Below are 288,358 nucleotides of genomic sequence, written 5' to 3'. Positions count from 1 at the left end.
AACTCGTAGATAAGAGGAATTGAAGAAGACAGGATGACTAAATGTAATGTGGCCTCCTGGACCCGGGAAGAGAAGGACATTGAGCAAAAAATAAGTCAGAATAAAGTATGCACTTTAGTTAATAATAATGTATCAACATTAGTTCAGTAATTGGGGTGGGCATGGTGGCTCACACCTGTAATCCCAGCACTTTGGGAAGCCGAGGCAGGAGGATTGCTTGAGGCCAGGAGCTCAAGACCAGCCTGGGCAACATACTGGGGCCACATCTCTACAAAAAACAAACCAATAAAAATTAGCTAGGCATGATGGTGTGAGCCTGTGGTATCAACTACTTAGCTGAGGTGGGAGTATCTCTTGAGCCAGAAAAGTCAAGGCTGCAGTGAGCTACGGTTGCACCACTGCACTCCAGCTTGGGTCACAAAGTGAGACCCTGTCTTCAAAATAAATCAATACATAAACAATATTTGTTCAGTAATTGTAACAAATGTACTTTGCTAATGTAAGATGTTAATAATAGGGGCAAACAAGTGCATGGGTATCTTCTAAATTTTCCTATAAATCTAAAACCATTCTAAAAATAAGATATATTATTGGGAGAAAAAAGAAAGCTAGGTCAGTTGGGTCCTGCCTGGGGTTCTGTCCTATCTGGGCACTGAAATATTAGAAATACGACGTGAGGTCGTTCAGATTTTAAACTGCTGCTGGATAATGTAAATGACTTCTGTCCCCATCAAAGCAGACAGAGCCCTCCAGTGGACACTGAAGACGTTTGCAGCAGCACGGGTCTCCGCTCATTTGCGTTTCTATGACACTCACCTGCAGGCTGACTGGAGCCAACACACCCCACAGACACATGAATCAGGCCAGCTGGCCATCACCTGCAGCAAACGTCAACATCTGGTCATCCAAAACCAATCATGACATGGTTTAACAGGAATGAGTTGTTCATTTTACATCAAATTACCAACTTAGCCTTTAAGTGTTCCCCCATTCAATTCTTTACCAAATTCTGCTAGTTGCAGCTTAACTATAGATGTAGATGGTCCACACCTCATCATGTCCATCAGCACCAACCTGGTCCACACGACCATCTACCCTCCTATCTGAACAACTGCGAGAGCCCCAATTGCCCCCAGATCCTCTCATGCCTCTGCCAGAGCAATCCTCTTACAGAATAAATCAGACCTTGCCCCTCCACTTAAATATCTTCAACAACACCCATTGCATCGGGAACAAAATTTACAAATAAAGAATCCCAAGAGTGTGGAATAGACCCCAGCTCGCACACCACCTCCGCCCTCCATCTCCTGCCCCCTTCCTCTTGCTCACTGTGTACAGTCTTGGAGTCACTCATTGGAGACAAAGCAACAGTCAGCCTTCAGGAAAGGGGACCTCGTTTCGACACCTTCACGTAAGAAGGTCCAAAACCCTAGCTGAGCACACAGACTTGATTAGCATTGCTGATTGACTGAGAAGGCGGCAACATTTGAGAGGAAAGCTTGTCTTTGGCCATTTCAGGAAGACACGTGTGGGTCACAGGTAGGACGGCGGTGGCAGCTGCCAGTGCACATGGCATAAGAGCCACCGAGCTGTGACGCTCCTGAGCCATTCATCAGCCCTGGCAGCAGGACGTTGATGTTGATGAAGCAGCAAGCATTGGGGGGGGGAATGAAAGATGCTCCCGTGCCTCAGCCTTGGCGCCGTCTTCCCTCCAGACGCCAGGGCAGGGGAGCATCTGCCTCCTCAGGTGACACGGACGCTGCTCCCTGACTGAGAGATGAATTATAAACAGATTGAAGACACTCGCTTTAGGGACTATGCTCTTCCTCACCCCCACCCACAATGCAAAATTCATATGACGAGGGATGAATGCAAATCTCCATTCACATGAAGCAGGAAAGAAGCTTTTAAAATAACATTCATCTGGGAAGGAAGCATCGCATCATGTGGAGATGCTTAATAATCCTCAAGAAAAGCTCCCAAGAGCAGAGAGGAGCACTTGGCAGGGCCCCCGGTGACTCACAGAATGTCCAGGAACAGCCTCCATCGCTGTCCTTTCCTGAGCACTGGGGCTTACCAGCGTGGGGAGGGCCTGGAGGGTGAGCGTGGGCTGCCTCTCCCTTCATACTTTTGACTCCCTCTGCCCTTTGCCAACACCAGAAGGCCTTTCTACCATGTGGTCTCTGCCTGGAACACTTTCCCCTCAGAAATGCCCTCAGAAATCCTTCACATTCTTCTGTTGTTTCTAAATGCCAGCTTCTCAGAGTATCCAATGCTGATTTATTATTGTAACGCTGATGAACTACTATACTGATTTTTTTTCCCTACAAATTTCTTCAGGATTTTCAAATAATACAATTAGATGGGCCATCTAGCATTTGTAATATGGTCAGATAAAAATTAAAACAAGTAAATAATTTTAAAAAACTTATTTTTAGTAATAAGAGACCAAGCCCCCAATTTTTAATGGTTTTGAACTGCTTGACAGGTGAGATTCTTGTTTTAGGAGGAGTTTACAAAACTCCAAAGAGTCATTTGTAGGCCAATGTAAATATTAGTATAAATAGTCCTCAAGTAAAGTTTCCAAAAATCCCCTTAAAATAAGCAAGTGTTCTCCCTAAATTGTATACAGAGCTTTTATTTTCACCACTTAAAAACAATGAAGTGGGCTGGGCCAGTGGATCATGCCTGTAATCTCAACACTTTGGGAGGCCGAGGCAGGTGGATCCCTTGAGCTCAGGCATTCAAGACCAGCCTGGGCAACATGGTGAAACCCTGTCTCTACAAAAAAGTACAAAAATTAGCCGGGCCTGGTGCCACACACCTGTAGTCCCAGCTACTCTTGGGAGGTGAGGTGGGAGGATCACTTGAACCAAGGAGGCAGAGGTTGCAGTGAGCCAAGATCACACCACTGCACTTCAACCAGGACAACAGAGCAAGACTCTCTCTCAAAAAAAGCTTCTAACATTAGCTTACATAATATTGGGTACGTACTTACTGTATCAGGCGGTCTATTAAGCATCTTATATGTATTAGTCCATTTAGTTTTCATAATTTTAAGATAAAGCATAGCTTCAGGCCGGGTGCGGTGGCTCACGCCTGTAATCCCAGCACTTTGGGAGACCGAGACGGGCAGATCACGAGGTCAGGAGATTGAGACCATCCTGGCTAACACGGTGAAACCCCTTCTCTACTAAAAATACAAAAAAAGAAAAAAAAATTAGCCGGGCGAGGTGGCGGGCGCCTGTAGTCCCAGCTACTCGGGAGGCTGAGGCAGGACAACAGAGAGAACCCAGGAGGTGGAGCTTGCAGTGAGCCGAGGTCATGCCACTGCTCTCCAGCCTGGGCGACAGAGTGAGACTCTGTTTAAAAAAAAAAAAAAAAAAGATAAAGCATAGCTTCATATAACATTAAAATGAAGCACACAAGCAAATGAAACAAAACACTTGGCGCCTTCTCTTCCCTGCACCTTGCTCTCCACCCACGACACATTATCTATTGATATTTTTCACAGCAAAACACCTCCAAAGAGCCACCTGTGACACTCTTTGATGGTTGTGTCTCTTATTGCCATTTTGTTCATAAAGATGAGAGTCTTGTAATTTTTCTAAAGTCACCAAAATAATCAGTGCCAGAGCTCAAAACTGAGCCTGTCTTCTAAGTAAGCAAGCAATACACTGAATTCCAGCTGGGAAAATTAAACACACACTACACACAGGAAAGCTAAAGTCCTCTTTGGTACCTCTTTCAAGACATCAGGCTGTACATAATAAATATTTACCACTTTCATGTGTTGATTAAAGAATGAATGAACTTTAAAAATAAAGTCCTTTTGACCTCACTTTTTCTTCGCGATTACCCTGAGTTAATCTGTGTTGTCATCAGTTTGGCATATTACATAGATATCAATGTGTACAGATACACACAGACATATATGCACATGTACGTATGTGCACTTATGCATGCATGCACACATATATATGCGTGCTGAAAGGTATGGTTTGGGTTTGTGATTTTAAAATATTATGCATTGTATCTATCTGTTGATTATTTAACAATGCATGTCTTTGTCATTTAGCCTAACATTTAGCACAGACCTGCTGCATCCTTTGGGATCTCTGAGAGTTTTGCTACAGAACACCTATGCCATAAGATTATTTCATTGGTAGGTATCTCATTGCTTCTAAAAGTTCCATTTATTACTGCAATGAACATCTTTTTACATAGGCGTCTTGCTGTGTGTGTCCTCAGCTAACATTTATTATGTGCCGGGGAAGATACATTTTACAAGCATTATATAATTTTCAAACCACCCTTTGAGGAGGTGGATAATCTGGATTCATATCCAGTCCATGGTGCTACAGTGGGAATGCTACCCGCTGCTGGGATGTCCATATTCATGAGTGAGGGGTTCATCAGGCATCATGCTTCTCTTTCTCTCTTTAAGTTTTCCAAATTTTCTGTCAAATTGCATCAATTATTCTAGGTCTAAATAATGTACACTCATACACAAGCATAAATCAACTTCAGGTAAATGTGTGTGTGTGCAAGAACCCCTAAGTCGACCATGGTTAGAATTAAAAGACAGCAAATTCAGGAGACAGAAAGTAGAAGAGTTCTATGGAACCTAATCCTTAAAGATCACACACTCCACATTTGCTTTTCACCATTCTGAGGGGCTCAGGAAAATCCTAATCAGCCGTTCACAGGCAAGAATGCCTGAAAAAAGACCACCTCCATTGCTCTGAGACTTCTCTTTTTTTGCCTCTTTCTTGACTCTCCCATTGCCCTGAGATTCCAGTGACATTTTTAATCACCCGTGACATGGCCTCTCCATGCTGGCTTGCCTTTCTGCAAAATGTGGATCAAATGGATGGATAATTCAGATACATCCTTTGTTAATAAATGTATTAATAGATCTAAATGCAGATGTCCTTTTTATTTGGATTGATGTGTTGGCAGTTAAACACTACATCTCACCAAGAACAAAATAATTATTTTTGCTTTTGACACAACCAGGATACATATTTCAATTTATTCACTTATGCAATCACTTTTACCATCAGCCCACTCAGAGAAACTCATAAAACACAGTTTGATTTTTCTTTCTTCAAATGGTGCAGGCAGCCAAGCTTCATGTCCTCAGCTACCTTATTTTATACTCTTGCACTCCAGCATGAGAGGCTGAGCAGAGTCCCTCTCCCCCAGCCAGGAACCCTGGACTTTCTGCCCTCCCCAGCTCCCACCTATACCTGGCATATGAATGTGTTTCTACTTCATGCCTTTGTTCTTCTGATTCTGCCTGGATCCTGTAATAGATCTGAAGTGTGTGCCCTATTTATTTGTCTGGATACAATTATGAACTGATTTCCATTTCCAGAGTGAGGGTCCCTTCCCCTCTGGGTGCATATATGAGTCTCACAATGCCCAGAGCATTTCACTCAATAAAGTGCTAAATTCACATCTGTCCTTGCAGTTGCCAGAAGAGACCATGAATTGCCTCAATTGGAAAGAAAATGTGGTGGACCCACTGGAAGACTGCCCTCTTCTCACCCCACGTTCAGTTGCAGAAATGTTAAGATTGTCTGATGTCTCTTTCTGAAGATGGGCACAGAAAGCTCCAATTTTCACGCTCCACGAGATGTCATTTGAGCTGGGATAGACGTTTTGTCTCTGGGATCCATCAATCTGCTTGTGCTTCTCCCATTAGCTGAAGATTCCCTGAAGCTCCTGAATATCATCCCTTGAGGTCAGGGAGATGCATTTTCAATTTCCACCTGCAAATTAGACTGGGACATACTTTTCTGGAAATATTGGAAAGAAAAAAATGTAAAACTCTGGTCCTAATTTATTTTCACACCAGAGGTGGGGAAGGAATACTGTTTTAAAAACAAAAGCTCAGTGAATTTTGTATACCTTAGGAAGGATAATTAAAGTCATATTTTGGAGCCTCACTAGGTAGGAGAGAGAGATCCCACCACAGTAAAGCTGCCCTAGGGCTGTTGAGACCAACAGCAAACTTTATTCTTTGACATGTTGGTGACATGCTGGAGTTGACTTCTGTTTCTTTCTTACCTCAACTCACTGTATCCCAAGTCAATCAATAGATGAGTATGGCACAGCTGATCCCTGCTAGCATGTGCTAGATACTACAGGGACCATAAGAAACATATCACATGCCAAACTTCTTTCTAGGAGCTCACAGTCTAACTAGGAGAATGACTGGTTAAAGTTTAGGTCGTATTGAGCTGTAAGTAATATACAACCTGAAAAAGCAGAGCAATGAACAAGTAAGAACACACACAAGACCTCAGGACTTAAAGACTGTTTAGGAATAGTATGATGATCCCTCATTGCCAATAGAAGCTCACGCTCCTCCCAGTTTCCTGCTCTGCCACCTTACCCATGTGGCTTTATCTCCTCCTAGTCACAAAACGACTACTTCACCTCCTGTATCACATGCACATTCCCAAGTTAAGAAAGGGATGGACAAAGCAAAAAGACAGACCCAACTAGATAATCATCTTACAGAAGCTTCCTGGAAGCTCTTCCCAGCAACTTCTGTTTATATCTCTAGGGTCAAAATGGTGACTCATAGCCTCCTCAAGCTGCAGGTAGCCTAGTGGAAAATAGTGTTTTTCCTCAACATGAAAATAAAATCTAGGTTATTAAGGAAGAAAGGTGAAACAGGTATGAGTATGTGAAGGGTGCTTGTCACAGGCAAAAAATAAAGATGGAAAGGTAATTGTTAATGGAGGGCGGCAGGTAGGAAGGTGTTTGAGGATTCAGGAAGGTGGCTCTCAAGAATCCTCAGAGGGGAACTTGATCCCACAGGAATCCTGGTCCTCATTAGGATCATGAGTTAGATGCCGATGGTAACAAATATAGACTTCTGTTTCCCGGAAGACTGCCTGCCGTGTCTTACCTGGAGTAGTGGGAAATAGGTGTGAATGGGTGGCCTTCAGAAACTGGTAGTTCAATCACCGGGTGCAGTTCCTGGAAGAATGCAAAGCAAGAGGACGGGATTTTTAAGTAGCCCCTGTGATCTGGTTCCGTCCTTTCTTACAAAGCATGAAGGCCTTGTTCTCTCACACTTGGTTTCCCTCTGGCACCCCCTACATCAATCTCTGCAGACCCTTCATTTTAGATTAGCTGTTCTGAATCCATGCTACACATTAGAATAATGTGCATAACTTAAAAAAATACAAATGTGCAGGCTCCACCCCAGAGAAATTAAATCAGGATCTCTAGAGCATGGGGAGAGGGAATATTTTTCAAATTACTAGATTTAATTTTAGAGCAGTTTTAGTTTTATAGAAAAATTGAGTAGAAAGTACAGAGAGTTCCCACATACCTCCTTCCCCCAGAATAAAACAGCACTCCCTGGTCTCAATATCTTGGATCACTGCGGTACGATGGTTAAGTTGATGAGCCAATTCGAATATTGGCACATTATTAACTAAAGTCCATAGCTTTCATTAGGGTTCACTGTTTGTGTTGTAATGTTCTACAGGGTTTGACAAATGCATTCATCATTTCAAGAATTTTCAGAAAGTCCCGTATGCACCATTTCAGTATGAAACAGAATAACCTCATGTCGCAAAAGTCCTCTTTGTTCTACCTATTCATCCCTCACTCTCCCCTAATTCCTGGTAACCACTGGCCTTTATTTTTTTCTATTTCCATAGTTTTGCCTTTCCCAGAATATGACATAGTTAGAATAATTAGGTATATAGTTATAGCAGAAATCAGTATATTTTGAAGGTCTCCAGGAAATTCTAATATACAACAGCATTGGAAACCATTAGGCTATAATATAGAACGATGTTCTAGTAATGTACCTGTAAGTTTTTTTTAACATACTCAAAGTGCAATCCTCCCATTTGACAGACAAAATGTATGTTCTGAAAGGGGAAGTGACTTGACCAGGGTCACGTGTGAATATGAAGACTCTAAGTGTATCACATTGTTGTTCTCAGATAAATTGGCTAATGCAAATTAAAGTGTTTTCTCTCTTAGGGTTGTCTTTCTTCTAACATCCATGTATTGCACAGATATTTATTGAGAAACATTTCCGAGTCAAGCAGCATCCCTGGTGCAGTAGCTACAACCATATATCTGAAACCACTGTTGATCCCACAGGCCTCGGGTTAGTGGAGGTTATGGACAAGTGAACAGCAGTGTAAGGTAGAATGGTGATATAATGGCCATCCCTGAATACTGCTCTAGGTCCTTTACCATTAACTCCCTTCATGCTCATAAGAGCCCCTTGATGTAAGTGTCATTATAACCTCATTTTATGGATGAGGTTACAGAAACTGAGGCACAGAAAAAAAAAAGTGCTTTGTCTAGGGTTATATAAAATACAGATGGCAAAGTCAACATGTAAATGCAGGAGGGACCGCCCCACGCATTAGACGGTTTCCTGAGAATTTTTCCTGTGTTCTGCAGTATTTTGCACTTCCATACTGTGGCCTCGGGGTTCTGAAAGTCTCCTTCTCTGTCAACAACCCTGTGACACATGACTCTGGAGGTGACTGTTGAAGCAGAGCACATTCCATATGGCGTTTCCACGTGGAAACTGACTGTGTTCACCTGGCAAGCGTTCAATGTCTCCAAAATCCCATTCCTTAGAACAGAAGGGTTGAACATCATTGCATTCAATTGTCTCTCAGAATGAATAGTTCCAACTGCCGTGGTTTCAGAGTCGGGTGCTTAAGAATGACGTCATTCGTGGGAGCCTATCTGCTGCTCTGTATTTACCGTTATTGAATAGTTTCACATTGATGAGGGAAATGGCTCTCTTAACCAGGTCATCCCTTATTGGTATTTACAAGTTTTAAATTTAAAATCCAGCCATATGTCATTGCGTTGCAAACAGCACCTAGAATAGCAGTTACTATTAGTAATAGTATCAATATATTATGACTAATACAATCAGTAATAACTAGTATACTGTTAGTATGTTATTACTAAAAACACACATAAAAACGGTATGATTCTTTTCATTGACTTTGATAAATAATGTAAAGTGGTTAAAAAACAACAACAACAATCTTAAGCAGGAAACATTGGTATGCCAACCACCCATAAGAAGCCACTCAAGAGCTTAACAAATTAGAATAATCCAAAGGTATCTATAAATGCCCTAGGGATGTATTAACAAAAGCAGGATATCACAAATGCTGTGAACAGGAGCATTAAAGAAACTCTTGGGCATCACTTAACAGAGATGGCAGCTCATGAATGATCTGCAACTCATGAATTTCCTATCCATAATCTTTTAGTAGAAGATGCTACCAAAGAGGTTGGAAATGCAAGCACCACCCCAGAGTTAAGTCTCTTTGCCCTCTTTCAGGTTCCATGATGATTGCAGAGGCAATTACCATGGGAAGGGAAACACAATGCACTGACTGGAGGAGCTTTGGACGCTTAACCAGAGCTATTGCCAGAAGCTCACGGCCTCTGCTAACAGCAGAGTGTCAAAGTGGAGAACAGGTGTTGTCCTAGGAAATCAGTATTCCATTACCTGGAGAAGGGGGTGGGGATGAATATGGGTCAAAAACAGCCAAGGATGTTCCTTGAGATATGCATTTATTTACCTGCTCCAGGGCACCATGCTAACCATGCTAAACACTTGGTAATGTCATTGTGGCTGCTCCTGTTATTTAAGATGAGGTCCTTTGTGGATAATGATGATGACGATGATGATGATAATGATGATTAAACAGCTATCACTTATTGAGTGCTTATTAAATTTCAGGCATGATACTAAATTGCATTTATCACTCAACTTTAGACAAAGACCCTGTAAAATATGCATTATTATTTTTGTTAATACATCACATTTGCAGAGGAGGGAAATGAGCATCTGTCTAAGTCACCATGAGTCTTCTTTTTGTTGTTGTTGTTGTTGAGACAGAGTTTCGCTCTTGTTGCCCAGGCTGGAGTGCAATGGTGTGATCTTGGCTCACAGCAACCTCTGCCTCCTGGGTTCAAGCAATTCTCCTGCCTCAGCCTCCTGAGTATCTGGGATTACAGGTGTGCGCCACCACACCCAGTTAATTTTGTATTTTTAGTAGAGATTGGGGTTCTCCATGTTGCCCAGGCTGGTCTCGAACTCCTCGAACCTCACGAGATCCACTTGCCTTAGGCTCCCAAACTGCGGGCATTACAGGGGTGAGCCACCGTGCCCAGCCACTGTGTGTGTTCTTAACCGCGCTCCATCTCCCTCGGCCCCACAGTTACACTTAGTTGCCAGTAGATCCTGACTGTCCATCCTGCTTGACCATACTCTCACTCATGGCAGTCCACAACGATAAGCAAAAATAAAATAAAATAATCACAACCAAAAACAATAAAAGGCGAAATCTTGAGGGCTGAGTAAAAATTTGACAGCAAACAGGCAACCTGACTCAGCACATCTTTGTAGGAGGCTTTTGATAAAGGGGCTGAGAGAAGGAGAAATGCAGTGGATTTTTTAAAGCCAAAAATATTGTTGAACCGCATCTCTCCTACGGTAGGAAAGTGACATTCCTGAGTCGGGTTTCTTGCATGGCTACCTCCTCATCTCAACTTCGTGTAAGCCCTGGATCATTATAGAGACCATCTTCTATGTATGTAGGGTTCCTATGTCCAGATTTGGCATCTAGCTGCCTTGTGAAGAGCCTGGGTTGGGCTTTTATCTCTCAGTCATTTTTTAAATTTTAACTTAATATTTAATTTAATTCTTTTTTTTTGAGACGGAGTCTCGCTCTGTCACCTAGGCTGGAGTGCAGTGGCCCCCGATCTTGGATCACTGCAACCTCTGCCTTCCAGGCTCAAGAGATTCTCCTGCCTCAGCCTCCCAAGTAGCTGTGATTACAGGCGCCCACCAGCAGGCCTGGCTAATTGTTTTGTATTTTTAGTAGAGATGGGGTTTCACCATGTTGGCCAGGCTGGTCTTGAAGCCCTGACCTCAAGTGATCCCCCTGCCTCAGCCTCCCAAAGAGCTGGGATTACAAGCCTGAGCCAGTATGCTCAGTCCAATTTTAATTTTTTAATTGACAAATAATAATTGTACATATTCACGGGGTACATGGTGATGTTTCAATAGATATAATGGATAATGATCAGATCAGAGTAATGAGCATGTTCATCACCTAAAGTATTTATCATTTCTTTGTGTTGGAAACATTCAATCAACTCCTTCTAGCTATTGAAACTAATAATATGTTATTGTTAACTGTAGTCCTACAGGGTCACGGAATACTAGAACTTGTGTATTCCTCTCCCTAGCTGTAATTTGCTTTCTTTTAACAAATCTCTCCCCTTCTTCAACCTCTCCCAGCCTCTAGTATCCTGTCGTCTATGTTTGACTTCTGTGAGATCAACATTTTCAGGCTTCTGCACATGAGCCAATAAAAAACAGGAGTTTTTAATTTTCTGTGTTTGCACAGGTGCCTGAAGATGGGACGGCCAGGTCAGAATTTGTCAATAGACAATAAAAAATGTCCATGGACTGGTTGTGATTCTCTCTAGCTCGATATTTGGCTGATACACAGAGAGATCAAGAAAGGCTTGAAATAACTGTCACCATTATTTCCTTTTCCTCCCCGGTGAGGAATTCTTCTGGACCCTTCTTTGCTCTTTTAAACTCTCCCAGTGGTTCAGGATCATATCATGGGTAAACACACGAGCTCCTGACTGAGTCTGGAAAGACCCACTTCTCTCTGCTTAACAAATATATGAATCCATTGTTAAAAAGCTCGACGGTACTAAGGAGATCCCTCTCTGGGCCTGGGCTTTCAGACACACGCTCGACCACACAGGGTGGGATTTCTTGCTGTCACTGAAGTCAGCATGCAGCACTAGTGATAGAAATGACACATCTAACCTCCTGACCCTGCGGGGAGGAGATGCCTGATTTGTTAATATACTAGACAATCCTGTGAGTGGGGCAGTCACACAGGGACCTAAGCCTCTGAATTCAAGCTGCAGGCAAACTGTCCCTGCTGTATGTCCCCTGGTTCCTCTCTCAACTTCACTCTTTGTGGTTACATTTTCCAACAGGGCACCTGCACCAAATACGTATGCATATATTTAGCATCAATATTTCAAGAAGTCTCATCCTCACCTGTTTTTGGAGAGAAATATGCTGGGGACACACATGGAACTTGTAGAGCGGGAAAAGGGGGTGCTGCACAGTTGAGGGATGCTGTGCTTTGGAGTTTATGAGTCTCTGTGGCAAACCGTACACATTATCACAGGGCATACCTTCAAGAAGCCTCCCTGGGCAGGATTTTTAACCTTTCTAAATGTCATGATTCTCACCTACAAATCAGAGATTAATATGAGTGGTCTCGTAGGCTGAGAGGAGAGGGAACTCCTTGGGAGAGGGCTGGAAGCCCTACCCACAGGAGCCTGGTAATGAGTACAAGAGGAGGTAGGAAGTAAGAGCCAGAGGCAAGTAGACTTGGAGGTGGAGGGTTCTGTGATAGCTTAGAGACTGCTTTCCAGCTGCTATGCACAGCTTAGGAGTCCCATGTTTGGGGAGACGAGGTCTCCAGAGAACTGACTAGGGAGTGGAGGTGACTCTGCAATCCAAGAGGTTCCTTCCTCCACAGAAGCAGCACAAAAACACGTCCTGGGGCACAGGACGTGTTTTTGCCAGAAAGAGTCAGGAGAAGCAGCAGCTTGCCACACCGGGCCCACAGCTCCAGGTCTGCCTCCAAGATGGGGACGTGTCCAGATCCACCATATGCCATGGCTTAGAGGAGAGGTGGCGAGAGATCCAGAAACTCCCAATCCTTCTATCTTTAGCTTTATGATGCAGCAGGACCCAGGGTGGGCATCTGAGTCATTTTCTTGGCACAGACATGCAGTGAATTAAAGACACCTCACTCCAAATTCAAACAAGATGCAGCAAAAATGAAAGAGAAAAACAAATCCTAAAGCTGTCAATGTCACCATCTCTTTGATGGCTCCATCTAGAAGCTGTCCAAGGAACCCCCAGGCCCCTTTGGACATAATTCTAGGTGGTGGAATATGGGGAGAGTCACCCCCAGAGGTGCCAGGCAGAGCAGAGGCTGGTGGACCATGCACAGCCAGGAGCCCTCACAACACAGCAACCCTCAAGTCCAGCACATATCATCCAGCAGTTTGTGGGCAAAACCTCAGACAAATCTCAGTCACAAGAACAACCTCTTCAGTCACAAGAACAACCTCAGTCCACTATTACATGGTGTCACGAGGACAATCGCAGTCCAGTAATACATAGTGTCATACCAAGTCACATCAAAACTGTGAAATGTAGGCAAGTTGATGGCACCACCCTACCCCAGCTGGGGCTGCTTCTGGATGAGAACCTACAGTGAAGTTTACAAAGGCAAGCGGGGATGGCTCCTTCTCTCTGGTTTCTTTCCCTCCCCGGTCACTTCTGATTATGGCCCCAGAGTGAGAGGAAGAGGTAAAGGAGCTGAAAATATCTGCCCTGACTGATTCAGTTAGGACCTGACATCAGTGTCCCCTAGATGGAGCAGATACCCAAGTCTGAGTCTTCCTCCCGTGGCATCATCTGAGTTTTGTGGGGCCCACGGCATGGACGTCGCCTGCATTAGCTTGATCCAAGTGACATCTTTTCCTGATGGCCATGAACAGCTCTCCTGTTCATGCCTTGGCTTCAGGCAGTCCACTTCCTCCAGGCAGTTCCCTATACAGTTTGCCTTTGAAGACCACCTTTGACCCGGCTTTCTTGTACCATCCCAAGAAAACATACAGTTCTTTTTCCCTTTGTTGGTAAAAGCACAGCGTCTCCCAACGCATCCCTCTCTGTCTGTGTTCTGTCCCAGCCAGGCCGTTCTGACCCCAGCCCTTCACATTTAGAATTCGCCTGGTTGGACTCAGATCCGAGTTCTTACGCCTCTTGCATGCCAGAGGTCACAGGTCAAACTCTCCGTGTGATTTCTCTGAAGCTCAAATTTATCCAAGTCAGTGTCTCAATCCTGCCCCATCTCAGGCCTGCATTGGGCTTAGAAATCGCAGTGAAGAAAGGAAATGCGACTCACTCACTCTCTTTTGCTTCACCTCTTCTCCAATTGCTAGTTACTAATTACCTCCTTCCTAGTGGTTGCATTAAAGCTACATTCACTGGCTTAGTTGGTGAGAGATGCCAGCACACCAATAACTTCCCTCCAAGTCATCTTAGCACCTCTGATCTTGGCAGGAGCAGGGGATCCGCTGCCGTCGGAGGATCTATGTTCAGTCTTTAGCATGTGCTTCTTCTGTGTTTTCTCTTTAGCCTCTGGGGGACACCTGGTACCTATTTCATGATTCTCATCTCCTGCTTATTAGAAAAATGTAGGGACTTTAATAGATGTTACATTTAATATCTCCACTCCAATTTTTTTCTTTTCAAATTTTAGATTTAGGGGGTACATGTGCAATTTGTTACATGGACATTTTATGGTGGTGAAGTCTGCGCTGTTAGTGCAACCATCACCCAAAAGGTGCACATTGTACCCAGTAATTAATGTCTCCTCCCTCAACCCCTCATTCTCTCACCCTTCCAGTCTCCAACATGTTATTCCACACTCCGCGTTCATGTGTACCCAATATTTACCTCCCACTTATAAATTAGAACATGCAGCATTTGACTTCCTATTTCTGAGTTATTTCATTTAAGGTAATGGTCTCTATCTAGTTCCCTCCAGGTTGCTGCAAAAGACGTGATTCCATTCTTTTTTATGCCTGAGTAGTATTCCATGGTGTATCTGCATATGTGTGTGTGTGTGTGTGTGTGTGTGTGTACATACGTCCACACATTTTCTTTACCCACCCAATCGTCCACTGACAGATACTTTAGTTGATTCCATATCTTTGCTATTGTGAACAGTGCTGTGATAAATACACCAGTACAGGAATCTTTTTGGCATAAAGATTTATTTTATTTTGGGTTGATACCCAGTAGTGGGACTGCTGAATTGAACGATCATTCTATTTTTTCTTCTTTGAGAAATCTCCATACTATTTTCCACAGAGGTTGAATGACTTTACATTCCCACCAACGGTGTCTAAGGCTTCTCTTTTCTCTGCATTCTCACCAACATCTGTTATATTTTGATTTTTTTTTTTTTTTTTTTTTTTTTGAGACGGAATCTTGCTATCTCGCCCAGGCTGGAGTGCAGTGGCGCGATCTCGGCTCACTGCAAGCTCCGCCTCCTGGGTTCATGCCATTCTCCTGCCTCAACCTCCTGAGTAGCTGGGACTACAGGCGCCCACCACCGTGCCCGGCTAATTTTTTGTATTTTTAGTAGAGATGGAGTTTCACCGTGTTAGCCAGGATTGTCTTGATCTCCTGACCTCGTGGTCCACCTGCCTCTGTCTCCCAAAGTGCCAGGATTGCAGGAGTGAGCCACACTCCTGGTCGGTGTCAGCTCTTGAGAAGTTTGCAGCCTTCATGTGGTTTCTGAGAACACAGAAGGAACTCAATAGATGTGATTGGTGATTAGTGGGTTATAGGGAAGGAATATTGGACTGCGATTAGTGAGGGGAACTCTCAAGACTCTGGCTGTGATGGGCCAGGCGTGATGTGAGATGCTCCTCCAGACCTTCCATGCAACACTGGTTTATTTGTGCTGCAAGCACTTCTGACTTTTTCCAGTGCTGCAGCTTGATGGTTCAGTGACATCTATCTTTCCTTTGCCTAGTGTACAGTGGCTTTTACACAAAGCTTCCTTCCATTGAGTGACTTTGTCAATCTCCTTTGTGTAATTCATTGGCATTCCATCTCTTTATGGCAGAGTTTCTTCAGGTAGAGGAGGGTAATTCTCTATTCTTGGTAATAATATCTGCCACCCGAAAAAAAAAAAACAAAACACTAAAGAAGACACAGAATAGCCATATCTTTACAAGAAGTGCCTAAATATATTTTGATCATGAGTAAGGCACTAGAAAGTCATAGGAGCGTCCTCTTCTTAGAGACTATGGTGTGATGATCCTAGGAACAGCCGATCTCACGTGTAGATTTAATATGATATGTTTGTAACATCAATTCTGTTCTTCAAACTCCCTTCAGATCCTGGTAAGTTCTCAATATCATCTCAAAACCCTGGGGTTAAAATACTGGTCCTTGCTTTGGACACTGCCTGGTGACTGACTCGGTCAGCGTAAAATCCCTCAGCTCATCATCCATTGCCATCAAGACTCCAGCAGCTGCAGAGCAGGGACCCTCTGCAGAGCTAATGACAGCTCCATCTCTGAACCTACTGGCAAAAGAAGGGATTGGGAGACCATGGAGATGCGACCAGGTTAGTCCAGCCATAGAGGGGGACAGCCAGCTTCTGCAGGCTGCTGTGTCCAGTCCTCGCTCTGTCATTCCCTTCCCGGGAGATGTCCAGGCCTGAAGAGCATCTCCAGGTGGACCAGTGGGCCACTCTCTTCCCATCAGAGAAGTCCTTTACATCTTCCCCTGCTGCTCAGACCCTCCTTGCACTGCTGATCCCTGTGCATCTGTGGCCTCCACGCCAGTCTGAGGATCTCCTTCTCTGCCATGTGCTCACTCAGGGTCCCTTTCAGAGGAACGAGAAGACAGAAACCCTCCAGTTACAGAAAGTCCCTCTGGAAAACAGGTCCATTCCTATCACTCTGTAAGTGTCTCTCAATGTCAACATCAAACTGTAGCCTGTCTCCATATCTTAAAACCATCTAATTAAAAAACATACAATATATGGCCATTTTAGTTCATGTTTGGCATTATGTTATGGTTTCTGATAGATTGTGGTTGACAACGTCTAAAAATTAAAGGGAGTGATAAAACTAATGGATACCTCTTTCACTCAGTATTACTTTTCTTTGGTGAAAGTTCTACAGGGACCATGAGCTAATAATGAGACCAGCTCAGGCATACACGTTTAAGCACTGCACATTTTTTCTGTTGTCTGAGAGGTACCAACAGTCTGTATTTGTAATTACTCTGTACATTCTACAGAGCATTAATGATTAAATTTGAGAACACTTGCCCCACCCCAAAAGTATCCTATAATATGGCTGCATAAAACCAAAAGCAAAAACAAAACATAAAAAGCAGACATATTACTCTTCAAGAGTTCAGGCTGACATTCATTTTTCCAGTCCTTATTAGTGAAATAAAATGACAACAGCAGCAAAGTAAACACATGCCAATATTCTTTATTCCAAAGGACAGGCTGTCAGCACGTGTGAGCATCTTTCAGGCTTGCATAGCCAGAGTATCATTATTTTCTACTTCAAACATTAGAAACAGTGGAAATGTTGAACTAAAGAAATGTGATATTTACACTTTGGTAGTGTGCATCTTTCCCCAGTGTAGGTTGTCATATTCCTGGGAAATTCACTTGGATTGGTCTCTAGGAGCAAAGATGTGTGAACTTTAATCTGATTGTCTCAGAATATACTGTCCTGGACCCAGTCACCAGTGAAGGAGAGAGTCTCTAAGACACAGTGAGCTCTCTTGAATCCAATGGGGTAACTGTGCATAGGGGGATTTTAGGATGTAATGCCCCAAATTGCCTTCCCTGATAATGTGAATTCCTCATGGGCTGGTAAATGCCTCCACATACGATGAGCTTTAAATGACTGGAAAAGTGCAATTAGAACTTTGTTTCACAGAGTAGGGTAATTTTGACAGATGAATCTCTGACTCATGAGAAAGAAGTAAAACTGAATGTCAAGAAGATGTAGAATACGATAGACACTTAGCATTAAGGCAACTTAAAATACGATAGACACTTAGCATTAAGGCAGCTTAAAATACGATAGACACTTAGCATTAAGGCAACTTAAAATATCGAAAACCAGAAAGAGCTTTTGTGCCCAACCTAACAATAGGAATAACATGGATAATCTATTACATTACAACTTATATTGAACCTATCAGTTTAAAAGGAACCGATTAGATTGAAATTTAAGGGATACAACACGAGTCAGAACCAACTGAGGTCCACGAAAAGGAATAACTGTAAAAAATGTTAAAATGGAATATCAATGACTTTTTTGACCATTCTAAAAGATAATTGTCTGAAGAAAGGCCAGCATCATATTGTGTGCATGTACAATGGATGTACATTTTCATATGTGCATATGTACAATATGCATATGTATATGATGTATATGAGCATACACACAATAGCATACATTTGGATCATAAGTAAAACTGAGCTGCATGACAGTTCACAAAAGACGAGAGAAAATAATTGGGAGTATACTGTTCAAGATTCTTGCAATGCATGAATCAGATGATAGTGATATAATATTATCTGACATTTGAATTTGATTATTTAAAGATGTATATTGCAAAGCCAGACAAAATATAAAAATTATGAATTAATTAATATTGAAGACACAAATGATTTGTAAAAATATACAGTTAATTGGAAGCAGGCAGAAGACAGGAAAAAGAGGGAACAGGTAAGAAAATAGAAGACAATTAAAATGGTAGACTTGGCCGGGCGCGGTGGCTCAAGCCTGTAATCCCAGCACTTTGGGAGGCCGAGACGGGCGGATCACGAGGTCAGAAGATCGAGACCATCCTGGCTAACACAGTGAAACCCCGTCTCTACTAAAAAATACAAAAAACTAGCCGGGCGAGGTGGCGGACGCCTGTAGTCCCAGCTACTCGGGAGGCTGAGGCAGGAGAATGGCGTAAACCCGGGAGGCGGAGCTTGCAGTGAGCTGAGATCCGGCCACTGCACTCCAGCCTGGGCGACAGAGCGAGACTCCGTCTCAAAAATAAATAAATAAATAAATAAATAAAATAAAACGGTAGACTTAAATTCAAGGATATCAATTATTAGTACATTCAATGCAAATAGTCTAGGGTCTAGATTACCAATTAAAAGACAGATTGCCAGAATGAACAGAAGACAAGAGTCAACTGTATGCTGCAATGAGTATCAAAATAAACAGATGGGCCTGGCACGATAGCTCACGCCTGTGATCCCATAATCCCAGCACTTTGGAACGCCGAGGCAGGCAGACAACTTGAGGCCAGGAATTTGAGACCAGCCTGACCAACATGTAAACATATGCCATGTGAACACTAATCAAAAGAAAGCTGACTGACTCTGGTAAACATAGGCTTCAGAAGAAGGAATGTGTCAGGAATAAAGAAGGAAATTACATAATGATAGCAGGATAAATTCTTCAAAAGACCAAACATCCTCAATGTGCATGTATCTATCAACGGAGTTGCAAAATATATGAAGCAAAACCAGCAAGAAATGATAAGAGAAACAGACAAACTCACAATTGCCATGGGAGACGTAGCACTCCAGTTTTGTTAATAACATCACAAAGAGGCCGGGTGCAGTGGCCCACACCTGTCATCCCAGCACTTTCGGAGGCCAAGACAGGCGGATCACTTGAGCTCAGGAGTTCCAGACCAGTCTGGCCAATATGGTGAAACCCTGTCTCTACAAAAAATATAAAAATTAGCTGAACAAGGTGGCACACTCCTGTAATCCCAGCACTTTGGGAGGCCGAGGCAGGTGGATCACATGAGCTCAGCAGGTCAAGACTAGCCTGGCCAACATGGTGAAACCCCATCTCTACAAACAAATACAAAAATTAGCCTGGAGAGATGGTGCACACCTGTAATCCTAACTACTGAGGAAGTTGAGGTGGAAGGATGGCTTGAGCCAGGGAGGCAGAGGCTGCAGTGAACCAAGATAGTACCACTGCACACCAGCCTGGGGGACAGAGTGAGACCTTGTCTCAAAAAAATAAAATAAAATAAAAAATAAGAAAAATTTAAAAATTTAAAAGACCCAACAGTTCAAGGAGGAAAAAAAAATTAGTGTATATATAGTAGACCTTAAAATAAGCTATCAATCCACCAGTGCCAATTGTTATTCATAAAATACTCCACCTAACAGAAGAGCATACCCATTTTCTTCAGTATACTTAGAACATTCACCAAGATAGTTTATCTTCTATTTCATAAACCAACCTTAATAAAGAAATACAAATCAAAGTATGTTCTTGGACCACTACAGAATTGAATGAGAATCAACAACAGCAAAATACATAAGAAATACTTAAATATTTGGAAATTTAAGGACACACTAAGAAATTTATTCATGGAGCAAATATTAACTCATGGGAGAAACCAGAGAAATTATAAAACTTGTTTTGGTCACGAGGTCAGGAGATCGAGACCATCCTGGCTAATACGGTGAAACCCCGTCTCTACTAAAAATACAAAAAAATTAGCCGGGCGTGGTGGCGGGCGCTTGTAGTCCCAGCTACTCAGGAGGCCGAGTCAGGAGAATGGCGTGAACCTGGGAGGCAGAGCTTGCAGTGAGCCGAGATCACACCACTGCACTCCAGCCTGGGTGACAGAGGAAGACTCCGTCTCAAAAAAAAAAAAAAAAAAAAAAAGAAATATTTTGGGTGAAGTGAACACCATGAATAACTACATTAGAATGATGCTCTGATATTTAATCCTACTCCATCATCTGACCCCAGGACAAAGGAGATAGAAATCTAAGAAACTGGAACATAATCTGGAAGGATACTTTAATATTTGGCGGGAGACCACATATACTCACAAAGGATGAAAGCCTAAATCAGTAACAGTCTTCACACCTGTGACCCAGAGAGGACAAACATGGTAGATGGTGAATGTGGAATATCTTAGTGATGGGTGTTGTTCTGTATTTTTGTTTGCACTCATATGTCCTGATACTAGTTCTTAATGGTAGTTAAACTCTGTACACGAGCTAGACAGAATTATTATAGGCTTTCTACACGTAACAAAGTTATACTATTGAAGCCATTTTGCGACTCAGACTAGAGAGTTATGAGTAATATAAACGTTACAAAAATGCACATAAACTATTGAAATTATTTAAAAATTAATAAAGTACCTATAGAACCCAGATTCCTATTGCTGAGTGAATTTGTGAAGTCTGTTCACATTTGGGAACATTTTCCAATGACTAGTGTTCTTAGTTAAAGCCCAAGACATCTCTTAAATAATAATCCTTCAGAAAAGAAATGCAAACACAAGTACAACTCATAATAATTTATCACTGCTATGGATAATTGGGGAATTAGTCTTTATCAGGCAGTCCTTATTTCCATACTCTTATACAAAACCTTCATGTTATTAGAGAGAGTTCATATCTTAAGAATATTAAGTCTTTCAATCCATGAACATGGTACATCTTTCCATTTATTTAGGTCTTAAATTTTTTTCATCAGTGTTTTGATTTGTCATTTTCTGCATACAGCTCTTCCTCATATTTTGTTATATTTGGCTATTTGGTGTTCTTTAAATGGTACTTTTTTCCATTTAAATTCCCAAATATTCATTGTTAATATATAGAAATGCAATTGATTATTGTAAACTGAAACTGTATTCTGCAGTCTTATTAAACTCACATTTTAATTCTAGTAACTCTTTTGTAGAATTTTCGGATTTCTCTAGGAAGACTGCGATGTCATCTGCAAATAGCAATAACTTTATTTTTTATTTTGTGTTTTGTATGTCTTTTATTGTTTATTCTTTACTTATTATGCTGGCCAAGATCTTCAATATGAGGTTAGGTAAAAAAGGTGAGAGAAAATATTATTTTCATGTTCCTTATCTGAGGGGATTAACATTTAACATTTTGTCATTAAAGGCAATGCTAATTGGACATATTTTGATGTAAGAGATATTCTTTCTGTTCTTACTTGATTATAATTTTTATCATAAATGTGTAATGATTTTTCTCAAATGCTTTTGCTATGTTTATTATAATGAGTGTATGCTTTTTCTTCTTTAGTCTATGTGATGGCTAATACTGAGTGTCAACTTGATTGGATTGAAGGATACAAAGTATTGATTGGCAACACCTATGAGGGTGTTGCCAAAGAAGAGTAACATTTGAGTCAGTGGGCTGGGAAAGGCAGACCCACCCTTAATCTGGGTGGGCACAATCTAATCAGCTGCCAGCAGAGCTAGAATATAAACAGGCAGAAAAACGTGAAGAGAGAGACTGGCCTAGCCTCCCAGCCTCCGTCTTTCTCCCATGCTGGATCCTTCCTGCTCTGGAACATCGGACTCCAAGTTCTTCAGCTTTGGAACTAAAACTAGCCCTCCTTCCTCCTCAGCCTACAGATGGCCTATACTAGAATTTTGTGATCATGTGAATTAATACTTAATAAACTCCATATATATGTATTCCATTAGTTCTGTCCCTCCAGAGAATCCTGACTAATACAGTCTGCTTATATGTTAAATTATACTGATTGATTTAAGAATGCTGAAACAATCTTGCATTTCTCAGATAAATGGAAGTTATTATAATGTAATAGTGTTAATTTATTTTCAATCAGATTTTAAAATAATTTGTTAAGAATTATTGCATTTCTATTTATGAGGAATATTTGTTTCTATTTGCTTTTCTTGTCATATCTTTGTCTGGTGTTTGTATCAGGGTACGGCTAGCTAATAAAATGAACTCAGAAATGTTTTCTCCTCTTCTACTTTCTAAAAGACATATTGTACAATGCATACTATTTTTTATGAAATATTTAATAAATGTAACCAGCATGCCATTGGGTCTGGGTTTTCCTTTCTGAAAAGCTTTTGTTCCCTTGCCCTTTGAATTAAATTTCTTTGAGTTGTTTAGGACTACACAAGTAATATATTTCTGCTTGAGTGGCCTTTCGTAGTTTCTGTCTTTCAGGGGGTTGGTCTATTTCATTTAACTTAGTAATAAAATTGTTGCAGTATTCCATTATTTAACTATCTCAATTTTCTCACAGCTAGTCTACCAAAGGTCGAGAAAAAAATAAAGGAAAAAGTTTAACTCTTAGTGAATTGTTTTTTCCTGTGATTACTGGATGGAACTTCCTAGTAATTAAAATATTTTATATTCCTTTATGAAATGTCTGTAATCAATCAAACATACTTCTTTCAAGACTGTATTGTTGTCTCCAAAATACTGGTATTCATGATACATTTTAACAACTCCACTGAGGTATCATTGACATAAAATACATTGTATATATTTAAATGTACAATTTAGTAAGTTATGACATGTTCATATATTCATGAAACCAACCATGATTAAGACACTTTTTTTTGAGACGGAGTCTCATTCTGTCACCCAGGCTGGAGTGGAGTGGTGTGATCTTGGCTCACTGCAACCTCCGCCTCCCGGTTCAAGCGATTCTCCTGCCCCAACCTCCTGAGTAGTTGGGACTACAGGCACATGCTACCACGCCCAGCTAATTTTTGTATTTTTTAGTAGAGACAGGGTTTCACTGTATTGGCCAGGCTGGTCTCGAACTCCTGACCTCAGGATCTGCCCACCTCAGCCTCCCAAAGTGCTGGGATTATAAGCGTGAGCCACCGCACCTGGCCTAAGACAATTTTAACATACGCATCAGCTCCAATGGACTTCTCACGCTCTCCATACACCTCTGGCCCTCCAGTCACTCTCACCATGCCCAGACAACATTGATTCATTCCTTTCACTATTAATTATTTTGCATTTCTAAGAATATTATGAAAATGGAAGCATACAATATGACGGTTAATTTTATGCATCAACTTAACTGGGTCATGAGATGCCCAGAGAGTTGTTCAAACATTACTCTGGGTGTGTCTGTGAGAGTGCTTTAAGAAGAAATTTATATTTTAAATGGTAGACAGAATAAAGCAAATTGCCTTTTATAATGTGTGTGAACCTCATCCAGTCAGTTGAGGGTCGGAATGAAAGAAAATTCTGATCCTCCCTCTAGTGAGAAAGGATTCACCTACCCATCAGCCTTCAACCTGGAACATCAGCTCTACAGATTCGGACTGGCCAGTCTCCATAATCACATGACCCCATTCCTGATAAGCTTTCTCCCTCTGTCTGTCTCACTTTCCGTGTGTGTGTGTGTGTGTGTACACATACCCTTTTGGTTCTGTTGCTTTAGAGAACTCCAACTAATCCATATAGCAAGTAATATTTTCTGGCAGCCTTTTTTCACTCAGTATAATTATTTTGAGATTTACTTCTGTTGTTTTGAATATCAGTAATTCATTCCCTTTTATTACTAGGTGTTTATAATGTATGGATGTACCATAATTTTTATATCAGTTCACCTGTTGGTAGACATTCGGGTTTGACTACTACCTAAGGAACTTTTACGAAAATCTGTGCACGAAACTTTACAAACACAAAGGTTTTACTTCTTTTGAACAAAGACCTAAGAGTGCTATGGCTAGATCAACTAGTAGGTGTATGGTTGCCTCTTAAGAAATTGCCAAACTGTTTTACAAAGTGCTTGTAAAAGTGTGTGTTTTCTCTAATTGTATGAATGTGCTCAAGACAGAGAAATCGCTGCTTTACAGATTCTACAACTTCCTGACTGCCCACTGTTTTCTTCTTCCTATGTGACTCTTTTAATATTCATCCATCTCCTTTAGTTTTATGTCTTCTATTTCCTTGATCCTTATTAAAATCACCTCTGTTTACTCTTGCTACCTTCTATCTGGTTTGCACCTTTTTTATATATGAAGTATTACCCAGAGGCTCCCTGTCCTGGGAGAGGAGGCTGCTTTTACACAGAAGAAACGCTGTGTCCTCTGGAGTAGCCAGTCCTTCTGCACAGGCTGTGTATGAATTGTTCCTGTCTGCTCCTTGTTCCTCCAGAGAGGCTTCTCTTTTTCTGTTTTTCATAGAGTTTTAAACACTTCGGTTTACTCAAAATTCACTGTATCCACCCCCCTACTCACATAGGCATAGAAAACTGCATGCTTACTCCTCACGGGAGCGAGACATTTTACACAGCAAGTGTATTTACAAAGATGCAGCTAAGTGCCCAGGAGCTCCAGAAACGTGTGATTACAGCATTGTTCCAAGGGCAGGCTGACTTTTAAACACAGGGTGCTGGAGGAGACGGGTGACGTGAGAGTGTGGCTGCTGCACACACTAGTGTAACTGCAGGACCAGCCCAAACTGGGCCTACTCTGTGGATCACGGAATGTCAAGTTACTTTGTAGGTAACAGAGCCAAAACTGCAAGTCATGAAACCCAGGCATGCACAATAGAAAAACGTTTATCCCTAACATTACCTGCAAATAGTAATTCCTCCCTGGGGCACCAAGAAGATTGCATATGATTGGAGCCTGAACCCTTTCAAAAGGAAGGAGACTGTTGGCCCAGATCAGAAGCTAAACTCCACTTCAACATACCTTGACTACAAATGGTCAAATCTGAAACTCTGCAATCAGAAAAGATAGCATTCCTAAATCTTTTCCCTTGCCTCCCAACTCCTTAAAATTTGCCCTAGACCCCAAAACAGAAAGACAGGTTTGAGCCGCATCTCCTGTCTTCTTGCTGTTGGCCTCGCAATAAAGCCTTTCTGTTTCCAAAAGCTGGTGCCATAGCGTTGACTTCTATGTGCATCCGGCAGCAAGCCCACCTGCTCAGTAATACTAGGAAACCTGGAAAGGGAAGGAAATTGGCATGTTGGAAGACAAATGAGGATATATTGTTATCATCTGTAAGATTCCATCACTAAACGGACCGAAGCTGGGCAATTTCCTACCACTAAGAGAGTGAGCCATGTGTGGCATCAGAGCTGAGCTGCTGGAGACAGGAAGGAGCGAAGAAAAATCCATAAAGGTGGAGCCCCTTGCAGAGAGCTGGGCTCAACAGCCAGGGAGGTTCCACCGAAGGCGGAAGATTTGAGGGATGAGGCATTTTGGGTGCAGAGATGACCCTGAAGAAGACCGGAGAAGGAACTCAGCAAAGGAATCATTAGGAGTTGTAAACCAAAAATAAAATTCTAAGCTCCCTCAGCCAACCCTCCTCTCCGACCAGGGTATTAAAAAGAAACCTGATTATGTAGGTCAGGCCATGATGGGAAGGGGTGGTGGGACAGGCCTTATTATATTAGCCTTGCTTTGAAGTCCAGGCGCAAAAGACCAGCATTAACATTAAAACGGAGTTCCTAAGGCTGCCAGAACATACTCTTTGTAGCAATAAGATGCCAGATTCCAACCTGACTCTGGTATAGCATCATATGACAGACAGTAGGCACTGAAATAAATTGAAGTATTTTACCCCAAAATATTTATTTGACATATTTTGAAATGTCCCTGTAACGCTCTCTCTTGTGGGGAGAATCTACATTCTGTAGAGACTCCTTTTCTTTCCAGGTCTTTTTCTGATCCTGAGGAGATTAACTGAGAGCCTAACAGCTTTTAAAGGACTGAATAGGAAATATTCGCCATCAATTGCCTCTAAGGGTGGCCATCTATAAGGCTCCATCTACATAATGAGAATCTTGGTTTCCACGACCCCTTATTTTACCCAGACGCTCCCTTCTATTGATTCCAGGTCTTTAGATAATAACAACTCTTTCAACCAATTGCCAATCAGAAAATCTTTGAATCCGCCTATGACCTGTAGGCTCCCTGCTTCCAGTTGTCACACCTTTCTGGACCAAACCAATGTACACCTTCCATGGACTGATTAACGTCTTATGTCTCCCTAAAACGTATAAAACCAAGCTGTAATCCAACCTCCTTGGGCACGTGCTCTCAGGACCTGGGGTTGTGTCATGGGTTATGGTCCTCACATTTGGCTCAGGATAAATCTCTTCAAATATTTTAGAGTTTGGCTATTTCATTGACAGGGCCTAGGAATGAAGAACACTCTGACTGTATCTTCAAGGAGACATTGACAAATGATTAGGTTCCAAATATTAGGTTCCAAAAACAAATAGTGCTTTTGTCACTTTGTTCAACATTATACTTCCACAAAGGGAGCATTCTGTTGGCTGCAGATGGATGATACGCCGAGCTAGCAGGCCAGGCCATCTTGATGAACCACACGCAAGAGGGGTGCATAATTCCCCAAAGTAAGTAGGAGTGTTATGTATAACAAAAAGTGAGACGTGCATTCGAGAGACAAAAACAAAACAAAAAACCTGCTATTTTTTAACAGCTTCCTCACCGCTCATTTTTTCCTTCTTCCTATGTGACTATTGTAATACTGTTTTTCATTGAATTGAGAGTTGTTGATCTTATTGAAAAGTGTCTGTCCATGACCTTTGAGCTCTTTTATAATCTGCAAGTTGACAATAATTTATATTTGTTTCCATGGACAAGACAGAATCTTGTTGTCCAGTTGGCAGATTTTACCATGGGAGACCCTCTGCTTTGGCTCCTAGAATTTTAGGTTTCTCATTGCTCCTGCTGTATGAATTGGACCAGCTCTTAGAAGCGGCCCTGTCTGAGACTGAGCCTTCTTATTTTTCTTTTAAAGCTGTGAGCAGATGGAGCGAGCATTTAATTACCAAACCAGTTTCCGGCCAAAGGGAGAATATTCATTCCCTGGGAGGTAAAGGTCCCTGCAACCCAAGACAATCTCAGCTATCATGACCCACGCCAACATGACTGAGTCTCTGAATGCTCTTTTTTTTCCCTCTGAATGTAGAATTTAATTAATTCATCATACTCCTTCCAAAAGGGTAGCCAAAATAATACCTGCAACAGCAACCCTTCAAATATAACACCTCAAAAATGTAATTTTCTTACAATATATCCTGGAATATATTTCTTACAATATATCCTTACAATATATTACTGGAATATATTTTCAGTAATGGAACATTTTTTGAAAAACATTATTGTCCCTAGATCTTAAGGTAAAGAGTTTATAACTCAACTGACTTATATTTGTCACTGAAATATTCATACTATTTCACACTACGACTTAAGGACGCAGGTTTATTTTTTAGTGCTTTTATTGTGGTAAAATATACCACATTAATTAATAACGGTAATGATAATATAAAATGTACCATTTTAACTACATTTCAGTGTATAGTTGAGTGGCCTGAAGTATATTCACTTTGATGTGTAAGGTTGACTTTTGAGAAATGGTCGCTCTGCTGTGTTCTCGAGCTCCAATCTATTTTATTTTCCTCCCAAAAAGGGGCATTGTGAATCCAGCCAATACTCCTGCTAAGAACAGAGTGAATTCTTGTTATTGGCTTTCTAACAAAACTCAAGGTGAGGAGAATTGGCACCACGTGAAATCCTGCAGGGAGGGGAGGATGGGGAGCTGAAGCCCCTTCCTGTGCCAGATCAAAGGCAAACGTCCGGGACAACTGAGCCTTGACCTTTGATTGTCAACCCATTTCGGTGCTGCCTTCATGTGTGAAAGCTTATCACCAATTCTAAAGGATCAAGGCTTTCTCCTAGAGGGAACTCAGCCCGACAGCCCTGTCTACTGCTTTTATTTGCAGTAAAGTCCCTGGGGACCTTTTTCAAACTGCATATTTGATATTTGAATGAAAAGCAAAGTGGCTGCTCCAGAAGATGTGCTTTGCTCCGTGCCTCCAGGGCCCTGAGATGCATTTGGTTGTCTCAGAGGAAATAGCACTTGACCCCATCCACTCATCATATGGTTTCATCTTTTCCTTCTATTCGGTCCTTCCCTTTTCCCTTTGTAGAAAAAAGGAAGTGCTTCCGTGGAAAACCATGCATTGTTTAGAGCAGTAGTCAGCACCCACTTTCCATAAAGAACCAGGGAGTAAACACTCAAGGCTTTAGAGACAGCACAGTATTGTACACCGCTTCCCAACTCTGCATTGTGTGAAGGCAGCCGGAGACAATGAGTACACAAATGAGCATGGCTGTGTTCCAATAAACCTTTATGTGCAAAACCTGGAGAGGCTGGATGTGGCCTGCTGCCCTTAGTTTGCCAACTTCTGGCTTAGTAAGATCATCCTGATTATCTGATTCTGATGCAACTTTGCCTTTGAGCTGTTTTATAATCTGTAAATTGTAGATAACTGATAACGATGCCAAATTATTATTTTCATTTTTTTGTAGATAAGAAAATAAATTCTTTCCAGTGGAGATTCAATTAACTTCTTTCTCCCCCATCGACAAAGTCGGTTTCATATCTGCTTGTAAATTCATTTCGATATAATGTCATTTCATATAAATGTGACTTTATTTGACTTTTCCTTTGAACTGCTCACTGGGTTCTTCATTTAACAATTTATCTGGTCCTTTACGAATGAGTGAAATAATATACTTATTTTATATCTCTATGGAGGTCAGAATTTTATCCTTTTTTTGAGAAAATATCCATTAATACATATTCTATACAGTGTCTGTTGAACAATATCCATTTGTAGATATTAACAGATGATGGAATTTTTACCTTCTCTCATCTTTCTGATGAGTGTCTAAAGCCTCCTTACACTGGGCCCCTCCTTTCTAAAACCAGACTCCTGGGTCCCCAGCCCACCTACCACAGAGTCAGTGAAGACCTGATCCAAAAACATGTGTTGATCAGGGATAATCGTCACTGAGGATGATTAGGCATTGGTGTGTTCCAGAATCCAGATTGAGTTTTCACATGCATTTTCACATTAAATCCTCACTGTGGCACGACAAGGGACATGTCGCAAAAGGGAAAATGGAGGCTCAGAGAGGTCAAGTAAACTGCTTGTGATCACACAGCCTATGAGTGGCAGAATTTGAACCCTGGTACCAAGCTCTCAAACACAATGTTATCCATCTTTCTTTCTCAGCTCAGCCTCTTTATTCATAAAATGGGTGTTCATTTTGTGGGTTGGGTGGGGGGGTAAAAGGTAACATGGACTGCCACTGACACAAGGATAAGTTGAGTGCTGTGCCCGTGCTGGGACTCCCAACGTGCAGTTCCTGGCACAAGCAGGTGAACACTCCCTATTCGAATATGCGATCTGCACAGAGGTGTCTCACGGTAGGTAGGTGCCTGTTCATTTGAGTCCATAGTGGACAGATAGTGCTCCAAGGCCATGCCAGGTCATGTTCTACCACTGATCCTGTCCGCACACATTTAATCTTTTCATCGATACCATTTTATAGATAAGAAGACTGAGACAAAGAGAGGAGGAATAACTTCCTTTCCCCACGTTCACAAAATGAAAAAAAAAAAAAAAAAAAAAAACTGGAGCCTGGGTTTGCACTAAAACACGTCAGGCTGGGCGTGGTGGCTCACGCCTGTAATCTCAGCACTTTGGGAGGCTGAGGCAGGCGGTTTGCCTGAGCTCAGGAGTTTGAGGCCAGCCTGGGCAACATACCAAAACCCCGTCTCTACTAAGAACATACAAAAAAAAAAGAAAAAAAAATTTAGCCAGGCATGGTGACAGGCGCCTATAATCCCAGTTACTTGGGACGCTGAGGCAGGAGAATCACTTGAACCCTGGAGGCGGAGGTTGCAGTGAGCCGAGATGGCACCACTGCACTCTAGCCTGGGTGACAGGGAGAGATTCTGTCTCCAAAAAAAAAAAAAAAAAAATTAAAAAATAAATAAATAAATAAATAAATACAACAGGTCAACCCTGGAGCCCAACCCTAAAACCTCTTTTCCAGGGCACAATAGACTGCAGTTTTCTGCCTTGTGTTTCTTCTCCTTTCCTTCTTCTGTCTCATAAACCAAGCTCCCAGAAGAGGACAATGACAGGAGAAGAAGAGGATAAGGAGTGAGAAAGGGTAGAATGAAAAAAGGGCAGCAGCTTTTCTTCGTGCCCTTCTCCTCACTTTTTCATTTTCTGCTTTGCACCAGGCAATAAACACGGCCACAGAGGAACTTACAGGGTCTGTAGGGGTCCTACTGAGGGTGACCAGCAGCCAACAGTTTCAGCAAGTCCCTGGGGAGACATGGACCCTATTGGTTTCCATTTGCTCTTTCTCCAGCCGGCCCAGTGCAGGCAGAGCCCCGGGGGCTCTCTGTTCGTGCTATGCCTTTGGAGGCCAGAGTGGATGCCTGATGATGTAAGAGAGAAAGTAGGAAGAGCATATGGGGGGCTTGCAATTGTCTTTTCACATGGAATTCCTAAAATGGTAAATAGACCCTCAAGAAGAGCTATGACTTACGAGCCCTGGTGTGTAGAACAAGCTGAAATGCTGGTACAAAGCTAGGCCTGATACATTCAGTTCCCAGTATTGTATTCACTATTGCGATCGATCAAGAACCTCACTAGGTCATCTCAAATGCACTGATACATGATAATAATTGGGCCAGGCACAGTGCCTCATGCCTGTAATCCCCGTGTTTAGGAGGTCAAGGCGGGAGAATCACTTGAGCCCAGGAGTTTGAGACTAGCTTGGGCAACATAGAGGTACTCTGTCTCTAGAAAAATTAAAAAATAAAAATATTAGTCAGGCATGGTGGCATGTTCCTGTAGTCCCAGCTACTTGAGGGGCTGAGGTGGGAGGGTCTCATGAGCCCAGGATTTCAAGGCTGCAGTGAGCTATGATGGCACCACTGCACTCCAGCCTGGGCAACAGAGCGGGACCTTGTCTCAAAAATAAATAAATAAATAAATACTATTATTATTAAGTGAAAATGATAATAGTAATAACAACTGAAGCTAGCACTCACTGAGTCCTTAATACCACAACATATCATATCATTTCTCATACATTAACTCACTTTTCTCCACAAAATTCCCATATTCAAGGACTGTTCTTATGGTCCAAGTATAGTGGAATAAATAAAAGGTTTGGAGAGTTTAAATTACCTACCCAAGTTCAAAGAGTAAGCAGGTGGAAGAGCTGAGATTGAAACTTAGACAACGGTTAATACTCAGGAAAAATGCCCACATCACACTTGCATATTGCTAAAATATATTATGTTCTCAAGCGGGATGCCAGCATATACATGAAGCATTCATGTATCACACTGAGAGGTTAATATTTGTTTTTTCCCTCTGGCATTCTTGTTTAGTTTTGGTTGCTGAGGTTGATAGCTCACATTAAAAATGATTATTTAGTAGCTCTGCCAAAGCGGGGCAGTTTCCAATGTCTGATGCTCCTGGCCAGGTGCTGTGACTGGCATAGAAGTGCCCATGTCCAAATCATGAGCTCTCAGCTCCCAGCGCTCGGCTCCGTTGATGACTTTTCCCTTCGTGGAGGAACACTCTTTGCTCGGTTTTCAGCACAATGCTCCCTTTTAACTTTCATCTCTACTCTAATTACACAATACCCAAAGCAGACTTTCCGGTCTGTGATTTTTATCCTCAGCTTCCAATCTTTTAATTTAGGAGTGTTCCAGGGATCAGGTTCTGTACATAGTCCCTATTAACTCTAAAATGATATTGTATAATGTATACATATATAATTCCTACTATGTATTAGTATGTAATAGTATCCATATGTAATATATGAATATATAGAATTCATATTACTATATTATATATTATATAATATAAATTATAAAAATATATAATTATATATATCCGTATGTATTCATGGATATATATAATTGGATATATATATTCATATATCCATGAATATATATAATTCCTATTTTACATATGTATATAGATAGGTAAATATATGTATATATTTAATTCATTAATATGATATGTGTATATAGATACATACGTATTTTGTTATATATAAAATATGAATTTAGAGTTCATGTTATATATACATATATACACATATAACTTTTAAATTCATATTTGCATAAGATAAATGTATATTATATATAATATGAATATCTGAGTACGTATACACATTCATATTTCATACATATATATGACTCTACACGCGCACACACACCCACATATATACGTTAACAATCAGCCACTAGACATGTCCAGCTTGGGTCTCTCTTCTTCAGACTCCACAAGATAAATCCCTACTGGGCATCTCTACTCACATAACTAAGATGTTTTTCAAGTAAAACATGCCCCAAATGAGTACCCATCCTTCCATCTGCTCCTCACAAGGCCCCTCCTCTCACTCATGCTCTCTCATTCATTCATCAAGTCGGTCTGAAACCCTCTGATTCATCCTTGGCTCCTCTCCATAGCGTGTAACATGCATTCGGTTCATCAGAACATGCCATTGCTTTGCCTTCAAAATAGACTTAGAAATGCGTTGCCCACATCTTCAGCTCATCGCCTTGTCCCAGCCACCCTCCTATTCTTGCCATGACTATTGTCCTTGCCTCCTAATTGCTCTCCCTGCCCCTGCCATCACTTTCCCCACCCCAAGGCCCTGCCAGGATGTCAGCACCATAAGAGCTGGGTCTTTGTCCATTTGGCTCATGCCTGTGTCCTGGTGCCTACAAGACTGTTGTCAGTAAGTAGGTATTCAATAAATGTATTATTTATGGAATGAATGGGTTCACATTTATTGACTATTGAATGCATGAATAAATTCTTTACACAGCATATCATGTGATAATTTTTTTCCTAAGGATGATGAAGTATATGGCTGTCTTTCTTTGGCTTTTTCTTTACATCATGCCATTAAGATTCCAGACAGTTTATGTACTTTAAGATCATGAGTCTCTAACACTGTATTAATAATCTTCCTGGTTCCAAGTATCCAAATATAAAATTAAATTAGTTTAAATGCTGATGTGGAATAAGTTCTGGAAAAGAGTTGTACCTTTTCAAATGATACTGCAAAACATTAACCCTGTCCAGAACCATCAATGGAGAGACCGAATCCAGAGCTAATTCTAGAGCCAGAGCAAGGAACAGGGATCTCTCTTCTTGTTTCTGCTGCCTCCCAGGCCAGCACAGCATGCTTCATAAAACAATACTTACTCTTGTGATAACAGTCGAGCTGCTAATAAAATACCATGTAAGGACATAGGTGCTCCCTTTCATTTTTATCTCTGGGCAATTATCAAGTGAAGCCACAAGCAAATTACATAGTCTGTCAATCAAAGACAAGCTAACCCATAATGCACTGATGCCTTGCATAATTTCTAGGCATATATTTTATTTATGAAACTAATACCATTTCTATTCCCCCTCCTTTAAAAATTGTCCTGTTTTTCTCTCCTATTGATATGTGTATATTACTTTGAGGACAAAGATGTTATTACTTACGGGGGAACATAAAATGTGTAAGTAGAAGAGAATATGCTTTTCTAAGGTGGTGATTTTTCTTGGCCATACAAATGACTCTCAGCAAGGCCTTGTTAATGACAGGCCCATGGACATGGCATGGAGGTGAGGCCTTCCGAAGTTAGAAAGAAATGGCCCAGGCTCAAGGTTGCAAGGCTGACTTTTTCAAAAATTCAATACCAGTGAACTGTGATGGATTTCTGGATCCTGCATGACTCAGCTAAGTGTTTGCATTACATCATGCCTGAGCTGTTAAGAGCTGTGCCATTATTTTCAGGCCCAAGATTATGAAACAGGCTATGAATTTATGTTTTTGTTGCTATGGTAATTTATTTTTCTGCTGTTTTAATAACCTCATCAAATGCAAGCAATCAAAAGTAATGTGGCACCTCTACATAATTCAACCCCAAACCATTCATAATGACTTGTGGTACATTTGAAACATTGCATAAGGAAATTAAAAGCAAATAGAAATAAGTCATCTCAAGTCTGAAACCTATATTTGAGCTGGGAGCATAAACACTCCAAGAATGATCTTTGATGTTAGGAACAGATATTTCTAATAAATGGTGCAAGATGATTAGAATAGTTTAAAAGAAATAATTTTGAGGTATATTTTTCTCACTTCAAAAGAAAAATAAAAAATTCCTGCTTTCCAATTATTCAGACATATAACATAAAATGATTTTTCACAGGCCTTAGTAATATATTTATAATCCTTGATTATTTGAACATGGATATTAGCTCTGGCATAAACACTGGTATTTAAAAGTTATGATTATTACAGATTGAACTTGTGTCCAAATTTTTATAAGGGTTAAAATTGGAAAGTGTAATATGTCTTAAAGTATAATCAAACTTTGTGTATTCTAAAACACACACACACAATCATACTAGACTCACTCCAAATGCATATTATTAAGAAACAACATCAGGGTTTGCTTGCTTGCTCTTTTCTGATTTGTCATTATGGGGTTTAAAGGCTTTGCTTGCCTTCATTCATGAGTAATCCCCACCGTTGTCAGGGAATAGCTATCAGAGACAGCTGTAACCACAGAAGCCTGTCCCTTCTGGAAGACAATTTGTGGTGGTTATGTGGGTCTGGAATGAATTTCAGAGTCAGGAAACGTATTACTCAGGGTTCTCTAGAGGGACAGAATTAATAGGATAGATGTATACAAAAAGGGAAGTTTATTAAGCGGTATTAACTCCCATGATCACAAGGTGAAGTCCCACAACAGGCCGTCTGCAAGCTGAGGAGCCAGGAAGCCAGTCCGAGTCCCAAAACCTCAAAAGTAGGGAAGCCAACTGTGCAGCCTTCAGTCTGTGGTCAAAGGTCCAAGAATCCCCAAGCTGAAGAACTTGGAGTCCGATGTTCGAGGACGGAAGCATCCAGCACGGGAGAAAGATGAAGGCCAGAGGATTCAGCAAGTCTAGTCTGTCCACATTCTTCTGCCTGCTCTATTCTAGCCACACTGGCAGCTGATCAGATAGTGCCCACCCACATTGAGGGAGAGCCTGCCTTTCCCAGTCCACTTACCTAAATGTTAATGTCCTTTGGCAACACCCTCATAGTCACACCCAGGAACAATACTTTACATCCTTCGATCAAATCAAGTTGACACTCAACATTAACCATTATAGGAAAGAATCCGCTCCTTTTTTGGAAATCATTCTGAAAATGTGGCATTTCTCTAATCTAGACATTGGGCCATGGAAATTGCAGTAGGGTCTAAGATCTAGATGTGTTTTCAGCAGTGTGGGGAACATGTCCCCCTTCTGCCTCCTCTCCTGCACCATGAATGAGTCTTCCTGCAGCTTGATGAGGAGGGTGGGGGGTCTCTTCATAGTGGACCATTAGGGGAACATGAGTAGACAGCCCGGTGACAGTGTCCACAGAATGATGGACTACAGAGTGGGAAGACCAGAGCAGGGGGAAGGTGATAGGAATGGGAATGGGGTTTTGAGAAATGGACTCACTTCTTTCATCTTCTAACTACTGAGCACCTTCTGGGGACCAGGCAGTGGGCCAGGCTTGCAAACTCTAGTGGACATGGTTAGGAGCCTGCCTCGCATCAGAATCCCTTTTCTTCCTAATACAGCTCTGATTTTATTCAGGTGTACTCCTCAGAGGCTTTAGGAAAAACTGACTTTATCCTGAGGTCAAGGAGTAAGGCTCTAACTATATATGATCAAGGCAAACGCTACCGGGGGAAGTATGAACCCATGACCCAGGCTGACACCAGTTCACCTAGGTGCTTCTTAAGAACACACCAGTTATTAAGAAACACTATCAGTGTTTGCTTGCTTGTCTTCTTAGCCCTTGACTTCATCCTGCTTGGGTCACCCTAGGTCATGGGTTCATACTTCCACTAAGAGCATTTGCCTTGGGAATGACAATTCATATACAATTAAAGCCCTATTCCTTGAGCTGAGGATGGAGTCAGTTGCCTTCATCCTGCTTGGGTCAACCTACAGTGTATAATTGCAGTGAGACTGTAGGTGCATCTCTCTCTCTCTCTCTGTGTGTGTGTGTGTGTGTGTGTGTGTGTGTGAGAGAGAGAGAGAGAGAGAGAGTATAAGAAAAGCCATAGCTCTGTTTGCTATTAGAAATCATCTTTCAAGGAAGGAGTAGAGAAACTAGAATTTGATTGGAAACTTTGCTATAGGCAGGAGAGCAGATGGAAAAAACCTGGATCCATAATGACATTGATTAGCTCCTCAATCAACCAACTTTGTAGTCTTCCCTAGATCTTAACAGCTCTTCATATGTGAAAAAAAAAATTCCCCCATTATCTAAATGACCCTGAGTCAGAGTTTTCAACTGCCTGCTGCTGAAAGCATGGTAATTGCTCTAGCTAGAATCTTTCAGTTGACAGAACTAGCCCACTTCTTCGTCCTGAAGTGAAGCAGCAGGGAAGTCATTTTAGGAATGACGTGATTCTGGCAGCTTTGTTTGCCCCAGTCAAGAGAGAAAGAAGCAGAGTCTTCAAGCAGCTGCTGAAGGGGCACCTCCCCCCACCCCGCCCACCCCTTCACTTGCCACTCACCACGTTTTCCTGATTGTGATGCCTCGGACCATGCTCTGTACATAGGGAATCCTGGATTCCCCACACCATAAAGCATCTGCTCCTTGAATCAACTTCAGGCTACATTTGGATGTTAAGGCCTTCTTTCAAAACATAATGGGAGGGGACCTCTGTTTCAGTCCCCACATGTAAAGAGCTTGGAAATCATGACTCCTATCCTTACAACAAAGCAAAGCTGGGAAAACTGAAAATCAGTCACTATTCTTAGACCCATCCGAGAGCTGAGATTTCCAAGCAAACTTCAATCCCCAAATCTGGAGACACAGGTAAACCAAGAGAGCCACAGCCAAGATCTTCCCACCTGGAGCAGAGGCCCCTGAAACCATAAACTGGTAGGATCAGTTCAGAGGGTTTTTTGGTTTTGGTTTTGATTTTTTGTTTTTGTTTTTTTGTTTTGAGCCAGGCCTCACTCTGTCACCCAGGCTGAAATACAGTGATGTGGTCTCGGCTCACTGCAGCCTTCACCTCCCAGGTTTAAGCGATTCTCCCTCCTCAGCCTCCTGAGTAGCTAGGACTGCAGGTGCATGCCAGCATGCCTGGCTATTTTTTGTAATTTTTTGGTAAAGACTGGATTTCACCATGTTGGCCAGGCTGGTTTCGAACTCCTGACCTTAAGTGATTCACCCTCCTCCACGGCCTCCCAAAGTGCTGAGATTACAGGCATGAGCCACTGCACCCAGCCAGTTTAGTGGTGATTTTGATGAATTGGGGGAATCTGGATGTTGACTAGCAGGAGAGAGAGAAAAACCCCTGGGGGTCACGGTTTTAGGGAGACCCCACACTTTCATGGGCTTTATCTCCAAAGAACCCCACTAGATTACCATTGTGAGGATCCAGAAAAGACCTGCTATGGCCACAGCTGGGGCAGAGGAAGAGTAACGATTGTGAAACAAGCCTAGAACTATCTCCACAACTAAGGGCTACTCTCCAGATAAAAAGATTATCAGAGCTTTATTCCACCTGGGGAAAGATGTTTCTCCCACCACAGCACCTCTCTTCCTGATTCACCTAGGAGGGGAAAAATGCATAGTCATCAAAGGGCAGGGTCTTCAGAGAAATAGATTGGAAACTCTGCAAGTCATGAAAGGGAGCAGAGCGTAGGAGGAAAACAATAGCCATAGGCTTAAAGAAATACTCATGAATGTTACAGCCGGAAGACACGGGACCACTAAAAGATGGAAATTTAATTGGAAGATGATAGAAGGATTCCCCTGTACAGCCTATCAGCACGCTTATAGGGCTCCAGTACAATAGCAATGCACTACAACTGAAAGAGTTGCAAGCCATAAACCTTTTATGAGATGGAATATTTAGGAAGACCTAGGGTGAAAAGGAGACAGAAGAAAGAACAGAGAAGAACGTAAAGTCTCTGGCACACAGAGCTATGACAAACATTTAACATTTAACATGTTCCAGCGCCTAACCAGACTGACATTAATTGTCATCACAATAAAGGCTTCTTTTCCTCAGTTCCTAGTATTCAACGCAACAAAAATTTACAAGGTATGACAAAAGGTAAGGGAAACATAATCGGAAGAGAAAAACAAATCATCAGAACAAGACTCGAATAGGTAACACATGTTGGAGTAATCAGACAGATAATATCAAATAACTATGAGGAGTGCATTAAGGACTCTAAGAAAATGTGGGCAACACACAGGAACAGGTGGGTCGTATAAGCAGAAAGAAGGAAATAAATAAGCAGAAGAAAATGCTAGAAATAAAAAAATACTATAGCAGAAATGAAGAATTTCTGGACTGGTCTTGCCAGGAGAGTTCACATGACCAAGGAAAAAATCATTGAGCTTGAAAATAGGTCAAGAAATATCAAAAATTGATGTGGAAAAAGAACAATATTAAAACAAAAACAACAAAGAACCTCAGGACACTCAGGAATTGTGCAACTATTTCGAAAATTGTAACATCTGCATGACTGGAATACCAGGAGGGTGTCAAACGGATAGTAGAGCACAATAAATATTTGAAGTAAAAATGGCTTAGAATGTTCCCAAATTTATGATAGGCACCAAATCAGACATCCAGGAACCTCAGACAACACCAAGTAGAATATATATATACACACGCATGTATATACATACATACATGTAGACACATGCATTCATACATATGTAAAATAGACAGATTGTATTTGAATTGCAGAAAACTAAAAATCAAATAAATATTTTTGAAAGAAGCCCAAGTGGGAGGCTGGGCATCTTACCTTACCTATGGAAATACAAGAAAAATAGTTATAGTAGATTTCTCATCAGAAGCCATGCAAGAAAGAAGAAGTTGGTATGAAATATTTACAGTACTGAAAGTAAAACATCATCGATGCAGACTTCTATGTCCAGTGAAAGATTTTTTCAACAGTGAAAGAGAAATAAAGACATTCTCAGACAAACAAACACCTGAGGGAATTCATCGTTGGCACACCTTCCCTGCAAGAAATGGGAAAACGCTTGGCTCAGTCAGAAGGAAAATGTTATAAGGTAGACACTGGGAACTACACAGAAAAATAAATGATATCAGAGGAGGCATATGGGAAGGGAATAAACCATTATTTTTCAGATTATTAATTGATTGAAAATATAACTGTTTAAACCCATAGTAGTAACACTGTAATGGTCGATTACAGGATGTAAACGGTAAAATGAATCACATCGGTTTGCTGAAGGATAGGACAGAGAAATTGGGAATACTCTGTTATAAGGTACTTGCATAATATAGGAAGTGGCAGAATGTAATTTGAAAGTGAATTTAGATTAGTTAAAATGTATACTGTAAACTGTGGGGTAACCATTAAAAATTGTTTTAAGTATAATTCAGAGGAGATAAAATGGAATCAAATACAATGCAAAGTTAAAACAAGAAAAGGCGAAAAACAGGAGAGGAAACAAGGAACAAATGCCATATACAGAAAATCGTTAAAATGATGGTTTATATTTATCCAGTGGTATCAAAAGTCACTTTAAATGTGAATGATCTCAATGTATTTATTAAATGACAAAATTCATGAGAGTGGATAAAGTAAAAACAAGACCCAAACTGATGACAAGTAACCCACTTTACATAGGAAGACTCAGGTTAAAAGAAAAATGAGAAAGATACAACATGCTAACATGAATCAAAAGAAAACTGTTCCAGCCGTATTAGTTTCAGACAAAGCCGACTTCACAAGGATGATTATCAGTGATAAAGAATGATGTTACGTAGAGATTGTGTCCATTCTCCAAGACGACGTAATAATCCTAAATGCGTATGTACCTAACAAAAGGAGGTTATTCTTTAAATACCGGTTTCCTGTGGTTACCTTCAAAGCTACGAATCATTTTTCTATCACTTTCCTCTCTTTGCTGGTAGGAAAGCAGCCAGTTATTTGTATTTAGCTGCAACGAGCACACCTAGCACCAAGATCTTGACTTTCCAACACAGCTCTTCAATTAAAAAAAAAAAAAAAAGCCAAGAGTCCTTGGAGAAATGGCAAATTCTAGGACTGGTGCAGGAAACACAGAAGATGAGCCTCCCCATAAGATGAGTGTTTGAGGTCTCTTGAAATTCACACGCTGACTCCCTCACCCCCAGGGTGATGGTAGCAGGATGTAGGGCCTTTGGGAGGTGACCAGATCACGAGGGTGGTGCCCTCTTGAATGAGATTAGCAACCTTATAAAGGAGGACGCAGACAGCTCTCTCTCCCCTTCCTCCATGTGAGGGCACAGCAAGAAAGAGGCCATCTGTGAATGAGGAAGTGAGCCCTCACCAAGCACCAAATCTACCAGTGCCCTGGTCTCAGACTTTCAGCTTCCGGGAAGTATGAGAAATAAGTATGTATCAGCCATGCATAAGCCACGCAGTTTATAACATCTGGTGATAGCAGCTTGAACAGAGTAAGACAAGCCTTAAGCATTTTGTAGTTCCAGAAGCTGAGGAAGTGCTCACACACATGAACACACACTTGTGTGCACACACACACACACATGAACACACACGAACACACACACACGAACACACACACACGAACACACACACGCACACACAAACACATGCACACGAACACACACACACACATGAACACACACACGAACACACACAATGGGGGCATGTGGGAAGAACACAAAGGCCAATTGAACATGTCCTCAATGTGCAAGACTGGGAACATTTGAAAATAAATATATATTGGAGTATTAGCTACATTATAAAGTAAATGTCTGTGAGTTTATACTGATATAAATATGATTGCATTAATCAATAAATGGGAAAAATAAATCTCCTTAGATCCCACTACTGGGCATATGCCCAAAAGATTATACATTATTCTATATAGAGACATGCACACATATGTTTATAGCAGGATTGCTTACAATAGCAGAGACTTGGAACCAATCCAAACGCCCATCAATGATAGACTGGATAAAGAAAATGTGGCAGAAATACACCATGGAATACTATGCAGCCATAAAAAAGAATGAGTGCATGTCCTTTGCAGGGACATGGATGAAGCTGGAAACCATCATTCTCAGCAAACTAACACAAGGAACAGAAAACCAAACACCGCATGTTCTCACTCATAAGGGGGAGTTGAACAATGAGAACACACGGACACAGGGAGGGGAACATCACACACCAGGGCCTGTGGGAGGGTAGGGGGCAAGGGGAGGGAGAGCATTAGGACAAATACCTAATGCATGCTGGGCTTAAAACCTAGATGCTGGGTTGATAGGTGCAGCAAACCACCATGGCACATGTATATCTATGTAACAAACCTACACGTTCTGCACATATATCCCAGAACTAAAATAAAATAATAAAGAAGAGGAGAGAATGAGTCATGCAGACGCTGCATCCTCAAGGTGAAGCATAACTTTTCACTGTGTGTGTGTGGGTTGTTCATAATGACTTGTTTTCCAATTGTAAAGCAGCGAAATTGAGAACAAAGGGTAGCTTTACAGTGGAGAACTAAAGGCTCTTTCAGCCAGGTGGTCAAATCATCATCAACAGTCATCAGTCATAAGTCACATGGACCGTGTAAGAGTGTACACCTTGATATGATGCGATGAGAACGGCACTCTACCTCGGTGATCTTCTTTCTCTGAAACCCATAATGATAAAAAGCCTCAGGGCTTTTTCCCCAATTCAGGGACATTCTATAGTACCTCACCAGTGTTCCTCAAAACTAGTCATCAATCTCAAGAAAAGCCTGACAAACTGTCACACCAAAGAAGAGCCTAAGGAGACAGGGCCATTAAATGAAATGTTGCATTCTGGAAGGAATCCTGGCACAGAAAAAAGTCATTAGGTTTAAAAGAGGAGAAAAATGAATGGCCTGCCCATAGTTAACGATACTGTATTGGTATTTGTTCATTATTTTGGATAAATGTATCACTTTAATTTAAAATGCTAATAAAGGGCCAAATTGAGTGTGGAGTTTGTACTATCTTCTCCATTTGTGGTAAAGTTAAAATTGTTACAAAATTAAGTGTTCAAGTAATGTAATAATTTCTATTTACTGGTTTTAGTCCCCTTCCCCCTTTCTACCTTGTAAGAAGCACCAAATGGGGTGTTCCCATGGTTGTGCAGGTCTCGTACATCAAAGCAGTAAAGAGTCACAAATAGTCACCATATTCTAGGTGTTGTCGTAGCCACCGGGGTCTAGAAGTCCATCACAAGAGGCACTGCTGTGGAAAGTACCACCTTCCCCTCCCCTGCCCAGACAGTGAGGAGATCATTAGCACAGAGTGCTTTGGAAATACTTACCATTATTTAACATTTATATTTAAAAATAAAACATAGATATTGGGACTTTTCAGGAAGATGAACTATTTCCTATTCCTTCTGCTAAGTGCAAATAAATCTCAGCACTTTGGGAGGCCAAGGCAGGAGGCTCATTTGAGCCCAGGAGTTTGACACCAGCCTGAGCAACATGGCGAAACCCCATCTCTACAGAAAATAGAATTAGCAGGGCATGATGGTGCATGCCTGGAATCCCAGGAGACTGAGGCAGGAGGATCGCTCGAATCCGGGAGGTGGAGGTTGCAGTGAGCTGAGATTGCACCACTGGACTCCAGCCTGGGCAATAGAGCAAGACCATGGGAAAAAAAAAAAAAAAAACTGAACATGACATAAAACACAAGCACCAGCAGACTCTGAAAGGTGGAGAGAAATGGTAGAGGGGTTAGGAACTGGCGAGCCCAGGGAATGCTGTGGGAGTGAGCTGTCCGTATTTTATTTTTACCTCCTCCATCCCAGAAGCTGAAAAGCTATAAATGTCAAAGGGCACACAAAAAAACAGAGCCCCAGCAAAAGCCTACTCTCTGTAACCAAAAGAATAGGAAAGGGGCAGTTGGCAAGGCAAAAACAAAACTAAACAAAACAATAGGACAATAGTCGCTCTACACCAGCCAAACACTACATAAAAAACTGCAACCACACTCATCCACGCTTCAAAAACCCAACTGGCACCCTGATTTCCAACCTCAGAAGGTATAAAGAGGTATTCCAACTCCCTACTCCAAGCATTCTTGGAGTGGTGTCCAAGAATGCTTAGGAGGAAGCTGTCAGTGGAGATTATCTGGGGAGCATGGACTAAGTTACAGAAAAAGACAACAGAAGAGTTCTCCCAGATTCAGAATAGAATCCCCAGGGATTAAGGGGAGAGTGAGTACGTTATAAAAGGGTGACGGAGTGATCCTTGTGGGAATGGAAATACTTATCTTGACTGCATCAATACCAATACCGTGGTGCTGGCATCAATGCTACAGTTTTGCAAAGGATTGCCACTGGGGAAAATCCAAAAGGGCACATGAGATCCTTTTTATTATTTCCAACAAGTGTATGTGAATCTGTAATTATATCAAGTAAGTTTAATTGAAAGTTATGTTAGTTACTTTGCAAACACTTTATGGTTACTAACACAATACCTGGGCCATGCATTTTATATTTTTATGCCACAGGATTTTCGTGCGGCTCCAGAGTGGCCTGGGAGTAGCTCAGCCGGAACTGGCCTTGGAGCTAAGAGTCAGAGAAAGTAAGCGGCGTAGATCACCATGAATTAATTACCCAGGGCTGGGGAGATCACGTGTATCTCAGAAGGCGCAACAGAAACAGATGCAACCAGAGGATCAGAGGCCCTTCCTCGTGGACCTTGGAACTGATACGACCTTGAAACATGGTAGAGAAAGAGCTGAACTGCCTGAGATGAGATGACCTAGAATCAAATGAAATCAAGTTCCTACCACTTAGCACGACGGGGATTTGAAACAGAAACACATTCACTTAGGAAAATAGAAATGTGCATTTCTGGCATCTGGCACCTGATTGTGTAGCCTGAGATTCCCGTCTGCTACAGTGACATCACTGGTGACATTATTAGTGTCCCCACTTTGTCAGCAGCATGCAGTAGCTGGCCTAAGAGTTCCAGGTCACTAACAGTATTCTGGTGGGTTCAGCCAGCACAAAGGTCAAACACCTGATGCATGGCCCTGCCTGGGGAGCAGTATCTGGTTCATCCTCCCTCCTGTCATCGGGGTTAAGAACAGCTGATCCACAGCCCAGGACCCTGGTAGGAAACAGACGGCATACACGAGCTGGGAAAATTAGGGAAAAAATTAACAAATAAAACTATGTGCAAAGGGATGTGCAGGTCAACAGCAAGGACTGGTTACAGCAGGGCACTGTTCCCTTTTCTCAGCCTGCAGAGACAGGGGTTTGCAGAGGACATGGGAGCGCAGAGACAGGGAGGGCTGTGCTTAGAAGGCCACCGGAAAGGAACTGGGGCTGCCAGCGAAGGATGCGGCCAGCCTGCAGCAAGAGCACGGTGTGGGGAGCACGCCAGGGAAATCAATGCCTTGACTTCACTCTTCTCCCTTTCTCTGATCCCCTGCTAGTGTGTGCCATTGTCAGCCAGCCATACACATTCCAGGGAAAGAAAGCCCTCTGACGTGAAGAACACAGGGCAGGAGGAGAAGGTGGACAGTAATGCCTACCATAATTCGTCTCTCTTTTCCTCTTTAGGATTAAAAAACTCAATCCTGTGTTTTCACCGCATCCAACATCCCGTGCCCTGTTATCAAGTACTGAATAACAGGAACTCAGCTATGTAGAAGTTCTGAAAAGGAGCACATGCGGGTGAGAGGGTGTAATTCATTTGGTTTTCCTGCCTCCTACTTTTTATTGGTGCTTAGAACGTGGACGTGATAACTGGAGCACCAGCAGCTGTCTTGGGTCATGAAGTCACCTTGACTTTGAGTTATGTCAGCTGAACAGAAAAACAGAAGCAGTTTGGGTCCTTTGCCTCATTGAAGGCACCCCACCAGCCTCAGACTGGCTGACTTCAAATTGCTTTACGAACAGAGAGAGGTGACTTGTATCTTATTCAAGTCACTGACTCTAACCCTAATGAATGGGGCTTCGCATATAAATTGCCTGTAAACCTCCGGGCACACAACACCTCCCAGACCCTCCTCACTCCCCGCCCTCACTCACCACACTGTGTCGCAGCCACTCCTGCCGATCCTTACTCCGGCAATAGCTGCACCATCTCTGTTCTCTACCCTTCTTTTTGTCCAAGATTGTACTTTATTTTCCTTCTTCTAGTTCAGTGAAACACTTTTCTAATGCAGCAGCTATTAAGTAAAAGCGCTCTCATTAGTTTTGAAACTCCCTTGGTTTACCATTTGGGGTGGAAAAAGCCCAACCTCAAAGACACGCAGTAAAAAGAGTCCAGAAAAACAGGGGAATCTCAACTGTGTCTCATGTCGAGGTGACAAAAATTTGCAAATCGAGAATCACAGTTAGAAAGAGCATAAAAATAAAATGGAGCTAAAAAGAAACAGAACTAAGCAACTGGTGACAATGAAGCTGATGGAAAATCTCCAGTGGGGTCACGGCGGGATTGCCTTCTTTTTTAAGGCTGAATAACATTGCACATATATATGGAATTTTATATGTGTGTGTGTGTGTGTAATTTGAGTCATTCAAGGCATTCAAGGTTTCCCACCAATCTCAGATGCCTGACTTTAAATTGCTTTATGAGGCTGGGCACAGTGGCTCATGCCTGTAATTCCAGCACTTTGGGAGGCCGAGGCGGGCGGATCACTTGAGGTCAGGAGTTCAAGATCAGCCTGGCCAAAAACGCGAAACCCCTCCGCTACTAAAAATACAAAAATCAGCTGGGTGTGGTGGCATATGCCTATAGTCCCAGCTACTCAGGAGGCTGAGGCAGGAGAATCACTTGAACCTGGGAGGCGGAGGTTGCAGAGAGCCGAGATCATGCCACTGCACTCCAGCCGGGGTGACAAAGCAAGACTCTGTCTTAAAAAAATAAATAAATATTTTTTTAAAAAATTGCTTCATTAACAGAGAGATAATTTTTATCTTATTTAAGCCACTGACTCTAATTTTAACTGATAGACCTTCACATATAAATTGTCATATAACATATTATGTGTGTGTGTATATATGTGTATATACACATATACAAATGTGTGTATATACATATATATATGAATATACACATATATACATAAACACACACACACACACATATATATATAAAATTTTATCTATTGGTCCATCTGTCCACTGACATTTAGATTGAATCTGTACCTTGGTTATTGAGAATAAAGATGCAATGGACATAAGATGCTGATTTTATTTTTTAGGGGTAAGTATTCAATAGTGGGATTGCTGAATTCTATGGTAATTAGAGAGCAGAATGGTGGTCTCCAGGCGCAGGTGGAGAGTGAGAAATGGAAAAATATTTGTCAAAGAGTACAATGTCTCAGTTCTGGACACCTAACATACAGAAAGGTGACTGTAGTTAGTAATAACATATTGTACACCTGAAATTTGCAAGAGTGTGTCTTAAGTCTTAGTACTACACACATATAAAAATGGTAACTTTGCCAGGTGATGTGAATGAGCTTGATGGTGATGGTTTCATGATGTATGCATCTATCAAAATACCACATTGTATACCTTAAATACATACAGTTTTAATTTGTCAATTATACCTCCATAAAGCTTTAAAAAACCTTTAAAAATAAAGACATGATATTAAAGTCGAGGCGAGAAAGAAGAGCAGGAGTCATGTGGGGAAAATACGGTCATGTTCCTGGAAGGTGACTGGGGAAGAGCAAGGTGAACATTTTAGGGGAGGTTTTTCCTGCTGTGAATAGAGCCACGTGCTAAAGGTGCCTTTTGATTGTTTTTGTTTGTTTCATCCTGTTTTTAAAAAAGGATTAAATTTATATACAAATAATTTATGTCCTAGGCTTAGGAAATTAACAAGCAAAATTCTCACCGGGAAGGCTCATTCCACATTCACTCAGCGATGTGGGTGGCGGCTGAGACAGGACTTGGTGCCATGTGGGAGAGTCTCTGAAAGTCGTTAACAAACTTGGGTTCTGACTCTGTTATTTCTGGAACTCATCAAAGCACAGTGAGGCCAGAGAACTGAAGTGAAATTACCTTTTCTTTCCTCCAAAGATCATGTAATTGACATCAACCATCTGAACCCAGAAGCCAGCAAAGTGTTCTCTTTTTTAATAACTTCTCAGAAAGGCCCAGCAGCCAGGGTCTCTGCATGGCAATTATCCCAGGAACTGTGGACTCCTGGACACGCTGTGCCCCTCCTGGAGAGCATGTGGGTGTAGCCCAGGGAGGTGAGGGCAGAGTGGGCAGCCAGGAGGGGCTGCTGCCAGGCTTTTTCTGTCTTATTTCCATTTTGGTAAATGATCTCACTTTTCTTCTTGAACAACCAATCTGTAACAGGAAGATGAACACGGGGAAAAACTGCAAGTAGTGGCTTTAAGCACTGTAGACTAGAAAGACTTGCAAGGCCAGAGACTCAGGCCCTTGGCATGGATCTTACTTCCCCTGGGGAAGTGGGTTCATTAAGATCTGCGAGGCCGAGGCTTGTTAAGGCTTGCTATGGTCTGTGACCATCATTACTGCTGGTTCGATCCTTTTGGATGCAGAAATAAGAGTTTCTGCAGAACACTCCGTAGATGAGATACCATTTAGACTCCTCCCTGAGCTCCAGGAACACATCAGAGAATCCTCTTTTTAAACCTATGTAACCAGGGTCATTTTAACTGAGAGAGAGAAAACATACTAGAACCGGACTTTGAACCTCCGTGCCCACTGAGCTGAGTTGATGTGGAGGGAGGAAAGAGATCATTCTTGCTCTCTTGGTTGGTTTGACTGCCACATCCCGCATCCCGGCCTGTGATTCTTGCGCATAGAGTTAACCATCCGCCTTATATTCAGGGGCTTCCATGTAATCCACCTGCTACCGAAACAGACCCAATAGTCCCATAGAACTGATGTTTTGGTTTCCTTTGAATAAACATAGAAGTGGACCCTCCTAGTCTTGAAAGTTGAGAAAGTTGCATTTTTCCTATCTGAGTTCCTTGCTGAGGAAACCAACCATCAGGCCTCCGAGAGCCCAGAGAGTATCAAGGAACTGAAACTCACCAGGTCTCCGCATCTGCATGATGAAACACCAGAGCCCTCGCCCATCGCGACTGCCTAACTGGCCACCTACTTCCTGTTGATCAACTCCTCTTCCTTCCCCTTCCATCATTCCTGTTTACCTGCATGTAGTTACATTTCTACTATGTCAGCCCCTAATAGTATTCAGTCATGGAGATGGGTTTGAGACTGATCCCCCGTCTCCTCGGCTGCAGCACCTGATTAAAGCCTTCCTCTATACTCTGGTTTCTCTTCAAATTCTCTTTAAATCTTCTGATTAAAGCCTTCTTCCTTGGCAATAATTGTTGTCTCAGTGATTGGCTTTCTGTGAGGTGAGCAGCAGGACACAGACCAAACCTCTGATGTTTTGGTAACACTGCTTCTGCCCTGTCCCCCACTGGGTGAAGGACCCCATAAAGTGTTTCATCTCCAGGAAAGCAAACACACACAAAAACTTGACTTTTCTAGGGATAATAGATTAGTTCCAATGTTTCGCTTCTAACTTCAGAAAGCAACTCCCCTCTAGCGAGACAATCCCTCTCTAGATTCTGCCAGGCAGCTCCATGGTGCCCTTGGTGATCCCTGTAAGTAAAGTGGGGCTCTCCAGCACTTCTCTTCCTCCTCACCCTCCTACCTGGTGCATCCCCCATCTCCTATATCAGTGACACAAGAAGGATGACGGGTGACCCACCTCAACCCCTCAGGCACCTTTAGCACGTGGCTCTATTCACGGCAGGAATAACCTCCCCCAGAATGTTCAGCTTGCTCTTCTCCAATCACCTTCCAGGAACATGACCATTTCTTCCCCACAATGCCCCTTGCCTTCTTCCTTGCCTCAACTTTAATATCTTGTCTTTATTTTTTAACAGTTGTTTAAAGCTTTATTGAGGTATAATTGACAAATCAAAACTGTATGTATTTAAGGAATAAAATGTGGTATTTTGATAGATGGATACACTGTGAAACCATCACCACCATCAAGCTCATTCACATCACTTGGCAAAGTAGCCATTTTTATGTGCGTATAGTACCCACATTTAAGATCTACTCTCCTGACAAATTTCAAGTGTACAATATGTTATTGTCAACTACAGTCACCTTGCTGTATGTTAGATGTCCAGAACTGAGACACTGTACTCTTTGACAAGCATTTTTCCATGTCTCACTCTCTACCTGCACCTGGAAACCACCATTCTACTCTGTTACTACCATAGAATCCAGCAATCCTACTGAGTGTGCGCGCGCGCGCACACACTCACACACAATATGTTATATGGCAATTTATATGTGAAGGTCTATCAGTTAAGACCACATGCTAAATGTGCTCCACTCGCTCCATCACACTAGAAGTCAGACGAGAACTTAGAAGACCCCCTCCTCACTGCTCTGACCCAGCCTCCATTTTACATTCTAACCTTCTCAGTCCTTTCATGGGATCCACGCCTTTCCCACTCTCCCCAGTTGTTTCCCTACCAGCTCTGAAACTTGAAACCTCTTTCTGCTCCAGTGGCTTCTGTCCTGGGCTTATCTTTGCTTTCTTTACCTGAGGACTGGGATAGGCTCCTGCTATCCTCTGAAAGTGTCTCCTCTCATTTCATCTATTGAAATCCTAATTCCCAATGAGATGGTATTAGGAAGGAGGCCTTGGGGAAGTGATTAAGTCTCGATGGTGGAACTCCCATGAATGAGATGAGTGCCCTAAGGGGACCCAAGTAGACCTGAGTTCTCCCTTTCCGCCAAGTGAGGAACTAGCGAGAAGACATCCTGTGGATCTGAAAGCGAGTCCTCAGCAGGCACCATGTCGGCTGGTACCACCATCTTGGACTTCCAGCCTCTGTATCTCTGAGAATGGATTTCTGCCATTCATCAGCAGCCCAGTCTGTGGCTTTCTGTTACAGCCACACTCATGGACTAAGACGTCTCCTGCAGCAGTCTCTGCTGTCATTCTTTCAGCATCGCCAAACCGCCCTGGGCACTGCTCCTGAATGATATTCCCCAAAGCACCCATCGGCTCCCTACTCAAAACCATCAAAGACTCCAGCCCTCCACTGCCTGCAGAGTGAAAAGGAGAACACCCAGTGCTCTCTCCTAAGTCCTGCACGCTTGGTTCGCCCCTGACCTTCTAGTCGTTTCTCTCCTCCCCACTTGCAGCTCCCTCACGTCCCCAGTGTGTCTGGAATTGGTTCCTACCAGTGGGTTCTTGGTGTTGCTGACTTCAACAATGAAGCTGCGGACCCCTGCAGCATTAGTTCTTAAAGATGGTGTGTCAGGAGTCTGTTCCTTCGCATGTTCAGATGTGTCTGGAGTTTCTTCCATCTGGGGTGTTCATGGTCGTGGTGACTTCAGGAGTGAAGACACTGACCTTCACAGTGAGTGTTACAGCTGATGAAGGCAGTGCAGACCCCAACAGCGAACAGCAGCAATACTCACTGCAAAGAGCAAAAGGAAGAGCGAAAAAACTCACCTCCCCCATCTTAGAAGAACGCCCAAGTGGGTTGTCCCTGCTGGCTCGGGTCGCCTGCTTTTAGTCCCTTATTTGGCCCCACCCACATCCTGCTGATTGGTCCATTTTGCAGAGAGCTGATTGGTCCGTTTTACAGCATGCTGATTGGTCTGTTTTACAGAGTACTGATTGGTCCATTTTTACAGAGTGCTGATTGGTGCTTTTATAAACCTTTAGCTAGACACAGAGCCCTGATTGGTGCATTTACAATCCTTTAGCTAGACAGAAAAGTTCTCCAAGTCCCCGCCCCACCCAGAAGCGCAGCCGGCTTCCACTCGCACAAGCAGGTGTCCATCCGTGAGCCGTTCCCTCTGTGCACTTGACCTCCATGAACTGTCTTCCTCACATAGCCCAGGTCCACCAGCCACACCTCCATGCTAAACAAAGGCCTGTTTGTTGGATGAATAAACGAATGTGTAGATAGAGCAACATTTGCCTCTCAGTCATTGAGGCTGGCAGTACTGGTGTGGGCTGATGGTTTTATTTTGTCTGTTGTATTGGTTCACTTTTGTCTGTTGTATATGTTCACTTTTGCTTTGGTCCATAAGGTGTTTTTTAAAAATCGAATGTGTTGCTGGTAATTGTGAGCTTTCATCAGGCATCATGCAACTTGTTTGTTGGAGCTGAGTCTAACTTTCTTCAAAGTTCCTTCTGAACTCTGCTGCTTTTGCGTAGCCGAGTGCTCAGTTCTATGTCACTTGCACCACTTGGTTCATGGTAGGTATTCAGTCAAGTTGTTATATTGCTTTTGTGGAGTCTAAGCTTGCTTTGCTTGTGCTAGACACTCCCTGAAACAGCCAAGACATCCTGTGTGAGCCGATGAAACACGCCTGCAGTGCAGTCTGACCTTAGGGCATTCATTTTGCAACCTGAGCAGGGCTGTCCTGAAGAGATGGCTGCAAGGAAAGGAAGCTTTGATGAGTCTTTTTCCTTCTTGAAAGTCTTTCTTTCGAAGCCGATGTCTCACTCGACTGTTTTCACCAAGGCACGCGAGGGCCCGATAGCAATACTGTGTGGGATTGGAAACAACTGGACTTGAACGACATTAAGATTACTTTGTCAGATTTTACCTCCTTCTGCTCTGTGGCCAGAACCTTCAATAATTCACCTGGTTGATATTTTCTTTAAGTGAAGCAGAGGACGTCTAGGGCTTTCCACACCAGAGAATTAAGGACAAACCTGATATTGACTATCCCTGCTCCAGAAAAGGACAATAAATGACTCAAGGGCTCTCCAGAGAGCATAGACTTCAGACAAGCCAGATGCCTGGGATGTTCAGCACTGACTTTCCTGAATGCAGCAAGGATCCTAGGTCTGGTCGGGGTGAGAAAAAGCCCCATTGTAGGTACCACCTCAAATAGACAGGAAGAAGACTGGGCCAGGTGGCAGGGAGCCCGGCTGCCCCGAATGCATTTGGGATCTTGATCATCATCTCAGCACTCAGAGGAAGAGCTCTGCTCTGCAGGATGGCAGGCCAGGGTTCACCCAGTCCAGGACAGAGTCTAGGATGCCCAGATTGTGCATAGAGTTAACCACCCCCCACTTATACTCAGGGGCTTGAATGTAATCCACCTGCTTGGATGTAATTTAGTTATCTTGTAAAAATAAAATGTGGCTCATCCCAGCTTGATTATCAAAAAACCTGAAAACATAGATTAGCCAGAGAAAAAATGTAAAGCACTCATCCTCCCTGGGATAACCCCTTAACTTTTAACACTCAGATATGCCTACTGCAAACCTTATTTGTACAAGCATACATATATGTGTGTGACTATACATATGCATTACATGTACAAGAAGACACACACATTAGACACGTAGGTAGGCAACAGATATTTAAACAAACACACGTTTTCTCTTAAAGAGATATCATAAGCATCTATGGTAGATTATCTTTTCCTTCTCAATTATTCATTCTCTCTTAGCAATAGAAATAGAAATAAAAATCCATCCCCCCATTCCACATGACTTCGGAGTACCTTTCACTGAAGTCCTGACCCTCTGATTTGGGTCTTTGTCATGGGATATGTTTCATACATGCGATGTTAGCCATGATGCCATGAACAAAGCTCTAAATGTACTTTGTGTGTGTGACTAGCCTTTGTGTCCCTCTGCCAGCCACCATGAGGAAAGCATGTCTCGATACCTGCTGGTCTGAGGAGGAGAAGCAACAGGAGGTGTGTGCAGCAGATCTGACCCCTCTCAGTCACCACTAACATGGGCCCTCCACCAAAAAGTACATGCTTTTGGTGGAAGTCACAGCATTACTGTATGCAGCATTATTGTAGCAATAGCTGCCTAATATAGCCTATGCCCTGTCAATTAAAACACTTAAAATATTCTTAAAGCTGTGGATTATTGCATGCATGCATTCACTCAGGCGATACTAACACATTTCTATAAAGAGTGTTAAGTGCTTAGCACAGTGCCAGCCATTGTAAGTGCCCAATTATTGTAGCTATTGCTAAAAGTGATTCTCCTATTTATTTCACCAACCCTTACTGTTCAACATTTAGGTTTTTCCCATATTTTAATACTTTACAACAGCTGTTATAATCTCCTGTTTGGGAATATCGTTGGACACAATCTTAATTATTTCCTTGGGATAAAATCCTATAAGCAAGATTGTTCAAAGAGGATATGCTCTGTTAAGGATGCCTTATTTTTTGAAACTTGGGTGGAGTTGGTGATATCTAGCACTTCTCTCCTATGATGGATGAAGAGGCAGGAGCTAGGAATAGCTCAGCATTGGGAGTGGCCCAAAATTCTGTGACTGGAGAAAAATAAATTATCAGGCTCTTTCCCACACACATGTGCATTGGGCATCGTTCCAATGCCCATTTTAATTGTTGGAGAACCATAGACCAAGCTAATGCAACAAAAAACCCGAGGAGTTCTCCACGTCTGTCTATTAGAAGTATAGAGGGGTTCCAGTCCCTTCTCTTGAGTAAGTTACACTGAAGAATTTCACCTGAGTCATGTCTTTCTGAGACTCACTCGAGCTTGTGTGTACAAGTATTATTAATGGTTTATTTTTTTAACGAATAAAAATACTGGTAACTAATTTATAACTAAGACAATACCATTCAATTGGTATTAGACCTTGTAATCATGTGTCTCCATTCTGACCATTGTCTGTAATTGTTAAAATGCAAAGGGATGTGGAAATATTTATACCCATGAAGTCCTTGGAATTAGTGCTATGTCAGTAACTGGCCCTGGCATTTTGAAAAAAAGAAAAGGATAATATACGAAGGAAGATATAGTTCCTAAGGTAATAAAGTCATTTGGAACTCGGACTAATGACATTGTTTTGTAGGAAAGATTTGTTTATAGATATAAAAGAAAATGTTGGCTTTCAGTTCATCACATTTCGGGGAACAATGGGTTCTTTTTTCAAAGTGAAATGTCATCTGTTTTTCTAAAGAAGAGAAGCTGCTGCAGCTGAGCTGGGAAATTAACTGCTAAAATAGCCGGAGAGAGAGAATTGCTGACAACTGGGACAGATCGGCTGTTCTAGTCCATCCCATGCCTATTTATTTCCACGCAATTGGTGACGGGGTTTCAGCTCAGTCCTGCATCTCCCTTTTTTTTACCTCTTTGGCAATACATAACTGCAGGTCCTCAGTGTGGACTCAAGCCCAGTGGTTGGGGAGTTGATTTCTGAACAGAAAAGACTGTAACCTGGGAACATTTCCAAATTCACAATTTCATTATATAATTGGATTGGCTCTTTTGTTTCCAGACACTCAAGGTAAGGCTTCACTCAGTTCAAATTTTATGGGATAGTTTCCCTTTTTGTTAATTCTTTAACTTATGAATTCAGCAAATATATGTTAAGTATCTTCTGTGCCCTGGTAGTTGTAGGGGGAAATAAAAGGCCAGGCCCTGGCCTCAAGGGGCTTATAGTCTAAATAAGGAGGCTGACAGTAAATCAGAAGAAAGAAAGTATGATATAATTTCTGGAAGTATCAAGTGTGACCATTTTTAAAATAAATCAATCAAGTTGATGGGACAACGGATATCTGGGAGGAGTGTGTTGCTTTAGACAAAGCATCAAGGAAAGTCTCTCTGAGAAGTGGTATTTGAATAGAGACCTGAAGGAGGTAATGAGACAGCCATGCAGAGATCAAGGGAAACAGTATTTCAGGCAGAGGGCACAGTGAATGCAAAGGCCTGGAGGTGTGAATGAGCTCAGTGCATTCAAAGAACAGCAGGCAGGCCAGATTCACTGGAATATAAGGCCAGGAAGGCCTCCAGGACCAGAAATACAGGACCTTGAAGACTGGCTTGGATTTTACTCAAAGTACAAAGGAAGTTTTGGGGTAGGGGAATAGAATGACGTGGCTACCTTAGAAATACCTGGACAAGTATTTCTAAGGTAATACCCCGGACAGAGGGGCTATGTCCAGCAGATAGTCACATAGCAAAACTCCATACAGATGATTGGAATCAGATCCATCACACACAATAATGTCATATTTTTAAGAAAACAACCAGCTTGCTTTCTGGATGGAGAACTTTGCCTTTATGGTGTTTATAAAACTTTTATAAAATTTTTTTAAATGTTAATAAAATGCTCCTAAATGGTTTAATACAATTTTATCATTAATGAAGCAGAGTTTTGGGGAATTTCCCACATTGCTACGTATTGTTTAGACTGTGTGAACCCCACCCCCAAACCCAACTATTCAATATTATGTGTTTTTTTTTCCATTCAAAAGTGACAGAAGAATTTTGAAATGCTCCCTGGACTCCACTCCCCTTCTCCCACACACACTGAAAGAAAGCACACGCGGTCTGTTGGACTTGGGGACTTATACTTCCAAAAGTGTCATCCCTGTATAGGGAACATTTGGGATAAAAACAAAATTCTCTCAGCAAAAACCTAAAGCGATAAGAATTACCCCCAAGTCTAGAGAAAACACAGACATGGAGAAGAATGCACAGGGAGGCTATGGGGCCTCCGTGGATTCCTGCTGCCACCCTGCAGGGCATGTGGACCTCTGGGAGCTGCTAGCAGAGAACATCAAACAAATGCACAGTCTTTTGGCCGGGCGCGGTGGCTCAAGCCTGTAATCCCAGCACTTTGGGAGGCCGAGACGGGCGGATCACAAGGTCAGGAGATCGAGACCATCCTGGCTAACACGGTGAAACCCCGTCTCTACTAAAAAATACAAAAAACTAGCCGGGCGAGGTGGCGGACGCCTGTAGTCCCAGCTACTCGGGAGGCTGAGGCAGGAGAAAGGCGTAAACCCGGGAGGCGGAGCTTGCAGTGAGCCGAGATCGCGCCACTGCACTCCAGCCTGGGTGACAGAGCCAGACTCCGTCTCAAAAAAAAAAAAAAAAAAAAAAAAAAACAAACAAATGCACAGTCTTTTAGTCCTGGCGCCACGTTAGAAGCAAAGAGGAGCTAGCTAAAAACTAATGTGCTTATGGGTCCTGCAAGGTTCTGGTTTAGTTTTTCCGGGATAAGTCTCAGGCATTGGTATTTCTTTAAAATTTTCCAGTTAGCTCTCCTAGGCAGCCAGGATTGGACTCTCTGGATCCAGGTGCACAGGACCACATGCGGCACTGCAGAGTGCTTGGAAACCCTCCTATGTACCCTGTCCTTGGAATTCACCCATTCTTGGCCCAGTGGTTTCTTCAAGACCCTTGTCTCCACAAACTCAGATCAATACACTTAGGAGAGCTGGTTTCAGATATAAGCATGAGGGAGAGGAATGCATGATTTAGGCATGAAGTGATATATAGGGAAATATATGATCGACGGAGAAGAATTATGTTGAGAATCATGATAACATAGACACCTACAGACACTGGCGAGGTGAATGGACTGTTTGGAGACAACCTTAATAATAGCTGTCAGGAGAAGGAGATTGGAGATCATCAAAGAATATTTTTAGTAAGTTTTGTTGTGTGATAACAGGTGAAAAGTTCTCATGACATCTTTTTTCATAAACTTCCACCAAAGAGCTATACTGGTTGTTCAAGGTGTGAGGGACTGGCTTGGTATTTCTTTGAATATACTCTGTATGGAGGCTGGATTACAAATGAGTCAGAGCACTGCATGTTGAATATGTAACTGGAAGATGATGAGATTGTCTATTTCTCCAAAAACAGTAGAGGTAAAGAGTCGACCTTGGGAATAAGTGGGAAAGTCAGAATTGATAACAGGCACTGTGCACTCAACCCACACACGATGCAAACTGTTTGTATTTTTCCTTGCCTAACACCATCATCAAGTACTGTCATCATCTTCACTTTACCGATGAGGAAAGTAAGAGGTTAAATCACGTATCCAAACTCACAAGGCGATAGGGAGAGCTCAATTACAGTATCTGTTTTACCCTGAAGACTGAGGGAGAGCCACATACCATACTACCCCAAAGCCCCAGAACATTGACCCAAGCTCGCTAGCACAGGAAGGAGGCTGTGGTCCCTTGAGTGGAGATGACCCAGGGAACTTGATGTCTTACAGGAATCCTCACTTAAGTTCACAGTTCATTATTTTGCCATATTTTAAATCTCCATTATAAAATATTAGATTAAGCAGAAATTATGGAGATTCAAAACAATATGAGCCGAAATATCTTAGAATCCTATCGTTTTTGATGTGAAATAGGGACAGGGCTCAGCAGTCCAAGGCCTGTAGTGTGGCCCACAGCTTCATCAGGCACCCAGGTTTCTGTCTTTATGTATTCCTATGCAAAGATACTTGAATCTTCGGTGCCTCACTTTTCTCATGGGTAGGATGAGTCAAATAATAATCCCCACTAACCAGGTTGCTATGAAGATAAAATTAGGTGTAATCCAAACAAAATGCTTATAAGATTGATGTCTAGCAAAACTGTTCAATGAATGTTAGCAATCACCATCATCATCCTCACCATCGTCACTACCATCACTATTGGCATCATAATTACATTTTGTGTAGTCAACTATATATTTTTTTCTTTTATCATCACCATCATCACCACCATTATCATAATTTTCTTCAACACTATCATCACCATCATCACCATCACCACTACCACCGTCATCGTCATTGTCTTCATCACCATCACCATAACCATCACCACCATCACTACCATCATTGTCATCCATCCTCATAATCACTATTTCCATTCAGGCTTAGGAAACATTTCTAGTTCTGCACTAATTCTATTTTGATGACAGACTGGTTGAATAATAAAGTTTCTGACTAGGAGTAATCTTTAGCCCATCTAGTGTAACCCATCCCATATGTAAAAATGTTATTACTTTGTCCAATAGTTAATCCCATATTGCTTAAAGCTTTTCTAAAATCGGGAACTCTTTACTTCACAAAAACACCTCTATCATAATTCCCACTTTGATTATTTGCTTGAAATAAATACTAAGAAGTGAAATTAGGAGGACGAATATGACGCTCCCTTCAACCTAAATCCTTACTGCAAAAGTGTTCTTTAAGACACTCTCACTATGCAAGTGCCATTTTAACATATTTTACCAAAAGAGGAAATTATGCCTAAAAAGTATTTGTCAGGCTGAGGAGTAAAACATATCACGTTGAAGTTTTGTTTAGTGCTTTTAAAAATTGATTTTATATTTTTAGAGACAGGGTCTCACTTATGTTGCCTAAGCTGGTCTGGAACTCCTCCTGCCTCAGCCTCAAAATGCTGGGATTACAGGCATGAGTCAGCACACCCTTTCTAGTGTATTTTTTGGTATGACATGCAATATTTTTCTAAAATATATATTCCCTACATTATATTATTTTCATTTCTCACTTGCTTATTCATGACCTTAACCTACTTTTTATTAAAGAGTTTGTATTTATATTGGTTGATTTATAAATGTTCTTTGGATACCAAGGATACAAATGGCTTTTCTTCTGTATCACAATTATTTCCCCAGGTTTCATTTGCCTTTTAGTTTATTTATAACAAATTTTAATAATCTGAAGTTTTAAAATGTTGTACAGTGGCCTATATAAGTTCTCCTTTATGGTTTATTAATTTTCTTTTAGGATAGAAAAACCTTTCATATTTATATATCAGATAAATATGCACCCTTTATTTTTTGTGTTTATTACAATGGGTTTGCACAGCAATGTAGTAATTGATGAACTTTTGTGTGTTCCTGGTCATCTTTTTCTAGGCCATCGTGTGGTTCTGCTTATATTTCAGCCATGCCAGGAGGCACTCTGAAAGAGCAGGCTGGTGGACCTGGAGAGATGATGGAGGCTCAGAAGCCGCTGTCAGTGTCCCGGGGGAAGCACTGCCCTCTGCGTCCTGCCTCCCCCAGCACTTCTCACCCGGCTGACCCTGAGGACTGCGGGGCAGGGAGTGAGGTGGGAGAGAAACGTGAGGATGTCCGCGCCGTGTTTCTCAGGGGATCTGGGGGATGCCAAGATTCACAGTGTGTCCAGCTCCCAGCCCAACCTGAGGTGGGGCAGTAGAGATGCTTCCCTGACCCCTTCAGGTCCCGGGGTGCAGATGCTGAGGTGGCGCCCACACTTTCCTCCCATCCATGCGCTGGAGGAAGCCTCTGAATGGCTCCTGCGCCCGCAGTGCATGAAGAAAAGATGGTGAGAGAGCTCAGGAGATGCCCTGGCCACAAGGCCGCAGCAGTGGTGGAGAGAGGCTCAAGGGAAAGAGCAGCGCCAAGGACCCGGGCCCCGTCCCCAATTCCCGGGGCTCTCTAAGACCCTGGAGGACCCGCCAACATCCCTGGGCCCCGGGCTGACTGAGAAAACCCTAACTAGAAGTGGATTACATCCCTGCCACGCTACGCCAGGAAGATTACAAATAAAAGTGAAGCAATACATAGAAGAATAAAGAGGCATTTCCTGTACATCTGAATGTGGGGGTCAAGCTTTGTATTCATAAAGTTAATTTATGGTGTGTGTGTGTGTGTGTGTGTGTGTGTGTGTATTTTACTCCTTAATCCAGTGAATCTCTGTAAGAGTATAATACAATGTAAAGATGTGCCATTTAAAAAAATTAATTCCAAATAGATTTATAAGCCAGCTATTTGCCATTTAGAAGTGTGTGTTTGCGTGCGTCTGTGTGTGTGTATGTGTGTGTGTGTGTGTGTGTGAGAGAGAGAGAGAGAGAGAGAGATTTACCAGTAATTTAAAATGGCACATTTATCATGTATCAAATTCCAATGACATTCTAGTAAATTCTGGGTCTGTCCTCTCCGGGCATTTTATTCTATACATTACCTAGTCTCTGTTTTACCATGGGCATTGGATGGTTTTGGGTAATTGCTGGAATCTTGTAAAATGTTTTAGGATTGGGCTACACTCTTGCCCAATAACTACATTCTTGCTGACAACAACTTCCTTCTCAATATCAATATCTTCTTGGAATTGTTGCCCTTTTGGAAATTTCTTGTCATAACCTTGATTTTAAGAAATGCTTTAGGTGAGATTTATACCTTTACTACATTGATCTTATGATGGGATTTATCCTTTACTATATTGATCTTATGATCCAGGATTACAATATGCTTTGCTATTGATTCAAGTCTCCTTTCACTGTCTTCAGTACAGTTTTATAGTTTCATTTATGCAGGTTCTGTACGTCACTTCAGGATCTATTACCAGGTAGTGGAATCTTTTGTGTTTTCTGATTATTGTTTTTTTTTTTCATTGTTTGCTTATTGGTTGTTTTGTCATTATACTGGGGAAGAGATAAGGACTGTATCTATTCCAGCAAAGGAACTTCATGTCTCTATGCATTTTCCACACATTGGTTGAAGCTCTTTTACCAGAGGCCTCATTTCCTATGATGTTTTATTTTTTTCAGTAGAGCATCCACACCATACTTTCCATGTGTTTGGGGCAGACTGGTTTTGTACCATGGCTCCTGCCCTCTCCCTGCCTCAAGGAGGGCGCTCTGTATTTAGGAGAGGCCCTGTCCTCAACTCATTTATAATCCTTGCCTCTACATCTCCCAGACAGTGACTTTTACGTGGGGTTGTCCACTGCAGCAAGCGAGAACTCTTCCTCTCCCCTATATCTCATCCCCTCGCAAATCAGGACAACCACTGAGGCTGGGCAGAGATTCTCCCATTTTCTTCTCAAAATACTGCACTCCTGACTTTCTCCAGAAAAAATTAAATTCAGTCCTGGGCCACTTGCTTCGATCTAACCAGGAATTATGTTTTGAATGGGGAATGCTGCCACTCCCAGGGCATTGGGAAGTCTGTTAGATTGTTGTTGTTGTTGTTGTTGTTGTTGTTGTTTCATCCTCCTGGAGTTTTTATTTTTATTTATTTTTTATTTCCATAGGTTCTTGGAGAACAGGTGGTATTTGGTTACATAAGTTACTTCTTCAGTGGTGATTTGTGAGATTTTGGTGCACCCATCGCCCAGGCAATATACACTGAACCCAATTTGTAGTCTTTTATCCCTCACCTCCTTCCCACCATTTCCTCCAGAGTCCCCAAAGTCCATTGTGTCATTCTTACGCCTTTGCATCTTCATAGCTAAGCTCCCACTTCTGAGTGAGAACATACGATGTTTGGTTTTCCATTCCTGAGTTACCTCACTTAGAATAATAGTCTCCAGTTCCATCCAGGTTGCTGCGAATGATATTAACTCATTCCTTTTTATGATTGAGTGTTAGTTTTTTGTTTGTTTTTGTTTGTTTGTTTTGTCACAACGTCTGGAGGGAACTAAAGGGCTTTATTGGATCTTGCCATCCCTGCAATGCGTGGGACAGGCTTGTATGGCAAAGAAATATCCTATTCCAAAGGACAATAGTAAACTGTAGAAAAAGAGGCCATTCTGACTGCACTTTAGCAGCAGAAATCATCATAGATTTTGGTACTCAGGTAGCTATGGTTTCCTAATTTCCTGTTTGGATGTCCCCCTCCTTTCCCCCGGCTTTTTTTTGTTTCCTTTGCTCCTTTTTGGAAAGAACACACATCGCTGGTAGAGGGCAGCCATTTATCTGGGATAAACTTTTTTTCTTTCCCATCATGAAGTGGCATCGTTCATCTGGGGTGATACCTGAGGTTCATTGTCCCATGCCAGGGAAATCAAGGATGCAAATACACAGCAAGTGAGGTTCAGAGCAGAGGTTTAATAGGCAAAGGAAAGCCAAAAGTTCTCTCCTGCAGAGAGAGGGGTCCTGAGCAGGTCTTCCAGTCCGCCGTGAAGTGCAGGAGGTTCTGTAGATGAACTTGAGGAGGCCGTGTCTTGTTTACATAGGGCAGGAAAGATTGGTCGGACCAGGTGTGCCATTTGCATAGCATGCAAAGAACTGGTTAGGAGTCAGTGTACCGTTTGCATAGGTGAGAAAAAGCTGGCCACCCCACCCCAATCTTGTGTTACGCAGATGGGGTCTCTACCTGGCGGGCGCCATGTTGCCTGTTTCTTTACTGTACATGCTGTGACAAGAGAAGATGGCGCCTCTGTATTGAACATACTAGGCCCCCAATAGCCCCTTTCTATTGGCACAGCTGCCAGCATTCCTCCGTGCAAGATTCCAGCTTATCTATGTCTGCAGCTCGATCTTTTTCTTTTCTTTCTTTTTTTTTTTTTTTTTGAGAGGGAGTCTCGCTCTGCCGCTCAGGCTGGAGCGCAGTGGCCGGATCTCAGCTCACTGCAAGCTCCGCCTCCCGGGTTCCCGCCATTCTCCTGCCTCAGCCTCCCGAGTAGCTGGGACTACAGGCGCCCGCCACCTCGCCCGGCTAGTTTTTTGTATTTTTTTAGTAGAGACGGGGTTTCACCGTGTTAGCCAGGATGGTCTCGATCTCCTGACCTCGTGATCCGTCCGCCTCAGCCTCCCAAAGTGCTGGGATTATAGGCCTGAGCCACTGTGCCCGGCTGGATCTTTTTTATTTTCCTTTAAATTTCTGGGATACATGTGAGAAACATGCAGTTTTGTTACATAGATATACATGTGCCATGGTGGTTTGCTGCACCTGTCAACCCGTCATTTAGGTTTTAAACCCTGCATGCATAAGGTTTTTGTCATAACGCTCTCCCTCCCCTTTCCCCCACCTCGTGACAGGCCCCATTGTGTGATGTTCCCCTCCCTGTGTCCATGTGTTCTCATTGTTCAACTCCCACTTAGGAGTGAGAACACTGCAGCTCTATTTTTCAGGCTTCTCTCTGTTAGAAAAGAAACGATTTGGGGACTGCTTTTTGTTAAAAGGGAAACCTTGCTGAGGACTCCTTTACCCTCACTATCTGCCTAAATAATCTCTTTCTAGCTCCTATATCAATACGATTTTTCCGTCTGTGATAGTCAGTTTTTTGCACCAACTTGAGTAGGCCAGTGTACCCAGCAAGTCAATCAAACGCTGATCCAGGGGTTGCTATGAAGATATCTCATCGATGTGGCTCACATCTATACAGTGTCCCTCCCTTATCTGTGGCTTGCTTTTCATGATTTCAGTTACTCACTGAAACCATGGTCTGAAAATATTTAGTAAGAAATTCCAGAAATAAACAATTCATAAAATGTAAGTTGTATACTGTTCTGAGTAACATAATAAATTCTTGTGGTATTAGGTCCTGTCCCATCTGGGACACGAATCATCCCTTTGTCCAGTGTATCTGCACTGCATGCATCACCCAATCATAAGCCATTTAGTGGCCTTCCAGGGTTTAAGATAAAAAAACATAGTATCTATGAAGTTTGGTGTTACCTGCAGTTTCAGGCATCTACTGGGGACCTTGGAAAGTACTCCCTGAAGAGAAGGCAGAGGGTGGCGACTGTCCTCAGTTAACTTTAAAGAAAGTAGATTATGCTGGATAATCTTAGTGAGCCTGATCCAATCAGCTGAAAGTCTTTAAAAGAGAAACAGATTTCTCTGAGGAAGAAAAAATCCCACTTGTGGACACAGCATCAGCTGGGTTTCCCAAGGGTTTCCAAGCCTGCTCACTCACACTACAAATTTCCAAATTGCCAGCCCACAAGTGTGCAAGCCAGTTCTTGAAACAAACCTGTCTCCCCTCCCTCTCTCTTGCTCTCTCAATCTCCTCTCCTTGTCTAGACAGATAGATGGGTATTATGTATACACATATATAAATATATTTTCTAGATACTTAATTTCTAGATGGTATGTTGCTTCTGTTTCCAGTGGAACCCTGACTGTTGCTCCACTTTATACCACGTGGTGTTTCACCTGTGTGTGACATGGAGAAGTCTCTGAGGTGGGGATAAGATTCTAACACCAGTATGAGAATGCATTTGGCCAAAAGTACTCTTGAAACTCCCTTAGGACGGCTGCAGATGCCTTTGAGGAGTGCAACACAGCTGCTGTGCTACCCTCCAGGGTTGAAAGAGTTTAATGATTCCCTATGAGCAGCGGACAATGAGTTGGTTGTATTTAAGGGGTGAAGAAAGGACTATGTATAGCATTGTTGAGATTACACACAATTGGACAAAATATTCACAGGGCCAGGTTATTTGAGGACTGAGGAAGTTGAAGGAGCATCAGAGATGCAGCTCCCATCTCCTGCCCACCAGGGCTCCTGCTCATTAAGTGAGATGGTGCACAAAGTTGTCCAGGACCGGAACACAAAAAGTAGAATTGGAGTCAGTTCCAGGCACCTGCATACATGCCCACTGTAGGAACAAAGGGTCTCAAGACACCGGGAGAGGAGAAGTCTGCTCTGAAGTTTCCTGGGAGAAGGTGGTGCAGCTCGTTCCAGGTGGCGAGTTATGAACAGGTGCTCAGCATGCTTGAGAAAATGAAAGAATTCTAGTGGTGCCTCCTCTGGATGAGACCCGAATCTCATGGGTGACCACTGCCTGCTGCACAAGCCCAGCCTGCTATTCCCCATGCCGTGCTGGACCACAGGGTGGTGTCAGAACCACCAGCCCACCTGGATGTCAGTGGTGCTAAGAGTTCAGACTCGGCAACTGTACCACATAGGCATGAAGTTTCAGTTTGTCACTAGCTCTGTGATGTTGTAAAATTTCATAGCCCCTCTGCGTCTCACTATTTTTTTAACCTGTAAAATGGAGGTAATAATGCATGCTTCAAAGTCCCACTACGAGAGTCAATGAGCCTTTGAAGGACATACTCTTATTATCCCCATGTCAACCTACCTGCACCACTCCACAGGGGCAAAGGACATGCCACTCTTTACTTTTCATGTCTCTGCTCCCTTCACTGGGCCACATCTTCTCTGAGGGTCTGGGCTAACTCACCCTGTGTCCCCAGAGCCCCATATAAGGCCTGGTCCACACAAGGCAGCCAGTAGATGTGCATCATAGATATTAATAGAATAGATTAATACATATTAATGTCTGGCCCCACTTTGAGGATTGGAGGTTTGAAGCAGAAAAAACCTACCCTGAACTCAACTTCCTACATATGCACATGTCTTGAGATCTTTGGGGCCACTGAAGTTTTGCTTAAGGAAATCCTAAATAGATGCTAGCAAGATTGCAGAGAAAAGGGAACACTCTCACACACTGTTGGTGGGAGTATAAATTAGTTCAACCATTGTAGAGCCCAGTGTGGCAATTCCTAAAAGAGCTAAAAACAGAACTACCATTCGACCCAGCGATCCCATTACTTAGTATATAACCAAAGGAATATAAATCATTCCACCATAAAGACACATGTTCACAAATGTTCATTGCAGCACTACTCACAATAGCAAGGACATGGAATCAACCTAAATGGCCACTGATGCTACATATACACCATGGAATACTATGCAGCCGTAAAAAGAATGAGCTCATGTCCTTTGCAGCAACATGGATTGACCTGGAGGCCACTATCTTTAACAAATGAATGCAGGAACAGAAACAAAATACTGCATGTTCTAAGTTATATGTGGGAACTCAATGATGAGAACTCATAGACACATCAAGGGGAACAACAGACAGTGGGACCTACTTGAGGGTGGAGGCTGGGAGGAGGGAGAGAAGCAGAAAAATAACTATTGGGTACTAGGCTGAATAACTTGGTGACAAAATAATCTTTACAACAAACCCACAAACCCCCATGACATGGGTTTACCTATATAACAAACTTGCACATGTACCCCTCAATGTAAAATAAAAGTTAAAATTTAAAAAAAAAAGATCACACCCTGTTTTCCACTGGGCTTGGGATTTTTGTTTTATTTTTATTTTTGTTTGTTTGGTTTTGGTTTTATTTTCAGACAGAGTCTTGCTCTGCTGCCCAGGCTGGAGTGCAGTGGCACCATCTTGGCTCACTGCAACCTCCACCTCCTGGGTTCAAGCGATTCTCCTGCCTCAGCCTCCCGAGTAGCTATGATTACAGGTGAGCACCACCATGCCCAGATAATTTTTGTATTTTTAGCAGAGATGGTGTTTCACCATGTTGGCTGGGCTCCAACTCCTGACCTCAAGAGATCTGCCCGCCTCAGCCTCCCAAAGTGCTGGGATTACAGGTGTGAGCCACCGCGCTTGGCCTGGGCTTGGGTTTTTTAAATGGAGCTTTGAAGTGATCATCATTTCTCACTGAACACGATAAACCCAGATTTTAGGAGATTAACCACGAGGTTCTCCTTTACTATTTATTAAACAGAGATAATACACAAGCATATTTCCCAACAGTTGAATATTTTTATTAGAATCCATTAGTTAGTAAAAAAGATTGTTGAATGAAGAGAAGACGATGGTTGGAAATGAATTCTATTAAAATTAATTATTCCTTGATTTACAGATGATTTCCCTTTTTCATCTGAAGTCTTATGGAATAAGTGGAAAAAACAAACTTACAACTTTTTCAATTCCGCTGGAAAAAAATGTCATATAGCAATATGTAATTAACATATAAATAGCCATATGCTGTAACACATAACTAAAATGTTTAAATAAAATATAATTCTTGGAGAAGTTTGGCAACACAATCACTTACTAAACATAAAAGAAAGTTGCTTGCTCTTCTGTCTTACTGTTAGAAACATGACAAAACTTCAAGGACAAGCGCTGTACTTAGAAGATAAAAAGCTCACTCAAGAATTTCAGATTGGGGGTATGGCTTAGTAAGCATTGTTTAAGAATCAAGGACAATTTCAGACTTTTCAAGCCTCCTCCAATGAGATCTCCAAATCCACAATGAGCTCACTAGAGCATCGTCAAGGGGCCTGAGTTCCTCCTAAGGAAGCTGGACACCGTCTGGGTCATCTCCAGGGAGGGAGGTGAATGTGTCTGTGATTGGGACAGGGATCTAAAAGAAACACAGGTCTCAGGACTGTACCTAAGTCCTCCCCATCCCGCCTCTCACACAAAGGATTGCACCTAGTCCGCTCTGCGTCCAAGACTCAAAAAGCTACCAACAGGACTATAATACCACCTTTATTTTTGTTGTTGGCAGGTAGCAAGGACACAATAAGCAGAGGCCTATTTGCAGGTAACACAAATTAGCACGAACAGTGGCATCTCCAACAAACAGGGCACATGCCCAGAAGCTCAGCCGGGGACACAGAAAGAGGGGAAGGTCCCTGTGGGTAGCAGTGACCACTTTAGCACCCAGGAGGAGTCATGTGCTACTGGCATCACTATTGTCCTTGATCCATCTTTTTCTTCTTTCTCTCCTTCCTTCCTTTCCTCCTTCCTTCCTTCCTTCCTTCCTTCCTTCCTTCCCTCCTTCCTTCCCTCCTTCCTTCCTTCCTTCCTTCCTTCCTTCCTTCCTTCCTTCCTTCCCTCCTTCCTTCCTTCCTTCCTACCTTCCTTCCTTCCCTCCCTCCCTCCCTCCCTCCCTCCCTCCTTCCTTCCTTCCTTCCTTCCTTCCTTCCCTCCCTCCTTCCTTCCTTCCTTCCTTCCTACCTTCCTTCCTTCCCTCCCTCCCTCCCTCCTTCCTTCCTTCCTTCCTTCCTTCCTTCCTTCCTTCCCTCCTTCCTTCCTTCCTTCCTACCTTCCTTCCTTCCCCCCCTCCCTCCCTCCTTCCCTCCCTCCCTCCTTCCCTGCCTCCCTCCCTCCCTCCCTCCCTCCCTCCCTCCCTCCCTTCCTTCCTTCCTTCCTTCCTTCCTTCCTTCCTTCCTTCCTTCCTTCCTTCCTTCCTTCCTTCCTTCCCTCCCTCCCTCCCTTCCTCCCTCCCTTCCTCCTTTCCCTCTTTCCCTCTTTCTCTCTTTCTCTCTTTCTTTCTCTCTTTCTCTCTTTCTTTCTTTCTTTCTGCAGGGTCTCAGTCTGTCACCCAGGCTGGAGGGCAGTGGCAGGATCATAGCTCACTGCAGTCTTGAACTTCTGGGCTCAAATGATCCTCTTGCGTCAGCCTCCTGAGGAGCTCGGACTGCAGGAGTGAGCCACGGCACCAGGACCTCGTCTTGTCAATTAGGCTTCAGTCTGTCTTTATGATGAAAAGAGAAACTCTAAGGATATGAAAGAATTTCCGCTACAGATAAGTATGTTTTCTCCATTTTATTTTTCCCTCACTGTCTGAAGTATATTCACTATTTTTTTGAGCAATATGTAGAGAGGGTTTCACAAAATATCCCCTTTTCCAGTCCAGAGACTCATCAGAGTAGGAAAACAAGTAAGAAGTGGCCGGGCGTGGCGGCTCATGCCTGTAATCCCAGTTCTTTGGGAGGCTGAGGCCGGTGGATCATTAGACTGAGAGATCGAGACCAGCCTGGTCAACATGGTGAAACCCCATCTCTACTAAAATTACAAAAATTAACTGGGCATGGTGGTGCATGCCTGTAGTCCCAGCTTCTCGGGAGGCTAAGGCAGGAGAATCACTTGAACCCAGGAGGTGGAGGTTACAGTGAGCCAAGATCATGCCACTGCGCTCCAGCCTGGGTGACAGGGTGAGACTCTGTCTCAAAAATAAATAAATAAATAAATAGATTAAAAATAAAAAAAATATATATATACACACACACACATATATACACATATATATATATAAAGAAAACAAGTAAGAAATTTTCTGACAAAAAGTTGTTTGTTGTATTCCTGTGTTGACAACACAGCATCATGAGCTCACTGCATTTTCCAAACACAGAGGGGACCATTCTCTGCCCCATAATTAGCGGTGATACTTCATGCTACTCATGGTCAAAATTTCTATATAATCTGCTGGGACTCAAGTCCAGAGTATGAAGTTCTACCCACCCTGAGAGTAAATGGGTTCTCTCGTCTTCGTAGGGACTGAAAAATCCCTTGGAAAATGGCTTTTAATCACTCAAGCATTTTTTTTCTACCATGTCTTCAGTCCGTGTTCTATAAACAGAAAGTCTCCCCTAATGAATAAGCTGGCGTACACCTTTTGGCCCCAGGTTTCTGAGTCTGCAGCCTAGTGTTAAGGTTGCCATTTATTCAGACTGTTGTTTTGTGAAATGTTAATGCTAGCTTTCAATCAATTTTATTATATAGCCTTCCCATTTAAAAGAAGTCCTAAAACATGGTCTCTCTTTCAACATGTTTCCTATTAAAATTATACTCTGAAACCTGGCTGTGTTTGATAGGATACCATTTGCTGTGGCTTCCTTTGATTCACAAAACATGAAGGGTGGCTGGGAACATAACCTTAGAGAATGATGACCTCCTAGGCCAGTGCTATTGATGTTTAAACAACCAGAGCTCTCGAGAACTCACTCGTCGTGATGAGCACAGCACCACTGAGTGGATGGTGCTAAACCATCCTGAATGATTCAATCACCTCCCACCAGGCCCCATCTCCAACACTGCGTATTACAATTGAACATGAGATTTGGGTGGGAACACAGATCCAAACCATATCAAATGAATTTAAATTAAATAAAACTGAAACTCAGTGCTCAGTAGCCACCTGTGGCTAGTGGCTCATTCACTGGACAGCACAGATGTAAAACATTTCCATGGTCACGTAAGTTACTATTGGCCAGCACTGTGCCTTCTCCAACCAGCAATAGATCAGATAACGTGTCTGTAAATTTGTTTGCAAAGGAAGCCTCTTTAGAAGCTGCCTGGTGACCTTATTTCAAAGGATCATTCATTTTTTATTGTATGTAACTCGATTTCAGTGGTTTAGAGTTTTTGGAAGTTTTAGTTGTGTTGCTATGAAATTTATACATTTTTATTCTAGAAACTTTGGAAAACACAAATTAAACTCCCCCCCCAAAATCATTAAAATCAACAACTCTTTTGAGAGTCAGAGGGAAGCTCTGTAAAAATTTGGATGTAATATTTTCAGTGATTTTTTTATTTTTTAATTTTACTTTTTAATTAATTAATTATTTTTTGAGACAGTCTCATTCTCTTCCCCAGACTGGAGTGCAGTGGTGAGATCTCAGCTCTCTGCAACCTCCACCTCCCAGATTCTAGCAATTCTCCTGCCTCAGCCTCCTGAGTAGCTGGGATTACGGGTGCACCAGCAGGCCTGGCTATTGTTTGCATTTCTAGTAGACATGGGGTTTCACCATGTTGACCAGGCTTGTCTCAAACTCCTGGCTTCAGGTGATCTGCTGAGCCTCGGCTTCCTAAAGTGCTGGGATTATAGGCATGAATGACTGTGCCCAGCCTTCAGTCATTTTTAAAATAAATATAATTTGAGGGCAAAATAGGATTAAGTATACATAACAGCTTGAAACTCTTTGCCACCTATTACTGCATTTTACACATCTTCTAATGTTGCTAAATATTTGTGATTGATCATTTATAGTAGGTGAGTAGAATTTAATTATTGAAGTCTTTATTTGATCCAAAAGTCATGAATTCAAACACCTTCAGAGCTTAGGCAGATAAAGGGCAAGGTTGAAGAACCTGGATCAAGTCCAATAGGAAACAGTGGGTGCTATGGAGAACCAAGGGATTGATACTGAGTGGAGGGTGGGCAGTTGCCACTTAGAAGTAGAATTTTCTTAAGTTTTAATTATTTTTTTTTATTTTGAAATAGGCCCTCACTTGATCACCCAGGCTGGAGTGCAGTGCTGTGTTCAGGGCTCACTGCAGCCTCCACCTCCCAGGCTGAAGTGATCCTCCCACCTCAGCCTCCCAAATATCTGGGACTACAGGCAACCACCACCACACTGGGCTAATTTTGGTGTTTTTTTATTGATACGGAGTTTTGTTATGTTGCCCAGGCAAGTCTCAAACTTCTGGGCTCAAGTGATCCTCCCTCTCATCTCAGCCTCCCAGAATGCTAGGATTACAACGTGAGTCACTGAGCAGGGCCATAGGTTTTTTTTTTTTTTTTTTTTTTTTTCACATGTCTAAATGCAGCGATACTAGATATTCTAATCTTCCAAGAGGCGTCAAAATTCTGTAACTTCATGTGAGAAAAAAGATTAATTAATCTAGGCTATCTGTTCGTGTTAAATCACTGATTTGGCCATAGAAAACAAGTTTGCATGCTAGATATCCTTCAAGGACTACCATTTTGCAAATTCTGATTAACTTATTTTGCATAGATTATTAGATGGTAAGCAATTTTTCATTGTTATAAACAGTGCAGAAGTGAAAAAAATACTTATACACATCAATAATTTAAAAATTTATTATCTTTGATCTTCATTACCACTTCTCGGCATTGATACTAACAAAGTAACCACATTTATTTGCAAAGATAATAAATTTTAAAATTGTTGATACGTATTGCAAAAATGCTTTGTAAAATTGTACTAATTGACAAGATTACCAACAGCTTATGAAAGCATGTCCCCTGACAATTTTCCTAACACAAACTTGTTTTTCGTTTTAAAAACCTATCATGTAGATAATATCTATCTTTATAATGTTTTTGTCTTTGGTAATGGTAGGGTTTATTTTCACATCTGTTTATTGCCTATGTATGTTTCTTCTTGGATGAAATGTTTGTGTTCTGTGTGTGTATATATGTTGGTTTTGATTTGCTAAATCTCTTTATAAATTAATAATGTTAACAAAGGCTTAGATTCTGCATCATTTTAACACAGATTTAATATTATCCATATTAACCTAATCATCTTCACATTTTTTGTGCACTATAAACATTCCAAATTTGAAATCTATGAAACCATATTCTAAAGGAGAAGTATACTATTTGATCATTGTTCCACTCTTTGATTAGAACTGCATTTGATACTTGAGAAATGGGAACATATAATGTTTCAACAGTAAAAGAAGATTAAAAACATTAAAATAAAACACTGTGGGAAAAAATAAGATTAAAACTTGCCTTCTGTCTTGGCACAATTATGTGTCCCTCCCACTGAAATCACTGTAAGGATATAAATTATCTCAGAATCCCGTGGCTGTATTTAGTATTCCTCCTCCAGCTTACCACAGAACCCCATGTTTAATGATAGCAGTATTCAAATTTATCTAAATCATCTTTTTATGCATTGGTCTTTCACTTAAAAAATAAGTTGCTTGAATAATATTTCATTGTGTGATTATACTCCATTCTGTTTAGTTATTGATCAGGTGGTGGACATTTGGGCTGCTTTGGCTATAGCATTAATAGTGCTACAAGGAACATTCATGTACAAGTTTTTGCTTGAATATATGGTGGAATAAGGATGAACCTGACAGGCATTATGCAAATGATGGAAGTCAGACACAAAAGGACACATAGTGTATGATTCCATTATTTGAAACGTCCAGAATAGGTAAATTCATAGGAGCAGAAAGTAGATTAGTGTTTGGGAGGGGCTGGAAGGAGAGGAGAATGTGGAATGATTGCTTGAGAGGAACAGGGTTTTATTTTGGAATGATGAAAATGTCTTAGAGTGCTACAGAGGAGATGGTTGTATAACATTGTGAGTATGCAAAATGCTGCTTAATTGTTCCCTTGAAAATGGTTAATGGTCAATTTTATATAATGCGAATTTTACCTTAAATGTGCACACATGTGTTTATATATGCATATGCATATATATTATATGTATAAAGAAATATATATTATTATATTATTTCTCATGCATATTCATATTAGAAAGAAAGAAAAAATAGAGACAGAGAGGAAAAGGAGAGGACATCATTCACTTCTAAGTCACCATGGTTTATCTCAGTCTCTCAAACACAAGCCACTCAAGAAATGTTTGAAGTAAACTACAGGAATTAAAAATCAATCATTTATAAAATCCATCTGGGGTCTGATATTGTATATTATCTACTATGTAGCTGGCTAAAGAAGAACCGATTATTCTTAATCTAAGGTGTATGAAATGTCAGTCTGCTGGCTCTAGTTTAATTCAAAGTACAGCCACAGTTGGTAAAAGTTCCTTATGATTTATTAAACCTGCTTATCCTATGTGAGTATAATTCATCACATCGAGCCCAGGTAGCTTCATTTCTCCTTGGGACTGGGAGAAATGGCATTTAGAAGGCACACCGCCTATTTTAGAGTTTGGAAACTTACATTTCTCTTACTTGATAACATCCTTTGGCTTAAGCTCACAGGTGCTATACTTGTATTTTGATGTCTGAATAATGGCCTTATCTACATGGGTTGCTTGGACTTGGAGAAAGGTAGTAGAAAGAAAGAGGTGTTTGGCAATTGTAAAAGTGAGATATCCTCTTTCTCAGCAGACAAACCCTGAATAATCAGTAGCTTGACACAGTTAAGGTTTATTTCTCATTTAGGTCTGATGTGAGCAAGACAGCTCTCTTCCATTGTGTAGTTCCTGGGGTGACAAACCATCCTTATCTGTGCAGGGTTGTCCCAGTATAAGCAGTAAAAGTTCCACATCCCAGAAAATCTCTCCCACAGGACAGAAAATGTCCTGATTTTTGGCAATAAGTATATAAGGTTAGGAGAAAAGTACAAAACCCCAAGTCTGCTCTGAAAAATTAGGACCCAAAGCAGCATCTTTACATCACTCTGAGCAATGAGACTGAAGTGGGCAACTGGAAGTGTGTTGTCCTCGTGATGTTACCAGCCCATCTTTGACTTTGCCTGTAGAATAACTGCTGTCCTTTGTGTCAAGGTAACTATAGTTTAATGTTCATTCTTTAACAATGTGAAAATTATGACTATTTTTTTTCAAGAGTTTAGATGATAAGAATAACAATTGCAATACGAACACCATATAACAAGACATCACCAAGAAAAGGTGGATTAGCAGGTAAATTATTAGCAAAAAGCATACTGCACAATATGCAGAAAAGGATTTGGGATTGGGCATGGTAGAGAAGAGGATATCAGAATGCATATGGAAATTCCATCTCCCAAGTCCAAGATGAGCCAGGCAAGTACGTCCACATTAATCAAAAGTATTTTTGTCTTTCAGGAGCCACCAACGCTCAAGTGAAAATAGTGGCCACTGAATTCACTTGGCAAACCACACAAGCATACATATATCAACATACCATCCCCATAATTGTACTAGGACTGAACAAAGCTACAGTTTCTATTTCAGAGATTGCAACTAACATGTCCTTTAGGCAAACAACAAAATTTTAATACCAGATATATTGGCCCTTTGTCTGTAGAACTGATTTTATCATGCTTTCTGCAGTGTATCAAATGATGTGTTAAAATCACAACAGAAAAATGTTCCCCCAGCTCTGATGCAGTCTGCTTTATTTTATTTATTTATTCTGAGACAGGGTCTTACTCTATCACCAGACTGGAGTGCCATGGCACGATCTCTGCTCACCACAACCTCTACCTCCCGGGTTCAAGCAATTCTCCTGCCTCAGCCTCTGGAATAGCTAGGACTACAGGTGTGCACCACTACTTTCCAGTGACATTTTGCTTTTTTAGTGGAGATGGGGTTTCGCCATGTTGGCCAGGCTGGTCTTGAACTCCTGACCTCAAATGATCCAGGCACCTCGGCATCCCAAAGTGCTGGGATTACAGACATGAGCCACCTTGCCTGGCCCTGCAGTTTGGAATAGTTTCAAATTGTGTTCTTGGTTTTATTGAAGATTTTTTTTAACTTTTATTTTAGGTTCAGGGGTACATGTGCAGATTTGTTAATACAGGCAAACTTATGTCACAGGGGATTGGTTCACAAACCATTTTGTCACCCAGGTACGAAGCCTAGTACCTGACACTTATTTTTCCTCATCCTCTCCCTCCTCTCAACCTTCTCCCTCAAGTAGACCGTTTCTCTTGTTCCCTTCTTTGTGTCATTGGTTCTCATTATTTAGCTCCTACTTATAAATGAGAACATATGGTATTTGGTTTTCTGTTCCCCTGTTAATTTGCTAAGGATAATTAATTTGCTAAGGATAATGGCCTCCAGGTCCATCCATGTTCCTGCAAAGGACACCTTTTTTATAGCTGCATAGTATTTCATGGTATACATGTACACACTTTCTTTATCCAGTCTATCATTGATGGGCATTTAGGTTGATTCCATGTCTTTGCTATTGTAAACAGTGCTGCAGTAAAAACATGTGTGTGTGTATCTTTATGGTGGTATGATTTCTATTCCTTGGGTATATTCTCAGTAATAGGATTGCTGTGTCGAATGGTAGTTCTGTTTTGAGCTCTTTGAGGAATCGCCACACTGCTTTCCACGATGGTTGAACTAATTTACACTTCTACCAACAATATATAAGTGTTCCCTTTTCTCGGCAACTTCGCGAGCGTCTGCTATTTTTTGACTTATTAATGAAAGCTATTCTGACTGGTGTGAGATAATATCTAACTGCAGTTTTAATTTGCATTCTTTAATAATTAGTGATACTGATCATTGTTTCATATGTTTGTTAACTGCATGCATTTCTTCTTTTGAAAAGTGTCTGTTGATGTCCTTTGCGCACTTTTTATTGGGGTTGTTATTTCTCGTAAATTTGTTTAAGTTCCTTATGGATGCTGGATATTAGACCTTTGTCAAATGCATAGTTTGCCAAAATATCCTCCCATTCTGTAGGTTGTTTACACTGTTGATAGTTTCTTTAGCTGTGCAGAAGCTCTTTAGTTTGATTAGATTCCATTTGTCAGTTTTTGCTTTTGTCACGATTGCCTTCAGCATCTTTGCTGTAAAATCTTTGCTAATTCATCTGTCCAGACTGGTATTTCCTAGGTTATCTTCCTGGGTTTTTATAGTTTTAGGTTTTACATTTAAGTCTTTAATTTATCTTGAGTTGATTTTTGTGTGTCGTTTAGAGAAGGGGTCCAGTTTCAATCTTCTGTATATGGCTGGCCAGTTATCCCAGCACCACTTACTGAAGGAAGTCCTTTCTCCACTGCTTGTTTCTATCAGCTTCGTTGAAGAGCAGATGGTTGTAGGTGTGTGGCATTATTTCTGGGCCCTCTCTTCTGTCCCATTGGTCTATGTGTCTGTTTCCACACCAGTACCATGCTATTTTGGTTACTGTATATGCCTGTAGTATAGCTTGAGTTTGTGCAATGTGAAGATTTTAATAAAGCCATAGAAATCATAAGAGAACAGATTTATTTTTGCATCTTGTCAAAATACCAACTAGATTTTACTCATTTATCTACAGATTCAGCCAGTGTGCAAATATAAATGTTGACAAATTTCACTCAGTCTGTAAATTCTTAGCAAAAAAAAATAATAGTTATTATCTGCTAAAGTCTTGAACATTTTGTACATAATACTGCTAAAAAGAAATATTATTTACTGACTGGGCGCGGTGGCTCACACCTGTAATCCCAGCACTTTGGGAGGCCGAGGCATGTGGATCATGAAGTCAGGAGATCGCGACCATCCTGGCTAAGACGGTGAAACCCCCTCTCTATTTAAAAAAAAAAAAATACAAAACATTAGCCGGGCCTGGTGGCAGGGGCCTGTAGTCCCAGCTACTCAGGAGGCTGAGGCAGGAGAATGAGAATGGCATGAACCCAGGAGGCGGAGCTTGCAGTGAACCGAGATTGTGCCACTGCACTCCAGCGTAGGCAACAGAGCGAGACTCTATATCGAAAAAAAAAAAAAGAAAGAAAGAAAGAAAGAAAGAAATATTATTTACTTACCTATGACATAGAGGCTTTAATCCTAAAAATGTTTAGGCCGGGCGCGGTGGCTCAAGCCTGTAATCCCAGCACTTTGGGAGGCCGAGACGGGCGGATCACAAGGTCAGGAGATCGAGACCATCCTGGTTAACACGGTGAAACCCCGTCTCTACTAAAAAATACAAAAAACTAGCCGGGCGAGGTGGCAGGCGCCTGTAGTCCCAGCTACTCGGGAGGCTGAGGCAGGAGAATGGCGTAAACCCGGGAGGCGGAGCTTGCAGTGAGCTGAGATCTGGCCACTGCACTCCAGCCTGGGCGACACAGCTAGACTCCGTCTCAAAAAAAAAAAAAAATGTTTAGTCAATTTTTAGTTTCCTCAACATTTGCAGAAGTACTTTCTATGTTTTTGCTTTTCTTTCTCTTTTTTTAACTTAATAAAAATGAAAGAAGATAGCCTTCTTACACATGTACCCAAAAAATTCCACAAAATGATATTAAGATGTCAGCCTGCCATAATATGTGTCCAAAATGCATGGCAAGGAGAACATCCTTCTCTAGTCTGTAAATACATTGAGAATGAGGATACAGAAAAGTATAACTTTGAAACAAGAACCTATGTGGGTTTTTCTAAAACTGTTTGATGATCTTTGAAGATGATATAAAGAGCTTAGAAAAGAATGGACTGATTCATTTGACTTTTTCTGTGTTATGTGTACAAGTTGTGACAGTAGTTCTTACAGCAAAGAAAAGAAATTCCTTTTTCTCAGAAAGACTGCTTCAGAACTCAAGAGCGTGTCACTAAAAAAGGGCAACCATGCTAAACAGTACTTTCTCCTTTTTTTGTAAATAAAAATTCTGACTGACTTAGACTCTAACTTTGATTTTATAGGTTGAAATTACCTCTATGACTTTACATCATTTTCTCTGACAGAAGAAATTCAACTTACAGCACCATCCAATGTGCTACAAAGTATTTAAAATGATGTGAAATTAAAGATGTAAGTGACCAGTCCAAGGAGTTTACTGATGCAAATGATGTAATGGACAAACAACTGGTTTACCAAAAAAGACGAATGTGACACAAAGTGAATGGATATTTTTGGAAAACAAGAAAGGAGTGCCTAAAAGGTTTAAAGCACATTGTTGCCAGTGAGGAAAACTGTGTATTCCAGTCAAACACTTTTCCCTAGAGGATTTATAGCATGATGTCGACCCATTGGGCCAAGCATCATTTTAATGTGGATTTAGTAAGAGTGCATTGAATTACATTTCGTTTCAGAACCACATAGAAGAAAAGAAGGACTAGGTATTAGTCCCTTCTCACACTGCTATGAAGAAATACATGACACTGCGTAATTTATAAAGAAAAGAGGTTTAATGGACTCACACTTCAGCATGGCTGGGGAGGCCTCAGGAAACTTACAATCATGGTGGAAGGCAAAGGGGAAGCAAGGACCTTCTTCACATGGTGGCAGGAGAGAGAAGAGTGAGCCAAGGAGGAACTTGCCAAACTTATAAAACCATCAGATCTTGTGAGAACTCACTCACTATTATTAGAACAGCACAGGGTTTTAAAACTGCCCCCACGATCCAATCACTTTCCACCAGGTTCCTCCCTCAAACACATGGGATTGTAATTCAAGATGAGATTTGGGTGGGGACACAAACCCTAACCATATTAGACTTCCTTAAGGCCACAGGCAGCTTCAAGAACCATCCCCCTGTTGTGGGGAGTAAGGCATTCATTATCTTTCATCCCCACTGGCACAATGATCACATCTCCAAGTTCTTTTGTTTTCTATTTAATTTTAGGGCAGCATATCTGGCCTGATTTATCAACGATAGCCATTGTTTACTGCAGATTAATCAGAGGCAGGTGATGACCACAGAAGGTCATTCAGGGATCCTGAGGCCACAATTACAGTGATTTCAAGGGAGATTATGTAATTTAGCAGAAACTTCCATTGTTTTATTCCTTTGTCAAATGCATCTCACATGTTTGCTTGCAAAAACTCACAGATGGGGCAAGCTCTTTCTAGTTACTATTTCAAAATCACACAATGAAGGTCCCCAATCTACATTCCTCAGCATGATGGCCTTGACTCCTTTCTCTAACCCCAACTCCATGGCAACCTTTTCTTCTGGCCTTTGCAGCTGCAGCTTTTGAGGAGTCCTGCTTGGGATACTATTTTGGGTGCCCTCATTAGATACAAGGTCAGTGCGACTATGTGTGCCCATTGCAGCTGCACAGAGGGGAGAGATCTAGGATACAAAAAACAAACTCAGGATGTCATCTCTCTTACGTTTCGCTTCGCCAAGGCAGCTGAACCCTCCTGAGATATCATTTATCCATGATAAACTTGCGGTCCAGGTCAGGTGAAGAGTGGGGTGGACAAAGTCAGCTCCAAGCCGCACCCTTTGTTAGGAGCAATTGTTTTGAGTGTGATTGTCTTTGGGACACATTCTGTCTGGCTCTCTCCCCCAGGCACATGGTAGGAATGCCCTTCCCAATCCTCTTGAAATTAAGGATAGTTGCATGACTTGCCTCGGCCAAGGAAATGAGCACAAAAGTGTCCCATGCATTCTTTGCTATCTTTCCTCTTTCATTCTGCTGTGAATACCTGTGTTTTCCAACACAGCTGCTGCCATAGCCAGGGTCCTGGGGTGGGGCCAATGTGGCACAGAGAACTCAGGGCCTATACCCAGTGCGTACACAGCATAAAGGAGAAATCAGCCTTTGTGGTGAGGCTCTATGTCTCTGGGATTTTGGAGATAGAGAGTCACCAGAACATAACCCAAATTATTTTGACTACAACAATGTAGTTGATAAAGGGTGTGAAATCTGAAGAATCCCAATGCCAGGTTTTAGAAACAAGTTCTTAGACCAGAAGTCCTAAGACTACACTTTCTGTTGAACAAGGAGATGTCGTTTGTGTGGTGTGCACTCATAGAGGGAGCGATTGCAGTGCGGGCACATGGAGAGCAACCAACCAAGCACAGAAGCATCCAAGATCACCAGGTGATCATTAACATTTTCACATCATCTTCTCCACCACAGCAAATACTTGGACTTCCCTTTGTGAAACTCTCACACCCATCGCCACCTTTGAGACTTCCAGGACTGGGATATCTAGAGCCACTTTATCCATGAGAAAATGAAAAGAGAGGTTGAAGGACCGGACCACTGATTTTATGAATTGTGCTGGGTGTTTTCTTTGCTGTGCAGCAGCTTCTCAGTTTGATGTGGTCTCACTTGTTTATTTTTTTAGGGTCTATGCTTTTCATGTTATGCTGCCTTTGTTTGGGGTCCAAAGGGAGAAAAAAAATCATTGCCAAGGCCGATATAAAGAGCTTTTTTCCCTACGTGTTCTTGTAGGCATTTTATGGTTTTAGCGTCTACGTGTGCGTCTTTAATTCACTTCTAGTTAATTTTTATATGGTGTAAGATGAGGATCGGATTTCATTTACTTGCATGGGCATAACCGATTTACTGCAAAAGGTTTATTGAAGAGAGTTTCCTTTCTCCATTGCGTATTCCTGGCACACAATGATATTCCACGTCTCACCTGTTAGGATACTTATTATCCAAAAGACAAGAGAGAGGTGCTGGAGATGAGGTAGAGGAAACGGACTCCATCTGCGGTTGATGGGAATGGAAATTGGTACAGTCATTATGGAGAACAGTATGGAGGTGCCTCAAACAACTGAAATAACACTGCGATCTGAGAGTGTCTGTTAGAGCAACAAGGAAAAATTCACCAAAAATATGTGAAAAATCTAAGCATTTCCACAGGCAGCCTGTCGTGTCATTGATAAGAGAGGATATCTCACACAGAAACAATTTTAAGGGTTGTTATTAAAAATACGCTGGCACTATTTCAAACACAGTGGCACCTGGAACAAACACAGGTTCAGCTCCAGTGCAGAAGAAGAGGGGAGGGTATCATTTAGCTGACATGATCATAACTGGAGCTCAGGAGGAGCTGAAATAAGATCCAGGCAGGGAAATCATTGGATAGAATCTTCCTGGTGCTGAATTGGAGCAAGTCTGATTTTATATAAAGATGATTTTAGGACCTTGATAGAGAGAAGAGGGGGAAGCAGAGAGGAGAGGGGGAGAGAACACTGCCAAAAAGGAGGTATACCGCACAGGTATAGCCGATTAATGCAATTCCACCCCTCTCCCCATCAGGCGTGGGTTCAGCAATAGGATTGTTATGTAAGTTGATCTGAGCAAAAGTGTTTCCCAGGGAGTAGCACAGCCGTTATCAGAGGCAAAATTTTATTCTTCTATAGGTACAAGAAAAATACATTATAAAAAATGATTTCTTTTTTTTCAGCCAGTTTGGATAAACGTTTCAGGTGTGTGCATTTAGAAGGGTATTAGCCAGAGTAGCCATCAGGGCAGAGCCCATGGTCATGCCCCACTTTAGAGGGAAAGGGGCATGTTTAGGCTGTTCTTGCACTGCTATAAAAAATACCTGAAAGGCTGAGTAATCTATACAGAAAAGATGTTTAACTGGCTCACAGTTCTGCAGGCTGTACAGGAAATCATGGTGCTGGCATCTGCTCAGCTTCTGGGGAGGCCTTGAGGGGCTTTTACTCATGGCAGAAGAAGAAGGGAGAGCAGGTGTCTCTCATGGCAAGAATGGGAGCAAGAGTGTGAGGAGGCCACACACTTTTTAATCAGCAGATAGTGCGAGAAGGAACTCACTATTGTGAAGACAGCACCAAGTCATGAAGGATCTGCCCCCATAATCCCATCACCTCCTACAGGGCCTACCTCCAACACTGGGGACTGCAATTCAACATGAGATTTGGAGGGGGCATCTAATCTAAATCAGAGCATGAGAAAGGAGCAGACACTCAAGGGAGGGGGCACTTGTTTCTGGGGAGTACACTTCTTTAGCAAATCAGTAGCTGGTGAAGCAGGAGCTGATGGACACTTCCAGGCAAGTGCAGCCAGGAGACCATGCGGAGGCAGACACCGTGTGGCCAGTGCTCCCCCCTGACGTAGCAGAAGGGTCCTGGCATGACCACATGGTCTACCACCCTGGGGAAGAGATCGCATCAGAGCCAGATGCAGAGAGCTGAGCTGACTGCAGCAGAGCCGCCAAGCAGAGGAACCACTGTCCACCTACACCCTTCTCCACCCCCAGCCCACCGGGTCTGTGTGAATACACAATGACCAGCTCACCCAAGTAGATTCTTTAGACCTGTTTGTAGCAACATACCAGCCCTGGCTAGTTATTTTCTCATTCACAGGTAAGTCAAACAGTTGGGTGCACAAAAATCACATGTGTGCTTATGAAAAGATCCAGCACCATAAGAGAGTGGAGAGAAGTAAGCCTTAAGGGGCAGAAGAAAAGCACACTTTAGTAACATTTTAGTAAATGAAAAATATATGAATCTGAGACATCACCTACTTTGGGTCCACAAACAAGGCTCAGCTAGAGAGCAGAAACGAGAGAGTGATCACTCTTTCCACGGAGGCAGCTATCCAGATACTCTAAATATTGCCTCTGGCTATCATCTATTTTAGCAAATGAATGGTATTAGGTAGAGGAACCAGGGAAAAGCATAAAAGATGGACACAGCAAACTGAGCAAACCTCCTTCTTTTCTCCGTTCCCCTCATGTATTAATTAGGCAGTGAGCAGAGATGGATGAAATCACTCAATCTGTCCAATCCAAAATGCCCACCTAACCCTTTGCTCCCCTTCTCTTTCTCCGGCAAACGTGCTTCCTCAAGGCCACGTCAACTCTATGCTCTGATTTTCCCAAATTCAGGGCTTACTACTGACAGATTCAATGATTTTTTTTTTCTTTAGTGTAAGTACATCCCCATGAAATATTTGGGATATACTTGTACTAAAAATGTATTCATGGTTGATCTGAAATTCAGATCTCACTGCCCATCCTGTATGTTAGCTGGGAACTCTGGCAGGGAGTGATGCATGTCGTGGGGCTTCTAGGGGAATCAATTGCTTGGAAGCAGACAGCTCGCAAATTAGAACGCCGGGAAAACACAAGGAGGGAGGAAATTAAATGGAAGACACCCAGAATGGCTGCAGTAACTATTCTTTAAAAACTTAATCAGGAGAAGATTCCTTGGGCGGAAAGTCTGGAGTCAACAGGGCAATTATTTTTCCTCTTTAGAATTCTGCTTCTTGTTCCACAGAGGAAACAGGAAATACAATTTTTCTTTCAGGTGATTAAGGCCAAAGGAAAGTCTGTGCTAGAAGTCTTGTCTTACCATCTAATACCAGTAGCAAAGAAAGATTAACTTATTAATACTTTCATAAATATTTAAGACTAGGCAACCAAACACCAATGTGGACCCCCACACAGACATCCTTGATTTCCAAGCCAACTCTTAGAGTTTCCCCAGGGAGATGTTTTATGTTCTTATCACTGGGAAAATTAAGCAAACATTTCAAATGAGCTGCAAAATCAGACCAAGATATAAATAATTCACAAGGAGATTAGCAGATTCCAGATATGGAATGTTTATCAGAATAACTGCTCTCTACACAGTTTTTCCTTTTTCTTTTTCTTCTCTCCAGCAGCTGCTGCAAAGCTCCACACAATCAAGAACCTTTCTTTTCCAGTTTGTTTGTTTTGCTTTGATTTGCTTTGTTTCATTTTGTTTTGAGATGGGGTCTTGCTCCATTGCCCAAGCTGGTGTGCAGTGGTGTGATCATGGCTCACCACATCCCAGCCTGGTTTTAAACCCTAAAAATCTATCTTGGTCTGACTTCTTTGACCTACCTCCAAAGGAAGAAGGAGAGAGAAGTTCAGGAAATCTAAGTGCAGACAATGTGGGTATCTCCTTTCCTGGGTAGATTGCAAGTGGAGCTGAAATGGACTTCAATGACATAATCCAGGGATAAAGGTGGCTGGGTCCTATGTGTGTCTTTGCAGATGAACCTGAGACAGCGAGACAGAGCATCTTTTGTCCCAGCCTAGTCCATTGGGTTTTCTGGAAACCAGCATCTTGTGAGAATAGTAGAATAGTTTCGACGTTACTGAGAAAGATAGTAGGGTAGAAATAGAGACCAAGAGATGCAAAGGCAACCCTCCAATAGATGAAAAAGAAGACACAGAAGCATCTGCCTGGGAAGTGGGAAAGAAAAAAAAATAGCAAACGTCCTCAGAGACAGATCAAGAATGGAAAGGAAGGAGCTTCCCCTCTATCCCGCATCCCTCTTGCCCAGAACATCATGAGTTCCTGGGATTTAGATGAGATAAAGGGGGAAAACACACAGGAATCCCAGAATGCATAAGACAGCCTCAGTATCATTCAGTATTCATTGACCCAAGGCCCACACATGACAGCTTCCAAAGCCCAAAAGACAGAAGGACAGAAGTGGTGACCTCTCCTCAGGTAGTCCTTTCTTCTGTGAAAGACCAGGCCTTTCCTGGAACCTGCCAACTGACTTCCTCTTATGCCTCACTGGAGGTCACATGCCCACCGCTATGCCAGTGGCAAAGGAAAAGGGGCCAAAGCAAATGACTTCATCCAATCAAAATTCACCCCCCCTACAGGCTGGGGCTACCTTCTTGGAGATGAGGGCATTAATCCTAACACCTGACCAGAGACAAGAAGAAGCGGGGAAGACTTTCGGTTAGGTCGCTGACAGTATCTGCAACTTGGGGCAAAATAGTAAGAACAAGGACTGTTGCATCCTCACCTCCAAAGAGAACCCAAGCAGGCATCAGCCCCGCCTCCCTACACCCTGGGAGCTTCTTATTTTCATATCACACATGAAACCAAGGAGACTGCAGGAGGGGTCACCCGAACAGTGGCAGAGGTGAGTTGGCCATGACATCCTTCACTCCTGACTCAGGTTCTTTCCATAACACTGTGTTTTCTCTTGGCCTATATAAATAGTATTTTCAAAGGGCATTGTCAAAGTTTTAAAAAATACGTTATTTTCACGTTTTTCTACCATAAAAATGCATAGAACATTGCATCACCTTTGCTAGTTAGAAGAACTCCGTTCAACTCCTTCTTTAAGAAATAACAGAAGCAAGCACTTAAAGCCAAGGCGAGACACCGTGCACTCTCCCAACAATGTCACACATGCAACTCACCTCATCATTGCAACAACCTGTGATAAAAGCATCATTATCTCAACTTCAGTGATGAGAACTCTGGCTCAAAGAGATTAAATATCTTGCCCAACATCTCACAGCTGGTAAGAGTCAGAGCCAGGATCTAGCTCCAGAGAAATATATCATAAAAGACGTTACGTTTACTCTAGGAACAGAGTTTAGTGCCCAGTGGTATTAAGTGTGTGTATATGGATTTCAAAAATTCACATACCTGGGACAAGGTAAGATAATAAAATCTAATAGGCAATAAGTTTACTCAAGCAAATAATTGGTAAAATAAAATTTTCAATATTATTTTTAAAATGAAATTAATACCACCCCTTTGTAAAATTATTCAGTACTCTATTAAAGTTAGCACCTACCAAAGGTAAACATATACATACTTTGTTACCCATCAGCCCCATCCCTTAATCTGTTATCAACACAATTTTGTGCATAATTTTGCCAAAATTCATGTACTAGAATGTTTGAGAAACCAGTATTTTAACACCCAGAAGCCAGAAACTACCCAAATTTCCAAATGGTAGTTTGTGGCATATGTGTATATATATATAAAATTATATATAGTATTATATACATATAGCTTATATAATTAAATAGACTATTCAACAATGAGTGTGGGTAATCTAAAATTGCACATAAAAGCCAGGCACGGTGGCTCACGCCTGTAATCCCAGCGCTTTGGGAGGCTGAGGCGGGTGGATCACTTGAGGTCAGGAGTTTGATACCAGCCTGGCCAATAGTAAAACTTTGTCTCTACTAAAAATACAAAAATCAGTCATATGTGGTGGTGGGTGCCTGTAATCCTGGCTACTTGGGAGGCCAAGGCAGAAGAATCACTTGAACCCAGGAGGCAGAGTTTGCAGTAAGCTGAGATCTCACCATTGCACTCCAGTCTGGGTGACAGAGTGAGACTCCATCTCAAAAACAATGATAAAATAAAATTTCGTGTAAAAATATGAATGACATGAATAGATACAATGTGGAATGAACAAAGCCAGAACCACAAGAACGTATACTTCCTATATATACTGTATAAATCCATTTACATAAAGTACCAACAAGCAAAATGTATCTTTTTGTTGGGAGTTGCTGCCTATGGGCAGTCAGGTAGACCCTGAGTGTATTGCGACTCTTCAGCACAGTTTGAGTGACACAGGCGTGTTCAATTGTGAAGACTCACCAGGTGGGCGGTGATGATACAGGCACGCTTCTACATGTACATGGCACTTTAATTAGAATATTTTAGAGGGTTAAATGATTTGAACTTCTTCAATATTACCTGTGTTTAAATTTTGCGTATTTTATTTCTTTTTTGCCTTCCTGGCACATCTGTGACATCAAAAAAAGTCTATGTTGTATTTATTGTTAATGTTCTCCCTTAAAAAAGTAGTTTTCTTGCTGTGGTACATAAACTAACCTCTTGGCATTATGATTTTCCTTTTCATTAAATGGAATTGGCAGGGGAGAGTAAAAAGCAAGAACTTTACTGGAATGAAAGAAACTGAGATTAATTTTTTTTCCCTGTTCTCAAGCACTCCTGGAGGACGGGTTGGATCAAGTCTTCCACTCTGGGAGGAACTCCGGCCTCCGTGCCTGCAGCTGAGGGCTGACTTTGGACCAGCGCATGTGCTGGAACCTCCTCCTTACGGAGGATACTTGAGTTGGCCACTGTTGGAGTTAGGAGCCTCTGGGATTATAACTTGTGCTAATCTGAAATCAAGGAGGCAGCTATGCATAAAGAGAGGCATCTGCCCAGGTGTCTGTCTAAGGGTGTAGAGAAGCAGGCCCAGGTACACACCTGGATGGGAAATGGGTACAGCCTTCATGAGAAAAATGGTCAAAACAGGTTAAAAGCCTTAAAGGCTGTGAAAATCTTCCACTCAGTAATCCTGTTTCCAAGAAATGATTCTATAAGATAACTGGACAAGTCTTTACTCCATATTAATTACATTTCCATTGAAATTATGTTTCAGTTTTGCTTGGGATAAATATGATTTTAACTTAACTATCATTTGACTAAGTAAGATACAAGTTAAAGCAACTTAACATAGTTGTTGTAAGTTATTGCAAAAATGAGAGTGTTTTCAACCCTATAATTTTCTGGCTGGCAGGTGAAGCAAAAGTCACTTTCTGATGGAATTGTGGAGATGAGATTTCTAAGAAATATGTTCATGTTCGTCCTGGAATTCAGAGGCCAGTCTGGATTTATTGTATCGTCCAGAAACCAATTTTTCCCCAATAGATCACATGGAGAAATATGTCTTGATTCTCCTCTTGCAACTGACACTCAATATTTTAGTTTATTTTAACCACAAAAGAAATAGAGATTTTTCACAGTTTATTGTGCTGCACACTCCCTAATGGACGTTCTTTGAAACAAATATATGTTTTTCTTTACTAGAATGAGCATAATTACATCAGTGGATGGATCACATTTACCAACAGCTCTTTTTGGAAATCTTGAGACATCTGTTGTAGCTGCTTGAGGCTTTAGTGAATGCAAGCTGGAGCTATTAAATTAAGGCTCTGAGAGTCCCTTTCTCTGGCCAGTGGAACACTCAAGGGTCATCCATTAGCTTTGGAATTTGTTCCTGTCATCCTGGTCTCCAAGGTCATTTTTTTTTCTGAAAGCTGGAACCTCGTCAAAAGGCACCTGGATGGAGACCTTGTAGGCTGAGGGCTTGCTGGTCAGCAACATTGTCAGCAGGGTTGGTGAAAAATAAATTAATTTATCACACCTGCAGTTCTGACCTCCAGAGTCAAAGGCAAAGAGAAAACATTGAACATCATGATCATTCATTAAGGTGTTGAGTTTTAGGCCCAGAGCTCAGTGTTTCCCCCTCTCCACCACCAGCCATTAGGGAGAATTAGCAGACAATTATATAACCATCTTACCTAATTTGAGGTTTCTATTCAAAGAGTGTTTTAAAATGCAGTTTTTATTGTGATTCAGGGAGAGTGAGACCAACAGATCACCTACCATGAAACACATGGATTGTGACAGTTCCCAAGAGGTAGGGCATGCAGCGCGGGGGCAACCTTCGAAGCACCCGGCTAAGTAAAAAGGCAGAGGGAGTGAGGGGATGGTGCGGGTAAGAGCTTTCACTGTGGTTTCTATGGCAAATAACAGGGGAGGCAGGGTAAACAGGAATAGGATTGATTAGTTGGAATAATTTCAGCCAGCCCTTTGGTGTAGGTGTATTCTCCAGTTTTCTAGTACCTGGCCCTGGGGTAATTAGGGCGGGTGTATCGGATCCCTGAGTATAAGATACTCACCAAGAAGGTTGTTGGGGTCTAGGATCCAGGTTGGTATTTTATATGTGAAAGGAGTGCAGTCTTTCACTATTTCTAGGAATTACCTAATCCTGGGAGGGGCAGTCATTCCCTTGTCAGCAAGATTCCAGATGTCAAAGCATTTGTTTTTGGATTCTTGGTCATGAAATCCTAATTTTCAGCAAATAGAAATTTCATTTTACCTTTTTTAAGTTTTTAATTTTTTGTTTTTGATTTTTTTGAAACAGAGTCTGGCTCTGTCACCCAGGCTGCAGTGCAGTGGTGCGATGACAGCTCACTGCAACCTCTGCCTCCCAGGCTCAAGCAATCCTCCTGCCTCAGCCTCCTGAGTAGCTTGGACTATAAGTGCATGCCACCACACTTGGCTAATTTTTGTACTTTTTGCAGAGAAAGGGTTTTGCCACATTGCCCAGGCTGGTCTCAAACTCCTGGACTCAAGCAATCTACCTCCCTTGACCTCCCAAAGTGCTGGGATTACAGGTGTGAGCGAATGTGCCCATCCCAAACATCAATTTTAAAAATGTGCACTTAATACAAGGGTCATCTCACCTGTGTGGCCAGGGAGTCAGAGGTCATGATTCCCTTCTTGTCCTGCAGCATCCCATTCCACAACTGTGTGAGACGAGCTGATGTTTCCACACTCTTGAAATTCAGGGTGCAAAGGTATGTGGGATCAAAAAATGTGACCCTATTAAAGGCATCTGGACTTCCTTACCTGCTAAACTGGCCTATTCTATTATCTGAAGAGTGAAAAATAACTATTTTGTATATATTAAATATTCAATCTTGATCTGGTAGCAGAACCAGCAAATGTGTTGTTTTTCTTAATCCTGTAGGTTTATTGGTTGCATTAAAAAAAAAAAGTCTAATGAAATTAGGAACACAAATTCCTAGACCATTTCAGGGCAAGAATTCAGTGAACTTCTTAAAAACATATAGGAACTATAAAATTACCAACAACAAAAAAAAGTACAGGACCAGACCGATTCACACCAGAGTTCTGCCAGACATTCAAAGAAGAATTGGTAGCAATCTTTTTGACACTATTCCACAGGATAGGAAAGAGGAAACCCTCTCTAATTCATTCTGTGAAGCCAGCGTCACCCTAATACCAAAACCAGGAAAGGATATAATCAAAAAAGAAAACTACAGACTGATATCCCTGATGAACATAGATGCTAAAATCCTTAACACAGTACCAGCTAACCAAAAAGATAATCCACCATGATCAAATGGTTTCCATACTGGGGATTCAGGGATGAGTTAACATACACAAGTCAATAAAGGTGCTACACCACATAAACGGAATTAAAAACAAAAAACACATGATCATGGTAATAGATGCAAAAAAGCAAAAGCCAGGATCCCTTTATGATTAAGACTCTCAGCAAAATCGGCATACAAGGGACATACCTCAATGTAACAAAAACCATCTATGACAAACCCACAGCCAACATAATACAGAATGGGGAAAAGTTGAATGTATCCCCTCTGAGAACTGGAACAAGACAAGGGTGTCCACTCTCACCACTCCTCTTCAACATAGTACTGGAAGTCCTAGACACAGCAATCAGACAAGAGAAAGAAATAAAGGGCATCCAAATTGGTAAAGAGGAGGTCAAACTGTCACTATTTGTTGACAATATGATCATTTACCTCAAAAACCCTCAAGACTCCTCCAGAAAGCCCCTAGAACTAATGAAAGAATTCAGCAAATTTCTAGATACAAGATTAATGTACACAAATAAGTGCCTCTTCTATACTGCACCAACAATGACCAAGAGGAGAACCAAATCAAGAACTCAACCCCTTTTACAATAGCTGCAAAAAAAAAAAAAAATACAGTACTTAGGAATATACGTAACAAAGGAAAGACCTGTACAAGGAAAACTACAAAACACTGCTGAAAGAAATCATAGATGACACAAACAAATGGAAACACATCCCATGCTCATGAATAGGTAGAATCAATATTGTGAAAATGATCATACTGCCAAAAGCAATCTACAAATTCAATGCAATCCCCACCAAAATACTACCATCATTCTTCACAGAATTAGAAAAAAATTCTAAAATTCATATAGAACCAAGGAAGAGCCCGCATAGTCAAAGCAAGGCTAAGCAAAAATAACAAATCTGATACAAAAAGAACAAATCTGGAGGCATCAAATTACCTGATTTCAAAGTATACTATAAGGCCATAGTCACCAAAACAACATGGTACTGGTATAAAAATAGACACGTAGACCAACAGAAGAGAATAGAGAACCCAGAAATAAACCCAAATATTTACAACCAACTGATCTTTGAAAAGGCAAACAAACACATAAAGTGGGGAAAGGACACCCTTTTCAATAAAAGGTGCTGGGATAATTGGCTAGCCACATGTAGGAGAATGAAACCGGACCCTAATTTCTCACCTTATACAAAAGTCAACTCAAAATGGATTAAGGACTTAAATCTAAGACCTGAAATTACAAAAATTCTAGAAGAAAACATTGAGAAATCCTTCTAGATATTGGCTTAGGTACGGATTTCATGACCAAGAACCCAAAAGCAAATGCAATATAAACAAAGTTAAATAGCTGAGACTTAATTAAACTAAAGAGCTTTTGCATGGCAAAAGGAACAGTCAGCAGAGTAAGCAGACAACCCACAGAGTGGGAGAAAATCTTCGCAATCTATACATCTGACAAAGGAATAATATCCAGAATCTACAAGGAAATCAAACAAATCAGTAAGAAAAAAACAAACAATCCCATCAAAAAATGGGTGAAGGACATGAATAGACAATTCTCAAAAGAAGATATACAGATGGTCAACAAACATACGAAAAAATGCTCAACATCATTAATGATCAGGGAAATGCAAATCAAAACCACAATGCGATACCACCCTACTCCTGCAAGAACGGCCATAATAAAAAAAATCAAAAAACAGTACATGTTGGCATGGATGTGGTGATCAGGCAACACTTCTACACTGCTGGTCGGACTGTAAACTAGTATCACCACTATGGAAAACAGTGTGGAGATTCCTTAAAGAACTAAAAACAGATCTACCATTTGATCCAGCAATCCTGCTACTGGGTATCTATCCAGAGGAAAATAAGTCATGCGAAAAAGATGCTTGCACACGCATGTTAGTAGCAGCACAATTCGCAATTGCAAAATCATGGAATGAACCCAAATGCCCATCAATCAACGAGTGGATAAAGAAACTTATCCATAAGGAAAATCAGTGCGTTTTAAGCCACCAAGTTTGGAATGATTTTTGACATAGTAATAATGCTAAAATAAAAGGTTTGTAATATATAGGAATCCTATTAATGTTTGTGCTATTATTTTTTTCTGGTTAACCTCAACCATCCCCTCTCCCCAAACCTGAGATAGAAAAACTAAAAGGTGAAGAGAAATCTGATTCTTAGCAATACATGAATTTTGCATAAAATCTATTACCATGTGAAAAAATATTTCTTTAACAATAATATATTGAGAGGCAGAAGTTTCTATTTCTGCTAATTTGCATATGCATAGATATATCTATACCTAAATATTTATATCAATACCTGTATACAGATCTATATTGATAGATGAATACATAATTATTTTCTTACTTCAGTTTTGCGCTTTTGTTCTATAATCAGGATAAAATAGTGATAACTTTTAAATGATTGAATTAAAGTATGTTCCTGTATTTAATAGTAGTTTAACAACTTAGGCAGCATAAATATATTTTCTTATAACAATAAGCATCAATAGGAAGGTAGACACACAAATCTCTAACTCTGAATTTTATAGTATGTAAGCCCATGATTTTTCTGTCCAGATAGAATAAAATTTAGAATGAACATCTTCCTTTCACCAAAGCATGGCACATCTGCATCTTTTAAAACAGGTAGTTCTCTAAGTTCTTTGTAAACACTCACTGAGAGTATTCAGATCACCCAGGAATCCATCTAAGAACCAATAGCAGGGCTAGAAGCACTGGGTGTTCCAGTCACTGTTCTGAGAACCTCTCATTTGCATGCCTACTAATAGTGACCTCGTATTTTCATTTTTCAACTAGTTTTGACTATTTTTATTATTTATTTATTTATTTATTTTTATTTACTAATTTTTTGAGACAGAGTCTCGCTCTGTCACCCAAGCTGGAGTGCAATGGCACAATCTAGGCTCATTGTAACCTCCATCTCCCGGGTTCAAACAACTCTCCCACCTCAGCCTCCTGAGTAGCTGGGATTACAGGCATGTGCCACCACACCCAGCCAATATTTGTATTTTTGTAGAGACGGAGTTTTACCACATTGGCCAAGCTGGTCTTGAACTCATGATCTCACGTGATCTGCCCGCCTCGGCCTCCCAAAGTGCTGGGATTACAGGCATGGGCCACTGCGCCTGGCCTGATTTTTAAGAATAAAGGCTATGATCGTTACTGAGACTGTCCCTTCCAAATAGCATTGCCATTGTGCTTTACTTAATGTAAAAAATAGAAATAAAATTCAAGTGGATAGAGATTTTGGATTTTGAGTTACTCAAGTCAAGATTCCATGGGCCAATTGCAGTGGCTCTGTGGGTCTAGGTTAAAAAAACATAAAACAAAAACTAAAAGACTCCAAAGTTCTTCAGCTTTTCCAATTGCTTAGGTCACTCGTGGTCATTAATGCTCACCAAGGTGTCCTTTCTGATTCACCATTCTTTCTAAGGTTCAACAAAGATCCTTGTGTTATTTGCAGGATCTCTGTCTCTCAATCTTTTGCTTTCTTGTTCAAGACAGCAAATTTACCCATGTTTCCTGCAACCTGCTGTTCACCAAATTCAAAGCCTATCTTCATACTACTACCATATCCATTATCTGAAATGATTCCTGAACTCATTTTCCAATTAGCTCTAGCAATTAAGTCTCAAGGTCTCTGAGAGCAGAGATCTATAGACCCAAAAGAAATATTTCTGAGTGAATATTTTTGCAATGAGATTAGGAGGAAAAAAGACTTAAATATAAAAACTTTTAGGCCCATACTTGAAAATACCAACAATCTCCTTATATAAGATTTTCAGCTGTCTGAAATAGTAATAGTATGCATTTTTTTTTACTTCTTGTAATGCTTTCTTTCTTTTTAACTTTTAAATTCAGGGGAACATGTGCAGGATGGGCAAGTTGCTACATAGGTAAATGTATGGTATACAGATTATTTCATCACCCAGGTATTAAGCCTCATATCCATTAGTTACTTTTCCTGATCCTCTCCTTCCATCCTCCTCCCTCTGGTAGGCCCCAGTGTGTGCTGTTCACCTCTATGTGCCCATGTGTTCTCATCATTTAGCTCCCACTTGTAAAAGGGAGCATGCAGTTTTTGGTTTTCTGTTCCTGAGTTAGTTTGTTAAGGATAATGGCCTCCAGCTCTATGTCCCTGCAAAGGACGTAATCTCATTCTTCTTTATGGCTACATAGTATTCCACAGTGTATATGTACCACATTTTCTTCATGCAGTTCTATTATTGATGGGCATTTAGGTTGATTCCATGTCTTTGCTATTGTGAATAGTGCTGCAATTAACATACACGTACATGTATCTTTATAACAGAATGATTGATATTCCTTTGGGTATATACTCAGTAATGGGATTGCTGGTTCCCCAGCAATGATAGTTCTGCCTTTAGCTCTTTGAGGAATCACCACACTGTCTTCCACAATGGTTGAACTAATGTATACTCCTACCAACAGTGTAAAAGCATTTCTTTTTCTCCACAACCTTGTCAACATCTGTTATTTTTTGAATTTTTAATTATAACAATTCTGAATGGTGTGAGATGGTATCTCATTTGCATTTCTCTAATGACCAGTGATGTTGAGCTTTTTTTCATGATTTTTGGCCCCATGTATGTCTTTTGAGAAGTGTCTTTTTATGCCCTTTGCCACTTTTTAGCAGGTTTGTTTGTTTTCTTCTTATACATTTGTTTAAGTTCCTTATAAATGCTGGGTATTAGACCTTTGTGAGATGCATGGATTGCAAACATTTTCCTCTCGTTTTGTAGGTTGTCTGTTTACTCTGTTGATAGTTTCTTTTGCTGTGTAGAAGCTCTTCAGTTTAATTAGATTCCATTTGTCAATTTTATTTTAAATTCCAAGGCACACTGGTGTTCCTTCAGGGCTACACAAAATTATTTGTTCTCATCTTGCAATTATCTGATTTATCAACTTTTTCGCTGGATGCCCAGAATTACTGTGGACCATAGCAAATACGCAAAGTCATTAAATTCTTGATTTCTTCCTGATACCGCATTATGGTGTCTCCTTGCTGATGGAGAGTAACAGTTTGCTCAGTCCGAGATTCTACTGCACTGACATAATCTCATCATCTTTCAAGGGGACATTTAGCTTCAACAGTATTTCTCGACTGTGTAGCTCATTTCCTCATCAGCAGTAGCCATTGAGTCTCCAAGTCTCTGTTAGCCGAGATCCGTAGCCCCGCAAAAAAAAATGGTTTTATGTGTCTTGACATTTCCCCAATGAGAAAAGAAAAACCTAAATGTGTAAATTTTTAGGCACATAGTTACATTTACTCATTTAGTTAAACCTATTCTATCACTGTATTATAAACAGTTAGAAGTGTTGCTTTTACTCATTCTCATATTTCCTAAAGCCATTTACTTAAACACATGGTATGTATATCATATGTATATTTGACATCAATATACTTTTCACTCTTGAAACACCTGTCTAATGCAGTTTTCCAGAGCACATTTGTCAAGTTGCTTGAGATAGAACACAAGCTATATTTACTTATGTTTTATGTTTTGCCTGGAAATTTTATCTCAGACCACCAGTGCCTATTTGCTTAACCTTAGGATATTTATTTTTTTCCTTGTCAAGTGAGTACACATAATCACAACAAAATAACTTCAACATTATTTTATTAAAGAGTTCTTTGGATGCCTTGTAATGTTTAATGCTCACAGTTTTAAATTCGTAGCCCTAAAAATAGCTGCTAAATCTTTGTTAAATATTGTTATTGCTATAATTTTCTTCTCTTCCTTCTCCTCCTCTTCATCTTGGTCTTTTCACTTTCTTATGTTCTTTTCAATCATTTTCTTTTTTTCTCTTCCATCCTCTTCCTTTCCTATTTCCTCTTAATAAATGGTGTTGGGTGGTTCTGGGTCAGGGAAACTTCTGAGGTTGCTGTTAAGATGTCAGCCAGGGCTGTAGTCCTCTCAAAATCACCTAAAACTGGCTCATGTGATAGTTGCAGACTTGAGGCATTTGCCATCTCAACCCCTCAAGAGAGCTACCTTGTGACAGCTGCTCTCCTCCAGAAAAAATAAGAAATGACACCCCCAATGAAAGCCACAGGTTTTTTGGTCTTTTTTTTTTTTTTCTTTATAACATAATCTCAGAGCAGATACCTCTGAGATTTGGCCTGTTCTGTTCATTGGAAGAGAGTTCTTCAATTCAGCTCATGCTAAAGAAAAAGGGATTCCACAGGGAGTGGACACCCTGAGACAGGGGTCAGTGATCACCATCTTACAGGCTGCCATGGTCACCACCTGCAAACCTAGGGAAACTTGGGAGAGCAGCAAGCCAAAATAACAAGTATTTGCATCAAAAACCAAAAAGTAATCCCTTGAAGTAATTTCAGTAGTTGAAGCTAGAAACAGATAAAGGCACATACAGTGGTGACTAAGTAAACCTTTCATTTCTACCAAAATGATGAATCAACTCAAAGAATATCCTTATATATTTGTTATAGTTGTAAGAATGTCGCAGTGGTGTTTAAAATACCAAAATGTTCTCCATTACCAAAGTTATATGACTGAAATTAGGTTACCTGTAGATTTTTTGTTTGTTTGTTTTAGTTTTTCTAGTAAATTTTGTTATTGTGAATGTTGCTGTCAGCTGTATTTTGACCAATATCTTAGGGTGTTGTGGTAGACGTAGTACTGACTGTTTCTGGGATATGTTTCTGCTCTCAGTATAATACTGAGCCAACAGAGAAGACCTACATGTCCTGTGGTGCCTGATCCATCATGGAAGGTAAGATTGTAGATAGCTTCTGTCTCTCTTTTTGGTAAAGACTTTGCTACGCTAACTAATAATCTGAGTTATAATAGTCCAATGAGAACACAAGAACCCTTAGTACATCACGAATCGGCTTGATTTTCTTGAGTTTCCCCAGCTTGTTGTCCTGTGGTTAGCCCCACCCTAGAAATCCGAGGCCAGCTCCCACACTCTGTTTGAGTCAGACTCCATTCCAGGCAGACGAAAGCAGCCGATGTTGGAGAACAAGGCAAGCCAGGTCTTGTGAAGTCAAATGCAGAGAGGTAAGAGAGGTGGAGAGAAAGACGTAGCACCTTAGCACAATAGGCATGCGGCTAGCCAGCCTGTACTCCATTGGTTTCCAGGCTCCGAGACCAGGCGGGACATGTAACACCAGCCATTCCTCTTCCCAACCCTGTGTTCAACTCCCAAGTGCCTGCAGTCACAGAGCAAGGAGCAACGGCTTGTGAGTTTCCATTCCCACACACCGTTCTGTGAGTTAGAAAGAGAAGGCCAGGCGTGGTGGCTCACGCCTGTTATCCCAGCACTTTGGGAGGCTGAGGTGGGCGGATCACGAGGTCAAGAAATGGAGACCATCCTGGCCACCATGGAGAAACCCTGTCTTTACTAAAAATACAAAACATTAGCTGGGTGTGGTGGTACACACCTGCAGTCCCAGCTACTCGGGAGGCTGAGACAGGAGAATCACTTGAACCTGGGAAGTGGAAGTTGCAGTGAGCCGAGATTGTGCCACTGCATTCCAGCCTGGTGACAGAGCGAGACTCCATCAAAAAAAAGAAAAGAAAAAAAAAAAGAAAAAGAAGGAGAAAGAGCAAGGTGAGGAGAGAATGCATTGATATCCTCCTGGGAGGGGCAAGAGAAGTTTACATGAGACCTTCTGTCCTCTGGAATGATGTAACAATGACCTTTGGTGTTTTTTGCTCAGTCAGTGCCAATTTCCCTGAACCAAAGTGTTTGAAAGAGGCCCATAAAGGCTTTTTACTTCTAAAATAGCTTGTCAAAGAATAGACTTTGATGGAGGAATCAGTGATATGTCCAAGCTTAAGATGATGCAAATGTAATCATCTGAATTGAATCAGAGTCATCACCAAAGGAAAGTGGCTCATTTTGTGGTCAGTATCATATTTCCAATAATATCAGTTAGGTTTTACCCATCTTCACTGGAAACAGCACACAATAACAGATAGTCTATAGGAGGTTGTCCTGCAGTGACCTTGATGGCAGGGGAGTTTTAAAGGCTGAGAATAATTGTCCAAAGCAGCACAACAGATTTGGAGGAGACCTGGCGAATGAGCCCAAGTCTCAAGAATCCTAGAATACTCAAATCACTTATCTCTGCTGCAAGCAAATGTAACCAGATTGCTGCAGTGGTTCAACTATGATTTTCCAGAGTCTTAGCATCCTGGCTGCTACAAGCAAAGTGAGGACATAACAGGGGAGGTGAGGAGGAGGCTTCATTCCGTATTGTTTTTATATAACTCAATCCTTGGGTTCTCTTGATATACACCAAGCATATTTTAAACTTTCCCTGGCTTACTTTCCAATTAAAGTCATTGTTAGTTTTAGAGTAATCTCATTTGAAAATCAAAGATCTAGAGTCATCACCCACTATTCTGGGCCATTCATTGGTAAAAATCTAACCCTTTTTAAACAAATTTATCATAAATTCTTCATGATGTTGGTTGTACTAAATAAAATTCACTATGAGTAAAATCTGAACTTTCTCTGTAGGTGCTTCCTTCATTCACTCACTAATTCATCCATCCATCTATCCAATCCATCCATCTATACTTACACAATCCATCCATCCATCCATCCATCCATCATCCATCCATCCACCCACTCATTCAATCATTATTCCATTCACCTATCCACTCATCCATCCACATGTCTACCCATCTACCCATCCATCCACCTACCCACCTATCCATTCATCCTTCCACCCATGCATCTATCCACCCATCCATCCACGCACCCACCCATGCACCCACCCATCCACCTGCCTACCTATTTATCCATCCATCCATCCATCCACCCATCTATCCACCCTTTCATTTATTCATTCACAAGCACCTACCATGTGCCAGGCTTTGTTCTAAGACCTGGGGATCCCATGGTGAATGTGATTCACTTCCCTGCCCTCATCATGGTCACATACAATGAAGGATTCAGACAGTGTGCAAGAAAACAAACAAACACGATTTTTGGTTATGATAAAATGCTATGAAGATAATAAATGGGTGATTTAATGGAGGGAGACTGGAATGGGAGTGACAGAGCTACCTGAGACGAGTCAGGGAGGGCTCCCCAGATGAAGACCAGGGGGTGCTGTCCTCTAAGGAGGGAAGGTGCAAAGCAGACAGGCCAAGAGCAGGAGCTGCAGGCACAGGACCGAGTGAGGGAAAGTCCTAAGGCAAGAATAAGCTTAGCTAATTTCAGAAACAAAATGGGCATAGGTAGATGGTATGTGTATTTGCTGCCTGAACACATTTCAAAAAGTTTATAGGTCAGGTTTGAAGCATTTAAATTCAAAAATAATCAATGAATATACACAGCATTTGAAGGTGATTTTGTGTGTGTTATTTTTATTTCTAGTAAGTTTTACCTGATCAATGTAAGGAATGCATGAAGATTCACTGATGCCATAGGAAGATCAATTTATATCACAAAAGCAGTTAGGCATTTCTACATCTGTTATTCTGCCAGGAATTCCCCCAAGTACAACTTTTGCTTGACAGTCTTTCCTGAAACCATCTGAAATCATGAGTCAGTATGCACCAGTTGTATTTAAGACCAAAGGCTTAATGTATCCACATCTGGGGTAGGAGTCAGATGTAAAGGAAGCCCAACATTGCCTTGAAAGTTGTATAGGATAAGTAGATGCTAACATTCACTTTCTTGCCTCAGTGGCTGTGGTTCTTCTCACCTCTACTACTGTAACTAGAAGCTTAATATTCACTTTCATTCTTTGAAAAGGTGATAGTGTTTCTTCCCATCCAATAATGGAACTTTCCACTAGGTTGGTAACACAATTCAATTTTTAAGCCAAGCTAAGCCTGGTTTTGTCTTAACAATTGGGTTATTTAGCTTGACTCCTATAGAAAACCAAGCTCTTTCATGATGGGATGTGCAGCTGTGAATAGTACAACGTGGATGAATGTAATTATGGGATTTGTTAAGTTTGGTGAAAAGAAAGTGGGTTGGAAGGCTGCCATGTTTATCTATGGAAAGAAAAAAATGAAACATGTACAAATGATACATTAGAGGTTTAAAAAAGGCTCAGACATGCAAGGAAATTTGAACATTGACTAGATATTTGATGATATTTATATTTTTAATTCCATTTGTGAATGATTATAGTATTACAGTCATATTTTAAGAGTCCTCATTTTTTAACATGCATGAAAAAATTTACATATTCTATGAAAAATACCTCTCAGTGGGGCTTTTTTTAACCTTTGTAAAGTCTTCTGATCATGTTTTGTTTCCAAATTTTGTTCTGTTTGTATTGTTTGTTGTTGTCATTGTTGGTAATACACCGACCTAACCACCATGATATTTGGAATTCAACTCAGAATTTCCACAATCATAGAGAGAGGTCGTATTCATAATGCTTTATTCCTAAACGATTGAAAATTTCTCCTTCAAGAATTTGCTAGTATTTTGACATTTAGCCAAGAGTTTTCTTCTAAATCTACAGCAATGGACTCTTTTCATGTCTAGATTTGAATCCCATGTACAAGAGAAGCTTCCAAATGTGTTGTTTGGCCACAATGAAGAATCCTTATTGAAAGATCCCTTGAATGGCATAATTGAATAGACATAATTGCAAAGCTCTGCGCCATGTAAAATTGTAAATAGCACTGACAAAATAATTTATGCTCATTTATGATACAGTAGCACATTATGGCTCCAATTTTCATTTCCTTCATTAGCTAAGCTCATTTGTTTCTCTGGTAGACATTCCTTTTGTCTTATCTACAGTCCTTTTCCCAGAGAAATACTTGTGCATGTAGATGAGAAGAACTGAGCATAAGAGGGTGCTGATGACAGGGGATGTAGGCACTGTATAACCTAAACAGACATTGACACCACATCAAAAGAGGGACAGGTACTGTAGAACAATGACAGGTAAATATTGACTTAGAATAGTGCCTATTGCTGCTTTGGTTTCAGGAATGTCTTATAATGAATGAATAAAGTGGGTCACCACTACAATTACAGCAATAATGATAATGAGTTCAATAATAACATGAAAGAACAAGAAGCTTGCAATCAAGTCCCATATTCCTTGTGGGTGTGTTTAAGGAAACGTCATGTCATAGATTTGTTTTACTTTAATCACTTCCCTTATCATCTAGTTTATTACTTCTCTCCACCTTGTGTCAGGTTAGAAACCATCACTTCCCTCTGTCGCCCATCCTTAGCTGCAATATTCCTTCTTTATCTTGAGCAGCGGGAGATCTCTTTTCTTTCCACTTGTTCCAGCTGGAGACCATGACACAGAAGCCTCTCACTTTCTGGGATTGTTGGAATAAAACTGAACCCCTTTCCCACTTTACTTGTTCAACCTAGAGGGAGGCTGAAGAACTGTGGAGCTGGCAGGATGCTTGCAGTATTTATTCTCCTTTTTCTAACTAGCAAGGTTAATATGTGAACATTGTAGTCATGTGTGACTTACTTGTAAGGTTCCTGGATTCTCTGTGTTTGGCCAGGTGAGAGGTGGCCCTGGTCCTCTATACCAGTGGGTCCAAAGAAAATCTGTACTTATCGAGTACAATGTAAAGGATAATTTTACTAAAGGCCCAACCATGTCTACTAAACCAGCAATAGGAGTAATAAAATTGCTCTGTTTGTCATATTTTAATATAAATATGCCTCTACTTTTGTTTCACTTGGTTCCAAACTCAGAGAGGAATGAGGTAGGGTTAACTGTTGCCCTCCTAAAACCCAAAAATGAACAGTAACATTATATTAAAAGGGTGGGCTGTTGGCTAAATATGGTTTTTTAAAGTATATTAAGACAGAGAACCTCATTAAGGTGTGTGGTGTCATGTTAATGGCACAGACATGTTTTGTTCATCCTCACATTTAAAACATGCGGTATTTAGTTGGTGGGTCTCAACGTTTTGTCTGAAAATTTTTTCAGTTAAGAATAGTGTTCATTTGAATTACAGGCTAAAATATAGCTGCTTAGATGAGAGAGAGGTTTGTTTCTCTCTCATGAAAACATCTTAAGAAAGGGGTCTGAGGCTGGAATAGTGGTTTGGACCTAAAGGTCATCAGGAACCCGGGCTTCTTCCAGATTGTTGCTCTGCTCTTGATCTCCATTCCTCTTCATCTCGTTAGCAAGATGGCAGCATCAGCTGCAGACACCATGTCTACATTAAAGCATATAGGAGAAGACAAATAAAAAACCTAGGTTGCCGTCCATAGGAGGAGCATGTCCTCGCTATGCTTTGGAAGTTGTCATATGACACTTCTACTTTCATCTAGAATTTAGTTAGTCACCTGACATTCCCTTGACCCAAGGTGTGCTGGGTAATGTACACATTATTCTGGACAGCTACCTATGAAGTCAAAAAACACAAATTCTATTCTTATGGGGGAAATGCATAGGGAGAAAATGAGTAGTCTCTTCCATAGGAAATACAGTTGCCTTTAAATGGTGAAGACTAACATTTAATATACCTGCAATTCTGAGCTCAGGTCAAGGTGCGCCATGTGGTCTGTGGCAGTGTAGGTGCATGACGGCACATTTTCAACATCGCAGCCAACTGTATGTTTGTTCAGATGGTAACAAAGACATTGAATAGAAGCAAATGCACCTGAACTTCAGTGGCAAAACTTCTAAGTACCCTGCGGAGCCTCAGTTTCCTTCTTTCTAAAACCAGCATAATATTATATAACATTGTGATTATAATATTTGCCATGCCTACTTTCAAAGGTGTTATAAGAATCAAATGGCCAGGCTTAGTGGCTCACTCGTATAATCCCAGCACTTTGGGAGGTGAGGCGGGTGGACCATCTGAGGTCAGGAGTTCAAAACCAGCCTGGCCAATATGGTAAAACCCCATCTCTACTAAAAATACAAAAATTAGCCAGGTGTGGTGGTGGGCACCTGTAATCCCAGCTACTCAGGAGGCTGAGACAGGAGAATCGCTTGAACCTGGTATGCAGAGGTTGCAGTGAGTGGAGATCGTGCCACTACACTCCATCCTGGGCAACAGAGTAAGACTCCGTCTTGAAAACAAAACAAAACAAAAAAGAATCAAATGAGAGACCATATAGAAAGCAAATAGCAGGTATCAAAATGAAAACCTGTGTGATTTTACTTTGCATGCCATACTAGGAGTCCCCAGTCCATTGGGTATTTGAGACTCACATAACATAATGTGTCGTAAGTACTTAGAACAGGGGCTGGGAAAGAGGAGGCACTCATTGTATGGGACTCGTCTTTACGATGTTAAATAGAACCTTTCACCTGTAAATTAATTGGTTAGTTGATATAAAGTTGGTATCTTTTAGATAAAATAAAGAATATACATGCCTAGGACTATAAGATGTGGGGGAATTGAGATAAATTTAAATCCACTGATTCCAACCATGTCCTCCATCAATTTTCCCCATTCTTCCACATAGTGTATCACCAGGACCCTGCCTCCCTACCTGATGGGTATTCGCTTGGTTGATATCCTGGGATGAGTTCATCATTTGTACCTCACACTATATTGTCTCTGACAGGAACCATTAAAGAGAAAGACTTTTTGTTTTACATTGAACGATCTGAAGAGCCATTTTAAAGTAAAATCAAATAATGGCATTTTTATAACCAGGGTAAATTTCTTTGCCTTTTCCGTCTTGTCAAATGCAGTGTCCCTATTCGTGGATGCTTATTGTTTAGACTCAGGTAGATTAGATTTCCTCATTTTCCCTCTTCCTAAAGCCACGGGTGCTGATACCTGCTCAAAAAGATAACAACGATAACAAAGTGTAGTTGAGTTTGTGCAAAATTAGAGACACTGGAATGCTGAGTTCTTGTAGAATCAAAGTTGAGAAAAAACTCTGGAGCAAAAAATAACGCATCATTTAAGTGGATCCTTTCCAGTATCATGGAGGAAAAATCACTACTGTTTCTCATTTAAGTAGATCATAATATTGACCATCTCATGGGGGTTTTGTGAAGATTCTATGAAATCGTATTGGCACACAGTTCCTGTTGAGTAAATGTTGAATATTCCTATGGGAAACAATGGGCTTTAGTGACGGTTCTCAGATGTCCTTGGATGGAGGAATTGGATGACAGTTTTTCCTGCAGTCAGGGGACTCCGAGGGTGAGCAGCTTCCCACCTGGGCCCTGGTCTTAGGAAACTTCACCCTAGGCTCATGTCGGGGGTGCAGGGAGGAAAAAAGCCTCTAAAAGGGCTGGGTTATCTTTGCCAAATGGGAATGTATTTCCAGTATTCACAAATCTTCTAACGTTTCACAGAAAGCCAGATATTGCTATTTTTTGTAAAATATTTTATTTTTACATGTTGGATATTAATTTTAAATTTTTAAACATTCTGCAAGGCAAATGCAGTGTGTTTGCAAACAGCGTTGGGCCAGATAACCACCAGTTCACTCACTGCCTTTGCTCTGAAAGAATACAGTCTATCCCCAGGGATGCTGTTTCGTAGGAGAATCTCAAAGCAAATGAATGTAAAAAATATTGCTTATATTTTTGTCAGCACATGTAAAATGGAATCTTGGTGGAATAAATGGAATTTGGAGAATGCATGATACTATCCCTACAGGGTTGAGTAGCATAGAGTTTGGAGAGGGTCAGCTTCAGTTATAGTCTGGTTTCTATTGTTATATCCAGTTACTGAATTTACCTCTCTAAATTCAGTATTTTGTCTGTGAAACAGGGATGATAATGCTCCCCGCACACAGAAGCATGCACTCACCTACACACATTAGGCTTTTGTGAGGATCTCGTCAGTGATGCAGGTTAAATCTTTAGATCATGAGCCAAACCCAGTGAACTCCTAGAAAAGGCAGCTGCTTCCTTTGTTCAGTCCTAGCTGCCGCTACCCTTCATTCAGCTCAAGAAAAACAGCCTTTATTTAACTGAGACTGGCTTGTGAGCAAGACTACTCTTGGGAGCACATTAATTTGTATTTGCTCAGATTTGGGGTTTCTTTAAAGTCCAGTGGAACACAGGTCCAATTGGCACTGGTTTTTGTGTATTCATGATGTGCACTCCTTAGTAATTCCTTGGAAGAGACATATGTGTTATGTGGGTTTTCAAGCTATACTTACTTGCAAGTTAAAACGGCAGAGAACTTTATAGTTTCAGGACTGGTGGGAACTGGCTCATTTAAGAAAATCTATGATGAGAGAGGTCTCCTTCTGTCTGTTTCCCTGACATTATAGCCTTGCATCTATTGTTAATTTTTCTATTTATTATATTCATTGGCACAAAGATGCAGCCACACCAGGGGGAGAACATGCTAGTAGGAATTAGAGTGGGGTTAGCTTTCCCCACCCTATGCTTTTCCAATCCCTGGATAACATTTTCCCCCTTTTCCGCTGTAAATGCCTACTTCAAATATTATTTTGATGTACTTTCCCCCAAAAAACCCTTTCATAGGCGTAGTTATGGAATCTTAGATTCATGGACTGGAAATTGATACAGAAATTTTGTCGCTGGTTCTCTGGGGAAATAGCTCATGCTGTTACTCCTGAATCCTAAGTAGCTGCCTTATCACTTGGCTTGGAATGCTAGGAGAAAGAGCTTGCAAAGAGCCATTTCAGCCACTGAGTTTCCTCCTCTTTCTTTATAGATGAGGGAGGGAAGCCTTCCCAAAGTGGGTTGCATTTTTCCCAATGCATAACGAATTTGCAATTGAAATTTAAGAGAACGTACATCTTTTGTAAAATACTAAAACCTTTATTGTCATGAAAGTAAATTTTATCATAGAAACACTTAAAGACACAGTAAAAGCAGAAGGTAGGAAAAGGACTCAACTAAATCTATTGACAGTGAACATTAGTCCATTTCCTTAATTTCCCCCTGTACATTTTAATTGTATCCTATTCATGTTGGCATATAGATTTGAATTCTGCTCCTTTTGGTCAGTATTAAGTATAAACATTTTTTGTCTTATGATTCCATATTCTTTATAAACACATTCATGATGTCGCAAATACTTCATCTGTAGACTTGCCATAATTAAGCAGGGTCTTAGTTTGATATCTTGGGATGGTTTCTGATCATTACTATTATACACAACCGTAATAGTAATAACCAACATTATGGAGCATTTGCCAATGTCAGCCACTGTGTTCAGGGTTTCATGTGCATTATTGCATGGATTTCTCAATAGCAGCTGAGACAGTTTCTATTGTCATCCCCATGGGCAAATGAGGTCACCGAGGCTGAAAGAACGTATTTAATGAGCCCAGGGGCCAATGGCTCACACGTGTTAGAGGCAGGATTGGGTGGTTGGAGTTTTCCGGTTTTTTCTGTGTTTGGATTCATGACCAGAATAACAATGTGGAGCCCTGCCTAGATTTAGGCGCATGACAAAGCAGGTGGAGCACCCAAAGTGCGGCTGGATTTCCAGAGACTGACCTTCTCTCTTGCCTGAATGAACCAACAGAAGTGATGTTGTTAATGGAACAGGTGCTTCCTCAGATCAGTTGGTTTTTTCCTCCTTGTTACTTAGGCAGCTCCTGTTTCTGTCAGAAAGTTGGGGGTCTCATTTTAGGACCCAGAGGAATGTGCAATTTCTATTTCTTTTTGGGAGGCTTGGGGGTAGAGCGGCGTTAGGTAGAGTTTGGGGTTGTCTCTGAAACGTCTCAGAGGACTGACTACACAAATACTCTTCCACAGAGAGATCAGTAGAGGCCACACCAGCCCAGAAGTCCTGAGATTGAAGGTTTAGTCTGAGCTCCACCTTGTGGTAGCTGTGGGTATGCAGGAACGTCCGTCCATACTCACCTCAATTTCCTCATCTCTTAATTAAGGAGGGGAGTGTTTTCTCTTCCTGTGTCCTAGGAAGAGAGTATCTCGAGAACCAGTGGGAGAATTATGATGTCCTGTTTGTTTCTTCCTATCTGGGTCCAATGTCTCCTTCTGATAAGAACCCCCAGCTTTCCTCTGAAGATGAACTTTTTCCTCACAGTCTATGTCGTTCCAATGGGGCTGAGTCGACTCTGTGGCTCTCTGTCCATGACCTTTCTGAAGCCAAGAAAAAATACACACCCTCAATAACGGCTTCAGATATGTATCTGTGATCCAGGCCAGATCTCTCAGAGCAATGTTTGAGGATGAGATAATCACAAAGCAATCCAAAATTGAGCACACTTCCCAGCCTGTTCCATGGAGCGTGTTCCATTTATAGGCCATCAGTCCCTCATGTCTCTGTCATGGTGTATACAGCTTTCTCTGGCTGCCCGGGCTGCCACTTTCCATCTTCATCCCTGCGTAATCATCTGTGTTGACATGTGTTGTGTTTACCTGCTCAGCATCCATCCTCCCCTCCACCCCAACCCTGTCTGATGTACTAACTTCCTGGGGCTGTCAATCAACGTGCCCAATGCTCTCTTGGCAGAGGGGTAAGGGAGCAATCTAGGACATGCACATACTCTCCTCAGCAACATAAATCTTGAGTTGGAAAGGCTGAAACCAGTTGGAGCTGCTTTATCCATTTGTTGCTGTGGCAACAAATACGTCCTCTTAGCTCCTGTTCAGTTTCTGTATTTCCCAAAGCCTGCTTTTTCTCTTTACCTTTGATGCTGTAATCAATATTATTTTTCTTTGAGTAGAATTCTATTCTGGGGTAAGATAACCAAATTTGTTTCAAAGAAAAATTGCACTCAACCTTTCCCTTCTCTACATTCTTGATACTCTTTGCTTCTTTCCTTCTCATAGAACTTAGCCATCCTTCTCTTTATCTCCTATTCCATTCTCTCCAGTCAGCTTTATGAGAAGACCCCAATAGTACATTGCTATTGCTGTTTATCTGAAGATTCCTCTTTCCATAAGCTGGGATGTCTTTGAGCATCTGACTGCCTGATAACCTTTAAGACCCAGTGCTGATGTCTGCGCTGGACATGAGAAGGAACCAAATATTATTGAATGGGAGTTGCCCTTTAATTAGTTGGTAAAGCAGCAAGTGAAAACTAATTAGGCAGGTAAGTGAGGGAGAGCTGTCCCAGATCAATTGCCCATGTGTTCTTTTTGTTTTCGTTTTCTTTTGTTTTGTTTTGTTTGGTTTGGTTTGTTTGTTTGGTTGGTTTTTGAGACAGCATTTCACTCTGTCACCCAGGCTGGAGTGCAGTGGCACGATCTTGGCTCACTACAACTTCTGCCTCCCAGGTTTAAGCAATTCTCCTGCGTCAGCCTCCTGAGTAGCTGAGATTGCAGGCATGTGCCGCCACGCTCAGTTAATTTTGCGTTTTTAGTGGAGACAGGGTTTCGCCCTATTGGCCAGGCTGGTCTTGAATTCCTGATCTTAAGTGATCTGCCCACCTCAGCCCCCCAAAGTGCTGGGATTACAAGTGTGAGCCACCACACCTGACCTAATTGCCCGTATGTTCTTGATCCTATTCTAAACAACACTCGAATCAAAAGCCTAAGTTAAGTGAGTTCAGATGAAAACACACAGACCCACAAAAATCTGAATTATTATCTTCAAGTCATAACTAATTTCGCTTTTCTGTATATTGTTCTTTTTTTAAAAAAGAAGATACAGAGGCGTGTGTATGGAAGGAAATTCTTGAAAAGGTAAACCAATTAACCTTTACCAGGAAGCTAGTACAAAGAGAAGGGGTGGTAAAACGACATCATTTGTAAAGATCAGATTTCTCGCTCCTGCCAAAAATATGCCTACGAATGCCAGGAGACAGACTACATTTACTCTACCTTGTAATCTACAGGTAACTTCTTAATGAAAAGCTAACTTTTTCTTGTCACCTTGTTATTCTTGCTTTCACATTTTTGGTTAATTGTGGGTTATCTGGGCTACACATATAAAGAAACAAAATATATCTTTACTTATATTAGTCTTTTTAAATATGGAACTTTTCAAACATGCATGAAGATAGAAAGAATGAAATAACTAATCTCCCTGTACTTCTTGAAGATTTTCCACAATTAGGCTGGGTATAGTGGCTCATGCCTGTAATCCCAGCACTTTGGGAGGCCCAGGCAGGCAGATCACCTGAGGTCAGAAGTTTCAGACCAGCCTGGCCAACATGGCGAAACCCCGTCCCTATTAAAATTACAAAGATTAGCCAGGCATGGCGGCACATGCCTGTATTCCCAGCTACTCAGAAGGCTGAGGCAGGAGAACCACCTGAACCGGGGAGGCGGAAGTTGTAGTGAGTTGAGGTCAGGCCACTGCGCTCCAGACTGGAAGATAGAACAAGACTCCATCTCAAAAAAAAAAAAAAAAAAAAAGATTTTCCACAATTATCAATATTTTGTTTCATTTGTTTTATCACCACTAATACTTGTCATTATTATCACCAACAAAGCAAGATTATTATTTTTTAAGTTCCCAGACCTCAAGTAATTTTATCTGTAAATATGGTGGTATGTATTGCTAATAGAGAACCTTTTTAAGTAACTAAGATACATGATCGTACATAATGCAATCATAGTCAGCAATATTCATTTCATATTGCTCAATACCAATCTATCTTCACACTTCTCTGCTACCTTAAAAATGTCTGCCTAGAGTTCATTTAAATTAAGGTCCAAACAAAGCCAGATGCAGTTGTTTTCTTTGGTAGGTGTGTTCCATAAATCTTTTCTAAGTTTTTTCAGTTTCTTGTACTTTTCCTCTTTATCTATGCCATTTATTTGTTTTCATATAAAAATGATTTTCCAATAGATTTTTCAGATTCTACATTGGGCTGCGTGCAGAAATGAGTCAGCATAGCAGGATGGAGACTACTCTCTACAGAAAAGTGTTCTTGCAAGGCGGCCCTTTGTTGATGTCTAGGAATTTGGATTTGGGGAATGTGCCTGCCATTCCATGGTAAGACTAGCTCACTATGCCTGGACTGTTCAAAAAATATGATTTATTCTGAACACCTGCTTTTCTTTCGGGAGTCTGGCATTTTGGTGTGTGCCTGGCAAAAGATCTTTATGTGACCAGCTCCCAGAAAACCTTGGGTGCCGAGTTTTTTAATGGGCTTCCCTGGGCAGAAACACGGCCTACCTGTTGCTATATTTTCATAATTGGGGGAAGAATGGATTCTGAGAGCCTCATAAGAGGGAGAGAGCACCGGAAGCTGACCTGGAGATTCTGCAGGCCCTGCCAGTGTCTTTGACCCCTGGAATCCAGTGTGTATTCCTATCACATCCCTGTTATAAATCTTAGTCATGAACACAGCTGTATGCTAGCCCTATGAAACTTTCTAGGAAAACTCCAGAGGGAGGGTGGTCTTGAAGGCCCTCCACAGAAGTCGATGATGTTATCATGGCCTCTCCAACACATTCTTACATCCCCTTGTTTCTGTAAACTGGATTTTTTAAATACTGAGGCTCAGTTGTATTGGAGGGAGGAGTAGATTAGAAGTGGGCTTGTACTTCTTTTATTTCATGATCTCAGGAGGCAGATAATAGCAAGTCATCTTCCCTCCAATTATGTTCTGATTGATCAGTAGAGGGAAGCATAGAGTCATTTTGTCATGGTTTTAAAGAAGTCGAAATATGTGTAGATGGGTGTGTGGGAAGCTGGTGAGGCTGGACCAGTTATCGAGTTCTTGACTTTCCGTTCCAAACCCATCCGTTTTGACTCCCTCTGTAACACTGGGGCTGAACTTTGTAAACATTGCACATTTGTTAACCGGAACAACTTACAAAAGAATTGTGCTTCTTCTCCTGATCCCAATACTCTCCTTCTTATTCTCATAAGGAAGTAGTCACCAGGAAACTCTCTTCCAGTGGGCAGCTTCTTTGCCATAATGCGTGGGGCTTCAATAGTACATCCGTCCAATAAGTTTTGCTGGTGCCCCAGTGGATGGTTTCTTGCTGGCCAGGCCCAGCCTGTTGTACCTCACCAAACCTCTCCACCTGGGTTCAGAGCCACATCCCTTCCAAAGAGTCTGATCTCAAACTTGGAGACGGCCCTTTCCCAAGTCTCTTCTGTCTTTGGCATGCCCCTTCAGTCCCAGAGGTAGTGCCTGCTCCCCACATCTGTGACTGCCATATCCTTCAGATTGCTTTTTACCCTTCTTAGGACATGACCCTCTTTTACATGCACGCTTTATACGTGATATGCAGCCCCGCCCCTTCCCTAACATGAGGAAAAACAGGCTTCAAGTCATTGCATCATAATAACAGTTGCATTAGTTACTCCTCAAATTTAGTCAGGGTCCCACTGACTATTCTGTTACCTGAAAGCTAAATTGTGTAACAATAGCTTATAATTTGTATGTAAAGTAATAAAGGGAAGGAGAAAAAGACAATAAAAATTATTATTTATAAAAAACAAACACACATAACAAGGAAAGAGAAAATATGCAAAAGCATAGAACGCTCATTTCTGCTTATATATACATGTGCATTATTTTCTTAGGATCCATTCCATATTTCCACACTTCTCTTGCTCTCAGCCAAGAAAATCAATTAGTCAAGATTCCTTATTGGTAGACTAACTCAAGCCTTCATTTCTAAAGAATCTGAATCTTCAATAGTCCTACTTTTGATTGTTGCTTTGATTTTCACTAAAAATTAATATAATGATTTTCATTTTTTCATTGACAGATAAAATGGTTTGTATTTTCTGTGTACACTATGATGCTCTGAAGTACATATACATTGTGGAATGGCTCAATCCAGCTAATTCGCATATTCATTAGCTCTCATAGTGCTCATTTTTGTGGTAAAAACACTTTACTCTCTTAGCATTTTTCAAGAATACAATATATGATTAACTCTCATTGTCATGTGCAACGGACATCATTCACTTATTCCTCCTGCCTAACTGAAATTTTGTATCCTTTGAACAACACCTCCCTAGCTCCCTCCCAGGATCCTTGCTCTGATCTGTCCATCTTTACTACTGAGCACAGAAGCACCAGGAGACATCAGGATCAATAAATCACTGGGTTCCAGTGAGTCCTCCTTGCTCCGTGTACTAAACACGAACCCAATCTCCTTTTGGTAATTTGGTAATTTCCACCCCCAGCCAGCAGAGGCGCTCTTTTCTTGCCTATTTGTTTAGGGATGGCTGTCTCATCCTTCAATTCAGTAAAACCATTGTTGAGTCCTCTGCTGGGCCAAGACATTGTCTTATGGCCTTTGCAATTTTATGATTACAACCCAGATTATTTCAGAAATTTTTTCAGAGTGAGCTTATTGCAAATTTCATGCACTGCATTTTATTTTGTTCATTGGCTTATTTCAGTTCTGAAACTGGCCAATGCAATTAGCATTGTTCTTAAATAGGAGCACATTTGGACAACTTTGAAAGGCCAGTCTCCTACTCCTAAGCCAGCAGTGCCTGTTTTCAGCAATGCATATGCAAAACAGGCAATGTTTCCCCAGAGCAGGGTCTGCCTTCCTGAGGGCCCTGGCTTTCAAACTACTGCTCACTCTGTATCAGTGGCACAAAATCAGTTTAATGGATTGGAACCAGGTATTAAAAAACAGAATAGGCTGAAACAGAACAGCATAGAGAATAGAGTAAGAAATGTCAGAGCACATTATAGGTAGTAAGGGTGTATACAAATTTATGAAACTTCTCTTTGAGTTTGGAATGTGTATGATCACATACTACATCATTAACATAAAATGTAATTCTTGCTGTGGGTTATGCTACAAAAGTGAAGTTCACTTTTCTACAACTTATACTATGAAATGGCTAGTGCTTACACCTAAATGCAGAGAACAACCTTGTATGGGTAATACAGTGATGTTAATTTAAAAGAAACACTCATCCATAGGTTTCAGCTTTAATTTAAAAAAAGATAACCATAATAACACACAAAACTCACACTCATGTACATATAATTACTATCTCCCAGGCCACATTCTTAGTGTGCCTTACTACAGACTTATTCTTCACTATCTCAGTGAATCACCACCTATCCCCTTGGAATCGACATTATTATTATCCTCATTTTTCAAATGAGGAAACTGAATCGCAGAAAGGTAAAGTAATTTCCTGAAGGTTGCACATTTAGGAAGAACTGGAGCTAGAATTCAAACACAAACAGGCAGCCTATGTTTCCCTGAATCTATTGGCGTTTCTTACCTGGTCATCTGGAGAAGAGAGATGAATGGGAATTCGTTTCATAATCCTATTTGCATAAAGCCAATTTATTTCTTAAGTGATAGGCAGTTAGTCTTGGAGTTAGGAGGGTGATATCATGTTTAAATTGAGCAGCAGCTAGCTCCAAAATTGTGGCAGCATCAGTAAGAACTCTGATATTGTTTGTGAGTCTAGTAGAGAAGTGTGGTGAGTGATTAGCAATGTCTGCCATGGGCACAGAATGAGATAATGGCACACATGCCACCAAGTAAGTGTCCTGCAGTGTTTCTCTGAAGCACTGTGGCCTAGGCCTAGGTTCTAGTTCCTGAAGAAACAGAAGTGAACAAAAAAGACAAATGAACTTTCCTATGCAGGAAAGACAATAAAGATAGATAATAAAATGAATACTTGAACACACACACCATTTTAGGTAGTCACTTTGGATACTAAGAAGGAAAGAAAAGCAATGCAAAGAAAAAGAGATGGTACAGAGGTAGGCAGTGACCCACTAAGGTATCAGGGGAGCCGTCTCTGCATCTCTGCAGAAGAGATGTTTACTGGGACAGAGGAGAGAGTGAGCCCACAGATAGCTGCAAAAAGAGCATCTGAGGCAGAAGAAATAGCAGAAGAACATGCCACTTCCTTGCCTTACTCAAGGAATAGGCAAGACCTGTCCTAAGCTTTTTGGCCTTCTAGATATAATTTTAAATTGTACAAAAAGCTCAGAAGCATAGGCATGAGCATGCTAGAAGAATTTGTAGAGAAGCAAGTGTCTTTTATTTTGGACTTTTTTAAAAAAATTATTTATTTTGAAATAGAGTGTTGCTCTGTCATCCAGGCTGCAATGCAGTGGTGTGACCCAGGCTGCAGCCTTCACCTCCCAGGCTCAGGTGATCCTCTCACTTCAGCCTCCCAAGTAGCTGGGAGTCATGGGCTCATGCCACCACACCTGGCTAATTTTGTTTTATTTTTTTTTTAGAGACGAAGTCTCAGTATGTTGCCCAGGCTGGTCTCAAACTCCTGGGTTCAAGCAGTCCTTCCACCTCGGCCTCCTAAGGTTGCTGGGATCATAGACATGAGTCACTTTGTACATTTCAAAGTTTTTTTTTAAAGTAATTTATGAGAGGCACATAAACGAAAAATATCAAAATACTTTATAAATTGTGTAAGTGTTATCTCAGTTAATAACACATTTGAGGTCGCGGTTTGGAATTCCTTCTAGGTCTTCATGATGTGCCTGCTAAGAAGATATTTGCTCATTTCTCTGTGGCAACCAGAACCAATTTCAGAATAAGGTCATTTTTAAAATGTAAAGAAATTATACATTATACGACACCCCATCCAATTTGGTTCTACATTCCAATGACCTAGTTAAGTTTTTCTCAGCTGGGAATGATTTCTTCCCACAGAAGACATTTGGTAATGTATGGGGACTACTGAGGTTATCCCAATTAGAGAATGGTACTGACCTCTAGCTGGCAGAGGCCAGGATGCTGCTAAAAATCCTACAGTGCACAAGAAAGACCCTATGACAAGGAAGCATCTGACTTATAATGTCAACATATAAAAGCCTGAAATGCCCTGATTTAGGTAGAAAGCACTGTTAACAAGTGGACACTGAATCCCTTGTCTCTGCTCTGATTTTCTACAGTTGCCATGGAGACCAGGTGATACATGGATGCAAATTCAGTGGCTGTGCAGAAGTTTCAAGGTCAGGGCAAGGGAAAAGACAGACAGTAAATGAGACTGCAGAGGCAACACTAACAAGCAAGGTTCTGCAAGGGCTGAACATCACATTCATCACACTTTGGAGTTTGCCCTCGGAGATTCCCCTCCTGGAGCAGGGGAATTCCTGATCTATCAACTTCTGTGTCAGTATCCTGAACCGGAGGACCGGCTTCTTTTCCCTTCTTCTCCATACTCAAGAAAACACCTTCATGAGAGAGCTGGCTGCAAAATCCCTTCCAAGAGATCATGGGTCATCACAGTCAGAGACATGTCAAAGCACAGGCAGTGCAGGCTGGGTGGAAATGTGGTTTGGAAATTCAGAAGGAGTTTACCACTTGGATAACAGATGCATTGTGTCATTTCTTCTGGTGGTCATTTTGACATCGAAGCAATCATCTTGAATTTTGCTATTTCTTTCTAATTTTAATTCCCTTCTATTTGGCTTTATTATTAATCCTGAGAAGGCTTTTCTTTTTTTTTCCAAAAAAGACAAATATTTGGTATTGATCATCTTACCAAGAAGAACAGAAGAGTATGGCCATGTTACCTTAGAGCTATTAATGCTATTGCAGCATAGGATGGAACAATTGAGGCTTCATTTGTGCGGGGAGAGAATTCAGTCTTCTTCAAAGCTGATCTCTCTCTCTCTCTGGTGTGTGTGTGTGTGTGTGTGTGTGTGTGTGTGTGTGTGTGTGTATCTAATACCAGGATCTCATTTTATCTGTAATTGAAACGTAAACTAATGCACTAATATTAGTCTATCACCTATCGAGAAAAAGAGAGTCTTCAGTGATCAGAAATCAACTTAATACACTCTTAAGTCCTTTTAACATCTTACACCACTTAAACCACACAGGCACATGCATGGGGTGAGTGTAAAAACAAACGGACACGTCATAGAAGACAGTTCGCAATTTTATCAGAAGTCTTAAAATATATTTACACTATGAATTCGTGTTTCACTGCGAAGAATATATCCTAAGAAAGTAATTTCAATGCTGCAGTTAACTGTTGCTTCTGCCTGCCCTGGAAAGGTTGTTCCTTCCGCTACTGGCACCCAAATTCCCTCTGGGAATGTCTCTCGTGCCCACTCTCCCCCCATGCGTTTACGTGGGGCTGGTGCCCTCCTCTGCCTAGAGAGCAGTCCCAGTGTCAGGTCTAAGGAATTAGTGAATGTCATTGTTTTGCACTGTAATCTGTTCAAAGCTCTAGGCCAGGCACGTCCCAGAACATTAATAGAACTGTGGAAATAAGAAGGTCTCTTGTTAATCACATGTATTGCTGGAAGGATATGAGCTTGAAAAGGTAGGGTACCACCACAAGGACAGAACCTAACTAAGAAGGTATCTGTCCCAGAAAACAGTAGGGCTGAGCATGTGAACCTAGAACGGACGCCTGGCCTCTCTCACCATCGGTTAGAATCTTGGCTTGAGGAAGACAGAGCTTCTGTGTGCACTGCTGTGTCTCTGCTACCAAGAATGTCATTTGGGAGATGCTCATAAATTGTGGGATAAAGACTTTGGGGAACAAACTCCTGATGAGGGCCCTCGAGTACCTCCACGAAGCCATTCCTAAAGCCAATGTACTTCTTTCCAGTCACGACATTTAACACATTCTTGTTGTGTGGGTGTGTGTTTGTTTTCTGGCTGAAGGCAGCTTGAATTGGGTTCATAACAAATAAACATTTCTAATACAAGAGATGTCTGCACAGGGGTTTATTCACGATACTCATCTCACAGTTTGCTCTGGACTGTGGGTATTTTGTATTTCGCTAGCTGGTGAGGATGAACGTGAGACAGCCAAGTAGAAAGGGCTCCCCGAAAGAACCTCGGTCCGGCCTGAACACTGGGAGGCTGCGCGCTGGGGTGCGGGCTCGGGAAGTTCGCGTCCTTTGCAGGAGGGAGGAGCCTGGCCTCTCCTGTTCTGGGGTGAAACTGGGGATTCCGTCTGTGAGGCAGGCAACCGGCTAGCAGAACTCTCGCTTTGCTGAGAGTCCCTGTTTTCCTTTTTTATTTTTTCTTTTCACCCAATCAATTTTATTTTTCTCACCTTTCAAGGTGTCTGCAAGCCTAATCTTTCACGGCCGTGTGAGAAGAACCTGGCTTTTAGCTGAACTAAAAAGAAAGGCCTACTACAAATGGGGTCACTGTTACAGAGAGATGCTCTTAGATTCCATGCATTCAATGAGCAAGAAGTTTAGTCTTGTGTAGGTTGGTCTACCCATACATTTCCTAGAACCCCTAAAGGGGCTTATGGATATCACCTTAATCACCTTACAGTTCTCTGAGACGTCTTGAGATTTTACATCCTAGGTCCAGTTTTTCTGTAGGTCCAGGGGATCAACAGCCCCTTTATGCCTTGGGCCAGCATTTCACAATATCCCCCTAAGTCCACCTCCCTGTGAATCTGCGAAGTGAGTGTGTGTTACCAAATCTGTAACATAACTGAAATAAGGCTCAGCTCATATCCAGCCAGGAAATCTGTTTACATTTACAGTGATAGAAAATAGCATCAACATAATGCCCAACAATAGATTTAATAAGAACTTTTTTTTTTGAGGTGGAGTTTTCCTCTTGTTGCCCAGGCAGGAGTGCAGTGGCACGATCTCAGCTCACTGCAACCTCTGCCTTTTGAGTTCAAGCGATTCTCCTGCCTCAGCCTCCTGAGTAGCTGGATTACAGGCCCCACCACCATGCCTGGTTAACTTTGTATTTTTAGTAGAAATGGAATTTCACCATGTTGGCCAGGCTGGTCTCGAACTCCTGACCTCAAGTGATCCACTCACCTCAGTCTCTCAAAGTGCTGGGATTACAGGCATGAGCCACTGCTCCCGGCACATCCAATAGTTTATCATACAGTTATTAAAACCAAGTTCATTTAATGCACTCACTTAACAAATATTTTTTGTGTCCTGTTCCCAGATTCCCAAGCTGGCCCTGGGAGACAATGGTTTAAACAAATGTCTACCTCGCCTCTGAGCAACTGATACTTGCTTTCCAGTGGGAGAGGTGGATAATAAACAAGTCAATAAGCTAAATAATTACAAACTATAGTAACTCTATAAAGAAAAGGGAGCTGTGATAAGAAGTAGAAAAGATAAAGCCTATTTTCTCTAGGGGTAATCAGGGAAGGTCTCTCAGAGGAGGTATTGACTCTGAGACTTAAAAAAAAGGAGGAACCAGCCATGCATAGCAAAAGAATGTCCTCGTGCACTCAGGGAACCTCGTGCACAGTTCTGTGCAGCTGGCATGTTGTGAGTCACAGGAAAACAGTACGAGATAGAACTGAGGTGGAGGTGAGGAAGGAGTAGTCTTCCTGGTTCCTTTCCACCTCAGTAAGGAAGCATGATTTATGTTTGCTTATTTTCATGAGAATATATCACTGAAGAATAAGTAAAGAAAAATATATTACATGCATGCAAAAAATGCATTATCATTCATGGATAGAAATAAATGTTGGTAAGGAATACTTCAAATATTCAAGAATATAATGGGTTTATGAGTGATCTTTTTGTTACTTCTTTTCGCCTATCTACAAGGGACATATGTAAAAAGAAAAAGACCCATAGTTTAAACACAATGACACTGTAGAAAACTTAACAGATGCCTGCGTGTAATGTGGTTGGCAAACACTGATGACTCGGCATGTGAGGCACAGGCAAATCCTAATGGAGGGCTGCTCACCATCCAGAGAAGCGGACCTGTCATTGCTGCTCTCCCGTTAACATGTGAGGTCATGTGCACAGATCCTCAAAGATGACTCTTTAATGGGATGTGGGCACCATGATATATAATTCTACAATATTCATACCGTGGCTCATATGCCATTTGAAAGCTGGCAGAAATAAACCCTTGAGAACTGACATGGCATCTCCCTAGACCCCAGAAATTTTGTCACAGGAAATATTTTGATTGTGTTAATCACTATTGAATTGCCCATTCCCTGCCTTCCAATCAGCCCTTGTTTAAAGCTTATTTTCTGTGCCAATCAAAGATTTCTTTCAGATAATCATAAGAACTCTTCTTTGGGAGCTAACAAATGTACTCATTGGGTTTCACTGTCTACACCTCCAAGGGAATGCTGGAAGACATGATGCGTATCCTAATGCTACTCACTTTATAGCTGTACTCAGATAAATGTGAATTTGGTTTCAATCTTCAAATGCATTGTCTGACATGAGTTGTGTAGACCACTGCTCCATGATTACATTCGGGGAGATTCAGAGGTTCGTGACTGTGTCTAAGCCAAAAATAGTGGCAGTATGTCATATGAAATAAAAGTGAGTAAAAGATTACATAACGGAAAATATGAAAAGTGAATTTCTCCAGGGTATGCCTTCAAGATTGCAGCCAACCACATCTCCCAACAGGAGAAACTAAAAGCACACAGACAAAATATTTTTAAGCTTTTTTTTCTTTTTTTTATGACAGAGTTTCACTCTGTTGCCAGGCTGGAGTACAGTGGTGTGGTCTCAGCTCACTGCAACCTCCGCCTCCTGGGTTCAGGCGATTCTCCTGCCTCAGCCTCTCCAGTAGCTGGGACTACAGGCATGCACCACCATACCCAGCTAGTTTTTGTATTTTTAGTAGAGATGGGGTTTCACCATGTTGGCCAGAATGGTCTCTATCTCCTGACCTCGTGATTCGCCTGCCTCAGCCTCCCAAAGTGCTGGGATTACAGGTGTGAGCCACCGCACCTGGCCTAAGCTACCTTTTTCAAGACATTGGAGAGCCCTAAGGGGAGGAGGCCATGAGCGACAAAGACCTCGGTATAAAGGAGCCCGGTTGGTGTCAGCTGCTGTTTTTCACAACCTTTATCCATTTAGGCAGTTACCAGCTTCAGTGTGATGGGGTGGGGGACTGGGAATCTCAGCAGAAATCCTAGCATAAAACAGAAGCCAGGTAGCATTCTCAGCAGCCTCACAAGGACAAGGAAATAAAAATTGGAGTTCATGGTCATCAAGGTAACTCGAACTTTAAAGGATAAGGTCTAAGAGAAATGGGAAAAACAGAAATGAACTCAGAGAGTCTTCTCAACTGAAGGCATTTGAGAATGCCTTATTTTCACAGTGAAAGAAGCAAAGAACCTGCAGAGAAACGTCATTAAATGGCTGAAAAGCTAAATATAGCTTTCAGCAGTCTCATAGTTTCAGGGAGATGAAAATTACAGTTAATGGTTGTCTTGATTTATGACAAGAGTGACACCATAGTACAGTGGTGGAAAGAATCATTCTTTGGATGTATGGTGCTGGATCAAATGAATATTCATACAGACAAAAAATGAATCTCAAGACTTATCTAAAAGATATACACAAAACTCTAAATTGCCTGCACTTCTAGAAGTTACAGATAAAATGATAATCCTTCTAGAAAGGAGGATAGGAGAATCTCTTTGTGACATTGGGTCAGATGAACATTTTCTAATTAGTTCATGGAAAGTAAAAAACTTCAAGGAAAAAATCAATTTAGCTACATTAAATTGGAGAGTCTTACTTAACAAACAAACACCAATAATTAGCTTGACTATGGTCATTTCACAATGCACATGTATATCAAAATATCATGCGGCACACATAAAATATACCAGTTTTTGTTTGTTGATAATACCTCAATATAACTGTTGGAATAAAAACACTGGTAGGAAAAGGCAACCTGTAGAAACACTATAAATATATTTTTTTAAAAGATGAGATTCAATAGAAACGCTGGGAAATTTTGGAACAAGCATTTCATACAAAGAAAAAAAAAACACACATCCAAATAATCACTGAAAGTCAGCATAGCAGCTAATTCTGGGTGTGGCGGTGTCTTACCGGGTTGAAAAGGGGTCTTTTTGGGGGGCCAGTAGTATAGTAATTCTTAATTTTGATGTTAGTTATACAAGCATATTAACTTTAAAAAATTGCTGAGTACTACACCTATGATTTGTGCCTTTTTCTTTATATCAACTGTATATGTAATTTCATTTAAAATTATTTACTTAAATTTTACTTTAAAAAAGAGTAGGAACACTTCCACTTCCAACCAACATAGAATAATGAGAGCTGCTTTTACCCATCCACCTGATACAGACCAAAAAAAACCTAGAAGTAAAAATATTTGAAACAATAGATTGTAAGACATTGAACGTTAGCCAACAAGGGACGCTAATCCCTGAGGGATGGAAGACAAACTAGATGGATATTACAATGCTTCTAGTTTACGGCCTCAAGAGAGTATTCTTGCTGTGGTACAGGAAAAAAGAAAGCTCTTTGATTTGGGGACTCTGAGAGACCAGCAGACCAGAATCAAGAGGACATCATACTGAAGAAGAGAGAGCAGCGCTCTCTGAGAGAGAGAAAGAACCCCCACATTCTTCAGAGGAGCCTCAGTTAACATGAAACAGAATTCCGGTCAGCAGAGGAATGTGAGGAACCCCCTGAAGCCAGAGGAAAGAAATACTTGAAAGAATTTGTGGTAACCACATTCAGGGCCAAGTGCAGTTGTTGTTCTCACCAGCAAGAATGGAAAGCCTCATGCTTCAAGTATTACACACGGTGCGGAATGAATCTCACTCAAGAAGGGGCGAATCATTAGACCTACAATGGCCACTATTCAAGTTGCAACTAAAACATTGTAAAGTAAGTTCTAAAACTGACAAACTATTTTCATAAAATATAATGGCATCCCAGAACAAAAGCCAGGATTATTTCTAGTAATGCCAAAAAACAAAAATAACCTCACCCAACTAGGTAAACTGTAGTGTCTCGCATCTGATCCAAATGTGTTAAGGCATGGAAATAAGCACACAGATATGCCTCATGATAAGGAAGAAAACCAATCAGTCAGAAGCAAACAAAAGAGAACTGACACAGACGTTAGAATTATTAGACAAATACATGAATGAAGTTATTATAACTGCATTTCATATGTTCCAAGACGTAAAGAAGGCTATCCCCTTTCTTTTCCTCTCTCCCCCACATAAACACTGACACGCTCACACACATACAGACAGAAATGCTCCTCAACTTACAACAGAGTTGTGTCCAGATAAACTCAACATGAGTCATAAGCAAAAAATGCATTTAATACACCCAGCCTATGGAACATCATAGCTTAGCTTAGTCTACTTCATACATACTCATAACACTTACTTTAGCCTTCTGTTGGGCAAGGTTATCTCACACAAAGCCTATTTTATAATATGGTGTTCAATATCTCATGTAATTTATTGAATACCACACTGAAAGTGGAAAACTGTATTGTTGTGTGAGTATTCAAAGTATGACTTCTACTGCATAAATATTGCTTTTGCACCAGAGTTCAGTTAAAAAATAAAATCCTAAGTTGAAACATTGTAAGTCCAAAACTGTCTGTATATGTACATGCATTTATATATACTTACATGCATATATGTTGAAATATACATATCTACATATGTGATGAATAGATACAAATGTTTTAACATGTAGAAAATCCTATCTCTCCCAATTAAAACTTCTAGAGATAAAAACCACAATGTCGGAGATGGAAAATACCCCGGGTAGGCATAACAACAGACTAAGCATCACAGAATAAGAACTGTGAACACAAAACTGTAACAGTAGAATGACTTTATCCAAAATGAAACAAAGAAAAAAAAAAGAGAAAACAGAGAAATAAGAAGAGCATCAGTGAGCAGCAAAACAATCCCAGTCACCTAATATTTGAGTAACTGAGGTTCCAAAAGGAGAAGATGAAGAGGGGGTGACAGAAAAAAAAAGATTAGAGGATATAGTGACTAATTTTTTTTTAACCTAGTTTTATCAAAACTAGAGATCCAACAGGCTCCATAAACCCAACCCAAAGCCCAAGAAGCATAAAGAAAAATACACAAAAGCACGTCATAATCAAATCCGCCAAACCCAGGGATAAAATCTTAAGAGCAGTCAGGAAAAGAAGTGTTTGATACAGAGTAACAAAATAATGATGAGAACCATTTCTTGTCAGAAACAAGCTAAGCAAGAGGAGAGTTGGATAGCATGCTTTAAAAACTGAAAAAAAAAAATGGTTCATCTATTCGACAATTGTCTATCCCCAGAAAAATATGTTAAAAGTAAAGGCAAAATAAAGATTTTTTTACACAAAAGATGGATAAAAGGATTTATCAGCGACAGACCCACACTACAAGGAATATTAATAGAACTCCTTTAGGCAAAAATAAAATGATTTCATAAGGAGATATCGATGTCCACAAAGAAATAAACAATTCTAGAAATGATAATTGCATGGATAACTGCATAAGATTTTTTTCTCATTTCTTATTATAAAACTCTTTAAAAGATAATTGACTATTGAAACAAATACAAAAACAATGTAATGTGAGTGTTATGTAAAAGCTTGGCAACAATTGCCAAAGGTTTAGAAGCAGAAATAGAAGTACACTATTTTGGTTTCTTATACTTATGCAGAGTAGTATAAATCACTCTAAAGTATGCTGTGATTGCCTTTGCCACGCCATGGATATAACTGTAGATCATCACATTAAATGAAATAACTCAGAAACGGAGAGTCAAATACAGCATGTTTTCACTTACAGGTGGGAGCTAAAAAATGTGTGCATGGACATACAGAGTGGAAAAAATGGATACCAGAGAATCCAAAGGGAAGGGAGGCTGGGAGGGGAATGAGGGATGAGAAATTACTTAATGGATATCATGTACACTATTCAAGTGATGGCTACACTAAAAGCCCACACTTCACCACTGTGCAATATATCTGTGTAACAAAACTGCACTTATACCCCTTAAATCTATTGAAAAAAACTATACTGTGATGTTACAGTTGTATAATTTAAACTCTGAAGAATGAATCATAATAACAAAACAAACATTTAATCAGCAAACATAGAATATAAAATGGAATAATAAAATATTCAATTAATCCAAAAGAAGGCAGGAGAAGAGGAAAACAGGAAGAAAGAATATTTGAGGAAACTATAATATAAATAGTAAGATGATAGATTTAATTCTAAACATATCCGTAACTATATTACATGTAAATGTATAAATACTCCAATTAAGAAGGCAGATTTTTTTAAATATAAAAGCAAAGCTCAACTATGAAGCCCACTTTAGTATAAAGAAACATATAGGTTAACATTAAAATTATGGGAAAAAAACATGCTAACACTGAGCAAAGGAAAAGTAAAATTGATGCATTAATATCTCATGAAGTAAATTTTAGAGCAAAGAATATTGTCATAGATAAAGTTGATTTCACAATGATAAAATAGTCGATATATTGAAAGGCTATAATAATCTTCAATATTTACACTCCTATTAACAGAACTTGAAAATATATGAAGCAAAAGCTGATAGAACTGCTAGAAGCAGACAAACCTACAATTATAATCAGAGATTTCAGTATTCCTCCCCAAAATTCATAGGTCTAATGGAAAAATCTGTGAGAATATAATATACTTGAACAATACTAATAATGAACCTGACCTAATTGACCTTCATAGAATAATCCACCAAAGAAGAGCAGAATACAGTTTTTTCAACTGCACATTGAATAATCACCAAGTTAAACCACATCCTGTGCAATAATACAGTATTACTGACTGAAACTTGTATTTTTATTTTATGTTTATTTTATGTTTTATTACATTTCAGTAATACAAAATACATGTTGTGACCACACAGGAATTAAAATTGTAATCAATAACAGATTTCAGGAAAATTTTCAAATTTTTCAGAAATTAAATATGCAGTTTTAGATTTCTATGGGTCAAAGAAGACATTAAAAGGAAAATTAGGAAGAATTTTGAAATGAATGAAAATCTTAACACAATATCAAAGACTGCAGGATGTCAATGACCCAGAATTTGGGAGGGGATGTTTAAATACCTGTATCAGAAAAGAAGACTCGGCGACTTCAGCTTCCGTCTTAAGCAACCAGAAAAAACGGATGAAGCTCAAAGTAGGCAGAAGAAAGAATATGTTTTTTAAAGAGCTCAGAGAAGATGTCGATGAAATGGAAAACAGGGAAAAAAGAGGGAAATTAATCTGAAAGCTTGTTTTTAAAGGATATAAAAACTACTGATAAATACCTTTCACACTGATCAAGAAAAAAAAGGCACACAAATTCATAATACCAGTGAGCAGAGAGACGGCATCATGACACATTCTAAAGACGCTAAAATGCTAATAACAACATTATGAACAGTTATGTAGCAGTAAATTTGAAAATATATATAGAAAAAATCTTGAAAAACAAAACTACTGAAGCTCAAGTGAAGAATGAAGAGCTATCTTAAACAGCTGTATATCTAATAAGGAAATTTGCATTATTCGTTTAAAAAGTTCTTTAAAGAAAATTCCAGTTCCAGATGGTTTCACCGTTGAATTCTACCAAGTAGTTAAGAAAGACACAACACTAATTTTATAAATTCACTTCAAAACATTGAAAAAAGAAACTATGAGGCCAACATGGCCAGGATACAAAAACCAGACAAAACTTTACAAGAAAAGAAACCTAAGGACCGATATCCTTCATGAACATAAATATAACAATTCTAAACAAAATTTTAGCAAATTGAATCTAGCAGTGTAAAAAATCATAATACCTCCAGATCCAGTGTTGTTCATCTTAGGATTGTCTAGTTGTTTTAAAATTTATATATTCATCAATTCTTTACTTCATATCAACAAACTTAAAATGCAAAGCCATAAGATAATCTCACTAGATGTTAAAAAGCATTTGGCAAAATTCAGCATTCATTCCTGATTAAAATATAAATAAATAAACTTCTAACCAAACTAATCATCAAGAAAAATCATTGCAATCTGTAAGAGGCATCTACTGAAAACCAGCAGTTGGCATCGTTCTTACTGGTCAAGTTTGAGTGCTTTCCTCATGAAATCAAGAACAAGACAAAAATGCCTGCTTAGATCACTTGTGTTCAACATTGTACTGGAAGTTCTTTTTTTTTTTTTTTTTTTTTTTAAGACGGAGTCTCGCTCTGTCGCCCAGGCTGTAGTGCGGTGGCGCCATCTTGGCTCACTGCAAGCTCCGCCTCCCGGGTTCACGCCATTCTCCTGCCTCAGCCTCCTGAGTAGCTGGGACCACAGGCGCCGCCACACCCGGCTAATTTTTTGTATTTTTAGTAGAGACGGGGTTTCACCGTGTTAGCCAGGATGGTCTCGATCTCCTGACCTCGTGATCCGCCCGCCTCGGCCTCCCAAAGTGCTGGGATTACAGGCGTGAGCCACCGCGCCCGGCCTGTACTGGAAGTTCTAAAAAGTGCAATAAAGCAATTAAAAGAAATAAAAGGCACCCAGCTAGAATGGGATTAGGAAAACTGCCTTTCTTTATACACCATATAGAGAGTGGAAAAAGTCCGTGTAGGAAATCCAATCAACTGTATCGTAAACCGACCGGAACTGCTTAGAACACTTGCAGGGTCCAAGCACAAGATTCAGCAAAATCAAACTACAAAAATCCTTTCAAAAAACAGTCAGATATCCACATTGAAATTCAAAGATACTACATACTTTCAAAGAACAATCAGACATCCAAATTGAAATTCCATGTATAATGCATAAAAAATGTAAAATACTTAGGGATAAATAATAAAAATGGGAAAGACCTACCCTGAAAACGATAAGACTTTGCTGGGAAAATCATAAAGAAAGAGATACATCATGTTCATAGGTGAGAACTCTCAATATTGTTAACATGTTGGTTTTTCCCAAAACAATTTATGATTCAGTGAAGTCCCAATCAAAATCCATGAAGACATTTTAAATAGACATTGACAAACTGATTTCAAAATTTATATGGAAAGGCAAAAGACCTAGCATAGCCACAACAATATTGAAAAAAAAGAACAAAATTAGTACTAATCAAAATCATAACACACTTTTTGTATAAATCACAACTAAAGAGAATAAAAATGCAAGCCACAGACTGGGTGAAAACATTTGCAATCATAAATTTGACAAGAAGTTTGTATCTAGAATATTAAGAACTCTCAAAATTCAAGAAGAAAAAAATGATATGAGTGAAAAATGGGAGGAAGATTTGAACAGGTGCTTCACCAACATAGATATATGGAAAGCAGACACACAAATAGGTATTCCACACCATTAGCCATTAGAAAAATGAAAATTAGAACCACAGAGAGAGATTACTACACATCTATTTAAATAGCTAAAGTTAAAAAGACGAATGAGCCCAGACATGGTGGCTCACGCCTGTAATCCCAACACTTTGGGAGGCCCAGGCGGGCGGATCACCTAATGTCAGGAGTTCGAGACCAGCCTGGCCAACATGGTGAAACCCTGTCTCTACTAAACATATAAAAATTAGCCGGGCATTGTGGAGAGCGCCTGCAATCTCAGCTACTCGGGAAGTTGAGGCAGGAGAATCACTTGAATCCAGGAGATGGAAGTTGCAGTGAGCCCAGATCGTGCCACTGTACTTCACCCTGGGCCATAGAGTGAGACTCCATCTCAAAAAAAATAAAAACAAAAATAAAAATGAAAAGACTAATGGCAGGAATGTGAAAGAAATACTCCACGACGACTTTGGAATACAAGTACTTCGGCAATTTCTTTGAGTTAAACATATGCCTATCATATGATGCAACCATCCTAGGTATTCGCCCAAAATAAATGAAAAGACATATCCATAGAAGCTGGCACATGGATTTTCACCGAAGCCTTATTTGTGAATAGCCCCAAATTGGAAGCCAACCAAGTGTCCCTTAACAGGTTAACGGATGTACAGAGAGTGGTATCTTCATACAATGAATACTAATCAATAATAAAAAGAAACAAAACATTATTAAATATTACAAAATAGCTGAAGTGTAAAATAGCCATGCTGAGTAAAAGAATCCAGGCTGGGTGTGGTGGTTCACCCTTGTAATCCCAGTGCTTTGGGAAGTCAAGGCAGGAGGATGGCTTGAGGCTAGGAGTTTGAGACCAGCCTCAGCAGCATAGTGAGACCTTGTCTCCACAAAAAATAAATTAAAAAAAATTAAAATTAGACAGCTGTGGTGGCACATACCTGCAGTCCTAGCTACTCGGGAGGCTGAGGTGGGTGGATCACTTGAGCCCAGGAGTTCAAGATTGCAGTGAGCTATGATTGCACCACTACACTCCAGCCTGGGCAGCACAGCAAGATCCTGTCTAAAAAAAAAAAAAGAAAAATCCAGACCAAAAAAATTGTACAGATTCTATTATTTCCTTAAATGATGTTTAAGAAAAATGCAACTTCATTTATAGTCACAGGAGGCAGAGGAGGGGTTGTCTGAGGAGGGTGGTATAGAAGGGTGTGAGGGAGGGATTACAAATCAAGGTGAAAAATCTTTCTGACCAGTCTCTACTAAAAATACAAAAATTAGACAGACGTAGTGGTGCATGCCTGTAATCTCAGCTGCTAGAGAGGCTGAGGCAGGAGAATCGCTTGAACCCAGGAGGCAGAGGTTGCAGTGAGCCAAAATTGCACCATTGCACCCCAGCCTGGGCAACAAGAGAAAAACTGCATCTCAAAAGAAAATTCTTTTTGAGAAGATGGATGGGCTCATTGTCTTGATTGAAGGGAGTTTTTCACAGGTGCATACGTATAGCAAAACTTATGAAATTGCACACTTTCAATGTGCACAGCTTATTGTATGTTAATCATAATTCAGTAAAGCTGTTAAAAAATACTTGTCCACAATTTATTTGCCACTTTTTCTGTTAACAAACAAGATGTAATAGAAAAGTACATGCAAATACCTGTGAGTCACCAGTGTTGTGGTTCCCCAAACTTTGGAAATCTTCTTTTCTATTTCTTTTGTTGGTGGGAGAGGAAGCTTATTTGTTTCCTTCCTGGGCCCTGGAATAAAATACGTTGTTGTCCGTGAAAGATCCATGAACTCAGTACTACCAAATTTAGCAAGCATCATCAATAACATCTCTGAAATCACAGTTTTCTGTGCTAATTGTATGATCTTCCACACTCATTAAAATAAATTCTTAGTTTTTCATAGTCTACTCTAGTTCCTAAAAACCATCTTCGCATTACCAGTTTGATGTTCTTTATGGAACATGGTCAGAGCTTGATGTCCGTGGCGTAGTGCGCGTCTCCATCTCATTTTCCTTCTTCTCTTACCTCACCTGCTGTATTTTCTCCAAATATGGTGGTAATTTCAAAAAACGTGGGTTTGTTTCTTAATTTTGACTTTTTAATATTCCAGTGGAAGGCCGGATGCGGTGGCTTACTCTTGTAATCCCAACATTTTGGGAGGCTGAGGCGGGCGGATCACCTGAGGCCAGGAGTTCGAGACCAGCCTGGCCAACATGGTGAAACCCCTTCTCTACTAAAAATATAAAAACTAATCAGGCATGGTGGTGAGCGCATGTAATCCCAGCTACTAGGGAAACTGAGGCAGGAGTATCCCTCGAACCTGGAGGCAGAAGTTGCAGTGAACTGAGACCAAGCTATTGCATGCCAGCCTGGGCAAAAGAGCAAAACTCCGTCTCTTAAAAAAAAAAAAAAATTCCAGTGGAGATTGTGCTTCTAAAACTCTATCTAAAGATGATCTAGGCTGCCTTGCTAGTAGAGTTCTAATTTGTGTCTGCAAGTGAACGTCAGGTGCGTGAGGTTTAAAAGGTAAAAAGCAGGGAAGGCATTTGTCTCCAGTGGCAGGTGCAGAAGTGCATGTGGGCATTGCTGGATGGTGAGCATGAGGTGGTGCCACAGTTTCCTGACTTCCTCCTGGGCATCAGCCACTTGGGTGCGAACATAGTTCGCAAGATTTCCATCAGCCTTTCTGACTGCCTGCTCAGTCCTTCCCTGGTTGAATCAACCTTTAATTCTCTACATGAAATAATCCCTGCTAAAAGCATCTAATGACTTCAGATTTTTTTCTGAATCAGTTAGTGTTTTCATATTTGGTTGGTTGGTTTCGTCTTTTAAGTCACTAAACTTTCTGGGATTTCTTAAATTGTGGTAAAATATACATAACATAAAAATTTACTTTTTTTTTTTTTTTGAGACGGAGTCTCGCTTTGTCACCCAGGCTGGAGTGCAGTGGTGCGATCTCGGCTCACTGCATGCTCCACCTCCTGGGTTCACACCATTCTCCTGCCTCAGCCTCCTAAGTAGCTGGGACTACAGACACCTGCCACCATGCCTGGCTAATTTTTTATATTTTTATTAGAGACGGGGTTTCACCATGTTAGCCCGGATGGTCCTGATCTCCTGACCTCGTGATCCGCCCGCCTCAGCCTCCGAAAGTGCTGGAATTACAGAAGTGAGCCACCGTGCTTGGCCAAAAATTTACTCTCTTAATCATTGCTAAGTGTACAGTGCATTCACACTGTTGTGTAATTGATCTCCAGAACTATCTTGCAAAACCAAATGCTATTCCTATCTCCCCTTCCCCCAGCAAGCACCATTCTCCTTTTTGTCTCTATGGATTTGACATTATATGTACCCCATATAAGAAGAATTATACAATATTTGTCTTTTGTGATTGGTGTATTTCACTTAGTATGATGTTTGAACCAGTTGTATTTTGTCATATTTAATATATGGAACCTTGGCCTGAAGAATAAAGCAAGTGTTTGATTTTGTTGATATAAAATAGATTCCTTTCCTAGAATTCTAAGTAGTTCTACCCATGCAAAAATATTCAAATGCTTTGTTTCTTACTTCCTCTGCAGTTTTCTACTACCCTGATTTTTAGTGCATCCAAGGGGCTGATGATAGCTAAGGATAATATGCCAGAGAACCTCTGCCGACTGGCAAGCCCCGGGAAACCTCTCCTTGTTGTGTTAAGTCTCCGAAATCAGGCACTCTTACCCATGCTGAGTGTTATCTAGACATAATTTCTCTCTAAATTCTATTACTGGCCTTTGGCTGCAGACAAATAAGTTAATTCACATCCATGTCAATAACTCAGTCACACTAAAATTGAATCAATGAATATAATTAGGACTCCAAGTATGCTGTAATTTGGCAGTGATGGTACTCATAGTGAGGTGGTGAGATTAATCACTGGGTGTCGTAAATGAAATGTGCTGGTTCACAAAGAATCCAGCACAATTTCCCTGGCTAGGATGAAGGTTGGCAGTCGTGGGTTTTCCTGGACAGTGTCGGGCCTATACACTCTGGGGGAGCCTGAGTGCGCTATCACGAAAAGATGCAAGCGTGAAGAATGTTCTCCATCACCTGGAGATTCAGGGTCAAATGAGTCAGTGTTCTCTTTTGGCTGCCCAGGTTTTGGGGGGTGCTAAATATCTTTACCAGCCCAGGAAACCTGTGGTCCCCCAACTATCCAGTACAATGGAGGAAAATTCGAAATGAAAATACCTCATGCAAACTCGAAAGCTCATCCATGAAAAACTAACAACTTGTTCTGCACATGAATCTTCTGAATTTGGTTTTCTGGTTTACAAACCCACAGCAGATCAGAAATAGCAAGTTACAAAATGAAACAGAGCAAAGTATACATGAAATGACAATGGGCAATGAGGAAACTCTGGAAAATAACACAAACACAGCAGACGTGGGACCTCCAAGAACATCTCCGTTTGGGTCATTAAATGTAGGAGCAAATAGCTCTACAGACTGCAGCAGGTCTTATGTTTATCTACAAATTTCACCACCACACACACCACACGCTTACAAACATAAGCTGGTCTTATGTTTATCTACAAATTAAGAAACATGTTCATAATTACGATGTTCAGGTGCCCTGAAGAGACTGATAATCCTTGTAGTTTATGGAGTCAAGGGATGCAATAATATGTTTAAGCACAGTTCTATCTCCCACACATATTAACGGGCTCATACATGGTTCTTAATATGTATCAGGCATTATTATCTAGCATTTGACGGTGCTCGTTTCAGACAAAGAAAATGAGGCTCAGAGAAATTAACTAACTTTCTTAAATCACGGGGTCATTAAGTAATGAAGCATGAATTCAAACCCCAGCAGCCAAGCCCCAACCCTGCTTTTAAGTACCACAACACATAGCTCACTTGTGACACTTCCAGATAGCCAGAAGCTTTCTTCTATTGGAAACACATCCTACTACCCTCTAGAATAAAATTATTGGAAATACGTCTTTAAAAGGAAACTGACTAATGTAACTCTGTGGAGCCTGGGGGAGCCTGTGCTATTCTCATTAAGCATGAGTATTAGTGAGTTGATTTCAAAGTTTATTAAATGAGTAAGTGTGGGAAACAAATTAGGAAAGAAACTATTCAGAGGAATAAAAATGACAGAAACAGAAGTTTTAAGTTTATAATGTCCTCATGTTACAAAGCATGTGTCTGTAGGCTGATACAGGTCCAAATATATTGAATTCCTATGGACTGATGGTTTTGCACACACATTAGATCTCTTTTGGAAAGAATAAATGCATACATTTGATAAAGAAGTTTGGTAGTAGTAAAAGAGATTGTGCTGTTGAGTGCAGGTGATTGTCACATTCTGTGGTATAAAGATAACCAGCTATGGAGTAGAGGGCTGGATTTGATTGCTGTCTCTACTATTTGTAAGCTCTTTGACTTTGTGCAAGTTAACTCCTTGTATCTTTCATTTTCTTATCTGCAAGACTGGGAAAATAGTAATATGTGCTTGCCAAGTTATGAGGGAGGATTAAATGAATTGGTCTTCATGTATTTCTTAAGACATGGTACTAGATCGGAGCTGGCAAGCTCTTTTCTGTAAAAGGTCAGACTTTGAAATATTTGCAACATTTCTGGCTACCAGGACAGAACTGCAGCCACCGAATTACAGAAGTCTTTTCTTTTCATGGGAAAATAGCCATACAACCTACAGAAATTAATGAGCACAGTTGTGTTACAATGAATCTTCATTTACAAAAACAAGCTGTGGGTCAGACTTGACCTCAGGACTGTGGTTTGCTGACTGCTTCACAAGATAAATGAGGGTTAATATCATCAAAGTATTTTGATGAGAAGTCATTGGCATACTATATGTAAAGTATGTGGTACAGTATCTTGCCCGTGAAAGGTGTTTAGCAAATGATAGTTATTATTGTAAGGCAGATACTTCATATGTAACCTAGAAAATTACATATGGCTTTCCAATCATCAGACCCTCTGTCCTAGCTTCTTAATTTTCATCAAGGAAGGTTAAGAGACAAGGTTAACTTAGCTAAGAAGTAACTATGTGCAAGAATAAATGTAAGCAAAATGACAGAATTTGGTTACAGTTCCAAGATTCCTAGTTCAAAACAGAATGGGAAGAAAGGCTAATTTTCTCCTGATGTGGCCTTCCCTGACCTCGCAATATGTCCCCAGAAGGCTGTAGACCCTTTCTCCTTTATAAAACATTAAATGTGACTACCTTATATTAGTAACAGGTGTATTAATGGAGGTGCCGATGGCAGTCAGGAACAGGCTGAATGACATGAATTCTTCCCTTCATAAATGGGCATCTTTCCATGAAAGCACAACATCATTTGTTGAATGTCAAGTAGACTAGAATTTCAGACCTGGAAACATTTGCCTTGAAGCATCAAAATAATTGAATACTGTAATGGCTCAGCACCTGGCTTAAAGTTATAATACCAAGATTTACATTATTCTTAGCCACAGGCATATTTTTCACCAGCTTTTAACAACCCACCTCCTTTTCCCCTTCCCTCCCACACAATAACTGGGATGACTTGTCTAGATCTTAGGCAAAAATTCACTTAGCACATCAGCTCCTGGAAACAAATGCACTTAACCAGAAAAATAGGGACATCAACCAGCAAAGATGCATCCTCATTTAATAGAGCTTGAAATTACTATAATCTGTAAAGTACAATGAGAAGAAGAAGTTTCACCTGCCTGCACATCAGTCATTGATTCTCCATTTGACTTGGAGGGACTCTGAGGGACCGACCTGAGCCTGAGAAGAGGCAAGATTCCCCTTCAAGGACACACTGGGAACTTACGGACCTCTTTCTCCATGGTGCAGAGCACAGAGGTAATTACATAATTGTCTGTTCAATTACTTTATTCAAGAATCACAATCTCAAATTCCATAAGCCACCAGAGAAATGGCATCAATGAATGAAGCAGTTCATTTTAGGGACTTCAATTAACGGAAAGGGGTGTGTCCCAATAAAGACTCATACAGTCAACTGTTTCCATGCTGGCATACCCCACTGTTAATTGATTTCCCACATTTTCAAGGCAGCAGGAAATGTCATTTTTAATACTTTTATTTTTGGCTTTACAGAATTACTGCAAAGATAGTACAAAGTTCCTGTAAATCCAATGGGGATACCCAGTGCCCCTATCATTGACATCTTACATTAGGATAGTATATTATTATTATTATATATTAGTATAGTATTATACATTAGTATAGTGTTATACATATGCATAGTATGTGTGATATACATTATTCATTGCTATTAGTGCTACTAATAATTATTATACATTAGTATGTATAACAATATATATTAATATATATTATACATATATATAGTATTATACATTGGTATTAGTATTAGCAATAATTACTATATGTTAGTATGGTATATTATTAGTATGGTGTAGTTATTATTATTAACTGAAGCCCATATTTTAACCAAAAGTATAAATGGTAAATGTTCTGGTATTTAAATATTGATCACTGTGATAGGCAGAATAATTGATTCCCTCAAAGATGTCCCAAATACATAGGCAGAATAATTGTTCTCCAAACATTTCAAAGGCTTTCTAATCTTTGGAACCTATGAATAGGCTACCTTACATGGCAAAAGAGACTGTGAAGATGTGACTGAGATAAGGGTTAAGCTAATGGAGAGACTGGGAGCTTGTCCTGGACTATTCTGGCGGACCCATGGGAATCACACATGTCCTATTAGAAGGAGGCAGGAGGGTCAGAGTAAAAGGAGCTGTGATGAAGGCAGCAGAGATAGGACTGATGTGGCCATGAGCAAAGGAACACTGGAAGCTTCCGGAAAAGGAAAATGGTCACGAGATGGATTATACCTGAGAGCCTCAGAAGAAATTGAACCTTGAAGATACCTTCAAGGGATAATGATGGTGATGATTCTCTTGCTAGTCCAAAATTATCTTTGTTCAGATTTCAAATCATGAGGCACATGTCCCAGGGGCCCAACCTAGACAAAAGAAAAGCTTTGTAGATAAAGTCTTATTAAGAGAAATCAGAATAGGCCATTGAGGATTTTTCTTTAGACCCTTGAAATTGAACAGACTGACAATACACTCTGAAACGGTGCTCTCTCTGCTTGCATAATTTTCAAAAGCATAGTCACCCCATCTGTAATGACACTTCACCTGCAAACCCAGTAAGACCCATTTTAGATTTCTGAACTGGAGGATAATACATGAGTGCTGTTGTAAGACTATGCTAGTGGTAATTTGTTGCAGCAGCAAAAGGAGCTAATACAGGCATCAATTCAATGAGAAAGAAATACTCTGTTCCATCAAACAGAGACTCATCCACTAGGCCCCCATTGTGCAGAGGGTGCATGTCTGCTGTGTGACACTAGTCTTAAAGGGGACCGAGACTGTGCCCCCTCTGTATCTCAGACCTTAAAACAGCACTTGACACAGAGAAAAGACTCATTATATATGGATTAAAGTGATGCTTTTTAGCCCTTGAAGAACTGCTATATCAATGGTTGTCTTTGATATGCTATGCATTCTTTATTCTTCTTTGGCAAGAAGTGTGAGAAATATCAACTCTATTTATCTCTGTCCACTTAGGGCTCCTGAAGTACTTATCCTTATTTCCAAGCAACTTTAAGTATGTCTTTGGTTTCTTATTATGGAACAAAATGAGATACATACTTAACGGTTTGCAGATTAAGTATCATTGCAGATGGGGTGACTATGCTTTTGAAAATTATGCAAGCAGAGAGATCACGGTTTCAGAGTGCATTGTCGGTCTTTCACTTTCAAGGGTCTAAAGAAAAAAAAAACTCATTGGCCTGTTTTGATTTCTCTTAATAAGACTTTAATTGTGAAGCTTTTCTTTTGTTTGGGTTGGGCCCCTGGGATAAGCGCCTCATGACTTGAAATCTGAACGAAGATAATGTTGGACTAACAAGAGATTCATCAACATCATTATTCTTTAAAACTCTGCAAAGCCCAGTGTGTTTGCACCATTAGACTTCAGTTTTCCTCTGCAAAGAGAAATCAAAGGCGATATGAGAAGACCACACACACACACACACACACACACACACACACAAAGCACAGAAATGGGAATCTCAGGATCAATGCATTATTTTTTTCCCAGAGAGGTTCTGATGGGAGAAAGGGCTTTTCTGCATCTCTTTCCCTACATCTTGCCCCTCCTGCCCACCCCTGTCCTTTCCCCCTGCACAAACACATTGTAGACCCAGCCATTGGACACCACTGCCTGTGTTTTCCCTGTTTCCTCTTTGACACCTGAACCCTGGCAAGGAAGGCATAGCCTATGCCATCCTGGGTAATTATAGTTTGATCACTTTTCCCCCCAAGTCTCATGTTGAAATGTGATCCCCAATGTTGGAGGTGGGGTCTGGAGGGAGGTGTTTGAATCATGGCGGCAGATCCCTCATGAATGGCTTGGCGCCATTCCTTTGGAGATGAGTGAGTTCACAGAAGAGCTGATTGTTGAAAAAAGCCTGGTTTCCTCTCACTCTCTCACTGTCTCGCTCCTTCTCTCTCTTGCTCCCAGCCTCCCCATGTGATGCACTGGCTCCCCTTAGCCTTCCACCATGATTGTAAGGTTCCTGAGGCCCTCACCAGAAGCAAATACAGGCACTATGCTTTGTGTACAGCCTGCAAAACTGTGAGGCAAATAAACATCTTTTCGTTATAAATTAGCCAGTCTCAGACATTCCTTTTTAGTAACGTAAAAATGGCTTGACACTCTAAGCCTGTTTTGAGCACATTCCATTGAGGTCTGCTCACAGGTGATTGTCTCCTCCACAAACCCCTGTGATCTGTGCTGTTGCTGTTGGTGCATCCCTCTCATGATGTCGCTGCTGTGGACACAGCCTGCGCCCCCTCCCCAGAGTTATATTTCCATAGACCTTGCTCTTCCTATATTTTCCAGAAGCAACTCAGTTGGGGTGTGGCCAAGAAGGGTGACAATCACAGAAATGATTTCTCTCTTCTACCTCCTTCAGGAAAATCTGGGCTCCAAAATCTGCTTCTACTGATACCTGGCTGTGGCCAAGGTCTTTCCACCCCTCCAAGGCCTCCATTTTTTTATCTTCATAAGACAGAACGATCCAACCTGCCTATCAGTATTGTGAGTGTATCACGGCTCCCCTGAAGTCCTGCAAGTTCTTGACTGCAGGTTCCCAGGAAATGGCAGATGTGACTAGCAATGATTCATTCATTGTTTCATTAGTCAAGCCAGCTTCCCTGATGATCTACTGGGTGCAGGACTCTGGCATGGCAGGCTGTGCATTCTGCCCGTGCCCAGTGCACATTTCAGCCCTGTCTTTTGCTGCCTGGGTGAGCTGGGCTGAATTACAGATCCTTTGCACTTCAGTTTTCTCCCTTCTGAAATAAGTGCTACAGTGGCATTGCCCTCAGAATTGTTTTGCAAGGAAATCAAGGAGTGTCTTGCATAATGTGTGCAAGACACATAATTGGCCCTAGAAAATTTTAGATAATAATAATGCTACTATTACATTTATCGAAGGGCTCAGACAGTGTGAGTCCCGAGCTGTGTGTTAACCACTGCAATTATTGGTAGTAATGATGTTATTTTAAACTTGTTTAATTATTCCTATATGTACACAGTAGTGCACCCTTATTTGGGGTTTAACTTACACTGGTTTTAATTACCAAAGTTCAAAAATAGTAAGGTATTTTGAGATAGAGAGAAACCACATTCATAAAACTTGTGTTACAGTATATTGTTATAATTGTTCTACTTTACTATTAATTATTATTGTTAGTCTGTTATTGTGCTTAATTTATACTTTTATGATTTTAATTTTTTGTAGAGATAGGGTCCTACTATGTTGCCCAGGCTGGTCTTGAACTCCTGGCCTTAAGCAATCTTCTTGCCTCTGCCTCCCAAAGCACTGGAATCACAGACAAAAACCACCATAAACAACTTCCTAATTTATAAATTAAACTTTATCATAGTTATATATTAGGAAAAAACATCTATGTAAGGTTTACACTATCTGCAGTTTCACACATACACCGAGGGTCTTGCACTGTATCTTCTGCAGATAAGGGGGAATGACTGTATACACATATATGTGCTTCTATGTGACTATACACATTTAGATGCAGGAGTAGGTGCAGGTGGATACAGGTACGGGGTATACATAGATAGACATAGAGATGTGTTTTTCCTCTTCAAAGAGCAAGGACTTAGGAGAAAACAGAACTAACAAACTGGAACATAGATTTGAGGAACTTGCCCAGAACACAGAGAGACAAAGCCCTGAAAAATATTCTACAGAAGATAAGAGACATGAAGGATAAAATAGGCAGGTGTTCCATACGACGGGAGAAGAATGAAGAGGAGCAGCATTTGAAGAGCTGAATCTAAGCATCATCTAAAGTTCATTTTTGTGAAATGCACCTTCAGATTCAAGAATTTACATCAAAACCCCAAGCAGAAGTTTTCTAAGCCCGTGTCTAGATAGCACTTGGTGAGCAAATTCAAGCAAACTTTAAAAATACAAAATAGTGGCCAGGCGCAGTGGCTCACGCCTTAATCCCAGCACTTTGGGAGGCTGAGGCAGGCAGATCACGAGGTCAGGAGTTCAAGACCAGCCTGGCCAGCATGGTGAAACCCTGTCTCAATAAAAATACAAAAAATTAGCCAGGCATGGTGGCATGTGCCAGCTACTTGGGAGGATGAGGCAGGAGAATTGCTTCAATCCAAGATGCTGAGGTTGCAGTGAACCGAGATCTCACCACTGCACTCCAGCCTGGGCGACAGAGCGAGACTATGTCATATATATATATATGTGTGTGTGTGTGTGTGTGTGAAAATAATAAAAATTACAATAAATTTAATGATGATTAAATTTAAAAATATTAAAAATCAAATGATGCTAAAATTCCAAGTAATAATAATATATAATTATAACAATTTGGCATTGGATATTTTGTTTATGGTGGTTAAGTACATATAATTTGAAATTACGTTACAGTGCCCTAATATTTAGATTTAAAAAAAATCAAGCACACTACAAAAGTCACTTAAAGATAAAATTATATATGTCCTTTTCAGGGACATGGATGTAATTGGAAGCCATTATCCTCAGCAAACTAACGCAGAAACAGAAAACCAAACACCACGTGTTCTCACTTAAAAGTGGGAGCTGAAAAGATGAGAACACATAGACACATGAAGAATAACAACACATACCGGGTCTTGTTGGAGGGGGAGAGTAGCGGGAGGGAGAGCATCAGGAAGAATAGTGAGCGGATGCTGGGCGTAATACCTCGGTGATGGAATGATCTGGGCAGCAAACCACCACGACACACGTTTACCCATGTAACAAACCTGCACATCCTGCACATGTACCCCAGAACTTAAAATAAAAGTTGAAGAAAAAAATACAATGATATAGACAGAATACAAGAGAACTAATGGAAAAAGTATGTACAATAAATGCCAACCAGGGAAAACCTGGTAAGGTTTCATTAAATGTCAGAGAAATAGTATTCTAGGCAAAAATGTTCTGGATACAAATAGAATACTAAATAATGACATAAGAAACAACCTACAAGTTTGTGAGAAATCTAAAATTGGAAGTAACTAAGAACACAATTTAAATGTAAGTTGCTGTATGTACTGTCAGAAATATAAGGTGAATTTAACAAATAATTTTAGGAGTAAGAAGGTTTATCATACCTTACTTGGAAGCTGATGTGCCAAACAGATATAAATGAGGAGGAAAAGCAATAGATGAGCAAATTTTAACTAAAGGACTTATTTAAATGAAAGAATATGCATTTCCTCTAAACACAAAATATCATTTCTAATGATATAAAAAATCTTTAAACAATTAATATAAAACAAAACACTTTTTTGAGCAGTTGATTTCATCCATATAGATTCTTTTTATTTATTTATTTATCTAATTTGTATTTTAAGTTCAGGGGTGCATGTGCAGGTTTATTATATAAGTAAACTTGTATCATGGGGGTTTGTTGCATAGACTATTTTATAATCACACAGGTATTAAGCCTAGCAGCCATTAGCTGTTTTTCCCGACTCCCTCCCTCCTCCCATCCTTCACCCTTTAGTAGGCCAGAGTGTGTTGTTCCCCTCTATGAAGACGTTTTTTGTTGTTTTTTGTTTTTGAGACAGGGTCTCACTCTGTCACCCAGGCTGGAGTGCAGTGGCACAACATTGGCTCATTGCAGCCTCCACCTCCTGGGCTCAGGTGATCCTCCCACCTCAGCCTCCCAAGTGGCTGGGATTGCAGGGCCATGTCATCACACCTGGCTAATTCTGTATTTTTTGTAGAGATGGGGTTTTGGTATATTGCCCAAACTGGTCTCGAACTCCTGGGCTCAAGTGACCCCCCTGCCTCAAACCTCCCAAAGTGCTGAAAACACATTTTTAAACAAGAAAAATATTAAAAGCAAACCAAATCTTCATAGATTTGGGATTTATGTAAAACAAGAAACTCTAATACAAATGAGAAACATTTAGAGTTGAACCACAATGAAAACAAGGTCTACAGATCCTGGCACAGGCGCGGAAATGATGTGTAGAAGACACATCACCATATATGTGTTCTGGAAGTGAGAATTTTAGAAAATAGAACAAAAGAGTAACAGTGAGTAGAGTAAAGAAAGCAATTAGAAATAGAGAAATTAGTTCAAAGGAAATCACAGGAGCCATTGAAAGAACCAGTAAAACCAACATGGAATCTTCAAAGAAACCAAGGAAACGGCAAAACCATTTGAATGATCGATCGAAAGAAACAGTGTGTGTGTATGTGTGTGTGCATGTGTGCATGTGCTGTGCGTGTGTGTTTAATAAAGGTAAAGACAAGAGAAGAGACAGCCATAGATAAATTATCGTCTTTGGAGAAGATCAGAGATACTTTTCCTCCTCATTCTTGAACTTCTTTCTCAGCTTCAGTAAGAATGGTGACTCTCTTGCAGGGCATGTGGGAAGGAATTAAACTTCAGTTTTGTTCAGCCTTTCTAAAAAACAAATAAGTAACCGCTGTATGAGAGACAAAGCTAATAAAATGTGTGGCATTATGAAACGATTGAGATCACATCTGATATGAGGAAAGGAATTAATTGTTAGAAAAATATGCGAACACTGGCCTTTGCAAACTTATCTCTACTGTAAGAACCTATAAAAACAAGGGTAATGGTGTCAGAACTTCTGAGCCAGCATTAATGAGTTTCCTATTTTTTTTGTTTTTGTTTTTGAGACAGAGTTTCGCTCTTGTTGCCCAGGCTGGAATGCAATGGCGTGATCTCAGCTCACTGCTACCTCTGCCTCACGGGTTCAAGCAATTCTCCTGCCTCAGCCTCCCAAGTAGCTGGGACTAAAGGCACCTGCCACCATGCCCAGCTAATATTTGTATTTTTAGTAGAGATGGGGTTTCACCATGTTGGCCAGGCTGGTTTCGAACTCCTTACCTCAGATGATCCACCCGCCTCAGCCTCCCAAAGTGCTGGGATTATAGGTGTGAGCCACCGCACTCAGCCTATTAATGAGTTTCTGACAGAAAATTTGTCTTGCAACCAAATCAGGTTGTGTGTGGACTTCCCCTTCTTGGTGACCTTCCTACGCTCACGTGAACCTGCATGTGCTCTGGTGCCCACACTCTGCCCTTTATGTATTAGTAGGAGCACAGCTTTCATGGTAGAGATAAAGATTGAAGAAGAAGGGATTAGCAAGACTTGAATGAAAAGAATTTGGTAGTAAGAATAATTTGTAAAATATCCTATCTGATCATTTTTACAGTATCAAATTTGGTCCATTTGCTATTATGTGCAGAGGCTATACAGAAGTTTGTTTTTCTGAACAAGAAGGATTTATAAAAAAGCAATTAACATTTATAATAATATTGTTATTATTTTAAGTGCCCATTAGGCCAGATGTCTAAAAAATAGTTATAATTTATCTCCAATCTTTACAAAATCACAGCAAGGGAGATACTGTTATACCCATTTCACAGATGTAAAAGCTTGAGGCAGTCACTAGTTATAGCAGAGCCAGGATTCTCAGCCATGTCCCTCCAGAACTAAAGTCTAGCTCTTTAAAATTCATTGTTATCTTTCCAATTAGAGGGAAAAAAATGTGTAGACTGACAGGTGACTTCTCAACCGAAATCATTGAAAGTATCTCAGCAAAAATATCCTTTAAGAATGATAGTGAAATAGACTTTGCAGACAAAGAGAAACTGTCTTTGTTACCAGAAGACCCACATTAAAGAAAATATCAAGGGTTGTTATTCAGGAAGAATGAAATAATCCCAAATCTTGGCCAAAGCACATACACATGCACACGCACACATACACACACACACACCCCCACCCCAAAACAACAATAACAAAAAGCCAAGACGGAATTAAATCATCAAAAAGGATGAATATGCAGAATGAATAATGACCACATAAAACAATAACACAAATACAAATTATCACGTGAGAAATTTAATGCACACATAAACAGAATTAACATGCATGGCAAAATGGCATTTAATTCAAAAAGTGCATAAATGAAGTTAAACAATTCTAAGATTTGTGCCTTTTCCTGGAAAAGAAGAAAAGCCACAATTAATGCAATCATTAATATTTCGATTATCCATATTGCTATCTTTATGATAATCACTTAGAAAGAGTAATATTATTTATAATTTCCTAATTCATAGGGAAAATATGTAAATAAACATTTTCTAATTTGGAATAAGAAAAGACAAAACAGACAAGACAAACAGAAAAACAAAAGCAGATTAAGCTGACAGCCCAAATATATTAAGAACTGCATTACGTATAAGGAGACTGAATCTAACAATTAAAACAGAAATAAGCATCTCTTTGGATTAAAATAAAATTATATTTATAGGAGATTCACTTAAAACAGAGACAGAGAAAGACTGAAAAAATTAGACCATGCAAGCTATACCGAAGAAAGATTTTGTGACCAGAAAAATATCTGACAAATTAGTCTTTAAGATAAAATGTACAACTAGAGATAAAGAGACTTCGTAAAAGTTTAAAGTCATTGAGAAAATAGAATGATTCTCAATGTGCTTGCACCTAAACAGTTTAGCCTCAAAAGGTGGTTATTTTGGGTGACATTGATTATATGCTTCTATATGTATTCTGCTTTATGTTTTTAAATCTATGTCTATTAGTCCGTTTTCACACTGCTGTAAAAATACTACCTGAGACTGGGTAATTTATGAAGGAAAGAGGCTTCATTGACTCACAGGTCCACATGGCTGGGGAGACCTCAGGAAACTTACACTCATGGCAGAAGGTGAAGGGGAAGCAAGGACTTTCTTCATGTGGTGGCAGGAGAGAGACGTGTGAGTGCAGGAAAACTGCCATTTGCAAAACCACCAGATCTCATGAGAACTCACCCACTATCATGAGAACAGCATGGGGGAAACCATCCTCATGATGCAATCACTTCCTTCCCTTGACACATGGGGATTACAATTTGAGATGACATTTAGGTAAGAACCCAGAGCCAAACCATATCACTGTTTTGTTTTGTTTTGTTTTGTTTTGTTTTGTTTTGAGACAGAGTCTCGCTCTGTCGCCCAGGCTGGAGTGCAGTGGCGCCATCTCAGCTCACTGCAAGCTCCGCCTCCCGGGTTTACGCCATTCTCCTGCCTCAGTCTCCCGAGTAGCTGGGACTACAGGCGCCGCCACCTCGCCCGGCTGGTTTTTTGTATTTTTAGTAAAGACGGGGTTTCACCATGTTCGCCAGGATGGTCTCGATCTCCTGACCTCGTGATCTGCCCACCTCGGCCTCCCAAAGTGCTGGGATTACAGGCGTGAGCCACCGGGTCTGGCCAATCACTGTATTTTTAATTGTTTACAATAAATGTATGAGGAACTGCTATAGGATTAAATAAGAAACTACTCATATTTGTTCAACATGCGATTAATCCCTAGCAAGCACTCAGTAAATGGTAACTGGGATCGTCACACATATCACCATCATCATTAACTTTTTTGTAATTGAAACAGAACAATGGTCAAATAGGAAAAAGTAGGAACTGGAGTCCTACAGAGCCAATTGTTTTTACTATAATTCATAAAAGCAAAGCGTGAGAGTCATTTGTCTCACCCAGCATTTATAAGCCATCCTCCCTGAGACATTTAGGGCTCATCAGATGCAAGCCATGGAAGATACAAAAGTATAATCACTATTTAGTATTTCCATCACTCCTGTAGGCCCTGTCTTTGATCCATTTTGACTTAGTTGTGTTTCCAGAACTCCAAGTACCTGATCATGTCTTGGGGTCACGTGAGGGAAACTTGGCCTTGAGGAAAGGGGGCTTCACAGACAGGCTGTTTATTGTTACTCTCCCAGGGAATTCAGTCCGGAGCCCAGAGCCTGGGTTTCCGTGAGTAACTCCTGACATCTGCTGGCCAATGTGCTCCTGGCCTGTTCACTGCATGCTGAGAGCCAGAGAATGCTCACTCAGGACAGTATGTCTGTGTTGGATTTTTTTTTTTTTTTAATATTTAGAGAACTTTATTATAGTGTTTATCTCAAAAAAAGAATAAAAAATTCAATTATTAAAAGGCCAGGCATTCTCTAATTTTCATGAACTATAAGTAGAAATGATAAGGAAAATAAATGTCCAAACACGCAAATAACCATCAGGTTAAAGTAGGAATTAAAATCTCAATTACAAGCCATTTAGGAATTAACAAAAATGACACCGCATATCAAATTATAGAAAGGCAACAAAACTGCAACCAGAGGCTGACTCTTATGACTAAAAAACTGATGGATTTTTTTTTCTTGTGGTTACATTGGTAAATTCTTCGGTGGTAATTTCTGAGATTTGGGTGCACCTGTCACCTGTGCAGTGTACACTGCACCCAGTATGTAGTCTTGTATCCCTCACTCCACCTCCCAACATTCCCCAAGTCCCCAAAGTCCTTATGTCATTCTTATGCCTTTGCATCCTCATAGCTTAACTCCCACTTATAAGTGAGAACATGCAATGTTTGGTTTTCCATTCCTGAGTTACTTCACTTATGCATTTGAGAGAGCTCACAGTTCAATTCACCCTTCAGGCTTATGAGTCCAGAAGCTTTTGCACAGCCAAATTGAAAAAAAAATGACACTTATAAAGTGAGTGGAAGCCCTGATGGGAGATTTGCCTAAAGGGTAGGAGCCTGGATGTTGAAGTCTGTCTCATAAACCTATGCTCACCTCCTAGTGGTACATCTGTATCCCAGCTAAATAACACCTTTGTGCCTCAGTTTCCTTGTCTGTGAAATGGGGCTGAAAATATGACCTACATGATAAGATTATTATGGGATGGAAGTAGTTAAGGCATATATATATATATTTTATATATATATATCTATATGGTAGAACAGTTCCTTGAAAAGAACAATTTCTTAATATGTGAATGTTGTTATTAAACCCTAAAATTGTGACTCATACAATCTAATAAAGCTATTAATCAACCTAATTTACTGCACATTTATTTTAAAAATCCCTAAATTATGGGGGCTATTTCCATTCTGCCAGCACTGCAGGAAGCTGCAGATAGCTCTGGAAAAGAGTAAATGTGCTGTATATAACAACTTCTTTTATACCCTGCTTTTATTCTAAAATATGAGAAGGCCTGGGTGTAAGTATGGCTGAGAAGTCTTTTATTGTTACTATTAACGTGAAAATGAGCTTGTGTAATGCACTCTGATTGTGTCTAAATCATCCCAGCTCTTGGTCTGTTTCACATCGTCTCAGACAAAGAACACTGGGCCTTATATAGTAATCACACATTAATAGGTATTAGTTGTGGTACAAAGAGCTTTTTTAGTGGATTAATTGAAACTCTCACTGTGCAAGCTTGAGGACCTCCGCTAGTGACATTGAACATGCACTCTTACAATTAATGTTAAAAACTAAATATTGTCATGGATCCCACTGCCAACATTTTGCTTAGGAAAGTCACCAGCCTGAGCCATTCTCACGTTAGAACTTGGAGTCCCACAGATGGGCTGTACAGCATAAAGACTGAGGCATGGATCCTATACGCAAGCCAATGCGGTTTAGATGCTGGTTCTGCTAGCTACTAACTGTGTGACCTGGCGGGAGTCAGGGGTGCTCTCTGAGCATCAGTTTCTTCATCTGCAAAATGACAATTACAGAGAGTCCCTATCTCATTCAGTCACCGAGAGGACAAAGTGAACCAGCTTGTGTGTGAATGCACCCATCATAGAACCTGGCATGTAAAGAGTGCAAAGTAAGTGTTACTTGCTATTATTATTATTAGTTTATTAACTGGGTCCTCACAGGAAATACATGGTACACTCAAAATGGGATTGAATTTAATAAATTTAATAAAGATAGTAGTTAAATAGATTGGACAACATTAAATAAATGGGAGATGGCACAGCACCCAGGACCTAGCAACAGTGGGAAGCCATCACACGAACTCCATACCACTACCCCAACCCAAGGAACAAGAGGAGGGGACAGTTGCCACATCATACAGGAGCTTTGGCATTAAGAAGGCCTTGACATCTGACGCCACGTAAGCTGTGGCCTCCGTAAAAGGAACACAGACAACGCCAAGTCACGGAGAGCAGGGAGAGAGGGAAGGTGATAAATCTCTTGACTTCTCTCTTCTTTTGACCCTGAAAACCCAGCGTCTCCAGTCAGAAAACTAACCAGAAGCCAGAGAGCAGACGGAGCCAGGTGATGCAATATGAAGAGGTCAGCCTACAGGTTAGAGGTCAGCCTACAGGTTAGAGTAGTGCAGGGTGCACTAGGGTTAGGAATAGATCTGGAGGGGAGACTGGCAAATATCAGTCCCCAGGGAGAGTGGTCTTGGGGCCATCTATATTATGCATGCAATCAGTATGAATAAACTGAGCAAATATTACCAATATAGCTGCATACCCCATTGCCAAGAAACACCAAGGGAACAAATATAACTGTGGAAGTGACTCAGTGCCTTCGAGTCTGGTTCTGGACTGCGAACAGGAAGAGTGATAATCCTAACAAAAACAACTGAATAAAAATAGTAACAGCAACTGGCATTTCTATAATACTTTGTAATTTTCAAGTTGCTTTCATGTATATAACCACATTTCAGCCTCATAATAACTCTATTGGAAGGCAGGTATTTATTTCCATTTTAAAATGAGAAAATTGAGGATGAAGTGTTTAGTTGGCTGAGATCAAAATCCCTTGTGTAATTCTTGCTTAAATTTCCTAGAGGATGCATGAAAAATGTTGATATTACATGTTAGTGTTCAGGAATACAAGATGTGGAATTTACTTGGTTTACTCATGTGTTGTGAGGCTTGTAACGTGTCAAGCTCTGTTCTAGACACTGGGGATCCAGCAGTGACCAAAACAAAGTCCTGCCTATTTTTGAGCTGCAGTTACTTTGGAAGAGTCTGGAAGTCCTTCAAGAAGTTAAAAGAGTTATTTATGACCCAGAAGTCCCAATAGAAATGAAAACATATATCCACAAAAGACCTTGGACATAAATATTCATAGCAGAATTGTTCATGATTGCCAAAGTGTAGAAATAGCCCAAATGCCTAACAGCTGAAAGATACATAAAGTCATATATCCACACTGAAATATTACTTAGCAATAAAAAGGAGTGAAGTACTGATTTATACTACAGGAAAGAATCTTTAAATGATTACACTAAGTGAAAGAAGCTGGTCCCAAAAACTACTTATTATATGATTCCACTTATATGAAAGATCCAGATTACGCAAATCTAGAGAAAAATTAAGTAGATTAATGGTTATTTAGGGTAGGAGCAATGAGTGAATGAGAATATTGGGAGGGACAGTGATAGCAACAGGAGGCAGCCAAATGCCCAGACAGACAGAGGTGGGACCCTATGACCCCATCTCCAAGCCGAAGACAGTTGAAAACCTGAAAGCCAAGCTACAAGTTAAATCCTTGGACTGGATTGAGAACTTGTCTTCCTGTTTGGCACACTTTCCTCTGATTCATGCCTGCTCTTCACGTGTTTTACATATAGCTACCCTTGCCTAGTTGGTTTTCTACACTATCATGCCAACCTTTGGATGGTGTCTTCACTTTATAACCTTTTTTGCATACTCACAAACCAATCAGCACACACTCCCCATCCTGTGCCTATAAAGTCCCCAGACTGAGTCAGTATTGGAGAATATGACCTGACTTCAGGGAAGGAGATGGCCTGACTTCAGGGAAGATGACCTGCCCTTCCTGCCCCCTCTCCAGCTCCCCTCTCCATCTCCTCTCTCCACCGAGAGCTGTTTTCATCACTCAATAAATTCTCCACCTTCACCATCCTTAAATTGTCTGCATGACTTCATTCTTCTTGGATGTCAGACAAGAGTTCAGGACCCACTGAGTGTGGGTACCCAGAAAGGCTGTCACACTAGCCCTTTGCCTTTGCTGGCAGAAGGCAACCACCCTACGGATGAGTCAAGGGGCCAGTGAGCTGCTAACATGCTGTGGACAGTTGAACTAAAGGAGCTCTGTAACACCTCCTCTGGGGTTTCAGGATCATGGGCACCCTCACCTGGGAGCTGCCACATTTCCCTCAAGGCAACATGCCTGGACTGGCCCCAGGTCCCACTCAGAGCTTGCTCCTCTGTTGATGCCCAAAGCAGCCAGCGAGGTTCTGCAATCGCTCACTCACTTGTTCCCTTCTGCAGGGGGTTAAGCATGGCAGATTGAGTAGATGGGCATCCCTCCCACAAGTCTGGCAAAGGGGACTGAGAAACATCCTGCATCAACAGCGAAATGATGTGGGGTTTCATTTTAGGGTAACCAAAATGTTCTAAAATTGGTCGTGTGGTAAATGCATAATTCTGTGGATACTAAAAGCCAATTGCCTGTACACCTTAAACGAGTGAACAGCATGTTATATGAATTGTATCTTTTTTTTTTTTTCTTTAGACAGAGTCTGGCTCTGTCACCCAGGCTGAAGGGTAGTGGCACGATCTCAGCTCACCGCAACCTCTGCCTCCTGGGTTCAAACGATGCGCCTGCCTCTCAGCCTCCCAAGTAACTGGGATTATAGGCGTGCACCACCACACCCAGCAAATTTTTGTATTTTTAGTAGAGACTGAATTATATCTTAATAAGGCTTTTCTTTTCAATGCACCACCCCTTGAAGTCTGAGATTTTTATCTAGTGAGATGTTGAAACTTTTAGCCAAACTTCTCTTGGTAAACTTCTTATACTGTACTTGACCCAAAATATAATTGTGAAATATTTTGGATGTTCGTCCCCACCCGGATCTCATGTTGAGTTGTAATCCTCAGTGCTGGAGGTGGGGCCTGATAGGAGGTTTTTTGGGGTCATGGGTGTGAATCCCTCATGGCTTGGTGCTGTTTTCATGATCGTGAGTTCTCAGGAGATCTGTTCATTTAAAAGTGTATGGCACCTCCCCCTGCCAACTCTCTCTCTTGCTGCTTTCACCATGTGAAACGCTGCTCCCACTTCACCTTCTGCCATGATTGCAAGCGTCCGGAGGCCTCCACAGATGCTGACGCCAGAGCTATGCTTCCTGTACAGCCTGCAGAAGGGTGAGACAATTAAACCTCTTTTCTTTATAAATTACCCAATCTTGGGTATTTCTTTATAGCAATGCAAGAATGGCCTAATACAAATTGGATTAGAATTTTTACATAAGCAATCACCTTGGATGTCCTGCTGAGCTGTATCTTTCTGGAGGCATTTATGAGAAAAACTGAACACACACACACACACACACACACACACATATTCCTAGACCTGATTCTTCCTCCAACTTTACATCAATTTCAAATTAATAGAACTATGATTTGTTCAGATGATTAGGAACCTTTGCAGGAAAACAACTTCCTGAGCAATGCATGTTCCTTCTGATATTTTCATCAGCCTCATTTCCAAAGAAAAGGTGCCTATTCTTTTCATGTGCTCTTCACTTTGTTTTATTTCATTCTTTGATGCTAAAAGTTAAAGCGTCTTCAACTTTTGTGCCGATTTCTTTGTAGATTGTATCACTCGCCTTGCTTAGAGATAAAACATACCTGTATCTCTGGCCTTGGGAAAATCTGAAAGCTCAGGGCTGCTCCCCAGAGCTAAGCTTTTATGGGCACATCTGCCTTTCACTGTCTTGGAAGATCATACTCAGGCCACCATGTCCCCCAGTCATAGGGGTTGCATCCTAATGCCTACAAATAGCCCTACTGGATCCTCTTCCTTTGGGGGGTTTGGGATAAGAAGATGGGCATTTGCTCTCCCTTGGGAGGGAATAGAGGTAACAGCACAATTGATTTTTCAAAGATAATCCACCTCCAGGAATCTTTCTTCCTCATCTCTCAAAGCTTCTAAAGTCTTAAAGCAAATAAAATATTTCAATAATTGTGAAAAAAGTACTTTAAAAAAATCCATGCATAGCAGATTCAGCATATTATTTCAAAATTTCTCATCTTTCTTGACACCTGGTTGGAACCCGAGTTTGGCATCATTGTGTGCATCTGTTTCTGCATGTTGGTCTGTCTGTGCAGCTGGGAACAGGGAGTACAGACTGCAGGTGGGTTTCTGTGAGGGTCTGTGTGAGCATAGGGTCCATAGACTGTGGAGAGACTTAGGAAAGGCGGAAATGTTCCTTTTCGATTCCCCATCAAGAGGGAACCTGTCAAATCCAGGGCAGTTAATAAAATCCATCAAGTTGGAAGTTCTCCTTCAAAAGCCATGGAAATGTGAGTGAAGTATCTGTCTCATCCTCAGGGCATGGAAATATCTGTCTCATCCTCAGGGCAGTCCATCCTATATGATCTCATTATGCTGGACTCACAAGCCCTGTGTCCACTGCCAGAGAAAGAGGTCCTGAGGAGCAACAAAGGTGTTCTAGTTCTTCACATTCTATTTCCTTCAGCCTCTACTTGGGGCCTAGCCCAGGAATAAATGCACAGTGGATACAGAGAGTGGAATAATAGCTTTGCATGAATATATTCTTCCAGAAAAAAAGAAAGATACATAATCAATGAACTAAATGTTCATGCCATGGTGTTATTTTTAAAAACCAGCAAGTCACAGAAAGTAAATTCTCTTGAAAGTAGAAAATACTGAAGGAAGAAAATAAGGACAGAAATATGTGAAATAGAAATAAAATATACAATAGAAAAACATCATCAAATGTAAAAGATATTTCAGTGAGAAGACTAATTAAATTGATTTGAATCTAGGAAGACTGATGAAGGAAAGTAAGATAATGAATAAATTGCAAATATTGACAATGAAGATAGGGCATCATTAAAGCTCCTATGTACATTTAAAAGAATAAATTTATAATATAAACAATATTATTTTTAAAGAAAAAAATTCAGGTAACAAATTCCAAGAAAAATACTGAGAATATATAATGAATTTGATACAAGAAGGAGAAAATTGGAATATATCTGTGTTTAATAAATGAACTGCACGAATTTTTCTTAGAGCCTTATCTAAGCTAGCCCTAATTCCCTACTTATCTTCTATTATCCAGTTTTATTTTTATAGCAGTTATCACTACCTAAAATTATATCATCTTCTATATATCTACTGCCTGTCTCCTTTCACAAAAGTATAACTCTTTCTAGAGTCTTGAGACATTTTGGATATGCTTTATTGTTGATTTTAGGCAGTGGAGAAATCAGTTATATTTTTTATGGGCAGATAGTCTATTATATTTTTTAAATCTCCAGACTATGTGTTTATGTCATTATATTTATTATAAACATTTGTTTAAAAGTATTTTATTTTGATCCTATTGAAAAACTAAGTAATAGGGGATGAGAGTCCTCTCTGTCTTGATCAACTCCACAATCCTGGTATCTAAAGTAAGACTGACTCACATTAAGTACTCAAAAATATGTTTAAAGAAACAAAGGCATACAGGAAGAAATAAATTTATTCATATTATAAATAATTTCACCATCTGAGAAATTTTTATGGCAGGAAATCTTGTTACCAGTGTACAGTGGTGACCACAAATAGAGAAATGAGAAAATTTCCACCCAAAGAGGTGACTTTCAGAGATTATTTCTTCTCCCTGTCTTCTACATTTCTTGAAGTTTCCTTCCAAAATATTCTCTTGTAAATTTTCAAATATATTTGATTTTTTAATACTTCATTATTGGGTGAACTCCAATATTTCAACATAGGCTCCTTTCTACTTTCCCTAAGTGTTGGCTGGTCTGAGAAATAAAGGGAAAGAGTACAAAAGAGAGAAATGTTAAAGCTGGGTGTCCGGGGCAGATGTCACATGTCGGCAGGTTCTGTGATGCCCCCTGAGCCATAAAATCAGCAAGTTTTTATTAGCAATTTTCAAAAGGGGAGGGAGTGTACGAATAGGGTGTGGGTCACAGAGATCACATGCTTCAAGGGCAACAAAAGATCACAAGGCAGAAGGTCAGGGCGAGATCACAAGGTCAGGGCGAAACTAGAATTACTAATGAAGTTCCATGTTCTGCTGTGCACACATTGTCATTGATAAACATCTTACCAGGGTTCAAGAGCAGAGAACAGGTCTGACTAGAATTCGCCAGGCAGGAATTTCCTAATCCTAGCAAGCCTGCGGAGACTGCAGGAGGCCAGGGCATGTTTCATCCCTTATCTGCAACTGCATAAGGCAGACACCCCCAGAGTGGCCAGAGGCACCCCCTCGACGGGAATGCATTCTTTTCCCAGGGCTGTTAATTATTAATATTCCTTACTGGGGAAAGAATTCAGCGATACTTCTCTTACCCATTTTCGGTAATAAGAGAAATATGGCTGTGTTCCGCCCGACCCACAGGCAGCCAGACTTTAAGGTTATCTCCCTTGTTCCCTGAAAATCACTGTTATTCTGTTCTTAAGGTGCCCAGATTTCACATTGTTCAAACACACATGCTTTACGAACAATCTGTGCAGTTAACACAATCATCACAGGGTCCTGAGGCGACATTCATCCTCAGCTTACGAAGATGACGGGATTAAGAGATTAAAGACAGGCATAGGAAATTATAAGAGTATTGATTGGGGAAGTGATAAATGTCCATAAAATCTTCACAATTTATGTTCTTCTGTCACGGCTTCAGCAGGTCCTTCCGTTTGGGGTCCCTGACTTCCTGCAACATTTCATGACATTAAGCCCCTTTCTCACCAGACTACTTGTGTCTCTAAGTCTGTCTCCTCTGTCAGGAATTCCTGGGGGTCCCGGTGAAAAGGGTCCTCACCAGCATCCCCCTGGCCTGTGAACCCATAGGATCAACAGTCAGAAGGTGACAGATGGAAGATGTGGCTTCCTGAGCTCTCCTGTAGGGCTGCATTTCATAAAGTCACAGGGGAAGGCTGCTAACATTGAAACGTTTTAGTATCTATTCTGGACTGTGGTTCTCAGAATTCAGGACCAAAGTTGGGCACTGTGTGTCAAGATATCTGCATAGAAAAGCCATCCTGGCGTTCAATGAGGAAAGAAGAGAAATTAGCAAAAATATACAGTCAGGTCTTAGTATTAAGAATCGTATTTTCTCCCTGCAAAGGCTACCTGAGAATATCCAGAGACTACAGAGGTCATCAAGTTGACGCATCAATGTTTACATGTAAGTCATTCAAGATGTATCTCACTAGTTTGTGAATACTATACCCCTACCCTTTTGTCTCTATTGTGCTTTAGAAATATTTCCAATAAACCAATTTATAAAGGAGGGACCATAGGAGGAAAAGGCCAACCCTTCAGCACTGCATTCCATTTTTGGCCATACTCCTAGAAATTATAATTATAACCCAAAACAACAATCCACTCATTAACAATCTGCAAATAACATGCAGTTCAGGATGAAGTTTCTAAATTGCCTTCAGCCAGAGGACTCTCCAAACCACTTCATTGTCATGATCAACATGGAAAATCAATTTTCAGAGCAGTCTGAAGAACGTGCATATTCTTCTTCTAAATATCGTGAATATTTAAATATTGTATTGAATATCCTAATAGCATATTTTGAAGGTTTGTTTTTCTGGAATACATTTAAGTATAGAGAGTTTCATGATTTAGTCATAAACACTAAAAGAAAACAATTATAGCACTTGTCAAATAAATACATAGAACAATTATACTAGTGGTTCACCAATCCCACACTGAGGAGCCTTTTTTTTTTTTTTTTTTTTTTTTGAGGCAGAGTTTTGCTCTTGTTGCCCAGGCTGGAGTGCAATGGCGCAATCTCAGTTCACTGCAACCTCCGCCTCCCAGGTTCAAGCCATTCTCCTGCCTCAGCCTCCTGAGTAGCTGGGATTACAGGCATACACCACCATGCCCCATTAATTTTATATTTTTAGTAAAGATGGGGTTTCTCCATGTTGGTCAGGCTGGTCTTGAACTCCCGACCTCAGGTGATCCACCCACCTCGGCCTCCCGAGAAGCCTTTTAATTAGGAGAAGAAGCAGGCAAACGTTGGTCTCCTGCCCTCCTTTAACTCCCCATCTCATGAATTAGATTTTGTTTCATGAGGGCACCAAAGAACTCTCATCTCAGTCCTTTCTTCATCAAGGGCTAACCTTGTTTTAGGGACTTAGTAGAGGCATGCTAAGATTACAGACTCTGAAGTCAAAGTGCTCTAAGTTCAAACATCAGCTCTTGTACTACTTAAGATCTTTCTAAATTCAGCCGATCGCGGTGGCTCATGCCTGTAATCCCAGGACTTTAGGAAGCTGAGGCGGGCAAACCACTTGAGGCCGGGAGTTTGAGACCAGCCTGGCCAACATGGTGAAACCCTGTCTTTACTGAAAATACAAAAATTAGCTAGGCATGGTGGTGCACACATGTAATCCCAGCTACTTGGGTGGCTGAGGCACTAGAATTGCTTGAACCTGGGAGGTGGAGGTTGCAGTAAGATGAGATTGTGCCACTGCACTCCACCATGGGCAAGAGAGCGAGACTCTGTCTCAAAATAAATAAATAAATCCATACAATTCATGTTACCTCCTAACTATTCCATTTCCTCATCTGTAAAAGAGGCATTGAACATATTGTAGAGTGTAATTAGATTACAATAAAATAATGTGGGCGGATAAAAGCTCAGTATATTCAAAAACTTACTATTTTTGTTTGTCTCCGCAATTCATGAAATTAGGAGCAAGTAAGTTTTGGGCTGCGATTTGGCTGTATGCTGTCTTATTGGGAAATGCCTGAAACATTTTTAAAGTATTTTATTGTTGGTTTTAGAAAGTGAGGAAATCAGATTTTTTTAATGGGCAGATATTCCACAATATTTTTTAAATCTCTAAACTATGTGCTTATGTTATTGTATTTATTACAAATATTTATTTTTAAATATTTTGTCTTTATTATTTTGACAAGTAATAAATGAAGAATCTCGCTGGATTTACTGGGGATGGGAACTGAGCATGGGGGGTTACTGAGAAGAGCTGCAATTTACTACACACGACTGACACTGTCCACTGGTCAACAGCCACACAAAGGCTCCTCTACACATGCCACCATGCCCTCCTTACCGCTGGCTCAGAAAGCCTGCTTCTACGAATCTGCTACTATTTATTATATTATTGTTTTATTGCTTGAAGAACAGAAATTGGAAAGCCCTAACTGAAATAGATAACTAGGGAAGCATGACTTTCCCTTGTGTGTCCAGAAGCACCAGGTATAAAGTACACAGGACACAATCAGGGGTTAAATGAAAAAGAGACATGTTAGATTTGGTGGTTTGACATGGAGTACTGAGCTGTCACGAAGATAACGGTGGATTAGATGCAGCATCATTGTGTTCTGAGAAAGTGATCAGATGGATCAGGCCTGTGAGAGGAGAAATCTCTGGGCAGATCCTGTTTAAGTCTGGAATTATTCGTTGTCCAACCAGAAATTCCAGGTCCTGCTAACAATATGCTGCCTTCATGGATATCCAGAAGCCAAGTGGAAAGGAACTCATTTGCATTTAAATTAAATTTGTATAAATATTTTAGTAAAAATAAATAGAGGCAACCTCAGTCTTGCCTAGAGTTGTTCCTCTTTGGCAGGAGAGGGAATAGAAATTGCCTATGTTATTGTGAGCCCTCTCCAGGTACCCAGAGAAGGGCAAGGGGACCCAACCTCTGAAGTAATGCATTTTCCACTGAACTACATTGTGAGATAGAATGAATTCAGACTTTCCTTTCCTCTACTTTTTCAAACCAGAATGAAAGATAACCCTATATATTTTCTAGAAATTTCTCAAAATTCTAGAAATGACCTCAGTTAGAACAGAGTGAAATGTGGATCTAATTAAATTCAAGAGATGAGGAGGTGGAGGCAGACTACAACAAGAATCAGCAATTCAGTTTGCAGTTGAAGCCACCGACTAAGTGCCTGTTCCTGGAACACCAAGCTCATTTCCACTATCTGCTCACAAAAGGACAGGAGTGTTCTAACGTAGCAGAAAGAAAGCTTAACTTCCGGTTAGGGAGTGAGAATTTCGACAGGAGGGCGGAGGAAGTCTAGGGTGGGGTCTTGGTCAGGGAGACCCTCTCTGGAATGGCTGTAACAGGGTCTAACCAGGACAGACAGTAAATCTGGTGATTGACAGCTTCCAGATGAGCGGGACCTAAAGGATTTCCAGCCCAGAGGTGTGAGCTTAGGGCTGCCAAGGGTGCAGATGCAGGGCCAGGGCAGCCTCACTCACATCTGCAGCCGTCCATTCCCATGAATTCTATGTAAATGGAGCCCCCCGGAGTTGTGCTAGGTGTGGGCGAGGTCCCTGTTGGAAACTGAACATGGCATAGTCTGGCAATTTTGTCTGAGACGGTGGCAGTTAAATATCTTCTTCAACCTTCCTTCCAGCTCTGTACAATCAATACTTCTCAATTTCCTAAATTCTAAGTACTCAACTTTCCCCATAAACTGGATCTTCAATCACTACATCTTGACTTAAAAGATTCCCTTTAACAGGGAAAATGTATGTTCACCGTTATTGATGGAAAAAGTCAAATTCTATAATATATTTTAAAAGGTTCATTCTGAGGCAAATATGAGTGACCACAGCTGGCTCAAGGCATAGTATCAAGAGTTCCTGAGGATATGTGCCCAAGGTGATTGGGTTATAGCTTGGTTTTATACTATACATTTTAGGGAGACATAAGACATCGGTCACTACATGTATGGTTTACATCGGTTTGGTCCAGAAAGGCAGGACCACTCAAAGTGGGGACCTGAGGGTCATAGGTGGATTCAAAGATTTTCTGATTGGCAACTGGTTGAAACAGTTATTATCTAAAGACCTGGAATTATTACAAAGGAGTGTCTGACTTAAGATAAGGGGTTCTGGAGACCAAGGTTCTTATTATGTGGATGAAGACTCATAGTTGGTTATGCTTTAAGGCAATAGATGGCAAATGTTTCCTATCCAGACCTTTAAAATGTTCCGGACCCTCTGGAAAAGACCTAGTAAAGAAAGAGAATTTGCTACAGAATGCAAGTATCCCTCACAAGAGACAACTGTGCAGGACCATTCTAAAGCATGGCAAAGAAATACATTTTGGTGTAAAATACTTTGATTTCCCTCAGAGCCTGCTATCTGTCATGTGATATATGAAGGTCCGGTTGGAATTTGGTAACTTATTGTTACAGAGAGTCTGCTCTATCAGTCTTGAGATCTCTGTTTTAATGTTAATGCTGGTCAATTGTACCTGAACTTCAAAGGGAGGAAGGTATAATGAGGTATGTCCAACCCACCGCCCCCCACTCATAGCCTGAACTAATTTGTTTTTTGTTTTTTGTTTTTTTGAGACAGACTCTCACTCTGTTGCCCAGACTGGAGTGCAGTGGCCCAATCTCAGCTCACTGCAAGCTCCGCCTCCCGGGTTTACGCCATTCTTCTGTCTCAGCCTCGCAAGTAACTGGGACTACAGGTGGCCTGAAGTAGTTTTGCAGGTTTCTTTGGAATCCCCTTGGCCAAGAGGGAGCCCTTCCAGTTGGTTGGGTGCTTAGAATTTTATTTTCAGTTTTCACCCCTCATGTTTGTTCATATTGAGGTCTATTTCTCAAATATGTCGATGCTCCTGAAAGTCAAATGATAGGAATATGGCAAATAGCTATGCATTTGATGAGGTGGTGTTTCAGATGGCATGAATTTTTCAAAGTTTCCATGTAGAGGAAATGGCTAGCAATGTGAATCTTCATGTTTCCATTTTGAAATGAAGATATGTGCCTGTCATATACTGGAAAATCAATAAAATTCTGTTGAATAAATGTTGTAGAAAGAGGTTTATAAACATTCAGAGGAAAGCTGAATTTTCCTGAAATGATCCCTATTTCAGTTCCAAGGGCTTTATGTATTAAAAAATACCAAATATTCTTCTATTTTTTTTCCGTTACAGCGCTCACAAATGCACGTGTGTCCTGAGAATCAAAGGGTCAGCCTTGGACACATCTGGCATATCAAGTAAAGGATTTCTCTGTAATTTTTGAAGAGATCTGGTATAATGTGTGCTCAAATGTTCTGAAGTGTTCATGAATCACTTAACTTGTGACTGACTCTAGAATTGTTTGTTATGTTTTCCATGAAAAGTGTTGTTTACACACACAGAATCTACTGCCTGCTCAAGCCTGCCTAGCTAAGCCATAATGTTTTCCAGGGATTCACTTCTCACCATTACAGCCTTGGACGGGGCAGGTCTGCTTGACCCTGGAGTATTCTAGTTCCCTTGCAATCGCTGTTCAGGAATGTATAGACCTATGACCTTACTAAGATGAACAAGATATAAGGAGAATTTTACTAGGGGAATTCTAGTAAAAAGCTTTGCTCTTCTAAAAAAAGAGATGTAGGAAGCTAACTGCTGCCTTCTTTATGAGGAGCCTCCTACCTCATTTGATGGCACTTGGAATTTCAGGTGCTACCTTACCACTAGTCTAAGCGAGACACCATTCTGAGGATGGCTGTGCAGAAAGATGAATGGAACCTTGGACAAGCTGACATTGCTGAACTGTTGACTTTGCCAACTTAGCAACCCCACTCCCTGCTGCTGGATCTTTGGGCTTTCTAAGAGAGAGAATAAGATCCTTCATTGCAGAAGTCTGATGAGCCAGGATTTTCTGTAGCTACAGCTGAAAACATTGAAAAGATACAACTTATTTGTAAATGGCCATGTTTTACAGAAAACTAATTGTATTAGAAAAATTCATTTTCTCCTCAGAAGATCATGAACTTCTTGAGGGCAGATATTGTATTTTGTGATTCACTGATGCTCAGAACCAGGCACAGTGAGTCCTTGTGATGCTGTTTTGTTTAGTTTTGTTTTCATTAAATTTTGGGATAACTCGTGGTATTCTTAAGGCTGCCTCTTCAAGTATGCTATAGCAATTTTCTCTGCTTTGCACTCTGAAGACCATACAGGTGAATAAGATTTGAATATATCCCCAAATAACTTTAAATATAGTAGAAGAGGCAGATGTACACACAAGGTATAATCCATGGAAAAATAGGAAATAGGAAGACCATTATGATATTTTCTATCAAGCAGAATTGAGTTTTTCAGCAAATAACCGTGAAATGAACCATAATGGCTTAAACATTAGAGATTGCTTTTCCTCATGTGACAGAATTTCTAGAGGTTACTGGAGTTAGTACAGGAGTTTAGAGGAATCAAGAGAATGTTTTGGAATCCTTTGGCTTTTTCCTTATTATTGAAAAGTGACCGCTGTATCTCATGCCATCACATCCTAATCAACACAAAAATATCTAGAAGAGATGATGCCAGCCATATCTCTCCTATTATCCATAAAAGTTTGGCAAGAAATGCCTCACAGTGATTTATACATAGACTTGTAGTTTAACTTAGGTCAAACAATCACTCTCATCTTTAAAGATGACCTGAGAAAAGGAGAATAAGTCTGTCAGTCACCTTCAGTTAGCCTTACCACTGCCCGAACAAAGAACGGGCAATTTTAAGCTTGAGAAGTAAAAGAGACTGAGAAAATAGACAGCTATTAGAGAACGCCACCTACCTGATGTATGACATTGAGCTGGAGCCTGGAAATAGTTGAGGCTAGAGAGGGAGGTAGAACGAGATTATGAGGCTGTGGCTGGGCTGAATAGCTTTGTCTATTCTCCAAGAGCAAAGGGGAAGAACATGGTCCCATGATGGTACACCCTGGGCACACTCAAAGACTGTGAGAAGGAAAGAGGAATTAATTTCATTTAAACATGATCACTTGACAAGACGTCCACACTATATCTACAATAGGTTTTATATGTTTTGTCTTGGAACTTGTCTTAGACATTTAGGTATTGAAAACACTAAGATGAAGAAGACAGAGAATTGCTTCATGCTTTTATTTCCCCCCACACCCTCCAAAAGGAAGTTGTTTAACAAAGTTGCTCGCCTCTGGAGGAATAAATTGTAAATGGGATTTAAGTTTTCATTAGTAGCGTATGATTGGGTAGCTATGTAGAGGTAAAGAACTTCAAGTTTAACCAGGACATTATCTGAATTTCCCAAAATATCAATTTTAAACATAACTCACTGTTACTAATGTTTGAAAATGCAACTTCACAAATTAATTGGGATATAATTCATAGACCACATAACTGTGCATTTAAAGGGTACAATTAAATGGTTTTATTAGGTTCACAGCTACCAGCAAAATCTGATTTTAGAACATTTTCACCCCGCAAAAAGAAGCACTGTGCCCATTGCCAGCCACTCCCATGACCTTCCGTCTCCACCCTCCAGGTGCTAAGTAATGACTAATTTACATTTTGTCTCTACAGTTTTGCCTGTTCTTAACATTTCATACAAATAGAATCACATAACATATGATGATCTCTTGGGACAGGATCCTCTCATTTACCATGATGTTGTTCAGGTTCATCCTTGCTGTAGGATGCATCAGTAATTCTTTTTTTTTTTAATGGATGAATGTTATGCTGTTGTTTAGATAGACCATAGTTTGTTTATGCATTCAAGTGGAGACACATTTGGGTGGTTTTCATTCCATGATTGTTATGACTATATTGCTCTGAAAATTCTTGTACAAGCTTTTGTGTGCACACATTTTCATCTTTCTTAAGCGCATACCTAGGTGTGGAATTGCTGGGTCATTTAGTAACTATGTTTAGCTTTTTGAAGAACATTCAACTCTTTTCTAAAGTGGTTGCACTATTTTATATTCTCACCAGGAATTATGAAGCTTTCCATTTCTCCACATCCTCATCAACATTAGTTATTACTTGTCTTTTAATTGTAGCCACCCTAGTGGTTGTGAAGTATAACCTTACTGTGGTTTTGATTTGCATTTCCCTAATGGCTAACGATGTTGAGCATCTCTTCCTTTGCTAATTGTCCATCTGTGTACTTTTTAAAGAGAGAAATATCTTTTCAAATACTTTGTTGGAGAATGACATTCACTGGGGCAGGAGGCAGGGGTGAATGAGGCTAGAGATGGAAAGAGCTACACCCACATCTGAGCTTGATAGGATCTGTCATGTTTTGTCCATTTCAAGTATTCTCACTGGTGACTTACACTCTAGAAATTATTGAGGACCCCAAAGATGTTTTGTTTCTATACCTCAGGTGCATCTATATTTAATACATTATTATAACAATATTATATGATTATACTAATATATAACATTATTAATACAATATTAAACATTGAGATATTCAAAGTATTCATTATTTCATTTAAAACTAACAAAAACAAACCTATTAAAAGTGAATATACATAAAATATTTTTATGAAAATTACATTTTTCAAAAGAAAATTACTCTGAGGATACCAGCATCATACTATATTTTTGCAATTATGCATAATGTTTTCTTTAATAGAAGACAGCAGGATTCTCATCTCTGCTTCTGCATTCCATCTGAGACAAGATGTTTGAATTGAAGCAAATGAGAAACATTAAAAAAAATGAAGTAAATAAAGAAGCTATGGCTTCACCCCAGTACATTGTTGTTAGGAGAAACAGCGGCAAATCCAGGAAACTAAAGGAAAATCAGTGTTGCTAGAGAGAGATACGGAACTGGAGCTGGAGAGGGAGGTAGGACAAGACTTTGAGGCTGTAGCTGGGCTGAATGGCTTTGTCTATTCTCCAAGAGCAAAGGGAAGAACGTGGCCCCATGACAGTGCATTTTGGGCAAATGAGACTCCTGAACTGGGGACCTTGAAACAGGAGGGCCCACATTACCAGCCGTGTAGGAAGCCTGGAATGAGGAGAGGCTGGAGAGGGAGGTAGGACAAGACTTTGAGGCTGTAGCTGGGCTGAATGGCTTTGTCTATTCTCCAAGAGCAAAGGGAAGAATGTGGCTCCATGACAGCATGTTTGGGCAAATGAGACTTCTGAACTGGGGACCTTGAAACAGGAGGGCCCACATTACCAGCCATGTAGGAAGCATCTGTTCAGTGGCAGAATGCAAAGAGGATGGTAGGGGGGCACTGCCTCCCCGTGTAACCGTAATAGGTCCCTACCCAACACATGCAGCAAGTCAACACCTGGAGGCATGGGGTTGCAGCAGAGAAAGGGCTTTAATCATAAGGCCACCAAAGGAGGACGTGGGAGGAAACCTCAAATCCGTCTCTGCCAGGAATTTGGGGCTAGGGTTTGAAGAGATTTGGAGTGGGCTGAAGGGTAGAAATTGTTGATTGGTTGAAGAATGTAGGGCAAAGCCATGGGCCGGGGAGGGGAAGAAGCTATATTCTCATGCTGATCTCATTCTTCTGTGGGGGGTCTACACACTAGTTGCTAGAATTTGGGGTCTGAAAAACATCCTAAGCAATCTGTAAACAGAAGCCCCATGAGCTGACTGTCAGACGTCCTGTCGACAGGAGCAATGGGAATGCAAGTCAATCCTTCAACGGTCTAATGACCCTGTGTCCAAACTCCTGTCTGTAGGAGCAACAGGAAAGCACCAGGTGAGGACCTGGTGCTACTGGGCTTCTAGCAACAAGGAAGGGGCCAGAGTACAGCCTGAGGCATCCTTACCTGTAACTCTATTTCTGTCCAAAACCTTGTATGCAATTCTTATCAATCCTAGGGGGATGGCTTCACCCAGGGCCTCGCATGGGAAAGGCTGCTGAGGTCAATAGTGACAGCAGTGGCAGCCCTGGCAGTGGAGGAAGTCACCATGGGTGACTGAGAGGTGTCTCTTTCCAAGTTCTGTGCTGAGTGCACATTGCAGTTTGGTTTTCTTGCAGGAAGGAGATTCTGAAATTGAGTTTAGCATGCAAGACATTTATTTGGGAGTGTCCTTGATATAAACATCTATGGGAAAAGGGGGAGAAAGCTGGCAAAGCAGGATGTTCTGCTGGGAGGTGGTCCTGGAGGCCTCAGCACATTCTGTTTGTGCTCAGGAGCCCACATGGCCTGTCAGAGCTGTGCTGCATGGGGTCAGGCATTTACTCCTCAGCAATGGTAACCACCCACGGGGTCCACCTTGCCCACTGCCTAAACACAGTGGATTCATCAAGACAGAGGAATTGCAATAGAGAAAGAGTAATTCACACAGGGCCAGCTGTACGGAAGACCTGAGTTTTATTATTACTCAAATCAGTATCCCTGAGCATTTAGGGAGTAGAGTTTTTAAGGACAACTTGGTGGTTTGGAGGAAGCCAGTGAGCCAGGAGTGTTGATTGGTCAGGGATGAAATCACAGTGAGCCAGGAGTGCTGATTGGTCAGGGATGAAATCACAGGGAGTCCGAGCTGTCTTCTTGGGCTGAGTCAGTTCCTCGGTGGGGGTCACAAGATCAGGTGAGCCAGTTGATCAGTCTGGGTGGTGCCAGCTGATCCATCAAGTGCAGGGTCTGCAAAATGTCTCAAGCACTGACATTAGGGGCAGCTTAGGGAGGGTCTGAATCTTGTAGCCTCCAGTTGCATGACTCCTAAACCATAATTTCTAATCTTGTGGCTAATGTTAGTCCTACAAAGGCAACGCAGTCCCCAGGCAAGAAGGAGGTCTGCTTTGGGAAAGGGCTGTTTCCATCTTTGTTTAAACTATAAACTTTGTTTAAACTATATAAAACTATGTCCTTGTTTAAACTATATAAAACTATATCCTTGTTTAAACTATAAACCAAGTTTCTCCCAAAGTCAGTTCAGCCTAAGTCTAGGAATGAACAAGGACAGCTTGGAGGTTAGAAGCAAGATGGAGTCAGTTAAGTTAGGTCTCTTTCACTGTCTCAGTCATAATTTTGCAAAGGCAGTTTCACAATTATTACTATTATTGACTGTGAGCCACCCCTAAAAGGGCATGACCTTGGTGGGAAAGATTTTCTTCACTGGCAACAATGCAGACGAGATTTGAGAGCTGTCTTCTGGTCATTTGTGACCTAAAGCTGAGCTGCATGTGTGGGATCGGGTGGTCTCGGGTCCACATGCCCCTGTCACCTTGGTGTTTTAAATACTTCATCTCATTCGCTCTTCATATCAACCGTTCGAAGCAGTGACTTTATTTTCCTCTTTGACAGGTGAAGAAACAGACTCAGAATAGTCCTTGAGCTTGCCACTGGGAAGTGAAAATCAATTGCTTGAATAAATGTAAGGACTCAGGTAAGAGGCATGGGTACAGACCGAGACAGCCCTAATGTCCCTCTTGGTTTAACTCTTCTTGCTGCCTCCAGGTCCCTGGTTTCCCTATTCTTAGAGCATTTACTTTAGAAGACTTGCCACTGGGGCTCTTTCTCTCTGCCCCTTGGAGATGCAAATCTGTTCCAAATCCTCCTGCCAGAGTTAAAAACCTGGCCCGTCTTTCTCAAGGACCTGGGAGCCATTCCTTTGAAATACAGTCATCCAGGAACACGGGCTGCCCTCTCTCTCTGTCTCTGTGGGAGAGAAGGAGCCTAACTTCAGCGGGAATCTTGCTCCAAGTGTTAAAACTCCCTCTTGTCGTAAAGATACGAGAAAGTTCACTTTTCCTTTGGGGAAAGTCCATTCACCAAGAAGGATGGCCTACAATTCCCTGACCCCAGGTCTTCACACACACACACACACACAGACACACACACACACTTTCTTCAGAGGAGCTGTGCTCAAACTGAGTTCTGGTCTCTTTACCGTATTGCAGTAGCCTTGAACGAAGCCTTCCATAACTCTGCCCAGTGCAATTCAGTTTTGACGGTTCCGTTCAAAATCGTGGGCTGGAAGATACGCTGGAATCAGGTTTAGAAACTCTAATGCATAGGTGAATGAGATAGGCAAGGAGAATTTGGCCATATACAAGATGGAATGGGGAAGATGCTGGAAGGTGGAGACCCCACTAGGGGAGTGAATAGCGTCTCCCCAAAATTACTTCTGACACCCAACTCCTGGCACCTATGAGCCTTATTTTGGAACTAGGATTTTTGCAGGTGTAATTGAGCTAAAGATCTTGAGATCATACCATCCTTGATTTAGGGTGGGCCCTAAATCTAAATATTGGTGTCCTTATAAAATAAAGCAGGGGAAGATTTGAGACACAGGGATGGAGGCCTGTGAAGACAGAGGTGGAGACGAGAGTGCAGCTGCCACCAGCCGAGGCAGGAAGACCTGGAGGCAGCACAGGCAAGGGAGGATCCTCCCCTAGAGCCTTCAGAGAGAGTGTGACTCTGCCGGCCAAACTTCCGGCTTCCTGTACTGTGAGAGAATCAACCTGTATTGTTTCAGGCTGTTAAGTTTGTTGCGTCTGCCTCAGGAAATGAAGGCACCCATCTAAAAGCTCCATGGTCGTTACTCTGAAGAAATGTGTTAGTAGATCCCTTAGATTTGCCAAAAAGTGCCAGAAGTCTGTCATTTGTTGTCAGATCCTTTTATTTTTAATTTTATTTTTTTAATTCTTAATTTTTACTTTTTATATTTTATTATTTGTTTATTTATTTTGAGACAGAGTCTCACTCCGTCAACCAGGCTGGAGTGCAGTGGCAGGATCTCAGCTCACTGCAGTCTCTGCCTCCCAGGCTCAAGTGATGCTCCCACCTCAACCTCCTGAGTGGCTGAGACCACAGGCACTCTCCCCCACAACAGGCTAATTTTTTGTATTTTTGGTAGAGAGGGGATTTCACTATGTTGCCCAGGCTGGGCTCCACAATCTACTTACCTCAGCCTTCCAAAGTGCTGGGTTACAGGCTTGGGCCATCACACCTGGCCTTAGATCCTTTTATTTATTTATTTATTTATTTATTTATTTATTTATTTATTTATTTTTTGAGACGGAGTCTCGCTCTGTCGCCCGGGCTGGAGTGCGGTGGCCGGATCTCAGCTCACTGCAAGCCCCGCCTCCCGGGTTCATGCCATTCTCCTGCCTCAGCCTCCCGAGTAGCTGGGACTACAGGCGCCCGCCACCTCGCCCGGCTAGTTTTTTGTATTTTTTTTGGTAGAGACGGGGTTTCACCGTGTTCGCCAGGATGGTCTCGATCTCCTGACCTCGTGATCCGCCCGTCTCGGCCTCCCAAAGTGCTGGGATTACAGGCTTGAGCCACCGCGCCCGGCCGATCCTTTTATTTTTAAATGTCAACAAACAACTGATGTTTTTTCCTCAGTTCTTTGCAGGCCAGCATGTAAGGGGGAAAGCAGGTAAGAAATAAGCCTCCGGGGGCAGGCACAGGCTCCAAGTACCACATTAAAAACCTAGATTTGATTTCGAATTTGAGCTGCATTGAATTGTTTCAGGTGAGTGGTGAGTTCTGCCTGATGGGGTGACAGTTGTTGGTCCTGAATATGTTTACTGTCCTCCTAATTCAAGGTCAGAGGGAGCATCTTTCTTTCTTTTTTTTTTTTTTTAAGACGGAGTCTCGCTCTGTCGCCCAGGCTGGAGTGCAGTGGTGCAATCTCGGCTCACCGCAAGTCTGGCCTCCTGGGTTCACGCCATTCTCCTGCCTAATCCTGCTGAGTAGCTGGGACTACAGGCGCCCGCCAACAAGCCCGGCTAATTTTTTTTTTGTATTTTTATTAGAGACGGGATTTCACTGTGTTAGCCAGGATGGTCTCAATCTCCTGACCTTGTGGTCCACCTGTCTCAGCCTCCCAGAACGCTGGGATTACAGGTATGAGCCACAACGTCCGGCAGGAGCATCTTTTGCTACTTAAGACGTGGACCTGTGTCTCAGCCTAGAAGTGTGAAAGAATGAACCTGGATAGTTGAGTAGAAGGCACATCACACAAAACACTGAAACTGCCTTTGCAAAAGAGCAGTGAGAGAAGTCTTGTATGGCTGACTCCATCTTGCCTCAAGCCTCGCAGGCCAGCTATCTTCACTCATTCCGGAGCACAGGCCAAGCTAACCATGGGAGGAATTTATAGTTTAACTGAGAGCAAGGATGATTAATAGTGCCTTCCTAAAACTAATTCCTCCTTGCTCAGGGACGAAGAACTGATGAAAGGCCTGAAGATGAGGATCATGGGAGGAGTCTGAATTCTGCTAAAATGTAGGCATCGTTTCTATCATCCTTACTACTCAGGAGTCATGTGGTCAGAGGTCACAAGATTTGAGCCGCCCCCAATTGCTCCTATGGATAACTTCGCTACTATAGAGCCTAAAATTGGTCTCTCAAGATGTTTTTCAGACCTTTGCATTCTGTCAATCAACTGACCTCACCTGGACTCATGAGTCATGACTGAACCCGTCCTGTGGCCCCACCTGGAGATAAACTCAGCACACAAGGATCATTTTCCCACACTTCTATGATTTCATATCCAACCAATCAATGGCACCCATTTTCTAGCCTCCTGTTCACCAAAGCATCTTTGAAAAATCCTAACCTCTAAGCCTCTGGGAAGACTGATTCAAGTAATAACTCTGTTCCCTGCATGGCTGGCCTAGTGTCAATTAAACTCTTTCTTTACTGCAATACCATGGTCTCAGCGAATTGGTTTTGTCTGTGCAATGGGCAGAAAGAACCTGTCTGGTGAGCATCTCCACACATTCAGGAATTGTCTATCTAAGACAATGGAGTTATCTTCACCCTCAACAAATGTCTCAACTCTGTGACATTTTAAGCAAATCTTAACTTTGACTTATGAATTCAAGAAGGAAAAAAAAAGTAAGAAACTGTGATTGTAATAGTTCCTCTGGATGTCCTCCCCACTGGAGACAGGCTCCCTTGCTGTTGTGTGGTCACTGTTCTTAGTAACCTAATGAAATCTACACTTGCAAATGAAGTCCTGGGGTCCAGACTAAATGTTCACAGTCTGGCCACATGCTAATATTTCATGTGCTAGCCCGTATCTTTAAATAGACTCATGGAAATGTGTTAAATGATATAACAGAATAAAAATCAAGCTTAACTTAAAGATGAGTCTTTTTTTTCTATATGAGGAAATAAAGCAATTGAACATTTCTTTGCACTTTATGTTAAATTAAATCCTAACATGTATAGAAAAAAGAAAAAATGCACTCTGATGATGAAGGAACTGAGTGCCAGGGTTTTTTTTTTTTTTTTTTTTTTTTTTTTTTTTTTTTCTGAGACAGAGTCTCACTCTGTCGCCCAGGCTGGAGTGCAGTGGTGGTGTGATCTCGGCTCACTGCAACCTCTGCCTCCTGGGTTCAAGTGATTCTCCTGCCTCAGCCTCCCGAGTAGCTGGGACTACAGGCAAGTGCCACCATGCCTGTGTTAGCCAGGATGGTCTCGATCTCCAGCCAGTGTCATTTTAGTGAATGAAAACAGTGAATCAAAACCCACAAAAAACCATTTTTGGCCATCAATTGGTTTTTATTGTATTTGAAGATAATCTCAGCCATTTGCTTTGCATTGGAATTCACTTTGTTTTGATCTGTTTTGCTAACAAATCAGACATTCAGTTTTGCGCACCCCAGGGGCAGGCAGCACATCTGTTTTATAAACCGGTGTCTACCCATTGCTTTGCAGAATACCAGACATGGGTGCTCCAATCCATGTAGTGTTGAGGCAGTGAAGTTTGTGTTCCAGGGACTTCAGAATTCCTGAATGTACTGGTGTTGATAAAAGGGGATGAGATGAAGTAGAACGATCGTAAACTTAGAGGTTGGTAACATGTGTCCTAGCCCCTTGTCTGTGGTAAATCTCAGGAAAACAGTATGCCCTTCTTGGGTTTCATTATCTCATCTGTAAATGAAACTGTTAGACAACGTCAGTACAGAGGACATGTGCTTTGGCTGGAATGTGAGATAATTTTAGGTGTTATCAATCTTAATGTTAAATAATATGGCCGGGTGCAGTGGTTCATGCCTGTAATCCCAGCACTTTGGTAGGCTGAGGTGGATGGATCATGAGGTCAAGAGATCCAGACCTTCCTGGCTAACATGGTGAAACCTCATCTCTACTAAAAATACAAAAATTAGAGCACACCTGTAATCCCGGCTACTCGGGAGGCTGAGACAGGAGAATTGCTTGAACCCGGGAGGCGGAGGTTGCAGTGAGCCGAGGTCGTGCCATTGCACTCCAGCATGGTGACAGAGCAAGACTCCATCTCAAAAAAAAAAAAGTTAAATAATATTATGAGGAATAATTTCCCATTAGCATCTTCTTTTTTCCTTCTGGTGATACAGAAGGATCATCTTCTATTGTAACAGCATTTTTTTACACTTTTTGAGCTCCTATTTCAAAGAACAAATCCATGTTCAGAATTTTGGAGGTATGATTATGTAGGTAGAGCTCTATGAAATTGCTCATCTTTATTATATTTATTTTTGTGGCAAGATGTAGTCATTTTTTTCACTTAGAGTTCAAGAAAAGGTTCATTTTTAAATAGATGAATTTAAACGCAACAGTGTGTCAATTTATAGATAAATACTGAGAAACAGAATAGGTAGAACTTAGGAGTGGCAACATTTGCTGGTAGTGCATAAGTCAGTGATATTCATGGGATCCTGCAGGCTGGTGTGTCAGGACCTTTGTCATCTTAAAATTGGACCTCTCTGTCTACCTTTCTTTCGAAAAGTGCTGTAGTTTTCTTGGAAGTGGAAAAATAAATATACCTAAACACACACACAAACAAAAACTGCATGGATCAATTTCTCTTCAGGTAGACATCACTATGTGACTCAACAGCAGCCAATAAGATGGAAATAAAGGCTATGAAGTTATTGGATGGCATCTACAAGGAATACTTAGATGAGGAGGTGACTCTGGTGGCAATTGTTCTTTTGTCTTTCTCACCTTCCTTCTTGCCCTGTCTGGAATGCTGAAGTGATGGCTGGTATACAGATGACTTCTTGTGATGTTGAGATAAACGTGAGAATAAAAGTCAGCGATTACAGATGGCAGAGAAGGGAGAGAAAGATAGGATGTAGGTGGATACTGATGGAACTAAGTTTCTATTACACAAGTTCTACCACTAACCTCTGGACTTTATGATATTTGAGGGAGAAATAAACTCCTATTTTAGAAGAGATCTATGTTACCTGCAACTGAACGGAATGCCTAGTTGGCACATCCTATGTGCTCCAAACCTTCCTTAATTTCTATGTGTAAGGCATACTTAGCCTTTACCCATTATTCTGTTCACATCCATTCACTCAAACGGCCTCCCAACTCTTTAGTAAAGAGTTTACTATAGTCTACTCTATTACCAAGGCAGATTCTGGAGCAAGCCCCACAAATCATAGATTGAATATCCACTCATCACAAGAGAGAGATTTGAAGATACTTCGGTCCAAACACATTTTAAATTTCCAGCATCTTTGGTGGACGTTCGTGGTGGTTGATAGGGTTTAAATGACTTGTGATTCAAGCTCCATATTACAATGTAACAGTACAAAAGTTCGTGTATTTTTTTTTAATTTATTTTACTTTAAGTTCTGGTATACATGTGTAGAACATGCAGGTTTGTTACATAGGTATACATGTGCCATGGTGGTTTGCTGCACCTATCAAACTGTCACCTAGGTTTTAAGCCCCACATGCATTAGGTATTTGACCTAATGCTCTCCCTCATCTTGCCCCCAGACCCCTGACAGGGCCCAGTGTGTGATGTTCCCCTCCCTGTGTCCATGAGTTCTCATTGTTCAACTCTCACTTATGAGTGAGAACATGCGGTGTTTTTCTGTTCCTGTGTTAGTTTGCTGAGAACGATGGCTTCCAGCTTCATCCACGTCCCTGCAAAGGACACGAACTCACTATTTTTTATGGCTGCATAGTATTCCATGAGTCTGGATTTGGTTATAGATAGAGCTGGATGTGCCTTAGCTATATCTAATGGGTTTTGACATGTTATATCAATTTATTACTGCTTTTGTAAATGAATATATTAAGAAGAAAAATTACAAATGACCCTTTCTTTACAAACTTTTAGGATAAGCAAGTTCAGTTATTAAAAAATGGATGTGTGCAACATACAGAGTAATTCTTTTCAGGAAATTAAAAATGATTAAAAATTATAATCATTTTGATCCCATTCAGATATTACATATTTAACTGTGAGATAATTCTCAGAGATAAATGTCAACTTTTAAAAAATGTTAAATAAATTAAATCAAAATGTCCACTCTAAAATAAAAAATTAGCTCCAATTATTTCTTCTTTTTAAATTTTTCCTTATAGTTGTAAAAATAAAGTGAATGTTTTGGCTCGTTTCCTCATTAAAGTTTGACTTTTCCAGTCACCAGTGTTTTGTTCTTTCTTACAAATGGTTATGTGCCTGGAATGAGAACATTACCCTGTAGGGCATTTGGTGGTGGAAACCCTTCCAATGAGGGAGCAAGCAGGATGCCAGCTTAAAATGATTATAGAGGCAACAAACTCAAATGTTAATAGGTGTTGAGGAAAGGAGTGTGAGTGGGTTTGGAGGGTTGATCATAAGGCAATAGGGAGTGGTGAGGACTGTGGCAAACAGGGGAGCTTCTGCTCTGCCTAATGTAGGGCACCCGGGACACAACTTCAGAGGCTTCTTTTTTTGTGACATCTTTCAATATGTAGGGAAGAGTGAAAAAAAATCTTGTTTTTTAAACTCTGTCATAACAGCAACATAAAATACACTTCTGTGACCTATATCCAATCTGTGTGTCTGTATGGGACTCGGTGACCTCAGTCCCTTAGGACTAGTGAATTATCAGAGATGTCAGGAAAGAACAGGCTGGGTACAAGTGGAAGTTGACTTCTCATCTCAGAAGAATAAAAAAGACAAAGAGATGAGATCCCATCTTTCAATGTACCTTCCGTCTTTGAAGTGAGTCTAATAGCTGGAATAGAGAATGAGTTAAAGCTAATAAAAGTTAGAATGTTATTAATCCAATTTTAATTGTAACCAGAAAATAATGCCATTCTTAGTTATCACCAACCTTCCAATATAAGAATATTTCTCCTAATTTTCTTCCTCTCTGCCCTTCACTAAACATAAATCCAGAACCATGAAAGTCAATTCCTTCTCCCTGGCACTGCTACTCATGACCCATATTAAGTATTCAAGTCTTCTAAATTATTTTACTCTCCATACAAAGAAAATAGCATTAGTATTTATAAGTGAAGACAACTCCAAATATAAATGACAGAACTCTAACTCAACTTAACCATAAAGATGTGTCTTTTTTCACCTAACAAGAAGTCAAGTAGGAATGCCTTTGGGGGAAGTTGATCCAAGGGCTAAATATTGTACCCAAGGCCCCAGGTTCTTTCCATCTCCCCAATCCTTTATTCTTGGTGATTAGTTTGTCCTCACAAGGGCTGCAGATGGCTGTAGCAATCCTAAGTGTCTCATTCAGACATAATAGCAGGCACAAGAAATGACTGTTTCATCCTGTGTCTCTTTCTTAGGAATCTGGACCTTTCTCTCCCGGGTACCCACAAACAGAACTTCCTTGTCATTGGCCAAAATTGGGTCACATAACCCTTTCCACCCTCACTGGAAATGAGGATAGAATTAGCCCATCCCTCAAGTTGGAGTGAATTCAGATTCTCCTGGGGTAAATGCTGTATGCAGAAAGAGTAGATGTCTTAACCAAATCATAATTCAGGACAACAGTTGGTGGATAGGTAACCAAGGTGTGCATAGGATTAATATCACAATTTTGGGTTCTATCTTCTAGTCTCCTGTTTTCCAGTTTTTATAAGCCAACCAGATTGACTATGCCAGCTCATTCTTGTTTCTTGATTTCACTTAAAACAAGACAACCTAGAGATTCTACTTGAAGCCAAACAATAGCAACATTAAAAAAAAGTACTGAAAAATAAGCCTTGCAAAAATCCAAAACGCTGACAACACCAAATGCTGCTGAGGAGGTGGAGAAACAGGAAGTCTCATTCATTGTTGACGGGATGCAAAATAGTACATTCACCTTGGAAGACACTCTTGCAGTCTCAAAAAACTAAACACACGCTTACCATACAATCTAGGATTCACGATCCTTAGAATTTACCCAAAGAAATTGAAAACCTGTGTCCACACAAAAACTTACTCATGAATGCTTATAGCAGCTTTATTCATAATTAACAAAATTTGGGATGTCTTTCAATAAGTAATGGATAAGTAAACAGATACATCTGAACAATAGGATATTATTTAGCTTTACAAAGACATGAGCTATCAAGCCCTGAAAAGCTACCAAAGAACTTTAAATGCGTATTACCAAAAGAAACCAATCACAAAAGGCTACAATCCATTTGATTCCAACTATGTAACTTTCTAGAAAAGGCAAATTAAAAAGATAAGAGGTTTCCAGGGACTGGGAAAATGTAGAGGTAATTGTACGGAGCACAGAAGACTTTCAGAGCAGAGAAACTACTCTGTGTGGTAATATAATGGAGGGTACAAGTCATTATATACTTGTCAAAACCCCTAGAATGTACAACACCAATGGTTACTGACGTAACCTGTGGACTTTGGGTGATAAGGATGTATCATCAATTGTAGCAAATGTACCACAATCGTAACAAACAATTATAGGGATGTTGATAGTCCAGGAGGCGGTATCCGTGCATGGGTTGGAGCAGGAGGTATGCAGGAGCTTTCTGTGCATTCCCTCATTGGGCTCTGAATTTAAAATGGCCCTAAAAATAAAGTATTTTTAATTTTTTTTACTCTGACTTTTATTTTAACTTTTATTTTAAGTTCAGTGGTACATGTGCAAATTTATCACATAGGTAAACCTGTGTCACAGGAGTTGGTTGTACAGACTATTTCATTTGGTACGCCTGTTTCACCTAGGTATTAAGCCTAGCACCCATTAGTTATTCTTCCTGGTCCTCTCCCTCCTTCCACCCTCCACCCTCTGGTAGGACCCTGTGGCTGTTGTTTCCCTCTATGTGTCCATGTGTTCTCATTATTTAGCTCCCATTTATAAGTGAGAACATATTGTATTTGGTTTTCAGTTTCTGTGTTAGTTTGCTAAGGATAATGGCCTCCAGATCCATCCGTGTTCCTGCAAAGGACACAATCCTGCTCCTTTTTATGACTGCATAGTACTGCATGGTATATATGTACATTTCCTTATCTAGTCTACCATCGATGGGCATCTCGGTTGATTCCATGTCTTTGCTGTTGTGAGCAGTGCTGCAATGAACATTAGCATGTGTGTGTCTTTAAGATTAGAATAATTTATATTCTTTTGGATATATACTCAGGAATGGGACTGCCAGCTAGAATGGTGGTTCTGTTTTTAGGTCTTTGAGGAGTTGCCACACTGTTTTCCACGATGGTTGAAGTAATTTACACTCCCACCAACAGTGTTTAAGTGTTCTTCTGTCTCTGCAATCTCACCAGCACCTGTTACTTAAAAATCATGTTCTTCAGCCATCACATTTTTAAAGGCAAAAACTGAGGCCCAGCTTAACAGGAGTGAATGGGTCAGAGGAGACTCCAGTCTCATTCTAAGTGCCCTGAGTACATGGATGTCCACTGCAAACTGGAAGAAAACTGCTGGGAAGTTTTCTTCCTTCCACTGGGAGGAAGAGGTTATGATAATGCCCTTCCACCTATGCCTGTTACTTGTATTTCTGATCCAGATAAAAGCATGACATTAAAAATGGATTTGTGGGGAATTTGTGTTTTGAATCATCAACTGATTTTTTCCTTGGTATTTCTTCTTAGTCTTCGCTCTTTTTCACATTTGTGAGGTCAATTCAGTTAGCATTCATGGCACTGGAGAAGAGATGATATGCCAAAGAAAAACCTCCTGGGTATTAAAATTCTGAATTCTAAAGTAACTCAGAACATATAATTTAAAAATTGATAAAGTTGAGGAAGGTTTCCTGCCTTCAAGACCAGGCAAGATACAGAAAAAAAAGAGGACCTGAAGGAAAGTTTGGTTACCTAGTAACATTTGTCTCAGTCTTGACTTTGGAAGTCACTGCGGGTGGGATTTCTGAACTGATGGAGGATAACATTCAGGTATCTAATAGCAAGGATACTTACAAAAAGTAATATAAGTAACTAAAATAAAAAAGAGAAATGTATCTTTTCTCTATACTTGAGCTTGTAGATTGACATTTGTACCTCTACAGGACCAAAGAAATTTAAGTTGAGTCTTCTTATATCCCTGCCAAAGAAGAAAAAAACGACTGTAAATGTTGAAGTCCTTAAAAGTCTGGACATGATCAGATGCCTCTAAATTGGTTATCATAGAGACAAATAAGACAATAGGCAACCTTTTCCACTATTTCCTTTAATTAGATTACATTAACCTTCCCATTTCACCATCGCCTGCTGATTCGCATACACTAGAAGCCTACAGTGGTAAAAGCAATGTCATGATAATAAAGCAAAAGGAGAATCTTGCCAATATCTGGATGTGGGACCCTAAGCCAATTACTGTCCTCTCTGATCCTCAGTCCTGTTACCCACAAAAGGAGAGTGTGGGCTGATATAGATCAACTTTTAGTTTCTTTTGGGTTAATTGTGCAATTTTATGGTTTCAAGTGAATCATTTGGAATGTGTTCTGAGCTTGAATTTATATTTATTTTTGCAACTCCATAGTAATTTTCTATAATTTCTCACAATTAATTTTATTTGACATGTGGAAAAACTTTGGTATATCCTAAACTTTAGATATTATGTTGCTACGGATCAATCCCTGGATTGAAATTCATTTTTTTAAACCTAAAACTTGAATATGGAAGATAAAGTAGTCTCTGAAAAAAATAGAGCCCTCAGCTCATTGGGAGGCTGAGGTGGGAGAATCACTTGAACCCAGGTGTTTGAGAACAGCCTGAGCAACAAGGCAAGACCCTGTCTCTATTTTTTAAAAATGCAAAAATTAGCTGGGTGTTGTAGTGCTGTGCAACTGTAGTCCCAGCTACTCGGGAGGCTGAGGTGGGAGGATCACTTGAGCCCAGAAAGTCAAAGCTGTAGTCAGCCCTGATCATGCCACTGCACTCCAGCCTGGGTGACAGAGTGAGACCCTGTCTCAAAAAAAAGAAAAAAACAAAACAAAAAACAGAAGAATCATCTGAATATTCACTAGATTTGTCCTGGAAGTGTTGAAGAACCATGTTGGACAAGAGAAGACTACAAGAAACAAAGGCTGTGAAATACAGCAAGAGTGGATGAGAGCTGGGTCATTTTTCAGGGGGTTTTCTCAAGGTTGGAGCCCCTTCATGTTCTTGGTGATGGCAGTCTTGACCCTTTCCTGCTGCAGGTGCTGAGTCTGCACTTAAAATGGCCTTTTCCTTCCAAACAGAACTAACAGAACAGTAGGGAGTGTCCAGACAGGGACAAGGAGCACCTGGATTCTGTGTGTACCTATATGAGTACAAGTAAAACAAACCACCCAGCAAAGTAGACAGGTTTAAGAGGCAAAAAGACTGAAATAACCTCTTTTCATATCAAAAGGAAATAAATAATCCTTTTTTGTATCTTAATTAACACTGTACTTTTTAATGCAGCATCTGTTTAGTAGACTTTTTTAGCCTTCCCAAGAGACAAACAGGATTAAAACCATAGTCTGGCACAAGGGATGTAGGTTAGAATTTGCTCCCTGAGGAATGATCTAGACAGCTTCAGAGTTTAGTCATCAGCCTACTTCGGTGCTCAGTAAATCACAGAGCCTAGGCTAAATCTTGCCCGCTACCTATTTTTGTTAATTCAGTTTTTCTTGGAACACAAACACACTCGTTTACATATCATCTATGACTCTGCCATGCAGTAGCAAAGCTTAGCATCTGCATCAGAGACCACATGGCCTGCAAACCTACAATATTTACTATTAGGTCCTTTACCAAAGATGTAGGCTGACCCCTAGCTCACACGTTTATGAGCACTGATGCACAGCAAATGAACGTCACATTTTTATTCCTAAATAAATTCCTACAAGGTGAGTGGTTAAGTAACAATTCTGGCTGAATAGCATCATGATGGGCAAGTGTATTTCTACTAAAACCAGTGGGCCTAGAAGTCCCACACATCTTTGTCCCTGGGAGGAAGTACTGTGTGGATAGAGCCATACCCCACAGATGCCAGCCTGGCAGGATTTTCTTAGAGTATCAGGTAGTTGAAAAATAAATAAATAACTCGTTCGTTGCTGCTCTTTGGCAATATGTTTCTTTCAATTTGCCCACATAGCAAGAACTTCTCAAGGGACAGCCATATGATGATGTGCTTAGAAGCATCTCACCCACCTATGCAGAGTTGAAGAGTGTCCCCCAAGAATTCACATTCTTCCTGTAACCTGAGGATGTGACTTTATTTGGAAATAGGGTCATTAGGTCATTACAGATATGATTAGTTAAAACGTGTTATATTGCAATAAGGTGAGCCCTTAGTCTCATATGTCTGGTGTCCTCTTGAGAACAGGAAGACACAGAGACAGACATGCACAGGAGGAAAATGATGTGAATGGAGACACATGGGGACAAGGCCGAGTGATGACAGAGGCAGAGATTTGAGTGATACATCCACTAGGCAAGGAATGCCAAGCACTATCAACAGCACCAGAAGCTAAGAGAAGGGCATGAAACAGATTCTGCCTTAGATCATACAGAGGGTGCACAGCCCTATTGATACCTTGATTTCAGACTTCTGGTCTCCAGAACTATAAGAGAATGACCTTATGTTGTTTTAGGCCACCCTGTTGGTTGCACTTTGCTGAGATGACCGTAGGACACTAATATGAACTCCATACAACAGCTTACATCTCTGATGGGCATCAGTGCCTGTAATAATTTTCTATTGCTACTATACCAAATTATCCCAAATGTAGCAGTTAAAAATATTGCACACTTACTATCTCACAGTAGGTTAGAAGTCCAACATAGGTCTCACTGGGCTAAAATCAAGGAGCTCACAGGGATGCAGTTTAACTTGTGGATTCTAGGACAGAATTCAATTTCTTGCCTTTTCTAGCATCTAGAGGTCACCCACATTCATTGGCCTCTGGCCCTCCTCCTCCATCTTCAAAGCCAGCAACTGTAAATTAACATAAGTACTGCTTTTTTTTTTTTTTTTTTGGCTGGTCAAGTGAAGCAGCAGAAGTGGAGAAGGAACATGAGGCCTCCTTATGTGGCCGTCTCTCAAATCGGCCTTCTGCACTCAAAGTGCCCTCCATGCACAGCTGAAGTGTCCTTCAGTTTAAAAACTCATCACTTTGGGTGGCCGAGGTGGGCAGATCACGAGGTCAGGAGTTCAAGACCAGCCTGGCCAACATAGTAAAACCCCGTCTCTATTAAAAATACAAAAAATTAGCCGGGCATGGTGGTGGGCACCTGTAATTCCAGCCACTCGAGAGGCTGAGGCAGGATAATTGCTTGAACCCACTAGATGGAGGTTGCAGTGAGTGGAGATTGAGATCTTGCCATTGCACTCCAGCCTGGGTGACAGAGCAAGACTCCGTCAAGAAAAGACAAACAAACAACAACAAAAAACTCATGTGATTAGACTGCACTCCCCTCAATAAACAGGATCATTTCCCTATCTGAAGGTTCTGAACCTTAATCACATCTGTAGAGTTCCTTTTGACAGGTAAGACAATATATTCATTTTCTGCAGAGTTAGATCCAGGTAAGTTTGAGGGACTATTATTCTGCCTACCACATCCTCTCCATAGATTGTCCTATCCCTCATGGTGTCTGACTTCCTCCAAGAACTCCAAAGGAAAGGGATTAAACTTTTTATTTCTTCACTCCTGGATGCTCCTTGGTCCTCATGCAAATCTGCCCACTGTGTCCCCGGAAGAATTCCAACTACATATTTCAGGGAAACCAAATAAATGTCTCCTTCCACTTCTACTAAAATATGCGTATGAGAGCTGCAAGGAACTTTTCTTAAAAGCCTTTGACATCTCCCCTTTCCGCCTTCTTTCTCCTACCTTTCTCATCTAGCTAACCTGAAGCAGGTGTGATGGTTACTTCCAGCCACTGTCGTGGACCAAGGGAAGGCAGAGCTCTGCCTAGTGTTAGGGAGGGAGAATGTCTGAAGGAGTCTGATCCTGATGTCCTTTAGGCTGTCATACCTGACCTGTGTGGCATCCATCAGGACTTTTATTATATTAGAGCCAAATACAGTTTTATCTTATTTAAACCACTCTTTGTTTTAAATCTGTCTATTAATAGGAAGCCAAACTAATCCTATCTGATACAAGAAAGAGAAGAGAATTCCAAGAAAGCCATCTTCATTGGCCAATAATTTTCACTTAGCAAGATAGGTCACAGTAATTCATCTTTCCTGGAGTATTCCAAATAAAGCATAAATTTAGGAATAAAACTACTGTGAATGAGGATTCAAATTAGTAATGGAGTGATATTTTGTGTCAATTTTTGTCAAATATATGTCCTAAGGCATTGTTTCATTAGCTAGCTATCTAAATGAGTGAGAATATCTGTACTTACATCTGATTTATCGTGGTCCTATGGGCAGCTGTTACTTTTGGAGAATCTGCTTAGAAGACAAATTAAAAAATTAAAACTAAAGTCTGTTCACACTTAAGAGTCTAAGGTTCCTGGCATTTGTCAGTGCTGTCCTTGGCTTTGCTGCTGGGAAGTGGATAGGAGAGAAGCCACATGCAAGGGCCAGGACAACCGTAGACTAGGACGGGCCAGGAGAGTGGAGCTGGAATGAGGACAAGCAGGAGGTCACTGGGTTTTCAAGACCCAAGTCTGGGAGGTGGTAACATTACCCCATGTTTGAGACCAATTGAGGCAGAGACAGGATCACTCAGGGGTGGGGGAGATGATAGTTAAAGGAGCAAAGGGTGAGAGGAAATGATCAAACTCTTGCTCCAATGTGTGACAGTTAAGTTTAGTCCACACAACCACCTCTAAGGATTAGGTGGGGTCAACCCACTTTACAAATGAGGAATCAGAGGCTGAGAGCTGAATGCATTTGTCAGTCACACAGGTAGTGAGTTGTGAGGCCAAAGGATGAATTGAGGTCGTTTTAACAGCAGAGATTGGGTTCTCTTCACGATATTGGTAACGAGGGACCAGGTTTGACTGAGGATATCATCTGCCTCCTTCTAGTGTTGGAGTTGGATCTTGGGGCAGCTGTCCTCAAACTGCTCTGCACAGGAGACCTGTCCCGGCAGTGGACTGTGTTCATGTGACCGCCAGTCATGCTCCAACTCATTACCAAGCTCAGGTTCAAGAGTGTGCCTGAAAACCCATTTTCCTGAACAGGTCTGTCATTTCAAAAGTTGGAAAGTTATACACACACACACACACACGCACACAAGCACACACGCACGCACGCACGCACGCACGCACACACGCGCACACACACACGCACACGCACGCACGCACACGCACGCGCACACACACGCACGCGCACACACACGCGCACACACACGCACACGCACACACACGCACGCGCACACGCACACACACGCGCACACACACACACACACACACTTTTTTTATCTACTCATCTGTGGGTTCAGGATCCAGGTTGTTCCCACATCTTCCCTACTGCGAATAATGTTGCAATAACATGGGGATCTCTTTGAGGTTCCAATTCAGTTTATGGGAAGAATCCGTCCCAGACTGATACAGAGCATTGTACCTATAGATAACGATGCTGTATTTTACACCTAAAATCTATTAAGAGGGTAGATCTCATTTTAAGTGTTCTTGCCACAATAAAAGAGGAAATAGTGTTTTTAAAAAATCTATATCTAAACAGTCACATTAATCTATTTCTGGTTGTCCAAAAGCAGCTCTTTTCTGTCTTATGTTCAACCCACGTGTCTGAAAAGGCCAAGGCACCTGTACTTCAGATCATCCAGGTTGTTAAACTTGGTCAAGCATTTTCTTTACTTTATTTGAAAATACAGGGTGCCATTCTGTCACTTAGGCTGGAGTGCAGCAGCGGGATCATAGCTCACTGCAGCCTCAAGCCCCTGGGCTTAGGCAATTCCGCCTCAGCCCCTAAATAGCTAGAATTCCAGGAAGAGCTGCAACACCCAGCTAATTTTCTTTATTTTCTTATTTTTTGTAGGGACAGCATCTACCTATGTTGCCCAGGCTGGTCTCGAACTCTTGGCCTCAAGCAATCCTCTTGCCTCAGCCTCTCAAAACATTGGCATTACAAGCGAGAGCCACCGCACCTGACCCATCAAGTGTTTTCCGTGGAATGTGAGGGTAAGACAAAAAAACTTCTGTACACAACTTGCATATATTAAACATGACCAATTACCAGGCCTTCCGCCAAGAATTTTCACATGTCTCCTTATTTAATCTTCTCACCCTACCAGGTAGTTATTACTATAATTTTATTGATGGGAAAATAGGTGTTAAAGATGTTTAATGACTGACCAGAGCCACATGGTGGGGACTGATTGGGAAAAAGGTTTTTGTGACACACACATCTATGTTTTCAATGCTCTAATATGAAGACAGAGGCAACTGTTCAATGAGGGGAGAAATCCCAGGCATTATGCAAAAATGACAGTGACATTTTTCAGAGAGATAAGTCTATAAAATTTTGTTCAGTGACACCGTAAAGGAGTTTTGGGAAAACTGAAAATTACAAGCCTTGCTCCATTTCCTTAAATTCAATGTTGGCTAGAAAGTAGCGCAGAAGCCAACAGCAAGATGTTTCAGGTAATTGTTTTGTTTAGGGTCCCGTGGACTCAAGGGCTTGGTGGGGAAAATACTTCCCAACGTGGTATAGAGATAAGGAGTATGCTAGTGAATATTTATATACCAGCTATCATGACATTTAAGTTGAATCTTGACCTGATGTATATATCATACATATGCATCATAAAATTGAGATTAATGTATATCATTTACGGAGAAGGGCAAAGAGGTTTCCTGGATATGAAAAGATTTGTTTTAACAGCTACAGGATCACTGCCTTATAATATTGAGACCATAAGTATTTGTGAAGATGCCTCCTATTAAAAAATACATCTGATCCCTTATGAAATAACACGTGCTCCACGAGAAACTAGCTTAACCTTCAACACTGTGATCATTAACTGGCAGCCTGTGACCTCCCCGAGTTTGTTCTGCAACTCCAATATTGCAGAAGTTATCTGACTTCACTTACAAGGCAGGAAGTCACACAACTCACTGTCGTGACTTTCCGCTGTAGCTCACAGGTAAGTCCCTTGCAAACCCAGCCCACGCATTTCCAAAAAGCAATACAAGTGTGTGTTTTCTCCATGATTCTCTTTACACAGAGAAGACAATACCATCCCGCATCTTGCAGTTCCCGTCGTCACTTTCCATTCACCACGGGCTGCTAGTTGCAGGGATGCAGTAATACTTGGGAGAAAACTTCAAATGTGAACCACAGAAAAGAGTGCGCAAGAGTGCAACCTGTTTGTTGAGCTTTTTGCATAAAATGTTGTACTGGGAATATAAAGTCAGAGAGAGTCTATAGAAAGAATTTACTGCAAGTGATTTTTTAACCAGAGGGAAATTGAATGTTATGTTATGGCTCCCTCACTCCATTTAAGTGCATACGGTGCACATTGTAAGATGCCACAGATAAACCACCTGCCTCCACGAGGACTTTTATTCATTGTAAACAATGTTTGTTTCATAACTCACAGTGCCCTCTACCCAGGGGCTTCCCAGTACTTCTTCCCACCAGGTTCACGAGGAGAAGCTGGTGAAGATGGCTGTTTTGGTACATTGCATGAGGCCAAATGACTGAAGATTCAACAAAAGACCTCACAATAGTTCTTCAGAAGCCATTTTCTTTCACCCAAGCTATTGCTGGGATGGCGAGGGTTTCATTATTTTTCTCAATATAAATCAGAAGGTTTAAAGAGCTCTTAAAAAGAACTGTGTGCACTTTCTGTGCTGAAGTTGTTTCTGCATTTATACCACCTTGACCTCCAGTTCTCATTCTTGGGAAAACAAGGATGTTTTCCAGAAACAGTAACTGATACTATGTACAAGGAGTTTACAGAACTATGCTATGAGCAGGTGGCACATTATTCTATTCTCAAAGATTCAATTCACTGGACGAACCCTGGTGCAAAACTCATTTTTAATGAAACGTCTTTTGAAAATGATAACTGGAACAAAAACATGATCAGCATCTCCCTTCAATAACTGTCTATGACCGCACTAAATCATAATTGCATTTGAAAAGCTAAAATTTAAAAAATGCTTTGTGTGAAGAAGAAAAATAAAAGTTACTGGGATGTAGATGGGCAAAGACACCCGAATTAAAGATGCTCATCTTTCACTAATCAATACATTTTTGCATAAGAAGTTTATCTTACCAGTTTGGACAAACATAACTCAAGTATTTTACGTAATCATGGCAACGATTGGGCTGTGACAGTTTAATGTTATTTTGCAAAGCCATAATTTTGCTGGGGCTCAGATGAGCGCAATTTGCATGGTTGTTTTCTTAACTTCTTAATCATAGACCATCTCTGAGACCAGTATCCACATACCAGCGTTTCACATGCAGCTGTAGAGTGTTACTGGCTTCCACCTAAGAATCCTCCTTCCTCCAATTTCCAGTAAATGCTCCAAGAACAAGACCAAAGAGTCCCAGCAATGGACAATAGATACAGAGTCTACCTGTAAATGTGTTTCCTTCACCTTTACGCTCATCTCACCTGAGCAGAATTATTTAAGAGAATCACATGGTATGAAGATTCTCTTATGCGGATTTCTGAGGATTCTCTTATGCGGATTTCTATGCAAAAAATTTGCATGTTTTGGGAGCTAGGCTTTTTAATTATTTTTAATTATTCTTGATTTCCATAATGAATGTGATTTCAGAGACACAAATCAAAAGAGAAATGAAGTAACCCACATGAGGTTGACAGATGCTCCAAGGAAACCAGAGAAGAAGCTCTGCTTTAACTAAAAGTCACTGATCCAGGAGTCCCCTGCATTTATCAGATTCTAAAAACCATTGTTTTCCCATTATACCCCACTGCCTCTTTTTTTACCAGTAGGAAGTAGAATCCTTTCCTTAAAGATGTGAAAAGTATGTAGGGAAAAAAAAAAGTATGAGTTTTAAGAGTTGCTTTACTGAGAATTAAGACAGAGAAAATAGTTTGTAAGTGAATACATAATAGTATGAGGTATTGTGTTTGGTTGAAAATAACATCAATCTCTACATCAGTGGCATAAATATGTGGAGCAGTTCGGTCTTCTCGTCAAATGAGGCAGTTTCTGGTTGTTGATGTGGCTCAATATCGCCATCAAGAGGCCAGTATTCAACTCTCTTTAGCCTCAATCAATATCAGCATGTGACGTTTTGTCCTCATGGTCATAAAATGGCTCCTCTGTCTCCAGGCATCACAGCTACATCCCAAGAAAGAAAAAGGGTGGTATATGAAAAAAAAAAAAAAAAAAAAAAAACTTCACTCAAAAGGGTTTTGGGTTATGTTGTTGTTGTTGTTGTTGTTGTTTTGCAGCAGACAGAGAGGACAGATATCTCTTCTAAGTATTTCCATTTTGCTGTCACTGGGGATCATTGGTTCAAGGTGAATCACATGGTGACTCAGAGTTACAAGAAAACCTGTAAAGTATTTTGTTGTTGCTTATGCTGTTTTTGGTTTTGGCTTTTCAGCCTCTATAATAGAAGAAAAGTGGAAAGAAAAAATGAATAATGATTCTGGTGTGCTCAATCCAAATTGTCTTCCATAAGTCTTGAATCATGAAATTAGAGATACTTCTAGGATCTTGAGATAGTGAATTAAAATTCTTAATTTTTGTACAGACTGAATTTGATTTCAAGTAAGTTTAGACACTATCTCAAATACTGATTTTAATAAATGAGTGTTTTTAAAAATGTTTCTTTATCTACTCTACTTCCTACTGTCATTTTATACTTATTTATTTCACAAATACATTGCATGATCCAGGAAGGAAAGAGTGTTGTATTACACAACTTTTCATCCACTAAAAAAATGTATCATTACCATAGTGGCTGTCCTGGAGCAGATATTTAATAAATGTTTGAGTGTCTGATTGAAAAAATAAAAATAAAAACACATGGGGTTTATACTGAATGCATATATTCACTAAAATCAGCATATGATAATTAGAAGACAGGGTTGAAAAAATGTTGGCAAATATGAGCCAGCTTCCCAAAGGTAATAAAGTAAGGTAAGAAAAAAAGATGCATAAGAAGAACTGCTAGTCTCAGTGAGCATTGGCCATTTCAGCACCATTTAAAAATAAATGAAGAAGTTCTGCTTCTGGCCAACATGGACTAAGAGGGATCCACTGTTAAAAAATATGAAACAAGAGCTGGAAAGACACTGGGCACCAGGTATAAACAGTGATCCCAGAGATATGGAAACAAGCATATGAACCCTGTGATTGCCCCAGCTTGCTGCCCTTAGAGTGTCCCCAGTTTGCAGCATGTGAGGGGAAACTGAGGTAGAACCTAGAAAAGTCTCTGAGCTGAAGAGACAGAGCTGGTGGCTGAGGAAGCATGAGGAATCTGGAGCTGATGGGGAAGGGTACGAAGCGAGGAGAGGACCCTGAAGATCTGGAAAGGGCCTCCAGGAATGTTGAGTGGATTGCCGGTCTGCACGTGTGTGGAGAACCTTCCTGTATCTGAAGAAAGAACCATTCAAAAGGATGACGGGGAGCAGTGCCTGGTGTTCACTCAAGGGTGAAAACAGTACCTGTTCCCAACACTCAGACCAGAAAACTTGATAATCCATGGGGCATTGAGTACAGTGCTAAAGAAGGTCTTGTTTCAATAGTAGGAAAGAATTAGCTCTAGACTGAGTGTATTAGTCCGTTTTCATGCTGCTGATAAAGATGTACCCAAGACTGAGCAATTTAATGGGCATTTATGGTTCCACATGACTGGGGAAGCCTCACAATCCTGGCGGAAGGCAGGAGGAGCAAGTCACATCCTATGTGGATGGCAGCAGACAAAGAGAGAAATTGGGCAGGGAAACTCCCCCTTATAATACCGTCAGATCTCATGAGACTTATTTGCTATCATGAGAACAGCATGGGAAAGACCTGCCCCCATGATTCAATTACCTGCCATCAGGTTCCTCACACAACACATGAGAATTCAAGATGAGATTTGGGTGGGGACACAGCCAAATCGTATCATTCTGCCCCTGGTCCCTCCCAAATCTCATCCTCACATTTCAAAACCAATCATGGCTTCCCAACAGTGCTCCAAAGTCTTAACTCATTTCAGCATTAACTCAGAAATCCACAGCCCTAAGTTTCATCTGAGATAAGGTAAGTCCTTTCTGTCTATAAGCCTGTAAAATCACAAGCAAATTAGTTACTTCTTAGATACAGTGGGGGTACAATCACATTGGATAAATACAGCCATTGAAAATGGCCAAAACAAAGGGGCTAGAGCCCCATGCAAATCTGAAATCCAGTGGGGCAGTCAAATATTAAAGCTCCAAAATGACTTCCTTTGACTCCATATCTCACATCCAGGTCATGCTGATGCAAGAAGTAGGTTCCTGTAGTCAGGAAGCTCTGCCCCTGTGGCTTTGCAGGGTGCAGCTTCCTTCCTGGCTGCTTTCATGGGCTGGCATTGAGTGTCTGTGGCTTTTCTAGGCAAATGGTGCAGGTGCAAACTGTGGGTGAATCTACCATTCTGGGGTCTTGAGGATGGTGGCCCTCTTCTCACAATTCCATTAGGCAATGTCCCAATAGAGACTCTGTGTGAGGACTCTGACCCCACATTTCCCTTATGCACTGCCCTAGCAGAGGTTCTCCATGAGTGCCCCACCCCTGCAGCAAACTTCTTTCTGTACATCCAGGCATTTCCATACATCCTCTGAAATCTAGGCAGAGGTTCCCAAACCCCAATTCTTGACTTCTGTGTACTTGCAGGCTCAACTCCATGTAGAAGCTGCCAAGGCCTGGGGCCTACACCCTCTGAAGCCACAGCTCAAGTTCTACATTGGCCCCTTCCAGTCACCGCTAGAGTGGCTGGGATGCAGGACACCAAGTCCCTATGCTGCACATAGCATGAGGACCCGGGCCCATGAAACCATTTTCTCCTAGGCCTCTGGGCCTGTGATGGGAGGGGCTACTGTGAAGACCTCTGACATGCCCTGGAGACATTTTTGCCATTGTCTTGGGGATTATCATTTGGCTCCTCGTTACTTATACAAATTTCTGTAGTGGACTTGAATTTATCCTCAGAAAATGGGGAGTTTTTCTTTTCTATCACATTGTCAGGCTTCAAATATTCCAAATTTTATGCTGTTTCCGTTATAAAACTGAATGCCTTTAACAGCACCCAAGTCACCTCTTGAATGCTTTGCTGCTTAGAAATTTCTTCTGCCAGATACCCTAAATCATCTCTCTCAAGTTCAAAGTTCCATAAATCTCTAGGGTGAGGGCAAAATTCCACCAGTCTCTTGGCTAAAACCTAACAAGATTCACCTTTGCTCCAGTTCCCAACAAGTTCCTCATCTTCATCTGAGACCACCTCAGCCTGGACTTTATTGTCCATATCACTATCAAGCTTTAGGTTAAAGCCATTCTCTAGGGAGTTTCACATTTTCCCACATTTTTCTGTCTTCTTCTGAGCCTTCCAAATTGTTCCAACCTCTCCTGTTACCCAGTTCCAAAGTCATTTCCACATTTTCAGGTATCTTTTCAGCAGTGCCCCACTCCTGGTACCAATTTACTGTATTAGTCCATTTTCATAGTGCTGATAAAGACATACCTGAGACTGGGCAATTTACAAAAGAAAGAGGTTTAACTAGACTTACAGTTCCATGTGGCTGCGGAAGCCTCACAATCATGGCAGAAGGCAAAGAGGAACAAGTCATGTCTTACATAGAAGGCAGCAGGCAAAGAGGGAGATTGGGCAGGGAAACTCCCCCTTATAATACCATCAGATCTCATGAGACTTATTCACTATCATGAGAATAGCATGGGAAAGACCTGCCCCCATGATTCATATGCCTCCCACCGGGTCCCTCCCACAACACGTGGGAATTCAAGATGAGATTTGAGCAGGAACACAGGCAAACCATATCACTGAGTATTGCTTTGGTCCCACCTAAAAAACCATAAAGGCAAGACCCAAAGGAATCACATTTTTTCTAAAAAACTTAATTGAATCCCAGAACAATATTCAAAATGTGCCAGAATACAAAAACAGCACTCAAGCAAAGCAAAATGTTTAACAGCTGGCATTCAAACAAAAACTACCAGGCATGAAAAAAAGACAGAAACTCACCATTCATCATGAGGAAAATAATCAGTCAACACAGGCTTCAACTGACCCAGAGTTAGGATTAGAAAGAAGAGCATTGAAACATATATTATAAACCTATATGTCCAAAAAGTTAAATAGAGACATGAAATATGTTTAAAAAGACAAATTGGACTTTCCAAGATGGAAACTCCAAGTGCCTGAGATACTGAGATAAAATACACACACATACATATACACGCAGACACATATACACACATACACAAACACACACATATACACACACACTCACACACACATATGCTGGAAGGGGTTAATGTTGATTAGACATTGCAAAAGAAAAGATCACTGAATTTTAATGCATAACAATATAAAATACCCAAAATGGAACATTGAGAGAAAAAGAATCCCTCCCCCTACCCGCCCAAAATGGAAAGAGCATTAGTGAGCTGTGGAACAACTTAAAGCAACTTAGTATAAGAAGAGAGACGAAAAGTAAATATTTGAAGAAATAATGGCCAAATGCTCTTCCAACTTAATGAAAACTAAAAACCCACCAATCCAGGAAGCACAACCAACTCCTACATTCCACGTGATCCTATTTCACCTTTATCCAGCACAGTGGGAAGCATTGTAGACAATCAATCAACTGCTGAGTGAAATTACATTGTTGCACATGAAAATATACGGCAATGTGGGTTTATAGAGGTTCATTTTAGATAAACTACCTTTTATTATTTTTAAAATTTACTCTTATTTATAGAAGTTGTCCACGCTTTAACACCAAATATCACAATAAACAGCTACTCGGGTGAGAAAATGTTTATGTTGATAAGAAAATTCACCACGGAATAACTGGTTGCAAACTCCCTGAAGAGCTTATGGCTTTCTTTGGTGTGTGGAAATGCATACATGATGTGGACTCCAGCAGAAGACAACAACCAACTCTGACTTCATTAACACAGCTAAGGTATATGATCTTAGTCACATCGCCAATCTTATTTAAATGTACGATTCAAGATGGCTACTTGAATATTTAATTTCAGGCAAAATGTAAAGGCAACAGAGTTAGGTCTTAAAAGTACGGGCTTTGTAGGCAGACTAGCTTAGTTCTAATTCCAGCTCTGACATTAGCTGTTTAGTCTCGGGTGATTTATTCAGACTCTCTATACCTCAGCTTCCTTCTGTAAACTGGGATTAAAAATGTTAACTTTTATAAGGAAGAGATGTAAATATTGTAAAACGCATTAATAACATGTATTAAAAGTTGAATTATTTTTTAAAAGCCCATTTCATCGGTGTCTGCCATTATATGCCTATTTCAATATTAAATCAATTCCTTTGTATTATCACATCACAGGTTTTTTTTTTCCTCCTTTACACCTGACGTTTCAAAGGCAGGAAGTTGTCTATACTTCTCCTTTCTCATTGAGACTGTTGGTAGTAAAGGTTCTTGACTGGGAGATAAGCACATATACTTTAGCCCTTTTAAAAATAAGACGTTTATTTTAAATGGGGCAACATGCCTAAATTTCTCTTTGACAACATCCTCACCCTGACTCAAATGCCACTCTGTCAGTAAGGATGTTAACCATGTCTCTACGCTTGTGATGTTTTATCTATTTCTTTTTTTTTTTTTTTTTTTTTTGAGACGGAGTCTCGCTCTGTCGCCCAGGCTGGAGTGCAGTGGCCGGATCTCAGCTCACTGCAAGCTCTGCCTCCCGGGTTTACGCCATTCTCCTGCCTCAGCCTCCCGAGTAGCTGGGACTACAGGCGCCCGCCACCTCGCCCGGCTAGTTTTTTGTATTTTTTAGTAGAGACGGGGTTTCACCGTGTTAGCCAGGATGGTCTCGATCTCTTGACCTTGTGATCCGCCCGTCTCGGCCTCCCAAAGTGCTGGGATTACAGGCTTGAGCCACCGCGCCCGGCCTGTTTTATCTATTTCTATCCTTAGCCACTCAAAAAAAAAATTTTCTTTTTTATTGAGGCATAATGTATATGCAATAAAATCTATCTTTTTAGCGTGCATTTCTGAGTTTTGACAGATGCACATAGTTATGTAATTACCGCTACAGTCAAAACACAGAATCATCTCATTACCCAAAGAAATACTGCACACTTCTTTGTCTGCTGCGTCTGGGGGAGTCATTCACTCTCCAGATCCCCAGGTCTTACACAGGGGTCAGATCTCCTCTCCTATAATTATGCGCCCTCCAGAAGGCCATAGAAATGAAGACATATGGTGCGGAGCCTGCTTTTACTTATTATAATGAATTTCAGATATATCTATGTTTTTATATGTTATTCATCATTCATTCCTTTGATGTGTGGTAAACACCAGAAAATGCGTTCAGCATAACTAGCCATTATTGAAATGCTGATTAAAACTACAATGAGATAGCACATTAAAACAACCCGCATTACCAAGAATGGACGAAGAAACAGAGCAGCTAGAACACTTACACAATGCCTGTGGGAACAGCAATTGAAAGAGCCACTTTGGAAAAATGTCCAAAAATTTCTTACAGGGTTAAACACGCACTTACCATGTGACCAAGCAATTCCACTTTTTAGTATTTATTCAAATGCAATAAAAACTTATGTTCACACAAAGACCTGTACATTAATGGTCGTGTGGATATTTCTTTATAACCCCCCCAAACTGGAAGCAAACCAAATACTCTTCAACTGATAAATGATAAAAAAAAAAAAAAAGTTCATGCATTTATACAATGGCAACTACTCAGGAACAAAAATGATGTACTAGATATTTCATTTGTGTTTTTGTTTATTGTTTGCCTCTGCCACACACAGTAGAATGCAACTTACAAGGTGGCAGGTATTGATTTATGCATTCACTATTGTGGGCTATTTTATCTAGTATAGTACCTGGCATCATGTGTTTGACACTGAATGATAATGTGTTTAAAAAAATGAATTCATTATAGACTCTACAACAGGCTAGGGAAACAGGGGCAGAGATCTACAGCTGGAAAATGCCCAAATTACACCCAAGCTGTTGCAAGGCAGACACTCCTATTGCCATCATTAGCACTGGTATGGTGGTTCCTACTGCCACCGTAGAGCACAGCACACTCACCCAAGTACACCTGCTGCTGCTGCAGCCCCTGAAAGTCAGGGGTCCCTCACCCCCACTCCTGCCAAATGGATTCCAATCAGCACATCCCACTTCATATCACCATCTTCCCTATCAATGACTTCCACAGGTTGTCTTAAGAGTAAAATCTGGAATCTTTTTCTGACAATACCTTGAAGAACAAAAATGTCCAAGAAGTAGGAAATTTTCCAAACTTAACAACTATGTTAACATATATTGGATGTTAAACATAGAATTATCATACGACCCATCAGTTTCACTCCTAGGTATACACCCCAAAAATGAAAACAGATGTTCAGGAAAAAGTGAACTTGCATGTGCATAGCAGCATGATTCACAATTTTTTTAAAAAAGGAAAAAGCACAAATATCCATCAATTGGTGAATGGGTATAGAAAAGTGGCATATCCATAAAATGGAATATTATTTAGCCACAAAAAGGAATGAAGCATGCTACATTTCACAATGGGGATGAACCTTGAAAACACTGCTCAGTGAAAGAAGCCATCACAAAAGGCCATCTATTGTATGATATTGTTTATAGGAAAAGCTGAGATTAGGCAAATACATCGAAAGTAAATTAGTGATTGTCAGGACATGAGAGGAAATAGTGAATTCTAAAGGAGCAAGAGGTTTCCCTTGGGGATGATAAAACTATTCTACAACTAGATAGAGGTGATGATTGCATAACACTGTAAATGTTCTTCATGCCACTGAATTGTATGCTTTAAATGACTAATTTTATGTTATGTAAATTTCACTCAATAAAAAATGCAAAAAAAAAAAAAATTGTGTGGCCACAAAGTCTAACAAATATCTCCTACATAGGATAAACTCTGCTGAATAAATTGGCCCATCAGCCTGATGATTTTATACTTCTGCTTTAAAATAGCACTTTGTGTAAATATCAGTCGCCTTAGGGGTGAGACCATTTCTGAAAAGACTCCTGGTGGTAAAAAAAAGTCCTGGTCCTTTTAGAAAATGCATATTTCCTGACGGTTTAATAATTTCTTTCCCTCCAACACCGCGGCCAGGCTCCCGTCCTCCATCCTGATGTAGGATCACTGGCTTTCCCTGCAGGGCAATATCCTGTGGCTCTTATTCCACTTGTAACTTGATAGTATTCTTCTCCTCTGACTCTGTTTCCACTCCATTTTAGCAGGTACTAAAAGTACACATTGTAGATATCTTTTTGTTGTTGTAAATTCAACCAAGCTTTCATTTTATTTGCAAGCAAATTCTGCATCAACTGGGCAAAGTCGACACTAGCACAAGTAACTTAAAATCCTTTTAAGAGTGGCCCACTCCAATGCCTGATGAAGTGAGCAAGGTGAATGATATGGTTATGCTTTGTGTCCCCACCCAAATCTCGTCTTAAATTGTAGCTCCCATCATCCCCACGTGTCATGGGAGGGACCCAGTGGGAGGTAATTGAATCATGGGGGTGGGTTTTCCCATGCAGTTCTCCTGATAATGACTAAGTCTCATGAGATCTGATTGTTTTATAAATGGGAGTTCCCCTGCACAAGCTCTTTCTTGCCTGCAACCATTTAAGATGTGACTTTGCTCCTCCTTCATCTTCTGCCGTGACTGTGAGGCCTCCCCAGCTATGTGGGAGTGTGAGTCCATTCAACCTCTTTCCTTTATGATTACCCAGTTTGGGGCATATCTTTATTAGCAACATGAGAACAGACTAATACAGTGAAGAATCAGGGAAACTATTTAGGCCTGTGGAGAACTGGGAGCCCCTGTAGGGGAGGAAGGTTGTGACTCTGCTCCCACTGATCTTGCCCTGTGAGAACATGGGCCAAGGGGCAGGGGTGAGGACTGAAATAGAGATGTTCATGTGGAAGTCATAAGAGGTTGCACAAATATATACCGACATGTATCCACCATTAGAGCACCACACAGAATTTCTATGGGGTAACCAATTAAATATAAATTTAAACACTGAGCACCATAAGAAAAAACCCACTGTAGAACAAATTCAATCTGAAAATAGCTGACTCTGGAATACACAGTAATATTTTATTAGAGAATCCTAATCCTTTTCTTTTCTCTTTTCTTTTTTCTTTTCTTTTCCCTTCTCTCTTCATCTTTCATTTGCTATTCTTTTTTAGTAGATTGTATGTTTAGAGCAGTTTTAAGTTTACTGCAAAATTGAGAGGAAGGTACCGAGATTTCCCATATACCCTCCACCTTGACACATACATCAGCCTCCCCTATATCAACATCAGCCACCAGAGTGGTCCATTTGTTACAATGGATGAACCCACATTGACACATCATTATCACCCAAAGTTGCAGTACATGTTAGAGTTCACTCTTGGTTTAAGTTCTCTGGGTTTGTACAAATGCATACTGACATGCATCCACCACTGTAGTATATCACAGAGTAGTTTCACTGTCCCACATAGTTTGTTTTTGAGCTTACTGTGTCATTAGACTGAACAAAGCTCTTTTCTTCCCCCTACTCAGTGTCGTTATGTTTCTGGCACTTTCTAGTTACTTTTAGAGTTATGGAGTTCTGTGTTCATTTAAATCTGTTTCACTCTTTCACAGACAAATCTGTAAAATCCTATTTTGCCACCTTAGTTGCAAACAGGTCACGTTTAGTTTAAATGGATTAGTTTAAAATGCTGCTCATAACTTATTTTTCATATTTTGTTTTAATAGTACAAGAAATGATGTGATTTTAAGGTTTGTAATGAAGTGTAGACAACTTATAGAGTAAAACTTGAGGAGATATTCTTCCCATAGGAAGTCTTTACTGAAATGCTATTGAATTAAATAAGTCTAAATATGATTCTGCTTCACTACTGAGTGTTCGTTCACTATCATTTTCATGCAGAAGTTGGAATTTTGTTATATAATATCTGATATTACAAATAGGTTTGCAAGCCATAGTTTTGAAATGTTTTTTATTTCTTAAAAAGTCCTGTTTTTCAGATTTTTGGATGAAATCCCCCAGTTCTTCAGAGTTGAAACTATTATTGAGAACAAGCAGAGAACATTTCAAAGAGCAAATATATTCTAGCTGTGAAATACTGTGAAAATAGGGAGTCTGGTAAACTGCATTTGGCATTAACTTTTCAGCTTCTCATTTAGTGTTAGAAACCTCAATTTCTTCTAGTTGAATGAAAAACATAGAATTCTTTTTTTTAAATTTTCTTTTTATTTCCATAGATTTTTGGGGAATGGGTGGTATTTGGTTACATGAGTAAGTTCTTTAGTGGTGATATGTAAGATTTTGGTGCACCCATCACCCAAGCAGTATACACTGTACCCAGTTTGTAGTCTTCTATCCTTCACCCCCTCCCACCCTTTCTCCCAAGTCCCCAAAGTCCATTGTGTCATTCTTATGCCTTTGCATCCATATAGCTTAGCTCCCACTTATGAGTAAGAACATACGATGTTTGATTTTCCATTCCTGAGTTACTTCACATAGAACAATGGTCTCCAATTCCATTCAGGTTGCTGTGAATGCCATTATTCTGTTCCTTTTTACAGCTGAATAGTGTTCTGTGGTGTATATGTATCACAATTTCTTTATGGGCATTTGGGCTGGTTCCATAGTTTTGCAATTGCTAATTGTGCTGCTATAAACATGCATATGCAAGTATCTTTTTTGTATAATGACTTCCTTCCCTGTGGGTAGATGCCCAGTAGTGGGACTGCTAGATCAAATGGTAATTCTACTGTTAGTTCTTTAAGTGGTATAGAATTACGGTTTTGATTTGCATTTCCCTGGTCATTAGTGATGTTGAGCATTTTTTCATATATTCATGGGCCATTTGTATATCTTCTTTTGAGAATTGTCTATTCATTTCCTTAGCCCATTTTTTGATGGGATTTTTTTCTTTTCTTGATAATTTGTTTGATTTCCTTGTAGATTCTGGATATTAGTCCTTTGTGAGATGCATAGATTGTGAAGATTTTCTCCTACTCTGTGGGTTGTCTGTTTACTCTGCTGATGGTTTCTTTTGCTGTGCAGAAACTTTTTAGCTTAATTAAGTCCCACCTATTTATCATTGTTTTTGTTGCATTTGCTTTGCGGTTGTTGGTCATGAAGTCTTTGCCAAAGCCAATGTCTAGCAGGGTTTTCCCAAGGAGGTGGCAGACCTCAACAAGGAAAACTACAAAACACAGCTGAAACAAGTCACAGACACTACAGTCAAATGGAAACACATCCCATGCTCATGGATGGGTAGACTCAATATTGTGAAAATGACCATACTGTCTAAAGCAATCTACAAATTCAATGCAAATCCCATCAAAATACCACCATCATTCTTCACAGAACTAGAAAATGAATCCTAAAATTCCTATGGAACCAAAACAGAGCCCAAATAGCCAAATCAAGACTAAGCAAAAAGAGCAAATCTGGAGGCATCACATTACCTGACTTCGAACTATACTATAAGGCCATAGTCACCAAAACAGCATGGTACTGGTATAAAAGTAGGCACATAGACTAATGGAATGGAATAGAGAACCCATAAATAAAGCTAAATACTTGCATCCAATTGACCTTCAACAAAGCAAAGGAAAACATAAAGTGGGAAAAGGACACCCTATTCCACAAAGGGTGCTGGGATAATTGGCTAGCCACATGTGGAAGAATGAAACTGGATCCTCATCTCTCATCTTACACAAAAATTAACTAAAGATGGATCAAGGACTTAAATCTAAGACCCGAAACTATAAAAATTCTAGAAGATAACATCAGAATTCTTAAATGGGTATCATAATTCCCAACTCTTTTTTCCCCCTCTTCTGAGGTGACTGATGAAGTTCTACTGACTGTTTAATACTACAGAAAGCTGTTGGGTGGACAGGCTGCAGGGATACTGACTCAGTTACCTGGAATCATCCTAGACCTATTATTTACTTCATTCTCACATTCCATCCAGAGACAAAGCACATCCACTTTACCTAACAACAACTGCACAAGCTGAAAACTTCGGTGGACTTGATGCTAAGGTCCTCACCAAAGTTAATTATTCTCCCTGTTGTGCACTCTTCTTGGCTACTCATGTTCGTCTCTGTGAAACACTTTTGCTTTCCCCTTCTCAGGTCATTGCCCATGGCTCAACATTAGCATATTCTTCTCATCCTCACCTCTCCAGCCCCATCACCCTTGGAGCTCCCTGAACCCCCTCCACCCCTAATTCCAGTGGGCCTGGCTCTCTTCTCTCTCTCTCTCTTTGCAAACTGCCCCATTGACATGGGTGGCTGCAGTCTCGCCCTCTTCCCTTCTCACTATGCTTACTGTCTCTTCAAGCCTCTTCCTCCTCTCCAAGTCTCTCCTCTTCTTTCCCTGTCCCATCTCTCTCTCGATGGCTACATTCATTCCCACAGCCACCCTCCCTGCCATCCTGGCTCACAGTAGTGTAGGCTGTTCTCTCTTTTCTCAGACTCTTTCCTCCAGAGCATCAGCCCATCACCAGGACACTGAGAGGAAACAAGGTAAAGGAAAGGGAGACACAAGGAGAAGGACAAGGGTCAGTCTGGGGACAGAAGAGCAACATCCACTCTGGAGTTGGCCAAGTGAGTGAGACACTCCCCATTCCCCACCTGCATTCCTGCTAACAACTCCTGAGGGAGGCAGTGAAGAGTCAGACCTCTGTAATCACCATCTCCTTTCACTTTTTTCACTTTTCACTTTCTGCTCCTGGTGGCCAGATTCCATGCCTGTCTTGTTTATCATCGTATCCCCAATACTCAGCACAAAGCCTGGGGCACAGCAGGCCATCTACAAATGCCAGCTTAGTAGATGAGTGAATGGAGATGCCATGCTCTTGCTTACAGACAGGGAAACAGGGATCTTGACATTGCAAGTGAGAGGTGAGGCCAGTTGGACTTCCTGGGTGGAGTGGGGACTTGGGGAACTCTCCTGTCTTACAAGAGGTTTGTAAAACACACCAATCAGTGCTCTGTAAAACACATCAGTCAGCAGGATTCTAAAAGTAGCCAATTGCGAGGAGGATTGAAAAAAGGGCATTCTGACAGGACAGAAACGGAACATGGGAGGGGGCAATAAGGGAATAAAAGCTGGCCACCCCAGCCAGCAGTGGCAAACCGCTCAGGTCCACTTCCACTCTGTGGAAGCTTTGTCCTTTCACTCTTCACAATAAACCTTGCTACCACTCACTCCTTGGGTCCATGCCATCTTTAAGAGCTGTAACACTCACCATGAAGGTCTGCGGTTTCATTCTTGAAGTCGGCGAGACCACGAACCCACCAGCAGGAACCATCTCTGGACACATCTTGGGTGCTCATCTGGGATCTCGCCACATGGTGAGTACCATCAGACCGCTTTCGCTTGCTATTCTGTTCTGTTTTTCCTTAGAATTCAGGGGCTAAACACCGGGCACCTGACGGCAAATTGAAAGTGACTAGCGTGGCTGCTGAACTAAAGACTCAGGTGTCAGGCTTTCTGGGAGAGGGCTCTCCAACCCCCAACTCTTCAGAGTCAGAAGCGTTGGTTTGCCTGGAACCAACTTCAGTTTTCCTGCACTTCTGGGTTGAGCCAAGTCTTGACAGAGAGGAAAGACATTCAGCTCCGGGGTCCCGACAGAAAGTTGGTTGACCCTGCAGCCATGAGCAGAGCGCTCAAAAGTTACGTCACCCAAGTGAGACTCATCCATCTATCCTATCTATCCTGACCCTTGCCTCCTGGGTCCTAATGCCTGTCAAACAAATTTCCTCCTGTCCCTCTTCCCGGAGGCTAGTCCTGCTTCTAAAAACCACTCCCTGTTCCTGGTGCTCTTCTAGTTTTGCTTATAAGGATGATTTCTAATATAAGTTTCGAGACTCTGTTTCCTTCTTTAGGCACTAGGGTCCACCAATCAGAAAGACATAATTTTTGCCCGAAGCCTATAAAGGAGGGACTATCTGGAATTTTAGGATCCCTCCTTAGACTAGTAGGCATAATAAAGGCTATTCCCGCAGCTAGGATATGAGGAGCCTCAGAAATTATAGACTCCAAAATTTGGGGGATATCTTTCCTATTCATATGATGAGAAATGAGGACAAAAGGATCAGTCTTCCAACTCTAGAGATCCCGTCCCTCCTTCAAGGTATGGCCCTCCCCTCCATTTTGAGGCTTATCATATTTATAGGACAAGGGTAAGACCCCAACACCAACAGGAGAAAACACTTAGGATTCCAACTAACAGGTTTTAGAGAATGTGTCAGTAAGGGCCACTAAATCCGACCTTTCTTGGTCTTGTGGTCTAAGAAGTAAGGCAAGGGTGCAGGTTTTTGAGAATGCATCAGTAAGGGCCACTCAATCCGACCTTCCTCAGTCCTCTCTGTGGTCTAGGAGGAAAACTAGTGTTTCCGCTGCTGCTTCGGTGAGTGCAACTATTGTGAACAGCAGGGGCCAGGGACCATTGTGGGTTCTTGGTGGGGGGAGGGGAGAAGAAAGAAAAAAAAACAGACCAAAACCATGGGCGTTTTTTTCTTTCAGATGAGGAACACTCAGGCATCAACAAACTCACCCTTGAAATGGCATCCTAAGCCACTGGGACCAATTTGACCCACAAACCCTAAAAAAGAAGCAGCTTGTTTTTTTCTGCACTATGGTCTGGCCCCAATATTCTCTCTCTGATGGGGAAAAATGGCCACCTGAGGAAAGTGTAAATTACAATACTATCCTGCAACTTGACCTTTTCTGTAAGAGGGAAGGCAAATGGAGTGAAATACCTTAGGTCCAAGCTTTCTTTTCATTGAAGGATAATCCACAACTATGCAAAGCTTGTCATCTACATTCCATAGAAGGACCTCTCAGTTTACCCTATATCCTAGCCTCCCTACAGCTCCCCTTCCTATTAATGATAAGGCTCCTCCTCCTCTAATCTCCCCCACCCAGAAGGAAACAAGCAAAGAAATCTCCAAGGGATCACAAACCCTCCCCAGGTTATCAGTTATGCTCCCTTTGAGCTGTAGGGGGAGGGGAATTTGGCCCAATCCCAGTACATGTCCCCTTCTCCCTCTCTGATTTAAAGCAGATCAAGGTAGACCTGGGGAAGTTTTCAGATGATCCTGATAGGTACATAGATGTCCTACAGGGTCTAGGGCAAACCTTCGGCCTCACTTGGAGAGATGTCATGCTATTGTTAGATCAAACCCTGGTCTTTAATGAAAAGAATGCGGCTTTAGCTGCAGCCCGAGAATTTGGAGATACCTGGTATCTTAGTTAAGTAAATAATAGAATGACAGCTGAAGAAAGGGACAAATTCCCTACCGGTCAGCAAGCCATCCCCAGTATGGATCCCCACTGGGACCTAGACTCAGATCATGGGGACTGGAGTTGCAAACATCTGTTGACCTGTGTTCTAGAAGGACTAATGAGAATTAGGAAAAAGTCCATGAATTATTCAATGACGTCCACCATAACTCAGGAAAAGGGAGAAAATACTTCTGCCTTCCTCAAGCAGCTATGGGAGGCCTTAAGAAAATATATTTCCCTGTTACCCAGCTCTCTTGAGGGTCAATTGATCCTCAAAGATAAGTTTATTACCCAATCAGCCACAGATAACAGGAGAAAGCTCCAAAAGCTAGCCCTGGGCCCTGAACAAAATTCGGAGGCATTATTAAACCTGGCAACCTCGGTGTTCTATAATAGGGACCAAGAGGAACAGGCCAAAAAGGAAAAGTGAGATAAGAGAAAGGCCACAGCCCTAGTCATGGCCCTTATATGAACAAACCTTGGTGGTTCAGAAAGGAGAGAAAACAGAGCAAGCCAATCACCTAGTAGGGCTTGTTATCAGTGTGGTTTGCAAGGACGCTTTAAAAAGCATTGTCCAATGAGAAACAAGCCTCCCCCTCACCCATGTCCACCATGCCAAGACAATCACTAGAAGGCACACTGCCCCAGAGGACAAAAATTCTCTGGGCCAGAAGCCCCCAACCAGATGATCCAACAACCGGACTGAGGGTGCAGGGGGCAAGTGCCAGCTCATGTCATTACCCTCACTGAGCTCCAGGTAAGTTTAACCATTGAGGGCCAGGAAATTGACTTCCTCCTGGACACTGGCGCGGCTTTCTCAGTGTTAATCTCCTGCCCCAGACAGCTGTCCTCAAGGTTGATTATCATCCAAGGAATCCTGGGACAGCCTGTAACCAGAAATTTATCCTGGTGGGATAACCAGGAATTTATCCCACCTCCTCAGTTGTAATTGGGAGACTTTGCTCTTTTCACATGCCTTTGTTCTTATGCCTGAAAGTCCCACACCATTATTAGTGAGGGATATATTAGCCAAAGCTGGAGCCATTATCCACATAAATTTGGGGAACAAGTTACCCATCTGTTGTCCCCTACTTGAGGAGGGAATCAACCCTGAAGTCTGGGCATTGGAAGGACAAATTGGAAGAGAAAAAATGCCCGCCCAGTCCAAATCTGGCTAAAAGATCCCACCACTTTTCCTTATCAGAGGCAATATCCCTTAAGGCCTGAAGCTCATAACGGATTACAGGATATTTTTAGACATTAAAAGTTCAAGGCTTAGTAAGAAAATGGAGCAGTCCCTGCAATACTCCAATTCTAGGAGTACAAAAACCAAATGGTCAGTGGAGACTCATGCAAGATTTTAGACTCATCGATGAGGCAGTAATTCCTCTATATCCAACTGTACTCAACCCCTATACCCTGCTCTCTCAAATACCAGAGGAAGCAGAATGGTTCACTGTTCTGGACCTCAAGGATGCCTTCTTCTGTATTCCCCTGCACTCTGACTCCCAGTTTCTCTTTGCCTTTGAGGATCCCACAGACCACATGTCCCAATTTATGTGGACGGTCTTGCTTCAAGGGTTTAGGGATCGCCCTCATCTGTTTGGTCAGGCACTGGCCCAAGACCTAGGCCACTTCTGAAGTCCAGGTGCTCTGGTCCTTCAGTACGTGGATGATTTACTTTTGGCTACCAGTTCGGAAGCCTCATGCCAGCAGGCTACTCTAGATCTCTTGAACTTTCTAGCTAATCAAGGGTACAAGGTGTCTAAATCGAAGGCCCAGCTCTGCCTACAACAAGTCAAATATCTAGGCCTAATCTTAGCCAGAGCAACCAGGGCCCTCAGCAAAGAACGAATACAGCCCATACTGGCTTATCCTCGCCCTAAGACATTAAAACAGTTGTGGGGGATCCTTGGGATCACCGACTTTTGCCGACTATGGATCCCCAGATATAGCGAGAGGGCCAGGCCGCTCTATAATCTAATCAAAGAGACCCAGAGGGCAAATACTCATCTAGTAGAATGGGAACCAGAGGCAGAAACAACATTCAAACCTTAAAGCAGGCCCTAGTACAAGCTCCAGCCTTAAGCCTTCCCACAGGACAAAACTTCTATTTATACATCACAGAGAAAGCAGCAATAGCTCTTGGAGTCCTTACTCAGACTTGTGGGACAACCCTCTAACCACTGGCATACCTAAGTAAGGAAATTGATGTAGTAGCAAAACGCTGGCCTCACTGTTTACAGGTAATTGCAGCGGTGTCCATCTTAGTATCAGAGGCTATCGAAATAATACAAGGAAAGGATCTCACCATCTGGACTACTCATGATGTAAATGGCATACTAGATGCCAAAGGAAGTTTATATCTATCAGACAACCGCCTGCTTAGATACCAGGCGTTACTCTGTGAGGGACCAGTGCTTCAAATACACACGTGTGCGGCCCTCAACCCTGCTGCTTTTCTCCCAGAGGATGGGGAACCAATTGAGCATGACTGCCAACAAATTCTAGGCCAGACTTATGCCATCCGAGAGGACCTCTTAGAAGTCCCCTTAGCTAATCCTGACCTTGCTCTATAAACCAGTGGAAGTTCGTTTGTGGAGAGTGGAATACAAAGGGCAGGTTGTGCCATAGTTAGTGGTGCAGCAGTACTTGAAAGTAAGCCTCTTCCCCCAGGGACAAGCACCCCGTTGGCAGAACTAGTGGTGCTTACCTGAGTCTTAGAACTGGAAAAGGAAAAAGAATAAATGTGCATACAGATAGCACGTATGCTTATCTAATCCTACATGCTCATGCTGCAATATGGAAAGAAAGGGAGTTCCTACCCTCTGGGGGAACCCCCATTAAATACCACAGGGAAATCATGGAGTTATTGCACACAGTGCAAAAACCCAAGGAGGTGGCAACCTTACACTACCAAAGCCATCAGAAAGGTGAAGGAGAGAAGGCAGAGGGAAACTGTCAGGCAGACACTGAGGCCAAAATTGCTGCCAGGCGGAACCTCCCATTAGAAATACCTATGGAAAAATACCTATGGAACGACCCTTGGTATGGAACAACCCTCTCCAAGAGATTCAGCCCCATTATTCCCCCACCAAAACAGAATGGGGACTTTCACAGGGACATAGTTTTCTCCCCTCAGGGTGGTTAACGACAGAAGAGGGAAAGGTAATCATACACTAAGCCAGCCAGTGGAAAATACTTACCCTCCGCCAAACTTTTCATATGGGTATTGAGAACACTCATCCAATGGCCAAATACCTATTTACAGGGCCAAATCTCCTCCAGATCATCCGACAAGTAGTCAAAGCCTGTGAGGTGTGCCAAAGGAATAATCCCTTGGTCCATCATAAGGCCCCTCTGGGAGAATAAAGAAGAGGGCACTATCCCGAAGAGGACTGGACGTTAGACTTCACTCATATGCCTAATTCAAGGGGATTTCAATACTTGTTGATCTGTGTTGATACCTTTATAAATTGGATAGAAGCCTTCCCCTGCAAGACAAAGAAGGCTCAGGAAGTAGTTAAAGTCCTAATTCATGAAATAATTCCTAGATTTGGGCTTCCCCAAAGCTTACGGAGTGACAATGGTCCGACTTTTAAAGCCACAGTAACTCAGGGAATTTCCAAGGTGCTAGGGATACAATATCACCTTCACTGCTCCTGGAGGCCACAATCCTCAGGGAAGGTCGAGAAGGCAAATGAAACACTCAAGAGGCACTTAAGGAAACTAATGCAAGAAACTATGAAGGAAAAGATCTTTTACAACGTCTAAATATGCAATCACTAGCTGACTTCCCTATCTCTGATAAGACCAAAAATACCCTAACTAGATGTGCAGTCCAGCTTTTATGCTCTTACATTTCCAACTTCACCTATTACATGAACAATGAAAAGCCCATACACAGCTCTGTAACCACGAATACCATCTTCACTTTCCAAGCCCCTTTACACATCCAATACAACCTGGAATCAGGCCTGCCCCTGGGGCACCTACTATCCCATCAGTGTAATTACGCCCTACAACTTCAAGCCCCAACTGCTCATAGTAACTTCTGAGTCACCCAAAAAGCTCCATTCAGATGGCTTGTCCACTTCTTAGCATCCCCCAAAATCATCACCCTCTCCCTCCTTAACAAACAGTCTGGGTTTTTTAATGGTAAACATACTCCCTGCATGACCATTCACCCCTGGACCCCTGCAGCAGCACCCTCACCACTAGTGCGTGCCTTCTCATCCCCTGTTTCAATCACTCTCTCGAATGGTTCTTAGTAGATACAAAACAGTTTTTTCTCCAATGGGAAAACAGAACACAGGGAACCACTCAGTTTGCTCCCAACACCCCTTTCCAGCCACTCACTGGAGCTACCTTGGCAAGTACTCTAGGAGTGTGGGAAAATGAAAAGAACAAATTCACACACCTTTTTAACATACACAACTGGTTCTGTCTACTCAGCCAAGCCATATTCTTCTTATGTGGAACTTCAACCCATATCTGCCTCCCCACCAACTGGACAGGCACCTGCACCTTAGTCTTCCTAAGTCCCAACATTGACACTGCCCCAGGAAATCAGACCCTATCAGTGCCCCTCAAAGCTCAAGTCCATTGGCGCAGGGTCATACCACTAATACCCCTACTTACAGGGTTAGGAATGGCCACTGCTATAGGAACCGGAATAGTCAGTTTATCTACTTCATGATCCTACTACCACACACTCTCAAAGGATTTCTCAGACAGTCTGGAAGAAATAACAGAATCTATCCTTACTCTACAATCCCAAGTAGACTCTTTGGCAGCGGTGACTCTCCAAAACTGCCGAGGCCTAGACCTCCTCACTGCTGAGAAAGGAGGACGCTGCCCCTTCCTAGGGGAAGAGCGTTGTTTTTACACTAACCAGTCAGGGATAGTACGAGATGCCACCTGGTGTTTACAGGAAAAGGCTTCTGAAATCAGATAATGCCTTTCAAACTCTTATACCAACCTCTGGAGTTGGGTGACATGGCTTCTTCCCTTTCTAGGTCCCATGACAATCCTCTTACTATTACTCGCCTTCGGGCCCTGTATTTTTAACCTCCCTGTCAAATTTGTTCCCTCCAGGATCGAGGCCATCAAGCTACAGATGGTCTTACAAATGGAACCCCAACTGAGCTCAACTCACAACTTCCACTGAGGACCCCTGGACCGACCCAATGGCCCTTTGGCTGGCCTAGAGAGTTCCCCTCTGGAGGACACACTACAACTGCAGGGCCCCTTCTTCATCCCTATACAGCAGGAATTGGCTAGAGCGGTCATTGCCCAGCTCCCAATTGCAGTTGGGGTGTGCTGTGTAGAGGGGGGGATTGAAAGGTGAGGCCAGTTGGACTTTCTGGGTCGACTTGGGGAACTTTCCATTCTTACAAGAGGATTGTAAAACGTACCAATCAGTGCTCTGTAAAATGCACCAATCAGCAGGATTCTAAAAGTAGCCAATCACAGGGAGGACTGAAAAAAGGGCACTCTGATAGGACAGAACTGGAACATGGGAGGGGAGAATAAGGGAATAAAAGCTGGCCACCCCAGCCAGCAGTGGCAACCTGGGTCCCCTTCCTTGCTGTGGAAGTTTTGTCCTTTCGCTCTTCACAATAAACCTTGTTACCACCCACTCTTTGGGTTCGTGCCATCTTTAAGAGCTGTAACACTGACCACGAAGTTCCACAGCTTCATTCTTAAAGTCAGCAAGACCACGAACTGACTGGCAGGAACCAACTGTGGACACACAAGTGTGAAAGGAACAGCTGAGGCAGGAATGGCACCCTCATGATTCGCATCAGTGTGGTGCAGTGGCCACACCCTCTGACGTCTTGTCCTGGTCAAGCTAGACAGATTCACAGATGCAGTAAGATTTCACATATGTGTGTGACGTTAATATTTTTATGTTTCAGTGCACAGGGCATTGTATATATGTGAAATAGTTAATAAAAGTTAGCTGAATTATATGCAGTTGATGTAATTCCAGCATTTTCCATCTTATGAGACTTTCGGAAATCACTTAATTCAAGTCCTAGTTTTATAGATGGGGAAAATTAATCCAACATAAGTTAAGTTTTTGTTCAAGGTCATATGACTAATGTATAATTTTAAAATAATCCAAGCACCTTACTTGCTTAGGAAACAGATGTTTTATTTACATTCTTTTAAAAATGTTTTTGCTACATTGCATTTCTACATATTTATGGGGTCCATGTGAGATTCTGTTACATGCATAGAATGTGTAATGGTCAAGTCATGGTGTTCAGGGTATCCAACACCCAAGTGTCTATCATTTCTATACAATGAGTACATTTCAAGTCCTCTCTTCTAGGTATACAAATGGCAAAAAAACCTATGAAAACATGCTCCACATCACTAATCATCAGATAAATGCAAATTAAAACCACAATGAGATACGATCTCACACCAGTCAGAATGGCTATTATTAAAAAGTCAGGCCAGGCACGGTGGCTTACGCCTGTAATCCCAGCATTTCGGGAGGCCAGGATGGGTGGATCATCTGAGGTCAGGGGTTCAAGACCAGTCTGACCAATGTGGTGAAATCTTGTCTCAACCAAAAATACAAAAATTAGCTGGACGTGGTGGTGGGCACCTGTAATTCCAGATACTTGGGAGGCTGTGGTAGGAGAATAGCTTGAGCGCAGGAGGCGGAGGTTGTAGAGAGCTGAGATCATGCCACTGTACTGCAGTCTGGGCGATGGAGTGAGGCTCTGTCTCAAAACAAAAATAAATAATAAATAAAAAGTAAAAAAAAAAAAAAAAACAGATGCTAGTGAGGCTGCGGAGAAAAGGCAACATTTACACACTGTTGGTGGGAATGTAAATTAGTTCAGTCATTGTGGAAAGCAGTTTATAGATTTCTCAAGGAACTGAAAATAGAACTACCATTCCATCCAGCAATATCATTTCTGACTATATATCCAAAAGAAAACAAATTGTTCTGTCAAAAAGACACATGTACTCTCCTGTTAATGGCAACACTATACATGATAGCAAAGACATGGAACCAACCCAGGTGTCCATCAACAGTGGACTGGATAAAGAAAATATTCAGACAGGGAAACAGAAAACAACCATGTTTCCCAGAGGTGAATATACACCATGGAATTCTACTCAGCCATAAAAAAGGAAGAAATCATGCCGTTTTCAGCATCATGGATGCAGCTGGAGGCCGTTATCCTAAGCAAACTAATGCAGAAACAGAAAACCAAATATCCCATGTTCTCACTTATAAGTAGGAACTAAACTCAGGGATGTAAAAATGAGAACAACAGACACTGGGGACTACTGGAGGTGGGAAGAAGGAAGGGGAGAAAGGGTTAAAAACCTATTGGTTACCACACTCACTCCCTGGGTGACAGAATCATTTGTGACCCAAACCTCAGCATCACAAAATATAACCGGGAAACAAACCTGCGCATGTACTTCCTGAATCTAAAATTTAAAAATCCAAATTAATCCAGTAAATTATAACAATGCTTAAAAAGTAAATTTGTATATATAACCCCCCACAAAAAAAGTCCTCTTTTCTACCTATTTTCAAAGATCCAGTCTATTGTTGCTTACTGTAGTCAACCTACTCTGCTATGAAGCATTAGAACTTATTCCTTCTGTCTATGGGGATTCATTCAGGATGGTGAGGAAAATTATAAGTCACAAACCTTCTTGAAAGGCCTGAAGGTTTTTGCAAAAGTCTCAGGATAAGGTTATGGCTGAAGGCAACCGAATCCTTACTTTGAGTAAATAGCCTAAAGTGGGTACAAGGGAAGGTAGTTTACCTAACTAGCTTGTTTACCCATGTGGTCCTTAGACTAACCTTTGATCTAGGTGAGTGCTTAATTGCTTTCTACTCGGGAAGCCAGCAATGTCAATTATCCTCCAGTGGTGTTTACTCACAACCTTTGTCAATTAATCTTTACTGAATTAATGCAAGTATCATTGACTGATCAAGGCCGCAGCTGCGTCTACGTGGCCCAGATGCTCAGCCAAACTGGCAAAGCAGAATATCTGTGTGTCAGTGTACTTTATTCATCTGTCGTTGGGTCAGGGTCTGCAGGACAGACCCCCACATCTAACTAACTGTATCATTTTACCCATTAACCAAACTCTCTTCATTCCCCAGCCCTCCCACCAGCACACCCCCTTTCTAGTCTCTGGTATCTATCATTGTGCTCCTCTACCTCTATGTGATCAATTTTTTAAGTGCCCACATATGAGAACATGCAATAAGATATTTTGATCCTCTGTCTTACAGACCATGAGCCTAAGGTGCTTTAAGGATGCCTGCGTGCAAGTATCCTTGAGATAAAGCTGTCTTCCTTCTGTCCCTCCCTGCTCAGGCAACACCTGTCTCCACCTTTGAGGACCACAGTGACCCCTGCTGTCTCCTTCCCACCCCCTATGCCCCCAGGTTTAAAAGGAGAGAAGTGTTCTGACCCCTGTGGGCATCCAGATGGGGAAAAGCAAATAACTTTTCCAAAGGGTCCTACAGGAGCAATTCTGAGTGAGCATAAAGTTATCACTTCATTCCAACTTGAGACAAAATGAAACATCAAATACCAGTGCATCAGAGAAATGCCTGGCCTAGAAAATACACACCACTGGAATTATTTTTCTTCCTTTTTTCCTTTTCTTGATAATGTATCTCACTGATAATACACCAGGAGAGAGAAACTGAATTAAGACGCTTTGTCACTCTTGGTTAATAGAGCATTCTTTTTCTACTTCACAGAACTAGCAATGAAAAGTTACCTGTTAGGAAACTTCTGCTATTTACCTAGTTAACTTGTGCTCAGTGCCATAGGAAATGTAAAAGTAAATGGCAGAGACTCTGCTCCCAACATTCTCACAGTCTACTAAGATGATTCTAGCAAGGATAACATACACCTGGAGGCATGCTCCCTGCACATGGAGTCTTGTCTAAGCCCCTTCTAACGTTAATGCATTTTAGCATTATCACAATTACCTGAGGAAAATACTGTTTTAAAACTCCTTTTATAGATGCATAAAACCAATAACAAGAGATGTTAAATAGCACACATGAGGGCACACAAGTAATTTACAGAAACAATAGAACCCAACTATAGATACCTAAGATTCTGGGATTTCCGGCTTCATGCCCTACAGCTTCCATAATGACACATAGCAGAAGGAAGGAATGACAGCAGAATTCAGCAGAAGTTCACCTGAAGTTATCAGGAATAGGGAAAGTTGTCTTGGAAGCAGCTGGGTTTCTGTTAGCAATTGCAAGATGGGTGGGGGTTTGAATGTGCCTGAAGAGTACAGGGAGGTATCTCTTAGGTAGAAGAGACAGCGGAAGAGGAGGAGAAAAGTGGATGTGGAGACCTGCGCGTGGGTTGCAAACACCCTAAGTGTGGAATGCTAGGAAGGCCTCCAGGGTGGTCCCTCCCAGACTATGAGGACAGGGACCATGATGCTGATGTGTGCCTGAGGGACTCTGAGGACTATAGACACCAAGGATTCTGCCCTGCTGGGAATAAACACATTAAAATAATTCATACAAGGATAAGGCAGGGCGCAGAGAGGAAAGTCATTTTGCTGAAACATCATTAAAACAGGTTATAGAAAAATGTTTATCATATCCTTAAAATAACTTAATCATGGAGGTAGTTTGTAATAAATGTTCCTAGTAAAAAAATCAATATGCTGCAGAGAAAGCCAATGCTCCTTGGGTCACCACTTCACTTCCCTGGACCCTGATGCAACTATGATGATCAATGTGATGTATAGCCTTCCAGATCTTCTCCTGAGATTTTACTAACATATTTATCCACGCATAGGAATTGGAGCATATAATGTTTTTGTTTTTTCTTCCTCTTTTCTTCCTTCCATACTGCATGGTCATTTAATAATGTACTTCAGCACTCAAAAATATGACTTAGGAGTTTTTTTCAACATCTGTATTTGTAGCTTTTTTTTCCCCCCAGCTGCCTCAAAGTATTTCATGGAGATACAATGGTTTTGTTTTGTTTTTTTGAGACAGAGTCTCTCTCTGTCACCATGGCTGGAGGGCAATGGCACGATCACAGCTCACTGCAACCTCTGCCTCCCAGGTTCCAGCGTTTCTCCTGCCTCAGCCCCCCCCGAGTAGCTGGGATTACAGGCGCCCACTGCCACACCCACCTAATTTTTGTATTTTTAGTAGAGACAGAGTTTCACCATGTTGATCAGGCTGGTCTTGAACTCCTGACCTCAGGTAATATACTTGCCTTGGCCTCCCAAAGTGCTCACACTGTGCCCAGCCAAAGATATAAAAGTTTATCAGCCACTTCTGTCAGTGATAGACACTGGTTATTTCCAACTTTTCAGTTCTGCTAACAATCATGGAATGTGTTTCTGGGTTTCTCCATTATACATGCACGTGAGTTTTTCTCAAAGTATTAAAAGAGGTTGACTTGAAAGGCTAGAGGGCTTAACTATTAAACAATTTAATAGATACTACCGAATAGTTACTGTACTGTAACTACGCCAATTCAACTTCCACCAGCAGATAGTAATACCCCATAATTTCTCACACCTGGCCAAAATTTGCTGCTCTTGAATGGTTCATGATTTTAATTTGCTTTCTGTTGAGCGTTAGTGAATGCATTCGTCCATTTTCACGCTGCTGATAAAGACATACCCGAGACTGGGCAATTTACAAAAGAAAGAGGTTTAATTAGACTGACAGTTCCACGTGGCTGCGGAGGTCTCACCATCATGGCAGAGGGCAAAAGGCATTTCCTATATGGCGGCGGCAAGAGAGAAAGTGAGGAAGAAGCAAAAGAGGAAACCCCTGATAAACCCATCAGATCTCATGAAACTTATTCACTATCATGAGAACAGCATGGGAAGGACCAGCGCCATGATTCAATTACCTCCCCCTGGGTTCTTCCCACAACATGCAGGAATTCAGGGAGACACAATTCAAGTTGAGATGTAGGTGCGGACACAGGCAAACCATATCAGTGAGTTCCGTTATATTTTCATATTTAATGGCCATTTGCATGTCTCTTTCTGTAAATCGCCTGTACATTCTTTTTTGCCCTCACAGTTATCAAATGGATGGACTAGTATTATCTTAGGGTCATACAGTAGCTAAAACTATTGTGATATAAAACTAGGTGAGAAATGGTCTTTGCGGGAAGCAGTGAGAAGACCCAAGCTGTCGTTGTGATTAATATTTGATGGGCATTTGTTATGTGTGGAACATTCTGCAAACTGATTTATAGATGTGGGTCCCTGTGTTAATTCCAACAGTCTTGTGAGGGAGATGCTACGATCTTCATAGTAGAGATGACAAAACTGAAGCTCAGAGACGTAAACCTGCTTGTCTAGGGGCAGGGTTGGGAAGCAGTAGAGATAGTATTAAAACCAGGGCCCTGGAGAAAATTTTTGCAATCTACTCATCTGACAAAGGGCTAATATCCAGAACCTACAAAGAACTCAATCAAATTTACAAGAAAAAAACAAACAACCCCATCAAAAAGTGGGCAAAGGATATGAACAGACACTTCTCAAAAGAGGACATTCATACAGCAAACAGACACATGAAAAAATGCTAATCATCACTGGCCATCAGAGAAATGCAAATCAAAATCACAATGAGATACCATCTCACACCAGTTAGAATGGCAGTCATTAAAAAGTCAGGAAACAACAGGTGCTGGAGAGGATGTGGAGAAATAGGAAAACTTTTACACTGTTGGTGGGATTGTAAACTAGTTCAACCATTGTGGAAAACAGTGTGGCGATTCCTCAAGGATCTAGAACTAGAAATAACATATGACCCAGCCATCCCATTACTGGGTATATACCCAGAGGATTATAAATCATGTTGCTATAAAGGCACATGCACACGTATGTTTATTGCGGCACTATTCACAATAGCAAAGACTTGGAACCAACCCAAATGTCCATCAGTGACAGACTGGATTAAGAAAATGTGGCACATATACACCATGGAATACTATGCAGCCATAAAAAAGGATGAGTTTGTGTCCTTTGTAGGGACATGGATGCAGCTGGAAACCATCATTCTTAGCAAACTATCACAAGAACAGAAAACCAAACACTGCATGTTCTCACTCATAGGTGGGAACTGAACAATGAGATCACTTGGACATGGAAAGGTGAACATCACACACCGGGGCCTATTATGGGGAGGGGGAGGGGGGAGGGGTGGCATTGGGAGTTATAACTGATGTAAAGGACGAGTTGATGGGTGCTGACGAGTTGATGGGTGCAGCACACCAACATGGCACATGTATACATATGTAACAAACCTGCACATTGTGCACATGTACCCTAGAACTTAAAGTATAATAAAAAATAAAAAAATAAAACCAGGGCCCTGCTCTTAACCTGACCTGTCTGCAATGCCCTTAGCAACCGAACTGGCACCAAGGGACTGGGGAATGAGCAGGGATAAAGTCTCTAATAATTATAATAAATTGTGCAATTAATACAAAAATTTGCCAGGCATGGTAGGTACATGCCTGTAGTCCTAGCTACTTGGGAGGCTAAGGTGGGAGGATCACTTGAGCCTGGGAGGCAGAGGTTGCAGTGAACTGAGAACGTGCCACTGCACTCCAACCTGGTTGACACAGTGAGACTCTGTCTCAAAAAAAAAAACATTGTATCTTTTCAATGATTTTTAACTTTTACGAAGTCTTCTTAACTCTAATTGCATGCTTTATTATTAAGACTACTTTGTCAAATATTTTTCTGGACACACAATCTTTCTTTGGTATTGTTTGCATGGTATAATTTTTCCAATCTTTAAGTGAGTTTCCTATAAATATCATTTCATTTTAATTCAAAGGGACATTTATTTTTGTTTAATCGTTAAATTCATTCTCCTTATATGTAATGCAATTCTTAATATATTTGGGCTGTCAACTTACCCTGCTGTTGTTTTTCTGTGTCTTGCCTGTTTTACCTTTTCTTATTTCAAATTAGAAAATGTTTACTTACATATTTTCTCTATGAATTGGGAAATTATAAATAATGTTACCACTCTTAAGTAATTACCATAGATTTCAATATGGATAATTGACATATTAAATGTTGTATTTATTGAGACTTTTCTTCTGTCTCAGAAAAACAAGAAATCATCGATTTAAGAAGCTGAAAGTTTTGCACTGGTTGCTTGACGTAACTTAAGATTCATTTTTTACTACATTGCACAAGAGTCAGAATACACCACCAATACATACCAGGTTAAAACTTGAGTTCAAACCCTAGCTCTATTACTCTCAAGCTGTGTGGCTTTGAGCAAATCGCTTGTCCTCTCTGAGCCTGTTAATACATAAATTAAATGAGAATAATTTTGCGCTTACTAATTCCAGGCATCTGTGCAGATGACAAAAAAAAATCACAGAATAAAGCATTGAACACATAGCCTCGTTGTGACATGCATCATCAGTGCTTGATGTGGTTGGCTGTGATCATTACACATCAACAACAGGTGAGGGGGTGTTTATGAAGCTCTCTGGGCTGCCTGCAGAAACCCACATCTGACTCCTGTGTGAAGAGAGGCTGCAGGTGAGAAGGGAATGATCCAAACGCTCGGATGTCACGAAGAATTTATCATTTCTGATCCCTTTCAGCCTGAGCACCAAAATGTCGTAAAATGTGAAGCTTCATTTTTAATCTTTGCCTCCACTAACCTCACTTCAGCTTCTCCGTAATACATCAGACAGGCTTCCTTGAGAAAAGGCAATCTATTTGCAGCCAGTCATGCCTGTCCCTCCTCGGATCCAGCTTTTGTCTCACTCATGCAAAATCTCATGCCCTCAATTTCTAAAGCTCTAGCCATGGAAGGATTGCATGACTGGGTAAATTTTGTTCTTCTCCACCACCCATCCCACAACAAAACCTGTAAATTTCTTTCAATCCCTTTGTTCCCAAAACTAACAGAGCCTTCATTTGGTAGTCTTAAAAGATGACATTTAAATCAGCAAGCACCCTAGGCATGAGATTCCTCCAGGAGCATGCCTCTCCTTCTGTCTCATTTCTGGTCAGGGAAAAACATGCCTCTCTCATGATCACACACATGCATGCAAACACACACACACACACACACATACACACACACACAAACACACACACATACTACACAGACCTCTCACTGGTCGTCCCCTGCACCTGTTCTCTGCCATGCTGGCCTCTGCCCATCTTCCTGCAGCACACTTTGCTTCCACATGACCAGGCATGAACGTTAATGCATATTAGCTCATTCTGGCTCACCTGGGCTTGTTTTTTTCCCAGAAAAAGTAAGCCTAGCCACCCAGGCCGTGACTAATAGCCTCTAGGAATATTCCTTTCTTTGGACATCAGAAGTGGCAGCAGGATAGAGAAGCCACCTCATGTCCTTTGCAGGATAATAGGGTCACTGCTGTACACCGAGTCCTCACTGTGCCCGTTCAGGAGCTTGGGGGATGTTACAGAGATTCTCTCATTTAATATTCACCACAACCCTGTCTCACAGGCAGCATATTTAGCTCACTTCCTCAGTTAACGTCGCGGTCAGCTGGAGGTGGAATTTGAACTCCAGCAGGCTAACCCACATGTGGGCAGTTTAGCCACAGCACCATTCTTAGATTAGCTGTCTCATAAAGAGATCCTGGGATGAGAATTGGGCTTTCTCGTCCCAGAATCATCAGTCACTGGCAGTGAGTCACTGTGGGGAGGGACTAAACTCCCAGGCCCTCGAGCCTTTCTACAACCCTTCCTGGTGACAGAATGTTGATGCAGTGGCCCGAAGGCACTCTTTATAGGAAAATAGCTGGGGCAGGCTTCAGAAGCCAAAGGGATCCAGGGAGAACTAAGCAAAGCACCAGATGTGATTCTCTCTGTAGAAGCTACTCTATTAAGGAAAGAAAAACCACCCTGAGATGAATCTGACAACGTAAAGCACAACTCCTAGAGGCCCTTAGCTGGTGAACGCTGTGTGTCAGGAATCACAGCACCACCAACGCACGGTGCCACCAACGCATGGTGCCACCAACGCAGGCCCAACATTGCGAGTAGGCTGACACCACGTGATGCAAGCTAATAAATGCCGGCAATTTCACACTTTTGCTTGAGTAGTAAACAATTATTTTTAAATACAATCCCTATATGGATCCCGTATTGACACATATAGATGTAGAGGTATTGAGAGAAGAGAGAGAGACCTCCCCCCGTTCTATATTGTTTTATACTCAGTACCTGTTTTAAGAAGAAACAAGGAAGCAAAACCTAAGACAGGCAGCCTGGTACCAGGCACCAGACCCAAAACCAGGCCTGGGCCTGCCTGACCTTAGACTGATAGTTAAAACTCAACCCATTACCTAGCAACCAATGTTATCCATAGATTCCAGACACTGTATGGAAGGACATTGCGAAACTTCCTGTTCCGTTCTGTTTCACTCTTGATTAACGGTGCATGAAGCCCCTGTCGCATACCTTCTAGATTGCTCGATCAATCACGGCCCTTTCATGTAAAATCTTTAGTATTGTGAACCCTTAAAAGGGACAGAAACTGTGTACTCGAGAAGCTCAGATTTTGAGACGTTAGTCTGCCGATGCTTCCAGCTGATTAAAGCCACTTCCTTCACTACCTCAGTGTCTGTGGGGTGTTGTCCGCGGCTCGTCCTGCTGTAGTGTGTCTACGCGCACATGCATGCACACACCCCTGTCCGGATATCTCAGAGAAGCAACCTGCTACGGATAAAGGAGGAATGAGGGTCTCACATTAGAAGAAGAAGACCTTGCAGTTCTTTCCCCCACGCCCGGCCTCATTCCACTTGGCATATATCCAGTCACCCTCCTGGAACTGCTGGAATAGTCCCCCTATCTGTAGCTTCCTGATCACCTCCACTTCACACAGAAATAATTAATTTATCCCATATTTCTGCCTAGAGCTTTTCAAATATTATATTTAATTGTCTGTCTCAGGTATTGCAAGCCACCAACACGTTGGTTCAATCCAGCCCAAAACACCAGTTTTTAGAATTGAAACGATCAGTATTGCTGCATTATAAACATCTTTAAATCTTTTTTCTTTGCCCAGAATATTTTATAATTTTTTTGCGGGCGGATCACGAGGTCAGGAGATCGAGACCATCCTGGCTAACACGGTGAAACCCCGTCTCTACTAAAAAAAATACAAAAAACTAGCCGGGCGAGGTGGCGGGCGCCTGTAGTCCCAGCTATTCGGGAGGCTGAGGCAGGAGAATGGCGTAAACCCGGGAGGCAGAGCTTGCAGTGAGCTGAGATCCGGCCACTGCACTCCAGCCCGGGCGACAGAGCGAGACTCCGTCTCAAAAAAAAGAAAAAAAAAAAAAAAAAGAAGGGCATATACTAGTTCGTGAACTACAAAGCCTCACCACTTTCTCCTGCCTTGTGTGTGTTCTATTCGTATCTTCTCATTATCTGCCCAAGGCCTGTGCACATTTAAATTTGCTGCTTCTCATGTACATATCAGTCTCACTTGTTAGGCTGAGAGTTTGGAAATAGGAAGGAGTTTTGTCCTGTTTGTGCTTTATGTCCTAGGTAATAAGCACAGTGGATGGATCTCAGCAGATATTCAATAGCTTTTGTATTTGAATTTTTAAATAATTTATCAGTGACTATAATTTTATTTACTGTTTCAATTATTGCAGGTCTAGTAGCCTCTGACTGGGCTCTCTAAAATCCACCACGTGACAAATCTTGACAATGATGAATGCATTTCAATCCTCGCAGACTATATAAGTCAAAAATATTTAGTGTATGAGTGCCCAGAATGAGCTAGACTCAGAGATCACAATTTATGCCAACCAAATTCCCAGAAACTGTATAATGAACCAGGAAGGGCTTATATTCATTTGACACAAAGCATATAATTCATTGCAATTGTAGCAAAAGAATAAAACTGCTACTATGTCTCTTTGAATCTCACTTGAATACTTGAGTATTGTGTTTATAAACATGAGTGTGCGCATGTGTGTATCTGTAACCATGTATCTGTGTGTGTGTGTCTATATGAATGTGTTGTGGTGTGTGTGTGTGTGTGTGTGTGTGTGTGTGTGTGTCCAGAGGACGGGATTTGGGGATAGGAAAACAGAGATGATGGTGAAAAAATATTTTCAATGTTTACTTCTATTTATATATTTCTGACTTTCTTCTTTACAAAATTATAATGCTTGCTTAGTCTAAAAAAAAGTTCATTAATTAAAACAATACTTCTTTGTCCTACATTCATATCTAGAAAGTCTCTATATCCCATTTTTAGCCCATGAGTTTCGAAAGATAGAGACTAATATTAGAATTCACTAGTAGTTTTTAGAATTGAAGTAAGTATTGCTGCATCAGAAACATGTTTCGTTTTGTTGAGATGCAATTTTGCTCTTTTTTGCCCAGGCTGGAGTGCAGAAGCACAATCTCAGCTCACTGCAACCTCTGCCTCCCGGGTTCAAGCAATTCTCCCGCCTCAGCCTCCCAAGTAGCTGAGATTACAGGCGCATGCACCACACCCAGCTAATTGTGTATTTTTAGTAGAGATGGGGTTTCACCATGTTGGCCAGGCTGGTCTCAAACTCCTGACCTCAGGTGATCCTCCTCGGCCTCCCAAGTGCTGGGATTACAGGCGTGAGCCTCTGTGCCTGGCCATAAACATTTTTAAGACATGTTTGAAGAGGTCACAAAGATGATGTTCCTGACGGCCCGAGCTTGTCATTTATTTTGTATATTCTGTACACTTCTGTTTTTACAAAAGCTACGAAGCTCTTATATTGAGAGAGATAACTTTTATATGTGAAAATAACACTTGTGTGTCCTGTATCAATGAGTCAATGTAATCTCTGTCCCATTTTTAACACCACACACTTTAAAACATAAGAATCCAATATTGAGGTTTATTATCAGGTGCTGGTATTAGAATGATACATAATGCTGCGTCTTAAAACAGCTGTGAATTCTTTGTGTTGTTTTTGTGCAAGGTGGTGCTCCCGAGTACAGGGCAGGAATGACCCAGACTTCTGGGGTGCAGTTATCACAACACACCCTCCCAGCCCCTCCGGGTGGGGACCCCTGAGGCCGCTCTCCTCTGCCTCTGATCCTTCACACGGGTCTGCCCTGCCGGAAGGTCTAAACTGCACGCCACGTAAAGGAGAAACTCAGAGATCAGGCAAGAGTCCCAGTGTCCCCGAAGGAGAAGCCAGCCCAGTTATGTCCATTTTACATTGAATTAGCAACTTACCGAAGAACAATGTATTGGAAATAAAAGTTTGTCTAAGTTATTTAGAAATGAAAGACAGAAAACTGCATAATATAAATAATTTTGTGAAAAATGTAATTAACTCTGAGTTTCACATGCAAAATTGTTTAAAGCCCTTTACTTTTCTCTCTCTCTCTGCTCTTGAGGAAGATTATTTGATGTAGTCAATAATATCCCAAGAATTCTACTCTCCTAATTTTCTATTTAATGGGACTACCAGCTTCAGAATTGATGCTTTTTGTTATGTTGATTCTTTCAACCAAACTCCAAAGATAAAAGGTATTTTAGTTCAAAGAAATATGAAGTTCTTCTTTTAGTAAGCAGCGTATCACTGGCATATTTTCAGACATGTAGCATGAGAATGCCGCTCGAACCCTATTAAATGTTTCCCTATTTGTTTTCAAATCCCAATAAATCAGCCTTTGTTTTATTATTTATTCTTTTTTTTTTTTTTTTTTGAGATGGCGTCTCACTCTGTTGCCCAGGCAGGAGTGCAGTGGCATGATCTCCACTCACTGCAACCTCTGCCTCCCGGGTTCAAGCAATTCTCCTACCTCAGCCTCCAGGGGAGCTGGGATTATAGACGCCCACCACCATTCCCTGCTATTTTTTTGTATTTTTAGTAGAGATGGGTTTTCACCATGTTGGCCAGGCTGGTCTCAAACTCCTGACCTCAAGAGCTTCATCCGCCTTGGCCTCCTAAAGTGCTGGGATTACAGGCGTGAGCCACCGTGACTGGTCCCCATAAATCAGCCTTTGTGATCAGGTCTGGGGGTGTTTGTATGTGGAGAGAAACATATTTGCACAGGTCTACAGATGTAGGGCCTTTGAAGAAGCCAAATACCGGGTAGAATTTTGCTCACAAGAATACAGGAAAATTGACCAAAGGAGGATGAGTTCACTCCAGGTTTGTAAATCATGGTAAGTTCAGCCCTGGTCACATGCACTGTCACTGTGTTTTGTGGGTTGTTTCCAGCACCCGCCCCACAGCACTGCCTGTGGCCAACACAGCTGAGAAAGGAGTGTAAGGGGCAGAGGGAAGGGCTGCAGCCAGCTTTGTCATTAACCCACCATTCTCTTGGTCATTCCCACAGGGTGGAAACCCAAGAGGCCCATGTTTGCTCGGCTGGAAGATGCACTAAATTTCTTTCCCTTAAATTCTGCTGAAACAGAATGTGAGTCCCGTGCCCTCAGCATGCCTGGGGATCACAATTTGGTTTAAAGTGAAACAACTGTGTCTCTTAAAGTCCCTGAAAATTCACACACGGCAAGCTAAGACAGCAGGTTTCAGGCAGGGCAGGCTTCATCCAATCCTGGTGTTGGGCCCCCTGCCTGGTGTCTCTGCTTACTAGTCCCCAGTTTTCTTATTTATATTCATAGAGTACCAACACTGAGATAGCAAACGGCACTCAACTATAGAGGTGGGGCTTGGACACAGGACCATATTGAGGACTAGCTAACACAGGGCGGGGGTGGAAGAAGCTTTCCATAGGACATGTTCATCAGTGCGCCATGTCAGTTTACTGCTGCCATGGCAACACCTGGGAGTTATTGCCTCTTTCCATGGCAACGACCCACCCCTTTTAAAAGAAATTTCTGCATAATCTGCCCCTTAATTTGCATGTAATTAAAAGTGAATATAAATACAACTGCAGCACTGCCTCTGAGCTGCTGCTCTGGGTGCCCTACCTGTGGGGGAGCCCTGCTCTGCAAGGAGCAGTGCCTCTGCCACTGGTGTGCATGCCACTTCAATAAGAGCTGCTGTCTCACACCACCAGCTCACCCTTGACTTATTTCCTGGGTGAAGCCAAGAACCCTCCCAGACTAAGCCCCAATTTCAGGGCTCGCCTGCCCCGCATCACTACTGCCAGTGTGAAGGTTAACTGTGATCATGTCTGCAGACTTTATACCCTGTTATTAGAAAGTGCTCTATAAATGGCACCTGTTATTGTTGTGGTTTGCAGAATCACCATCTGCATTTGCTTAAAGTCATACACAGTATTTGAGGCATCATTAAAAATCTCATGCTATTTAGTTATTACTGACATCTGTAAATCTCCCATTTCACAGACAAGTAAACCTGGGGTCCAAGTCAAAGCTGTGCAGCCAACAATGACTACACTGAGCTCACGCGAGCTTTTCTGTTCTAAAATCACACTTACTGCATTGAATCAACCTCATGGGTAGGCTGAGACTCAGCTTTCCCAGCCCAACGTGTCCACGTGTGTGTAAAACTGAAAAAACAAGGAGCAACAGGTAAAGAGAATCCTACTGGAAACAGTTGGAAATAAATTAATTTCCCTAAATCTCAGGGTAAACCTGAGCCCATCTTTCTCTCACCCCTCTGTCATTAGCAATTACATAGAGGCCAATTGTAAGAGCCACACAATGGTGGCTATAGCTTGGATACAAAGGGTAGATATGTTTTGTTTCATGCTGGCAGCATGTTTTTAACTTTCTATTGTTGAAAATGTCACACACATTCAAATGTAAAGAGAATAGTATCATAACCTCTAAAGTACCCACCATTCACCTTAAATCTTTATCAACTGCTACCCAGTGTCTTCATAGAATTTTCTCAAATCATATAGTTGGCAGACATTTGATTTGAAAACAGCAAAGCAACCTTGGCAATTATGTATTGGCTTCATGCAACTGCTTCATGCATTTATCTTATTCATTTGGTTTCCAAAGGCATCTGAATTTCAGAGCTTAAGACTTCTTCAGATGCTTCTTGAGATACAAGGAATGGTTCCTAGTCTTGTGGAGCCTGTTATCAATTAGGTTTAAAATGTGAAAGCAAAATTAAAATAAGCCACAGACGGAGCTAACCTCTGTACTCATTGCATCACAGAAGACAACACCGTCACTCTGCCCCGGGTGGTCCACACGGACACAGTGGAGGAGACGACCCACGCTGGGCATTAGAAGAAGTAGAGTTTTGCAGCAACTGGGAGAGGTAGAGGCTCTCAGTGAGAAAGGCTGTGCTTAGCAGAGCACAGTGGGCAGAAGACATTACGCAGAGAGCCCTCAACCCACACAGCTCTAGTCCCAGCACTGCCAGGGTCTGGTTTCAGCAAAGAGCTCATTTTCCAAACCCTATGATCCCTAAGATCCCTAAGGTGACTCCACTTATGGGACTGGAATCCCAGTTCTCTACTCCACCTGTAGACACAATCACCAAGTCTTTTTTTTTTTTTTTTTTTTTGAGATGGAATCACCCAGGCTGGAGTACAGTGGTGCAATCTTGGCTCACTGCAACCTCTGCCTCCCAAGTTCCAGCAATTCACCTGCCTCAGCCTCTTGAGTAGCTGGGATTACAGGCATGTGCCACCTGGTTAATTTTTGTATTTTTAGTAGTTTCATCATGTTGATCAGGCTGGTCTCGAACTCCCAATCTCAAGTGATCCACCCACCTCAACCTCTAAATGTGCTAGGACTAGAGGTGTGAGCCACGGCACCCAGCCTTACTGAGTCTTACTACTTCCATCTCCTTGGCCACCTCTCCAATCTACTTCCTGATCTCTATGCCACCTCCTTAACCTGAATTCAAGCTGCAACCATCTCTTCCATAAATTATTGCAATGGCTTTCCCACAGGACTCCCTGCCTCTACTCTTGAGCATGGCAGTCTTTCCTCCCTGCTGCAGGGTGGAATATATATCTGTATCATAGCCCTTCACCCTTAGAATGAAATGCATGCTCCTCTGTCTGGCTGCAGGTCTCCTTATGACCCAGCGTCCCAGCAATTCCATCAGAGGTCCTCTCTCTCAACACCACATGGGGAGTCTCCTGCTTTGTCTCCATTCTGAGCTTCTGCACAGGCTGTTCCTTCTGATGACCCTGCTTTTCTCTTGTCCCACACGCTCCAGTCTCTGCTGACAAGTCACCGATTCTGGGCTACCCAACCTAACTCCAGGGTGTGGAAGCCTCTGTGCTGTGTGCTTCTAGATCACCCTTCCGTAACACCACATTTTCTCCTGTTACCCATTTCACTCTGTCTTTCACTGTAGCTTGTGAGCTCTTGAAAGGAAACAACGTCTGTCCCATTCACCATGATAAGCCAGTATTAAGGGTGATGCCTTATGAGGAATTGAATGAAGACATAAATGAATGACCACAAATCAGTGTTTCTTCTATACTATGTTTCCTCTCTACCCAATCCAATGACTGTTTTTGGATTTTACATTTTTCTTTTATTGTTTCCAATTTTGACCATAAAAGATATCGTTTCATTTTCCAGACTCTGTTGAAATGTATGACTTTAACAGATTTGAAGAGCATACTCAAGAGTTCAGTTGATTTTTGGTAGATAATTATATCATTCTTTATTCATTCAATCTAGAAACTCATTTTTTCTTAGAAAGACCCCCGTTTTAGACAATCAAATTTACTTTTAAGCAAAAAATATAGAGTTGCTGGGTCATATAAATTATGTACAATTTAATTGAGCTCCTATAGAAAAAAAAAGAACACTAAAACCAAAATGTTAATAGTAGATGCTTCTGAGGGTGAATTATAAAAGTAGAGTAATTTCACATCTTTTAAAACTTTTATGTTAGTGTAAAAGAATCTTTAAAGATGAGGTGTTATGGTTAGTTTAAAAATCCATCAACAAGAAAAACCTTTGCTACTTACTGCAAAATAACATGATGCAAAGTTTTATGAAGATAAAGAAGAAAAATCTATATTAATCTCAACAGATTTAGGGAAAAAACACATAAAATTAATCATTGTTATCATTCTTAGAAAACCAGAAGTCTACATTATTGATTATTTTTAAAATACCTGGAAAATGGAAGTGTTCTTAATTTGAAAGTTGGGGTTTGCAGCTACCTCCATGGACCAGGTGCCCCATGACCTGTTTCTGAACTAAAACATTTTTTTTTAATGTCAAATGGTTATGAAAGAACAAGAAGAAGAAGAAGGAGGAGGTGGAAAAGAAGAAGGGAAGGAGGTGATAAAAGAGAAGAATATGTGATAGAAATTACATGTGACCCACAAAGTCTAACATATTTGCTGCCTGGCCCTTTTCGGAAAAAAATTTGCTGACTTCTGTGATAAAAGATATCTACAAATAATTACATCAAGTATTATACCTAATAGTCAGATGCCAAAATCTGTCTTCTGCAATACAGAAATAGCTTAAGCCTCCCGCTATCACCACTTCAATTCAACATTACACTAAGGGCCGAGTCAGTAAACAAAGCAAGACAAAATACATCCGTTTTATGGCTGCATAGTATTCCATGGTGTATATGTGCCACATTTTCTTTATCCACTCTATTATTGATGGGCATTTGAGTTGGTTCCAAGTCTTTGCTATTGTGCTGCAATAAACATATGTGTGCATGTGTCTTTATAGCAGAATGATTTATAATCCTTTGAGTATATGCCCAGTAATGGGATGGCTGAGTCAAATAGTATTTCTGGTTCTAGATCCTTGAGGAATCATCACACTGTCTTCCACAATGGATGTCCTTTGCAGGGACATGGATGAAGCTGGAAACCATCATTCTTAGCAAACTCACACAGGAACAGAAAACCAAACACCACATGTTCTCACTCATAAGAGGGAGTTGAACAATGAGAACACACGGATGCAGGGAGGGGAACATCACACACCGGGGCCTGTTGATGGGTCAGGAGCTAAGGGAGGGATAGTATTAGGAGAAATACCTGAGATAGATGACAGGTTGATGGGTGCAGCAAACCACCATGGCACGTGTATACCTATGTAACAAACCTTGCATGTTTGGCACATGTGTCCCAGAACTTAAAGTATAATTTTAAAAAATTTTTTAAAAGAAAAGTTACAAGGAATGTAAAAGAAAAAATAAAGTTTCTATATTCTACAGAAATATATGCATGTATGTGTGTATTTATACATATATATTTATGCTATATAAAAATAATGTATAAAAATATAAAAATAATATATATGAAATACACATTATATATAAATTATATAAAAATATTTTATATAATTCATGTATAATTTATACATTATTTTATGTATAAAAATAATACAGCATGAATATATATGTATAAATATAAACATACATATATGCACACATGCATACAAATATATGAAAAATCTATAATAATCTACAGGAAAACTATTTGAATTAAAGAGTAAATTTGGCAAGTTTTCCAGTTACGAAATCAATGTAAAAAATCAATTATCTTTTCATTTAACAGCATTTTATATTCTACAGCAACAATGTACTATAAATGATTTTTCAATGCTATTTACAACATAATAAAAACAAATATCTAGGAATAAAAATGAAGATATGCAAGACCTTCACAATAAAAATAGTTTTAAAATTACTCAGTGATTCTTTAAAAATACATAAATTGGTATAAAATATTCATAGCTTGGGACAACTGATAGCGCAGATAAGTAAATGTCACCAAATTGATCGATAGAGTCAATGTGCACCCAATCGAAATCTCAAGAAAATTTTAAATCAGAATGTATGCACTGATTCTAAAATGTGTGTAGAAATATAAAAGGACAAGAATAACAAAAACCATCTTGAAGATGTAGTACAGAGTTAAGAAAAATATTCCCAGATCTCAAGACTTAGTTAATGTTGTACTAATTAAGACAGTGTGATACGTGTGCAGGATGAGACAAACCAATGAAACCAGGCAGAGAACCTAGACGCCTACTCACACGTAATGGCCACTCAATTTGTGATATTCTGTCAATGCAGAGAATTATGAAAAGGTGATTTTTTAATAATAAACGGTAGAGATTCCTAGATATTTTATGAGGAAAATTAATTCCATACACAATAAATAAAAATAGTTGTATTGTATGGATCTAAAGTGAATATTAAACCAATAAATGTTCTAGAAGTAAACATAAGATAATACCTTCATGCCTTTGGGATATGCCAAGATATCTTAAACAAGATACAAAAAGCAGTAACAATAAAGTTAAATAATTACAAACTTGACAATGTTAGAATCTAAAGAGAAATCATCAAGTTGGAGCAAGTACTTTCAATATACGTGTATTCATCAAATATCTCACATCCAAAACATAAAAAGAATTCTAAAATCAATAAGAAAATGACACAGAACCCAGTAGGAAAAAAAAAGAAAGAAATGTGAATTGTCACTTCACAAAAAGTATCCAAAATGTCATATAAATACATCTAAATGTGCATATTCTCATTAATTACCAGGACAGTGAAAATTAAAACCTCAATGAGCTATCGTCACAAATTTTACTCGATGGCTAAAATTCAAAGGCTTGACAAGGTGATGTTTTCCTAAAGATACTGAGCAAGTCTCACAGCCATAAACTGACGGTAGGGATAAAATCTGTTTTGACTACTTTGGACAACTATTTTAGCAAGATCTCCTCAAGTTGAACCAATATACACCCCATGGTCAAGCAATTTCAGTGTTTGGACCATACTCAACAAAACTACATGACCACCAAGACATATACCAGGATACTCCTAGCAGCATTATTCAGGAGATCTGCACACCGAAAACAAGTCAAGTGTCTCTCAACAACAGAATGGATAAATACATGTGAGTGGATTCACACAATGAGAAGCTATACATAATAAAGACGAATGAATGAAGGTCACACCCAGCCACCTGAAGGACTCTCCCAAATAAAATCTCCAGTATTGGACTCCACAAGGCAAATAGTTTATCCTCTGGAAATAATGGCTATCTTAAAGGAGGATGAGGCCAGTGATCACAGGGGGCTGCTGTGGCATGTTCTGGATGTTCCTCAATGTCTGTTTGCTGACCTTAGAAGTGATAACATAGATGTGCCTCTGCCCACTTTGTGGTAATTCAAGGCACGACGCACTAATGATCTCTGTGTGCATGTGTGTTTATTGTTTTAAGTTTTTGAACACACACAGCGATAATCAGTGAATTATACTACATTCAAGCAAAAGCTTTAAAGTGATAAATATATTATCTGCACCATAAAGCTAAAATAGTATTAAAATAATGGATGGAGCCCGGGCATGGTGGCTCATGCCTGTAATCCCAGCACTTTGGGAGGCCAAGGCGGGTGGATCATGAGGTCAGGAGATCAAGACCATCCTGGCTAACACGGTGAAACCCCATCTCTACTAAAAATACAAAAAATTAGCTTGGCGTGGTGGTGGATGCCTGTAGGCCCAGCTACTCGGGGAGCTGAGGCAGGAGAATGGTGTGAACCTGGGAGGCGGAGCTTGCAGTGAGCCGAGATCGCACCACTGCACTCCAGCCTGGGCGACAGAGCGAGACTCCATGTCAAAATTAATAATAATAATAATAATAATAATAGAAGGGAAAACTGCTCCCAAGCCATTTCTCTGTATCCTAGGACCACTTCACAAATGCTCAAAGTTTTGTATTATTTACTATGAATTATGGAGTAATATTCTTCTAAAATAAATGTAGAGGAAAAGGGGATTCAGATAAAATCTCATCAGTCATGAACCACATTATTTTGAAGTGCTAGTGGCAACTGTATTCTTGTCTATGAAATCCGCATTGCATCACTCTCCAGCCTATATTTTAATGGATGAGAGTAAAATTAAAATGTATTATATATTTCACCATAAGCAGAGGGCATCTATAATTATGATTATTAACATATATTCATTTTCTTGAGTGTTTGTCTCCTGAAATAATCAAATTCACAAAATGATTCTGTTAAAGGACTACCTGATGTGTAGAAAACACATTTTGTTATTGATTCTGCAACATGCAGATATATATTTGTTAAAAGATGGCATCCAATACATTGCTAAGGATTAAAAGAGTTTCTTTTTAGACCAGCAGGGTTGCTCATCAGGACACTGATGCAACGTGTCATGACCGACATGAGTGATGGGGTCTCTACGGCTGAGCCACATGACTCAGGTCAGTGAGCCTGCATGGATATAAATTTTTCATTATCCTGGAGCAAAATTAGGCACAGGCACGCCCACTCCATTCTTTTGTATTATAAAAATTAGTTTAGTTATTGAAAAAAGAAAAAGATGACGTTTATAGAAAAGATGACTCAGCATAAATATGAAATGTTTTTCTAACAAGCTTTCACTTTTTCTAGAAAAAGAGACTTTTTCATTAGCCATAAGAAGGATACATATATCAGATATCTTAAGAATTTCATGCACAGCTGTTAAAAATTAATTGCTACAAGGATGTTTAGTGCCGAGAATAGTAAACATGATCTATGCAAATAATTTCACATTATACATATAGATGATTATTTTCATTTTCCATAAACTATGAAAAATCACAATAAAAATGTCAAACTGTGGTAGGAAAAATTGATATTTGGGAAGCTGAGAGAGGGCATTTATGTTTATCTTTATTAACTCATATACCTGTTTATTGTCTAAGTTACTTTGCTTACAAGCTTTCATATTCTAATTGATTTCCCCATACTGTAAGCCATTTCCTTGAGCTTAGTCATATCTAATGGAGTTCCATTCTTGGCTTCATTCACCAATGTGCTTTGCAACAATGGAAGTTTGGTAACAAGAATTCCTCCCCATCCATTAGCAGCCACCCAAAGACCTCCTTTTCCAGTCAACTGTTCCTCACTGTTGCATCTCAAAGGGAGTCCTCCTTGTAACTGCTGTTAACACAGATCATTGCACTTGGCTTTATTCATGCCATGTAGGACAGAACGGAATTCTCAAACCAACGGTCACGTCTTCCCAAGACGTCTACATTAGACAGGGTATATTTGTATCCCCGGGAGCCAAAGTCTACAGTTTGTGCAATGCTGTCCTGGTTTGAGTGTCCACTTGTTGCTGGAACAATTTTGAATATCAACACTAACAAAGATGGTGAAATAGTTAGATGTGTCTTTTATTCAAAGCAGTCAGTTATATATACCTACTATGTACCCATGAAAATGAAAAATATAAAATTTTTAAAAAGCAGCCACTAAACTATTCTAAATCACTGAGAACATACTTATAAAAGGAAAAGGCTAAGAGTTGAAGATAGTTCAAACTAACTAGGAAATTAAGAATGTAAAAGACAGCAACGGGTTACCATTTTATGCCCATCAGTTGGGGATACTGAGCAGGATGAGTTAATTCCAAGAGTTAGTAAGGACATAATGTAATGGGATCCTTGCCACTGCTGGGGGCAAAATAAATCTGGCTCAGCCATTCTAAAGAGCAAATGAGTGGAACCATATTAAATTGTGAAAGTAAATACATACACACACACACACGCACACACACACACACACACGTCCTTTTTCTGCAGTCCTGCTAGTGGTAAATAGCCCAGGGTCATTCTCACACTCGGCTGTGGGTAAACAACTCTAAGTGTTAGTGGGAAGATGGAAGCAACCGAATTCTCCATCAATCAGGAATGGGTGTGGACATAGCCATAGGTGCTTACCATGAAATGCCACGTAGCAAATAGAAGTAACAAACATAATATACATGGGACCACATAGATACATTACATGTGGCCACATAGGTACATTTTAAAAATAAAATACTGGGAAACCCAAGGTAAACTTCAAAGTACTGAGAAGACTAGAGATTTGAGCCAATCACATTTCTTCCTCTTTCTCTCTAGCAGCAAACCAGAGTCTCTGATCATTTTGAATCAGGGGTGTGCATTTCTACCACATTTACAAAATTAGAATCAGAGTAGTTTCCATTTTCTCAATAACATAATAGAAGTTACAAAATAATAGATCAGTGCATTAAAATTCAAATGAAGATTGATGTCCAGTTTAGTATTCGCATATACGTGGTGTTTAATCAAATAGGGGGCAAGAATAAAGACATTTTCAGATATCCAAAACTCAGAAAGAAATGTCACACACCCAATCCCCAGCATCTAGTGCAGGAAGCACTTCACCAAACAGAGAAAGAGAGGACTCTGCCTACGGGAAACAGGGGATCCAGCCCCCGAGAGGCAGAAGGATGCCGGGGAGATGGTGAAGGGTGAGCCTGGGGCAGTGGTGCTCAGGCCTGAGGCACCCAGCCAGGCTGGGGCAGCTCAGCAGAGCAGGAGGCTCCTTCAGGAAGCAAAGGTGGACAGAATAACACATCATTGTGACCATGTGAGCAATAAGCATAGATATCTAAGCAAAATAAAAAGCCTAACAGTTATTAGCTCAAGGAAAAGCAGTAAAAGTCAAGAAAGCAAAAGGTGGTTCAGCTTAGGGCTTGTATGTTCATAAATATTAACAGAATACTGATAGAAAAAAAATGCATGTTAGAGGAACTCAAGGCAGCACTACCATTCGACCCAACAATTCCATTATTGGGTATATACCCAAAGGATGTAAATCATTCTACCATAAAAACACATACATGCATATGTTCACTGCCGCACTATTCACAATGGCAAAAACATGGAATTAACTTAGATGCCCATCAGCAATAGACTGGATAAAGAAAATGTAGTATATATACACCATGGAATACCAACAGACATGAGAAACAAATGAGAGCATGTCCTTTGCAGCAACATGGAGGGAGCTGGAGGCCATTACCCTAACGAGCAAATTAACACAGGAATGGAAAACTAAATGCCACATGTTCTCACTCCTAAGTGGGAGCAAAACATTGAATACACATGGACATGAAGGAGGGAGCAACAGACACTTGTGCCTACCTGAGGGTGAAGGCAGGATGATGAGGATCAAAAAACTACGTGTCGGGTACTATGCTTATCACCTGGGAGATGAAATCATCTGTACACAAACCCCCAGAACATGCAACTTACCTACATAACAAGCCTGCACGTGTACCCCTGAACCTAAAATAAAAGTTTAAAAAAATGTATGTTAGAAACATTGTGGAAATGAGGGATGGGAAGGGTGCAAACATTGTGGAAATGAGGGATGGGAAGTGAAAGAAAGCTTAAGGCACATCAGCAATATTAAAACTATGAGAGATTATGGCTGAAGCTAGTAAATAAGAACAGAAATAAGAAAAACATGGTGTTAAGCTAATTGAAGATAAATACCAAAACTCAGCTAGATGTGTTGAAAACAGCTCTGGGAAACGAATAATGGGAGGAGTGGATGAACAGAATTTGCTCCTTTTTGTGATGTTTTACAGATCTATGGGCCTGTTGATTCTTCAAAATGTAAAAGGTGATAACTTTGATGCAACTAAGAACAATGCAAAACAAATTAAAAAATAAGAAGAGTGTCAAATACAGAGTTCAATATGTGACTTGAAACACACACACACACCCATGCACGCACATACACTCCCATGCACGTACACACCAACACTGCAGACTTTATAAGGATATTTGTTCTGTTCAAGTTACAGCCAACACCTGTGCCTTAGAAGATGCCAGGAGGAAGAATCTAGGCTTGGGGAGGAAAAGGAAACGCATGAATAGTACAGATTCCTACAGATCATGGGATAAATTGCACCATTAGATGAGAAAAATGATTAAGTATTTGCACCTGAGTCCGACTCTTCCCCAAATAAAAGACAGAAAGGAAAAGATAGCCACAAAAATAGAAATATGCTGTAGAAAATGGCAGAGCTTCTGAGAAATCCTGAAGACTGCCCTCCAGCACCCTAGCAGGTCCTGATTTGAGAAGCCCTGGCCTAAGAGGTAGCAACAGGGATTTCAACTGGGATTTGAATCCTTGACCTGTCAGACGTTGTCAGGTGACATTGGACGCCTGTCGAAGCCTTGGTTTGCTCATCCGTAAATAAGATCCACCTCCCAGGATTGTCTTAAGAGTTAAATGGGAAAACACAATAGATGGGCCTTGGGGACATTACGCTAAGTGAAAGAAGTCAGTCACAAAAAGGCAAATACCACAGGATTTGCAGGATTCGACATAGAAGGTAGCTAGTGCAATCACATTCACAGACAGAGAGGAGACACAGATTTTCAGTTCTGCAAGGTGACAAAGTTCTGAAAGTTTGTTGCACAGCAATGTGAATGTTGGTACTCTGGAGCTGTAGACTTCAAAATGATTATGACAGTAAATTTTATATTTATATGTGTCAGGAATATGGGGAACATGATAGATTTTTATGTCTAAAATAAAAATATATATATTCTGTTTAAATATTTGGAAGTATATTTATGTTATGTGTTTTGTTATTACAATTATGATTATTGTCATTTTAAAAAGAGACAATACACATAATTGGCAAGGGGCAGTGGCTCACACGTATAATCCCAGCACTTTGGGTGGCCGAGATAGGTGGGTCACCTGAGATCAGGAGTTCGAGACCAGCCTGGTCCACATGGTGAAACCCCGTCTCTACTAAAAATACAAAAATTAGGCAGGTGTGGTGGCACACGCCTGTAATCCCAGCTACTCAGAGGCTGAGGCAGGAGAATTGCTAAAACCTGGGAGGTGGAGGTTGCAGTGAGCCGAGATTATGCCATTGGATTCCAGCCTGGGCAACAGAGTGAGACTCCATCTCGAAAAAAAAAGAAAAAAGAGAGAGAGAGGGAGACAATACACAGAACAGATCCCAGCAAACAGCGAAGGATTCATAACTGATTGCTTTTACCATTATTACATTGTGCTGTTGAGGAACTCTATTTATAGTGGGTTTTGGGTTTTCCAGAACAGAAGTTAAGCCTTTTGAGAAAAGCAGGTGTATTTAATCTCTTTTCTGCCTCTTCCCAATTCCCTGCATATGAATGTTTAATTGTAACCGAATCTGGGCAACAAATTTAGATTAGAAATACAAAGACTATTTAAAAAAGAAAAGAAAAATACAGTCTCTGAGCCTAGATTAATGGGATTGGTGCTAGGGGGTTTCTGCTCAGAGAAAAGAAGCCCAGATTTAAGGAATCTTTCAATATTCACGAGAAAAGGATTGCAAACTGAAATGAGTACAAGGGCTTCTTTTCTTGGAATTAACAGTTCTTATAGTTGACCACGGGTGCTGTCTTGAGAAAGACACAGGCACAAGAAAGACCCCACTTTAAGATAATCAGTAGGGCAAGCAAAGTGAGTTATCGCAGTGACACCATCTCAGCCTAGAGAGGAATGGACGTGGTGAGGCGGCGTCGCGCTGACAGAAGAGAGAAAAAGACCCCCCCATATTGTTTTATACTCAGTACCTGTTTTAAGAAGAAACAAGGAAGCGAAATCAAAGGCAGGCAGCCCAGCGCCAGACACCAGACCCAAAACCAGACCCAGAACCAGGCCTGGGCCTGCCTGACCTAGCCTGATAGCTGAAATTCAACCCATGACCTAGTAACCCATGTTACCCACAGATTCCAGACACTGTATGGAAGGACACTGTGAAACTTCCTGTTCTGTTCCGTTTCACTCTGATTAACGGTGCATGCAGCCCCTGTCACATACCCCCTCGATTGCTCAATCAATCACGGCCCGTCCATGTAAAACCTTTAGTGCTGTGAGCCCTTAAAAGGGACAGAAATTGTGCATTCGAGAGGCTCGGATTTTGAGACGTTAGTCTGCTGATGCTTCCAGATGATTAAAAGCCACTTCCTTTCACCACCTCGGTGTCTGTGGGGTGTTGTCCGCGGCTCGTCCTGCTGCCGTGCATCTGGGCTCATGCCCAAGGCTCGTTGCCGCACACTGAGGAAATAGAGGATGAGGACACGCACAAGGAGTGAGTTTAAGAGCAGAGGTTTAGGCCGGGCGCGGTGGCTCAAGCCTGTAATCCCAGCACTTTGGGAGGCCGAGACGGGCGGATCACGAGGTCAGGAGATCAAGACCATCCTGGCTAACACGGTGAAACCCCGTCTCTACTAAAAAATACAAAAAACTAGCCGGGCGAAGTGGCGGGCGCCTGTAGTCCCAGCTACTCGGGAGGCTGAGGCCGGAGAATGGCGTGAACCCGGGAGGCGGAGCTTGCAGTGAGCTGAGATCCGGCCACTGCACTCCAGCCTGGGCGACAAAGCGAGACCCTGTCTCAACAAAAAAAAAAAAAAGAAAAGAAAAAAAAAAAAAGAGCAGAGGTTTAAGAGGCAAAAGAAAGAAAAGAGAAAAACTCTCTTTCCTGCAGACGGAGAGGGGGTCTCGAGTGGGTCGTCCAGTTTCCAGGTGAAATGCACGGGGGTTTTTATAGACGATCTTGAAGAGGCAGTGTCTGGTTTACATAGTGCCCAATGATTGGTTGGACCAGGTGTGCCATTTACAAAGCGCACAAAGCAGCTGGCTGCCCCAGCCTCATCTCTTACTACGCAGACGGCGTCTCTACCTGGCTGGGGCCGTGTTGCCTGCTCCTTTGCTGCATACGTGGTTGACAAAGAAAAGCGAAGATGGAGCGTCCATGTTGAAGATGCCTGGCCCTCAGGTAGCCCTTTTCTATTGGCACAACTGCTGGCATTCCCCCGTGCCGGGTTTCAGGCTCCAGCTTCCTTGTCTACGTCTGCAGCTTCATTTTACAGACTGCTCTTCGTTGAAAAGAAATGATTTGGGGGTCTGCTTTTTGTTAAAAGGGAAACCTTACTGAGGACTATCTTACCCTCACTAAGTTCCTAAATAATTTCTTTGTAGCTCCTATATCAGTGGGGTGGGGGAACCAGCAGACCAGAGTCACGGGGTGCCTGAGGTGTGGAAAACAGGAACGGCAACCCAGCTCCCACCCTGGGGCCCTGCAGGAATGCAGGCTGGTGCACCAAAACCTCAGATGCTCCAGGAGACAAAGGAAGTCTGGATATTTATGCAAAATCTTAAAATGTTAAAAAGACTTACTTGAAACTGTTTAAAACACTTCCTGAACGTAATAAAATGTGCCACATGTCTGCAGAGCAGACTTGGTACAAAGAGCTATAACATCTTTTTTAGAGTCACAGAATAGAAATTATCTGTTTGGCACCTGTGCCATTCAGATTGGATCTGAAACCTAGAGAAGAGGAAAGTCTTGTCCAAGGTCACTGTAAACTAAAACTAAGTGCATACATAATCCCACGTCCTTCAGTCCAGGACTCTCCCAAAGGAAAAGGGGACAGGGGTTGAGGATACACAAATAAGTCGATTCCTATCGAGAAGGGAGACCCTGACCTCATATTCGTGAAGTGTCTCAAGTGTGAACCCTTGAAGTTAAATACATGCACACCCCTTAGATTTATGTTGTGAATTATAATACATCCTAATATCATACTCTATTTTATAAGGGTTAAAAGCATTACTGGCTGGGCGTGGTGGCTCACGCCTGTAATCCCAGCACTTTGGGAGACCAAGGCGGGTAGATCACCTTAGGTTGGGAGTTCGAGACCAGCCTGACCAACATGGAGAAACCCCATCCCTACTAAAAATACAAAAATTAGCTAGGTGTGGTGGCACATGCCTGTAATCCCAGTTACTTGAAAGGCTGAGGCAGGAAAATTGCTTGCACCTGGGAGGCGGAGGTTGCAGTGAGGCAAGATCATGCCATTTTACTCCATTTTACTCCTGAGCAACAAGAGCGAAACTTCATCTCAAAAAATAAAAAAAATAAAATAAAGCATTATTTTAAAAAAATAAAGATTTAAAATACACTACATTTTTACTATCCTATTGGATATTCACTCATTTTAAACAAAAGTCTCAACACTGGGTGTATTTCAGGTTATTCTGACCTACTGTGAGTGCCAAATAAACCTTTGATGCTTAACTTTTGTCATCTGTATAATGAGGATGGTGTAATTACTCCCAGTGTTTTGATGTCAGTTATTGTGAAACAATGCCTGTCATTGTTGAACCCCCTACATTTACTAATAAAGAAATAATATTTTGTACATAAAAGTTTTTGATAATGTGCTGTCATCCAAAAAGAGAAAAATAGAAAATTATTTTTTCTCCAACAGTGTGAGCTAATGCATAAGACATAACTCTCATTGTTTTATTTTGGTAAACATAAAAAGAAGGTCATATCTCAATTCTATGTTCTTAAAAGAATTAACTTCAATTGCTCATAATTGGTTTCAATGTTAACATTTGCATAATGCATGATTTCTTTATTAAAAGGCCATGACAGAAAAACACATTACCTCATTTGAAAAAAGCTTCAGGAAGAATCTTTCCTGTAGCTTCAGATGATTTAAAATTGATCTCCTATAGCTTGTCCTACTTTTATATTCTTAACAACAGACAAAATAGTTTCTTTCAATTTTAAGTCAAACTCTTTTGAGGACACGTGATTGAGTTATGTTGCTATTTTCAGAGTGTACTCATGGGCTTGTTTTGTCTTTCCTCAGTAATGCCGCTGCAGAGGGGATAAAAGACGCCACAACACGTATTTCACATTCATTAATGTGCCATAAACCTTGACTTTTCCAATGATCAAACATGTATCCTAAGCAGATCCATTTGCCTAGCACACTTTCTTGTGTGTCTATCTGTGGCTGATTGCACTGCACAAGAAAACTCCCAATTGTGAGGAAGACCAGGCAAATTGAAAGAGGAGAAGTCAGTGGAACTGAAGCTCTCATCAGAAAAAAATGACGTCTGCTTTTCCAGTCAATGTTTCCTGGTCATCTGCCGCTAAGCCCTGTACCAGGCTGTGACTGTGGGAGTCAGAAAATAACTAGAACCCTGCCCCTACCCTTGTGGTTTGAAGGGGAGGAAGTGGCATAGGAGGGAAGGGCCATTGTCCAGGGTAGGCACAGGTCGTGGACATGCTGCAGGGAAGAGCTGATGGAATTATAGTCGGTGGTTCTGGACTCAGCTTTCTCCTGGAAAATGAGAATCTGGGCATTTGAGAGACCTGGGTTTTAAGTTGGGTCTTGACAGATGTCTTTCGTCAAGAAGAGAGTGAAGTTTCCATTCTTGGAGGATTAAAAAAAAGCCAGGGGTGGGGGGAGTATCTTTCTAAACAAGAATCAATACCAAAGCACCCTTCACTAAGAGTAAACGGGGAGAATTTTTCCGTTTTTCTGAGGTGTGCCCAGTGACCAGCACTCTGCGCGCTGTGTACATGGAAAGGAATGGCCGAGTCCTGTGTTAGGAGCAGGGGCCACAGACTTGTGCATGACCCCAAGTCTTACATACCAAGGGTTGAGGAAATATTTTATGATGATGGACTTTTAGATAATTAGAAGTTTAGGTTCAAATACATTCACACAACCAAGAAAATTCCCCAGGTGGTGAACATGCACATCAGACACATATCGAAAAAAACAATGTTGATTGAAAAATGTTGGACAAAAGAATGTGAGGAAATACCAGTTATGTAAGTGAAAACCCACGCATACACACACACACACACACACACACACACACACACACACACCACTATATTAAGGACAAATACCCACATGCTCAAGTTGTGCTTGGGGACTAAGTGGGAATGGGTATGAGAGTAGAGAATGCAATCAAATTAATATAATAAATAAAAAAAAGGAGGCCTTATACAGACCACTGATGTGTTATCAACAGAAAAGTTTAACTTAATTATGTACCCGCAGTCCAACTTTTAAAATAGGATAACAATAAATGAATGACTTAAATTCTACAGACTATCAGGCATGGAGTCACTCTCTCCCTGAGCAGACACATCTGAATCACCAGTTAAATAAACCAGCTACATAGACATATCTGAGTCACCAGTTAAATAAACTCTCATAGGTTAAAAGTCAAGTTTCTGGGAGGAGAAAAATGCTGGAACAGGATTAACAGTTTCTGACCTTGAGAAATTCAGGTTTTTTTCTAGTAGAGATAGAAGTCATAGACAAGATGAGAAGTCACAAACTCAAATGGCTGCAGGGGCCAGGCAGGTTAGACAGATGAATGAAACTAACTGGTGTGGGGCAATAGGGAGTGCTGGAGACTGTGGCTCACTAAAGACCTCTCATGCTGTCTAAAGAGCACAGTGGCTACTATCTTATCTCCAGCTGATTGTGACTGTTGGAATGCATACCAGTACTGCCACATCTCAGATTTTCATTTTTAAAGAAGTGTATATATCTCATATTTAATGTAAAATATCCTGATATTACACATTGTCAATGAATGCAAAGTTTTTTTAAACTCTCAGGCAAATCAAAGGAACCATATCTGTGAGCTCAACTCAGTCGATTTACTGTCATGCATTTGCATCCTCTGGCGCATAGGAATGTTTTGATCTTTCCCTGTGTGTCCTACTGTACCCAGCACACAGATGCTTGCACAGTGTGCTCCTGGGTGTACATTGATTTGTGAACAGAATCCTCTTCATAAAATGTCTCAGTTTAGGTGTGCTAGAAACGTTCTCTAAGATGGAGGTTCACTGGGCAGGATTCTCAAAGGCAGCATCTGGGAGGCAGTCAGGGAGGAGGAATTACCTGTAGAAGGTGGTGATGTGTGGTGAGTTGTGGCATCAGCCCCCAGGAATCCCAGGGGAGCCCCTGATGCTGAGCTGGCTTTTCAGAGTTGACCTGATCAAGGCAATGGGGTTGGGCCTTTATAAACTGTTTCTCCGCCGCCTACCATTACTGGATTCTGGCTCCTGCAGGGAGGGTGCCTAACGTTGAGAGACACTTTCCTTTGGCCAGCGACATTCCCAGAGAGGGACTCAGCTCTGAGCTGTCTGCAGCTAATGCTCCGGCAGCTCCTGGTGAGGGGATCTGGGTGGGCCCTGCAGTATCTACTACATGTCATAGTCAAATAGAAGGGACCAGACCCATTTTTCAAATTATAAGAATAGTGTTTAAAAAGTTTTGGGGGCCCAACTTACATATGTAAAATTTTAGAGTTAAGAGGTCGAATAATCTATTTTCATAATTCACTGAGTTTCATGTGTGGGTAGAGGAGTGGGGATCCCATTTAGGGCTTCTTGTCAGGTGGGCTTGAACATTAAATTGAAATTTAAGATAGATCAAAGGAGAAAAGCATGCAAATATATCTAATACAAGTTTTACGTGGCATGGGGGCCGTCATTAACAAAAAAGTCTTAAGCAGTTAGACAGAGTTACTTATATACTGGATTGGACAAAGAATAGAAAGTTGTGAAGAAGCGGCTAAACTGTGTGGGAAGACATAAGAGACAGGAGTTATTTTCACAAAGTCTGTACTGAATTCTTTTTGGTCTCCACTTCTCGTCCTTGAGGATAAAGATGCTATTTCTTTTGGGATAATGAAGGTGAATTTCACATGGGAATTTCATCTGCTTTGAAGACAAAGAAAAGAGGTCAGGATAATCTTCCTGCACCTGCTATTTTTCAAATACCTTTAACTCAAAACACTCAGCATGCCAGGGTAATATATTTCCAACTTTTTCACTTGTTTAACACCTCTATATAAGTAATTATGCATTTTCATTTTGTGAAATGATTTAATTCACATTCTTTCCATGTCTCCTTAACATCCGGATAGTTTTTCATTATCCTTGGACTTACTGAAGTAACTTTTTAAAAGATGTATCACTCCTCTTGATAATATGAGGAAAAGCTCTTGGCGTAATTCTTTTCTGGAAATATTGTTCTCGGACACAGATACCCATCTTCATTACATCAAGGCATTTTTTTCCATTTATCTCACCTTAAATGCTTGCTATTAAGAGGCCAAACCCCAGAATAATGACAAAATCCATACTGAATGTCTCTGTCCTTCTTTGTCACAGAGAGGGTTATCTGAATGGTGGATGCTTCTTAAAATGGCATTGACTGGCATCATTTCACAGTGATGCATCTGATCTTAATCATGATGAAAGAGGCTTTTTCAGGGGTGGTTTTGCGGGAACTTCACCTTATTATTGGTTCAGAAAAGATACTTTCCCTGCCACCACCACACAATGGATACTAAACAAACACAAATATGTTTCCAGATGACTACGGAGAATCACACATCTACTCAAACTCTGATTTCATTTCTGAGGCTATTCGGCTATAATGATATCCTGAGATTTCTGGATACCACTCAAACAAGGTTTGGACATAGCCTATGCTGAGAAGGTCCTGATTATTACTACATTCTCTTCCAGCTTCAGTAAAGGCCACCCACTAGTGCTGCATGGACTCACATTGAAGGGACTGTGGCATCCACATTAGCACAAACCAATTGATTGTACCAAGCATTATGTTATCAGAAAGTACATTGGCTGCCTCCCGTTAAAAAAAGAACTGGGGGCAGGATCTGAGATCCCTGGGGACTTCTGAAACACACCTCCAGGCTTGCAATTTCCCTGATATACTTAGAGGACTTTTGTGAGTCTTTTTCTTTTTTCCTTTTTTTTCTGAGATGAAATCTTGCTCTGTCGCCCAGGCTGGAGTGCAGTGGCATGATCTCGGCTCACTGCAACCTCCTCTTCCCAGGTTCAAGAGATTCTCTGCCTCAGCCTCCGAAGTATCTGAGATTACAAGTGTGCACCATCACACCTGGCTAATTTTTTTTTTTTTTTTTTTTTTTGTATTTTTAGTAGAGACAGGGTTTCACCATGTTGGCCAGGCTGGTCACGAACTCCTGGCCTCAAGTGATCCACCTGCCTTGGCCTCCCGAAGTGCTGAGATAACAGGCATGAGCCACTGCACCCAGTGGCTCATTGCAATTCTTAGATCACTTAAGGACATATATAGCTCTCTGATTGCCACAAATACGCAGAAGAAGCTTCATTCAATTCCATCCATTAACATCTTTCCATTCCTGTCCCTAGCACCTACCTTCCTGACATCGATAAGTAAACTGAAGCACTGGATATTTTAATAAGTATATGCCTTGCTTGCATTATCAATCCAGAATGAGAAATGCAAATATTCAGTTAGATAACATTGTGATGTAAAGTTTTGGGCATGAACGTTTTGGCAGAAATGAGACAGAGACTACTTTGCATTTACTCTCCTCTCCCCACATCCTCAAATCACCTGTCACTCTTAATGGAATCCCTGAAACTGCAAGAAGGCATCACTTCTAGGTTATTTCCTAGTTTTGTGGAGCTCTTGACTCCTGTTACTCAACAGAGACCTTCTGAAATCCTAACCAGCCAGATGGTGCTCCTGCGTTTGTTCAGTAAGGGAGATTTACAGACAGAAATCGAACCCAGGCCTCATGGGGAATGGCCCAGGCACCAAGGATAATGATGGAGGTTTTCCTTATGTTCAAATGAAAGTGGTATCGTATTATCATCAATTAATGGGAGCAGTGGAAACCTGCTCTGGCATCGTGCTGAAATGTTTTCAGAGGTAAAATTGAGCTTCACCTGCATTAATTCCATGGGTCAAAGCCAGAGGTTATGTTACCTATATGAGTATTTTATAGGGCTTAGCTGCCCTCAGATCAAAGTGTGATATTAAGAGAACAGAGTTTGAATTTTCTGTGGGTAGCTACACTTAGAATCAGACGGATTTAACAAATTATACTGTCTTGTAGGTACAAGCAGTTTCTCGGCTAGAAACATGAGCAAAGCGGGACTGTGAAATCTGAAATGATTTTCAGGCTCTTATTGATTCAAAGGCATGAGATATGGCTGGCAGCCGCTCCCTGAGCACTGATCTTGGAGCTGTCTTAGGAACCAGTCCTGCAACCTAAGACAACTTTATTTTCACTCTCTGCTCCAGGGAGAACAGTCATGGATATTTTTTATTCATGTATGGTCATCTATAATACTTAGCCCAATTTCAAAGCACTAAGATTAATCGATCAAATACAGAGTTAAAAAACTGTTTCCCCATGCAATGTGAAAGTGCTGGGAATAGGACATTTTCTCAAAATTCATTCATGAGGCCAACCTAGAATATATCGTTGTGCACGATTGCATAGGCACATTAAACTATACTTTGAAAAGAATTCAATGTTTGTGATAGGAAGAAAATTCAAGTATGCCAGAGGGCATTTTATATATTTCATATTTTTCTAAATACTAAAAATCAAGCATTCATTTTAAATAAAATAAGTTTTGGAGTAAATGTCAGTCATTCAGCTCAAAGAAAAAGAAATCAGAAATTAAGAAATGTAGATAAAATTCAGATCAATTTTGAACTAGCCATTGTATAGACTCAGATATGCTCTATTTGTATGTATCAACTTTAAAAATGATGGTGTTGAAATAAATAAATGCTTGAAGCAATGTTGAATAGAAGCTGAATAGTTGAAGAAGACAGTAGAGTCTGTTTCTTATTTATCTGAGTATTTTTCTGGCATATATAACAGATAAAATACTTGTTTATCAAATGAATGAATTAATGAATTAATAAATGATAGATATCAAAATATATGCATAAATCAGATGAAATTAGAGCAAAGTTAGGACACAAATGAGACGGAAGCTTACGCTGGGTAAGCAAGAAAGACATACGCTCTAATCCTGGTTCTGCAACTAAATAATCACATGATGTTAGAGAGTGTCAGGGTCTGAGTGTCAGGTAAACCCTCTACAAAATAAGGCACCAGCCTGTGTAACCTGGGAAGCACCGGGCTCTCATTCATGTCATGATGCTCCAGGGGGTGATAGGGGCATGGACACACACCGAAAATTCTGAACTGATAATGAGATTCAGGAAACTTTTAATATCCCCATCCCTCTGGCTCCAGAAGGAAAAGAGATTCAATTGGTCAATTGGATTGTATGGTTCCCACTTCTCAGGGGATTAATTAAGAGAGCATTAATGAGCACCAATTGTGTACAATAGGAATACGGAAACGGTTTCTGTGTTTAAGGACGAGGAGGTTAGCAGATTCCGATTGGGTAGGCTATGTAAGTGAATGTGAATGACCTTGGTTCCATGAAGCTAAGACTATTAGTGAGAAAAGTGTATCCTTTTATGCATGTATCCATTAATACAGCTAGAATTTAGTTAACACCCACTTCATCTGGCATTGTGCTGGGCGTTGGAAACAAAGAGATGAATCTGATGGACCTCACACTAACGTTCTGAGGGAAAAAGGAGAAAGTACAGAGTCGTCTCTGGTATAAACAGCAGGAATTATGGGAGAGCTCTGCATGGGTTGGAATAAAATTGTGCATATAGCCGGAGCCTAATTCAACCTAGCAAAGTGAGGGTGGGAGGGGAGAACACGAAGACCACCACGGAAGATTCTTAGAGGATATGAAGACCAACAGAATCCTGAGCCAGGTTTAGCCTGATGAATAGCTTTAAAATGAGTTGTAGGCCGGCCTCAGTGGCTCATTCCTGTAATCCCAGCACTTCGGGAGGCCGAGGAGGACAGATCACTTGAGGTCAGGGTTTCAAAACCAGCCTGGCCAACATGGTGAAAGCCCGTCTCTACTACAAATACAAAAATTAGGTTGGCATGGTGGTGGGCACCTATAATCCCTGCTACTAGGGAGGCTGAAGCAGGAGTTCCAGTGATTCTCCTTTCTTCTCTCAGAACATTAGGCAGAGGTTTCAGTGAGCTAAGATCATACCACTGCACTCCTGCCTGGGTGACAGAATGAGACTCCATCTCAATAAAAATGAAAATAAAATAAAATAAAATAATATAAAGTAAAATGTAAGTAAAGAGACCCCCATCTGACAAGAGGGGCACATATTTGTGCATTTAGGAGACAGAGTTAAATCAGCATCTTTGCAGCGTTGTCTGGAAGGCTGAGAATGATGAGATATGACCACATATATCAGGAGGGCTAAGATAAAGGGAGTCCTGGCAGCCTAGTTTGAGAGCTGTTGTTAGAATTAAATTTTGTGTTTTTCTTTTTTTCAGCTTTATGGTCATATAACTGACAAATAAAAGTTGTATATTTTCAAGGTGTCCAATGTGATCATTTGGCACATATATAGAGAGAAATGATTATCATAATCAAGCTAATTAACATGTGCATCATTTCACATAGTTACATTGTGTTTGTGCATGCCTGTGATGAGAACACTTCATATTTACTCTCAGTAAATTTCAAGGTTACAACGCATTATTATTAACTGTAATCACCATGCTGTACATTAGGTCCACAGAATTTATTCATCTTTACCCTGCAAGAGAATTAAATTTTAAAATGCAAGTAACATACTTGGCTTAGCACCTGGAAAAAAACATTAGCTGTTGCTTGTAATAATGTTGGTCATGATAAGGGTATAACGGAGGTGGGAGAGGGGAAATAACAAGGAGGAGGAAGAAAGTGGGAGGATAAAACATGGAAAGCTGTTTTTATGTTCAAAATAAATAGGAGGAAAATTTATGTCTTGGCCATAGGAGGGAAAAACAGCCCAGAATCACCTTTTTACAGTGAACAAATTTAAAACAAAAATATTCCTCTAATTGGGCAACTTATAGGAAACAAGTTATCTGGAATTGGACAATAGGCAGGGCAAGACGATGATATCTGAAAAAAGAAAAACAAATAAGATGAGATCTATCACTCCCAATTTCTGGGCTGCAGGGCAGGGAGGGTCAACCCAAACAGAGCCTCCTGTTCTCACGGAACTGGGGAGAAAGAGATTGGACTTTGGGAAGGCTGATGCTCCTACGACTTACAGGACAGAACACCTGGAAGGAAGGAGCTGTGCATAGCAGGAGTTCCAAGAATGTGCACATAGCCATGCTTGAGTCTTTGGCTGATAAAAATCTCCATAAGTATTGGGAAAAAACTCACAGGTTGAATAAACAAAAACTTCTGGGGAAATTAAAATTGCCAGGGAGCTGTATGATGAAAATGACCAGAGGTCACAAAGGGCGGGGAATTATTTTGTTTATACATAAGGCATTCAGTAGAGAAGAGCCATACCTTAGAAGCAGAGCTAAATTAGCTATAGATTAAAGGGTGCTTTGGACAAGTCTTAAAAGTGGTTCAAAACAAGACTTAAACATCAAACTGATATAAAAAGAATAAACTTCAATGTATTTCATAAGAAGTAAAGAAAATCTAGCATACACCCCCATGCAAAATTTAAGCTGTCTGGCTTTCAATTAAAAAATTACAAGACACGTGAAGAAGCAGGAAAACATGACCTAAACACAGGAAGGAAATAAGTCAGTAGAAATGACCCATAAATGATAGAGATGATGGCATCTGCAGATATGAGCATTAAAAGAGTTATTGTGAACATACTGAGTATACTCAAGGATTTAATGAAGAATATGAATGTAATGAGAAGAAAAATGGAATCTGTATTAAACTGCTTTGTACTGCCTCAAAGGGCACTGAAACTCTGTTTTTTGTTTTGCCTTTTTTTTAAAAAAAGACATATTTCTCTCTGTGCTTCATTTTGCAACTTTTTCTTTGGATGCACACGTATAATTTTTGATGGCTAAAGAAAAGTAATGTCTTCTTCTGCAGTATCTATATAACTATTACCGCCTTCCACTGAAATATTTGTGTGGTTATCATGTATTTAATTTCTAAATCAATTGGAGTCCACAAAAGAGAGGAGTAAGAATCCAAAATAATTGAAAAACTAATGGCTAAAAAATTCTGAATCTTATCAAAACTATGAAGCATAGATTTAAAATGATAAATAAACCCACAGCCAAGGAAACATAAAGAAAAATACATTGGGACTCATTATAATAAAATTTCTGAAAACAAGTGATAAAAAGGAATCTTAAAAGCAGCAAAAGAAAATCTATGTGTGTATAAATTATGTCCTACAGAACATACCTAGGAAATAATTTTCATCAGAAACCACACAGTCCAAAAGAAAAAGGAGTAACATCTTTAAAGTGCAGTGCTATAAGGAAATGAAAAACCCCATCAACTGAGAATTGTATATGCACTATAAATCTTTTTCAAAAATAAAGACCAAAGACTTTTCAGACAAAGGCTAAAGTAATCCATTAGAAGCAGACTGGCAATACCCTAAGGGAAATTATTTTGGGGAAAAGATCCACTACACATGAGAATAAAAAGTACTGGAAGTAAGTAGGTGGGTAAATATAAATGTAAATATTTTCTAATTTCTAAGTTAATGCAAAAGGTAATTGCCTTTTTAAAGTATAAATAAGATAAATGAATTACAGCATTTGCAATACTTATGGAAGTAAAATGTGACAAGAAATAGCACAAAGGATGAGAGGGCAGGAACAGAAGTATGCCCTTGTACATTTTCAGATACACATGAAATGTCAATATTATTTCAAGACAAGTTGAGATACGTTGCATTGATTATTGTAAATTTTAGGGTGCTCAATTTTCATTTTCCAAAATTGTTTTGGTGCTTTCTATTTCCATAAACATTTTAGAATGTGCTTGGCAATTTCTACAAGGAACACCTTCTGAAATTTTAATTGGCATTTCATCAAATCTATTGATCATTTGGGGATATTTCATATCTTAATACGGAGGCACAACAGCCTTGAGCATGAAATATTACATAGCTTTGTTGATTCAGTCTTTAATTTCTCTCAGCAGTATTTTGTACTTTTGAGAGTTCAAGTCTTTCACAAATGTCAGATTTATCCTTAAGTATTTAATGATTTTAGATATTTTGTGAATTGTATGGTTTCCTTAATTTCACATTTTAATTTGGAGGATACTTTTTGTATAGCTATTGTAACCAACAAAGTACACTATGTGCTTGTGTTTGTGTGTATGCGTATAACTGATGATAGGACAGAGAATATACAAGTATATCCATACGTGTATGGTTTTCATAAGTCTGACAATGTAACTCAATAGGAAATAAAGTCTGTTCAACAAATGGTGGGGGCACAATTGGATAAAAAGTAAAAATCAACCACTACCTCACCCAATACTCAAAGATTGACTGAAAACTATTGTGCATCTAAAAGTGTAAGTTAAAATCATTATACAGTTAAATAAAAAATATAGACAAAAAAATATGACCATGGACAGGCAAAGATTTTGATCAATAGGGCACAAAAGGCAGGAAACATAAAGAAAAATTTGATAAATTTGACATCATCAAAATTAAAAGTGTATACTCCTTGAAAGATATCATTATATAAGTTAAAGACAAGTCACAGACTAGAAGAAAATATTCACAATTCATGGAGCTGACAAATGACTTACATCTGGAATATATAAAGTATACTAATATTAAAACTCAGTAATATGATAAGCAACCTAGTAGAAATAGACAAATCCTTTGGACATTTCACAAAAGAAGATATACAATGGACAAAGAGCAGACGTGTCCAAATCATTAGTCGTTAGGAAAATGGAAATTAAAAACACAATGAGACACCGCCACACTCCACTAGAATGGCTAAATGCAAAAATACCAATTGTTAGCTGGGCATGGTGGCTCACGCCTGTAATCTCAGCACTTTGGGAAGCTGAGGCGGGCAGATCGCCTGAGGTTGGGAGTTCGAGACCATCCTGACCAGCATGGAGAAACCCTGTCTCTACTAAAAATACAAAATTAGCCAGGCGTGGTGGCACATTCTGTAATTCCAGCTACTCAAGAGGCTGAGGCAGGAGAATCGCCTGAACCCAGGAGGCAGAGGCTGCGGTGAGCTGAGATCGCACCTCTGCACTCCAGCCTGGGCAACAAGAGTGAAATTCTGTCTCAAAAAGATAAAAATAAAAATTGTTAGGATATGAGGCCATTTCAATTCTCACGCACTTCTGATGGGGACATAAGATGACACAAACTTTTGGAAAACTGTCCATTTATTTTTAAACGGTTACCCATATGTTTACCTGGTGACTGGACTTTACTTCTGTGAAGGGAAAGTATCTTGGGTCCCCTCCAGCTGGGAACTGCTCAGGGCGAATCTGCCTCCCGTTTGATTCAAAGTCATTTCTCTGCTCACAGAGGCAGATGCATATTCTGATTGTCCCCTTTGGAAAAACTTATCAGAAACTCAAAAGATTGCAACCATCTGTCTCTCACCTACCTGCGGCCTGGAAGCCCCCAGTGGGGGGCCTTGCTTTGAGTTGTCCCCACCTTTCTGGATGGAACTAATGTACTTCTTACATATATTGAGTGAAGTCTCATGTCTCCCTAAAATGTATAAAACCAAGCTGTGCCCCGACCACCTTGGGCACATGTCGTCAGGACCTCCGGAGGCTGTGTCATGGGTGCGTCCTCAACCTTGGCAAAATAAACTTTCTAAATTAACTGAGACCTGCCTCTGATTTCTGGGATCACACTTCCTTTACTTATCTACTCGAGCAAAAGAAAAGTGTACAACCATCCAAAGACTTGTCTATGAGTATTCATAGCAGGATTTATTTGTAGGAGCCCATAACTGGACTCAGCACAAAAGTCCACCAATGCATGAATACTGATAAAAGAGAAACTTCAACCAAATCAAATTTAAGAGTTTAATTGAGCAATGAATGATTCACGAATCCGGCAGCCTCCCAAGCCAGAGTAGACTCAGAGACTCCAGTCGTGGAGGAAGATGTATGGACAGAAAAGGGAAAATGATGTAGAGAAAACAGAAGTGAAGAACGGAATGGCCAGGTTGGTTACAGCTCGGTGTTTGCCTTATTTGAACACGCTTCAAATAGTTGTCCACCTTTCATCGACCAAAACTCGGTGATTGACACAAGTGTGCGCTACAGTCTGTTTACACCTCCACTTATTACAGTTCATGATGTACAGAAAACCTTTAGGCCGATCTTCAAATATGTAAGGAGGAAGCTTTAGGCTAAGCTTGATTTAACTATACATAAACAAAGTGGCCTGTTCATGCAGAGGAATACTACAACCACCACCAAAACAAATTACGGACAAACGATATCGCAGATAAATCTCAGAAACATTATGCTGAGCAAAAGAAAGGAAGCCAACATATTAATGTTGTCACGCGTGTCCGTACGGAATACCACCTAGACAGGCTTTGTGTGAGCAACAAGGCTGTCTATTCACTTGGGTACAGGTGGGATGAGTCCGAAAAGAGAGTCAGCGAAGGGAGATAGGAGAGGGGCAGCTTTACAGGGCTGGGGTAGGCAGTGGAAACTTACAGTTATAGGTCGTTGTCTATTGTTAGCAGGCGAGGGGGTCACAAGGTGCATGGTGGAGAGGTCATGGGACTCATTGTCCAGGAGAAGAATGTCACAGCGTGGATTGATCAGTTGGGGCAGGGCAAGAACAAGTGATAATGGTAGAATGTCTTAAGGTGGGTTAATTAGTTAAGGCAGGAACTGGCTGTTTCACTGCTTTGTGGTTTTTTGGCTGCTCCAGACTTCTTGGCTCCTGCAGGCCATCTGGACGTATATGACGTATATGTGGAGGTCACAGGGGTTACAATGGCCAAGCTTCGGTTGAGAGGTCTGACAAATGTGTTATTTCAAGTCCTCCAAGAAACAGACATTCAGATGGGATGAGACAGTGCAAGAGCTGCAAAGGACAGTGAGGTCAAAGCAAGGGAGGCAGCAACCTCCTTTGCACCATTATACCAGCTGAATACCTGTGAAAGATGAAGGAGAGGGCCAGAGTATTTTGTAGGAAGAATCAAAGGCTGCAATGGAATTCTGAGAAACTTTCATCCAGGTCAGCAGTCAGTCCTCAAGATAAAATATTCTGTTACAAGTGTCCATGGGAGTGGGCTGGCACTTGAATCCTAGCTGAGCTTGGCTGTTGGCTTGGGGCAGGCTGGGCTTAGGTGGCCTCAGGGCAAATCCAGAGATGAGCCAAGAGACGCAGCAGCTGAGACTGTCAGAGCTGGAGAGCTGGGCAGTGCATTTTGACATCTGCCACAAGTACCATGTGATTCCGATAAAGACAGAAGACAGGGAAACACTGGGTAGAAGAGGATGGTTCCCCAGCCAAAAGGCAGAGGGTCCACCGCCTTTAGCCCTTGCCAAAGGCAGAGGGTCGACTGAGCTGTTTAATACTTATGCCGTCCAGGGATGGCAAAGCTAAAAGAATGCACTGTAACATGCGCCCACTTGGGCTTCAGGAGTCTCAGCCTCTCACCCCTGGACGCTGCCATGAGGCCGGAGCCCAAGGGTGCTCACTGGGCTCCTGGACCTGTCCATCTGCATGCTCCTCCTCCAGTGAGGGGGTTGAGTGTACACGGTGGCTGAAAAAAGGAGCCACACCTTTGTCACACATCCTGTGAGGGGGGTCAAGGAACTCTCCCGTTTCAATTCCATTCATATGAAACTCCAGAAAAGAAAATCTAATCTTCAGTGAAATAAAGCAGAACAAGTTTTCCCAGGGTGCAAGGGCAGGGGGAAATTTGGAAGAGGTAGAAGATAAACTTTGTGAGTGATGTAAATCACCTACATCTTGAATGTGATGATACAGATGCACACATTTGTCATATAAGTAGATTTTAAGGGCAAAAAGACTTTTTAGGACAGAATGAGAGTACTTAGGTAGAATAACTTATAAATTATGAACATTGGTTCCCCCTTGGGGGGCAAGTCACTGAGTATCCCCATTTTTCTAAGAGAGAAAGAGTTATTTTTTAAAATTATTTTGTTATTGTTTTCCCTTTTCCCCTTTTCCACTATTTCCCACTTCCTACGTAGTTCTTTAGAAATGCACCTATAACTTTGCCTTCCCCTCACCAGACCCTCCCTACGGGGCAAGCTTATCTAACCATGTGCTTTCTTAGAAGCTCCAGAGTGCAACTCTCTCCCACCAGGAGATTGCCTCAGGAGACAACAGTCAATTTATAACCTAAATGTATGCCCTCAAAGGAACTCTCTTCCACCTGGAAAGTATCTCCAGACAATGGCCAGTTTACAGCCTAACTCTACCAGCAATGGTGCCAGCTTGAGCACCCAGCAGAATGACCTGTTGCTGCTCGCTTCCTCCCCTGTATTCTGTTCATGCCAAGTGTTCCTTTAAAAGCCCCTGCTTTCCTCCCCAAAAGCAAGGACTTAAAGGCAGGCACCTGTACTTCTTCCCCTAAGCTAAGCTTTGGAATAAAATTTTTCTTATACTGGACCTGGCTCTTGTTAATTGGACTCTGCAAGTGGCAAGTGATTGAAGCTGTGTTTCGGTTATAAGTGGACTTCGAAGGGGCTGGTCATTGGGTAATTTTCACTTTATGTATTTATGCATAAAATATGTGTTACCTTTATAATAAAAAAGTTAAAATTCCCATAAACTAGAAAAGTCCTTTTCGATTTTTTTTTTTTTTGGGGGGGACAGTTTTGCTTTTGTTGCCCAGGCTGGAGCGCAGTGGTGCATTCTCGGCTCACCGCAACCTCCGCCACCCGGGTTCAAGCGATTCTCCTGCCTCAGCCTCCCAAGCAGCTGGGATTACAGGCACATGCCACCACGCCCAGTTAATTTTGTATTTTTAGTAGAGACGGGGTTTCTCCATGTTGGTCAGGTTGGTCTTGAACTCCCAACCTCAGGTGATCCACCCACCTCGGCCTCCCAAAGTGCTGGGATTACAGGTGTGAGCCACCGCGCCTGGCTGATTGATTTTTATAATTAAAATGCACACTATACACTAGAGTTTTTCAAACATATGAAGCCATGGTTTGGGCTTTACATTGCATGAGTGAGTTCACAGAATCAAGGTTTTTTTCAGGTGCTGCCACTGCTATACCTTTTGATCATCTCCTGACTGGAGCGAGCTTGCTCTGACTTGCCTTTGCAAAGCCGCATTCCATTTTCTCTGCTTAATAATTAAAACTTCTCCTTGTCCATGGGCCCCAAGGAGACGCCACCCTTTCTCACTCTTCCCATTTTCAAGTGATGATTGATGCGAAGTTGAATCCTGTCACTCTGTAATTTTATTTAGGGATGTACAGTAGATTCAATAAAAGGGTGTCTAATGATGAATATAACACAATGTTTTAAATCCATGTCTTCTCAGGAATTGGCTTGTATTAGCTACAAAAAGGAAGTCCATAGTATATCAAACCCGTGCTTGCATTTCTCATTAGTATCTATCAAGTGAGATTCAGCTAAATGATATGTCACCAGAGTTTCTGCAAGGAGAAGTTTATGCTGAATTTTGCAATTGATTCCATAGATTATTCCAGAACCCACCTTAAGTAAAAGATAATGGAAACAAATTGTTTTAAGCCCAACTTCAGAAATGTTCTTGGGAACGGCCTTGGGCAACACTGGCTCTTTATGTGTGGCTCTGAGGCCCATTTAAACAGAGTTTATAATTGCTCTCTGCATTGGTGAAACTTGTTGTAAAGAGCTCTTTGTTCAGAGTGTCTTTTAACAAGGCTCCAAAGTTAACCAGGGAGGAAGAAAAGAAGGGCTTAGCTTTTGTTATGTGTGCAACTTTTTGTACTTTTCATAAATGGTTTTTTGGTTTGTTTTGTTTCCCACCACATACATTTGGAGCATCTGCTTTTCACATCTCTCAAATAATAGGAGTCAAGATGGAAATCTTCTTCCATTAAGAAGACAGAGGATTAGCAATCCGGAGGAAAAAGCTATTGGCTATATTTTTTGTCGCCAAGAGAAACATGGAGAAAACAAGTGTCTTCATTAAATGTCTTGAACAGTTTCTGAAGGCAGTTAGTGAACGTCATTTGCAATTCCAGTCCAGCCAGGCATGGTTGTAAGGCTAACATTATCAAACCTGTGCCACACAGCAAAGGGTATGATTAATAGCTTTCCAGGAGAGGATAGGCCCTGAATCTATTATTCAAGTGATAAACATAGAAAACAAATTAATTACTTCATGTTGGACTTTCCAATGGACTGTGAGGATGCTCTTGGTAATGAACAAGAGTGGGGCGGGGGGCACCGATCCTTGGGCCTTGAAAAAACAGAATGTTTTGAGCATCATTTTGATTGAAGAGTACATCTGAGGGTTTCCTAAGCGTAGACGTTACCATAAGGAGACAACAGACCCACACTTCTTTAATTCTGAAAATAAAACAAAGCAAGCTCATTCATTTACTTACACCGTCAATGGGTGCTTATTCACGATCAAGGTTAATGATGAATTTTCTATCCCATAAACTAATGAAGAATAAAGACCACTCTAGAGAGTTTATATATAATGTAATATGTGAAATGTTCTGTTAGGACTTGAACCTTGTACCCGGGAATTAAAATGTGTCATAATGGACCTTCCAGAATGTCCTCGGAAAAGGCTTAAGTTCCCAACTTCCTCTTTTAATGTTCTTCTTTTTAGGGGCATGGTTGTTATGGACTGTGCCAGGGTCACTGCACTCATTTTGATAAGATAAGATGTCTCTAGGTGGGACTGAGAAAAAAACGAACGGGCTGAGCACGGTGGCTCACGCCTGTCATCCCAGCACTATGGGAGGCTGAGGCAGGCAGATCACTTGAGGTCAGGAGTCTGAGACCAGCCAGGCCAACATGGTGAAACCTCATCTCTCCCAAAAATACAAAAATTAGCCGGGCATAGTGGTGGGCGCCTATCATCTCAGCTACTCGGGAGGCTGAGGCATGAGAGTCTGGGAGGTGGAGGCTGCAGTGAGCCGAGATCGTGTCACTGCACTCCAGCCTGAGCGACAGTGCAAGACTCCATCTCAACAACAACAAAAAAATAGCATGCAATTGACTTGCATAAGGCTCTTCAAACAGGCTCTGTGGATGGAGAAGTGACTTTGAAAAAGCAGGGTGGAACATATTCCATATTCATGAAGCCCTCATAAAACAAGGGGAAGTTATAACCAGATTGCACAGATGACAGTGGCTAAAGCTTCTGCCCTGGAAATAAACAAAAGGACAAGGCCTTCCTCCCGCTCGTCAGCCCTTAGCATCCAGTGCCCCTGATAACTGACATTTCCATCTCCAGGGAGAGGACACACTAAGTATGTAAACACTGGGCTAAATCAACATTGGACTAGATTCTGTCTCAGGATGCCCGAATTTTTGTTCCTTTCCTATTTAAATAATCAGATTATCCAGCCCAGATCAAGCAGGCTTTCTTAACTTTGGAGGATCATCCGACAGTCTTAGGAAGTTTCATGTTCCCAGAGGAGACCCCAGCAGTGACATCTGAAAGCTGAGACAGAGAATGGAGGAGGTGCAAGTATGGAGGAGCTGGATGATAGAAGGTGGTCCACGCTGAAGCAGCAGGAATTACAAAATCCCTGAAGACCAAGAAGGTCAGTTCAGGGCCATTGAAGGATTACACTTGGCTGGAGACTGGTATCAAGTGGAGGAAGCCACAAATTATGAAACACCATAAGTGAAAGACACCAGGTCCCCCAAGGGCTTGCTAGCTACCCAAACACATTTCCATTCTTTCTTGGAGCAACGAGGAGCAGTGAAAGATTTTATAAACGTGAGTGCTATGGTTACTATAACACTTTAGGACGTCACTGTGGGCAGTGTGTGGTAAATGAATTAGAGGAGGGTTGGTTAGGCCCTGCTGCAGTGTCCAGGTGAGGATAGTGGGGTCTAGAGAGAATGATAGGAGTGATGGAAAAAGAGGAATTGGGTGCATTTGAATGTCATTAAGAAGGACTGCATTGCATTCATTTAAGCTTCCACGACAGCATAACAATTTTTTAAATGTAAAAGCACACTAGTATCTTACTATGCTCAGGAATAAGTATAATCAGATTAATATGCAGCTTCCCTTCCACCAGGCTGAACTGTTTAGGCTGGGTTCAGCCTTCCTCGGTGGATATAAGGAGTATAAAAGCAATCAAGGTGACTACACCACTCAAGTAACTAGAACAAGTGTATTAACAGAAGAAAAAATTCAGTCGAAAACATTGCTATATCCCAGTCCTGAATGTTGAAGCAATTTGTGAACACTTTTCAGCTGATGTACCCAGACTAGGAACCCATCAGCAGGAAAGACAAGTTCCCAAGTTTACGTTTCCAAGTTACTCTTCATCACTCAGATTCCAGGAAAATCTCTTTTACTGCAAATCCGACCCGACCCCTTGAGACCATCGATCACCGCAGTGCAAACCTCTCCCCTGACCTTTGCTCACCATGTTGATTCATATCTAATTAGTAGTCACTTCATTTCCAGGTGACCTTTTGCAACTACCCAAGGGGATCTTCCTGCCCACTGCACAAATAAAGATCACAACACTGCAGTAAAGAAAGAGTTTCACAGACAGGAGGCTAGCCGTGCCACGTGGGAGGTGGAGCTAGCACTCAAATCAGTCTCATCTGAGACTCCTAAGCAGCAGTTTTTCAAAGACAGTGTGGGGTAAGGGCCGGGGGTTGCTAGGCACTGGGTGCTTGCTGCTGATGTGTTATAGTAGAGATGAAGTCATAGGAGATCCAAGCGGTCCTCTTGCATTGAATCACTTCTGGGTGGGGTCACAGGAGCGAGACTGGTCCACATGGAGACATGGTGTCAGATATCCAAAAAAAAAAAAAAAAGAAAGAAAACCCTGAAAAGATAGTATATTTCCAAAGGTCAATCTATAATGGTGAGTTATTGGCCAGAATGACTGACAATGTGTGTCCACACTTTAGCAGACTTCAGATTCCCCTCCTCCCCTAGCCTGACGGCCTTTCATTAGCTTCACAAAGGCGGTTGAGTTTTGAACCATTAATATCAGCTAAATGTCTTCCAAAGTCAGCTCAGCCCAAAAGCCCAGAAATAAATTAGAAAAAGGCAAGATAGGGGTGGGTTAGAACAGATCTCTTTCACAGCCATAATTTTCTCACTGTTATAATTTTTGCAAAGGCACTTTCCCTTTCTTGGTATAAAATCATTGCCAGGAGATGGCCTCCAAATCCAAGCAGCCAGAAAAGCTATCAGGGCAGCTCATTCTCACGGGGATCCTCGACTGGCTTTAGCAGGATCCCACCTGCCTGGTTTTCTCATCTCGCCTCGTAAGTACCGGGAGAGGCACTCTGCAGCCTTTTTCTCTATAATCTGTCCCTTTTCCCAGCAGCTTGAATGAAATCCCCGATCTAACACATCCTGTTTTTGTCAGCACTGCCTCGTGTGCTTTCCTCCTCTAGAGAAACCAGTTTCCCTCCTAATTGGCCCTACTCACACTGTCCTACCTGTTACACGTGCCTTTCCAAGTTGCTTCTTTGTACAGGAGAAATAACAGCCCACACCCTACTTCTCACCTGTATTCTCCTCTTCGGTGACTCTTCCATCCCCTTCTCCTTTCCAGTCTAGAAGATAAGCCTCTGTCCCCCATCAGACATAGACTTTTCCATCTCATAAATACATGTCACCAACTAAACATTCTGAGCTAGTTACCCTCTGCTCTGTTCTTTTCTAAGCTAAAAGTATTTCAATTACATTAAGTTTCCTGGTTCACTCTTTTTGAATCTACACCAAGACCAAACAGGGATTTAAAAAATCATTAACCTGAGTGACAATCATCTCGTAAACTCCTTTTTATGAAAGAGGAAATGGAGGCACAGGGAGTCCAGTGACAGGCCCAAAGTCACACAGTGATTCAGTGACAGAACAACACAGCCAAAGACTCCAATCAGCTCCACGAACTCCAGTCGATGTGCTCTGTTGTGGACAGGGAAGCCAACCATCTCAGTTTGCCCAAGACTCAGGGCTTTCCTGGGGTGCAGAAGTTTACTGCTAAAGCCAGGAAGAGTTCCAGGCAAACTGGAGTGATTTGGCCACCCTGGTTCTGTGCAAACATTGGAGACAAGCTTGTTGTTGCATCCAGGACAGGACAATGGGGTAGCCAAGAGTGTGGACTGCAGAGCCCGACTGCCTGGGTTCAAACTCCAATTCTCTCACCACCTGGCTGGTGACTCAACAAGCTGCTTAGTGTCTCTGGGAACAAATTTCTGCATCCTCAAAAAGGGCCTGACATTCTACTTCAGACTCCCTACAGTTGTGACAATTCAATGAGCTGACACGGATAAAGCACTGAGAAAGGGCCTGGCACCGTGTCAGAGCGGGTTCCTTCTCAGCAACGCTTGTGATCACCAGCCAGTGGCCCTGAAACAGCCCAGACACAGGCTCTGAGGTCCCCTCGCCAGAGCCAGGCCAGGGGACATAAGTTAGACTCTCCCATTGGGCACAAAAGTTAAGGGGGTGCCACAAATCTCAGCAATCAAGATAAATACTATTTTAATGAAGTATGTTAAGAAATCCAAATGAATGCAAAAAATCCATGGTGGACAAAATATCAAAAATTTAAATAAAGACAGGGTCCACGAGTGCCATCCTGAGATATTGGAGCCCAAGGCAAAAGGAAAACTGTGTGCCCTTAAACATATGCTTTATGGAAATTTTAATAATTTAATGAAGGTTTTATGAAAATACTATTGATGAGGTTGCCTTCATTAAAGCCAAGAAAATAAAAATACAGTAAATTTCATTTGGGGTGTAAGTAAAATATTTAAAATTAAAAATAATGCTGCAACTTTTAATATGCCTGCTTCTCAATTTTTAATTTTTTTTCATTTAGTTTAATGTTCCAGAAATAAATAATCATGAAAAATACATTAAAATAGGTACACTTTGTGTCTGGCATTTTTCACTTAGCAGAGTGTTGGTAGCATGTATCGGTGTTTTGTTCCTTTTTATAGTTAATAATATTCCATTGTGTGGATAGACCACATTGTGCCCACCCATTCATCTGCCAATGGACGTTTGCGTTGTTTCCACCTTTTCTCTATTGTGACTGGTTGATACTATAACACGCATGGTTTGAGTATGCATTTGGGTACCGATGTCTAATTCTGTCTACATCAGATATGCAGAATAGGCAAATCCACAGAGAAAGAAAGGAGGCTGGTGGTCCTCGGGGGCTGTGGGCAGGGCGGGAATGTGGAGTGACTGCTTCATGGCTGCTGGTTTCCTTTCAGTATGATGAAAATATTTTGCAGCTACATAGGGCTGTGCAACATGGTGAATATACTAATGCACTCAGATGTTCACTTTAAAATGGGTAACTTTATGATACAACATTTGACCTTAATAACAATTGAGATTGAATCATGTATTGGGGGTGAATATTTTTCCTTCTGCCTGGGACTCCAACATGGCTCATGCTGGCTGTACCATGCAGGGTGCTCTCCATCCTCCCCTCTCGTGGGCTTCTCTCCATGCCCTGAGCTCCAGGTCCAGCCTCATCCCAGGGAGCTTCCAGCCAGTGCCTCAACTGTGGGGACCATAGCCAGGAATAGGGTGTGGTGCAGTCCCAGCCAGAGACTCTTGCTTATGGACAAGGGACCTCTGAAGAGCCAGTCCTTCAGAGCGGAAAGACTGCTCCAGGGAAGGAGCGTCAGGCTGAGATGGCGAGGGAAGGAGGAGGAAAGAAGGTGAGTTTGGGCCAGTGACGCGTGGCTGCACACCTGCAAGTCACACGACTCAGGGCCTGTCTGTGGGTCACACTGAGCATGACCACAGCAGACAAGTCCTCATCCTCTTCCTGCTCCGTTCTGCTGCTCCTCATTTGTTCTCTGAGGCAAAGAATAACGAAGACGAATGTAATAATCAGAGCATCTGACATTTCCTGAAAGCTCACTATGGTCAGGACTGTTCTAAGTGACGTATATTTACAGGAACCCTACAAAATGGGTAATATCTTGTTCCTCATTTCACAGATAGAGGGGCTAGGGCTTAGAGAGGGCAAGGAACTTGCCCATTAGCTGCACAGCTAATGAGGACAGGGCTGGGGTTTGAATACCAAATGCGTGTTTCCAGAACCCCCTTTTGCAAGCATACGTATCCCCCCTTTGTCTGACTTCCTAAACCAAGAACCCAGGAGTCATCCAAAACCCTGTAATACAGGAGTTAAGAAATCACTCAGCCAGGTAGTAAGGGCATGGGAGTCCTCAGTAAGGCTTTTTTTTTTTTTTTTTTTTTTTTTTTTTTTAATGAAAAGCAGCCCCAAATCATTTTCTAACAAACAGCAGCCTGTAAAGTCGAGCTGCAGACACAGACAAGCAAGCTGGGAGCTTGCACGGGTGAATGCCAGCAGGAACTAGGGGACTAGACATGTTCAAGACGGCGGCTCCATCTTCCCTTCTCTGTCAGCCACGTGCGCAGTAAGGAGCAGACAAGATGCCGCTGATCAACGGGAAAGCCCATTTCCATAATAAGATTGGGGTGCGGCCACCAGCCTTCCCCGAGCACTATGTAAACATCATTCCTGATCGAACCAGTCTGTGAGCCCTCCTCAAACTTGGTTATAAAATTCGGCTCATTTGCCACCAGCCTATGGTCCTTTCCACTCAGAGACCCCTCTTTCTATAGAGATCTATTTCTCTTTCTCTTCTCTCTGCCTATTAAATCTCCGCTCCTAAACTCCTCATGTGTGTCCGTGTCCTAAATTTTCCTGGCACACAACAAGGAACCCAAAGGTGTATACCCCAGACAACACAGCCACTTCACCTGAATTTCCCTCCTGTGCTGTCAGTCACTGTTTTCTTTTCATTTACACTGTGCTAGTAGCTAGAACTCCACCACACACCATTTTACAGACATCCCTGCACTATTAGCTGATCTCTGCTCATGTTTTACTTTCATTATTTCAACGCCTCATTACTGCTAAAGGGAGATTTCTAAAATATAAACATTCTCCCCAGGATGCAAATACGAAAATGTACCTGTTTCCTCTGAACAGCCTTTGGATAAAGCTCCGACTCTGCACACAGCTTCTCAAGGCTGGCAGGTCTGGATTTCCACACTAGCTCCTGTGCTCCAGCCAAGCCAAATCAATGCACGTTTTCTTTCTATGTCTTTGTTTCTCTGAATTCTGCCTCTGCTTCTCCCTTTGACTCCATATTCAGTCCACCTGTTCCTTCCTCTTTACAGGGCTCACTTCTACCCATTCCTCAATGCTTAGGGCAGCTGTGGGCTCTCAGGAATGACCTGTGATCTAGCAGGGCTGAGTTCCTGCCTTTGTGTTCTCATCTTTATCACAACACTGGTCAAACTGGAGCTGTCATGGCCTCCCCACTGCCTCCATGCCCTTTCTGGGACCACTACCTTAATCCACATTCAAGAAAGCACAGGCTGGTGTGGCACGGTGGCTCACACCTGTAATCCCAGCACTTTGGGAGGCTGAGATGGGTGAATCACCCGAGGTCAGGAGTTCGGGACCATTCTGGCCAACATGGTGAAACCCTGTCTCTACTAAAAATACAAAAATTAATCAAGCATGGTGGCACGTGCCTGTAATCCCAGCTACTCCAGAAGCTGAGGCAGGAGAATTGCTTGAACCTGGGAGGTGGAGGTTGCAGTGAGCTGAGACTGTGCCACTGCACTCCTACCCTGGGTGACAGCAAGAGACTACTTTTCAAAGAAAAGGAAGAGGAAGAGGAAGGGAAAGGGAGTATCAACCAAGCTCTTAAGAAAGAAAGGAAAAGAAAAGAGAAGAAAGTGCATCACCCAGGCTCTTGTTCCAGGAGGTATGGCTAGAGCTGCCCCCACTGAATAATATTCAATATTTCTTGCCATCATGGTTGACTCGGTGTGTAGGGAGGGACTAAGCCAAGCTGGACTTTATTATCATCACTGTTAATATCGTTGGAACAAGTGAAACCGCCTTTGCAAAATTATAACTGAGACAGCAAGAGATCTAGCTTCACTGACTCCATCTTGGTACTAAGGTCCAAGCTGTCCTCCTTCCTTCCTGGGCGCAGGGTGAACTAACTTTGGGCAGAACGTTGTTTATAGTTTACAGTTTAAAACAACGATGATAACAGCCCTTTCCCAAAACAAACCTCCTTCTTGCTTGGGAACCAGACTGCCTTTGTAGAACTGAGAAATTAGCCACAAGATTAGAAATTATAGTATAGGAGTTATGCGGCTGGAGACTGCAAGATTCTGACTCCCTAAACTGCTCCTAAGATCAGTGCTGTGATATTTTGCAGACCCTGCACTTGATGGACCAGCTGGCATCCCCCCCCCAGATCGATCAACTGGCTCATCTGATCTTGTGGCCCCTACCTAGGAACTGACTCAGTGCAAGAGGATAGCTTCCATTTCCCATGGTTTCATCTCCTACATAACCCATCAGCACTCCTGGCTCACTGGCTTCCCCCTACCTACCAAGTAGTTCTTAAAAACTCTGATCCCCAAATGCTTCAGGAGACTGATTTGAGTAACAGTAAAACTCCAGGCTCCTGCACAGCTGGTTCTGCATGAATTACTCTTTCTCCATTGCAATCCCCTCGCCTTGATAAATAGGCTCTGTCTAGGCAGAGAGCCAGGTGAATGCATTGGGCGGTCACACAGGCCAACTGAGGTCACTCTTTATCCTCAGTTGCTCTCTTTATCCTGGTATTGCTAAGACATTGGCAGTCCGGGGTCGATGGGCCCCTTTTTGGAGAAGATTTGCCCAAAGGTGAGACCAATACAGATTAAAGTAGAGATAAAAGGCAGAGACAAAGATGTCACAGCCTGATAGCATTATTTGAGTCAACCTTGGAACACATGAGGATTCTCAGTAGCATGAATCACCCCATCGCAATGACCATGACTTGCAATAAAGAAAATCCTGACAAATTTTGTATTTGTATTGTTGGTTTTTGGATCTGTGTCCTTTTAAACTGAGAGTTTCTTCTAAACGCAACCTTTAGCAGGGAAACACTAGGCAATATGAGCTTGGCTAAACTTGCTGAATGAGCAGATCATACATTTGTGACGCACTCTTCGTTTTTCATGAAATCAGCCTTGCTCTTTTAGGATAATTAGGGTCCTGTGAATGTAAATGAATGGATCCGTAAGTCAGATCTAGCCTTTTTTTTTTTTTTTTTTTTTAAGGAATAACCCTCCTGGAAAGCAGGGGTGGAGTCTCACTCCCTTCCGACCTAGATTTCATGAGCCACGTGGAGGAAAGCTTCAGTCGCAGGAGAAGACTTGGGATTCTCCACCTGGGAGGTGCTTCCAGGGCAATGAAGAAAAGCATAGGGCGATTTCCCCCAAAATTTATCTTACGTATAAGTGGCAAGTAGCTTGATTCTGTGCATTTGTCTTTATAAGATGTCCCTTGATCAACGGTCAATATCCACCATCGTGAGCAGCCTAGAGTCTTCGAAACAACTGGGTACATACTTTGGACTGAATCTTGGATATTAGTGTCAGCTGGTTAACTGTTCTTTTCCAAGGCCTCATGTATCAGCAGGATGACGGAGCTGTGCCCACAGAAGAAGCGATTTGGGAAAACAGACCTAAGTCACTGTATTAGTCTGTTCTAACCCTGCTGATAAAGACATACCCGAGACTGGGTAATTTATAAAGAAAAAGAGGTTTAACGAACTCACAGTTCCATGTGGCTGGGGAGGCCTCACAATCACGGCCGAAAGCAAAAAGCACATCTTACATGGTGGGAGCAAGAGAGAGAATGAGATCCAAGTGAAAGGGGTTTCCCCTTATCAAACCATCAGATCTGCTGAAACCCCTTCACTACCATGAGAACAGTATGGGGAAAACCACCCCCATGACTCAGTTGTCTCCCCCCAGCTCCCTCCCACAACACGTGGGAATTATGGGAGCCACAATTCAAGACGAGATTTGGATGGGGTCACAGTCAAACCATATCAGTCACCCTATTAAAAAGAAAAACATACCTGTCTGGTACTGAGAGAATGATTTGTAATTTCTAAACAACATACATCACTCATTATGTTGTGGATATTCTAGATGTTGAAAGTACAGTGCATAAATGTGATTATTTTTCATTACAGTGCATAACCTAGTGACTTGATACTGAAATTATAACTTCCTGGAGGCAACATGAAGTCTGCTGACTTCAGGGCAGCCATTCCGATGAGACAGGCAGTGCTTCTGCTCCACAGCATTGGCTGCCATGGCAACTGCCCCTGCTCACCCTCCTGGGCTTAGAGGAGGAAGAATCACACCAGCACCAGGCCCTCACTTTCATCATGCTGTAGGGTTTGACAAGTCGGTTCCATTCCCTTATGTTGCTCTCTTCCAAAAGGAGCCTATAGACCTGTGTGGTGTGGCTGTCCATTGGCAAATGGGGAAACTGAGGCTCTGAGGAGTAGAGCACAGGCACATGGTCACAGAGCTGGGAACAGAAGATGACAAGGATATCACTGGATCTTCTCACCATACATTTCTTCCTTTCTTCTTGTTACCAGCCCACCCGTCAGTTAATTCCCTCCTTTCTTATTCTACCGTGGAGTTGCCACTGATTGATCAGGGAATCTTCACTTTGGAAGAAAGATGTGCAACATTTTCCTCCTAGTTGGTTGCGTTATTTTTCTTACAAAAATCATGGATGGGTAACAAACGCAACAGGCACGTAGGCCTTAAACAATATAGGGATGAATCACATCTCAACGCTTTACCAGAGAATCTTCTGTTTCCCTTATGAATGAAATCTCAGAGTTCTTTCAGAAAGTTGTTTTAAGGTTTTTGCACTGACATTGAAGAGAAGCATGGTCTGAAGAGGGTGACTGTTGGTCAGGGGCTCCATTGTGTAGATTCTGAAATGAGGTCTATGAAGTAACGGAAGTGAGTCTTGATCTAAGTAACGTAAAGGGAAATTTTTACAGTCTTCTTTGGTGGATATTTTTCATCAACATTTGAGAGGCAGCAGCCAGGTATGGCGGTTCATGTCTGTAATCCCAGCACTTTGAGAGGCCGAGGTGGATGGATCACTTGAGGACAGGAGTTTGAGACCATCCTGACCATCCTGGGTTTGAGACCATCCTGACCATCAAGTGGGTGGATCACTTGAGGACAGGAGTTTGAGACCATCCTGATGGGGTTTAGTAGAAACCCCATCTCTACTAAAAATACAAAGGTTGCCTGGGCAGGGTGGTGTGTGCCTGTAATCCCAGCTACTCGGGAGACTAAAGCAGGAGAATCGCTTGAACCCAGGAGGTGGAGGTTGCAGTGAGCTGAGATTGTGCCATTGCACTCCAGCCAGGGCGACAGAGTGAGACTCTGTTTAAAAAAAAAAAAAAAAAAAATTGAGAAGCAGGAATGCAGTGTATGTGTGTTTTTCTGAATTAAAGTATTCAACCTCCAATAGAACAATTCAAAGCCAGCAAAGTTTTAAAAGCCGAGAGGCACTTCTTTGTAAATCATGTCAGGTTTACAGATAAATTAATATTTATTTTGCAAAATAAAAAGAAATCTTGGAAGTTAATATTGAAAAACAATTTTTGCAGTTCTTGAGGCAGTATTATATTTATGACAATTCAGTTTATTAAAAAGATGAGATGCATGTTCATCAAAATGTGAAACAAAACAAAAAGCTACAAAAAGAAGAGGGTAGGCAGCTGGGCACAGTGGCTCACACCTGTAATCCCAGCACTCTGGGAGGCCGAGGAGGGCAAATCATGAGGTCAGGAGTTCGAGATCAGCCTGGCCAACATGGTGAAACCCCGTCTTTCCTAAAAATACAAAAAAATCAGCTGGGCGTAGTGGTGGGCACCTGTAATCCCAGCTACTCGGGAGGCCGAGGCAGGAGAATTGCTTGAACATGGGAGGTAGAGGTTGCAGTGAGCCGAGATTGCATCACTGCACTCCAGCCTGGGCGACAGAATGAAACTCTGTCTCAAAAAAAAAAAAAAAGAATAAATAAATTACATTAAATTAAATAAAAGAAGAGGGTAGGCTTCAGAACGAGACCTTCCTGTACTCATGTCTGACTCTGCCTCTCACCTGAATTTTTTTCTTGAGAAATAACTGATACGCCAAGCCTCTATTTTTATAATGCGAAAATGGGGATGGCAGTGCTATGGTGAGTATGACACGAAAAAGAAAGAATGCATGAAGGAGGGATTGAGGCAGATGCTGTAATGAGTTTCATGTCAGTCAGGACGTTCCAGAGAAACAGAATCTCCCTTATTCCCTAAGTCGGGGTAGGGTTACTTCTGGGATTGTGAACAGTTTAGCTCAGCTCAGCTCAGCCAGGTTCCAGGGGGGACCCTCAGTGGGTCCTAAAAGAAAGCTGTGTGGAGTGAAAGGATCAACAAAATGCAGAAAGGAGACGGGGATGGGACGAGACCCAGGAAGGCCGGCCGAGGGTCCTCCCTGCCCGATTTCTCTATGAGTAAGTCCTCCCCTGCCTCCACAGATTAGGCGCTTCTGGACCAATGCCCAGAACGAACTGTCCCAGCTCCCAAAGGGCCTGTGCCGCTGAGGCACATGTGGGAGAACCTGCTTCAAATTGGTTATGGCAGCAGTGACTGTGTGAGGGGCCCCAGCTCCCCTGGAAACGGTCGAAAGGGAACTCAGACAGGAGAGTGAACGACCCTGGTGCCCTCCACAGCCAGGCCCCGGGGCCTGTCCACTCTCAGCACCTGTGCTGGAAGAGGCTGCACCTTCCTTCTCTGCCTGATGCATGCAGGACGCCTGCACCCTACCTGATCAGATCAGCTTCTAACACCAGCCTCTTTGCAGCGCGGGGAGGCAGGGAGGCCAGGTCAGCTTCTTGTTCTCTCCAGGCAGATGGAAACCCTAATGCCCAGCAGGACCAGAAATGTGCTTGAAAACACAAACCCTGCATACTCATTCAAGTTTAGATCATGTGGTAATTTAAGGACCACATAAAGCCATTAAAGCACAAATTCTACCTGGATATGGAAAAAAGTATGAAAGTCAAAGAGTTATCAGATTGTCAAAGCGTGGTGTGCATACCACTGGGAGAGGAGAGATGATTTTAGAGAGCATGAATAAGCATTTGCTTTTTATTTTCCATCACTTGATTTTGAATATTAAAAAAAGAAGAGCTGAAATAATTGTAGCCTGAACATCCATGTATCTACCACCAAGTTTCTATGACTGCCTATAGCTTGTTGTATTTGCTTTTAAGCTTTGTTTTTATTTTAATAGTTAGCTATATTCTAACTGCATGCTAAGCGAAAGTTGAATTAGCACATGAAATGCATCATTTCATGGATATTTTGGCTTAGGACAAATCAGGAGTAAATGTTTAATTAAAGAAGACAAGTCAATTAAACAAAATTTACTAAATGATAGAGCGGCTGGAACCCACAGAGGCAAAGCTGTGACGGTGGCCCCTGAATGACTGTAACTAGAGGAACAGAATCTCAACCAATGAAGCACCTTAAATAGGAAGCATTTTGCCAATGGCTATAGCTCTTGTTGTTGTTTTGTATCTACAGTCGATGCACAGCTAAGGCTGATGATGAGCATGCTTATGGTAAATGGCAGAAAACATAAAATAGCTTACTTACAAGTACAGGAGCCTTTTCTCAGTAGCGTCTTTCTTTACCTGAGCAGGTGAACTGCAGGATGTGGCACGTGCAGACACACAGAAGTGCTCACTTGGAAGCAGAGTACCCGGAAGCCTGCCTGTCCTCCTCATGCCCTTGTGAGGTCCAGATCTGTCTCCTGAAGGGCAGGAACTCGGGCACCTGTTCTAATGTAAACAGGGAATCCAAGAGCTTGAGTGGAATTGAGTCCAGTGACTCTGCAGAGGCAGCCAGACAGGGCTTCAGCTCAGGGGCAGGGGCTGTGCCTTGTTCATGAGCCTGGGAAGGGGCTTCTGGGATCAGCTTCTTTACGGGGCAGCTGCAAAGGGCTTTCCTCCCCAGCTGCCCCTCATCCCATCAAGGGGAATGGTGCTGACCATTTTTCCTACTCTGTATCATCTCATGGAAACAACGTAAATCCATAGCGTAGAAGTCAGCAAAAGGATCTGTGGAGCGAAGAGCATATTACAGCATGATATCTTCATAACTGGAGGAAATCAGTAAGTGACCAATTATATATTAACAGAGGACATCCAAATGCACCGAGAAATTTCTCTCATCGAGGTAGATTGCCTGTAATCATGAGGTCGCTATCCAACAGCCACTCATTCAATTCATTCACCTATTTGTTTATTGACTATGCTGCTAGAACCTATTGTGTTCTCATTTGTTTTTCCTTAAGCTGCATAGTAAGATACGTACAAATATGCATAAGCTTAAGATGGGGAAAAAAAAAAACAGACAGGAAAAAGATGAGAAAAAAGTAAACAATTATATAAAATGCCATTACATATTCAATCAGCAAACCTTAAGCAACCAAACTCGGGTGGGTGGCTGGGTGAGGCTTAAACTTAGCACTTGATGAATTCTACAAATCCTGTCAGAAGAATCTCCTGCTGTAGCAAATGGGTAGCAAAGTTTTTCTGTTGTGTGTGTGTGTGTGTGTACGCACGTAAATGAATGTCTGTGTATGTCTTTCTCTCTCTTTCCTCTTCTTTTTCTTTTTTGAGATGGAGTCTTGCTGTGGCCCAGGCTGGAGGGCAGTGGCGCCATCTCGGCTCACTGCAAGCTCCACCTCCTGGGTTCAGTCATTCTCCTGCCTCAGCCTCCCGAGTAGCTGGGACTAGAGGTGCCTACCACCATGCCCGGCTAAATTTTTTTTTTTTTTTGTATTTTTTTAATAGAGATGGGGTTTCACCGTGTTAGCCAGGATGGTCTCAATCTGCTGACCTCGTGATCTGCCCACCTCGGACTCCGAAAGTGCTGGGATTATCAGGCATCGGCCACTGCACCCAGCCTCTTTTCTCTCTTTATGTTTCTCTTGATCTTACTATTCAACTAGAGAGACAAGACAAAAAAAGACAGAAACCGTTAAAATGATTGCTGGATAATGTTAAAAAATGAACCGGGACACAATACAAATGTAATGACTGTATTTGAGCAAACAGTGTTTGAGAAGTGGTCTGGAAACTCCACCGAGAAAACGCAAAGGTTAGGCTTTTACAGAACAAATACAGAAGTAAAGTAAAGACGATGTTGGGTTGGTTACAGTTATCCAGTTGCCTTTAGTTGGTTTATCCCAGTGGAGAGTCCCTAGTTATCTGAGCTTATTGGCTGCCTCTGATTGAGCCTAATTCTGTTTTTCTTTGGTAGAGGGGTTTAACTTGAGAAATAGCTCAAGTTAAGTTCTACTGATGTTTGCAAATCAAGCAAAACTAAGGAGTTGTCTGAGCCCTGACTGGCTTGTCAGGCCAGGTCTTTGCTTTAATTCACTTCACCAACGGTACCTTAGGCACTGTGTAGCCCCTTCATGCTAGAGAAGTCAGGGCCAGAGGGCCAGAGACCCTCCGCGTGATGTGAAGGTAAAAGGAAGGGCCTCAGAGGACGGGGGGTGGGAGCACTGTATTGCTGGTGGATTGGAGAAATTTGGTTTAAACCCACATCTACCACCCATTTCCCATGTGACCCTAGACAGGTTATTTAGACTTCCTTTTTTTTTTTTTTTTTTTTTTTTTTTGAGATGGAGTCTCGCTCTGTCTCCAGGCTGGAGTGCATCTCGGCTCACTGCAATCTCTGCCTCCCAGGTTTAAGTGATTCCCTTGCCTCAGCCTCCCAAGTAGCTGGGACTACAGGCACATGCCACCATGCCCAACTAATTATTTGTATCTTAGTAGAGATGGGGTTTCACCATGTTGGCCAGGATGGTCTTGATCTCCTGACCTTGTGATCTGCTCTCCTCGGCCTCCCAAAGTGCTGGAATTACAGGCGTGAGCCACCGCGCCCGGCCAGTTATTTAGACTTTCTAAGCTCTAGGGGACATAGGAATCATAACAGATTATCCTTTGAGATGACTCATCTGCGTAACCAATATTTCTCATTTAACCTCTATGCAACCATTGTTTTTACTGCCTGGCATCCTTTACCTTACTTTCAGAAAAACACCTCAATTCCACTGGGGAATCCCCACCTCCTCCTGATCCCAGGAAAGAGCCACGTGACCCAGCCCTAACTCAGCAAGGGCATGACTATTCCCTTCCATGATGAAACACTCAGGGAGAGGAACATGACCGAATTAGGCCACTGAGACCCAGTGAGACCTTTTCTTGAACTTCTGGGATTATGAATAAGGGCTGGAGTTTGTCCTGCCTGCCTGTAGCCACAAGAATACTGAGACTGAAGCCAGTAGAGAGAAGGAGGAAGGAAAAGCTGGAAGCAAATGAAGTCCCAATATTAGGGTTTGAGCCTGAATCCGGTCCTACCTAAAACCCACCCTACCCCTGATTTCTCAGCTCACATGGGCGGTATTGTTAAGCTTGAGTTGGATTTCTGTCGCTTGCAACCCAAACATTCCTAAATTATTCTACTCAAGACAATATGCCAGGTGCTGGGGCTACTGTCACAGGTGCTATCCCCATCTTCAAGGACATTACAGTTTCTCAGAGAAGATGGGAAGTAAATAAATGTATTATTTTTATTTAATTGAAACTGTGCTTGGCCATAAAGGGGAATTATAAGCCCTGTGAGTGTGTATAAAGCAGACTCTGTAATGACTTATAGGATGGAGTAAATGGAAGTTACCAGGCTCAGCCCCAATCCGGAATCAGGGCTCTGAGAGCTGCAACTGTCATGATGCCCCCACTCCACTAAATCACCTTTCAAGCTTCTGGTATAGAGGACTGGAGGGAGGATGGGACTGAGCCTTGCAGAAACATTTGACTGTGATACATAATGATCAGGAACTGAAAACACATCTGAACGCTCCAGCCCAGACATCTTCCTTGAGTTCCAAACTTATCTTTCTAACCACGTATTGACCTTCTCTACGGAGCTAACAAACATCTCAAATACAACTTGTCCTGAGCTGAAGCCTTTGCTCTCCACCCCACAACCTCTTTCTCCCCAGACTTCTCCATCCCAGCAAATGCATCTGCACTCTGCCTATTGTTTAGGTAAAAAACCATGGACCCCTTCTCTATTCCCCTCTTCTTATATCCCTCACATTGATCTATCAGTGTATCCTTTGGTGTCCACCTCCAATGCCAACCAGAACCCGGACACGGCCACTTCTCACCATCTCCATTGAGGACTAAGCTCTGATTCTTTTATCTTGCCCAGTTCCTATCTAAGGTATCTTGGGAGTCATGCCCTACAAACCATAAATTCTCATCAGATGGTTTTTATTTAACCCTATATATCATGACTTACTTTCCAACCCAACTCTGGCATAACCTACGAGACAAGGAAGAAAATCAAAGTAGTTAACCCCAAAATATATTTCCTTGCCATACCTTGAAATTGCCCTGAAAAGTCTCTTGGGAAAAATCCACATTCTACAGAGAATTCCCTTTCCCTTTTGTTTTCCATCCTTCCTTTTCAGAACCAGGAGATAGTCAAGAAAGAGCCAGGCATCCTTTTAAGATAAGAAACGTTTTATAACCTGCTCTCGCTCTGAAGTCAGCTATCTGAGAGCTTCCTCTGCACAATAAAACTTGGCCTCCCCAGTCTTTTATCTTAACCTGAACATTCCTTTCTATCAATCCTAGGTCTTTAGACATACTCAACCAATTGTTAATCAGAAAATGTTTAAATTTACCTATAGCCTGGAAGCCCCCAATTTGAGTTGCCCCCTCTTTCTGAATGAAACCAATGTATTTGATTGATGTCTCATGCCACCTTGAAATATTTAAAGCCAAGCTTTGCCCCGACCACCTTGGGTACATGTTCTCAGGGCCTCCTGAGAGCTGTATGAGGGACCATGGCCACTCATATTTGGCTCAGAATAAATCTCTTAAAATATTTTACAGAGTTTGACTCTTTTCATCAACGCCATGATCCCATTTCAGTCCCCCAGCATGGCTCACCTGGATTATTACACTTGTAGTGACCTGCTTATCTCAGCACTCCAGTTTACCTAACTGCTCCCATCCACTCCTTCCTCTGTTCTCCACACAGCGGCCAGGGAACAGCATGCCTTCTTAAATGCATGTTAGAGCTCATGTGACCCGAGACAGGCTCCCACGTGACTCTATTCTGGTTGGCTCAAAACTCATCAGTGCTGACACTCAGAATATAAAGCAATTCCCTTAATGTGACCATGAGCCCCCCTGCATCCTGCCCCTGTTGGCTGCTCTTGACTCACCTTCTTCTGCAGACCCTACTGGCAGCCTTTGAACCTGACACACATACCCTTGCTGTTCTGCATGTAATCCCCTCTGCTTGCAACACTGTTCCACTTGCTGGCACTTCCTCACATCCTCTCTGCTCACAGGCCACCTGGTCACACAGAACTCCCGCCCTTCCACTCCCAAGGCCACCCTCATTCCTTGCTGTCTCCTTACCCAGCTTTATTCTTCTTAATACTCATCACCACTTGCCGAACTCTTTGTTTCTTCACTCATTCTTCGTCTGCATTCCTTGGAAGAATCCTAGCTCCTCAAGAGGAGGAACTTCTCTCTGCTGTGTTCACCACTGCAGCCTCGGGACCTAGGACAGTGTCTGACACAAAGTAGGTCTCGATAAATGCTTGCTGAATGGGTCAGATTGGGGCTCCTGTGGGCTCAGTGGCTTGAGCTGGGTCACAAGGTCAAAGGGAGTGAGCCTGGTTCAAAAAAAGAACAGAGTTGTCCTCCCGGTCTGAAGCATCCTTGTACCAGTCTCACTCATCTCACCCTTGGACCATAGAACAGATGCTGACTGCTCCCTGCATCCACTCTGTCTTTTTTTCATTTTCTAATAGAAATGAATTCATATTCTGTGTTGTCATGTGTTACTTACAAATTACATTGCTATATTTTATAAAGTTTCCAGTTTTTCCCTATATCTTACAAAAATGATTAAGGAAAAAATAAAAACTTGATCTGTTTAGATTGACTACAGGGATCTTTGATTGCCTAAAACAACAACATAGCAATTTCTGCATCTGCTTTTGTCTTCCTCCTGTCATACTCATACAGCAACCACAGTGAGCTTTCCAAAATGCAAATATAGCCACCTCATCCCCTGCCTGAACCCCCTGGATGGCCTCACCTTTTTCTCAGAAACACCGAGCAGTCTCAGAACCTTAAATTTTGTGCCTAAATGAAGCCCAATTTTCTACAGCATCTTACAGGGCACTGCAGGGTCCTGAACCTTCTTGTCATATCTACTGTGGCAGGTGGAACTTTCAAGTGGCCCTGTGACCTCCACCCCTGGATGTCACTCCCATGATCATGCTATATTATTTGGCAAAATTAATTTTGCTTCCCAGCACTTTGGGTGGCTGAGGCAAGTGGATCGTCTGAGGTCAGGAGTTCAAGATCAGCCTGGCCAACATGGTGAAATACCATCTCTACTAAAAATACAAAAATTAGCCGGGCATGGTGGCTTGCACCTGTAATCCCAGCACATGGGGGGCTGAAACAGGAGAATCACTGGAACCTGGGAGGCAGAGTTTGCAGTGACCCGAGATTGTGCCATTGCACTGCAGCCTGGGTGACAGAGCGAGACTCTGTTGCATTCCACTCATTGTGCTTCAGCCTGGGCAAGAAGCAAGACTCCATCTCAAAAAAAAAAAAAAAATTGCTGATGCAATTGAGGATACTAATCAGTGACCTTACATAGGGAGATTATCCAGGTGGGTCTAAGCAAATCACAGGAGCTCTTTAAAATCCAAGAGTTTTCTCCAGCTGGAGAAAGGGGAAGTCAGAATCAAAGCAGAAGAAAGATTGAACGTGTTGTTCCAGCTTTGACAATGCAGGGGACCTCCTGGTAAGGAGTGTGGGTGACCTTTAGAGGAGGAGAATGACCCCTGGCTGATAGCCATCTGAGAAACAAGGAAGATCTCAACTATACAGTTGCAAGAAACAATTGTTCCAATCACCTAAACGAGCCTGGAAGCAGATCCTCCTACCAGAGCCTCCAAGTAAGACACCACTCTGGCAGGTGCCTTGATTTGGGTCTTGTGAGACCTCAGCAGAGAACCCAGTGGAACATAAGGCTATGCAACTGGGACATGATAACTGGGTGTTGTTTTAAGCTGCTAAGAGTGTGTGTGTGTGTGTGTGTGTGTGTTGTTATGCAGCAATATGAAACTAATTCCCCTCTGATAGATGTTCTTTCCTCTCCTCCTAGCCTTGTTACCTACCTCTCACCACTCAGACCTCAGTTTAAGCTTCACTTCCTCAGAGAAACCTCCTGCCTCCTTGTATGGATCCAGGTCCCTGGACCTCCATCCATGTCCGCTTCCCTCCTTGCCACAGTCACCATGTCGTGTGTGTGTGCAATTGTTTTAAGTCAGTTTCATGTCAAACCACTTCTCCTTCTCACATTGCCTGGAGCAACTCCTTAGGTGGGAGTTGGCCTGGGATTAGAAATCTCTTGTCTTTCTGGATGCTCATATATTGTTGTGGGAGGGCTTCTGTCAAGAATATGGTTGAGAAGACTCCTTATTCTGTTTTAGTCCATTTTATCTTGATTCCCTGGGAGTGCTTGTGAAACGGCTACATTATCTGGGGTATATGTCCCGGGGTTCATTGTCTTGCACCGAGAAAGAATTCAGGACAAGGATACGTGTGGATGTGTTAAGGAGTGGAAAGTTTAATAGACAGAAGAAAGGAGAGAGGAGAGCATCTTCTTGAGAGAGAGAGAGAGAGAGAGAGACGTGTGAGAAGTGGGGAGGCAGCTGACAGCAGATTTTATAGGAAGGCTGGAGAAGTTAGTGTCTGATTTACATAGGACTCAAGGATTGCTTTGATCAGGTATGACGTTTACATAGTGCATGGGGAAAGCTGGTTGCCCCACCCTAATCTTATTATGCTAATGGGCTTTCTAGTTGATCGGTGCCATCTTGTCTGCTTCTCACTGTAGACGTGGCTGACAAAGAGAAGGGAAAATGGAGCCGCCATCTTGAACGTGATTGGCACAACTGCTGGTATCTCCGTCTGCAGCTCGATTTTCCAGATTGCTCTTTGTTAGAAAGGGAAGTAATTGGGGGCTGCTTTTCATTAAAAAGAAAAGCCTTACCGAGGACCCCCATACCCTTACTATCTGCCTAAGTAACTTCTTCTTAACTCCTGTATCACGTAGAGAAATGACTGCACGTGCAGTTAGAAAACCCAGTGTATGTGGAGGCAAGGGGAAACTCAAGTGTATAAACCACACAGCACACAAGTCCGTTACTACATTTTACCTTGGACTTCTGCTAAGTGAACATTATGCTTTTCCTAAAGTACCTTGGGCACCACCCAGAGCCCATCACTTTCTGGTTGACTTGTGGTTTTAGTCTTGTCTAAATTCCCAATGCTCATTTTACTTGCTGTTGCATCCTGACCATTGTGATCATGCATTTGTACAGCACATTGTTGAGTTTGTTTCATCAAAGGGCTAAATAACTTTGATGTTGAATTCTAAAAAGTATTTATAGGACAGGCATGGTGGCTCACACCTGTAATCCCATCACTCTGGGAGGCCGAGGTCTCTTGAGGCCAGGAGTTCAAGACCAGCCTGGCCAACATGGTGAAACCCTGTCTCTACCAAAAATACAAAAATCAGCAGGGCGTGGGGCAGGTGCTTGTAATCCCAGCTACTTGGGAGTCTGAGGCACAAGAATTGCTTGAACCCAGGAGGTGGAGGTTGCAGTGAGCTGAGATCATGCCACTGAACTCCAGCCAGGGCAATAGAGCAAGTCTCTGTCTCAAAAAACAAACAAAAAAAAGTATCTGTGGAAAATAGAGAAATATTTTCTTGTGTGTGACCAAATTGCAATATCATTTCCAGGCTGTCACAGCAAAGCCTGAGTTACCTAGAAATGTAAATAAGCCCAGAGACAAATATCACCCCAAACTGAACCATGATCATTATCATTTTTAGAAGTTAACTGGGCCGGGTGTGGTGGCTCATGTCTATAATCCCATCACTTTGGGAAGCTGAGGCGGGCGGATCACCTGAGGGCAGACGTTCATGACCAGCCTGGCCAAAGTGGCAAAACCCTGTCTCTACTAAAATGTAAAAATTAGCTGGGCTTGTTGGCAGGCACCTGTAATCCCAGCTACTCGGGAGACTGAAGCAGGAAAATAACTTGAACCCGGGAGGCAGAGGTTTCAGTGAGCCGAGATGGCACCACTGGACTCTAGCCTGGGCTACAGAACAAGACTCCATCTCAAAAAAAAAAAAAAAAAAAAAAAAAAAAAAAGGAAGTTAACTGAACCTTGGGCAGCTTAGTCTGCATTTTACAACATACACTGGCAGGTGGAAGTCCCAGCATCCTGCAGTTGCTCCACCCATAATCTACAAAACAGCTCCCCGAGGACAATCGAAGACAAGCCAGTGTGGATTTACGAAAGCTCAGGGAAGGCTTTATTGTAGGACAATTGGTGTGTTGTGGTGTTGGCGGTACTATTGCATCTCTGTGTTCAAATCCAGCCTTTGACTCTCACTAGCTGTGAAATCTTGTTAAATTCCTGTGAAGTCTCTGCAGGTTGGTGCCCTTACTGGTAAAACGTAGGTGATAATTAAACCTACCTCACTGAGTTGAGGGAATTAAATGAGAATCTTCATAAATGATTAGAGAATTGCCTGGCACATAGCACTCAGCAAATTATAGTAACAGTGTATTACTTCGTTTGTGTAGTGCTGTAAAGATACTGTGCTTGAGACTGGGTAAGTTATAAAGGAAAGAGGTTTAATTGACTCAGTTCCAGATGACTGGGGAGGGCTCAGGAAACTTACAATCACGGCAGAAGGGGAAGGGGAAGCAGGCACCTTCTTCACAAGGTGGCCAAAAAAGAGGGCAAGAGCAGGGAAACCATCACTTATAAAACCATCAGATCTTGTGAGAACTCACTCACTATCACAAGAACAGCATGGGGAAAACCACCCCCATGCTCCAATCACCTCCTATCAGTTCTCTCCCTTCACATGTGAGGATTATGGGGATTACGGTTCAAGATGAGATTTGGGTAGGGACACACAGTCAAACCATATCACACAGTAAATATTACTATTTTCATAGTGTAACTGTTTTTTCAAAAGCTTTAATAAAACCACATGGCCTTTATCACAGATATAGACTTGCACTGTCGAGGAAATTCTTTACCCAAAATTATTTTTTTCCCCTTTGGTCTTAGCCTTAAGTGATCGATTTCTTGTGTAAATTCTAGTAGTTCCTTGACATTCACCATACTGGTTATCAACAGTTAGGCAGCTTTCTCTAAGGCACTTGCCTACATATTTTTGTAGCCTATTGATCTTAGGATGGTATTTATTTCTTTGTTTGCTTTTAGCATTGCATGGCTGCTGGAACAGCCATTTGGTTGCCATTTTTTACTTTACTGTGACAAAGTACCATAAACTGGGTGATTTAGAACAACAAAACTTGGCCTGGCACATGGTTCACGCCTGTAATCCCGGCACTTTGGGATACCGAGGCTGGTGGATCATGAAGTCAGGAGATGAAGACCATCCTGGCCAACATGGTGAAACCCCGTCTCTACTAAAAATACAAAAATTAGTTGGGCGTGGTGATGTGCGCCTGTAGTCCCAGCTACTCGGGAGGCTGAGGCAGGAGAATTGCTTGAACCCAGGGGGCAGAGCCTGCAGTGAGCCGAGATCGCCCCACTGTACTCCAGCCTGGGCGACAGAGCAAGACTCCCTCTCAAAACAACAAAACAACAACAAAAAACACCAACACAACGAAAAACAGAACTTTGTCACAAAGACAGGAGGCCAGAAGTTCAAAGTCAAGGTTCTGGCAGGGTTGGTTCCTCCTGAGATCTTAGAGGGAGAATCTGCTCCATGTTTCTCTCTGAGCTTTTGGTGTTGCTGGAAACCCTTGGCTTTCCTGGGATTTCCTTTGCATCTGCATATCTACTTGTATCTCTCCAGCCTGTCTGTGTTCCCGTGGTCATCTTCTCTCTGTATCTTCATGCGTCATTTTGTCTTTTGATAAGGACACTATCACTGGATTTAGGGCTCACCCTAATCCAGTATGACCTTCTCTTAACACAGCTTCAAAGACCCCTGCTTCTAAATAAGGTCACATTCTGAGGTTCCGTGTAGGCATGAGTTGTTGGGGGGTGCTATGCAACCTTCTCTAGGCACCAATGGTCTTGATCTGGCAATACTGTGATCCGGGCCTGAGCTTTTAAGCAGACCACTCTCTGGGTAAGGAAAGCAATGTTTCTATTATTGCCTGAATAACTTTTCTCTTAATTAAAGCCAAGCTCACTTATAAGTGACGGTGGTGGAGGATAAAATCCATTGACAAGATAAACTAGTTGATAAACTTCAACTAGGTCCTTCAGAGGCTTTTTTCCCTGTGTTTAAAACTGAAACCCGATTGCAATGTCAGCTGTAATTACCCAAACCCATTACACAGGCGCAGGCAGGTGGCACTTAAAGAAATTGTGCAGATGCTGAAACCGGTCTCTGAGAGCCCTCCACATAGCCTCAATCTGAGCTCAGTTGAAAACACATCTTAAAATAGATCAAAACCAAATCTCCTGCAGCGGGCAGGTGATGAGGAAGTGCACAGAACATGACAGTGACAGGCAGCTTAAAGTACAGAGGAAAGTGGTTTCTTTCTGCCTCCATCAACCTAGCCTGTGAAGCATCACCTTTGACTCTGTTTTGGACCATGTATCTCATCACCATTATCTTCATCATCACCACCATCCTCACTGTGCTTAGAACTTCCCCATGCCAGCAAGGACGAGCTTTTTCCTGAGCTTCTGGGAATGCCGTCAGCTGAGCATCTTCAGCCGCCAGCTCCTTCAAGGACAGCCTCGCCTGCAGAGCGCTGCCTCTCCTAAGGCCATGTCCCACTTGGGTAGCCCACATCCAATGACTGATTGAGGCAGGTGCTTAAATGCATGGCCACTTCAGCCTCACAATTCAATCCCCAATGGAATACCCTCCCCCCAACTCTGCTTGGCTATTCCATTCCGGAACCTGCCTATAGGATCAGCCAAAGCTGTCCTTGGACCTACCTAGGTGTCATCATCTCCTGCCCAATTCTCCTCCCTTCCTTCCACTGTGACAGTCCTAAGGACATTATTTAATAAACATTATCCATATGAAACCCCATCTTAGACACATTTTCCAGGGAGGCCCAACCTGCAACAATTATCATGGCTAACCTTTTTCAAGCATGAAGCTCTGACTGTGGTCAGAAATGACATGAAGACTTGCATTATCACATTTCCCCAACAAATCCGTGTGCTGTGTGCTCTTCAGTGGATTTTACAGTTGGGAAAACTGAGGCTCGGAGTGTGTAAGTGGCTACCTTGTAAGTGGTGGATCTTGGATTGTGAGCCCAGCCCTGTAGATACCCAATCCCCATGCTACATAAATATGCTATTCTGTTTTCTGCCGTGCAATACCAGGCATTTTAATGGGAGTCACTGTATGTAAAGTTAGAATGTTAGACTTTGAGCTCCCAGAAGGCAGGTTAGAAAGGCGATTAGGTATTCTTACGTCTTCCATAGCTACCTTTGTGTTTTTCCATCATTCTTTCTAATTGGGGGAGGGTAAAGGGAATATCACTCTAAGGTTCTGGTGGACACTAATGACTCTCTTACTAGGAAAGCCACCAAAAGCACATCCTGTGCATCTGCTCAGGTACTTTATCACATATTGTGCATCATCCTTTCTGTTTCTTGGCTATGTTGGACTCTTGCAATTGTGAAAGGCATTAACACACAGCCACTTTTGCAGAGTTGATGTCACTCCTCCAGACATGATTTAAGTTCTAGAAGGAATTGTTGCCTCTGGATAAGCCCCGTTTGCCTTGCTTGGCACATGATTGCATGCACACATGCTCCATTTGTAGAAGAAATTTGCGGGTGCTCTGAGCAGCAAGCGGTATTCATCAGCTGCACTGACAAAGGTGGTATCCATAAAAATGACAATTTAGCTTGGTGGAAAGGCCTTGGAAAGGCCTAGGAAAGCCTGGTCACATCCAAAGAAATAACATATGCAGAAAAGAACTAGTGAGCTTTTGTTTCTCTGAGAGTCCTTAAAATATAGCCTCCAGAGCTCTCATGAGACATGAATCTTTTTTCTCAGATGCCCTGCCCATTGGCATCTATACACATCATTTTTTTCAGGAGAAATTTATTATGGATGCATCATGCACCATAAGGAGAGCCACGAGGACAGAAGTGAAATGCGATAGAGTTATATCTCCACGGGGGGATGCACATGGTGCCGTGGGATCTGTGTCCGGCTGCCCAAGACCAGGTCAGGTTCAAAGATTCACCAGGACAATGCACAAAACTAAGCGTGTAGTCATCCCCACAGCTATGATTTATTATAGCAAAATGACACAAAGAAAAATTGGTGAAGAGAAAGAGTGCATGGGGCAGAGTTCAACAGAAACTAGTAGCAAGCTTCCGGAGTCCTCTCCCATGGAGTCACACAGGATGTGTGTAATTCATCCAGAGATGAGCCGTGATGACCCATGTGAAATGCCGCATACAGGGATGCTCCTTAGAGGCTCAAGGACTCAGCTGCATCATGGGAACTGCTTACCTGGGTACCCACTGCCTACCATGTGCCACAATGCCAGATCCCAGGAGGAAAGCAGATATTCAGCAAAAGGCATGTTGTTTGGTAGGCACAGTGGGCCATTCATATCAGGAAATGGTGGGAACCCTCCCAAAATTTGTTACCTTACACCAGCCAAGGGCTAACTTTGCAAATACAGTCACAGGCTGGTTTTGTTAACTCCTTTCTGCACAGAATCCAACATGGATAAGTGATTACATCCAAAAAGGCAAGAAAAGCCTCATGGACAAGGTGATGTATGAGTTAAGCTTACACCAGGCTGGGCAAGTGAGCCCCATCATGCTGGCTGGTCACCCGCACGCCACGGTGAGAAGCATCATAAGGCTGTGCTGGTGCTCTGGGACAGACTGTGCCACGATCAGCTAGTGATGTCTGCTGTGGACCCAGAAGGGCAAGGTGATGGTGATTCCCAATACTCAGCATCATTGTTCAACACCATCACAGCACCCTACTTTTGTATGGGTGTGTATGAGTAACTTATGTTCCCTCTTCTTCAACACTGACTCAGCACACTCATTGTGGCTCTTCTCAACAATGTCCTTTCTCCTCCAGCCTCCCTCCAATGATGTGACCACGAATATCACGATGCTTGTCAGACCAGTGGGGTCAGTTGTGGATACTATCAATAGGGATTGAACATTGTAATATCACAGGCTAAATATGGCCCAAGGAAATCATGGATTTGGGCAGCATTGTTTTCCTTAATTGTGAGATTTCATGTATAAATCCAGGTTTCTGGAAACAGAAAATATGACAACATTGAACTTACATTTTCAAATGGGAACAATTGACCATAACTCGTGTGATTGTGTAGGGTAGGTGTATAAGAGAGAGCTAAATTGGTGATAACCAGAGGCCAGGAAGAATGAGGGAAAGGGGGAAGAAGAAAGGTTGATTCATGGGTACAAAAATACCATTAGCAGAAAGAAGACCTAATGTTCAACAGGGCAGGAGAATGACTATAGTTAACACTAATCTATTGTACATTTCAAAATAGCGGTAAGATCATAACTTGAGTGTTCCTGCCATAAAGAAAAGATAAACATTTAAGGTGATGAAAATCCCAGTTACCTTGATTTGATCTCAACACATCATATGAGTGTATCAAATTATCACAGGTACCCCCAAAATATATATATCTATTATGTATTCATAAAAAAATTTATTTTAGCAAAGCTCTGTTTGATAAAGTATAGTCATTTATTTGAAAATAGGGATGCTCTGGGCCAGGAAATAGTAAATTCAGAAGCTCTGTGGTGGGAATGAGCTTAGGGTGTTTGTGCAGCAAAAAGGTAGCCAGGGTGGCAGCAATAAAGTTAATAAAATGAGATGCACAGGGAAAGGATATGGTACTGATAATATTTTGCCTCCCTGTCCCTTGGATCTAGCACTGAAGGGTTAGGATGAACATACAGTGCACGCTGAAGCTTCCTTTTCTAGGCTCAAAAGAGGCAATTGTTAAATTTCCAGGAATCACTGATGGTTAAACACAGTCATTACTAAAAATTAAATTGTGAAAACTGGCCATTAAATAAATGATAATAAAAGCAAATGTAATCAATAATCTAAACTCATCACTTCCAAGTTATTTTACTACATTTTACTATTATGTATGTTCTTAAAGGAAATAATATACAATGGTGTGCAACTCCACATTTGGTGATATGACATTGGAAGCTTGAAACCAGCTACAGTGGAGGTGTTTACACCAGAGAAATAGGCACACACTAGAAATCAGGACTTGATTATTTTGTTGATTGGTTAGACTTAAGAAAGTAATGGAGAAAAAGTTTAAAATGTAAATTAAACTTAAAAGTATTTTGAGTTTATAGCCATTTCATTGTCAATAGCACAAGTGTTGAGAGAATAAATAACTTTCCATTGTTCAAAAACTATTATCTAATTCAGGAAAGAAGTCCCTGATAGCATTGATGAATGCAATACAGTTCCAAGATACACGTTAGTTGTTTCATTTTCATTTTTCTTGTTAACATAAATGAAAGTATCAACTATTATTTGTGTCAGAACCGTAAGTCTTCTTGAGGGATGTAGCAGCTTTGTTGCTGAATCCAATAAGTATCAAGCATTTATCAGTGTCTGATTTTGTGACACAATTGTTGTTGATAAAAATTATAAAAACCGATAGTGGAATTTGCAAGACATAGCAAGTCACACTGAAATTAAAGGTGTAAACTCAAAATAAATTGGCTATATAAAATTTAAAATAATGGATATTGTAAATTATAATTTGTAAATTACGTGCTATATGGCCTTTATATCAGTATAACTAATAATAATCTTCAGAGACCCTACTGTTAAAAATCAATCAGTACACCATAGTAGAAAGATTATTGTGGACGTTTAATTAACTACAATTGAATTAATTCTAATATATCCATGATTTCACTAAAAATAAACAAAACACTTTGGCAGAGCAATGATACCAGTACCAGTTATATGTGTGCCCAATAAATATCTCTATAACAAATTTATAAGTAAAACAAAAGCCAATTTATAGTACATTCCATCAACTGGAATACAAGTAGGCTTCCTTCTGTACAGCTGATACGTGTTCATGATTGCTGTATTAAGGCAAAGTGAAACGTCTAATGCTGCATATGGATTATATTCATTTTAACCTGAAGAGCTATACAAAGAAAGCAATAAACATTTGTAGAATAAAAGCTTATTTTTCTCAAATAGAATCTCTGAAAGAGCATTAATACATATTTGGTATCTTCTAACTCAAGTCCAGAATAGGCTCTCATTCTTCTGAAACAAAACATTCTCGTTTGTGAAATAACAAGAAGCTTAGTGCAGAAAATTGTTACTTTATCCATATGAAGCTGTGATCAGTCACAGCCACGGGCATTGTGAGTATCCCAGAGTCAGACGGAGACTTGGAGTCACTTAGTCCCACCTTTCCCCAGTCCAGGGAGTGGTGGAAAGACGTGGGTAACACTCAGATGTGATTTGAGTCAGGCGATGAGGCTGTCATTGCCTTTCATTTCTTTTGAGTCTTCGGCAGTGTACTTTGAGAGACTGTTCACCTGAAACCTGTGTGTCTTGAACACTACCTCAGTGCTTGGGAATCTCCCTTTCCACGAAAAGAAAGTGGCTTCAAGCTTCGCGCTCTGAGCCTTCATCAGGCAGCAGACCCCAGGCAGCTGCCTCCACCTAGAGTTGAACAACATCAGTTTGTTTCTAAAACACTGACTTACACTGATATCTTCCAAGCTGGGTATCTGCTGCTAGTCTCTGCAGACCCAGGCTCCACACTTCTCAACTCTGCCTGCCGAGGTTGGTCTGGACACCACCAGTGGGCACCCATGGCCCCCAGCTCCCTGCCAGGTTTGGTCACTGAAAGCCCCACAGGAGACTGGCAAGAGAGAAGAAAGTGAAGTCGGGGAATATTCCCTGGCTCCCTACCATCAAGGTCTTCTCAGGACAGCTGTATCTCTTGGCGGAAGGCTACAGCACCTCTAAATGTGGCCTGGCTTTAAGACTCTTTTCTTGCAATGAAGCCCTGGTCCCTTTGGACTGACAGGAGGTCTCAGACAGGATGACAGCCACTCTGAGTTCCTGCTTGGCTCCTGGTGTCGCCCCACACCTGTATCTTTGTCATGCCTCTCTAAATGCCATGACTTGAGCATACGCATTCTATGCATGTAATAAAATATTACACATACCCCACAAATATGTACAGATATTATGTATTAAGAAAAAAGAGGAAAAACCTGATTCCCTCAATGTATCCTCATTTGAGGATTCTGGTGGAGACCCTGACTAAGTCATCTATTAATGTCAGTTGTGTTTGGTTCCATTTGCTTTATTGATCTAGAAGAAAGTGTGGCCTCAACATCACAGGGGTATGCAAGAGCCTGAGTCTGCTCCAAGAAAAGAACCCCTAGCTTACTTATGGCTAACATCAAACCTCCAATCATGAACTTCTCCATCAGAGAGTAGAGCTATCTAGAACCAGGCTAACCATGCCATTCTCTGTTCTCAGTCTCTTCAAAACACTGCAAGCACAGCCTCAAGTCTCAAGGAAGAAATAGAGCCTTTAGCCACGAGATGATAGAGAGGCTAGAAACTGATGCTCAAAGGCTGGATCCAACTTGCAGCCTTGTTTCCTTGGCCTTCTGTATTTATTTATTTTTTTTATTGTTTTAAATCGGTTGCCAAAATCTAAACAGAGAATTTTCACATCAAACTGCAAATTTCAGTCTCTCTCTCTTTTTCTTTCTTTTTTTTTTTTTTTTTTTTTTTTTTTTGATGGAGTTTTGCTCTTGTCGCCCAGGCTGGAGTACAGTCAATGGTGTGATCTCAGCTCACTGCACACCGCAACCTCTGCCTCCCAGGTTCAAGCGATTCTCCTACCTCAGCCTCCCAAATAGGGATTACAGCATGTGCCACCATGCCTGGCTAATTTTTTTTTTTTTTTTTTTTTTTTTTTTTTGAGGTGGAGTCTTGCTCTGTCTCCCAGGCTGGAGTGCAGTGGCGCCATCTAGGCTCACTGCAAGCTCCGCCTCCCGGGTTCACGCCGTTCTCCTGCCTCAGCCTGCCAAGTAGCTGGGACTACAGGCACCCGCCACCATGTCTGGCCAATTTTTGTGTATTTTTAGTAGAGACGGGGTTTCAGCATGTTAGCCAGGATGGTCTCGATCTGCTGACCTCATGATCCGCCCGCCTTGGCCTCCCACATTTGTTGTATTTTTAGTAGAGACGGGGTTTCACCATGTTAGCCAGGCTGGTCTCGAACTCCTGACCTCAGGTGATCTGCCGCCCAAAGTGCTGTGATTACAGGCGTGAGCCACCGCACCCGGCCTTCTACATTCCTTGAAAAGGGAAGATGTGGCCCCACTGAGACCACCCTACACACTTGGCTACCATTCTCTGCCCATTTGCGGGGCACCTGTGCTCTCCAGTTTGGTCTGTTCTTTACCAGGTCACCCAGGCTTGGAGTTTGATACTCCAGAAGGAGGGGCATTCAGGAGGTGGCTTTTGTTGCTGACCCAGTGTTTCCACGGGTGCTTGAGGTGTTTGTAATTCCCTATCCTGGCTTGTGATCCATCAGACTCTGCTCTGGTGGGGGTGTCTGCAAGGGAAAGTCGGCTTCCCTGGATGTGGGATTCCACAAGGCTGGTCTGTGCACTTCCTTGTCAGCAATATGTCACCAATTAAGACTTCTTTGGGATCTTTTCTGCCTGGAATTGTGTCCGCCTTTGTACTTCTTGAGTTAGGCTAATACAATTTCCCTGAATATCTGTCAAATTAATCCATTTGCTGTCACCTTGTATTTTGAACCAAACCAAAAATTATATATTAATCTTTAATTTATAACAAACCAATGGTGCCTGGACATTATGAAATCATGTGGTACTAACAGGCAGGCTTTACTTTAATCCCAAGATGCATTCAGTAAGACCCACTTGATATCACATTTTTTCAGGGAGTTGAACAAAACCTGGCCATGCCGCTTGCTGCTAAGGCTGTTAAATTGGTTAGACCATTTAACATTTATTATTTACTCCCAATTTTTATTTGAGAAAACTTTGCTTATTGCAAAAAGAAATAGTTCACTCCATCCAGTACTCTTTGCTCTGAAAACTTATAGAACTCCTCACAACTTCTTTTCTGTTATGAAGCGACTACATCCCATTTACCTTGTAATAGTTATTTTACCCACCAAGTGAAGCAAGGGAATAGGAATCATAACAACCACTCACACACATACATACCTGCACATACATAACATAAACATATGCATGCACATGCACACATACATGCATGTGCACACACATACATGTGCACACACATAAATGCACATACATGCATGTACACACAGACACAAACACACACATGCATGCACATACATGCATGCACACATACATACACATGCACATGCATGCACACATACATGTACATGCACACGTGCATGCATGCATGCATCACATACATATATACACACATGCATGCACATACATCCACATACCTGCATACACATACACACATGCACACAAACACACATGCACCTGCCTGCACAGCCACACTGGCTATAAGCACAGCATTGAAAAGATCCCATGCTGGAAAAGACCCATGTCCTTCCCAGGTAAGACTGGAGACAGCCTGAAGAGGGCGCTGAAGCTCAGAAAACCCATCAGTTCCGCAGCTGCGTTTGCCTCTTGGGCCTGCCCACAAGGAGACTATGGCAAGAATGTTCCAGGCTGGTACCGAGGGCAGGTGACTGGCGAGGCTGCTGCAGGTGGTGAACCTGGCCAGTGGCCGGTCTGGATCCCCCTTGTCTGGATCCCATCAGGCACAGGGTCTGTGCTGGTTGCAGCCCCACAAAGAGCAAAGAGGGGATGCTTGTGAAGGAGACAATGGAGAATGCTTTGTCACGGAGATCCTTTATCAAAGGGACATTGTCTCACAGAGGTGAAGGCTGAGACCCGGAAGATAAATGTGGTTTCTACACGCCATGTTCCCTTGGGAGAGATGGGCTGAAGATTATTCATCAGATTGTAGTTTAGGAGGCTGCCCTCATCCTGGGCTTTTCACTGAAAAATCACAGAAACTAAACCGGCAAAATAATTACTTTTGTGGTTTGTTTCTAAAATTGTACTTTCCAATAAAAGCAACCCTTTTAAAGAAAAAAAAAATCAAACACACGTAATAAAAATCCACTCAAAATTGATTCATTTTATGAAGAAGTTGTCCTTTTCATGAAGAACTGACTTTGAAGGCTGAATTGCAGCAGTTAAGCTTTAAGATTTTTTAATCAGAAATGTTTTGCTCCCTAGAAAAGAGAGGCCTAAAGGCTGTGAATTTTCCCAGTTGGGGGCATTACTTCCAGCCAATTAGCTACAGCACTGTTCAAGTTCTCCGCCAGGGCAGACGGGTCTCTCCCACACTTTCCAGCCAGAGTGTCTGCAGATTTATCCTCTAAGCGGCAGCAGAGTGAGACAGGAACGGCCAGGGATCCAGGTGGATAGAGGGTATTTTGAAAACCAAACTGCTTTGCGTTGGGGCCGTTGTCCTTGTGGAACTCTGTTTCCAGCACAATGGTGACAAGCTGTGGCTGCAGCTCCCTCCGGGGTGAGGTTACAGTCCTGGGAACCTCCTGTCAACAGCTTCCACCCCAGTGCCTCCTTCTATCAGGAGGAGGGGCTTCATTGTAATGAGAAAAGAAAGAGCGCATCTGTGTTCCATGAGGGCTCCGTGTCAAACAGCTGTCAGCATGGATGGCTCAGACTTCGATTTGTGTCAGCAATGATGGAAAGTGGCTCCAGGAGTAATTCACAGCCCTGTGACGCTGGCATCCACGGCAGCAGAAAGGCCCTATGCTTCCGTGCTCGGGGGTTTTTATGGATAACATCGAGAGTTCCTGTATAGTGGCTGAAAATATAGCAGTATGCTATTGTGTATGTATGTGCATGCAAATGCGTGAGAGACTCAGGGGAACCGGGGCAGAGAGGCAGAGAGAGAGAGAATAATTAATAAACAAAGAGCAGTGGAGAAGAGTTCCTCCGAGCAGGACCCTAGAGCCAGCACCCTGGGCTCACATTCCAGTTCTGCGAGTTGCTGGCTGAAGGCAGCTTCTCAAGTTCATTGGGCCTCAGAGGGGTTCACCGTAAGCAAAAGAGAACAACTGGCAATGACTGGAAAACAGTTTCTAAATTCAGTTTTCAGTCGATACCCCTGGCGAGGCAGCCCGGCCCCTTCCTGGCTGACTGCATGGCCCTGAGCTCAGTCTCTGCTTCCTCCCCTTGTTACCTTCGGTCTTTGAGGCTATTTCTTTAACCCTTTAAGCATGTTTCTCTGTCACTAACATGCAGACCACAATAGTACAAAAGGTTACACTTATGTGTTTCAGTGCTTCGTATGGTCCCTGGAACACAGCAAGTGTCTTAGTCTGCTTGGGTGGTTATAACAACAACAACAAATACACTGAGTGGCTTAGAAAACAAAGAAATGTATTTCGCATGTAAAGTGTGGTTCTTTTTCCTGATTTTATTTCCAGTGTTGTATTCACTCAGCTCTGCCTCTACATGGTGACCTCTGGGAGAATTCACTAGCATATTGGCACACCCAGACCATCCTCTTGCTTGTCTCTCTTTCTTTGTCAGGGTATGCTGACTGCAAAACAAACAGCTCTGAAATCTCAGTGGTTTTCAGCAGCAAGGAGCTATGTCTTCTCCACTGCAGAGTCCAAGGAGGCTGAGGAAGGCTCTGCTCCATGTGGTGATTCAGGGACCCAATCTCCTCTTAGATTATTGCATCTCAATCTGCAGCCTCCATAGTGTACGTGGTGCCACACCCTGAAGCACCCAGGACTACAGAGACAGAGCATCTTGCAGGGGGTTTAGGACCCAGATCACATCATTTCTCCCACAATCCCTTGGCAAGAAGTCAGTCACATGGTCCCAACCAAACTGCTAGGGAGGCTGGGAAGCATAGGTCCAACCACATGGCCAGGGGAAAGTCAAGAGGATTTGGTGAACACATTGTCTCCACCATACCCCCAGACTAAAGGCCATGAGCCTGTTCCATCTCCTCTCCCAGCCAGGAGTTATTATGCTCCACTTGCCCCAACTATGTGTCTTCAGAGGCAGTCATTTCGGTTTTTCTATTTGTCTGGTTTTGTTGTTTTTGTTTTTTGTTTTTTGTGTTTTTTTTTTGAGATGGAGTCTTGCTCTATCACCTAGGCTGGAATGCAGTGGCAGGATCTTTGCTCACTGCAACGTCTACCTCCCACGTTCAAGCGATTTTCTTGTCTCAGTCTTCCGACTAGCTGGGCCTACAGGCACTTGCCACCACACCTGGCTAATTTTTGTATTTTTAGTAGAGATGGGGGTTTCACCATGTTGGCAAGGCTGGTCTCGAACTCCTGACTTCAGGTGATCTGCCCACATCGGCCTCCCAAAGTGCTGGGATTATAGGCGTGAACTACTGTGCCCAGCCACAAGCTGATCTATTTCATGGTGTCTCCAACACCAGCCAGGTGTGGCCCTATTTCATTTTGGAAGAAAAAAAAAAAAAAAAAGAGTACTTTTTTTCTACTGCTGCATTTTAACTCACCCTGGAGAAAAGTCAAAACTGTCAGAATATTAAAATGAGAGACATTCCTGGAAGACCTCTGCCTTATCAGCTTCTAACATTCCTTAATGGCTGCAACCCACAGGGGGACTGAGGATCAAATAATTAGTTGCTTGAGTTAATGAGGGGATAACTGCTGTCTTTCACTCAACTTCAGACTTTTATTAAGGGAAAAGCAATAACAAAAAAGCAGTAACATCCTTACAATAGAAAAGTCAATCTAATCTATAGACATTGATCTGAAAATGAAAGCTCCCATCCATCCTTCCCCTTGTAATGATTGCTAGGGCTCAGCGTTTATTCGATGCTGACAGTAGAATAGGCATATGACAGTGGCTACATTTAGATTCACAACTGCCCAGAAATGTAGCCAGTCTCCTTTTGAATGGGATAATTCCAAGGATTTTCATCCCAAATCTTTTGCTATTTGCAGTAGGAGAGCTGCCTCTAAGGCCCTGGATGAGTTGAGGCAGATTCGAGTCCTACATCCTGGGAAGTGTTTATCTAGGTTTTTGTTGTTGTTGTTGTTGTTGTTTACCCCCCCCCCAAAAAAAAAAACCACAACGGTGGGCGAGATGGCTCACACCTATAATCCCAACACTTTAGGACTCCGAGGTGAGTGGATCATTTGAGGTCAGGAATTCGAGACCAGCCTGGCCAACATGGTGAAATCCCATCTCCACTAAAACTACAAAAGTTAGCTGGGCATGATGGTGTATGCCTGTAATCCTAGCTACTCAGGAGGCTGAGGCAGGAGAATCCCTTGAGCCTGGGAGGTGGAAGTTGCAGTGAGCCGAGATCGTGCCACTGCACTCCAGTCTGGGTAACAGAATGAGACCCTGTATTAAAAAAAAAAAAAAAAGATTAGCTTAATTCATTTATTTTGGACGTCTTTACAGGTGAAGCTTTTCTTCCCCAAAATTTTAAGTTATTTTTAAAATTTCAAGTAATAATTGTATATATCCATGAGGTATAGGTAGAGATGCTTCAATACATATAGGGTATAGTGTATAGTAGTCAGATCAGGGTAATTAGCATCCTCTCATCAAACACGTATCATTTCCCTGTGTTGAGGATGTTTCGTGGCCTCCTTCTAGCTATCTGACACTATATAAAATGGTATTGTTACTGTACTCCTCCCACAGTGCAACAGAACACTAGAACTTATTCCTCCCACCTACTGTAATTTTGTACCCTTTAACAAATCTCTTTCTAGCCCTCCCTCCTCTCTGCCCTTGCCAGCCTCTAGTATCCACTGCTTTATTCTACTGCTTTATTTAAAAGACTCAGCCAAGCATAGAGCCGACGACACACCTGCTGGCACCATCACGACAGGCCACCCACGGCTCTTCTTTGGTGCTGTTTTCCCTTATCCTAACCTCCATCCATCACCATTCCTCCATCCCCGGCAGAGGCCCCTTCCTCATGCTTTTCAGCATGCTTCCTCATGCTATTCTCCACTGTCACCTTTGAAAAGCACACAGCAATGGGCTGCGGATGCTTGTGTTGTAAAGTTTCCTGAGTGTTGCTGACCTCCAGGTCACGCTGTGCTTCCCCCTCTGCACTCAGGGCTGTGTTCGGGGGAGTTCCCTGGGTACCACCACCTCCTCTGTTTTGTTGCCTCTGCCTGTCCTCACTGATGGCGTCCAGGCTCACCAGGCCTGTTTGTCCCCACACAGCACAGAGGCCGGTGTGCACTGTCCCCTCTGAGCTGCCCAGCTCCATGGGTTTTTGATGCCTTAAGGGTATCTTCCAAACAGAGAAGAGACTGTACACAAATACTTATTTTGCTTTTTTAAAAAATTGATTTTAATGGCTCTTTGTGTGTGTGTGTGTGTGTGTGTGTGTGTGTGTGTGTGACAACATCTGGCTCTGTTGCCAAGGCTAGAGTGCAATGGCACAATCTCAGCTCACCACAACCTCTGCCTCCGGGACTCAAGCAATCCTCCTGCCTCAGCCTTCCAAGGAGCTGGGACTACGGGAGTGTGCCACCACACTCAGCTAATTTTTGTATTGTTTGTAGAGAGGGGATTTCACCATGTTGTCCAGGCTGGTCTTGAACTCCTGAGGCCAAGTGATTTTCCCACCTTGTTCTCCCAA

At 41.5% G+C, this 288,358-nt stretch overlaps 3 long non-coding RNA genes across 7 annotated transcripts; 2 read left to right on the top strand and 1 right to left on the bottom strand.

Annotated features, from left to right (window-relative positions):
* The first annotated feature begins 96,487 nt into the window (after positions 1-96,487).
* On the top strand, positions 96,488-115,852 carry LOC105493338 (uncharacterized). 2 transcript variants are annotated; one of them, XR_011608669.1, is made up of 5 exons: positions 96,535-96,622; positions 107,143-107,361; positions 107,913-108,105; positions 109,065-109,211; positions 114,085-115,852. It is a non-coding gene; the product is annotated as an uncharacterized lncRNA (long non-coding RNA). The 2 variants fall into 2 exon arrangements; XR_011608668.1 differs by lacking the exon at positions 107,143-107,361 and having other exon boundaries at positions 96,488-96,622.
* Positions 101,247-187,357, bottom strand: LOC139356602 (uncharacterized). Its single transcript, XR_011608673.1, has 3 exons — positions 187,292-187,357; positions 159,289-159,451; positions 101,247-102,420 (listed from the first exon to the last, which is right to left on the bottom strand). It is a non-coding gene; the product is annotated as an uncharacterized lncRNA (long non-coding RNA).
* Positions 132,830-213,188, top strand: LOC112428825 (uncharacterized). 4 transcript variants are annotated; one of them, XR_003020886.2, is made up of 6 exons: positions 132,830-133,124; positions 163,751-163,832; positions 180,589-180,731; positions 196,275-196,407; positions 197,059-197,157; positions 212,473-213,188. It is a non-coding gene; the product is annotated as an uncharacterized lncRNA (long non-coding RNA). The 4 variants fall into 4 exon arrangements; XR_011608671.1 differs by lacking the exon at positions 212,473-213,188 and adding an exon at positions 204,191-204,734; XR_011608672.1 differs by lacking the exons at positions 196,275-196,407; positions 197,059-197,157; positions 212,473-213,188 and adding an exon at positions 182,194-183,929.
* The last annotated feature ends 75,170 nt before the right edge of the window (positions 213,189-288,358 follow it).

Source organism: Macaca nemestrina, chromosome 10 (assembly GCF_043159975.1).
Source record: "Macaca nemestrina isolate mMacNem1 chromosome 10, mMacNem.hap1, whole genome shotgun sequence".
NCBI lineage: Eukaryota > Metazoa > Chordata > Mammalia > Primates > Cercopithecidae > Macaca > Macaca nemestrina.
This window is presented reverse-complemented; position numbering and strand designations above follow the sequence as displayed.